General features: G+C 41.4%; 4 protein-coding genes across 16 annotated transcripts in view; 3 read left to right on the top strand and 1 right to left on the bottom strand.

Annotated features, from left to right (window-relative positions):
- The window catches only part of LOC129705107 (tubulin polymerization-promoting protein family member 3-like), a 5,931-nt gene extending 3,306 nt beyond the window's left edge, over positions 1 to 2,625 (top strand). Inside the window, exons 3-4 of the mRNA XM_055648507.1 lie at positions 877 to 1,030; positions 2,301 to 2,625. Of these exons, the coding sequence (XP_055504482.1) occupies positions 877 to 1,030; positions 2,301 to 2,489 (343 nt within the window). The 3' untranslated portion in view covers positions 2,490 to 2,625. The remainder of the gene's footprint in view (positions 1 to 876; positions 1,031 to 2,300) is intronic.
- A 7,407-nt stretch (positions 2,626 to 10,032) lies between these two features.
- LOC129705108 (centrosomal protein of 72 kDa-like) lies at positions 10,033 to 51,988 on the top strand. Of its 6 annotated transcripts, XM_055648508.1 has the most exons (14): positions 10,033 to 10,241; positions 17,561 to 17,688; positions 20,425 to 20,617; positions 22,364 to 22,463; positions 23,317 to 23,414; positions 26,761 to 26,918; positions 28,418 to 28,466; positions 32,338 to 32,751; positions 33,746 to 34,110; positions 36,080 to 36,257; positions 41,554 to 41,741; positions 43,044 to 43,152; positions 44,026 to 44,140; positions 48,530 to 51,987. In XM_055648508.1, the coding sequence occupies exons 1-14, from the start codon at positions 10,169 to 10,171 to the stop codon at positions 48,714 to 48,716; spliced, it is 2,355 nt and encodes a 784-aa protein (XP_055504483.1). In that variant the 5' UTR covers positions 10,033 to 10,168; the 3' UTR covers positions 48,717 to 51,987. The 6 variants fall into 6 exon arrangements, with proteins under 6 accessions (XP_055504483.1, XP_055504485.1, XP_055504486.1 ...); XM_055648510.1 differs by lacking the exon at positions 44,026 to 44,140 and having other exon boundaries at positions 48,530 to 48,668; XM_055648509.1 differs by lacking the exons at positions 10,033 to 10,241; positions 17,561 to 17,688 and adding an exon at positions 18,368 to 19,066 and having other exon boundaries at positions 48,530 to 51,988.
- Positions 51,989 to 52,852: 864 nt separating this feature from the next.
- Positions 52,853 to 114,958, top strand: LOC129705113 (BTB/POZ domain-containing protein KCTD19-like). 3 transcript variants are annotated; one of them, XM_055648522.1, is made up of 17 exons: positions 52,853 to 53,069; positions 62,305 to 62,618; positions 63,823 to 63,970; positions 65,724 to 65,915; positions 68,850 to 68,981; positions 70,137 to 70,359; positions 75,114 to 75,283; positions 76,010 to 76,122; positions 77,406 to 77,548; positions 83,394 to 83,477; positions 85,216 to 85,360; positions 93,674 to 94,061; positions 95,477 to 95,638; positions 105,039 to 105,080; positions 106,453 to 106,607; positions 107,604 to 107,705; positions 113,690 to 114,958. In XM_055648522.1, the coding sequence occupies exons 2-17, from the start codon at positions 62,328 to 62,330 to the stop codon at positions 113,786 to 113,788; spliced, it is 2,589 nt and encodes an 862-aa protein (XP_055504497.1). In that variant the 5' UTR covers positions 52,853 to 53,069; positions 62,305 to 62,327; the 3' UTR covers positions 113,789 to 114,958. The 3 variants fall into 3 exon arrangements, with proteins under 3 accessions (XP_055504497.1, XP_055504498.1, XP_055504499.1); XM_055648523.1 differs by having other exon boundaries at positions 62,308 to 62,618; XM_055648524.1 differs by lacking the exons at positions 106,453 to 106,607; positions 107,604 to 107,705; positions 113,690 to 114,958 and having other exon boundaries at positions 52,855 to 53,069; positions 105,039 to 105,472.
- Positions 114,959 to 115,406: 448 nt separating this feature from the next.
- plekhg4 (pleckstrin homology domain containing, family G (with RhoGef domain) member 4) lies at positions 115,407 to 235,966 on the bottom strand. Of its 6 annotated transcripts, none has more exons than XM_055648515.1 (24): positions 218,707 to 218,979; positions 205,409 to 205,606; positions 199,644 to 202,167; positions 196,499 to 196,744; positions 193,850 to 193,973; positions 190,145 to 190,238; positions 186,080 to 186,166; positions 181,491 to 181,607; positions 178,210 to 178,308; positions 176,733 to 176,881; positions 175,441 to 175,579; positions 170,937 to 171,059; positions 166,416 to 166,607; positions 147,523 to 148,529; positions 144,065 to 144,314; positions 138,594 to 138,683; positions 133,159 to 133,383; positions 130,690 to 130,860; positions 130,182 to 130,359; positions 127,344 to 127,460; positions 125,833 to 126,102; positions 123,847 to 124,073; positions 122,935 to 123,009; positions 115,407 to 116,297 (listed from the first exon to the last, which is right to left on the bottom strand). In XM_055648515.1, the coding sequence occupies exons 1-23, from the start codon at positions 218,707 to 218,709 to the stop codon at positions 122,965 to 122,967; spliced, it is 6,675 nt and encodes a 2,224-aa protein (XP_055504490.1). In that variant the 5' UTR covers positions 218,710 to 218,979; the 3' UTR covers positions 115,407 to 116,297; positions 122,935 to 122,964. The 6 variants fall into 6 exon arrangements, with proteins under 6 accessions (XP_055504490.1, XP_055504489.1, XP_055504492.1 ...); XM_055648514.1 differs by having other exon boundaries at positions 115,407 to 116,308; positions 218,707 to 218,978; XM_055648517.1 differs by having other exon boundaries at positions 122,935 to 123,006; positions 218,707 to 218,974.
- Between the last annotated feature and the right edge of the window lie 18,105 nt (positions 235,967 to 254,071).

A 254,071-nucleotide genomic window follows, 5' to 3' on the forward strand; every position in this document is an offset into this window, starting at 1 on the left:
TCTGAGAGCACCTCCCAAGCCTGCAACCTCTACATCCATAAAGGACACGAGCTACAGACTCATAGGAAGTCTCCGACCTGCAGGTTCCCTTCCGAATTGCACACCATCCTGTTTTGGAAACATATTGACTTTCCTTTGCAGTAACTAAATCTTGGAGTTTTTGACCCAAGAGCATTGTAAAATTATCTTCACCTGAAGAACTTCAGTAGTTCAAAAATGAATCTCACTGCTACCTTCTCAAGGGCATTTACAGTAAATATTGGCCCCTATCCTGTGATACCCAGTTCCTGAAAAAAGAACAAATTATATTGTGGAGGTTGGAAAAAATAGAAACAGAAAATGCTGATTAGTGATTATACTCAAGAGGTGGCATAGTTGCGCACCAATGGAGTTGCTGCCTTATAGTGCCAGGGACTCGTGTGTGATCCTGACTACAGGTGCTGTCTGTACGGAGTGTGTATGTTCTCTGTGTATGTATGTGTGGGTTTTTTTCCGGGTGTTCCGGTGTCCTCCCACATTCCAAAGACGTGCAGGTTTGTAAGTTAATCAGCTTCTGTAAAATTGTCCTTAGTGTGTAGGATATAATTAGTCTATGGATGATTGCTGGTCAATGCGGACTTGGTGGCCGAAGGGCATGTTTCCAAGCTGTACTTATAAACTAAAAAAAAAGTTGGATGCTGTCAGTGGAAATGTAAACTGATTTAACATCAAGGACTCTCAAGCAACAATTGATTTTTTCGCTCCATAAACATTGCTGAGCTGCTCAGTATTTACATCATATTCTTTTTTTTTTAAAAATGAAATAATGCTAGTCCATATTATATTATCTGGAAGAATTTTTGAGGAAGTTAATCTCCAGTTGTGTTTTAATTTCAGAGCCAAATCAGCTCGGGTAATCACCTTCGAAGAATTTAAGGCAGCTCTGGCCGAACTGGCTCCAAAACGGTTTAAAGGCCAAAGTCGCGAACAGGCAATTCAGTCAATTTATGGTCTGATTGCTGGAAAAGACCCAACTAACCTTGGAGTTACAGTAAGCACATTGACCCAATCTGATTACAAACACAAGTCTGGAGTTATATCATTCCGTTTCAAATGTTTCAATAAGATTCCATCAATTTCCCTTGAGTTACTGGCATTTGTGTTGAATTACTAAACTTTGATGTAACATTCCTAAACTGAACTTCTTCTAACTTGAAACTTCAACATGACTGAGACAAATGTTGGTCCATCTTTGTTAGACCAATGGATAGGGGTACTTCTTCAAAGTATTAGAAGGGCCTTGACCTGAAACATCACCTTTTCCTTTTATCCAGAGATGCTGCCTGACCCGCTGAGTAACTCCAGCATTTTGGGTCTATCTTCGGGATAAGGGGTATGGCTATGTCATGGACTTTACTCAGAACATTCACAAATGCAGAATTAATGCAAACCACTTCATACACTCACATTCATGCATGTGAATGCACACACAGAACAATGTCCCTCTCACACAAATTTGTTGCTACAGGCAGGGCAGCACAGTGACACAACAGTAGAGTTGCTGCCTTACAGTCCCGGGCCCCGGGTTCTATCCTGACTACGGGTGCTGTCTGTACGGTGTATGTACGTTCTCTCCGTGACCTGCGTGGGTTTTCTCCGAGATCTTTGGTTTCCTTCCACACTCCAGAGATGTACAGGTTTGTAAGTTAATTAGCTTGGTATAAATGTAAAATGTCCCTATTGTTTGTAGGATAGTGTTACATTACATATTACATCCTGCTGTATTACTTCCATTCTTATTACTTGCATTAATTATTGCATTCTGCTGTATTGCTTCCATTCTTATTACTTGCGATACTTATTGCATCCTGCTGTATTACTCGCATTCTTATTACTTGCATTACTTATTGCATCCTGTTGTATTATTTGTATCCTTATTAATTGTATTACTTATTACATTCTGCTGTATTAGTTGCATTCCTTATTGCATCTTGCTGGAATAGTGTATTGCTTGCAATTTGCTGTATGGGCTTTTTGATGCATCTGTGTTGCTTATTCCTGTTTTAATAACCCTGGTGGTCCATAAGAACCTGATATTTTCAATATCTTCCAACTTTTCCTGAAATATCACTCTGATCGCCTCAGACTTCTTGGCAGCTATATTAATGCAAATGTTTATATTCTTTCTCTCTAGGATTTTTTGGCATAAAATTGTAAATTCCTTATCAAACTATGTCACCACAATGTAAATTTATTGTGATAATGAAATACTACAAAATGCCTATATTCTTTTTAGTAAATCATGTAATTTCTCCTTGCAGGTTGCAACTAAAGCAGGAGGTGTTGATAGACTGACAGATACCTCTAAGTACACGGGCTCCCACAAGGAACGTTTTGACGAAAGTGGAAAAGGCAAAGGGATAAGCGGCAGGGAGTACATAGCAGAAAACACAGGTTATGTTGGGAATTACAAGGGAGCTGGAACATACGATGAGAAAGTAAAAAAATAGCAGGAATCAGGATGGTTCCGCTGAAGGACACAACAGCATCCATGCGCCCATCATCGTTCCTTGTTCAGTTGCTTAAGGTCCTCTGGTGTTTACATTAAAAAATCAAATTACATCTCTATTTTTACTTTGAACTATCTACTTTCTGGGTAGAATGTGCAACTCACTACACCTGTTGAGAGGGAAAAATAGATCAGCCATGATTGAAAGGCGGAGCAGACTCAATGGGCTGAATGGCCTTATTCTGCTTCTATATGTTATGGTTCCTCACTCTTGTCTTAAGGCAATTCTTCTGCTTCATTTGTAGAAACAAGGAACTGCAAATGCTGGTTTACACAAATGGACACAAAATGCTGGAATAACTCACCAGGTCAGGCAGCATCTCTGGTGAACTCCCAGATGGGTCCAGACCCAAAACGTCACCTATCTATGTTCTCCATAGATACTGCCTGGCCCGCTGAGTTACTCCAGCATTTTTTGTCCTCGTCTGCCTTTATTTCCCTTCCTGATCCAAAGGAGATAATGAACTTTTTACACTCATCCCACCTGCCTGTGTTTGGCCCATATCCCACTAAACCTGTCCTATATACATGTACTTGTATAAATGTTTCTTAAACGTTGTTATAGTATCTGCCTCAACCACCTCCTCTGGCAGCTCGTTCCATACACCCACCACCCTTTGTGTAAAAATATTATCCCTCATTAAATCTTTCCTCCTTCAACTTAAACCTATGTCTTCTGGTTCTCGATTCCCTTACTCTGGGTAAGAGACTCTGTATGTTTACCCAATCTATTCCTCTCATGACTTTGTACTCCTCTATAATATCATCCCTCATCCTCTTGCGCTCCAAGGAATAGAGTCCTAGCCTGCTCAACCTTTATCTATAGCTCAGGTCCTCGAGACCTGGCAACATCCTCGTAAAATGGCAAAAGCTTTGGGACCAAATAGCATCTCCGATGAAGAACTGAAGCTTCAAAACTGACCACATCTTTAAACAAGTTGTTTAGTGCCATTATAAAGTTGCCCATGTTTGTTCTGACCATAAAACATAGGACAAATCCACACCAGCTAATTACCACCCAATCAATCTGCCCTCCGTTATCAAAGTACTGGAACGTGTTACAAACAGTGCCATCTTGCATCACTCCCTCTCCAAGAGCCTTCTTGCTACAACTACTCAGTTCCAGATTGCATTATAGATTTGGTCTCAGCTTAGACACAGGGGATGAATTCCAGTGCTGAGACTGGAGGAGTTCTCCCTGACAAGAGCATATGGGACACCTATGAAATGCATAACTCTGAAGTATTCTTGAATATAAGCGCCTGGCACATAGCTAAATTTAAACCACAGTGAGCAATGCACCAGCCATAACTTTTTTGCCGTTATGTAAGATAGGTTAAAAAATACCAGGACTTTCTTAATGTCTTGTACAAAACTTGCTGTAAACTGTGCAAACAATCCTGTTCAATAACTTTATTTGACACCAGCAGAAGCCCACAGCATATAGAAAATTATTTATGGTGTTGTAAAATTAATGCAATAATACAGGAAATAAAAGATTAATCACATTCAGCAGCAGAATATGGCAGGTTATGAGTTGGTAATAGAGGTCCCATATTTCCATGGAGATAGACATCAACACAATCAAACAAACTGCTTTCATGGAAAAGATCTGTCCTCATGCCAGCTGCTTTTAGATTAGTCAGCACATATTCATACCAAATCGAGTTCATTAGGTAAAAAAGTTAAGGATTTTGGCTTAGAAATCAGATAGCTTCCGGAGAGGTTAACCTCTGCCAATTCATGCCAGTTTGGGTCACATGCAGTTTTCATTCACAATCCTAATAAAAGTGTCAGTGTACTTTTTGAATGGTCAACACGCCCTTCAAATAGTTAACGAGTGAGTCACGATTATTAGTGGCTTGATACTGTACACCTGCTGACCCATTGCAGGACTTGTTACACTACTGCTGGCAGTACACTCTTGGGAGAGAGAGGGGGGGAGAGAGAGGGAGGGAGAGAGAGAGAGAGGAGGGGGGGGAGAGGGGAGGGGGGGGGGGGGGGGGGGGGAGGGGGAGGGGGAGAGGGAGGGGGGGGGGGGGGGGGAGAGGGGGAAGGGGGGGGGAGAGAGGGGAAGAGGGAGGGGGAGAGAGAGGGGGGAGGGAGAGAGGAGAGAGGGGGGAGGGATGGAGGGGAGAGAGAGAGGGGGAGTGAGAGGAGAGAGCGGAAGAGTGGGGGAAGAGAGAGAGAGAGAGAGAGGGGGAGGGGGAGGGGGGGGAAGGGGAGATAGAGAGGGGGGAGAGGGGAGGGGGGGGGGGGAGAGAAAGCTTTACAGAACGAGAGAGAGTGAACTTTACAGAACTTTGGTTAGGCTAACATTTGGGGTATTGTGTGTTGTTCTGGTCACCCTATTACAGGAAAAATGTGGAGGCTTTGGAAAGGGTGCAGCAGTGGTTTACCAGATTGATGTGTGGATTAGGGGATATTAGCTATAGGGAGAGGTTGGACAGATTTGGATTGTTTTCTCTGAAATGCTGCATGTTGTGGGGAAACCTGACAGAAATATATGTAATTATGAGGGTGTAGATAGGGTAGACAGAGGACCCTTTTTCCAGGATGGAAAAATTGAATACCAGAGGGGATAATTTAAAAGTGAGAGGTGCAAAGTTTAAAGCAGATGTGCAGGACAACGTTTTTTTACATGGAGGTGTGGTGAGTGCCTGGAATGCGCTGCCAGGGTCTGTGGCAGATATGATAATTACATTTAAGTCTTTTGGAAAGGCATATGGAAATGCAAGAAATGGAGGAATACGAATTATATGCAGGGCGACAAGAGTTGGCATCATGCTTGGATTTATTTAAAATGTAATTGATTTGTGGTTATTAGCAAAAATTATGCAAACACCTCGAGTTTAGTTTAGAGATACAGCGCAGTAACAGGCCCTTCGACCCACCGGGTCTGCGCTGACCAACAATCCCTGTACACTAGCACTATGCTGCACGCTAGGGACAATTTACTTTTTTTACTGAAGCCAATTAACCTACAAACCAAAACATCTTCGGACTGTGGAGGGAAACGACCACCCGGATAAAATCCACGTGGTCACAGGGAGAAAGTACAAACTCCACAAAAACATCACCCGTAGTCAGGATCGAATATGGGTCTCTGGCGCTGTAAGGCAACAACTCTACCACTGCGCCACATTGCTGCCTTTATTGACATGACATGGAATAACCACATAATTAGTACATAATTTTTGACCAGGAAATAAAATGTTTTTGCTGTGGCCGCACAGTTGGCATTATTAATGTCATGATTTCTTGAGAGAAACTATGATACACTCTCCTCTGTCCTTATTAAGAAAAGGCTTTCCTGATTCCAGGTTACTTGTGGGGAGTGGTTTGTTGGCTGAGAATTCTGCATCAATAGAAACATAGAAAATAGGTGCAGGAATAGGCCATTCGGCCCTTCGAGCCTGCACCGCCATTCAATATGATCACGGCTGATCATCCAACTCGGTATCCTGTACCTGCCTTCTCTCCATACCCCCTGATCCCTTTACCCACAAGGGCCACATCTAACTCCCTCTTAAATATAGCCAATGAACTGGCCTCAACTACTTTCTGTGGCAGAGAATTCCACAGATTCACCACTCTCTGTGTGAAATTATTTTTTCTCATCTTGGTCCTAAAAAACTTCCCCCTTATCCTTAAACTGTGACCCCTTGTTCTGGACTTCCCCAACATCGGGAACAATCTTCTTGCATCTAGCCTGTCCAACCCCTTAAGATTTTGTACCGTTTCTATAAGATCCCCCCTCAATCTTCTAAATTCTAGCGAGTACAAGCCGAGTCTATCCAGTCTTTCTTCATATGAAAGTCCTGACATCCCAGGAATTAGTCTGGTGAACCTTCTCTGTAATCCCTCTATGGCAAGAATGCCTTTCCTCAGATTAGGAGTCCAAAACTGTACGCAATACTCCAGGTGTGGTCTCACCAAGGCCCTGTACAACTGCAGTTGTACAATAGAAGTGATCAAAATGCACACAGCCAGCCAGTCTGCTGTACCTGTGGCAGAGCCTTGAAAATCTAAATTCAAAAACTCCTCTTCTCTTTGGTCAGCATGGGCGAGTTGGACCGAAGAGCCTGTTTTTGTGCCATTTGACTGTAATGCATGGTGAATAAACCTACATTCAGTTAGCCAAAAGTAATGTGCTGAATGAGGAAAGTCAAAACAGCTATCGATAGGGAAAATATATAAGTTTATTAGAGATTACTGTACCAAATAATTTAAATATAAATTCAGAGAAAAGTCTTTCAGGGTTAAATTATTTAAACATTTCTTTACATTTACCTTCAACGTCTTTGTACCATTCAAACTTTGTTCAAATCTTCCTGATGCCATTAAATTCAGAAAAAAATGTTAGCTTTTTGTTCATACTAATATTTAAAACCCGAGGTAATTAAAAAAAACCCACAATTGTTAGCAATTTTTATTCACCTCTAAACATTAAAATCCAGTTGAAACAGCAAAAAATTGTTAATTGATTCACCAAACACTTTAAATATCCTGCCAAATAAATTTGTAGTACAATCCAACCACAGAATGTTTCAGGAACATCATCTGCTCAGTAACCCATTCTTACAGGCTGCCTAATTTGCACAAGCTTTTTACTTGGCAAAATAATTTCTCTTCCTGACTATACATGTAAAAATGATTAGTGCTAATAATTTACATGATTCTTGCATGTTTGAAACTAAAGAATTTTACATAACTTTTGGTAGCCAATTACATTTAAAATGAATCTGATTTAATCAAGACAACATTTTATGAATTAATAATAGCCAACTGTTAAAACAAACTAAATTTAAAGTAAATCATAATCTTTGTGCCCTTTAGGCATTTTCCAATAAGACTAAAGTATTAATTTCCGGGAGAATGAAATAAGTGTCAGAGCACTCAGACAAAGGGAATAAAGAGGGCTCAGAGCAGCTTATTATTACAGATATTCAAACAGACTTTATAAAGAGTAATTGCAGATATGCTATTTGTGACATTAGGATCTTTCCCTTTATGATGGTTAAATAATGTGAAAGGGGAAAGATCTTAACTTCATCTTCACTTGTGCACGTTTTCAATTTTATAGCACTTGACAAGCAGGTTGGGGAAGAAGTTAATCATAAACAAAATCTCAATTTTGCTGCAACCAATGTAAGAAAATATATACTTTTAGTAACTATTCAAACAGGTTCTAAGCATGAACACACACTAAATTAACAACAGTAAATAAAGCAGTAGTCATTTATATTTCTAAAAATAGCAAGCACCGTGATTGAAAGCACATTGTCAACAAATAAATTGTTCTGGATTTCCTCCATTATAACGATGAATACTCACTGCCTCACCGTTATATTTAACTACAACTTCCAGGCCATTGTAATATGCTACACTGTGGAGCATGTAACACGCTGTTTTATTAAACTCAATAATTAACCCAAATGTGAGCATTGGTACCTCTCCTTTTTCTTTACAGTAGAGTATTATATGTAGTTCTGATCACCCACATTACAGGAAGGGTGTGGAAGCTTTGGGGAGGGGGTCAGAATTTTACCAAAATGCTGCTTAGATTAGAGGATATTAGGTACAAGGAAAAATTTGGACGTGGATTGTTTTCTGAGTACGTGTATAGTATGATAGGATAGGATAGGTACGGGATACTGAGTTGGATGATCAGCCATGATTATATTGAATGGCGGTGCAGGCTGGAAGGGCCAAATGGCCTACTCCTGCACCTATTTTCTATGTATCTATGTATCTATGATTTGACTGGGACACATGACAATAATAAATCAATAGCAATATCAATATCGAAGACTAGAGGGAATAGCTTTAATGTCAGAGAGGGAAAGTTTAAAGGAAGATGGACACCAAAAGCTGCAGTAACTCAGTGGGTCAGGCGAAAAGGAATAGGTGACATTTTAGGAAGAGACCCTTCTTCAGAAGTTGAAAGGAGATGGGTTGGGCAAGTTTTATTTATGTTGGTACAGGGAGGTTGGATAAATTTGGATTGTTTTCTCTGAAGTGTCAGAGGCTGAGGGGAGACCGGACTAGTTTACAAAGTCATGGATAGACAAACATAACCTTTTTCCTATGCTGGAAATATCAGATACTAGAGGGCATGGCCTCGGAATAAAAGAACATACCGTTAGAAAGGAGACGAGGATTCCTTTAATCAGAGGGTGAATCGGTGGAATTCCTTGCCTGAGGAGGCAGTGGAGGCCAAGTCAATGGATATTATCAAGGTGGAAATTGACAAGACACTTGATTGGTAAGGGTGTCAGAGGAGAAGGCAGTGGAATAAGGTTCAGTGGGAAGGATAGATCAGCCATGATTGAATAGCAGAGTCGACTTAATATTCTGTTCCTATAACGTATGATCTACTCTTCTATGTCCAACGTCAACAAATGGTTTCAGACAAATGAAGTTATGGATGCCAACTCTGGTCGGACACATTGCTGGAGTACTTCATCTCACGTCTTCGAAATTCCATCACCTCCCAGCGTTTTACCCGGGGGCATTGGTAACCCCTCCATGTCCACTTTCCCCAGGTAACAGTGCTGCCTTTCCCACAACAATTAAAAATCATAGTCTGTGTTACTTTCTGGACGATTCGTGGCTCTCAGTCAAACAGCATTCAAAGAAAATAAACAAGCAGTTTTTTTTAATATTTTGCATATTTTCTTGATGGTTGCTGGTAGCAAGCTTCAATTCCCTGAAGGTCCTGGCTTTTGAGGTTGCCATATCTCGAGGTAACAAGTACACGACCAAGGTTGACTGCAGTTCGTCGCCGCTGCTGATTAAGACCCTCTTTTCACTTCGTCACTGCTCAAAGTCAAAGTAGCCAGAAAATAGGAATAATTCTACTCGTGGACAACCGAGCTGCATTGAAAGATAAGTATTTTTATTAATGCATGCTCCTATGGTCTTCGTTGGACGCGGGGGGTTGTCCCCGTGGCAAGTGCGTTTTAAAGCAATTGTTTTGCTGTGTGTAAACATAACTTTATTTTGCATTATTGGCGTCATAATATGCCACCGGTTCAGCTGCTGTGCAAAAGCCCGGGCCGCAGCGCGCGCCGCCTGTCGGCAGGGAGCGTCCCAGCGGGTAGAGTGCGTCCGCCTAGCGCCAGCAACTCGCGCTTCTCACTCGGCGCCTGCAGAGGGCGCGACCAGCGCGCGAGCTCGGAACGTCGGTTGCCTCGGCAACGGGAGAGGCCACCTCGCCCCTCCCCCTCAAGCGGTTCCCTCGGCAACGGTCGCTGCCCGCCCTAATACAACCCCCCCTCCCTCCCCTCAAGCGGTTCCCTCGGCAACGGTCGCTGCCCGCTCTAATACAACCCCCCCTCCCTCCCCTCAAGCGGTTCCCTCGGCAACGGTCGCTGCCCGCTCTAATAGAACCCCCCCCTCCCCCTCCTTCCTCCCGTCGCACGGATTCCCCCGGCAACGCTCGCTGCTCTCCCCTTCTTCCCCTCCCCTCCCCCCCCCCCCCCCTCCCCTCGCGCGGTTTCCACGGCAAACGCTCGCTGCTCTCCCGCTGCCGCGTGCCGGGGATGTTAGAGTCCCGGGCGACCCGAGTGATTAATTGAAGGGGGAGGAAGTGAAGACGTGAGGGGAAAAAGAAGCATGGAGGCGGTGGAGTTGGTGGCGACCGAGGAATGGATCAGGAACAAGGCCCAGCTGAGCAACGTCAGATCGGGTAAGGGTTGGGTTGGTTGGGGAGGGGAGGTGAGTGAGGGGATAGTGGGGAGAGGAGGAAGGTGAGAGGATAGGGGGGGGGGGGGGGGGGGAGAGAGAGGGGAAGTGGGGGAGGGGGAGAGGGGAAAGCGAAGGTGAAGAAAGGGGTGGGGAGAAAGGGATGGGAAAGAAGGAGGGAAGAGGCGGAGAGAAGGACAGAAGTGGGTGCAAAGGAACAAGGAAGGAGGGAGAAGAATGGATAGGGGAAGGAAGAAGGGGAGGAATGGGGAAGGAGATGAGGAAGAGAGGAGAAAGCGAAGTATGAAGTGAATGGGTAAAGAGAGGAGGATGGATAATGGGGGGGAGGGAATGAGGGGTGGTGGTGAGAAGGAGGGATAGGGAAAGGAAGGAGGGAGGGGGATAAAGGAGGAAACAAGGAGGGAAGGAGTGAGAACAATGAGAATGGACGTAGGGAAGGGAGGAGGGAAGTGAGTAAATAGGGGGGGGGGGGTCATGGAATGGAGGGGCATCTCCACATGGTTGAGTAGCAGCAGCAGCTGCCACACCTTCACGGGGAGCAGTGTGTCCCGACGTGTCACTCTCCACCATCACCTCCAAGCGATGATCTCCGACCACATCTGCATCTTCGAAGGGCAGGTTGCCTTGTTTTGGGAAAGGAGCAGCAGGTGGTTGGCAGAATTATTCACCCAAGTCAGTAATATATGGAGGAATGGTGTCAGATTTGGAAATATGTATAGAGGGTTATGAAAACACTCAACCGGTCAAACAGTAACTGTAGAGAGAGAGAGAGAGGAGAGTTGGTATTTCAAATTAGAGAGCTGATGTAGGATCTTTGATTTGGAAAATTAACCTCCGCAGATGCAGCCTGTGTACACTGTTTTCCGGTTGTATTTCACATTTCCAGCGTCCAGAGTTTCTGATTTTTTTATTTTTTTTACTTCACAAATTCTTATTAACATTCAAAGTTTTGTTATGCGTATACCTGTACTGCTCTTGCATACAACAGTGTATTAAACCCCATGGTTAAAAGAAAGCAATACTTTTGAGCTTCTTAAAATACTTTCCACTTTGGAATCCACATACTTTCCACTTATGAAGAATGTTTTTTGTTTGCTGATGAAAACACGCTGCGTTTACTAATACTTCTTCATGAAGAAGTGGGATATCATGATTGCACCTCATGATTTCGGGAGTGACTATGGGTATTTTTCGTCTTGGTAGAAGCACAGGCAATCTGATTGAGTGACAACTTAAACATAACGTCCTCTATTGAAGGATGTAACTCAACATAACAGTGTGTAGATATAATCTGTCACAGTCGGGTGTTTGGGTCAGTTGGAATTTTTATGGTTAATTATTTTGAATGTATGCAGTATATTGGAGGTAGACAACAACTTTCCCCCTTTGGAAGGTATAAGCTAGCCATCTCCATATTTACACCGGAGCAATGGATAACTGTGCCCTACTGACATGGGATTTTTAAAACTCACACAGAATGTTTGAAGACACCAAATGATCTTTCAAGCTATAGGCTAGAATGTGAAATTGGAGAAACACCATGTGGGTATTTAAGTTATCCATCTAAAAACTGGTTAATAAATTGTGTAAGAAGAGCTGCAGATGCTGGTTTAAACTGAAGATAGACACAAAATAGCTGTAGTGGGACAGGCAGCATCTCTGGAGAGAAGGAATGAAGAGAACCAATTCCTTCTCTCCAGAGATGCTGCCTGTCCTGCTGAGTTACTCCAGCTTTTTGTGTCTCTCTGGTTAATAAATTGCTATGACTTTACGATCCAAAGTGTGTGGGTTTTTTTTAATGATTGTGATTTGTTCAATACAACCAGTAGATATTGAAGGCTAGTTCAATATCAGTAGATATTGAAGGCAATATCTCCAAGTTTGCGGATGACACTAAGCTGGGGGGCAGTGTTAGCTGTGAGGAGGATGCTAGGAGACTGCAAGGTGACTTGGATAGGCTGGGTGAGTGGGCAAATGTTTGGCAGATGCAGTATAATGTGGATAAATGTGAGGTTAACCATTTTGGTGGAAAAAACAGGAAAGCAGACTATTATCTAAATGGTGGCCGACTAGGAAAATGTGAGATGCAGCGAGACCTGGGTGTCATCGTACACCAGTCATTGAAAGTAGGCATGCAGGTGCAGCAGGCAGTGAAGAAAGCGAATGGTATGTTAGCTTTCATAGCAAAAGGATTTGAGTATAGGAGCAGGGAGGTTCTACTGCAGTTGTACAGGGTCTTGGTGAGACCACACCTGGAGTATTGCGTACAGTTTTGGTCTCCAAAATCTGAGGAAGGACATTATTGCCATAGAGGGAGTGCAGAGAAGGTTCACCAGACTGATTCCTGGGATGTCAGGACTGTCTTATGAAGAAAGACTGGATAGACTTGGTTTATACTCTCTAGAATTTAGGAGATTGAGAGGGGATCTTATAGAAACTTACAAAATTCTTAAGGGGTTGGACAGGCTAGATGCAGGAAGATTGCTCCCGATGTTGGGGAAGTCCAGGACAAGGGATCACAGCTTAAGGATAAGGGGGAACTCCTTTAAAACCGAGATGAGAAGAACTTTTTTCACACAGAGAGTGGTGAATCTCTGGATCTCTCTGCCACAGAGGGTAGTCGAGGCCAGTTCATTGGCTATATTTAAGAGGGAGTTAGATGTGGCCCTTGTGGCTAAGGGGTTCAGAGGGTATGGAGAGAAGGCAGGTACGGGATACTGAGTTGGATGATCAGCCATGATCATATTGAATGGCGGTGCAGGCTCGAAGGGCCAAATGGCCTACTCCTGCACCTAATTTCTATGTTTATATTTACGTTAGTAAATGGGTGGTGTTTCGGGTCGAGACACTTCTGCAGACTAGACTTATTTTGTCTAGTCTGCAGAAGGGTCTCGACCCGAAACATCACTCATTGCTTCTCTCCAGAGATGCTGCCTGTCCCGCTGAGTTACTCAGCTTTTTGTGTATATCTTTGGTTTAAACCAGCATCTGCAGTTCTTTTCTACATAGGTTTACATTATAGTTAGGAGGGAACATTTCCATGTAAGTTCTTTATGGTGCATTTTCTAAATTGTACTGTAAAGAGTTTCATGAAAGGAAATTAAGACATGGAAGGAGGGCGTTGGGGATGGAGGTTCGGGAGATCGGTGAATGGGCATGTCCAAGGAGGAAACAATAGGTGAGAACCATGTGTGGGGAGGTGTATGTGTTAGGCTCATGCTAACAGAACCTGGTCTCTCACTTCCTCTTACCCCTTATTACTAGATCAATACTTTGCCTGCTGCCTGCATAACCTATGGTGTACAATATGCTATCATATGATAAGTTTTAATCTATAATTTGAGAGGGAGAAGGAAAAATCAGAAGTGTCAGTATTACAGTTGAGCAAAGGGGACTATGGAGGCATGACGGAGGAGCTAGTGAAAGTTGTACAATATGTTATCATATGATAAGTTTTAATCTATAATTTGAGAGGGAGAAGGAAAAATCAGAAGTGTCAGTATTACAGTTGAGCAAAGGGGACTATGGAGGCATGACGGAGGAGCTAGTGAAAGTTGACTGGAAAGAGACCCTAGCAGGGATGACAGTGGAACAACAATGGCAGCAACAACTCGGGATCAGTTCCTGTGGATTGTAGGGTAGCTAATGTTATCCCACTTTTTAAGAAAGGCAGAAGAGAGAAAACGGCGAATTATAGACCATTTACCCTGACATCTGTGGTGGGGAAAATGCTGGAGTCAATTATAAAAGATGAAATAGCAGCACATTTGAATAGCAGTAACAGGATTGGTCCGAGTCAGCATGGATTTACGAAGGGGAAATCATGCTTGACTAATCTTCTGGAATTTTTTGAGGATGTAACTAGGAAAACGGACATGGGAGAAGCCGGTGGATGTAGTGTACCTGGACTTTCAGAAAGCCTTTGATAAGGTCCCACATAGGAGATTAGTGAGCAAAATTAGAACACATGGTATTGGAGGTAGTGTACTGACGGATAGAAAATTGGTTGGCAGACAGGAAACAAAGAGTAGAGATAAACGGGCTCCTTTCAGAATGGCAGGCAGTGACTAGTGGGGTACCATAGACTCGGTGCTGGGACTGCAACTATTTACAATATAGATTAATGATTCAGATGAAGGGATTAAAAGTGACATTAGCAAATTTGCAGATGACACAAAGCTGGATGGCAGTGTGAACTGTGAGGAGGATGCTATGAGGATGCAGGGTGACTTGGACAGGTTGGGTGAGTGAGCAGATGCATGGCAGATGCAGTTTAATCTGGATAAATGTGAGGTTATCCACTTTGGTGGCAAGAACAGGAAAGCAGATTATTATCTGAATGGTGTCAAGTTAGGGATAGGGGAAGTGCAACAAGATCTGGGTGTCCTTGTACATCAGTCACTGAAAGTAAAGGGCCTGTCCCACTTACATGTCCTTGGCACGCAAATTATGCGACCTCGTTGTTGCGTTGAGGTGCACGGGCATCGTATGGCCGCTCGGGGCCAATCCCAATGAGAAGCGCGGAGGGGTACGTAGTTATGCGCGACATCGCGCGGGGCTCTGAAATTTTTGTAGCAAACAAAATCTTTGCGCGCCAACGGCCTGTCGCGTAACTGATGACCAAAGTGGGACAAGCCCAAGACCCTGGCGCGACGCAACGTCTCACCTCCAACAGCAGCAGAAGTAGGCAAACGATCGCCGAACTCGGCCTGGAGCTCACGGCCGTTGCGGATCCAGATCCGCCCCCACTTCTACTCCCAAAGCGGGGCCAAGAAAATTGAAGATAGACACAAAATGCTGGAGTAACTCAGCGGGAGCGGCAGCATCTTTGGAGAGAAGCAATGGGTGACGTTTCGGGTTAAGACCCTTCTTTCAGACTGAAGAAGAGTCTTGGCACGAAACATTACCCCTTCCTTCTCTCCAGTGATGCTGCCGATCCTGCTGAGTTACTCCTGCATTTTGTGTCCATCTTCAGACGGCTGTGCGGGCCCAGGAAATCGCACGTGACATTCGCGGGACCGTCGCTCCTCATTTAGCCTGCAAAGGACACGTAAGTGGGACGGGCTTAAGCTTGCAGGTACAGCAAGCAGTGAAGAAAGCTAGTGGCTAATGGTCTCACTAGGGCCCTGTACAACTGCAGAAGGACCTCTTTGCTCTATACTCAACTCTACTTGTTATGGCCAACATGCCATTTGCTTCCTTCACTGCCTGCTGTACCTGCATGCATACTTTCATTGACTGATGAACAAGGACCCCCAAATCCTGTTGTACTTCCCCTTTTCAAAACTTGACACCATTTAGATAATAATCTGCCTTCCTGTTTTTGCTACCAAAGTGGATAACCTGATATTTATCCACATTAAACTGCATCTGCTATGCATCTGCCCAATCACCAAACCTGTCCAAGTCACCCTGCATTCTCATAGCATCCTCCTCACAGTTCACACTGTCACCCAGCTTTGTGTCATCTGCAAATTTGCTAATGTTACTTTGAATCCCTTCATCTCAATCATTGACGTATATTGTAAATAGGTGCGATCCCAGCACCGAGCCTTGCGGCACCCCACTAGTCACTGCCTGCCATTCTGAAAGGGACCCGTTTATCCCTACTCTTTGTTTCCTCTGCCAACCAATTTTCTATCCATGTCAGCACTCTACCCCCAATACCATGTGCCCAAATTTTGCCCACTAATCTCCTATGTGGAACCTTATCAAATGTTTTCTGAAAGTCCAGGTACACTACATCCACTGGCTCTCCCATGTCCATTTTCCTAGTTACATCCTCAAAATTCCAGAAGATTAGTCAAGCATGATTTCCCCTTCATAAATCCATGCTGACTTGGACCGATCCTGTTACTGCTATCCAAATGTGCCTCTGTTTCATCTTTTATGATTGACTCCAGCATCTTCCCCATCACCGATGTCAGGCTAACTGGTCTATTCTCTCTGCCGCCTTTCTTAAAAAGTGAGATGATATTAGCTACCCTCCAATCCACAGGAACTGATCCTGCATCTATAGAACATTCGAAAATGAACACCAATGCGTCCACGATTTCTAGACCCACTACCTTAAGTACCCTTGGATGCAGACCATCAGGCCCTGGGGATTTATCAGTCTACCCAACACCATTTCCTGCATAACGTGGATTTCCTTCAGTTCCTCCGTCACCCCAGATCCTCTGGCCACTAATTTGAGAAAGGACATTCTTGCAATTGAAGGAGTGCAGCGTAGATTCACGAGGTTAATTCCCTGGATGGCTGGTCCATCATGTTTAAAGAATGGAGCGACTGGGCTTGTATGCACTGGAATTTAGGATGAAAGGGGATCTTATTGAAATATATAAGATTATTAAGGGACTGGACACGCTAGATGCAGGAAACATGTTCCCGATGTTGGGGGAGTCCCAAACCAGGGGCCACAGTTTAAGAATAAGGGGTAGGCCATTTAGAACGGAGATGAGGAAAAACGTTTTCACCCAGAGAGTTGTGAATCCGTGGAATTATCTGCCTCAGAAGGCAGTGGAGGCCAATTCTGTGGATGCTTTCAAGAGAGTTAGACGGAGCAGAATCAAGAGATATGGGGAGAAGGTGGGAATGGGGTACTGATTGTGGATGATCAGCCATGTTCACAGTGAATGGCGGTGCTGGCTCGAAGGACCAAATGACTTACTCCTGCACGTATTGTCTAATAGTAAAATAAATTGCACACGGATATTTTCCACAAATGCTGCCTGGCCAGTGGAGTGTTCCAGCATTTTCTATTTTTATATCAGATTTCCAGCATCTAGTTTTTGATTTTTATCATCAGTATATAATAGTCCTTTTAAGAATAGGCGAGGATACCCTAAACCTTTGTCTCTTTACCACTAGCACATTGTACTATAACAATACTCTTCCATTACTTTTCAAAGCTAGTTTTGAGTGCACTTCTCAAATCTGCTGAGGAGTACAAAGCAATAGGTCAATCTGAACAAGACCACATAAAAAGCTGTGAGAATTTGCAGTATATAACGTATCTCTTCCTTGCCAAAATTTGCTTTATGTGGATTTTCACATTAACAACATTGTGCAATGGTTCGAACAGACCGTTTAGTTCTCTGCCTTAAAATTCTGCCTGTTTCACTTTCTCAAAACAACTGTTTGAGAGTATATTCAATGGTCTACTTCAAAGTTTTCACAAAATTAAATTGCTGCAATGTTTATACAGATATGAAAGATGCAGTGTACATTGTATTTTTAGGAACATGCAAATAATAAATAAAGAAAAGAGAATTGCAATTGAACTATTTGCTTTCTCCTTAGATGAAGTGGAGTCTTTGTCGCTGCAGGGAACCTACAGTGACAAAATTATGTCTGTTGGGGATGCTTTTCTGAATTTCAAAAGACTGAGGTCTTTAGACTTGTCAAGAAATTCCATTGTCAATCTTGGGGTAAGTCTACAGTGCTTCCTCAATAAGTAAGGTCCTCCAATTTTATATCTGAAGTATGGGTTCATAAGTATTTACAATCTTAATCCAAATAATTAATGGAATTCAGAAAAAAAAAGTGAATTCTACTGAAATCTCTATTAGTTTGATGGGCTGAATCGTGCTGACAGCTAGACTACAGTTTCATAAGTGAACCTCAGTTTTGAAGGTTGCAGGCTTCCATGCCTGCGCTTTGCTGTGTGGAAGTTGGGAACATTCAGCAGATTTGATGCAGATACGTCTGACCTTCACTCAGTCCCTGAGTTCAGCATTGAGGCCAGGGTGTTCTATAATGTACTCAGCTGATGTGCCAGTTGCACTTTATAGTTTATTCCACAGTTTTACATGTGTTATGAATGGTGTAAACATTTACTTAAATAGGTTTACCGATCTTCACTTAAACAGCAGATGTACATCTTGAAAATACTGGTTGGAGAGAAACTAATCGAGTCAAATTCGTGTTAGGGCAGCTTTTTATGTATATTCCAGAGTCGAACAGCATTCAGCAATTCTATTCCTTAACAGGGTTCAGGGTGTAAATTTGAGTTGCTTTTAAGGTTTCTCTTAAAAAACAAAGTGTATTTGTGAGGATCTAGAGTGGCTGTTGGTACCAGATGTTAAATATTTTAATTAAAACTCTGCAAATGACATTGGATGATGCTACTACAATAATCTATTTTAGTTTGATGATTGGATCTAATGAGCCAAAACATCTTGGGGAAATTGAGACAGCTTCATGCTGATTTGTGGCCATTTCTTAGTGTAAGTGCTTTTCACACTAATGTTCCTAAACTTGAAAGGTGTAGTAATCCACGCGTGTGAATAAAACATTCTTTATTAGCAAATACAGCTTTTAAACACACGCGCGTTAAGTGAGCTCAAACAAAGTCCCTCTTGCTGTAGGAAACACCTGTTGGCTGATGATGTTCTTCACCCCCAACTCCCGCCAAACTCAGTCACGTGACCGTCCCAGCTCCACCGACAAGGGTTCAATCTATAAGTGGCTCAACCACTAGGTGGCGCCACTTGACACACCCCCCCCCCCCGAACCAGAGGAATTAAAACGAGCAGGCAGACGAATGAGGCGGCATGACCTTGTACACACATCACCCTTGCTCGGGGACACAACTGGCAAAGACGAGGGCGGAAGCGGGCGGGACGACGGATGCCCCCGATGGCGAGGCTGGGCCACCTGCACTGGCTGACTAATGTCCAAATGAGCCAGCTCGAGGCGAGCCACCGACACAGTCTCTTGCCTGCCCCCCATGACGAGCACAAAAGTCAAGGTTCGGTGCCGCAGCACCCAGAAAGGACCTTGATACGGTCGTTGCAGTGGTGTCCGGTAAGCATCACGACGCAAGAAAACATACGGGAAGTCCTTGAGGGCAGGCGGAACATGCGAGGGAGCAAGCCTGTGACGGGAAGTCTGAACAGGAGAGAGCGGTCCCACCTTAATCCATGTGTTGTGAATAAAACGATCTTTATTAGCAAATACAGCTTTTAAACACGCGGGTTAAGTGAAAGCTCAAGCAAAGTCCCTGCGGTTACTGTAGGACACACTGGTTGCCTTCTTCACCCCCATCTCCCGCCAAACAGTCACGTGACCGCCCCAGCTCTACTGATGAAGGTTCGATCTATAAGTCGCTCAACCACCAGATGGCACCACAATGCACTACCCCAAAATTACCTCTCTCTGAAGCTAGTGGAGAGCAGTTGATGTGGAGTATCCACCTGATTAATCTAGATCAGTATGTCCTTTCATTTAAATGGAAATGAAAGGCTGAGAGGGACCTCAGGAGTACTATGGAGTATAGAATGCTTAAATTATTTTCATTGTCTAATAATAATTTAAAGTGCTTTTAACCATTTACTTTTACATTTTAAAACATTAAAACAATTTAAGACTTTACAATTCCCTCAATTAATAGTTTTTGAATGCTCTGAATATCAGTGACATTCAAAGTCCTGGAAAGATATGTTAGTTGGTTAAGTTTATGGATGATCCGAATGCAGTGTTTTCTGTTGTTTCATGGGCAAAGCTTGTTCTTGTCAACCTGCATGAAAGCATCATGTCACACAAGGCCCTGCTGCCATGCAATACCTCATAAACTGAGATTAGATGTATTTGGGTGGCAAGTTGACACAATCAGATCAGGAAAAGATAAGTACATATTCCTACATGGGCCAGTTGACAACTGGTTACAGGAAGCAAGTTCAGGCCCATAGCTTGGATGTCTTGAAACCTTATGCAGTTTGCCATTTCCGCAGTGGCAGCCAACAGATGTTGTGCTTAGAAAGATTCTGTTCATGTGTGCAGCATGTAGAGATGGGTTTGTGGTGTTACTTTTTAACAAGGCTTCTCGACAATTATACCAGAGGAATGTATATGAAATGCTGATTCTCAATTTCTTTTGGCACAAAATTATTTTTTTTAAAACAAAAGCGTACTTTGGGGCTAAGTTTGTATTTAATAGGAGTGCTCTTGATCAGAACTGATGGGTAACATTTATTTTAAGAGATTTTGCGATCGGAATTGGCTGTTTATCTTTACTGAAGCTGCCAAATTCGTAGCATAATTTATTTTTGTAGTTAATCTAAAATGTTGAGGTTCTGTGCTTGGGGAAAAATAGAAGTGGATTATTAAGTTTAAAAGTTTCAATTGTTTTATGAATGACTATTTGTAGGTTTTTCTTTTGATAGGGTTTGGAGTGTTTACATTCACTGGAAAAATTAAACTTGTATTATAACAATGTGCCATCTTCGAAAGAAATTTCCAGTTTGCGACACCTAATCAATTTAAAAGAGCTCGATTTACGGCTAAATCCAATTACCAGGAATGAAGAGAATTATAGACAGTATGTAATACACCTGTTGCCAAACTTGAAGAAATTGGGTAAGCACGAGTTTGTGACATATTGACCATGTTGATGTTCATTAACTGCTGTTTGAGATTGCACTTTCATTAGTTGTTGTGTAGCTAATAGCTCTAAGCTTAATTACAGTAAAACTCTGATATCTATATGGCCAGAAAACCTGATGGTTTGGCATCTGGCTAACCAGATAACGTTTGCTGCACTCACTTTGGCCTTACTGGGACTCCCAGTTCCTTAGCTTCCGTTCAATTCTCCAGGGTCCCCTTTCTCTCATTCTCTTCAAATTCTCCAGGATCCTAGTTTTCTGCGCTCACTTTAAAATTGCAGGGATCACTGGGAAATTTATTGCAAAACATTATAATGTCTTTAAAAGATTGAATTTTAAAAACGGTTGGTTATTGATATAAATAACATCCATTAGTCCAGAAGATCTGCTAGTGTGGCACTACCAAAGGCCTATGTCATTGGAGGTTTACTGTAGTTGTCTTTTTTTTTAGTTAATTATAGATCAATGGAGTAAGTGTCAAATGTGCCTAATAATCATATATACTGGCAACGGGTCAACACAATTCTTATTTGCAGCAGCTTAACATGCCTGTAAATGCAATACTACACATAAGTATAATAAAGTCCAGAGAAGTGCTTAGTTGCTGAGGTTAGCGTTGTGTGGTGTTGCTGAGGTTAGTGTTGTGTAGTGTTCAAGAGCCTGATAGTTGCTGGAAAAAAGATATTTTTAAGCCTGGTAGTTATGGTTTTCAGGCTGCTATACTTTTTTCCCCTGAGGGTAGGAGTGAAATAAGAGCATGCCAGGGTGATGTAGGTCTTTGATATAGGCTACCTTTTTTGTCTTCTATAGATCCCTTCTATAGGCTACCATTTTCTGCTTTCTATAGATCCCTTTGATGATGAGAAGATCAGTATCTGTGATGGACCAGGCAATATCTGTCACTCTGTAATCTCCTTCATTCCTGGGCGTTCCACTTGCCAAACTAAGCCGTGATGTAACCAGTCAATGTGCTCAGATTTTTCATTCATACACCTGCAGAGGTTCAACATATAAAATCGCCTCAATCTTCTAATGAAGTAGAGATGTTAATAAGCTGATACGAATAAATGAATCGGTAGGTAGAGAACGATGCCAGTGAAATTCAGTTTATAAAGATGTCTACAAAATGTGTAGTCATTATGGGTGTGCTTGTTTAGCCATTTAAAGTTAAATCCTTTGTAGTATGCAAAATGTCAAAATAAACTTTGTTGTATACAAAGCATTAACTATTTTTTTTATCTATATGGATATAATTGCATTAGGGAATGGGGTGGGAAAAGGGAGGAATAAGAAGTTTCAATCTATCCAATTTTTTTCAATGTATTGTTAGATCAGCTTGAGGAGTTCCAGGTCTGCAATGTTCATTTCAAGCCAGAGAAAGGCTAGTGAGATTAATTCTTGTTTTACATTCCACAATAAACATGCCAGTGTAAAGTTATCTGACAAACAAATTTGATTCTCTATTTGCTGCAATTATTTTTCCATAGTTTAGCTGATAAATCATGTGCAGATAACAAATACTTGTTTAGGGTACAGTTAAATAACTGCCAAAGTATTCTACTTGAATTAACTGAAGTAGCACTTGCATAATGCCATGTCATGCCTAGCTTGTAATTTAATGATGTACTCATTTTTAGTCTGGTTACCTCTGAGTAATCACTTGCACCATTAATTGTTCTTTCCATGTACTTTATATCCAAATATTACTTGTCATCAACAGATGACAGACCCGTTCGGGATAGTGAGCGAAAAAGTGCCCAAATTCACTTCATTTCACAAGAGCAAAATGGGACATCAGAACTAGATAAAGCAGATGAGAGGTCAGGAAAAAATTCTGTTCTATATATACATACATGTACATTTATCTAAAAATGTACTTGGGTGAATAAGAGTTTTATTAATATCCTTGGTGCTTTTATTTCAACTTTTTCAGATTTATGAATTTTACAAATACATTTTATATTTTATTTATCCATCACTCCCTTCTAACCCAATTCTCCTGCCTTCTCCCCATAACCCCTGACACCTGTACCAATCAAGAATCTATCGATCTCTGCTTTAAAAATATCCATTGATTTGGTCTCCACAGCCTTCTGTGGCAAAATATTCCACACATTCACCACCATCTGACTAAATAAATTCCTCCACATCTCCTTCCTAAAGGAACGTTCTTTAATTCTGAGGCTATGACCTCTAGTCCTAGACACTCCCATTAGTGGAGACATCCTCTCCACATCCACTCCATCCAAGCCTTTTACTATTCGGTAAGTTTCAATGAGATCCTCCCTCATCCTTCTAAACCCCAGCGAGTACAGGCCCAGTGCCGCCAAACGCTTATCATATTCCTGGGATCATTTATTATTGCAATTTTCTGATTGTTTGATAAAACATTTTTAAATGCTTTGGAAGAAGAATGGATGATTGTTTATTATATTAAAAGAACAGAAAACGACTGAATTGAAAATGAATGAATTACTCAGTAGAGTCGGTGTTCTGTAGGAAGGCTGAACCCAAGCATCCTTCTGTAAATGCTCTGTTACCTGCTGTGCAGTTCCAAAATGTTCTGTTTTTATTTTTGAGTACTTGTCTTTGTTATTTTGTTTTGTATGGATATTTATTATGACTGATGCCATAATGAAGCTGATTTTACCTTGCTTCTATTGTTAATTTCAGTGACCATATAAAGAAGAACACGTATGATAAAGGTGATCAGGATTCCATGAATCCATCAATGAAGTATAAGTGGGATGCTGCATCAAACATTAAAACTGGTAAGAGATACTTTGATTCATATTTCACCATTAAATATGTCTGCCACAGATCATATTGAATAATCAATTCACCATTTTGATTTACTGAGCTAGAACTGGTTGAGAACTGTAAGCTATTGAAGGGCTGCCATTTTCCAGTATAAGTGCCGACAAGTGTGTGAAATTCATGTTTTAGGAGCAGAATTAGGCCATTCGGCCCAATGAGTCTACTCCACCATTCAATCTATCTATCCCCCATTCTCCTGACTACTACAGAGCCTTTGACACACTAATCAAAAACCAAGCAATCTCTGCTTTAAATTATCTGGATTTGATCTCTCAGCTGCCTGTTGCAATGAATTGCATAGATTCAACATCTTCTGACCAAAGAAATTCCTCATCTCCTTTCTGTAGATATGTCCATTTATTCTGAGGCTGTGCCCTCTGGTCCTAGACTCTCCCACTAGTGGTAACATCCTCTCCACATCTACTCAATCCAGGCCTTTCATAATGGTAAGTTTCAATGAGATGCCCCCTCATCCTTCTAAACTTCAGAGAGTATAGGCACGGAACCATCAAATGCTTATCATACATTAACCCAATCATCTCCAGGATCATGATTGTAATTTAATGTATACCACCGGGTGGCGCCGTCAGCAATGACTGCCTCGCCAAAGGTCTGTCTGTCTTTTTTTGTTATTTTTAGTGTGTTTTAAAAAGTTTTTGTTAATGTTCTCTGGTTTGTTTTATGTGGGAGGTGGGGGAGGGCATCGGGGGGAGAAACTTTTTTTTCAATCTCTTACCTTGCCGGAGATGCAATTGATTTCTGGATCGTATCACCAGTCGCCCTGCGGCCTAACATCATGGAGTTGGCCTTGCTCGAGACTGACTTTGAGCCCCACTGCGGGGCCATGGATTTATCATCGGAGCCTGCGATCCCTTGCCTGGGATCGACGCTCCAACCGCGACCTGTGGATATCACCATCGAGGAGCTTGCAGTCTCGAGTAGAGACCGATGTCGGGAAGCTCCGAAGTCGCAGAAGGTTCGATTAGCCCCGACCCGGGGTCCGATCACCCGGCTAGGGGAGCTGAGATCCTCCCCGATGCGGGAGCTTGATTGCCTCGACACGGAGGGCCTGACCGCTGGCTTCGGGAGCCAAGATCACCCCGATAGTGGAAGGCTTGAGGCCCCCAACCGTGGGAGAACAAAAAAGGGAAGAGATAGATTGAACTTTTTTTTCGCCTTCCATCACAGTGAGGAATGTGGAGGAGTCACTGTGTTTATGTTAAATGTATTTTGTGTGTCTTGTTGCCTTTCATTGGTATGACTGTATTCAAACCAAATTCCTTGTATGTTGCAAAACATACTTGGTTAATAAAGTATGATCATGATTATGTAAACCTATTTTGGAAACATCCATAGCCAGCACATCCCTCCTCAGATATGGGGCCCAAAACTGCCCACAATACTCCAAATGCAATCTGAACAGTGCCTTATAATGACTCAGCATTATCTTCTTGCATTTGTATTCCAGCCCTCACAAAATGATTTTGCCTTCTTTGCTACCGATTCAACCTATAAATTAACCTTTTGGGAATCCTGCACCAACATTCCCAAGTCCTTTTCTACCTCAGATTTTTTTTTTAATCTTCCCATTTAGAAAATAGTCTGCGCCTTTCTTCCTACCACCAAAGTGCATGACTATTCACTTCGCTACACTCTGTTACTTCTGCCACTTATTTGTCCACTCTCCCAACCTGTCCAAGTCCGACTGCAGACTCCTTGTTTCCTTTATACTGCCTGCCTGAAACTCTCATCTTCTTATCATTCGCAAACTTGGTCACAAAGCCATAAATTCCATAATTCAGATCATTAATATACACCATGAAAAGTAACGGACCTAACACCGACCCTTGTGGAGCACCACTAGTCACTGGCAGCTAACCAGAGAAAGTCCCCTTTATTCTCACTCTTTGTCATCAGTCATTCCGCCGATCTTCTATCTATGCTAGAACATTTCTCTAATACCATGGGCGCTCATCTTGTTTAGCAGCCTCACTGCGGCACCTTATCAGAGGCCTTCTGAAAATCCAAGTAAACAACATCCACTTTGTCTATCTTGCTATTTACTTCCTCAAAGAATTCCAACAGATTTGTCAGGCAAGATATCCTCTTCACAAATCATGCTGACTTTGGCCTGTTCTGTCATGTGCTTCTAAGTACTTGGAAATCTCATCCAAATTCCAAAATGAGGTGACCTATTTCTACTCCACACCTGTCTGCACATGTCACAGCATTAACCTGTGCAGGTCCCCAAATGGAAATTATTTGGTTGCATAGACAACAGGGAAGCATATGTTAAGTTATGTTATGTTTTATTTTAATTAATTTTGTAATCATATAGCAGGGAAACGGGCTCTTCGGCCCAACTTGTCCTTGCCAAGCAACATGCCCAGCTAAGAAACAATTGTTGAAACTTTCTTTTGAGACACTCCGGGTCGTCAGGTGACTCAGCCGGGGTCACGATCGACATCCCACCATCGGCAGGTTGATGAGTTATTGCCTCAGCATACACAAACTTGTGCTTGTTCGTAAGCTTCATCTGCGAGGAGAAGGAGCATGCTTGCACAGACCATTGCCGGTTTGTCATGAGAAGTTGCTGCACAAATTATACCGTCACTCGAAGGTACACCACCGTTGTCCGATTCTGCTATCGAAAAGGAGTGGGTCAGGTTTTCTGAACACTTCAGCCATGTCTGAGACTATGAAAAGCCAAAATAACAGCCAAAGTCAAACCGAAATTCCACCTCCGATACCATGTGCAAAGTACTATTGATAAAGAGTCGTTTTATATCATAACAAGTACTTTAATTAGAATACATACAGAGGCCATCGAAATGAGTACTAAAGGCTCCGAGTCGTAAGTAGAACTAACCAGCATTGCTGCCCGCATGCCACCAGGTGGTGGTGTGGAAAACCTGACATCAGGTCATCAGCAGCAAAACCAGACACGGATCAAATCGGCAATACTGTTTGATCTACAGACACTTCCCTTTGAAAGAAGCAAGGAACTGTGTATGGTGGTTTACCAAGGAAAAACACAAAATGCTGGATAAGGCAGCATCCCCGGAAAACATGGATAGGTGACTTTTTGGGTCTGAACCCCTTTTTCAGACCCTCATTTTGTGTTGGAATCCTACTTCAGTCTGAAGAAATACCTATCCATTTTCTTCAGGGATACTGTGTGTTAATCCGGCAATTTGTCTTTCCGTGAGTATCTCCCCTTTGGTTGGGCACAGCAGTAGTTTAAATAGTTTGAGGAGGTTTATAATGATGGTTTTTGTAATTTTCTTTTGTTTCCCGTAGATTTGAAGGAAAGATGGGCACCTCATGACTTTCAGATGATGAATGAGCATCGAGAATCTGCTTGCAGTCGGCCTCCATTATCAGCTCTTTATTCTACAAGGGATGTCAAGGACACCAGAGAAAATGACGTGTCTAGCAAGATGAGTTTAGACCCTATGGTACGATCATTTGTTAATGAACCTAGCCTTTTCAGCACTTACCAGTAGTTCTTTTTAAATTGTTTTTAACACGTGTGTCTTTTTGGCAACCCAATGTTATATGATCAAGTACTTCGAACCAGTACTTTTGTCACTTGCAAATGTGATTGAAGGTTGCAATAAGTTTTTAAAGATCTGTCAGGATATTCAGCTTGCAATCTAAACAGAGTCTAAGATAAAAATCTGCTGTTGATGAAAAACAAAACAAAAAAAGTTGGAACTCATTGTTCTCATCTTCTCATTGTTTCTCAGTTATATCATTCCTATTTCTATCTGAATAGCTCCTATGTGCATAATGACAAACAGCTCTTCCTATTCCATTGCTCTATAATTCTGAGGAGATCTCTTTTAATCCAGACACCAGGCAGTGAATGCAGCCTTCAGGGATCCCAGTCATGGTGACAAAGAGCCATAGCCATACACCTAACTATTATCCCTTCCCAGCACCATGTTGCTTTTCATTGTGCCCACCTGGGTGAATCTTTGGTTCGATTGCCTGTCTTCTCTTCAGTCTTTGTTCATACCCTAGAGGCGAACATAGGGAAAAGGTATGGACTTTTATATCACCATATCCTGGGTTCCCTGTACCTATATGACTTTGCATTCACGTCCTTCTGCCCAAATCCCTACCTCATGTTACATTTCATAGAAACATAGAAATTAGGTGCAGGAGTAGGCCATTCGGCCCTTCGAGCCTGCACCGCCATTCAATATGATCATGGCTGATCATCCACCTCAGTATCCTGTACCTGCCTTCTCTCCATACCCCCTGATCCTCTTAGCCACAAGGGCCACATCTAACTCCCTCTTAAATATAGCCAATGAACTGGCCTCAACTACCCTCTGTGGCAGAGAGTTCCAGAGATTCACCACTCTCTGTGTGAAAAAAGTTCTTTGCATCTCGGTTTTAAAGAATTTCCCCCTTATCCTTAAGCTGTGACCCCTTGTCCTGGACTTCCCCAACATCGGTAATAATCTTTGTCCAACCCCTTAAGAAATTTCCAAGCTGACCCAAAGTCATGGCTGCCTCAGATGTGATTGCGGGAGATCTCGCTAGTCTCAACCAATTCCCACATGCGACATCTGCAACACATCACCTGTTCTATTAAATTTTGTTTTGTGTATTCAATTTGTTTTTATTTGATTAAACTGATTAGTAAAAGCAAACTAAATATTTTCTTCTGAAAAATAATTAATATGTTTTACTTGCCTCAATATTCTTTGAGAATCTTGCTAACTTGCACTTAGCTGGACAAAATTTTGAATACTTGCTGCTGAAGTTGCGTGAATCACTCTGCGTTGGAGACACAGTACAATTAATGGAAACAAATCAATGTATAGTGTAAATTAGACTATCTGCATACATTTAAAAATGGAGCAGTATTTACTGTTAGACAACGGATGATCTTTCTTTACTTGTAAAACCTGAATAGTATCTTAATAAAACACGTTTTTTGCAGGAATCAGAACATTTGAGAAGTGGACAGCATCACGGTTACCTCAGTGAAGGTAAAGCCTTGAGAGATGGTGTTTGGGTATAAGTTTGAAATAAAAGTTTATTTATTGTATATTGAATCATCTGTTTATTTAAGTCGATAAGGACCCATCACATTTTATTTATACATTCACATTCAAGAGATGATGACCAAGAATTCTCACACTTATGATGAACTGATGCAGCTTGAATGCAAGTGTTCATGACTGTAGGTTTATTGAGCAATATGGGAACATAAAGTTACAAGTAATTGTCCCATAGTGTTGCTTACTTTTAACATCGGCCTTATGGAGAGAATTTTAATGTTTATCACAGTTCTGCTATGTGCATCAGTTCTGCTATGCGTATCTTCATTTTAAATTGAACTATATCACAAAACTAACTCATTTGGGAAGATACAGGGCCTCGGCATAATTATTTTGAGAAACTCTTGATTTAAAAAAAACCAACCTTAAGTGCAATCTTTTCTAAGTGCCTATTACTTTGCATTCTAATGCTGTTTTTGCACATTAACCAGAGTATTTATGTAAGATTAATGTACTTATTTCAGATGTATGCATCCCTACATTCTGTGTTTTTTTATTTTAGCTCAAGGTGTTAAGAGCTATCAGAGCAGTCTTTGTGATATTGATGATACAATATTGATTATCTTGCCCTGATCACCATATCTGAACACGATGATCATAGCTTCTTGGATGCAATCTAGATTTTACGATTATATATTTAAAATCATAGAGATGTTTTTCTTTGACTATCATTACATTTCACATGTGATTGTTATTGGTTTATTATTGTCAAGTGTGCAGTGATACGGTGAAAAACGTTTACTTACTATCCAGTCAAATCACACAATACATAAGGGGTCACAGCTTAAGGATAAGGGGGAAATCCTTTAAAACCGAGATGAGAAGAACTTTTTTCACACAGAGAGTGGTGAATCTCTGGAACTCTCTGCCACAGAGGGTAGTTGAGGCCAGTTCATTGGCTATATTTAAGAGGGAGTTAGATGTGGCCCTGGTGGCTAAGGGGATCAGGGGGTATGGGAGAGAAGGCAGGTACGGGATACTGAGTTGAATGATCAGCCATGATCATATTGAATGGCGGTGCAGGCTCGAAGGGCCAAATGGCCTACTCCTGCACCTAATTTCTATGTTTCTATGTTTCTATAAGTATAACAAGCCATACATAAGTACAACGGATAGTACAAAGAGAAAAATACCAGAGTGCAGAATATAATAGTGTTTTAGCATTACAGTTACAGAGTAAGTATAGATACAAAAAAAGTGCAAGCACCACAATATGGTAGGTTGGGAGATCGTGACCACACCCTTATCTTATGAGGGATCCGTTCAGTTGTCTGATAACATTAATGAAGAAGCTGTTCCTGAATCTGGTGGTACATACCTTTTAAGCAATATTGTAGCATGCATCACAGTATTTGTTATGTGGTTTCCATGCACGAATATGCATTCCCAAATGATATGGTTTACAAACGGATTATACAGAATTTGCAGCTATAAAATTAAACCCCACGTGATCCATTCTTGACATCTGCACTATATTATTTTGTTCTTAGACAGTGCAGATTTGGGCCAAATGCAGGCAAATGGGACTACAATGGCACCTCAGTCAGTATGGATGAGTTGGGCTGAATTATCTGTTACCATGCTGTATAACTCCAATTACTAACTTTCAATTACATTTAAAGAAGTGACTAAATTTTGTGATATTTGCTTTTGAAGGCTTTTCTTTTCTTGCTTATCTAAATTTTTAACTTGGAAATATTATACACGTGCAATTTAGAAACCTTTTATAATAATATACTATGCAAGAAAACCCCCAAAGTATATTATCTTACTTGGGGATTAGCCTCAAAGCTGTGTGCTCAGCCCCCTGCTTAACTCGCTCTATACCCATGACTGTGTAACCGGTCATAGTGCGAACATTATCAAGTTAGCCGATCACACCACTGTGGTTGGACGAATCACCGATGGGGACGAGTCAGAGTATAGAAGTGAGATCGACCGACTGACCAAATGGTGCCAGCACAATATAGAAACATAGAAAATAGGTGCAGGAGTAGGCCATTCGGCCCTTCGAGCCTGCACCGCAATTCGATATGATCATGGCTGATCATCCAACTCGGTATCCCATCCCTGCCTTCTCTCCATACCCCCTGATCCTTTTAGCCACCAGGGCCACATCTAACTCCCTCTTAAATATAGCCAATGAACTGGCCTCAACTACCCTCTGTGGCAGAGAATTCCACAGATTCACCACTCTCTGTGAAAAAAATGATTTCCTCATCTCGGTCCTAAAAGTCTTCCCTCTTATCCTTAGACTGTGACCCCTAGTTCTGGACTTCCCCAACATCGGTAATAATCTTCCTGCATCTAGCCTGTCCAACCCCTTAAGAATTTTGTAAGTTTCTATAAGATCCCCCCTCAGTCTTCTGAATTCTAACGTGTACAAGCCGAGTCTATCCAGTCTTTCCTCATATGAAAGTCCTGCCATCCCAGGAATCAGTCTGCTGAACCTTCTCTGTACTCCCTCTATGGCAACAACTTGGCTCTCAACATCAGTAAGACCAAGGAACTAATTGTAGACTAGTAGGGGAAGGATGAGGACCCACAATCCTGTTTATATCAGCGGGACGATGATGGAGAGGGTCAATAATATCAAATTCCTAGGCGTGCAGATATCAGAAGATCTTTCCTGGACCCAGCACACGGATGCAATTGTAAAGAATCAGCGACTATACTTCCTGAGAAGATTACAGAAATTTGGCATGTCGAAAATGATTCTCCTAAACTTCTACAGGTGCACGGTAGAGAGCATTCTGACTGGTTGCATCGTGGCCTGGTTCAGCAACTTGAATGTCCAGGAGCAAAAAAGACTACAAAAAGTTGTGACCACTGCCCAGCCCATCACCGGCTATGACCTCACCGTCGAAGGGATCTATTGTAATCGCTGCCTCAAAGGCAGCTAAAATCATCAAGGACCCACACCATCCTGGCCACACACTTATCTCACCACTGCCATCAGGAAGAAGGCACAGAGGCCTGAAGACTGTAACATCCAGGTTCAGGAACAGCTTCCTCCCCACAGCTCTCAGGCTATTAAACAAAACGAATAAGCTATGAGTTCTGAACTGCAAAAGACTATTATTATTTGTTATTTACACTATATTTGTTATTTATTGAACTTTTTCTTTTTGATATACAATGTTTACATATTCACACATTCTGTTGTGCTGTAGCAAGTAAGAATGTCATTGTCCTGTCTGGGACATATGACAATAAAACACTCGACTCTAAATGTTTACTGACACTGCCAAAGTGCAAGCCATGACCAAGTTAACTTATTAACGGCTCTCTACCAGGTTTTGCTGAAATACCTTTTGTAGCCTATTTAAGCCATTCAAATTATTATTTGTCTCTTTCAAAGTGAGGATTGAGTAAGGAGAATTAAGAAACAAAGCAATGATTAGGGATGAACATAAAGTGTAATGTTTAGAATTCATAATTTAATATTTATTTAGAAGTAATTGTAAGCTTTATAATTTAAGAGGATGGAAATCAGTGGTTAAAATGTCAGGAACATACAAGTAAAGTCTTTTAAATATTTAATTAACATTGTTTCCACTTTAAAAAAAATTTTGAACTAATATAGTTGAAATTCTACATATTCAAATAACCTTATTATTATTATTCTTTTCCTCTCCATATCTTTATGTGATTGGGATTGTGTGTCAGCCAAGTATGGAGCTTTTCCTGAAATTATTAACAGACTATGGACAAATGCTTGCTGGAAATATAAAAGTATTAGTATAAGAATTATTTTGAATTTAACATAACTTTTTTTTGCAACATATTTATCTTTCAGATGATTACAGAACTTATCAGACACCAGGCCGATCCTCTTTGCGTTCTATTGGGAAGAATGTTTGTAATCGTCCAAGGGAAGGATTCAGAGTAACATTTTCAGATAAAATATTGGATTTGTGTACAGATGAGAAGAATTGCCAGAAAAATTCTATTAATTCAGAATATGACCATTCTTCAAGCTATAGCAAAAAGGAAAGAAATGTTATGGATTACACAGATCCTACTGTAATGAAAGATACTTCTTCAAACTTTGAAACGAGTAGTATATTACCGCGTGACTATCACAAACAATCATATGCAGATACAAAGACGTATCAGTCCACTTTGGAGTCTCAGAATTCGTACTTAAACCATCAGACGGACAGAGCAAATATTGGAATGAGTAGTGACAGATTATTTAAATTGAATTCAGGTAAAAGTACTTGGATTTGCATTTTATTCTGCTCATTTTTCGATGGAATGTTTTTATTTTATCAACAGAATATTTGAATGCTATTACATTTCAATAAGATTTATGTGCTTTATATGTTAATAAATTACCGTGCACATCACAAGCCACGTTACCAGGAATTGTGAATATTTAGGATAGGATAGTGACGCAGAAGTTTAGAAAAAAATACAATTACATTTTACTCTTTAAACTAATGCTCTCTTTTCAGGATTATGGGTAATGCTGAAAAGAAACCTGCTTAGACCAAAAATGGTAATAATAAGACAGGGAATTATTGCTTTTGGTGCAAGATTTCCCATTCTAGGTAGAGAATGCATATAACAAGTATACACAGAGACAAGTTATACTGCTCATTTGTAATGATTTTCACAAGTTCGATTTAATAGCATCCAATTTCTCTCTTCACACTTCAAAAGAATACATTCATTGAAATTCTTTGGCACATTTTGAGGTCTTAATATGTCTCTCTGATAAGCGTACTGAGGTAGGCAATGTGGTTCGTGGGGCCAAGTTAATTATGGTCTCATGGGGAAAAGCATATTGGAATGAAATTTTATTCTTATTCTTTGTTATTGCTAAATCTGAGACAATGACAAGATTGACACCTGCGCAATGTACTGGTGAAAGTGAAGATTAATAGTAAATGTGGAATAAATGCTTTTCTGCATGCATTTTTTTTGCTTTTTTAATTTCTGTGTGATGATTGAATCATATTTGTTATGATGATTTTGGGAAAAACTAAAGCAAAAACCAGAGTGCCACAAGCTTCAATATTGCACAGGAAATTTCAATATTCAGTATTTTTTGAACACAATTAATCTTTCCATTAATACATATTTCAGATGGCTGTAATGTTTATTTAGGTAAACTGAATATTTTGTTGTAAACATTGAATGGTGAATTAATTTTGTATGAAGCAATACTGATTTTCTGATTTTTGTTCGTAATTGTCCAGACTTGAAAACGAGTAGCGCGTATGGAAGCAGTAAAAGTACCCTAATAGATGATAGTGCCAGCAGTCACAGATCAAGAATGCCTTCTATTAGCCTGATGCCACATCATGGAACTTCATCTTCTGACCACCTAGTTGATCGACAAAATTTAATATCACCCAGCAGTTCTCTTACATCCCTTTATTCCGTTGGCTCAAAGAGAGGCTTTACTGAGCAAATGAATACGGAACTTATGGCCAGTAAAAGCTCAGAAAGACAATCTCAACTAACTACAGCCAATATGGAAAACTTTGAGTCAAAATTAGATGCAAAGAAAACAAGCAGTTTAAATTCATTGTTGTACAACCCACCGAGTTATGATAGAAAGGTAAGTTACCCTGCATATTTAACCTTGATATTTTTCCAAAGAGCACTTCTCTCCAATGCATATAGTTACGGTTTTCTCCAGTATTAGCGAATTGTGTAACATCATGTACACAGGAAATACTTAAAATATTGATTTACCTTGTTCTTAATCACATCCCAACCTACAAGTGGCAACACATTTATCACCCTGGTCTTGCAATAACGAAAGTTTTGCCACCAGGAGATGGTCTTGGGTAAGGCTGATTTCTGTGATTTTTTTTTTTCTCCCCCACCACCTCCTGAATTTTCAATGGTGATTTCAGTCAAAATATTTAATTGACTGTTATTAGTTAACACATTTTGAGGTTACAATCTGTGCTTTATGAATGTAAACACTCCCTTCTTAATTTCCTTAAATCCCCCTTTTTTTTTGCAAAATTAGTAAATTTAGGAACTTCACAGCATAACCATGAAAATAATATAGATTATCATTTTGTCTACAATTCTTCAGACAACTTATCTAAGCTTGTCTGAAGAAGGGTTTTGGCCCGAAACGTTGCCTATCACCTTCGTATCCAGTTTATTATTTTATATAAATATTGATTCATTCTTATTGCATGTGTTGTGCTTTTCTTAAATTTTAGTTTAAAAGCAAACTTTTTATTTTTGAAAATAATCAGTCACACATATGGATGATGTTCGAAACAAAGTGAATGACTGTTTAGGATTTAGAGTGAGAAGTATTTTCAAAGAGCCATTGATGCAAAGTTACAACAGAAAATAACCAGAATGTTCTTCTGCTAGTTAGTTTGGGAGTAGGTGACCACTAAATGAGAATATGTTAGTGGGATAGAAACATAGACATAGAAACATAGAAATTAGGTGCAGGAGTAGGCCATTCGGCCCTTCGAGCCTGCACCGCCATTCAATATGATCATGGCTGATCATCCAACTCAGTATCCCATACCTGCCTTCTCTCCATACCCGCTGATCCCCTTAGCCACAAGGGCCACATCTAACTCCCTCTTAAATATAGCCAATGAACTGGCCTTGACTACCCTCTGTGGCAGAGAGTTCCAGAGATTCACCACTCTCTGTGTGAAAAAAGTTCTTCTCATCTCAGTTTTAAAGGATTTCCCCCTTATCCTTAAGCTGTGACCCCTTGTCCTGGACTTCCCCAACATCGGGAGCAATCTTTTTGCATCTAGCCTGTCCAACCCCTTAAGACCCCAGATGAAAACAATGATTAAATAAACTGTTGTTCAGATATAATGTATCTGAGTAATGCATGTTGATATAACCCTATCCTCCAAATGATTTTAGGGATACATATTTTTTATTTCTAATTAAACCTAAGCTAATTATTAGTGTAGTTTCTAGCATGACGCAGCCATATAATGTTCAACTAAAGAGATCTATTCAAACCTTTTCTTTTGCATCTGTTTCCAGATCACATGATATTAAAAAATATTTGCCTTTGTCAACAATAACTTGCCCCATGAACTTTGTAAAATTTCCCAAGGTGCTTAAAGGGATTTATCAAACAAAATGTGATGTTGAATTGAGTAAAGAGAAAGGACAGTTGCCAAAGCGTGATAGGATTTAAGGAGTTTTGATACAGAATCCTTGGATGAGGAATGGGTCATTTAGTCTGTCATGTTTGTTTACTATTTCATGATTATTGTGGCTAATCCGTGAACTAATCCTATATATCCATGTTTCAAAACTCTTATATATTTGATTAAATTTGCCAACCTGACTCTACTTCAGAAGCTATAACCACATGCAGTGACATTATTTGAACTGGTAATTTTCATCCATTGTCTGGCTTATCAACTGTGTATTTGTGTGTTTGTGTTCATTTGCAACAGAAAATAGTGCTCAAATGATCTAACATAAATTGTGACTGGTGATCTTTAAATGAACTGAATATGAAGAAGGTAAATGCACATGTAAACACATTGTAATTAAATTTCTCCTTTTACCAACAGGGAACTCTGGATAAATTGCTCGAAGTAGATGAGTGTGGTGATTATCGTCCTCGAACTCCAGTAGGGCTGGGTTCTAATATCTCTGTGACTGCTTCCTCCCTCTTGCATAACTTACTTGATCTGGTGGACCGATACTGGAATGGTTCAAGATCCCTTCACACAAATCAGAGGTTTCTTAGTAAGTTGTAAACCACTCTGATTTATTAGGCAGTGCCTCAGGATTGGGAATGACTTGCTTCCACTCCATTTTTGGGGGGTTAGGAGCTGGCTTGCTCTCTGCCACACAAGCATTGTTGTTGCTTCATGAGGTGGGTGGGTGTTAAGTTTGAGATTTTGTTTGGTCCATCTGTTTTTTGAATTTGCTCTTCATAACTTCCTGTTGTTGGGACTCAAGGTGTTTACTGTCACTGTGGAAGCGCATTCTCCATATTGAGTGATCACTGGCTCATGGGTTTCCCTTGAGTTGGAGAGGAAGTTTGTTTTGCTTGTTTGAGGATGCTATGTGAAAATTATAGAAACATTCCTTTATCCTCCAGGAAATCTCTTACCTTTTCAGAGTTCAAGAATAGTGTTCTTGTTTAGGGAGTTTGGTGTCAGGTGTGCAGACAGCAAAGCCTACCCACCAGTGCTGACTGAACATGATCCGAGTCTTGATATTGGGGTGATAGGTGAGGACACTGACACTGGATCATATTTTCTGTTAATGGATTTGGAGGATTTGCAGAGACAACATTAATAGTAGTAATTTGTGGTACCTACTATAGATTGCCAAAATCTTTAAAGCATATAGGAGGATGGGGATCGCTGCTGCTTGTCAGGTTTGAGGCCTTGAACTTTAAATGGAGCTGGTGATGAATTTTAATACAGGTATTAATGTCTTCCTTTGTTGAGAGAATGAAATGGCAAAAGATGCATATTTTACAGGACCTTGTTATAAATCTTGGTGGGCTGGAAGTGGGGAGGTACAAACATTGATTCGGTGTTGTAACTCATTCAATAAGATTTGGGGTTGAATCCTTCATATTTTTTGTTTTTAATATAGTCGTTCATTTCAATCTAAACAACGTGATTTGATTAGCAAAATAGACCAAACAAATCTATGCTGTTAATCTTTTTGTTTCCCTGCAATATATCTTCAAAGAAAATAATGCTAAATCAATATTCTTGTGAAAAAACTAATATTAATTTTGCAGATTTTTTAGATGTTGTAATGTAAAAACTTTAGAGAATATTTGGGAATTTTGAACGGATAATATAATTTGTATTAAATCTGAGGAATATTTAGCCTTCGAGAGATTAAAGTCACAACTCAGATTATTTAGAATTCATCTGTCAAGATTTTTTGAGGCAACAGGATCTTGATTAAACAATGAAACACAAAAACAGTTTGTAAAGTTCATTCAGCAAATAAACCTTTGCAGTTTCATTATATATAGGGAGATGGTGGGGAGGAGGGGAAGAGCAGATGACCACAAACTTGGTCAGTGTATTTTTGCAAGAAGTTCTTAAAAGGGGAAAATCCCAATGGGTTGATGCTGGAGCACTTGGGGCCTTGGCACAAATTGTAGGCTGTGGGCCGAGCATCAAAAATGTGTCTAGAAATAGGTTTTCGTGACCCAAGTCACCAAACTACATGAAATTTTCCACAGATTTAGATGAAATACAATTGAGAAGGATGTCATAACTCGTCATTGCCAAAGGTTGCACATTAATTAATTAAATTAATTAGAAAATTAGATCGAGGAAATAAGCGCCATCTAGTGGCCAATGCCCGTATTACACCATGGGCAGCCTATTTCCATCTTGCAGTCCATTTAAACTATATTATATATAACCTGTTAATATGAATGTTATCATATATAATTAAGTATAGAATATAATTGTGAGTTTTTTTTTTTAATGACACTGTCGCAAAGGTCCTGCTCCTGAACCAGCCTAATTAATGGGCTAGGGCAGTTCTTGTGGGTTCCTCCCTTTACTGAACCTCACTGACTGCCAGTGTGCAGAGTGGGGGTGACGGCCATAGTGGGACCGGGGCAGTGCCAGGCAGACATGTTCCAGTCGCTTTAATAGGAAATTAAATGAGACTGCAGCAGATGTCCCAGGTTTTAAGGGCTCATGAACCTGCCAAATTAAAGGGTCAGGACAGATCCTCTAGGTTTCCCCATTTACTGAACCCCGCTGACTGCCAAAGTGGGGAGAGTGGGGGTAACGGCAATAGTGGGACTGAGGCAGTGCCAGACCTGTAAGTGACCTGTCTTATTTCTGATGTAGATGTCACATTTTGGCCAAGAATCGAATGCTCTGATGTTTACTCGATGAATATACATTGTAAGCTACACTGAGCTTATATTTATGTTATAGACCCTCCCCCCCCCCCCCCCCCCCCCCCCCCCCCCGATGGTGCCTTTGCAAATGAGGGCTATTACCTTTGACTTAAAAGAACCGTAAAAGTGTTGCATTGTTTATCTCTAGTTTGTGCGTGTGTCTGTGTATGCCTTTCACACGTGTATCTGTGGCTGTAAGTGTGTATTTACGTGTGGATGGATGTATGTGTGCATGTATGTTTGGATGTGTATGTGTATGTCTGCGGGTGAGTGGATGTGTGGTGTGTGTGTGGATTTATGTGTGCATGTATGTGTGTGTTTGCATGCATGGAAGTGTGCGTATGGATGGATGTGTGTGTGTGTGTGTGGATGTGCGTATGTATGTATGTGTGATCGGTGGGTGGATTGTCGCAGTCATTCACCGGCACGCCATTATCATAAGTAATTCACTCATTGTTTAAATAATTTGACCAAATAAACAGTGAAACGATCCACATTAAAATAAAACTTTATATAATCATTTTTTTCCACAATTTATTTCTTTTGTGTACTTTGAACCTTTACAAATGATGCAATGCGCTGGTAGGACATGCCTCCGGTCAGTTTGCTCGACAGTTGCTGTTTGTTGACTACGACTTGTCATAGATCGAAGCAGTCTCTTTGGGGCCGGCTCATCTGCTTCACCATCAGGAACTGCCTCTTGAGGTGATTCACCTGCTTCAGGCTTTTCAGCGTCTTGAACTCAATTGAAAGAGGAAAAAGAAAACAGAAAAGGAATGAAAAGTAAAATAAATCAACATCCTCAAATATATCTTTTCATTTTTCAAAGTTACATCATATGACCATAAGTAAAAAGATTTGTTGTTTGAATCCTATCATTACCTTTCTTCCTTCTAGACTTTGCTATCGCTCGATTTATTGTTGCTATGTTGCAGAATTGACGATAGCACTCTGCATGATAACCCGGGATACACTGCTGCCTCCTAATAATAGATGATAATATGTGTCAGGGTGTATTTTACATCTTTTCATGTTTTATATTATGTAAGACAATATCGACATATCAATGAGGAAATTAAACATGTATGCATGTCCAGGTAGATGGGATGGCAAGTCTGCAAATTATCAAATTAGTGTTCATTAAAGCACAGTGCATGTCCACACAAAACACTTTTGTGTGGACAGGCTCTGAAGAGTGGAGGGGCAGAAGCTGCAGAAAAAGAAAATCTCATATTACTTAGGTCTGCATGGACTTCAATTCATAAAATGTCAATCTCCTCTTAATGTCAATGAGACTTATACTTTAATTTACTGCCATAGATAAGACTTCAAGTTCAAGTGCAGGAGCAGAGGGTGCAGAATAGCTAGAGAAAGAAACATCTCATAGTACCTAAGTCTGCATGGACTTCAATTCATAAAGTGTCAACCTCTATTTAATGTAAATGAGACTTGCACTGTAATTTACTACAATTGATAAGTTATTTCAAGTTTAAGTAGAGGCTACAGAAAAAAAAATCTCATAGTCATTAAGTCTGCATGGACTTCAATTCATAAAATTTCAACCTCTTCTTAATGTTAATGAGAATAACAATAGATTACTACCATAGAAAAACTAGTTTGTTCACATATCACCAATTCATTTCTACAGAAACATCAACAATTTCTGACAATTTCTCACTGCAATGGAAGCCGATAAAATGCGATCAATATCCCTCCGTTTTTCTCCCGTGGTCGGGGCCTACAAACGGCCGCTACAGACGGCACGCTACAGACGGCACCCCGCCCGCGGCGATGATCCACGGTTCCGCATTCGCAAATCGGCCGCTTATTAATTGAGACCGCGGCTTCACTATATTAAGTACCTAGGCCCCGCAGTCAGAGCACTTTTTCCCGGTAAGTTATCGCAGGCAGCTCCGAGATTAGCTGTTAAAGACTTATTACTCTACAACAAGCTGTCATTAGTGACAATGTTTAATTGACTGCGTTATGGATACATATAGTTTAGGCCCTCAACTTCATGAGTGAATTAATGTGCATGTATGAATGAGTGAATGAGTGTATGATGAATGAATAAGTGAGTGAATGAATGAATTTATTCACATTATAAAAGGGTGCAATTAAATTAATTAAACTCCATACAGATAGAATTTCATAAATTCAGACTTTAGATCTTACCTTTCAGTTAGAGTTGATTCCTGGCTGACTTCTTTCAGTACCTCAGCAGCGACTTTGCTTTCAAGGCTTTCTTCCACTTCTATCCACTTAGCAGCACATTCTTCAGCCTTTTTTTAATGCTTTTCTCACTAAATTCAATTACCCTGCTGCAAGTTTCCACGACATGTATTCCACAGAACAACAAATCGGTATCTCCAGTAAAACAGGCATCAGTGAAGCCCTCTCAGCCACGTGTGCTAGCCTGAAACAAAGCGCTTGATTAGCCAACTGGCAGACAACTCAATGTTAAACGTGCTTTGATTGGACTAAAAATTACCCGAAATGTTTCCGGTTTTTCTCTAATTTAATAAAATTGTGCAAGTCTTGTTCATGACGAGTTTCAGGGGTGATTTATATAATTTCTTTACACAATATGTGAAAATTTCATGTAGTTTGGTGACTTGGGTCACGGAACAGTAGAATAAAACTCCTCGGCCCACAGTCTATTGGTGCCACTTGCATATTTTGCCACTTTTATGTTTGCTTTCATGTCATAAAATATCTGATGATGGGACATGTTCATCCTTTGAGGTTGAATTAATGATGGTTAATAAACAATGAGTGATTTATCTTTCTAAAAGTAATATAAACACAAATAAATGTTTTGTTGATAATCTTTCATCACAATTGTATTTTCCTTCCAAAAGTTATTGGGACATGAAGCATTATATACAACTATACACAAGTTAACAAATTAGATTAAGTTTGAAGAATTATATATTCAAGACAGTACATTATAGCTGTTTTGCCTCAGCTTAGCAATTGAAAAACACCTATTCAGCTCTAAAGCTTATTTGTGATCCTTATATCAAAGATATCAAATAATTAATTATGTTGAATGAAAACTGAAGTGCTATGTTAGAACTTCCTAATGCAATAAAACTATGTTGGACTAGAGTTTTTCCCCTTTGATTGCAATATACGTTACTATAGGTCCTGCTCATGAACTACTATCTAATGTGCTGAACTCGATGTCCATTTCAAAAATTCAAAGCCTAGAAAAAAAGGTTAAAGCATTAGCTGAAGAGAACAAATCTTTGCTAACCAGAACAGGCTCTGGTCTAGACACAGCAGAGTTATATCGTGTAAAACAACAATTGACTCAGAAACAAGATGATTTGGTAAGTAGCATTAAACTTGCTCTTATAGCTTGTATTGCCACAAATCAGTTTGTAAAATGTAATTTAAAATTGCAGAAAATATTCATCTTGTTTTATTAAAAACAGACCTTCAAACAAAGGTGCAACACATCTGAGAAAGGTTCTGCAGGAAAACAGGGAATTATTGGGGATTGATCTCTAAGAATATCCAGCCTTTTATCCACTTGGAATTCCATGTGCTGTGGTAAATTTGACCCTTGTGTTAATCCTTTTAATTCACCCCACCATTAGCTTTCAGCTGCCCTGTTACAAAATGCTGAAATTCCCTCCCTAAACTTCATGCACATTTAATCTTTTGTTCTTTGAACACACTCCCTAAAATCTATCTTTTGACCCAGCTTTTGCTCTCCTTGCAAAATATTTCTTCAAGCAGTTTTGTATCAAATTGTATTTGATAATGCTCCAGTTAAGAGAGTTGAAGTGTCTTATTTCAGTGTTGTTGATAAACTATGTGCAGTTAATCCATTCTGGAAAACAAAATCATAAAAGGTTAAACATCCTGTAAAGTAGGCATACTTTAAATCTTCTTTAGAATATAAGGTACTGTGCTAAAGTAAATTTTACATAAAATTAGCACTGATCTCTTTCAATTTAAAATATTTTCAAAATATATAACTTTGAAGGTATATACTTTAAAGTGAGAGGTGAAAGATTTAACAGGAACCCGAGGGGCAACTTTTTCCACACAAAGGTTAGGAGGGGTATGTGGAACGAACTACCAGAGGAGGGAGTTGAGGCAGGTACTATCACAACATTAAAAATACTTTTGTACAGTTACATGGGTAGGAAAGGTTTAGAAGGGCCAAATGCATGCAGCTGTGTAGATGGGGCATCTTGGTCGGTGTGGGCCAGTTGAGCAAAAAGATGTGTTTCCATGTTGTATTACTCCATGACTGACTTTAAGAAAGAATAACATTTCATTTTTGCTGTATGTAAAATATGTTTTTTTCTATCCAAACCCTACCCCACAAAATTAAAAACAAACTGTAAAGATTCACTGATTTTTGCTGTTGTCTCGTATAGCTGTCTCATTGATATTCCAAAATGAAATATACTGTGATAAATGTTCTCATGAGTAATAGCTTGATACAGTGATGTGTATTAGTCAATAATATAAAATATACAACACAAAGAGGAAAATATTTGAGATCGAAAAAATACAACATATTATAGACACAAATTGCTGGAGTAATTCAACGGGTGAGGCAGCATCTATGGCGATTTGACTGATATCAGTGATATTTTGTTTTTAAATCTTTGAAGGAATCATTAAAAGGAAGGTTAGCAAAAGTACAGGATGAAAACAATAAGCTACGCTCTCAGTTAACAAGCTTGGAACTTGTGAATTGTGCTGGAAATCAACTACAGAACAGTAGGTCTCTTTTTTCTCATTTACAATTTTTCTGTAGATACAACTTCTGAAATGAAAATGGAAAATGCTGGAAATACTCAGAGATATATTATGTTCAGACAATATCTGAAGGGAGATAGTTAACAACTTAATTTGATAACCAAACTGATCTTTAAAAAAAAGATTATTTGAAATGATTGAATATACTGATAAATCCTAAGGACTGCAAAACATGTCTCTACTCTAATGCACAATCCTGGATAATCATCTCTGTACTCTATAGACCTGGCATCGCCCTTAAGAATAATTCTGAGAATTATACAGTACTTGTAACAGTTTATTCTGTTATAAACATGGAAAATTATGCAAATGTGCAGCATGTCAAGCGACATCCATGGAGAGGAAACAAATCTTTCATGTGATGACTTGATCTGGTGAAATGCCATGAACTTGAAACATTGATTCTGTTTTTGCAAAGGATCTTCTGTTCTATTTGAATTTCAGATTTGTTGCTTGCAAAAATGTGTCATGACTTACTTGTTTTTATATTGGACTATATTATTTATAGCCCCAGATACCTTGCCTGATTTCTTTAACCTCCTCGTACTTATCAGAAGGACGTTTCAGGAAAAGTTTAAAAGATTAAGAAATTTAGATCAAAATAGTAAATAAAACTAAGAATTTTGTTTTTAATTGCTAAGGCTCATACATTTAAATAATTAAATGTATGATAGCCTTTGCAATTTAAAAACAAAATTCTACCTTTATTATTCATATAATTTTAGATTTTACAAATCAGATAACTGAAAGTTAGTTGCTTCACAGAGTTTTAACCTAAATACAAACCAAGTTGAAATATCATTTATTATATTGAAATGTTTGCTGTTTTCTTAGAGGATCTGCAGAAAGACAATGAAAGACTAAATTTGGAGGTGGAATATTTGAATCAGCAAATTAAACAATACAACAAACTACAGGAAACTGTCACGATGTTGCAAGAGAGTCATAGGTAATAAGAATAAAGAAAAATATTGTTAAATCGTATTTTAAAATAATACTAGATATGCTAATGTCTGATTAGAAATTAGATTTAAAATTAGAATCTAGGAAAGTAAGAAAACTGATATTTTAATATATTTTGATTTTTTTCCCTTGCCTATCTGCTACTTAAAGATCAAAAATGTATGTTAAAACAATTCAAATTACTATATTTTATAATTTCTGGGAATTTTTGTTGTTATCTGCAGTATTGTGAAAAACACAACCATTATTTTACAATTTAGCAGTAAAACAATAAAAATAATTCCATGATTGAATTTTTACAAAAGTATATAACGAAACAAAGTTATCTGTATCAATTGTTGGCTTAATATTTTTTTCCTGGATTTTCATTTTCATTACAACTAATTTGCACGTTAAAGTATAGAATACATATCTTTTAGAAAAGGCATGTGCACTGATTATATTTCCTTTGGCATTCTCATTGTTTGTCCAAACAATTTTTTCATAATATCCAAACATAATCCAAACAATAATCGTAGTGTGGCAGTATGTAGGTTGTCAACTGCAGATTCCCAGGCTGAAGAAGTGCTGATCTCAGACCTTGTAGGATAATCTGATGCGCTCTCTAAGTATCCGAGAGCATTTTGGGTCAGGACCTGAAACGCCACTTATCCATGCTGCTTGACCCCCTTGAGTTACTCCAGCATTTTATGTCTATGGTATAAACCAATATCTGCAGTTCCTTTCTATTGTATATTATACTTGAACATCACTGAGGCCCCGACCACGGGTGAACAACAGAGGACAATAGAGGAGGACTGAACTTTGGTGCCTTCCTTCACAGTGGGAAACTTTGATACCGCTGTGTGGGGATGGTTGTGTTAAAGACTATCGTGTTCTGTGTGTTTTATTTTATTCGTATGGCTGTATGGTGACCACAAATTTCACTGTACCAATTGGTACATGTGACAATAAATGTCTCTTGTCTCTTGTCTCGTCTTGAGTCCCATGGCAATTGGTCATTGACTGACATGGGACAGTGGTCAAGAACAGGTTTTACATGTACTATGGCAGCAAAAGACAGAATAAAATGAATTTAGCGTTATTTTGTAAGAAATTCTTAAAATCAAAAGCGAAATAATTCATATTTATTGGATAATTTGAAATAATATAATTTTTAAAAATACAAGTTGAAAACACCACTGCTTTTAAATTCATTAAAGATCCTGTTCCATTTTTGACCAGCCTTCTCAAGGCATTTGCTTCCCAGAAAGTTGCTGTCCCTCCAGAATGCAGATCCATATTTGGTGGATAATTTGTGAGATAATTTGTAAACTGACAATGAAAAAAAAAGGTGGGGAAAGTGAGAATAAACACAAAGAAAGGGAGCAAATAGTTTTAAAGGGAACCCAGAAGTCTTCTAAACGCATGTAAAAAGGGGAGAAGAGGTGCACCATGTAGAGATCAAGAAGGTTGACCTATGCATAAAGATGGAGGCATGTGCATTCACTAACTTCACTACTAATTTCCATCCTGCACTCAAATTCACTTGGGCATCCTGGTTGACATGAACAAGTTGGGCCGAAAGGCCTGTGTCCATTCTCTATGGCTGAAAGGCTCGGGGCAATTGCATTATCTATATAACTAAAAGTCTCATCTTGACCACTTCCTGTCTGCGCTGTATATTGATTTTTAGAAAAAAGGCTACCCTATATTGCTATGATTTTTGGCCATCTTACTTACAGTCCTCCTCTGTTGAGCCAGCCCCGAGGATTTTTCCGATCGATGAAAAATAAAAAAGTTATGAGTGTTTAAAAAAAAAAAAATCTTGAGATCAGCTGATTGGTCCTCTTGCCTGTCAATCACCATGATGAAGGTAATGCCCCTTCTGGGGGGGGGGGGCGGGGGCAGGGAGTATAAAACCCTGGATTCCTGGACATGAGTCGGTCACCACGGAAGAACGCAAGTGAGAGGCCACAACTGATTCCAAGCTGTGAATCAACTGAACTGTGATCTTGCAATAAATAATTTGCTAGCCCTTAGTGAAAATGCAATGAGTTGTTTGGCCTGCCCTCTGCCTGAAACTGCAATGGAAATGAAATGAAAATGCAATGAGCTGTTTGGCCTGCCCTGTGCCTGAAAGCTGGAAATGGAAATGAAATGAAAATGCAATGAGCTGTTTGGCCTGCCCTATGCTTGAAACTGCAATGGAAATGGAAATGAAATGAAAATGCAATGAGCTGTTTGGCCTGGCCTGTGCTTGAAACCGCAATGGAAATGGAAATGAAATAAAAATGCAATGAGCTGTTTGGTCTGCCCTCTGCCTGAAACTGCAATGGAAATGAAATGAAAATGCAATGAGCTGTTTGGCCTGCCCTATGCTTAAAACTGCCTGTGCCTGAAGCTGCAATGGAAATGGAAATGAAATGAAAATGCAATGAGCTGTTTGGCCTGCCCTGTGCCTGAAACTGCAATGGAAATGAAATGAAAATGCAATGAACTGGTTGGCCTGCCCTATGCTGAAACTGCAATGGAAATGAAATGGAAATGCAATGAGCTGTTTGGCCTGCCCTGTGCCTGAAACCAATGGAAACGGAAATAAAATGAAAATGCAATGGGCTGGTCGGCCTGCCCTCTGCCTGAAACTGCATTGGAAATGGAAATGGAAATGAAATGAAAATGCATGAGTTGTTTGGCCTGCCCTGTGCTTGAAATTGAAATGAATTGTTTGGCCTGCCTGAAACCCCTAATTTCTGCCCACAAGGCCCCTATTAGCCAAAAAAAACCCTGCCCAAATTGCCCGTATCTGCCCAGCAGGAGCATTTTGGCCCAAAGGCCCGTGCCAGGCCATGAAAAGTCCAGAAAAAGTGTCTTTCACTTTGATTTCACTCTTTTTAAATTTTTTAATTTTTTTTTTAAAAAAAGAGCCTCTTCGGCCCATCAGGTCTGTGCTAACCCAGGAGGAGTCCCTTCGGCCCATCAGTAAGTATTCCCCCCTGCAAATATTAAACCTCACCCCAGTATTTTTCTCCCTCCCTTCATTGGCTCCCTGTGAGATCCAGGCCAGGATAGACTTTCCTCCTTCATTGCTGTGATCTGCAGAAAAATATAAAAAATTCCTAAAATTGATTCTCCACCCACTCCCCCTTCTCTCTCAGTCTTTGACCTGTTTTGGGCAGAATTTCTGGCAGTTTCTGAGCTGCCAGCCCACCAGCCCTGAGTGACTGAGCTGCCAGCCCACCAGGCCCGAGTTACTGAGCTGCCAGCCCACCAGGCCCGAGTGACTGAGCTGCCAGCCCACCAGGCCTGAGTGACTGAGCTGCCAGCCCACCAGGCCTGAGTGACTGAGCTGCCAGCCCACCAGGCCTGAGTGACTGAGCTGCCAGCCCACCAGGCCTGAGTGACTCAGCCAGCCCACCAGGCCTGAGTGAGTGAGCTGCCAGCCCACCAGGCCTGAGTGACTGAGCTGCCAGTCCACCAGGCCTGAGTGACTGAGCTGCCAGCCCAATAATCCATTCCGTCCACAATGTCCATACTAGCCCTCTGGAAACTGGTCCCTTCGTCCCACAACACCCTTACTAGCGCTCCAGAAACATCCCCCCTCCCCCCCAAATGGCCACCAATATTGGAATAGGTGGAGAGGTGGAATATTGCGTTGGGGGACCAGCCCTCCCATGGGACCTAATGGGTCCCACTTAGTCTAGTATCCACTATAAAACACCTGTAAAGCCACATATGAAGTATTGTGTCCAGTTCTGGGTGCTCTGTTTCAGGAAAAGCTTTGGAAGGGGTGGCTAAGAAATTTGTTCAAATGATTCCTGGGATTAAATATTTTAGAACTATGGATCAACTAGAAGACCCAGGATTGTTCTCCTTGGAAAAGTGGTTGTGGAAAATGACAGATATTTCAAATCATGAATAATCTAGGGGAATTTTTTTTTGCTAATGGTGCGGAATGCAAAAATGAATTGTGAAGTCCAGAATGAAGGTGATCAATAAAAGAACCAAATCTAACATGGGAATATGCACACTTTACACAGTGCGTGATTTGTGTCTGGAATGCAGTGTCAGATGTGGTTGTGGAGGTATCTTCATTGTAGCATTCAACAGAGCTCCAATAGATAATATACAATTTTCTCCCTAAGTATCTGAGAGCAAACAAGTTGCAACAAAAGGGCTGGAGAGTGGAAGCTGCTGGATTGCTCTTAAAACGACTTTTGCACTTGATGAATCAAATAGCCTCCCATGTTACCATTTTGTGTTTCAGGTTTAACTTTTTTGATTTAAATACACTTTATAGTTAGAAGTACAGTTGTAAGTTTCTAATACTGAATTTCTAATATTGAAGTTAATTCTGCTGTGTTAATCAATTGCTTTTCTTAAAAAATATTTTTAGGTCTCTAATATCCACCAATAATTACTTACAAGAGCAGCTGAACATAAGTCCTGTAGGCCAAAGGACAGACATGTCACATCATCTTGGTTCTCATCGGACAAAAACGTGGAGCAAACTGTCTACCTCAGGAATCTCAGAACTACCCTTATCCAAATGTAGTCATCACAGTAATACAGATATACTGTAATAAAAGTGCTGTATATTACAGTAAATCAAAAATGACTAATTCTAATTAAATTAGTGCCTTTTGGAAATTGTACAATGGCTAATATTAAGTTATTTTTAGTCCAAGAATCTCTTATTTAGTCAAAAATTTGAGTTGGTCTGCAATAAATATGTTGTATTAATACTGGACCACTGGGAATAAGTACTTTGTATTGTTAAATAGAAGATTAACATGGAATTCATTTGTCTTGGGGATGGGACGCGTGTTAAAAAATCTATTTTTTTAGTCAGATGTATCATGTGTGAGTTTTGCAATAATCCTGATATTTGTATTTACATCTGAATTTATTTTCATGCATAATAGTTGCTTAATGTTTTTAACTGCAACAAATTAGAGAAAAAACATTTTATTAGTCAGCCAAATAGTTATTTTTTACTTATTTAATGGCCTGACATTAAATTAATTTGATTTAATGATGCTTACAAACCAAACCCTCAGCCCTATATGCAAATTGTTTGTGATGGGTGAGAAATTGGCAACTCACTTCCATAGTTGTTTCTGTCTGGTTTGCTAAAATAGACACATTTAAGTGCACATGAATAAATCTAGTTACCAATTATGTCTACCATATGATATAAAGAAGTAATATTTACATCTAATTGTACTCCAAATAGTACAATAGTATCCTAAATTGTCTATACAGTTAAAAATAATATTCATATAGTTGAAAACATGCAACTAATGACAACTGAGGGGAATCAAAAGATGGAATCAGTAGATAGGCCAGTCAGGATCATCACCTGAATCATTGACACTTCCTACTTTCCAACAGTGCTGCCCAATCATTTTAGATTTACACCATCTGAGAAAAGAATTGAAGCATAAAACTGCAGAAGCTGAAAATCCAAAATAAAAAATATAGAAATGCCCAATAAGAGAAATAACAAATATAGGAAAAGTTTAGCAGGGGTCACAATATCTGTGGGGAGAGAAACAGAGTTAATGCTTTAAGGAAATTAATTTTCTTCAGTTCTAAAAAGTCACAGAACTGAAATTTCTAAACACCTGTTTTCACTTTTTTATTATGGGGTATTGTGTGTAGATTGATGATTTAAAAAAAAATAATTTAATCCATTTTAGAATAAGGCTGTAACGTAACAAAATGTGGAAAAAATGAAAAGGTCTGAATGCACTGTATGTGATATCACACAGGGTTCATTCTGGGACCATTAATTTGCTGATTAAATTAAACAGATTTAATGATTGGAAAAAGATCTAAAAGTAATGTGGAAAATGTAGTACTAAATTTTTGTGGAACTAGATTGTGTAAACTGAAAATTAGATGGAACCAGATTCAGTAGTTCCTTGCAAAAAGGAATTGGATAAATACTTTTAACTCTGAAAATTATTAGGTCTACTGGGGGATGAAGAAGTGGATTTAGTTGAGTGGTCTTGCACTTAATTAACTCCTTCGTGTTGTATCATTCTTGTGTGAAAACTGCAGAAACTACGGTAATGTTTAAAAAAATCGAATCTAGTACGAGGCATCTTGGTTATCATGGACGCATTGGGCCAAAGGGCATGTTTACATACTGTATTACTCTAATCCCTGATTGCACTGCACAGGAAAAGTGCCTTCATTTGTCATTTTTTATCTTTTTGTGCCTGTCCTTATTTTATAGTTACACAAGAATTTAGCTGAATACCTTGCTTTTACTGCTGACCATACTGCTTCAGGTAATAATGTAATAATAGAGCATCCCATCTCACTAGGCAGTCCACTTTTTATTTCCTCATCCTTCAAATAAAAGGTGTTCTACAATGTTTATACTGATCCTGACAGCAAATTTATTTTTCAAAATTAATGTTTAAACAGATGAGTGCTTTCAGGTTAAACTTCTAGTTACTTGCCCCATGCTCAAGAATTGTAACTTTTGCTCTATAGTACCTTTTTTGTGATTTGCATGTTTTGGGGATTTTTTTTGGTGGTAAGGGTAGATCTGCTTTGTAGTCAATGTGAATTGAATTATTGTATTCATTAGCACGGAGAAATAGCTGAATCAGCATCAAGCACTTAAAGCTCAAGTGGATCGTGCTCGGCTGTAGAGTAATGAGTCTTCTGTTTTGAGTGCGCCACCTCAAATATTTTTGTAGTATGACATGTTCCCCAGCATTCATTTAGCAAAAGAATGAACCAAGTGCCCTTTTTTCCCCAATGAAGGGCCCCAGGAAATAACCAAGACTACCATACGCTCTAGGTTCCTTTAATTCAATCCCTTTACACTCAGTGACAATATCATTGTTACACCTGTATGTTTCAATAGCCCGGGAGTCTCCAATGAGCTTCAATTTAGTTAGCATAAATACTGTGGCTATAAAATTAATTTTACACAAATGATGTTTTGTGACAGTTTTAAAATGTTTGAACAGGACAAATTAAATATCAGAATGTTTAAATATGAAATGTAATGTTTTATGCACTTTTCTGTAAGAGATAAATGTAATTTATGCAAATTTCTCAAGCATAATTTTGAAACACAATTTATTAAGATTGCCATGCTTATGAAATCAAATTGTGATAGATTAATATATTTTACAAAATAAAAAAATATTTTCCTTAACATTTGTTTCTATTTGGATCTGTCTTGTGCTCCACAAACCTTTTTTTGGTGTTGTTAAACCTCTTTTAATAGCAAAAGAACTATGGTTGCCTTTTTTAAAAAGCATTAATTTCTCAATAGTATTTCCTGGGACCAGCAAGGAAGCTGCCAATTTTAGGTTCATAATAGAATGAACTAAATTTAAATTAACAGCATGTGTTGCATCTATTAGGGTTCACTGTGGGGTTCCTGGGCAAGCAAGAGTTGGTTGAATTTTATGCTTGAGAAAGACTGAAAGGAGATAGAGACGCGTTGTAAATTGGGCAAGTCTATAAATTGGTAAAATCACAACAAAATCAGATCACAGAAAGTCTCTCATGTCATTGGGAACACAGTTGAGCCAAAAGAACATTTTTCCAGGAAGCCTGTACTAGAATGAAATTGACAAGAGGTATTTTGAGATAAAAAAATCTTCAGGTTGCATACACCATTGTAAAATCTACTGGGTTTTACAATAAAGTATTTGACACTCCATAAGTTCAAAATATTTCATGAATGTTGTGACTCTTAATTGTCACTATTAAGTAATTTTAACTTTATGCCATGGTTGTATTAAGTTTGTAAAATTATTTTCAAATCTAAAATATCTGTTATTACTGCAGAATAAATTGCATTTGGTTTGTAACATTAAAGTCTGAGAAAGTGTACCAAATAGAATTGAGCAGCTGAACCTTCGTTTCATCTGTATTTTCCAGATTTGATTCTTCTAGGTAAGAAAATACTGCTTTGGGTGAAAAGGTTAATCCTTTGATTCCTGCCAAATCTTTTACCCCTTCACCTCAAACCTATGCCCTCCGGTCCTCGATTCATCTACTCTGGGCAAGAAACTATGTGCGTCTTTTCCCTAATAACTCCCCCCCCCATTCAATCCGATTCCATTTCACTATCCATTACATTAAACGTGGTAGCCACGCACATTTCAGCATAGTCAATGCTCCACAATGATTCAATCTGCCCCGCTAGCTCCGCCGGTTACAAGTGGAGACTCCACGCAAACGCCACGGACACAGCGCAGGACTAGTTTTATTTTTATTTTGCAGGATGATGGCGTTTCTGAATATGGGACAGATCAGTCGTAACATTTATAATATAAAAAACTCATTCTGAACAAATAACAACAGCAGTCATAATAATGGGGAAGCGACAGGGGAAAGACAGCGAACATTTTTTTTTGTGAATGTAGTGTTGCCTCACGCACCAAATTGTTCGTGTGTTTCAAACATACAGAATCATACAGTAATCCAATCCACCGCGCTGCGCGGGTGTGGAGGTTCCATAACGCTCGCGCTGCGCTCGTCGTGCTGCGCGGGTGGAGAGGTTCCAGGGGCGCTCGTGTTGCGCGGGTGTGGAGGTTCCAGGGGCGCGCGCGCTGCGCGGGTGTAGAGGTTCCAGGGACGTTCGTGCTGCGCGGGTGTAGAAGTTCCAGGGGCGCTCGTGTTGCGCGGGTGTGGAGGTTCCAGGGGCGCGCGCGATGGTCGGGTGTGGAGGTTCCAGGGGCGCGCGCGATGGTCGGGTCGGGTGCATGCTCAGGGGTGTGCGCGCGTTGGGCAATGGGGCGACGTTCCAGGGGCCGAGGTTGCGCGTGTGTCCGGGGGACGGTTGTATTCAAAATGTTTGGAGGGAAGGACAAACGGACAGAGAGCGGGTGCAGCGCGTTCAAAACCTCACACCTCGGGCCTGGCGGGCTGGTTTGCACAAGTAACTGGAGACTGAGGTGAATTGAGCAATGCGGGTCGTCGTGTTTTATTTGTTTTACGCATCATCTGCGAGCAGGTGTCTAGAGTGCGGGTGACACCGCTCAGTAAAAGCCTGGCAAACACACGCAGTGAGAGCCCTTCAGATGAGACGGACACTGACGGAAACACAACTCAAAGAAAACCTGCTGGAGGAATTCAGCAGGTCAGGCAGCATCGGGTGAATGAACCAACGACGTTTTGGGTCGGGACCCATCTTCAGAATGCACAACTGTAGGAATGTTACAAAATTTTGAGATTTTAAAAATCAAGTCTGTAATTTATCCCATCGGATAAAGCATAAAAATAAGTTTAATTTGACACCTAATTCACTTTCATATCTTCAGTATTAAAAAGGTTATGGCCATTTTCATACTCGGAAATTAGCATCTTGTTCCCTATAGGGTGATTTCACCAAAGTTAAAATGAGCGTAGATCCCCCCTCACGTGACCGAAAAATTTAACTGGAGGACATATGACACTTCGGTACATGTTAGTGAATGGGGAAACACGCACTTTAATACCCGTTAAAAACATGGAAAACGGACGATTTTTGAGCTGAAATTTTCTGCGAATTTTCGCTGAATTTCATCAAAAGTAAGGCATTATTGACTTACTTTTGATGAAATTCAGCGAGCAAACGCGATAATTCCCGATATTTTGGACCTTTAAATCTCCACGGCAAATGTCGGCTGTTCACTTCCGCTGTTTTTCCACCTTCAGTTCCCTCTTCCTTACTTTCTATCTTTTTTTTGCCTGAAAATTTAGGTCGCTGTGCTTCACGGTCACCCCGACTAGCACAGAAAATTTCAGCTCAAAAATCTGGGCCGTTTTCCATGTTTTTAGTGGGTGGAAACACGTGCGGTGTGAAATTTTCTGGACATTATTCATCTTCGGTGTTTCCCCATTCACTAACATTTGCCGAAGTAAGCATTATTGACTTACTTGTCCTCCAGTTCACTTTTCCGCTGTTTTTTCCACCTTTTCTACCTTTTTTTTGCCTGAAAATTTAAGTCGCTGTGCTTCACGGTCACCCCGACTAGCACAGAAAATTTCAGCTCAAAAATCGGCCGTTTTCCATGTTTTTAACGGGTGTGAAAGTGTGTGTTCCCCCATTCACTAACATGTACCGAAGTGACATATATCCTCCAGTTAAATTTTTCGGTCACGTGAGGGGGGATCTACGCTCATTTTAACTTTGGTGAAATCACCCTATTGCTTTTTCATTGACAACACAAAAGCTGTGATCGAGAACAGTCAAAAGCCCATAACTTTCTTAAAAATTAAGAGAACTGAGAGAAATTTTCAGTTATTATAGATTGAAGCATTCTGAAACAAATATGAAACAATCTTACTTAGATGACTTGAAATTAAAGCATATAATTAGTTAGTTACCCAATTGTAGCTAATTACAAAATTCAATTACTAGATCTAAACATCTATCCATTTCTTAAGAATAGATTAACATTTTTAAATAGTCTTAAGTGTCCAAATAACATTCACACAATAATTCACAATACAACATGGGTTATAGGCCAAATGGAAGGAATGTAATGTTTAATACCTGTAAATTAATGCGAGTAGGTTTTTCTGGAACACGGCCATTTGGAACATTGCGGTTGCGGTGACTTAGTCCCCCATATCTGCAGCAAAAACACTGCCGGTTCATTCGGGGGAAAAAAAATCACCGTTTCGCAACTTAATATGTGAATTAAATGCATCTTAAAAAACACTTTTATACATAAAAATAACTTTCTTTAACCTGGTCCTCCATAAAATCCGTTCCCGTTGTCGGCGTTGACGTCTTCAGAAGCTGATTTTAAAATCAATCCAGCGATTAACTTGTCGGGCGAATTTTCTTTAAAAACACAGAATGGCCGTCGGAACGATTCTTTAGCAAACACTTGCACTCCAACAAAATATAATCCAGGACCAAGTCGGAGTAACCCAGCCTCCCCTCAAACGCGACAAAATCGGGCACACGGCCAGTGGCAGAATTGCAGCGCCGCTGAAGGTAAGTATTGTAACATACCTAGAAATAGTAATAAACACCCAGACTGCCTTGAAAATTAAAAAATGTGATATTCTCAAGATCAGAACCTTAATATTATTGTATTAACCATATAACAATTACAGCACGGAAACAGGCCATCTCGGCCCTACAAGTCCGTGCCGAACAACTTTTTTCCCTTAGTCCCACCTGCCTGCACTCATACCATCACTCCATGTATTATATGCTGTAAGTCCGCAACAGGTAAAGAAATTACAATTTCTAGCGTAAGACTAGGTATGTTACACTTACTTACCTTCAGCGGCGCTGCAGTTCTGTGAAACTGGCCGTGTGCGCTACTTTGGCGCCTTTGAGGGGGGGGGGGGGGGGGGGTTAAAATGCCGTTTTCTCCTTACCTGTCCGATCTATATTTTCTCAGGCTACTACCTAATGCTGAAAATTCATTCCGACTGCCGTTCTGTGAATCAAAATCATTCTTTTTTTGCGTAATACATCTGACTAAAACTGTACTGTGCTGTGCTGTACTGTGGATATTTAGTATGAAAATATTGATCATGGATAGACAATAACACAAAATATAGATGATTTAGATGTTATGACATGATTATGCAAAAAAAGAATGAATTGGATTATCTCGAGTGGATGCTTCTGGAAAGTGATCGTTTGGAAAGTTGCCGTTGCCATAAACTTTAAGCCCATATCAGCAGGCAGGACACGGCCGATTCGTATGGGGCCTAAATAACATTTTTCGCATCATAAGATTAAAATGAAGCCACACCAAAAAGCAAGATTATATGTTAAATAAACGACATGTTTTATTTTGTCCTGATATTGCGATCAGTGATGTTGAAGGCGTTTTTAGTCGCGTTTAAGTTAAAGTCAGCAACGCAATTGTCCAGCAAATTTTTTTTTTAAACCGTGAACGGAAGCCCGAACGATTTTTCTTCATCAGCTAGCAACCCGAGGAAATCCTTCTCTGACAACCTACATTTTAATCCTGCCTCCTGACCCCCCCCCCCCCCCCACCCTGGAAGAAGTCTGAAGAAGGGTCCCGACCCAAAATGTCACCCATCCGCTTTCTCCAGAGATACTGCCTCACCTGCTGAGTTACTCCAATACTTTGTGTCCAGCCATGTCTTACCGCAGTCTTTTACAATCCACCTTACTGTTTACCGCACCTCACCAAGCTTGGTGTTCTCTATGAACTTGAGAACTTTACTCTGTATACTCAAGTCATTGATATATCAAGATAATGATGGATTCACCACCAAGTTTTATTTAGAGATACAGTATGGAAACAGGCTCTTTGGCCCACTGAGTCCACGTTAACCGTTGATCACCTGTTCACACTAATTAACCTATTCTACATCTGCTCCTTACACTCTAGGAGCAATTTACAGAGGCCAATTAACCTACAAACTCACATGTCTTTGGGATGTGGGAGGAAAGGGATATCATGCTTGACTAATCTTCTTGAATTTTTTGAAGATGTGACAAGTAAAATGGATGAAGGGGAGCCAGTGGATGTAGTGTATCTACACTTTCAGAAATCCTATGATAAGATCCCGCACAGGAGACTGGTGACTAAAATTAGAGCACATGGTATTGGGGGTAGGGTGATGACTTGTTTAGAAAATTGGTTGGCAGACAGGAAGCAAAGAGTAGGAGTGAAGGGGTCCTTTTCAGAATGGCAGGCAGCGGTGAGTGGAGTGCCGCAAGGCCCGGTGTTGGGGCCACAATTGTTTACCATATATATTAATGATTTGAAAGAGGGAAATAGGAGCAACACTAGCAAGTTTGCGGATGACACAAAGCTGGGTGGCAGTGTGAACTGTGAAGAGGATGTTAGGCGGTTACAGGGTGACTTGGACTGAGTGAGTGAACAGATGCGTGGCAGGTGCAGTATAATATAGATAAATGTGAGGTTATCCACTTTGGTGGCAAAAACAAGGGGGCAGGTTATTATCTCAATGGGGTTAAGTTAGGTAAGGGGGAGGTGCAGCGAGACCTGGGTGTCCTTGTACACCAGTCACTGAAAGTTGGCGTGCAGGTACAGCAGGCAATGAAGAAAGCTAATGGAATATTGGCCTTCATAACAAGAGGATTTCAGTATAGGAGTAAAGAGGTTCTTCTGCAGTTGTATAGGGCTCTGGTAAGACCACATCTGGAGTATTGTGTACAGTTTTGGTCTCTTAATTTGAGGGAGGACATCATTGTGATTGAGGCAGTGCGCCGTAGGTTCACGAGATTGATCCCTGGGATGGCGGGACTGTCATATGAGGAAAGATTGAAAAGACTAGGCTTGTATTCACTGGAGTTTAGAAGGATGAGGGGGATCTTATAGAAACATATAAAATTATAAAAGGACTGGACAAGCTATATGCAGGAAAACTGTTCCCAATGTTGGGCGAGTCCAGAACCAGGGGCCACAGTCTTAGAATAAAGGGGAGGCCATTTAAGACTGAGGTGAGAAAAAACTTTTTCACCCAGAGAGTTGTGAATTTGTGGAATTCCCTGCCACAGAGGGCAGTGGAGGCCAAATCACTGGATGGATTTAAGAGAGAATTAGATAGAGCTCTAGGGGTTAGTGGAATCAATGGATATGGGGAGAAGGCAGGCACGGGTTATTGATTTGGGACGATCAGCCATGATCACAATGAATCGAAGGGCCGAATGGCCTCCTTCTGCACTTATTTTCTATGAAACTAGAGTACCCATGGGAAATCCACGCAGGCACGAGGAGAATGTACAAACCACACAAATCCGAGGTCAGGATTGAATCTGGGTTATGGGTGCCATGAGGCACCAACTGTACCACTGCATCACTTTGCCACACGAAGGGGTAAGGGAAGCATTATCTACAATTCTCCAAAAAGAAAAAAAACATCTATCACTATTTTCTGCCTTTCAACCAATTTCCTGTCTGAAATATAATCATCACTCTGTGCCTCCTGGGTCCCTTTTAAATCTTTCCTCTCTTACATTAAATCTATGCCCTCTAGTTTTTGATTCCCCTATTGTGGAAAATAGACTGTTGGTATTCACCTTATCTATACCCCTCATAATTTTATAAACCTCTTTAACCTCAGCTCCCTACGCACCAGGGAAAAAGATCCAACATATCCAGCCTCTTTAGAGATTAAACCTAGACTAGGTATCACCCTCAAATCTTTTTTTGCACCCTTTCCAGTTTAATGACACCCTATAGCCATGGGACTGAATCTATATACATTATTCCAATTGTGGCTTGCCAGCGGCTTGTATTGCTGTGACATGACATACTAATTTCTGTATTCAGTACCTGACTGATGAAGGCAAGTGTACCAAATACTTTCTCAACCTATGTATCTGCATTGTCATTTTCAAGGAACTACATCTGCATCACCATCACCATGGCTAGTGTTGTCTCTCTGTTCCACAACACTAGCCATGCCCAACCATTTACTGTGTGCCTTGATTTGTCTTTACAAATACAACACACCACATTTATCTAAATTAATGTATATCTGCCATTCCTCAGCCCATTAGTCCAGCTGACCAAGACCCTATACCACCAATTTTCATGCCATCTGCAAATTTACTAACCATGCCACCTTCAATCATATCCAAATTGCTAATATAAATAACAAACAACAGTAGACCCAGTGCTGATCCCTGTGGTACACTACCTGTTACAGGCCTCCAGTCTGAAAAACAACCCTGTACCACCAATTTCTGTTTCCTACCTTCAAACCAATTTTTTTAATCCAATTTGTTAACTCATCACGCATCCCATGTAAACTAACCTTCCAGACCGTCTTATCATGTGGCATATTGTCAAAGGCCTTGCTTTAGTCCATGTAAACATTGCCCTTATCAATCCTCTTGGGCACCTCTGCAAAAAAATCTTCTGAAAGTCCACTCAAGCATGCATCTATAATATTATCTTCATCAATCTCATCTATTATCTTATTTAAAAATTTAAATGCAATTTGCCTTTCACAATGCATTGATTCCACTTTATCCAATCAAACTTCTCCAAGTGCCCATCAATGTTTTCCATTATTAATTTTTCTAAAGGTTTTTCCACAACCAAAGTTAAACTTTTTGAACAAGCATCTTATACTTGTAATTTTTAATCCCTTGGCATCTCTTAATGGAAAACATTGATGGGCACTTGGAAAAGGTTCCTAAGCAACCTCATTTATATATCTAATCTCTGTCCAGCCATTGTTTAAATATGGCCTTTCTAGGGCTTCCTTATCAATAATTAACCCATTTACTCTTTTTGTTATGTGTATTGAGATATCTTTCTTGGCAAAAAGCAATGCTTAATATTCCAGTTATGCCTTCACCACACTCTTACTTTTAACTGCCAGCTAAGTTTACGTACTAATAGAACATTTTGATTAACATTGTTAACAGTTGCTGGATCTCATAAGCGCTCTTTCTCTCTATTAATTTCCTTTCCACTTTTACCCTCTAAGCAGACATATTTAGCCTGGTTTTCTCTTGATTTGTACCTCATAATATTTCGCTTTGATCAACTGTGGAGTTCCAGGTTCTAAATAAAAATAAAAACTCCACTTAGCAGTCAGAGAGCATCTAAGCAGGAAGAAACAGAGTTAATATTTCAGGTCAGAAGGGTCTTGGATCTTTTGCTTTACAGTTGTAGAATGTTTCCTGCATTTTTTATTGTGCATACTTCCAGGTTATGCAGTTTTTTTGCCAATCACTGTTTCGTAATCTTACCCTTCAACATTTTAGATTGTCTCTTGCCTTTCTATGTTACTAATCTAAATCTTAAGATACAATAGTCAAGTGTTCTCTCATTGATGGCCCATCTCATTACTCAGAAACAGGCCCAACACATGAAAGAAGTTGTCAAGAATGCATTTAAAAGTAGAATAATGTTGAATTGTTAACAATATTTAATCCTAAAACAACACAACTGTTTCAATGCTAATTGAAAGATCATTCTAGTTGCTTGATGGCTTTCTTGATGATTGTCATTCCTGCATCTTTCCCATTTCTAGAAAAAGGCAGTCCCTTTGTAAGTTCGACCTGTTAGTTTGTCTCAAACAATTGGTTTGAACTAAAGATAGACACAAAATACTGGAGTAACTCAGCAGGACAGGCAGCATGTCTGGATAGAAGGAATGGTCTGAACTAATATTTGTAGAATCACCACAAGAAATGCTGGTGTATTTTGTACATTGATTATTTGAACGACCCATAAGATAACTGATTAAATATGTCTAAGAAGGAACTGCAGATGTTGGAAAATCAAAGGTAGTCAAAAATGCTGGAGAAACTCAGCGGGTGAGGCAGCATCTATGGAGCGAAGGAAATAGACGACGTTTTGGGTTGAGACCCTTCTTCAGTCTGAAGAAGGGTCTCGACCTGAAATGCCGCCCATTTCCTTTGCTCCATAGATGCTGCCTCACCCACTGATTAAATATGTATATTTATTAATTATTGCATTGTTGCCATTTTTAAGATACCTTCTTCATCCAACATGATGTGTATGTAAATGTACACGAGTATTAAATACAGATGTTGACGGTTGAATTGTGACCTTTGATCACTGAGATTTAAATTCCAATCTAATCCAGTTTGATAGGGTGAAAATGTCTAGGGTAGTATGTGAAATAGGTTTGGGAATAACTTGAACCATTGTAATACTGTACTTTAGTAAGCTAATTTGGAGGTAGCTGGCAGGATAGTGGAAATAAGCATACTGGTACTCTTTAGCAGGTGCTTGGCTAAATTGGGAGTGCTTTTCATTGAGTAGAGTGAAAGGTTTATATTTTGCTGGTAAGTAGAAGTAAAAGTTGCCAGCTGAAATGGGGAGCTTTAATTTCCTCATCTTGGTGAGCACTATTGTGAAAATGAATAGATGTCACATTTTTTTTCAAATTCTGGGGAATAACGTGTAATTGTGGAAGGATTCACAAATTGATTAGCTATATGCTGCAAACATCGTCGTCTGTATACAGGTGATTCTGTTATAAAGCGATAGATGTGTGTTCCTGAGAAACCTCCTGTAATTGAAAATTGCATTATAAAACAAGTGGGGAAAACGGAGTTAGGGATAGAGAGTTTGAAACTCACAATAACAAAGTAATATTTCCCTGCAGTATTTTTTAAAGTCTTTTTAATAACTATATTTTTGTAACTTACTGCAAGGTAAAACTCCTAAAGAGTGTACATTACAGTATAATTCTTCTTATCGAGATGCATCACAAGATTAGAAATTGTTCAACCAGAGCTGAACATACTTCTCAGCATCCGCATACAATGGCGTCTTACGCTTCTTGTGCTTCTTGCGCATTGTGGTGGAAAGATTGGTGGAAACAGCGCCGTGACGTGAACGCTCTTTCACAAGAACAAGTGTCAATAAAACCAATTGCTTGTCAAGTTCAATGGCCTCCTGCAGTGAAAGTAGCAGCTGTGTTCTTAAGACCCAGTGGTGTATAATTACTGTGGGGACGTTACATGGAACCCTATTTTTCCAAGACAGCTTTCTTTTTTTCTGCTTACCGAGTTCTGAAGTAGATTTTAAGTGGTTCTCTAGCTCGCGATCAAAATAGTTTTCAAACCAATTAGGCCAGCATAATACAATTAATGTTCCTAATTCATCCATCGCATTACATCCAATTCGCGTTGTGCAAACACCCAATTATAATAGAACTAGCTGTACTTCCTTTAAAGCATACATATATTTTCCACAACCCACATGATTATGAACATAGATTAATGGCAACCTCATCTACTGGATAGGATAATCCAACTGAATATTGATGCAGAATTTGGAGCTGAAGTTCTGGTTTTCACTTAACAGTATTGTCTAGTGTGGGATTTGAACACTGCGCCGACTAGTTCACAGGCAGCAATGATTGAACTGAGTCAAAGGCTTGCTTCTCCAAATCAGAAGTATTGCTTCCTAAATGAGCCATAAACTGGGTAGAATTATGATGAGTTAGAAGTCATTAAACATAATCATCCCTGCATGATGAGGGAACTATTTTGTTTGTATATGGATATTTTGCCTTCAAGGTACAATGAAATATTCTTCCATCTATGGCGAGTAATCTATTACCAAGTTCTGTTCGACTATTAAAATATATATATAGTGAAAATAATTTAAATAATAAATTGGAATCAGGAGTTAACTAATGTATTTTATAAGAATAACTAACGTTATTTTGTTTTTAATTTTTAAGCAGTTTCACAAAAAGCAAGAAATATGGCTCCAGAAGACTATCAGGAAGAGGATTCTTTTTGTTTCAATGTAGGAGGCTGGCTCTTTTCGATTCCAAAGTCAAAGCTTTTACAGTTCCATGACTCGGTATTGTGGCAAGAAGCTTCCAGCCTTGTTCACTCGGAAGATGCCAGACTTTTTATTGACCGGGATGGATATACTTTCCGTCATGTACACTACTATTTGCATACATCAAAGCTGTCTTTTTCCTGCATCTCTGAAATTACTTTGTTGTATGAGCAAGCTACAGCAATGTGCCTGACATCTTTGCAACAGGTATTAGTCATGGATAATACATAGATAAACTAATTACAAAACCATTAAAACAGGATTTGTTTTCTTGGGTAAAGTCGCTGCAACTGATTACAAAAAACCTAAATGTGTTCAGCAGATATCTGATATTCCTAGCAACATCGTGAGCATCTCAAATGCGGTGATTGTGAAATAATTTTCTAGTATACAAATCTACAAATATATGAAAAAAATGAATCATGAACGAGGGGATATAATACAAAATAAATGTTACAGTTAATTGGGATACTAATCATGAAATGATTTTGAAAAATAGAAAAAGTGTTCAAACGGAATTTAGATTTAATCATTGATAATACTTTTGAAGTGGAAAGGTCGGTTCAGAGCATACCATTTATAATAAATAAAGTGAAACCATAGTGATTTCAGAGGTTTACACTGTTTAAATCAGTTGATTTTATATGTTTCACACGACTAAAAATTGTAAGGTTGTTACCAGTTGTTTCATTTACTTTTAAAAACTTGTCATTTACTTTTTAGTAGAAGGTACATTGGTTTTGTGCTGTGTATTTGAGTTATTTGTGTTTATTGTCTCGTCAAGTTGTCTGTGCAAATGGTACATAATATAATTTAGATTTTTGGGAGAAGGTTCAACCAGTTTGCGATAAGACAGGTGTCCATACATTGTATGGTTCCTAAATAGAAAGTAATCCTGCACAGTGTGGTTCATGCACATCTGGGTGAAGAATTCAATTGAGATCCTTGTGTAAACGGGCAGGGGGATTTCCTGTCCTGCCTTAATTAGCCATTTGCACAGACCTTGATAATTCATATTGTAATTTAGCACACCTGCTGGTATTTTCCTGCACTATTGGCATCAGGGTAGGAGCCGTTGCCACCCACTCTCTACTAAATCAATACAACACAGTTTAAAGTATTTTTGTGCTCTGATGCAAAAAAAGATGATGAAGGAGAGACTTTGCAGGACTGAGAGGATGGCTCCTGCTTGTTTATCACGGATCTCCTTGTTCTGAGAGATGAGGTAGAACACAGATTTATTTAGCTGCTCACTTCTTGGCTCCAGAATAGAATGATCGTGTGGATAAAAGCCAAGAAAGAAAAATATAACTAAAAGTTTATTAGGAAAAAAATCTTGTGAGAATGTACAGAAATGTCTATTGCAATAAACAATGTGGAAGATGTAATGATTTACACATTATCTTAATAGGCTTTGGATAATATGAAAGAAAGTAAACATCATTTGCGTGTACGACCTGAAGATGTACCAGTTACTCAAAGAACCAGTAGGAATTACTGGAGAACAAGATGCAACAGTAAACCTTCAGACTTCCAAATTAAAAGTCCAGCATTCACAGGTAGCTAATATTGATACCAATTTCTATAGACTTTTATTGTCAATAGGTTATTGATGCATGAAGAATTTCATTGTTTTATTGATTGTAAAAAAAACTATTTTCGGTGTACACGGAGGTGGAATTTGAAGCTATAATCAGAACATTAAAACAAATAAATTGAAGTAACCATGGGCACCTTGATTTTGCCTTGTGATTAAGACCAGCCACTTTCTAGTCAAATTCTCTTAATTCTTTTAATACTGAAAAGCTATTGATCTCAGCAAGTAGAGGTGTTCCATCATGCTCCCGATGACCCATGTAGATGGTGGACGAAATTTAGGTGGTCGAGAGGTGAGCCAATCACTGGAGGATACCCTATCTTCCACCTGCTCTTGTATCCATAGTTTCTAGTGAAAGATTAGTCAAGTATGATTTCCCCTTCGTAAATCCATGCTGACTCGGACCGATCCTATTATGCTATCCAAATGTGCCGCTATTTCATATTTTATAATTGACTCCAGCATCTTTCCCACCACCGATGTCAGGCTAACTGGTCTATAATTCCCTGTTTTCTCTCTCCCGCCTTTCTTAAAAAGTGGGATAACATTAGCTACCCTCCAATCCAGAGACACTGATCCTGAATCTATAGAACATTGAAAAATTATCACCTATGCATCCACAATTTCTAGAGCCACTTCCTTAAGTACCCTGGGATGCAGACCATCAGGCCCTGGGGATTTATCACCCTTCAGTCCCATCAGTCTACCTAACACCATTTCCTGACTAATGTGGATTTCCTTCAGTTCCTCCATCACCCCAGATCCTCTGGCCACTACTATATAAGGAAGATTGTTTATGTCCTCCTTAGTGAAGACAGATCCGAAGTACCTGTTCAACTCATCTGCCATTTCCTTGTTCCCCATAATAAATTCACCTCTTAGTCTTCAAGGGTCCAACGTTGGTCTTAACTAATTTTTTCCTCTTCACATACCTAAAGAAGCTTTTACTATCCTCCTTTATAATTGACATATTGGTTTATGGCCCAAGATATGAATTCATTTTATCTGAGAATTGTTTATCAATACAAAAATCGTGAAAATTTGTCAAACTCATTCTCTCAATCTAAATTTAAAAAAGTACAAGGGAGGCTAGAATACCTAGCAAATTAGCACTTTATGTAACATTGTTAACATACGTTTCTCCACACATTCAAACATAATTGGAGTGACTGGTAAAGTTAGTTTCTTGTCATGAGACTACATTAGTACATGGTCATAATTACAGCCATGCTGAGCTTTCCCTTGCCTTTTCAAATAAAACTTTCCCCTGGTCAATTCCTCAGTTCTGACCAAACTTTGGTGTTTGCTACATTCTTCACTCAGTTATTCAGTTGGTTAGAAATATGTTGATCATTTTACACAACGCAAATTAAAAAATTAGATTAACAAAATGTCGGAAGAATGGTCCCAACCCAAAATGTCACCTATTCCTGATCTCCAGAGATGCTGCCTGCCCTGCAGAGTTACTTCAGCTTTTTGTCTCTATCTTTGGATTAAACCGGCATCTGTAGTTCCTTCCTTAACAAAATGTGAACTCCATATTGTGACATTGGTGCCCTCTGCTGTTCAATATCATATCTGACACATTCAACTATCAAGTCCTTGGGGAAATTGAAGACATCTAATGGTCATAATTAGTTTGGAATATGTGAACTATCTAGGGGGTCTACATTTTTTATTTTAAATGAAATAAGTTCATTTTTTGTTTTCTTTAGGTTTACCTGATAAAGCTCCATTAGGACTAATAGACACACCACTGTTGGATACCGAAGAAGAGGTGCACTGGTATTTTCTTCCTTTAAATCTAGTGAAGAAATACCCTACTTTAATCAATGAAGATAACCTGCTATGGCTGTGTGAGGATGTTGTCCTTATAGAAATCGGATGGAGTAATTTTCGATATATAGGTATTTAACCTGCAATTATATTGATACTGTATTACAAGTATCGACACTTTGTTAACATTCATACCCTCCCCCCCTTTTTCTTTTGTTATGTTTAATCACAAATGTAATCGCATTGAAACCATCTATTAAATCTGAAATGTATAGCTTAATGAACAAATTTCAGTTTTACCATCTAAATCAATTAGAAGTGTATTACTGGAAATAATTTGCTGATGTAGCTTCATAAGATTTTGGTTTGGTTGTACAGGTGCACAACCTTTTATTCGAAAGCCTTGGGACCAGACACTTTTCGTAATTTGGAATTTTTTGGCTTTCGGAATGGAAGATTTTTAGCGTAGATTTTAATGGCTGGCTCAGTGGTAGAGTGCTCGGCTCATATCCGCAAGGTCACGAGTTTGCGCCTCGATCCCGGCAGTTACTTGATCGCGAGTTTGAGTCTTCAATGTAGTTTTTTCTTGCAGAATAGGAGAGAATAGGGAGGGTTAGGCTGGGATCATTCTCTGTGAGATGAACTTAGTGCGGGAGACAAGTGTAGGAGAGGTGTACTGACTGTGTGGGCAGAACTTTGGAAGTGATTGCCCACCATTCTCAAAGGCCGCTGTGTCTCCCTGTCCCTCCAACTCCAGAGGAATCCGCTCCCCGATGGGCCGCTACGGCGACAAGTGGCAGTTCGCCCACAGCCCGAGCTGCACCACCGCAAGAACAAGACGTACCTTGCACGCCATCAGCTTCTGCCCCTAAGGGGAGCGTGTTCCTCTGGAGTTGGAGCGGGGCTGGGCTGGAGTTGCTGATCTGGGATCTCCGTGCTTGCAGTGGGCCTGGGGGTCGGTGTCCCGATGAGGGGGCGCAGCTCGGGCTGTGGGAGAACTGCCACTTGTCGCCGTAGCGGCCCATCGGGGACGGCTTCTGGTGGTCCTGACGTCTCTCAGCTCCTGTCCAGGGGGGTGGCCAGAGACGTCAGGACCAACAGGAACCCGCTCCCCGATGGGCCGCTACAGCGACAAGTGGTAGTTCGCCCACAGCCCGAGCTGCACCCCCTCATCCGCAACCCGGGTTCCTCTGGAGTTGGAACGGGGCTGGGCTAGAGTTGCTGCTGGCTGCGAGTCTCTGGGATCTCCGTGCTTGCAGTCGGTGTCCCGTTGGTCCTGACATCTCCGGTGACTGGTACTGACCTGCTGGCATCGCTGACGTGAAGACAGTGCAAAGCCCCCGCGCTGGTGGGCGGGGAGCTGGAGAAGGGAGGGAAGGGGTCACACACATGGCCAGGAAGCAGAGGGGTGTAGGTGGGGTGAAACTGAAGGGAGCGACAATCTGCTGCTGCCTGCCCGCTGAGTTAAAAAGTTCCTATGCAAGACTCACGATACACTGTGTATCGTGAGTCTACCGTGGGAACTTTTTAACTCAGCGGGCAGGGGCAGCAGCAGATTGTTAATTATTAACCTTCCCGCGCAATATACCCTCACCTTCTCTTTTATGAATGGTGATTTAGTTCCCCTTTCTTCGAGGACCGACTGGAAGTTCCGCTGTCACCTCTGCGGGCCGCCCTCGGTGAACGTCTTCAAGGACCTTTCTTCAAGGACCGAAAAAATTTCCGCTATTCGGACCTTTTCGTTATTTGGAATTTCGGATAAAAGGTTGTGCACCTGTATTTGGAATATTGTGTGCAGTTCTATACTAGAGGGCATAGCTTTATGGTGAGTGGCAAAGGAACTGTGCAGGACAAGTTTTTTAGTCAGAGGGTAGTGAGTGCTTAGATCGACTGCCGGGTGTGGTGGTGGAGGCAGTTACAACAGTGGCACTTAAAAGACTTGGATAGGCATATGGATATGCAGGGACTGGAGGGATATGCAGGTAGATAAGTGTTGGGCTTGGCATCATGTTTGTCTCAGATATTGAGGGCTGAAGGGCCTGTCCCTGTACTGTACTGTTCTATGTTCTGTTTTCTATAATGTCTCAACATCCATATACTATAGGTAGACACAAAAAGCTGGAGTAACTCAGAGGGACAGGCAGCATCTCTGGAGAGAAGGAATGGGTGACGTTTCGTTGAGTTACTCCAGCTTTTTGTGTCTATCTTTGTTTGAACCAGCATATGCAGTTTCTTCCTCCTCCATATACTATAGACAGAGGCATTATACAAATATATCCTGGCCTAATTTCCATTTCCTTATCAGAATTTTGCAACACAAGAGGTCATTTACCTATTGTGCTTGTAATTGCTCTTTCAAAGACCTTTCACATTTGTTCCATTTCCCTGCCTCTTTCCCACGGCCGTGCAGTTTTTCTTTTTACTTATATTGCATCTATTAGGCCTCATTGTCCTGGTAAACTCAACATAGATGGATATTCAAAGGCTTCTTTGTGCTTCCAACATATCGGTAAAAAGCACCAACACATCTTTTTGATTGATATATGGTTTTCTTCAAACTTGTTACAGCATTTAGCATGACAGAAATCACCCAGCTGCCATCTGGCTTTCTGGGACTGATCTTGGTGTTATTGCACTTTTACATATTTCTCTTCCTTATCCCATGCAGACATACCAAGAAATTCTCAGAAACTCATTCTTTGTTTCCTTTATTTCCTCATCCATGCATTCTCTTTTAGTGATATGATCTATATGCCAACAGTAGTCCATATGTTGGTAACAACCTCTTTGCAGTTCCCATAAATGAATATTTGTATTCTTATCGTGAAGGATGCCACTATTTTCATTTGTTTAATATAGAGACACTATTTTTCCAACCTGCAATAAAGCTGTCTTTTGACTTATTTTTCCATCCATTTTCCTATCTTAACCTGCATTTGCATTGCACATCTGTTTTTAAAAGCAGTTATTGTCCACTTCAAATCATAATTAGAGTTAAGTCAATAGTCAAGAGACTCTTAATTAAATTAAACATTTAAACCCAGTTTATAATTCTAACTTTGCAGCAAATTTCCTTCTGACTGGCAAGTTTATTGTACCTGACAAATTTTCAGAAGTAGATGCTCTTCTGACTGAAATGGAGATGCTTCAAATTCCAGAACTCATTGAAGCTGTGAAATCATACAAGAGAAAAATAGGTAAGCCAATGAATGTTACCAAAGGATCTTTTGAAGTAAAATATCCTATATGTAGCAAAGAATTCTGACAATTACAGCTTGTATGTTTCAGCATATCAAACAAGGCCAATAAGGAAGATTACTATGTGCAATTTTTCTTGAATTAGTTCAGAGACGTCATGAACATTTTAAAAGTTGGTGAGACAAATTATGAACCAAATGACAAATGATTGTTAAGAGTGAAAAATATAAAATCTTAATAGCACATTATAAAAAGAATAAACTTCAACATTTGTGTCAGTGCTCCACTAATGAACCAAAATATTCTCTTATTTTACCCATAAATGGTATTTTAGACTTTTTTACTTTGCCACTTATTTCTGAACTCAATATTTATATTGGTTAGTTGAGGCCCATGTTATTTGTAGTTTTTAGACTGCCATTTTTAAAGAATAATGCTCATATTTGTTCAAAACAAATCCTACATCAAAGTTGCCAAGAGCTTTGATAATAAACAATTCAGAATGTCTCTAAGATTTTTGCAGGCAGCTATGTATGGTGAAACTGTGATATTCTGGCACCCTTGGAATTTTAATTTTGCCAGTCTAGCTGATTTTCTTAACTATTGGATAATACTTATAGTATCCCAGCACTTTTTCATTTTTTTACACGTACAAGCTGTATATGTCCCTTGCTCTCCATCATTGATAATTATCCAGTAATGGTGAGCACGGGTCAATTACAGTTTGTCTGCTTCAGCTTGTAAAATATAGCAAACCCCACTGATCAGCGGAGAAAGAAGACTTAGTGTAACACTAATGAGTGAGCTTGGCACTAAATCATCAAGATTTTTGCATTGGATACTGAATTATCAGTACTTTACTGTGCATAAGTGTAATCCACTATTACGATATCAGAAAGGTTATTATATAATGTTTGCAGTAGCTTTATGAGAATAATGCAATGCAAATTGTTTTACATATATAAAACATTAGATGGGTAGCATTTAAAGTGATTACTTAGCCATAAAACTATTCTTTAACAATTAAAATGATTTTAAACATTGGTACTGAGAGACAATGGCTATTTTCTCCTTAACAGCAAACTGTAAAATTAAACTGTTATGTTTAATTATCAATTGCAATCATTAGTAATATAGACCTCGCTTTATTGTAGCTGGTAATTCCAAAGATGCCTCTATCTCTGGCAATTCTGTACATCATTCTGAAGTGGGTTGTGAGTCTGAATGTGCTCCAGCATACAAACCATTGTATGTCCTTGTCCTGGAACTATTAGTGAAATACCCAGATTCAGCACTAGGACAACTTTGTATTGAAAGCAGCCTTGATGGGATGAAGCTCTATATTTTTGGCAATGGAGTTCTTTTTCAACATGTCAGGTACTTGTGTTAGCTTCACTATTAATTAGGATTTGATATACCTGATGCCATGATAAAATACATTTTGTCTATATTTTTCATAACTTTGGCTTTCGATTGAATATTTCATGTTTGAATGAATGCAATTGAATGTACATTTCTGTGATAGAAAAATCAAATAGTATATTGAGCCCATACATTAAGCCTTTACTAGACTAAGTGGGACCCGTTGGGTCCCATGTACACACGGAGGGCTGGTCCCCCAACGTAATATTCCACCTCTCCACCAATTCCAATATTGGTGGCCAGTGGGGGAGGGCTTTCTGGAGCACTAGTATGGGTGTTGTGGGCCATAGGGACTGGTTTCCAGAGGGCTAGTATGGACATTGTGGGCCAAATGGATTATTGGGCTGGCAGCTCAGTCACTCAAGCTTGGTGTGCTGGCGGGGCTAACTCACTCACGGCTGGTCGCATGGAAGTTGAGTCATGGCTATTCCTTGAAATTGCATTTCAAGCAGAGTGCAGGCCACCAAATTCAATTTCAGAGCATTTCAAGCAGATTGCAGGCCACCAAATTCAATTTCATAGCATTTCAAGCCGTGTGCAGGCCATCAAATTCAGTTTAATAGCACTTCAAGCAGAATGCAGGCCACCAAATTCAGTTTTGTAGCAATTCAAGCAGAATCCAGGCCACCAAATTCAGTTTCATAGCATTTCAAGCAGAGTGCAGGCGACCACATTCAGTTTCATAGCATTTCAAGCAGAGTGCAGGCGACCACATTCTGTTTCATAGCATTTCAAGCAGAGTGCAGGCCACCACATTCAGTTTCCATAGCATTTCGAGCAGAGTGCAGGCCACCACATTAAGTATCATAGCATTTCAAACAGAGTGCAAGCCATGACATTAAGTTTCATAGCATTTCAAGCAGAGTGCAGGCCACCACATTCAATTTCATAGCATTTCAAGCAGAATGCAGGCCACCAAATTCAGTTTCATAGCATTTCAAGCAGAATGCAGGCCACCACATTAAATTTCATAGCATTTTAAGCAGAGTGCAGGCCAACACATTCAATTCCATAGCATTTCAAGCAGCGCAGGCCACCATATTCAATTGCATAGCATTTCAAGCATGCAGGCCACCACATTCAACTTCATAGCATTTCTGCAGGCCACCACATTCAACTTCATAGCATTTCAAGCAGAGTGCAGGTCACCACATTCAACTTCATAGCATTTCAAGCAGAGTTCAGGTCACCGCATTCAATTTCATAGCATTTCAAGCAGAGTACAGGCCACCACATTCAATTTCAAGCAGAGGGCAGACCACCACATTCAATTTCATAGAATTTCAAGCAGAGGGCAGGCCACCACATTCAACTTCATAGCATTTCAAGCAGAGTGCAGGCCACCACATTCAACTTCATAGCATTTCAAGCAGAGTGCAGGCCACCACATTCAATTTCATAGCATTTCAAGCAGAGTGCAGGCCACCAAATTACCAAACAACTCATTGCATTGTCATTAAGTGCTAACAAATCATTTATTGCAAGTACATTGCAGACTCACAGTTCAGTTGATTTACAGCTTAGAATCACAGTTGTGGACTCTCCCTCACGATCTTCCAGAGTGACTGACTCATGTCCAGGCATCCGGGGTTTTATAGTCCTGCCACCCCCCCCCACCGGAAGGGGAGTCACCTTAATTGTGGTGATTGACATGCGAGAGGACCAATCAGCTGATCTAAAGATTTTTAAGCACTCACAACTTTTTTATTTTTCATCGATTGGAAAAATCCTCGGGGCTGTCTCAGCGGAGGAGGACTATGAGTAAGATGGTGAGAAATAGCGATATATGGTATATATTTCTAAAATCAATATACAGCGCAGACAGGAAGTGGTCAAGATGAGACTTTTAGTCATATATATAATCTATATTACTGCATGTAATGAACTCAATATAAGAAGAAACAAACTCTGATTTTCTCAAAGCTATTATTCACAATTTTTTTTCTTTTCATTTTTTGACGTTGTTTGCAAAGTTATTTATTGTCCAACCTTAGGTGCCCATCAGATGGTAGTGAACAACCTTCTTGAACCCCTTCGAGGCTGCCATTTTGTAACTAGGCACATCTTGATAATTTTCTACATTAAGTAGCTGCAAGTGTTATAACCATGTTAAAATAAACTTGGCTAGTGGTGCAGATAGGTCTGGACCACAGGTTTTCAGTTGCAGGAAGGAACTGCAGATGCTGGTTTAAACCAAAGATAGACATAAAATGCTGGAGTAACTCAGCGAGACAGGCAGCTTCTCTGAATAGAAGGAATGGGTGATGTTTTGGGTCACGACCCTTCTTCAGTTCTTTTAGTCCCATGTCCTTTGTTAGATCCAGTGTTCTCACCTGCCTCATGCTATCATCGGGAATGATTCAAATGGGCTGAAGACAGCCCCATTGAATGTGGTTGTGTATATTTCAGCCATATGTTCAGCACTGGTCTGCTGGCTGCTGCATCACTGAGGATGGAGCACTTCAAGGAGCCTCTTTTTGAGTTAATCATGTCTTGAGTGTCACTAGCAGGTCAGCATTTGTGGCTATTTCTAATTGTCCAGAAGCAGATGGCAAGAAGCAGCGTTCATCAACTGCAATGTCACTGATAAAAGTACACCCAGAATGCTATGTTGTCAGTTTATTGCAATTTGCAAATTTGAATACAATGTACAACATTTCAATCTCTAAATCTTTTGAAAATCTTATAATTCGCCATAAATCTAATATAGGATCTTGTAGCATTCCTTGGGTAACTCTTTATTAGTTATAGAAACATAGAAACATAGAAATTAGGTGCAGGAGTAGGCCATTCGGCCCTTCGAGCCTGCACCGCCATTCAATATGATCATGGCTGATCATCCAACTCAGTATCCCGTACCTGCCTTCTCTCCATACCCTCTGATCCCCTTGGCCACAAGGGCCACATCTAACTCCCTCTTAAATATAGCCAATGAACTGGCCTCAACTACCCTCTGTGGCAGAGAGTTCCAGAGATTATCCAGTACTTATCCGCTTAAACTATTAATGATTATTCTATCCACCTATCAATTTGGAAAGTTTATTTAGTATCGTTTCAAAATGCTAAATTTGTAAACATTTGAAACAAACATAGAATTTCTATTTGGGGATAAATTTTGATTGCAGGCATTCAGTTATGCTTTTGCTCAAGATTCCCATTTGTTTGCGGAGTTGTAAAATTGATGGAGGAAATTGTCCATGTTTGCAAGACATACTCAATGATGAGATCAGTACTTGTGCAATACTCTTTCATGTTTCCCCAGCCATATTGAACCATTCATGCACAATTAACACATACACACAGGTAATTGGATTAAACCAGTAGGCAGAACACAATGTTCTACATTCGTTCCAGGTGAGACAGAGGTTCACCTGCACTTCCTCCAACCACATCTATTGCATCCGCTGCTCTAGATGTCAACTGATTTACATCGGTGAGACCAAGTGTAGGCTTTGTGATCGTTTCGCCGAACACCTCCGCTCGGTCCGCATTAACCAACCTGATCTCCCTGTGGCCCAGCACTTCAACTCTTCCTCCCATTCCGAATCCGACCTTTCTGTCCTGGGTCTCCTCCATCGCCAGAGTGAACACCACCGGCAATTGGACGAACAGCACCTTATATTCCACTTGGGCAGTTTACACCCCAACGGCATGAACATTGACTTCTCTAATTTCTGGTAGCCCTAATTGTCTCCTCCCCATCTCAGCTCTCCCTCAGCCCTCTGGCTCCTCCTCTTACTTTCTTCCCCACCCCTCCAACCCCCACCCTACATCAGTCTGAAGAAGGGTTTCGGCCCGAAACTTTGCCTATTTCCTTTGCTCCATCGATGCTGCCACACCCGCTGAGTTACTCCAGCACTTTTGTCGACGTTCTGCATTCCTTGCCTGTTTGTTTGCTACCTATCATTGTGGAGGTCATACGGTTTTTTCACTCATGTGCACTTTAACTCTTGCCTACACTAAGGTGTAATTTACTGTAGCCAATTAACCTGAAAGTGCATTTTTGTATGCTGGGAGTAAACCTGTCCACTTTGTGGAAACTCATACATTCATGAACATAATAGACAAAATATACACAGAACTTGAAATCAGAATTAATTCCAGGTCCCTGAAGCTATGAAGCAGTTATGGACCTGTCCCACATATGCGACCTTTTAGGCGAGTGCGTTCGCCACATGGACACCACATGTTCGCTGATGGTCTCTGGTGAGTCTTCTTCATGGTCACGAGGAGTTCCTGCATTCTGGGAACTAGTCGCAGCCTCTGTATGGTCGCCGCAAATTGTTCAACATGTTGAAATTGGTCGCCATGGAGAAAATCGATAATCCTGTAGTCGTAGGTGCAGTTGTAGTGGGTTCACCATGTAGTTATGGGTAGTCGAGGTAGTCGTAGGTAGTTTTAGTTAATTGCCTTTGCTGACCGGTCATTTTCATTGGCTCATTGGGGAAAAAAACGTAAGCAGGAGTTTTCAGAACCAAGGATAGCCGACTGGTAATGCTAAATGTCCGCCGAACTCACTAAGGGGGAATAAAACGGGTCCCCAATTTCCATTTACAAATGCATACTTTGATTGAAATGTGGAATAAACTTGTATATGCCACCAGCATATTTTTAAAGTGTTGTGTCCATAAATTGTTGCTGTTTTCTTTCATCCCTGCTTTTAATTTGTTACCCTAACTGCAAAAAGTTGACATTATTTGTGTCTGTAGAAGCTGGTTAGGGACATGTCGTCTACCTTTGACTGAAGACGTATCTCAAATGTGTGCAGTTTGTGTTTTTCTGGACCGACATGACAGTCTGTATCAGCCCGTAAAGGATGCCATGCGACTTTATCTGCAGAAAAGAAAAAGGGAAACACTTGAAACCAGGCTTAAAATAAGTAAGTTCTTCTAAAGTGCAGCAAATTTGAAAGTGGCAAGCTATTTTTTTAAGAGCTGTTAATTAAGCATATATGTATCAGAATTTTATAAATAGAAGCAGACGTTAACGAGCTTAAGTTATGCTTAAGTTTTACAAAACATTAATTATGCGAAAACTGCAGTATTGTGGAAAATTTGGATCACTGGATATTATGAGAAATGTCGAAGTTTCAGAAAGAATGCAAAAATCATATACTAGAATGTTTCAAGTGTTTGAGTTTCAGCTACACAGTTCTAATGAGAAAACTTTCCTTGGATCAAAGAAGGGTGAGGAGATTTGGCAGAAGTGTATATGAATGAGCAAGGCGAGCTAGAGTAAATAGAACAAACCGTTCCTATGAGTGGATGGTTGAGGAATTTGATTCAAAGTGAGTATCAAATGATGTTGGATGGGGTATGAGACAAAACATATTTTTATGGTAAGTGGTTATGATCATGCGATAAGGGTGGTGAAAATAGAATTAATCGTGGTATTCAAAGTAGCACTGGATAGGCAGTTGGAAATTCACATGTAGGACATGAGGAACAAATGGGGAATGTTGCTGACAAGGTTACGTAATATAGGGACTATATGGTTGCCTACTGCCATTATGATTTTATGTATCTTTAATAGAAGTGATTTCTAGCTTTTTATATATTTGCATTTAACAGTAATCGTGACTTTAAATTGATCAAATATTTTTAAGATATATCAGACGATGGTTGGACTGCTGATGTAGACAGCCATACTCTTCACCAGATTGTGAAAGTTTATGTGGGAAATTATTGGTATGCCACTTATCTGAATACTTTCCTGAAGGTACGCTGGTTTAAGTTACTTCCAATTGTCTTGTAGGTCATCTCCGAACAAACATTTTGATTATTCTTTGAGGTATAATCGTATTTTTAGTAGGATTATTTTTACTATTGTGAAACAGAAAAATACCATGCAATGTTACAAAAGTATCTAAGCTGCATATAACGTCGTGATTGGTAGTTCCAAAATGCACTCATTCACTTGTGAGATTCTGTGTAATAATTTAGGACAATACAATTCTGTTATATTCTGCTCTATGTAAGAATACCACAGATATTCAATTCAATTATCAAACTGATAATTTACTAGCCATTTAAGGAGGGTGATACAACAACCTAAAGCCCTTCCTCTATGCTGAATTTTGTACCTAGGAGATTGCCTATTCCGTGGGATATAAATGAGGGAGAATTCACCCTTAAGTTTCAAATTCTCAACCAAAATATTTTAGGTTTTTTTGTGCAAGAACTAAACGTTCCAAATTCCACTCCGGTTTTACATTTTACTCCTCCTCTACTTATCTGACACGCTTTGTTCTCCATTTCACCTCTACTCTTTGTCATTTACTCCAGCCATATGTCAGTCATCTCCCCCCTCACCTGAATACACCTATCATTAACCAGGCTTTGCCCTACCCCCACCTCTCTTTGCCAGTTTTCTCCCTCTATTCTATATGAAGATGAGCCCAAACCTAAAACATCGTCTATCCATTCTCTCCACGGATACTGCCCAACCCACTGTTCCTCCAGCACTTTAATGTTTACTTGATTCCAGCATCCGCAGTTGCTTATGTCTAGATCCTGAGGAGTTACGTTGGCTTTGGAAGTTATGAATATACGCTCCAGCATCATCTTTGACAAGAACTTTTGAGTTCTTTACCATATAGATTGGTTGTGGCAGATATCATTGATACATTTAAGGGAGGCTGGATCAGTAAATGGGGAGAAAGAAATATGTTGAAAGGGGGTGGAGAGAAAATGAATAAAATGGGAGGCTTGTGGAGTATGAAGCACAAGGCTCTGGCACATTTTTAGTAGGTTAAAGTGATGGAATTCTATAGAGGTTTCTGCGCAGAGGGTCAGTGAATTTCTGTTATAAACTTTGGTAATGAGACTTTCTGGGGGAATTTCATTCATCAAATTTGTATAGGTATGTGATGGGGAAAAAAGTGAAATAATATAATGTTAAAGAGATAATGTCTTCTTCAAATCTTTGAGCCAAGAATTATAGGTTCTTGAGTGACTATGATTAAGCAATATAGTGTATCTGATGAGAATGTTGTCTGTTAGTATCCAGAATTGTTGTATAATCGTAACAAAGCACGATGGATTGCATATGGCAAGACACTTTTCATCATTGGAGATGGTCAGATGTTCAGGCATATTATCAACTTCCTGAGATTTGATCAACTGTATATTCCATCAGGATTCAAGTGAGTACATTACATAATAATTTAGCCATTTGAATGTTAAACAATTCAGTGCAATGTTGTATATTTTTCAATGGTGTAACCATTATCTTTCACATCAACACTGAAGTTTGAATCTAACTAATTTAATAGAGTTTGAGTTATGTCCATTTGTTGGCTGTAAGTTTGGGAAATCTCAATCCTTATATCCAAAATGTTAAGCTGCGTAGATTTGCAATACTGATATCATTTTGAGGATAGTGGTCAAAAAGAAAAATTATCAACTAATGTTATATGGGGTGCTTCAGGTGATGCAGTATGTGAGCAGCATAAAGGTACTTTGCAAGCTGGCATATTTAATTCGGCAGGAAAACTTGCTGACAGATGTTCAACATGTCTAATGTGCAGATTAAAGGAGGATTTTTTTTCTACAAAACCCCTTAAAAAGGGTTACCTAATGCTAACTTTTACTTTTACTGGATGTAAAGAAAGATATCTGTCTTAGGAACAAGAAACAGGTAGGGACTTGTGCTGAAAAACTGATTTTTCTGAAAATCTTATGCTTTGGCATATGCTTTACCTAGCAATGTTACAAAATGTTGAGATTTTAAAAATCAAGTCTGTAATTTATCCCATCAGATAAAGCATAAACCTGTACAGAAAGGATGGGTTGCACTTGAACCCGAGGGGGACCAATATCCTGGCGGGGAAATTTGCAAAGGCTACTGGGGAGACTTTAAACTAGAATGGTTGGGGCGAGGGAACTCAAATAGAGAAAGCTAGTAGACAGAATGGGAGGCAGGAAGCAGAAAAGGGAAGCACTCGGGCACAAGAGGAGAAAGAAAAAAAAGGAAATAAACAGAGAATAAGAGGCGGGGGTTTTCTTAAATGTGCATATTTTAATGCTAGGAGCATTGTAAGAAAGGTGGATGAGCTTAGAGTCTGGATAGACACCTGGAAGTATGATGTTGTGGCGATCAGTGAAACATGGTTGCAGGAGGGCTGTGATTGGAAACTAAATATTCCAGGATTTCGTTGCTTCAGGTGTGATAGAATTGGAGGGGCAAGAGGTGGAGGTGTTGCATTACTAGTCAGGGAAGATATTACAGCAGTGCTTTGGCAGGATAGATTGGAGGGCTCATCTAGGGAGGCTATTTGGGTGGAACTGAGAAGTGGGAAAGGGGTAGCAACACTTATAGGGGTGTATTATAGACCGCCAAATAGGGATTGAGAATTGGAAGAGCAAAAATGTAAGGAGATAGCAGATATTAGTAGTAAGCACAAAGTAGTGATTGTGGGAGATTTCAACTCTCCACACATAGACTGGGAAACACATTTGGTAAATGGGCTGGATGGTTTGGAGTTTGTAAAATGTGTGCAGGATAATCTTTTGCAGCAATACATAGAGGTACCTACTAGAGGAGGGGCAGTGTTGGACCTCCTGTTAGGAAATGAGACGGGACAGGTGGCGGAGGTATGCGTTGGGGAGCACTTCGGGTCCAGTGATCACAATCCCATTAGTTTCAATATAATTATGGAGAGGGTCAGAACTGGACCTAGGGTTGAGATTTTTGATTGGAGAAAGGCTAACTTTGATGAGATGCGAAATGATTTAAAAGGAGTGAACTGGGACATTTTGTTTTATGGGAAGAATGTAGAAGAGAAATGGAGGACATTTAAAGGGGAAATTTTAAGAGTACAGAATCTTTATGTTCCTGTTCGGTTGAAAGGAAACAGTAAAAAGTGGAAAGAGCCCTGGTTTTCAAGGGAAATTGGACATCTTGTTCGGAAAAAGAGGGAGATCTACAATAATTATAGGCAGCATGAAGTAAATGAGGTGCTTGAGGAGTATAAGGAATGTAAAAAGAATCTTAAGAAAGAAATTAGAAAAGCTAAAAGAAGACATGAGGTTGCTTTGGCAAGTAAGGTGAAAGTAAATCCAAAGGGTTTCTACAGCTATATTAATAGCAAAAGGATAACGAGGGATAAAATTGGTCCATTGGAGAGACAGAGTGGACAGCTATCTGCAGAGCCAAAAGAGATGGGGGAGATATTGAACAATTTCTTTTCGTCGGTATTCACCAAGGAGAAGGATATTGAATTATGTGAGCTAATGGAAACTAGTAGAGTAGCTATGGATACTATGAGTTTCAAAGTAAAAGAAGTACTGACACTTTTGAAAAATATAAAAGTGGATAAGATTCCAGGTTCTGACAGGATATTCCCTAGGACATTGAGGGAAGTTAGTGTAGAAATAGCCGGGGCTATGACAGAAATATTTCAAATGTCATTAGAAACGGGAATAGTCCCCGAGGATTGGCGGTACTGCGCATGTTGTTCCATTATTTAAAAAGGGTTCTAAGAGTAAACTTAGCAATTATAGGCCTGTTAGTTTGACTTCAGTGGTGGGAAAATTAATGGAAAAGATACTTAGAGATAATATATATAAGCATCTGGATAAACAGGGTCTGATTAGGAATAGTCAGCATGGATTTGTGCCTGGAAGGTCATGTTTGACTAATCTTCTTGAATTTTTTGAAGAGGTTACTAGGGAAATTGACGAGGGTAAAGCAGTGGATGTTGTCTATATGGACTTTAGTAAGGCCTTTGACAAGGTTCCTCATGGAAGGTTCGTTAAGAAGGTTCAACTGTTGGGTATAAATGCAGGAGTAGCAAGATGGATTCAACAGTGGGTGAATGGGAGAAGCCAGAGGGTAATGGTGGATGGTTGTTTGTCGGGTTGGAGGCAGGTGACTAGTGGGGTGCCTCAGGGATCGGTGTTGGGTCCCTTGTTGTTTGTCATGTACATCAATGATCTGGATGAAGGTGTGGTAAATTGGATTAGTAAGTATGCAGATGATACCAAGATAGGGGGTGTTGTGGATAATGAAGAGGATTTCCAAAGTCTACAGAGTGATTTAGGCCATTTGGAAGAATGGGCTGAAAGATGGCAGATGGAGTTTAATGCTGATAAATGTGAGGTGCTACACCTTGGCAGGACAAATCAAAATAGGACGTACATGGTAAATGGTAGGGAATTGAAGAATACAGTTGAACAGAGGGATCTGGGAATAACCGTGCATAGTTCCTTGAAGGTGGAATCTCATATAGATAGGGTGGTAAAGAAAGCTTTTGGTATGCTAGTCTTTATAAATCAGAGCATTGAGTATAGAAGCTGGGATGTAATGTTAAAATTGTACAAGGCATTGGTGAGACCAAATCTAGAGTATGGTGTACAATTTTGGTCGCCCAATTATAGGAAGGATGTCAACAAAATAGAGAGAGTACAGAGGAGATTTACTAGAATGTTGCCTGGGTTTCAACAACTAAGTTACAGAGAAAGGTTGAATAAGTTAGGTCTTTATTCTCTGGAGCGCAGAAGGTTAAGGGGGGGGACTTGATAGAGGTCTTTAAAATGATGAGAGGGATAGAAAAGTTGATGTGGATCAGCTTTTCCCTTTGAGAATAGGGAAGATTCAAACAAGAGGACATGACTTCAGAATTAAGGGACAGAAGTTTAGGGGTAACATGAGGGGGAACTTCTTTACTCAGAGAGTGGTAGCGGTGTAGAATGAGCTTCCAGTGGAAGTGGTGGAGGCAGGTTCATTGGTATCATATAAAAATAAATTGGATAGGCATATGGATGAGAAGGGAATGGAGTGTTATGGTATGAGTGCAGGCAGGTGGGACTAAGGGAAAAAAGTTGTTCGGCACGGACTTGTAGGGCCGAGATGGCCTGTTTCCGTGCTGTAATTGTTATATTTATATATCGTTATAAAAAGAAGTTTAATTTGACACCTAACTCACTTTCATATCTTCAGTATTAAAAAAGTTATGGCCAATTTCATACTCGGAAATTAGCATCTTGTTCCCTATTGCTTTTCCATTGACTTAACACAAATGCTGTGATTGAGGACAGTCAAAAGCCCATAACTTTCTTAAAAATTACGAGAACTGAAAGAAATGTTCAGTTATTATAGATTGAGTTAGCATTCTGAAACAAATATGAAACAATCTTACTTAGATGACTTGAAATTAAAGCATATAATTTGTTAGTTACCTAATTGTAGCTAATTATAAAATTCAATTACTAGATCTAAACATCTATCAATTTATTAAGAATAGATGAACATTTTTAAATAGCCAAAGTGTCCAAATAACATTCACACAAGAATTCACAATATAACATAATTTCATTGTCATGGATTTATAGGCCAAAAGGAATTTAATGTTTAATACCTGTAAATTAATGGCCATTTAAATCATCTTGCGAGTGGGTTTTTTCTGGAACGCGATCAATTGGAACGTTGTGGTTGTGGTGAATTTAAACCCCATATCGGCAGGAAAAATACTGCCGGTTCGTATGGGGAAAAAAATCGCCGTTTTGCAACGTAAAATGTGAATTAAAGGTATCTTAAGGAGCACTTTTATACATAAAATAAACGGCTTTCCTTTACCTGTCCCGTACCTGAAATCCGTCCCCGTTGTCGGTGTTGACGACTTTAGAAGCTGATTTTAAAATTACTCCAACACTGAACTTGTCGGGCGATTAAAAAAAAAAAACAGAACGGCCGTCGGAACAATTCTTCAGCAAAAGCTTGCACTCCAACCAAATATATTCCAGGACAAGGTAGGAAAAAAACGCGTTTTAACCCCACCCCCCCTCAAAGGCACCAAAATCGCGCACAAGGCCAGTGGCAGAATTGCAGCGCCGCATTGTATTGTAACATACCTACTTTACCTGATTCTACCGCTGTCTGAAACTCAGCAGGGCTCTGTTTCCCACGTTGGGAATGGGGCCAAATTTCCCTCACTCCCTGTAAACTCGGTGGGTCCCGTTTCGCACAATCCCTGTAAACTAATCTGGGCCCATTTCCTACGCTCCCCGTAAGATTAGCATATTCTTTGGAAAATGTATTGGACTGCTGTATAACATCTTTAAAAATGCATGGGATATTGATAAGAATAACATTAATAACCTAGAAAATTGCATTCCTGGTACGTGAAATTCTCTGAGTGAAAAAGGTTCCTTTCGTATCCTCTATAAATCTCTTCCCCCTTACCCAAAATCTAATAGAGTAAATGATTAGATTTATCTTTATATCAGGGTGAGTTACTGGATCTATATTATTTGATAAAATTATTAGTTTTATCCATCATAGTAAGGGAGAATATTTCTTGTCAATACCACTCATAATTTTATATACCTCAATTGTGTTTCTTCTTGACCTCTGAGCGAAGATCTAGCTTCTCCAGTCTCTCCTTGTAACTGAACTGCTCCATCCCGTGCAATATCCTGGTGATGTTGCATTCTGATGTTGCATGTTGCCTCTGCACCCTGTCCACTCCTCTCGCATCTTTCCTATACCTTGGTGAGCAGAAATGCACTCAGCCCTCCAACTGAGGTCTGACCAAGGTATTGTAAGTTGGAACAATCTCCCTACTGTAATCAGTGGTTTGACTAATATAAAGGCTAGTATTCCATATGCCTTCCGAATGATATTTTCTACCCATGTTGCCAACTTCGGGATCGTTGGAGTACTTTAAGGTCCTCTGTTTTCCAATACTTCTTAAAATCCTGCCATTTATGATGAATATCTTCAGCTCATTTGTGCAGCCAGACTGCATCATCTCATATTTGTTTGGAATGGAATCCATCTGCCATTTATCACCCTATTTCACCAAAACGTTGATATTTTCCTTCTGTCTAAGAACACACTATTAACAACTCCCATGATCTTCGTCTCATCTGTGAACTTACGGATATTGCCTTCACAATCCACCTTAATGGATTTATATATGCTACATCACAAAATATATCAGAGGCTTAAATTAATCAGAATGCTAAAGCTATTTACATCCATTGCAGAGAATGGCCTTTACTTTGTCAAGAAATAGAAGACTGTAAAATCCCTGCACTTTCTGAAGCCTTGCAAAATTGTGAACAATACAGGTACAAATTATGAAGAAATAATTCATTTTATTCAATTACAAAAGTCATTTTGTAAATATTATTGCAAAATAATATACCATTACTCTTCAAAAATCAGTATAAATTCAATATTAATTATCTATCAATAAGCATATTTCACAGTTTTTATGCAAACAATATATAGGCATTTATCCTGGTTCTTAACACATGGCACAATTGACAGAAGATTAATGTGACATGAAGTGTTCTGGGACAATAATAATGGAAGTTACTGCATAATAGACGTGAGAATTCGACTTGGAAGTCATAGTGTTATATAGAACAGAAATAGGTCCTTCATGACATTCAAGATGTTAATGTTCTTTAGTTAAGTTCCACTCAAACTAGGGCTTGAGGGCCTTCTGCTTTGTTCATACCATCCAGTTTTTTTTCCTGGTTAGTAAGTGGGGTATTCTCCATTGGAAAATACCCACAGGGCATTAAAATATCAAAGGGGTAGAAACTACCACTCGAATTTGCAGTCACTTTATTTTAGACATTGAACTATTTTATAAACTTATAAAAATTGAAAAATAAATCAAGAGGATCAACAAACTGCAGACGCTGGAAATCTGAAATAAAACCCAAAATGCTATAAAAAGTTGTGAATTAATGAATTCTCCACCTTTCAGTAACTGGGATTTTCTTATCATCACTGGTAATTTCTGTTGGAAGTCTGTTATGCTGGCTTAATTTTTCGTTCTCCATGTGTACAGCCTGACCCGCTGGATGTGTTCCACAGCAGTGATTTAAGCAACACTTTGCCTATATTTCTTTGCCAACTTGCCAACTTATTTGCCTATATTACCGCCCTCTAACTGCCATGAAAAGTGAATGGCCTTGAATGGTATTGTTAACTCATTTCTATGGTAACAATGGCCTCGCCCTATTGCAGATATTCCTTTGCCCCATGCCATTTTTTCTGTAATTTAAAACAACCTTTTTCATCCAGTTCTGACAAAGTCTTCAATCTGAAATGTAATTTCTGTTTATATTTCAGTGCACCTGAGAACTTCAATTTTCATATATTAATTTGTCCTCCCAATTACAAACAAGGATGTGTACTGACTTCATCCAAATGCCTTTTCAGGTTAAGATACCCTGTCTTCTTCAATCAAATACATTTATTACGTGTTAACATAGAAACATAGAAAATAGATGCAGGAGTAGGCCATTCGGCCCTTCGAGCCTGCACTGCCATTCAATATGATCATGGCTGATCATCCAACCTAGTATCCCATCCCTGCCTTCTCTCCATAACCCCTGATCCCTTTAGCCACAAGGGCCACATCTAACTCCCTCTTAAATATAGCCAATGAACTGTGGCCTCAACTACCTTCTGTGGCAGAGAATTCCACAGATTCATCACTCTCTGTGTGAAAAATGTTTTCCTCATCTCGGTCCTAAAAGACTTCCCTCTTATCCTTAAACTGTGACCCCTAGTTCTGGACTTCCCCAACATCGGGAATAATCTTCCTGCATCTAGCCTGTCCAACCCCTTTAGAATTTTGTAAGTTTCTATAAGATCCTCCCTCAATCTTCTGAATTCCAGCATTTCTCGCACAGTAGCTCTGTGCAAGAAATGCTGTAATAAATGCTTACTGGAGCCTGCTTTACTGAAAAAAGCTGCTAGAAGTCTGTCAGTTTATTTCCATAACAGTAATGATCATCTGAAATTAATGGAAGATTGTCTGTGTATTTGACCCCTGTTGAATTTAAGAATTTGGTATGCAGAGAATGAAGTAGAGACTGTCACAGCAGAAGCAGTTGATATTCCTGCAGAAACTGCAAAGTCCGTTTCATCCATGGAATTGCATGAAAGCATGGAGGAAAAAGAAAATGTGTTAAATCATGTTACACAACAGGTATCACTCACCCAGTTGTATCGTATCATTATATTTGCCATTACTAATGCCTTTCATAGGTGTATTAAATATAGTGGCTCAAATACCATTGTCTATTTTTCAGTTGCTGATCTCCCAAGACCTTGTCAACATATATCCAAAAGTTTCATTATAATTTATTTTGTTGGAAAATGTGCTAATTATTTATCTTCAATGTTTTTCCCTTAATGCAAGTGAAGTGAAATAACTTGGGGGGAATTGGAGGGTGGGGGGAAGTTGGGAGAAAGATGGTCACCCAAAACAAAACATCTCAAGTTTACTTTATTTGTTATACTGTATTTAGCAGGGGACATACTGAAGAATTTTTAAAAAGTATCTCTTGCTTACAAAATAGTAAATTGTAATAAACATAGTATTTATTGCAGCATTTTAAGGTACAGAATTCATTTAAAAATGAGGTGTGGTTTAGAGATAGAAAAAATCTCTCAGATTCATGGTGCCATCTACTGGCACTAATACGTTGCACTGCTCATTCAGAGATTTAAAAAAATAATTACCCATATTTTAGGGAATATTTATCATTCTGGCCGAACATCAAGCCTGATGTGCTAGAAATACAATTTCAAAATAATGTGCAGCAAATTGGAAGAAATTCTGAATTCTACCGACTTTTCTACTGATAAGAAGGTAATAATGTATATTTTTGACTGAAACATAAATGGCCGAACATTTGTTACCAGGAATATCATTGTTCTCACCCAACTGGACATGAAATATAAGCTTAGACCTGTACCTGCAGGGAAAAATAAATATTGTTAAATTGCTCCAAGGCGTTTTTCCACTGACTTCATTTTAATACAATAGTTCTTATATTTTATCATCTAAAAGATGAGAGATGTTGAGGCTCTGGTTAGGAAAAAGGAGGCATAGGACAGATTGAGGCAAGTGAATCCCTTGGCAAGTATAAAAAGTGTACATGTCCACATAAGAAGGCAATCAGGAGGGCAAAAAGAGTCATGAAATGGATCTGGCAGGTAGAGTCATAAAGTCATACAGCATGAAATAAACTCTTCTGCCCAACTTGTCCCTGCTGACTAAGATGCCCCAACTAAAGTAGTCCCATTTGCTTGTGTTTGGTCCATATCCCTCTAAATAATTCCTATCGATGCACCTGCTAATGCTGTTATTTTACCTGCCTCAACTACCTCCTTTCGCATCTTGTCCCATATATCCAAAATTCTCTGGGTGAAAATGTTGCCTCTCAGGTTCCTATCTCTCTTCTCAACTTAAACCCATAACCTCTAGTTCTTGATTTAACTTCGGAGTCACGTGAGCGATTCCGTGAAGAACCCGCTGAGTGCGCATGCGCGGCATTAACGCCAGCAGTGCAACAGCGGCGGCAGCTGGAGTTAGGCTCTCCCGCTGCAGTTTAAAAAACGGACCGTTAGGTAAGTACACTGAGGTGTGGAAAAGAGTCTAACAGAGAAGGAGAGTTGTGTGTGTGTTTTCTGCTTACAGAAATGAGTGCACTTAGGAAAAAACTCTCGAAGAGAACTGCCCCCTGCTCAACTCCACCAGAGGAGCATTCAATCTCAGGGGGGCAGCAACAGGCGGCAGGACCGCTCATAGAGCGCTCCGCCATCCCCGACACCGAGCCAAGCCCAGTCCCGCTAATGCCTGAACAGCGGACGGGGAAAAAATCCACCAGGAAAACCAACCGGCCGGTGATTTCCGATTCGTCGGACGGGGACATGTCTCCACCTAAACGGAGGAGAGACAGCCGCCTGAGCTGCATACAACAGCTCTTGGAGCAGATGCTCCAGCGGGATACGCAGAAAGAGCGTTCTCGTAGAGGAAGGTCAGGCACCTCCTCCACAGTGTCTTGTGCACTGCCCTCTGCTCCCTCATCACTGGAGGCTAGCATTGGTGACCAGGGCTGGGCTGGTCTGGAACAGGGGCTGGCGGACGAGATCGGGAGTATGCAAGGGGTGCAGGAGCAGGAAGAGCTGCTGGGTGTGGTGGACCGCTATGTAGCAACCCCACGTGCTGGAAGACCGCTGGAACCGAAAATGGCGGCCAGCATAAATCATCTTTCGAATAAGCCCTTGCAGGAGAAGGTGCTTTCTGAGGCGCTAGATCTTTACACAGCACCAGAGAACTGTGAGGCCCTCAGAGTGCTGACTGTGAACAGCCAAATCTGGGGGCAAGTGGGGTCACACATTCGTAACCATGAACTCAAGCTACAGCGGATCCTAAGGCTCCTGACGTCGGCCATCACAGCCTTTGCTCGTTCTGTGGAAAGCACGGAGATGGATACCTGCCAGCAGGATGTACTGGCATTAATGTGCAACACTCAGTTTCAAATCAATAACCTCCGGCGGGAAATCATAAGACCTGCCCTCAATCCCAAATTTGCTGGGTTGTGCAGAGCCCCAGCTGCAGAGACGGACGCTCTGTTATTTGGGAAGGACCTCACCAAGAAACAGGGACATGGAGGAAGCATCGAAAACTTTCGGCCTCATGAGGGCAGGCCCCGGGACGAGCAAACCAAGACCTACAATACCCAAGCGGCAGCACCCCACGGCATCCACCAGTCGACATCCTCAATATGGGACTGGTGAAAGCTCGGGGACCGCATTTTATCCCCAAAGATCTTTTATCCCCATGGAAAATGCGCCACCCCCCAACATCGCCAGCACATCAGACAAGCAAAGCCTTCAAGAACATGAGAAAACAGAAGAAACGCCAATAACCATGGAGGTAGGTGGGTCTGGTTCCAGCCAGCATATAGAGAATAAGGGTTCTTTACTAACAGGGGGGAGATTACACTTGTTTAAAGAAGCATGGGGTACTGTCACGAGTGACAAGTATATACTGAACAGCATTAGTGGATATAAAATACAGTTCATGTCAGAAAAGTCGCCGCCAGTTCAACATTGGCCCCAAAGGGTATTTTCTCCCTCCGTCAAAGAGAAACGTGAGGGACAAGCTGAACCGGTGAGTCTTATCACAAAGGGGGTCATCGAAAAGACCAAACATGAACCTTTGGAATTTGTATTGAATATGATCACTAAAACCAAAAAAGATGATGGATGTCGCATCATCATTGACTTAACATCACTAAATAAGTTTGTTAAGTATATAAATGTGAGGTTATCCATTTTGGTGGCAAAAAAAACAGGAAAGCAGACTATTATCTAAATGGTGGCCGATTGGGAAAGGGGGAGATGCAGCGAGACCTGGGTGTCATGGTACACCAGTCATTGAAGGTAGGCATGCAGGTGCAGCAGGCAGTAAAGAAAGCGAATGGTATGTTAGCTTTCATTGCAAAAGGATTTGAGTATAGGAGCAGAGAGGTTCTACTGCAGTTGTACAGGGTCTTGGTGAGACCACACCTGGAGTATTGCGTACAGTTTTGGTCTCCAAATCTGAGGAAGGACATTATTGCCATAGAGGGAGTGCAGAGACGGTTCACCAGACTGATTCCTGGGATGTCAGGACTGTCTTATGAAGAAAGACTGGATAGACTTGGTTTATACTCTCTAGAATTTAGAAGATTGAGAGGGGATCTTATAGAAACTTACAAATTCTTAAGGGGTTGGACAGGCTAGATGCAGGAAGATTGTTCCCGATGTTGGGGAAGTCCAGGACAAGGGGTCACAGCTTAAGGATAAAGGAGAAATCCTTTAAAACCGAGATGAGAAGAACTTTTTTCACACAGAGAGTGGTGAATCTCTGGAACTCTCTGCCACAGAGGGTAGTTGAGGCCAGTTCATTGGCTATATTTAAGAGGGAGTTAGATGTGGTCCTTGTGGCTAAGGGGATCAGGGGGTATGGTGAGAAGGCAGGTACGGGATACTGAGTTGGATGATCAGCCATGATCATATTGAATGGCGGTGCAGGCTCGAAGGGCCAAATGGCCTACTCCTGCACCTAATTTCTATGTTTCTATGTTTCTATACATTTCAAAATGGAGACATTTGTTACTGCCAAACAACTGATTTCCAAAGGATACTTCATGGCAAGCATTGATCTTAAAGATGCTTACTATCTAGTACCCATACACAAGGATCATCGCAGCTACCTAAAATTTATCTGTATGGGGCAGCTATGGCAGTACAAAGCATTGCCCAATGGGCTAACTTCAGCCCCAAGATTATTCACCAAAATATTGAAACCAGCCATGGCAATACTAAGAAAACAAAGACATATTGTCATGGCATATCTGGATGATATTCTGATAGTAGGAAAAACGATGAAATTGGCTGTGGCAGCAGTATCAGCTACAAAACAGCTCCTCGAAACTCTGGGGTTCGTCCTATATCCAGATAAATCTAAGTTAAGCCATCCACTATCATGGACTACCTGGGCTTCACAATTAACTCAGTCCATATGACTGTTACCTTGCTAAAGGCAAAAATGTTTGAATTGGCACAATCATGCAACAATTTAATGGTCAATGAGCGCCCAACTATTCGACAAGTAGCAAGAGTAATTGGGAAAATGGTAGCAGCATTTCCGGCTACACAATTCGGACCTTTGCACTATCAAAATTTACAAAGAGCAAAGGTACAGGCACTAAAACGACACACAGGTCACTATGATCGTATCATGAAATTACCCACTGAAGCAATATCAGAGCTACAGTGGTGGGCAGAAAACGTTTGGCATAGTTTCAGCCCTATCATCATCGCTAACCCTACTTTAGTTATTCAAACAGATGCCAGTGCTCAAGGCTGGGGAGTGACTAACTCCATATCCAGCACAGGTGGTAGATGGATTAACCTAGAGTCATCATTACTACTTACACTGGGCATTAACTATCTAGAGATGTTGGGCGCCTTTTATGGTTTAAAAGCATATGTATCTAATATGCAGCACTTGCATGTTCGGTTACAAATTGATAATACTACGGTGGTGGCTTATATTAACCATATGGGCGGTATAAAATCATTATCATGCGACAAATTGGTCAACATGATTTGGCAATGGTGTGTCGAAAGACATATTTGGCTATCAGCTACTTACCTACCAGTTAAGCTAAACACAGTGGCAGACACCAGGTCACGCAAATTCAATGACAACATCGAATGGATGTTGAACCCTAAAATATTTGCTAAAGTTATTAAGCAATATGGAACACCAGATATCGATTTATTTGCATCAAGGCTAAATCACCAGGTACCTATGTATGTCACTTGGGAACCAGACTCAGAGGCAGCAGCGGTAGATGCCTTCACGCTGGATTGGGGAAATTTCTTCTTCTATGCTTTCCCTCCCTTCTGCCTCATCAGTCGGGTACTTCGCAAAATATAGATGGACTCTGCTTCTGGTATTTTGATGGTGCCCGACTGGCCTACACAGCCATGGTTCCCAGTTCTGCATGACATGGTGGTTGAATCACCAATGGTTTTTCCCAGTGATCCAGGATTATTAACTCACCCAGTATCAGGCATAAGCCACGCATGCCATGAGAAAATTAAACTCCTGGGTTGCAGGTTTTGAACAGACCTTACCTGGAACTGGGATTGTCCGAACAAACCATCACCACCATGTCGGCATCCCTTCGAACATCCACCAAGAGGCAGTACTTAACCAGCATCAAAAAATGGGATAAGTACTGCCAGGAAACAGGGACAACGTACGAAACAGCCACAGCCACCAATGTACTGGAGTTCCTGGCCTATCTACACCACAATGAAGGGATCAGCTACAGTACCATCAACACAGCGCGGAGTGCTCTGTCTGCTTATCTCAAACCAGCGCCAGGACAACAGGCGATGGGATCCCATCCACTGGTGGTAAAACTGATGAAGGGCATTTACAATATCAAGCCCCCTAAGCCCAGGTATACCCATATTTGGGATATCAGTGTGGTCCTGACATACCTCAGGGAATGGCCACCAGCCAGATCCCTCGGCCTCGAGCAAGCTACACTAAAGACGCTCATGTTGATGGCACTTGTATCCGCTCAGAGGGTCCAGTCACTACACAAGTTGAGGCTGGACAACATGGTGACCACCCCAGATCAGATTACATTCATCATACAGGGTCTGGTGAAACAAAGCAGGCCAGGAACAGCTAATCCAGTAGTGGTATTCCGGGCCTACCCACCAGAGCCACGGTTGTGTGTCGTGACCCATCTACAACATTACATAGACACAACCCACAATATCAGAGGGAGTGAAAAAGCCTTATGGGTCAGCCACAAGAAACCTCATGGCCAGGTATCTAGCCAAACCATTTCAAGATGGCTCAAACAGGTACTGAAGGCTGCCGGAATAGATACTAATACATTTAAATCTCATTCCACTAGGGCAGCATCTACATCAACGGCTGAGAGAATGGACGTACCGGTTGACCATATTCTGAATACAGCAGGATGGTCGAGGGAATCGACATTCAGAATTTTTTATAACAAGCCGTTGACGAAACCTGATTTATTTGCAGAGAAAATATTACAAGCTGCAAATATTTGATTCAAGCCCGGGGGAGCAATTTATTTTGTTATTGTTAATAAATACCTTTTTTGTTTCTCGAAAAACAGATTCATTGGTTGATTACGATAACACTTCCTCCCTCAAGAACTTCGGCAGTGAGTGAAATAAAACTGTTACACGGTTTGAAATCACAGAGCTTTGAAGTCTTCACGTAGTCACTCACGTGACTCCGAAGTAAAATAGTAAGATTAAACGAGAACTTACCAGTTTGAAGTTTGATCTGTATTTTATGAGGAGTTATGATGAGGGATTACGTGCCCTCCGCTCCCACCCTCATTGTATGGATCAAACTAATAACTGATGTCTCCTTTTCTTTACTATGTTTACTTCAAATAACTGTGTCTATCTGTGATTCCACACCGCTGCTTGGAAGTATGCCGCGCATGCGCACTCAGCGGGTTCTTCACGTAATCCCTCATCGTAACTCCTCATAAAATACAGATCAAACTTCAAACTGGTAAGTTCTTGTTTAATCTTACTATTTTCCTACCCTGGTAAAGGACTGTATTCACCCTATCAATCCCCCTTATGATTTTATACATCTCTATAAGATCACCCCTTGGACTCCTGCGCTCCATGAAATAAAGCCCTAGTTTGCCTCGATTTGCTAGAGATTAGAGGGATGATGGGAAAACTAATTGAAACTTACCAAATAAGGAAAGGTCTGGATAAAGTGGATGTGATGAAGATGTTTCCACTAGTGGGAATGTCTAGGACCAGAGGGCACAATATCAGACTAAAAGGCCGTACCTTAGAAAGGAGATGAGCAGGAATTTCTACAGCCAGAGGGCGGTAAATCTGTGGAGTTAATTATCCCAGATGATGGTGGAGGTCAAGTTTTGGGGGATTTTAGAAACAGAGATGACAGGTTCTTGATTAGTCAGGATATGAAAGGGCAGCAGGGTTGAGAGGGAAAGATAGATAAGCACGATTGAACCGCAGAGTAGACTCGATGGGCCGAATTGCCTAATTCTGTTCCTATGACTCATTAGTTGTTTCAGTTTGGTATATCAAACCAGGCAGAACTTGCACAGTAAATGGCAAAGGCCTGGAGCATGTTGTTGAACAGAGATCTGGAGTACCGTTGCATGGTTACCTGAAAGTGGCATTTTGTATGTTTACCTTCATTGGGAAGCTGGGATATCGTGATACAGCTATATAAGTTGTTTGTGAGACCACACTTAAGAGTACTGTGCGTAGTCCTGGTTGTCCAGCTATAGGGAGGATGCCATTAAGTTGTAAAGGATGCAGAAAAGATTTACCAGGATGTTATCCAGACATACAGGCTTAAATTATAGGGTGCTTAAATAGGCTGGGAACAAAGCATTTTCCTTTGGAACATAGGAGCTGAGGTGTGACCATATTGAAGTATACAAAATCATGAGGATAAAGTAGATGATCACAGCCTTTTTCTCAGGCTAGAGGAGTCTAAATCTAGGGACATATTCTTATGGAGAGGGGAGAGAGTTAGGAGGAATCAAAGGGTCATCCTTTTCACCCAGAGGATAGTCTGTATCTGGAATGAGTTGCCAGAGGAATCGATCGAAGTGGGTACAATGACAACTTTCAAAGGAATTTTGGAAAATGAAACTAGCTCAGAATGCCAACCTTGTCAGCATGGACAAATTGGACTGAAGGGCTTGTTTCCATGGTGTATCACTCTATTACTCAATGATTATATTCATAATTTATACTGGCAATCATTGACACTTTTTCCATTGCTAAAGCATGTGCAATAGTGGGGATTCAATGCATATCCCTAATAGATCTCAAGAAGGTTGGTCTGATATATTTTTTGTCGTCATTAAATAACATAGTTTTCTCTCCATGCCAGGAACATCCTAGTGATGCCAATACTGAAATAGATCAATGCAGACTGATCAATTTAAACTGGAGCAATAAGACAACTCAGTCACGAAATGTGTCCATGAATCCAGCTTCTAAAAGTTACAATCCAACTCTTTCACCTCGTAAAGCAAGAAAAACTAAATTCAATACAGTTCTTGTTGGAGATAAACAAATTACTGAGGAATCTTCTGCTTCAGGTAATGAAGTATGTTTGGAAGAATCAGTAAGTCCACCTCGAAAACGGACAGCTAAGCCACATCATAATGGACAGACAGAAACAATGACGTCAGTGGCCAAATTCATTTCACTCGTTAATGGAAGGAAGAATAATAACACAGAGAAAGCTGGACTTTTGTCCAGTACTGTTCCTAAAGGTAAAACACTACAGCCACATTTAATAGTGTAATAAGCTAAGAGACAGATCATTCGATGAACAATGGCAGATATTCAAACAGCTGATCCATTGCACTGAGTAGGAATTTATCTCCATTAGAAAGAGGCACTAATTGTGGTTAATAAAGATTAAGGATAATGATAAATTGGAAAGTCAAATATACAAAGTGGCACGGGCTGCTGATAGGCAGCAGATTGCAAATCTTTAAGGATGCAGCTGTGAATGATTAAAATGATCACGAGGGAGAAAACTGATTTTGATGGAAAATTTGCATGTAATATCCAAACAAGCTTCAAGAGTTTCTAGGTATGAATGTATATAGGAAGAAAACAACAATGGTAGGTATGGAGCCTCTAGAGAATGAGGCTGGTGAATTAATAACAGGAAACAAAGAAATGGCAGCCATGTTAAATTTTTTGCAATACAGAATTTCCCAACATAACAGACGGGTTAACTAAAAATAATAGGGAGAAATTGATTTAAAAAATCCCAGTCACCTGGGATAAAGCCGGACAAATCGCCAGGATCCAATGACTTGCACTAAAGGGGTTTTAAAGGAAGTGGTTGCAGCGATAGTGGGCTCATTGGTTGAAAATTTTCGAAATTGGCTAAATTCTAGAGTACTTACCATCCGGAGGGGACTGCGTGGACTTACCATCCGGAACAGGATCCCTCGCCGGGGATCCCTGGAGAAGAGCTCCAGCCGCTGGCCTGCGGCCTACATCGCCTTGAAGCCGCAGTCTCCGGTAGGGATGCACCGATTCGGGACTTACCTTCCAGAAGAGAGGGCCCGTACATCTGGCTTCATGCAGCAGCGACTGCGGGGGTTCATGGCCCCGACCCCGGGGGAACAATGGAGGACTGACTGTACTTTGTGCCTTCCACAACAGTGAAGAATGCTGTGGTGAATGTTTGTGTTAAATTTTATTGTGTATTGTGTTTTCTTTCTGATTGTACCGCTGCTGGCAAGTTCATTTCACTGTACTTTATTGTGTATGAGTTGAATAAATCTGATTGATTGATTGATCAAAAAGCTGAAGAACATCCTATGTGACTTGTTCAAAAATGGAGAGAGAAGGTGGAGAACATTTACTTTAATATCTACTGATGTCAAGATGCTAAGAGGCAATATTCATTTAGAAAGCTGAATAAAATCAAACTTCAAAATGGTTGTATGAAAAGTAAATCATGTTTGGCAAATTTGCACAAATTCTGTGAGAATGTGACAGGGAGAGTTGATGTAGGCAAATTTTGAGTGTTTCAGTGTTACATCACATTGTTGCTTACCATCACAACAGAAGTTTATGCTCTCAGATCAATTCATAATGATTAATATTGGTAAATGTGTTCTTCCCTATGCACGATCTTCAATTTGATGTTTCTGTTTTTTTTTAGGAAACCAATTTGATAAATCAATGGATTTTAATAATTTTGACAGTTGGCCACACAATACTGGATTCATTATAAAAGTCCACCATCCTCTCCTCCTGGGAAATGATGGCTACTCAGAGTTTTACACAGATAGTGTGTTGTATATGAAATATTCTACAGACGTAGGTACGATAATACTCTCTTACTAATTACTCATGTAAAGTTGCTGTTTTTGGTTTGGTGGATCAAACTTCAGGATCCTTTACTTGCTCTCTACTTTGAATTAGCATGACAAAGCTAATTGCCAGTTCTAAAAAAACATGTCTTACTGTATCATACTACTTGTTATGATTAAAAGTAGACATGGGACTATTTAAGAGGTGTTCAAAATTAAAGGGTTTTGATAGAAAATAATCCCTCCTACTTGTAAGAGACCCATCATTTATTTATTTGCCTCTGTACCCCACAATTTGAGATTTGTAATAGAAAAAATCACATGTGGTTAAAGTGCACATTGTCAGATTTTAATAGAGGGTATTTTTAACATTTTGGTTTCACCCTGTAGAAATTATAGCAGAGTTTATACATGGTGCCCCCTTTTCAGGGAACCACAGCAATGTTATGTAAATGAAAGTAGTTATGTTTAGTATTTTGTTGCATATCCTTTGCATGCAATGACTGCTTGAAATCTGCGATTCTGTCAGTTTGTCCTCTCCTCATTCTCATCCACTTCACCTCCCAGTACTTTTCCACCGATCCCTCCTTCTCCTCACCTGCATGCCTGCCACTCCCCTCTCATCAGCCCAACTCTCCTCACCTGTTGCACTCAGTTGCCTCTGATCACCAATTAACCCGGTATATAGACTCTCCTCACCGTGCACACAGTGCCAGACTGTTCTCAGCGTTCATGCAAGACTCTCCAGCGATTTCCCGACTGACTACACGGATTCAAACCTGCTTGCCCCTGACCATTCCATCCTGTTGTCTTCCCAGATATCACCTCAGCCTTCTGTCCCTGACCACGGCCTTCGTCCCGTACCTCCTGGTTTCTGTCTGCCTCTCTCCTGGGCTGTTTGGTGTATCCCTGCAACGGCTCCTCGACTTCCTGCCTGGCTTCGACTCTCCTTTCGTCTGTCCCTCGCTGGTTTGTTTGCATCGTGTGTTGGATCTCCTGGGTACCGGACCTTCCGCTACCCCGACTACGTCTCCTGCCTGCCCCTCTTCGGAACCCTCGCTCAATCCTGAGCCTCTGTGTGAGTGCGGTGTACCCTTTCCTGTGTTACTACTCTGTGTTTCAGTATCGTAATAAAGTTCATGACCAATTATACCTGTCTGATTCTGTGCTGCTATTGGGTCCAAGCTACACCTGTTACAGTACAATCTGGCCGACAATGGACTCGGCGCACACGTCTCCGCCAAACCGCTTCGAGCGGATTGAGCACACGCTCCTGCAGCACGAAGCTATGCTCACTGCCTCCAACTACGAGGTTTGACATGCTGTGTCAAACCAAGAGCAAGGATTGGTTGCACTAGCCACCCAGGTCCAATAGCTGACGACCACCCTTGCCCAGGCTATACCCCATGCTTCGCCTCCGGCTCCAACAGCACCAGCTCCCGGTCCGCCAGGACCATCACCTGAGCCCCCGGTGGGAACCCGGGAGCGCTACGCTGGAGACCCGGAGGGCTGCAACCCATTCATCACGAACTGTTCCATTCTCTTCGCCCTACAGCCCTACACCTTCGCCCAGGAAGCAGCGAGAGTGGCGTTTACCATTAATCACCTGACTGGCAGAGCTCGGCTGTGGGGAACGGCTGAATGGGAGCGACGCACGACAGCTTGCTCCCCTTTCCAGGCCTTCGCCGCGGAGCTTCGCAAGGTGTTTGGTGAGGATTCGATGGGTCCGGATGCTGCGGGAGGTCTGCTGGGGTTGAGCCAGGGGAACCAGAGCGTCGCTGACTTCGCCATCGACTTCCGCACCAGGACCCGTCAGAGTGATTGGAACGCCCCGGCCCAGTGTGAAGCTTTCTTGCTGGGCTTGAATGACTTTATCAAGGATGAGTTGGTGTCCTACGACCTTCCTTCTTCTCTGGATGGGCTTATCGAGCTAACGACCCGTCTGGACCGACACATCCTGGCGATACATCGGGAGAGGCGCCAGGGACAGGCGGTCCGCCAGCTATCCACCCAAGCTCGTTTTCCTCCGGAGACTGGACTACCCTCGTTGGGGCAACCGTCGAGGCAACCCGAACCCATGCAGGTGGGTCGCACCAGTCTCACCCCCGAGGAACGGGAACGTCGGCGTCGGGGGAACCTTGGTCTCTACTGTGGTCTGGCGGGTCATTACATCTCCAAGTGTCCATTAAAAGGGCCAGACTCGCCAGTAGCGAAGGAATTACTGGTGAGTCGAACTTCTGAACTTTCCGACGCCCTCTTTGCAAGCCCGTCTGCTGTTGTCTGATGGTTCTCACACCTCGCCACCTTCATAGACTTGGGTTGTGACATTAATCTTATGGACATGGAACTAGCCCGTCAGCTAGGCATCAGTTGTGTTCCCCTGCCTAAACCTGTTCCCACCAACGCCCTCGACGGCCGTCTCCTGGGGACTGTTTCTCACCAGACGGTCCCAGTGCGCATGCTCCTGTCTGGTAATCACCATGAGACCATCCAGTTCCACATCCTGCAGTCTGTCTGTCTTCCCCTCATCCTGGGTTACCCCTGGCTTCGGCGACACAACCCCAACATTGACTGGAGGACGGGGGTCATCTTGGGTTGGAGCCCTTCCTGCCACCAAGTGTGCCTGAAGCAAGCCTCAGCTCCTCAACCGGCCACCTGCTCCAGTACTGCTCCAGATCTGACGGGGGTCCCAGCCGAGTACCATGACTTTGGGGAGGTTTTTAAGCAAGTCTAGGGCCACCTCCCTTCCTCCTCATCGGCCCTATGACTGCTTCATAGACCTCCTGCCTGGTTCCGCTCCTCCTAGGGGTCGCCTTTACTCCCTGTCCGCCCCTGAGAGAGGCGCCATGGAGAAATACATAAACGACTCCTTGGCTGCTGGTCTCATCCGTCCCTCCTCGTCTCCTGCTGGGGCTGGGTTCTTCTTCGTGGAGAAGAAGGACAAATCTCTGCGTCCCTGCATAGATTACCGGGGGCTCAACGGCATCACGGTGAAGAATCGCTACCCTCTCCCACTCATCTCCTCTGCTTTCGAGCTCTTGGAGGGGGCCATCATCTTTTCGAAGTTGGATCTACGCAACGCCTACCACTTGGTCCGCATCAAAGAGGGAGATGAGTGGAAGACTGCCTTCAACACTCCCACGGGATATTATGAATACATGGTGATGCCCTTTGGCCTCACCAACGCCCCGGCCGTCTTCCAGGCTTTGGTCAATGACGTTCTCAGAGACATGTTGAACAAGTACGTGTTCGTGTATATTGGTGACATCCTCATCTTTTCACGGACCAAGGAGGAAAACGTACACCACGTCCAGGCAGTTCTACATCGGCTTCTGGAGAACCCGCTCTTCGTTAAAGCTGAGAAGTGCGAGTTTCACTCCCCGTCAGTCTCCTTCCTAGGATACATCGTTGGCCAAGGGAACATCAAGATGGACCCCGCTAAGGTCTCTGCTGTCACCACCTGGCCTGTTCCTGACTCCTGCAAGCAGCTCCAAAGGTTCCTGGGGTTCGCCAATTTTTACCGACGGTTCATCCGTGGCTACAGTACTGTGGCTGCACCCCTCACGGCACTCACCTCCTCCAAGGTTCCGTTCCGGTGGTCTGCCGCGGCTAACGAAGCTTTTCAGACACTCAAGACACGGTTTACATCGGCCCCCATCCTCCAAGTTCCGGACTCAGAGAGACAGTTCGTGGTGGAGGTGGACGCCTCCGACGTGGGGGTGGGAGCTGTTCTGTCCCAGCGGGCTGCCAGAGACCAGAAGCTCCATCCATGCGCCTTCTCCCGACGCCTGACCCCTGCTGAGAGGAATTATGAAATCGGCAACTGAGAACTGTTGGCGGTTAAGTTGGCGTTGGAGGAATGGCGTCACTGTTTGGAGGGAACCGAGCAGCCTTTCTTGGTTTGGACTGACCACAAGAACCTTGAATACCTCCAGTCAGCCAAGAGGCTCAACTCTCGTCAGGCCCGCTGGTCTCTCTTCCTCACCCGCTTCAACTTCTCCCTCTCCTACCGACCTGGGTCCCGCAACGTGAAGCCCGATGCCCTCTCTCGGCAGTTCTTGGCGAAGGAGGAGCCTGCCTCTGGCCCCAAGACCATCCTCCCGTCCTCGCACAGGGTTGCCTCCCTCACCTGGGAAGTGGAGGAGAAGGTCAAGGCGGCCTTGGAGAACCAGCCGGGACCCAGCGCATGCCCTCCTGATCGCCTGTTTGTGGTTTCTGCCCTGCGGTCCGACGTCCTTCAGTGGGCCCACAGCTCTCGACTCGCCTGTCATCCCGGCATTCAGCGGACCAAGGAGATGGTGCTACGGAGGTTCTGGTGGGCATCGCTGGAGGAGGACACTCGGGAGTTTGTCAACGCCTGTCCCGTTTGCAACCAGCACAAGGTCTCACACCAAGCTCCTGCGGGTCATCTGCTTCCACTGCCTGTACCCCATCGACCATGGTCCCACATCTCCCTGGACTTCGTTACCAGCCTGCCCCCATCCAGTGGTCACACCACCATCTGACCGTGGTCGATAGATTTAGCAAGATGGCTCACTTCGTGCCTCTGCCCAAGCTTCCGTCAGCCAAGGAAACTGCCGAGCTCATGTTACTCCACATCTTCAGGCTCCATGGTCTCCCCGTCGATGTGGTCTCCGACCGGGGACCCCAGTTTGCCTCTGTGTTCTGGAGGGAGTTCTGCACGCTTGTGGGGGCCACCGTGAGTCTGAGTCCGGATTTCATCCCCAGTCCAACGGCCAAACTGAGAGGAAAAATCAGGAGATGGAAACGGCGCTGCGGTGTATGGTGTCCAAGCATCCCTCCTGGTCCCAGCAGTTGTTGTGGGTGGAGTACGCCCACAACACCCTGACAAGCTCGGCCACTGGGCTCTCTCCTTTCCACTGTGCCTACGGGTTCCAGCCTTCGCTGTTCCTGCGCTGGAGAAAGAGGTTTCCTGCCCGTTCATCCAGGCCTTCATTCGTCGCTGCCGCAGGACGCGGACCCTAGCCAGGGCGGCTCTTCTCTGCTCCGTGGACCGTTACGCCACGGCTGCCAACCGTCACCGCACCCAGGCCCCCACCTACCTCGTGGGCCAGAAGGTGTGGCTGTCGACCCGGGACCTTCCCTTGAGGGTGGAGTCCAAGAAGTTGGCACCCAAGTTCATCGGTCCCTTTGAGATCCAGAAGGTCATCAACCCAGCGGCTGTGAGGCTCAAGTTGCCTCGTTCCATACAGGTCCATCCTACGTTCCATGTGTCCAGAGTAAAGCCAGTCCGGGAGAGCTCCCTGGTCCCCGCAGTCCCTCATCCTCCACCTCCTCGTCTCATCGACGGAGGCCCCCCCATTTACGGTGCACCACCTCCTGCGCTCCCGCCGTCACGGGAGGGGTCTCCAATACCTGGTTGATTGGGAGGGTTACGGTCCAGAGGAGAGGTCCTGGGTTCCTGCTCGACACATCCTGGACGCCTCCCTCATCAGGGAGTTTCACTGGCGTCATCCCGACCAGCCGTCCAAGTCTGCCACTCCTAGAGGGGTCGCCGCTCCTGAGACTCTGTCCCCTCTTCCGTCTGAGGCGCCCAGTGACGACGAGACGGAGCTTTCCTCTGATGCCATGGAGGAGGATGCGGACATGGATGTCTCGGACGAATATTAGTCCTCCTCCGGTCCCCCTCCTCCCACCCAACACTGCGTGGGATTGGGTTTATTTTCTTTATTGTTTTTTTTTGTTTTGGGACGTCAGGAGCCGTCCCGTGAGGGGTGGGGGGGTGGGGGGGGGGTTCTGTCCCAGTCAGCCCTCTCCTCATTCTCATCCACTTCACCTCCCAGTACTTTTCCACTGGTCCCTTCCCTCCTTCTCCTCACCTGCATGCCTGCCACTCCCCTCTCATTAGCCCAACTCTCCTCACCTGTTGCACTCAGTTGCCTCTGATCACCAATTAACCCAGTATATAGACTCTCCTCACTGTGCACAGTGCCAGATTGTTCTCAGCGTTCATGCAAGACTCTACAGCGATTTCCCGACTGACTACACGGATTCGAACCTGCCTGCCCCTGACCATTCCGTCCAGTCGTCTTCCCGGATATCACCTCAGCCTTCTGTCCCCGATCACGGCCTTCGCCCCGTACCTCCTGGTTTCTGTCTGCCTCTCTCCTGGGCTGTTTGGTGTATCCCTGCAACGGCTCCTCGACTTCCTGCATGGCTTCGACTCTCCTTTCGCCTGTCCCTCGCTGATTTGTTTGCATCGTGTTACCTTCTGCTACCCCGACTACATTCCTGCCTGCCCCTCTTTGGAACCCTCGCTCAATCCTGAGCCTCTGTGTGAGTACGGTGTACCCATTCCTGTGTTACTACTCTGTTTCAGTATCGTAATGAAGTTCATGACCAATTATACCTGCCTGATTCTGTGCTGCTATTGGGTCCAAGCTATACCCGTTACAGATTCATGGACATCACCAGTTGCTGGGTGTCTTCTCGGTGATGCTCTGCCAGGCCTGTATTGCAGCCATCTTTAGTTCTTCAGCATATTAAAGGCATGCTTAATTGTGTTCACATTGGGTGATTGACGTGGCCGCTCAAGAATTGACCATTTTTTAAGCTGAGAAACTCCTTTGTTGCTTTAGCAGTATGTTTGGGATGATTGTCTTGCTGTAGAATGAACCTCCAGCCAATGAGTATTGAGGCATTTGTTTGAACTTGAGCAGATAGGATGTGTCTATACACTTCAGAATTCATTATGCTACTACCATCAGCAGTTGTATCATCAGTGAAGATAAGTGAGCCAGTACCTTCAGCAGCCATACATGCCCAGGCCATAACACCCATACCACTGTGTTTCACAGATGAGGTGGTATGCTTTGGATCTTGGGCAGTTCATTCTCTTCTTTGCTCTTGCCTTCACTTTGATATAAGTTAATCTTTGTATCATTTGTCCACAAGACCTTTTTCCAGAACTGTGCTTGCTCTTTCTTTTAAAGTACTTCTTGGCAAACTGTAACCCGACCATCCTATTTTTGCGGCTAACCAGTGGTTTGTATCTTGCAGTGTTGCCTCTGTATTTCTGTTCATGAAGTCTTCTGCGGACAGTGGTCATTGATAAATCCACACCTGACTCATGAAGAGTGTTTCTAATCTGTCGGACAGGTGTTTGGGGATTTTTCTTTATTATAGAGAGAATTTTTCTCATCAGCTGTGGAGGTCTTTCTTGGTCTGCCAGTCCCTATGAGATTAGTAAACTCACCAGTGCTCTCTTCTTAATGATGTTCCAAACAGTTGATTTTGGTAAGCCTAAGGTTAGGCTGATGTCTCTAACAATTTTATTCTTGTCTCTCAGTTTCATAATGGCTTCTTTGACTTTCAAGTTCAAGTGAGTTTATTGTCATGTGTCCCTGATAGGACAATGAAATTCTTGCTTTGCTTCAGCATACAGAACATAGTAGGCATTTACTATAAAACAGATCAATGTGTCCATATACCGTAATATAAATATATACACACATGAATAAATAAAATGATAAAGTGCCAATAACAGATAATTTGTTATGAATAATCAGAGTTTTGTCCGATCCAGGTTTAATAGCCTGATGGCTGTGGGGAAGTAGCTATTCCTGAACCTGGTTGTTGCAGTCTTCAGGATCCTGTACCTTCTACCTGAAGGTAGCAGGGAGATGAGTGTGTGGCCAGCATGATGTGGGTCTTTGATGATACTGCCAGCCTTTTTGAGGCAGTGACTGCGATAAATCCCCTCGATGGAAGGAAGGTCAGAGCCGATGATGGACTGGGCAGTGTTTACTACTTCATTGGCGTAACTTTGGTCATTATGTTGATAAACAGCAATAAAAGTTTCCAAATTTGTTGGGAAGACTGGAGGAAAGACTAGGTGCTAAGAGCTCTCTTATACCTGCATGAAGGAGGCATTTAAACATGCCTGTGGAGCAATGTCCCAAACATTATGGTGCCCTGGATGTGGGGGGGGACATTGTAATTTCTACATGGCGAAACACAGCTGTAATTTCTACATGGCGAAACCAAAATGTATAAAAATACCCTTTAATAAAATCTGACAATATGCACTTTAACCACATGTGATTATTTTTCTATTACAAATCTCAAATTGTGGAGTACAGAGGCAATGAAATAAATGATGGGTCTCAGTCCCAAACATTATGGAGGGCACTGTAGGTAGGAGGCAGATTAGGTCCTGCAAAGAAAATTTAGTGAGTTAGATAGTAGGTTAAAAATGGAACTTCAGGATTGTGACGTCAAGATCATTACCCATGCTACATGCTGATGAGGCAATGAATAGAGATATAATGCAGTTAATTACACGGCTAAGGAGCTCATGCAGGCAGGACAACTTCAGGTATGTAGATCATTGGGCTCTCTCCCATGACAGGTGGTACCTGTACAAGAGGAATAGGTTGCACCTGAACTGCAGGAGATCCAATATCCTCAAGGGGATAGGTACATGGATATGCAGGAATTGGAGGGATATGGGTCACATACAGGTAGGAGGGATTATTTGGTGACATGTTCAGCACGACATTGTGGGCCAAAAGGCTTGTTCCTGAGTTGTACTTTTTTTTAATGCTCTATAATAAAGAAGAAAATTGGATAAATACTTGAAAGGTGAAAATACTGCAAAGCTCTGGGAAAGACAGGAATTGCAGGCTGGCTGGCTGGCTCATTCTGTGCTATTACTTTCAATCATTTATTTTGAGGACAAATACCTAAAGGAGTATATTTTGGTACAAAGGCATGTTTTAAATTCTGTTACATCTAATGATGTGGATGTAAATTGTGTTTAATGCTATCAATTCACCACCTCTCAAGAAAAGGTTCACCAGACTGATTCCTGGGATATCAGGACTGTCTTATGAAGAAAGACTGGATGGACTTGGTTTATACTCTCTAGAATTTAGGAGACTGAGACGGGATCTTATAGAAACTTACAAAATTCTTAAGGGGTTGGACAGGCTAGATGCAGGAAGATTGTTCCCGATGTTGGGGAAGTCCAGGACGAGGGGTCACAGCTTAAGGATAAGGGGGAAATCCTTTAAAACCGAGATGAGAAAAACTTTTTTCACACAGAGAGTGGTGAATCTCTGGAACTCTCTGCCACAGAGGGTAATTGAGGCCAGTTTATTGGCTATATTTAAGAGGGAGTTAGATGTGGCCCTTGTGGCTAAGGGGATCAGAGCGTATGGAGAGAAGGCAGGTACGGGATACTGAGTTGGATGATCAGCCATGATCATATTGAATGGCGGTGCAGGCTCGAAGGGCCGAATGGCCTATTCCTGCACCTAATGTTTCTATGTTTTTTGTCATTTTCTAATTTACGTTACATTAACAATATTTTGCTTTAAAGTTAAGGGCACAACACATTAAATTGAAATGTTTCTTTGCACAAATACTGGTTTCCTTATTTTTCCACAGCTGATGCACAATTTGGTCACTCAGAAAGGAGCCAAATCACAGGTACTATTTTTATTCCATGGGTTAAGCTTGCCTTTTTTGCCTGAAGTGATTTTGGGATGTTCCATTTTAATTCTTAAAGTAGGTAAAAGAGACTATTTGCTTATTTTTTTCCCTTTTATAGCTTATGAAATCACTGGTATTTGCTAGATCCTCGATTCACCCATGCCACAAACTGACTCTGGTTGAGGCAATTGGAAACCACAATTACATTTCTTTAATCTGATTGAAAAGGTTCACTTAAAAGATAGACAAAGTACAAATTCTTAAGACCACACAAAGCTTTAATTTAACGTCTGACGGGTGTGGACCTAGAGACCCAGAGGCAACAGTTTCACGTCTGAATCTCCAGCAGCACACACAAAGACATACTAGAAAACGCGAGTTTATATACGTACAGAAATAAAACCTATTGCATGATGTAATGTACAAAAACCATCAGCCTCTTCCAAATATGGAGTTCTTTTTCACTCTTTGCCAAAAGCCAGTCACCCCAATGGCATCCTCTGGGCCCCTTCTTATCTGATTAACCTCTTCAACTTGCATAAAAAACCTTCCAAGAGAGCTGCGAACTTTTCACCTTAAGTTTAAAAAAAACCCTTGTCACGATGGAAGTTGTCCAAATCCCATCATGCATTACAATTGGCCTTTTACAACAGGAAAGCTTAAATATGACAACAATAAATTAATAACTAACTCTTTCTTGATCATCATAATTAATATGAGAGTGACACCTTGGCTAAGCCCTGCCTCTGCTGGAGGGTAATTTACATCTTCTCAGAATGGCTACCATTGGAGAATGTACAGGGTCTAGAAAGAAACTGAAGTTGAATCTCAAATGGCAACATTGTGACAATCAGTAGTATAATCAGATTGAATAGTTTGATATTCGTTAACTGGTACACAAATATCAAACCCGAGCAGGAGTAGGCCATTGTTGCCTAATCCACTATTCAATACTGTTTTTTTTTAAACCGCTTATCTGCATTAACCCCAAATTCCTTGATTATGTGAGTATCTAAGTTCATATATACCGTAAAATCTCCAATAATTCACCACACTCAGAAGTTTGGTGGTGAATAAAAAGATTTTCTGGACACGAGATGTTATTAATGTTAATATCCAAACATATGTCACTTTTTATTCTTTTTAAAGTCACACACTATTTCAATAAAATAGAACATGAACCTGGTAGGTTTAAAGAACGCATGAGAGCTGAGGCCATGGTAATTTTAGTGGGAGCATGGGAAACATTACCCGGTGATCTTGATGCCAAACCATCGGGATTTCTGAATTATTGGATAACAGACTTTTGGAGCTTTACTGTATCTTTGTAATAATTTAAAAGGTCGAAACTTTTCAAAAACTTTTATAGGTTTAGCATCTCTCATCTTTAATTTATCGTATGAAGAAATATTTTATGCCAGGGAATGTAATCATTTTTTGACTGGAATAATTCTGGACTCGTATACTTTGAAGGATCCTCGACAAATAACCTGGGAAATACTGCACCTAGCAAACTTTCTATGGGTATGACATATTAGTACTGTTTCAACAATTTGAAAGAGACAATCACCATTTGTTGTTTTTAAGAAAAAAATGTGCTTTATTCTTAAATTTAAAATGTATCAGTCCAGAAATTAACATAATCCAATTAGGGAATTCCATTTACTTATAATATTGCCAAATACAATTATCAACAAAGTAATGAAAAATAATCTTCAAGCCATTGAGGCTGGGGAATGTTTAAATTTGCAGTGGAAGCATTTAGTAATCTAGATTAGGTGGGGGGGGGGGGGGGGGGGGGGGGGGGGGGGGGACTATTTCTGTTGGCAGAGGGACAATGAAAAAAGAATAAATCTGAAAGGTGAGAACTTATTTTATAAGCAGATTGCATATATAAGCATAATTTGAACTACCTGTAAAAGAGTTGATTATAGATTCATTAATGTGGGAGTTAAATGTATATCTGGAAGTAAGCATTTCCAAGCTACAGGGGAAACAAGCATTATAAAGGTATGACAAGCTGAATCTAAGGGTCTTATTTTCTAATCACGCAAATACAAAAAATATAGATGAATGACCTAGCCATTCTAAAAGTACGGAAGAAATGGAATTACGTGTCAAAGTCACTCCTAGACCAAAATACAGTCAGAATTCAAGGCAAAATGTTATCCTGTTACATGTATTTTTTTAAATCAATGCACCAAAAACAAATTGATGACATATGTGTAGGGGTCAGTTAAACTGTTGCTTTTAATATACAAATTGAAGAAATTGTGAAATTATCTGTTTATCTTCACTTGTTTGTTTGTGGGAACCTGCAATGTGCAAGTTAGCTGCTGTGCTTCGTGTGTTACTTTAGTGAAGTGCTTACACCACTTAGGTTTTAAAATGGTTTAGGCGATTCTGAAGTAAACATGTCATTTAGGCGATTCTGAAGTAAACGTGTCATTTATCTTTTCTCTTTCTCCTTGCTCTCTTTTGCATAAAATGCATCTTATATCTCTTTTTTTTACTTTAAAGACCGAACAAATAACACCGGAAACATTTGTGTCAAAACTGCTAAATCTAAAAACCTTCAAGAACCATAAACAGTTGCATGACAAATTGGTTAAATGGTTAACAGTAAGTAACGACATCTGACCATGAGAGGACATTTAATTTGGTTTGGTATCTCACGTTAAGACATTAGTTTATTATTATCATGAAACAACCACAGTACAAGTGTAGGAGATGCGCACTTGAGAGGGAAATTAGAAGGGGGTAAAGAAAACATGAGATAGCTTTGGCAGATTTAGTAAAGGAGAATTCAAAGACATTCTACAAGTATATTAAGGGCACAAGAGTAACTAGAGAGAGAATATTTCTTGTTCGTATTTACCGCAGAGAAAGACATGGATGCTATGGAACTCGGGGAAGGTAATAGTGATGTCTTGAAAAGAGTACACATTACAGGAAGTGCTGGAAATCTTAAAAGCACAAAGGTAGATAAATCCCCAGAACATGTATTTTAGGATTGTATGAAGCATGGTAAGAAATTACAGTGCCACTGATAGGGATATTTGCATCATCAAAGGTCTAGGTAATGTGCTGGAATAATGGAGAATGCCAAATGTTGTGCCTCCAAGAAAGGCTGCAAGGAAAAGCCGAGGTACTACAGCCCAGTGAGCCTTATGTCAGTGGTGGGGACGGGAATTCTAAGAGACAGGATCTACATGGATTTGGAAAGGCAAGGACTGATTGGGGACAGCTAGCATGGGTTTGTGTGTGGGAAATCATTTCTCACAAATTGGATTTGCATTTTCTGAAGAGGTGATCAAGATTGATGAGGACAGTGTGGTTGATGTTGTATGCATGGACCTTCACAAGTTGGTCATAGGCTGGTCTGGTAGTTTAGGTCATATGAGATCCAGGACAAGCTAGCCAATTGGATACAAAATTGGCTTGAAGGCAGGAGACGGGGTGGGTGTAGAGGGTTACATAGAAACATAGAAATTAGGTGCAGGAGTAGGCCATTCGGCCCTTCGAGCCTGCACCGCCATTCAATATGATCATGGCTGATCATCCAACTCAGTATCCCGTACCTGCCTTCTCTCCATACCCTCTGATCCCCTTGGCCACAACTAACTCCCTCTTAAATATAGCCAATGAACTGGCCTCAACTACCCTCCGTGGCAGAGAGTTCCAGAGATTCACCACTCTCTGTGTGAAAAAAGTTCTCCTCATCTCGGTTTTAAAGGATTTCCCCCTTATCCTTAAGCTGTGACCCCTTGTCCTGGACTTCCCCAACATCGGGGAACAATCTTCCTGCATCTAGCCTGTCCAACCCCTTAAGAATTTTGTAAGTTTCTATAAGATCCCCTCTCAATCTCCTAAATTCTAGAGAGTATAAACCCAGTCTATCCAGTCTTTCTTCATAAGACAGCCCTGACATCCCAGGAATCAGTCTGGTGAACCTTCTCTGCACTATGGCAATAATGTCCTTCCTCAGATTTGGAGACCAAAACTGCACGCAATACTCCAGGTGTGGTCTCACCAAGACCCTGTACAACTGCAGTAGAACCTCCCTGCTCCTATACTCAAATCCTCTTGCTATGAAAGCCAACATACCATTCGCTTTCTTTACTGCCTGCTGCACCTGCATGCCTACCTTCAATGACTGGTGTACAATGACACCCAGGTCTCGCTGCATCTCCCCCTTTCCCAATCGGCCACCATTTAGATAATAGTCTGCTTTCCCGTTTTTTGCCACCAAAATGGATAACCTCACATTTATCCACATTATACTGCATCTGCCAAACATTTGCCCACTCACCCAGCCTATCCAAGTCACCTTGCAGTTTCCTAGCATCCTCCTCACACCTAACACTGCCCCCCAGCTTAGTGTCATCCGCAAACTTGGAGATATTGCCTTCAATTCCCTCATCCAGATCATTAATATATATTGTAAATAGCTGGGGTCCCAGTACTGAGCCTTGCGGTACCCCACTAGTCACTGCCTGCCATTGAGAAAAGGACCCGTTTACTCCTACTCTTTGCTTCCTGTTTGCCAGCCAGTTCTCTATCCACATCAATACTGAACGCCCAATGCCATGTGCTTTAAGTTTGTATACTAATCTCTTATGTGGGACCTTGTCGAAAGTCTTCTGGAAGTCCAGATACACCACATCCACTGGTTCTCCCCTATCCACGCTACTAGTTACATCCTCGAAAAATTCTATAAGATTTGTCAGACATGATTTACCTTTTGTAAATCCATGCTGACTTTGTCCAATGATTTCACCACTTTCCAAATGTGCTGCTATCCCATCTTTAATAACTGACTCTAGCAGTTTCCCCACTACCGATGTTAGACTAACTGGTCTGTAATTCCGTTTTCTCTCTCCCTCCCTTCTTAAAAAGTGTGGTTACGTTTGCTACCGCCAATCCTCTGGAACTACTCCAGAATCTAAAGAGTTTTGAAAGATTATTACTAATGCATCCACTATTTCTGGAGCTACTTCCTTAAGTACTCTGGGATGCAGCCTATCTGGCACTGGGGATTTATCGGCCTTTAATCCATTCAATTTACCCAACACCACTTCCCGACTAACCTGGATTTCACTCAATTCCTCCAACTCCTTTGACCCGCGGGCCCCTGCTATTTCCGGCAGATCATTTATGTCTTCCTTAGTGAAGACGGAACCAAAGTAGTTATTCAATTGGTCCGCCATATCCTGGTTCCCCATGATCAACTCGCCTGTTTCTGACTGCAAGGGACCTACATTTGTTTTAACTAATCTCTTTCTTTTCACATATCTATAAAAACTTTTGCAGTCAGTTTTTATGTTCCCTGCCAGTTTTCTTTCATAATCCATTTTTCCTTTCCTAATTAAGCCCTTCGTCCTCCTCTGCTGGTCTCTGAATTTCTCCCAGTCCTCCGGTATGCTGCTTTTTCTGGCTAGTTTGTACGCATCATCCTTTGCTTTGATACTATCCCTGATTTCCCTTGTTATCCATGGATGCACTACCTTCCCTGATTTATTCTTTTGCCAAACTGGGATGAACAATTTTTGTAGTTCATCCGTGCAGTCTTTAAATGCCTTCCATTGCACATCCAATGCCTTCCATTGCATATCCATATTGTATTTCAGACTGCAAGCCAGTAACAAGGGTTTACTGCTGGTTATTTATATCAATTATTTGGATGTGAATCCATGTGACATGATTGTTAAGTTTGCAGATGATACTGTTCAGTGAAGAACAACTACAAACAGCATCATGATCACCTGGGCCAGTGGATCAAGGAATGGGAGATAATTCAGATAATTGAGGTGTTATATTTTGGTAAGACAAACCAAGGCAGGACTTATACAGTTGGTGGTAGAAGTCTTGAATCTGTTGTAGAACATAGGGATTCTGGGGTTCAGGTACACAGTTCCATGAAAGTGGCAACACGGGTAGAATGGAGAAGAAAGGCTTTGTCGGATTTGTTTTCATCGGTCAGTGTACAAAGGAAGTTGGAAACAGCTGTACAAAATGTTGGTAAGATCACTTTTGGAATACTAGCTTTGGAGAACATAACTTCGCATTTGGAATCTTGGTTACTCTGCTATACGAAATACGTCATTAAACTTGAAGGGGTGTAAAAAAGATTTGCGGATGATACCAGGTTGGGAGGGTTTGAATTGTATGGGGAAGCTGGATGGGCTGGGTATTTCCCACCCTGGAGTGTAGGAGGTTATGGGGTAACCTTTAAAAGGTTTATAAAATTATAGATAAGGTGAATAACCACTGCCTTTTTCCCAGGGTAGGCATCTAAACCCAGCGAGATGGGAAATGTTTAAAAGGGACCTGAGCAGGCACCTATTCACATGATATTCATTTGTTACTGTCACATGTACCAAGATACAGTGAAACATTTTGGTGTTAACCAGTCAAATCAAACTGTATGAGTAGAATCAAACCATACATAAGTACAACAGGTGGGCAAAGCGAAAAGTACCAGTGCAGAATATAATGTTATAGCATTAGTTACAGGAAAATGTGCTGATTAAAAACAAGTGCAAGGTCTATTGGCAGTTTGGGACTATGCCCTAGCTTACGTTAAACGATTCAGTGTCTGATAACAGCAGGAAAGAAACAATTTCTGAATCCGGTGGTACATGCTTTCAAGCTTTTATATCTTTACCCAATAGGAACGGGGAGAAAAGGGAATGACCATGGTCAAAATGGCCCTTAACTATATTGGGTGCTCTCCAGAGGCAATGTGAAGTGTAGATGGAGTTGATATGGGCGAGGTTGATCGGAGTGTTAAACTGGACAGTCACAATTCTGTAATTTCTTGTGGTCTTGGGCAGAGCTGTTGCTAAATTGAGTTGCAATGTGACAATAGGAAGCTTTCTATTGGTGCAGATTTGGAACGATCTGCCAGAGGAAGTGGTAGATGTAGGTACAATTACCATGCTTAAAGACATTTGAACAGGTGCTTGGATAGGAAAAGTTAGGAGGCATGTAGGCAAGGTGCATGCAAGTGGGACTAACTCAGTTAAGTAATTTGGTCTACATAGGCGAGTTAGCCTTGAAGGGCTTGTTTCCGTCTTATATTTAAAAAAAATATTGAACTACTCTGTTTATTATGGTATTTACTTTTTTTTTTTTTTACTATTTTTACATACCTGTTGCAAGTAAGAATTTCATTTTTCTGTTTTGGGACATATGACAATAAAACACTCTTGACCTTTGACTATAGCTCTCTGACTGTTGTAAACAACAGCTCAATCAACAATCAACATATTTCGTGAACTCCTAATCTAGATTGATCTTATATCCCCTCAACAATTCATAACAAATTAGTTGGAATGCATGATGGTTTTGAAATGGGACATCATGTCCAGCCATTTGCTTGAGGTAGCGTGGATGTGTGCAAATTATCAATGGAAATAAAAGTGGTCATTTATCTGTGGTAGGGACTTCTCATCATAATTATGCCAATGTTACTCACTGAACCTCAGAAAACTGAAATATAAACTGAAAATGTTCAACACGTCAGGCACGATCTATGGAGAGCAAGAAGCAGAGTTCCTGTTTCAGGTTTGGTCCTCAACGTTAACTGTTTCCCACTCATGATTTGGGGTGCATTTCCTTGAATTTCTGTTTTTATTTATCTTTTCTGCTTTAGTCTGTGGTATACTTGCAAACAAAGAAATATATTTATATCATTTGAATTGTCTATATCCTTAAATCATAATTGAAGTATGGTTGTGCTCAATAATGCAGTTATTTGGAGCAGACTATAGCTTAGAAAACTTAGAATATTTTTGATCGAATTAAAATTAAATTCATAGTGGATCTAGATTTAAAACTGAAATAGATCAGCTTGCCAATTACAATAAACAACTTTTATGATTTTGTATTTTTTTTCAAATCAGTGTTTACTGATAAATCTCAGTGACAAATGTCTTATTTTAATTTGTGTATTTGATCTTTTTGATAAAAAAACAGGGAACAGTATAGTGTACAAAGATTTTCTGAAGGTGTTTGATAATTTGGTTTTATGACGTTAGAAAAAAAAAACAGCCTTGCAAGAGAAATTGGGGCAGCATATACTGTTGGTTGCCACTTTGAAAGTAAAGTTAGTTCATTGTTCTGTTTAGATTAGCAGAGGATTAGAATGTCAAATTCCAGGCGGATCTTTGTTTTTGGTGTACATTAGTGATTTAAGTGAAGGCATGGCAATCCTGATATCAAAATTTGCTGATAAAGTAAAAGTAGAAGTTATGGTAATCAGGAAGCATTGTAGGAAATTATGAAGGGATTGCAAGTGGAACAAAGCTATTTTCTTTAATTAGTTGATGATAAGGATCCATTCATTTGAAATTATTTTGAGTCAGCAGAGCTATTTACAACAAATATAGGCTGCCAGATGATACAAATGGTACAAATATTTTCTGGTCATACATTTTTTAGTCGTGTATTTTGTGAAGGAATGAAAATGTAATGTTTATAAGGATTAATGCAAAATATTGCTTGATAAGGAAACAAACAACACATTGAAGAGGGGTAGAATGTAATCAGCCTGCCAGTTTAAGTTTTTTTAAACTTAAAATAACTTTCCTTATGTTTTATAGTTGACATTGCCATTTGCTCGGAAGTATAGCCACTGCATGGAGCTACTGTTGAAGAAAGGATATTATAAATCAGTCTCATTTCCTGTGTTGGGGAACTAATTTGAAACATTCCCAGCAAATGAATCTGATTTCATTGTAATAATTATATACAGTGATATACTGCCAATATTTTAAAACTTTAAATCATCAATATTGTGGTCAGTGCAATGATACTCTAATCCATCTGAAATAATGAAAAGAATGCATGTGGAAATATCAATGTCTCAAAATGGTTACAAAACATGCCTAGCTTATTCATAAGGTTATCTTATCTTGTACGAGTCAAATTAAACTAATTTGGTCACATGAAATTACCATGTCTTTCCAGGTAAAACTTAAAAAAAAAATGTTTTTACAAATGTCTGATCTATCTTTATAGTATCAAGAATGTAATTGTTTTTTTAAGTATTTAGTTTTAGCAGATCCCAACATTTGTAGGCATTGATACTGTCCTTATTTAGAGAAAAAAAAAATGTTAAAGTTCAGTTCGTGCATTTTGTATGTGTCACTTGGTGAAAATCATTCAATGTTTGATCCAACAGCTTTTTTTTAAAAACAACCAGCAGTTCACCTTGCTACTGCACAAAAATAATCCTGTGCCTAGAAAGTGTGAGGGAATGAAAGTTCTCCATCATGTTCTTGCAGTTCAGACTTACTTACTTTTGGGAGGGGGTCATCTCAAATAACTGACGGTTTTGGCTGTACTGCAAGTGGCATTTGCCACAGTTAAAGTAAGGGGTTTTGACTGATCAGGAAAAACTAAGTTGGGGCTTGCTTGCTTCCTTTTGTTGATGTAAATTATCTCGCAAACATGTTACAAGCTGTGACCACCCTATTGTGGTGCGTAGTTATGTTCCACTATAAGGCTAGCAAGCTAATGCTTAGGTTTAACTTTGATTCATTATTGTTTCTTCTTCTTTCGTGTGGCGTGCACAGCCTAAAGTTGTCGGCCAACTTGTTCTATTTGATCTTCCGTTTGTGCACATCGAGTTGATTGCATTAGTCGAAACAGGGCAGACCACGTGAAGATTGCAATCTTCCACCCCATTATTGTTTCATTTACAAGCAAATAGGGCAGATGCCATTCAGACTTAAATATATAAAGCCAAGATTTTCCCAGTAAAAATTAAAGAAGATAGTATTTGTTTTCATTACAATGTGAAACTGACTGCAAGTTTTAATTGCGCATGCATACTCTGTTTCTCTGGCACTATCGGTGGATTAATAAGCAAGGTAATAAATTAATAAGCACACTTCAAGTTGTTTAATTGCTTAAACCTGGTACAATTACCGGAAGGTTCAAGTAAGTTTTTAAACGTCATTCCGAATTGCTCTCTAGCTATTATATTTTAATACAAAGACTGTTCTGATATATTTTAAGGTTTTTAAAACATTTCTACTTTAACTTCATGAACTTGCCTCAGTGATAAAATGTGCTTGTTGGATTCAGATTTCCTGTTGGAGAATTCTGTGGAATTGATTACATGATTTTTCAGTAGCAGCGATTGCCTTGAACTGATAACTATAGCAACCACTGTTGGAAAAGAGAAAGTCTATGCACGACAGATAATTAAATCTCTGTCAGTAGATTTGAGGTTGGTGGAACTATATGGGCTGCGAATAACGTTCAGTTCATAATAATATGTACATTTCTTAAAAATAGCCTGATTTGACAATTTGTTTGCAATGTTATTCTTTTATTCATTTATAATGACTCAATATGTTTGATGTCATGTTGCATAAAATATTGCTTACTGTGGCATAAATAAAGTTCAAACAATGTAAAATCAAAGCCACTTTAGATTTTCAATATTTAATACACAAATGTAAAAGTATGTTCTCAACAAAACTGGATAACACATGTACATTCTTACCAGTAAATTAACTCAATGTTATTTTCCCTCAGACTTAAGTAATAACCAATGGCACTAGTAATTTCTGTTTTTCTGGTAGTTAGAACAACGTTTTTATTCCTCCATACCAACTTAAAACAATAACAGCATTTGGGCTAAGTGCAATATTTACAGATATTATAGAAACTATAACTTAGCATTATGTTACACCACTGAATAGGGGCTAGAAAGTTCTCACTTTTGTTTTATTATTAATATTGGTCAATGAGCAATGTATCTAAATCTTTTAGCCTGTGTGAAAAGCAAACATTATTCAACAAATGTTTTTAGTATCCTACTAAATATTATCTACAAACAGCTTATGCAAAACATTAGAAATGGCTAACAGTGCCCAAGTAAATTGTTGATCTACCGAACCTTTATCAAACAGATTAAAAAAAAAACAAGTTTACACAATTTGTCTAATTATACAATTTAGGTAATGCATTAATGTTACACTTTCAAATTTGCAAACATCTTAAAGCAAAACTGAAATTCAAAGTGTATGCATTAAACTGTGTTCCAAGTTACCATCATTATGTCATCACACATAAATCTACATTCGTTTCTAAGAGGTACCAGGTTCTATTTTGGGCACCAACATCTCGGGAAAGTTGCTCTTCACCAGTTATTTAAAGAGTTACCTTTGCCTTTCTGTTACAAGTGGAACATGACATCTGTATCAAATCTAAGAGAAAAATATGCATTAAAACAGTGCATCAGATTTATAAATTGGAGTTTGGTGCTCATAGTATACAATTAGTGCTACTCAGAAATAGTAACATTTCCAATTGACAGTAAATATCTCTGAAAAGTAGAACACTATACTCAGAACAGATGTATCCTAAACCATCTTGTACACATTCTCCGTAGACACTAGTGGAGTTCCGCAAGGATTGGTGCTGGGGCTGCTTCTCTTCACGTTGTATATTAATGAATTGGATAAGGTGAGAAGGCTCTGTGGCCAAGTTTGCAGATTATGCTAAAAGAGGGGGCGGGGCAGGCAGTAAAGAGGAAGCAATGACTCCACAGAAGGACTTGGAGAGGTTAGGAGAGTGGGCAGAGAAGTGGCAGATAAAATTCAGTATAGCAAAAATGCAGTCATGCATTTTGGTAATAAGAATAAAGGCGTAGATTATTTTCTAAATGGAGAGAGGTAGAGATAGACAAATTCCTGATTAGAAACGGGTGTTGAGGGTTATGGGGAGAAGGCGCGAAAATGGGATTAGGAGGCAGTGATCAGCCATGTTGAATGACGGAGTAGACTCGATGGGCCGAATGGTCTAATTCTACTATAACCTCGATTATACATACCATTATGGGTGAAAATGCCAACTTTACAATCAGTTGTTTGTCAAGGGGTAAAATGCTCATGCAAAATTGGGCTCAAACAGAAAATACCACAGACCCTTTTTACAAATGTAAACTTCCATGTTACTGGTTCCAAGTTGGATTAACCATAACATCCTGCTCACCAGACTCAAAGACCTCGGCATTGAAGGCTCTGCACTCAGCTGGCTCCGTTCCTACCTTTCCAACAGATCCCACTTCATCTCTCTCCACAACCGCACCTCTGCTACAGCCACAGTCACTCAAGGCGTTTCCCAAGGCTCCGTACTCGGCCCCCTCCTCTTCATCATCTACATCCTCCTCCTTGGTCAGATACTCCGCCACTTCAACCTGGACTTCCACTGTTACGCCGATGACACCCAGATCTACCTCGGCACCAAATCCCCCCCCCCCCCTCCTCCCATATCAACTCCTGTTTGTCAGCTATAAAAATCTGGATGCAACATAACTTCCTCAAACTCAACAGCGATAAGACAGAATTCCTCCTCATAGGCTCCAAAGCCACACTCAGCAAAATCAATAACCCCACTCTCACCATCGACGGCACCACTGTCTCCCCACCTCCCCAGGCCCGCAACCTTGGCGTGATCTTTGATTCCACCCTCTCCCTTGAGTCTCACATCCGCCATGTCATTAAAACCTCCTTCTTTCATCTCCGCAACATCGCCAAACTCAGACCCTCTCTCACACCTCCCGCTGCTGAAAGACTCATCCATGCCTTCATCTCCTCCCGACTGGACTATTGCAACTCACTTCTCCTTGGAATCAGCTCCACCTACATCAAAAGACTCCAACTGGTCCAGAACGCAGCCGCCCGACTCATCACTCACACCAAATCCTGGCATCACATCACTCCAGTCCTCAAACAACTTCACTGGCTTCCCATCTCCCACCGGATCACCTACAAAATCCTGGTCCTCACCTACAAAGCCCTCCACCATCTGGGCCCCCCCCATATCTCACTGACCTCCTCTCCCCCTACCAACCCTCATGGTCCCTCAGATCCACATCAGCCGGTCTCCTCTCCATCCACAAGTCCAACCTCCGCAGTTTTGGGGGACAGAGCCTTCTCCAGGGCAGCTCCCAGGCTCTGGAACTCCCTCCCCCAACTGATCCGCAATTCCTTGTCCCTCACCACGTTCCAGTCCTGCCTCAAGACCCATCTCTTCACCTCTGCCTATCCTTAGCCCCACGTCCCCCTCCCTTTTCTTATGTGCATTAATTGCCTCATATTGGGTTTTGAATTGAATTCTGTCTTTACTTTGTGTACTAGTCATGTCTCTACTATTTATTTCATTCCCCTTACATGTTTTTCCTCTACCTGCTAAATTTTTGTAAGGTGTCCTTGAGACTCTTGAAAGGCGCCCATAAATAAAATGTATTATTATTATTAGTTCTAAGCTCATTTATTTGATCTACCTCGGTTTCAGAAGTTGTCATAATATTTCTGCTTGGAATGTTCAAGGGAACATTGATCCATAACAAAGCAGCACAAGCAAATTTTACATCTGGAATAGTTTATTTTTGTTCCTCACTAAAACTGAATATACTGCTTAATCAAATCCTACCATCTTTACACCGACTCCCATGGCTATCTGGACTACATTTCTTCCTACCCTGCTTCCTATAAGGACTCTATCCCCTACTCCCAATGCCTCCGTCTACGCCGCATCTGCAGCCAGGATGAGGTGTTCCAAACCAGGGCATTGGAGATATCCTCATTCTTTAGGGAATGGGGGTTACCCGTTCGACTATAGACACAGGGTTTCCTCTATATCCCATAGTTCTGCTCACTCCCCACCCCCTCCCACTCGTAACAAGGGCAGAGTCCCCCTTGTCCTCACCTTCCATCCTACCAGTCGTCGCATACAACACATAATCCTCTGACATTACCTCCAACGGGATCTCACTTCTGGCCACATCTTCCCATCTACTCCCCTTTCTGCAGAGACCGTTCCCTCCGTAACTCCCTAGTCAATTTGTCCCTTCCCACCCAACACCACCCCCTCCCCTTGTACTTTACCTTGCAACCGCAGGAAATGCTACACTTGTTGCTTTACCTCCCCCATTGACTCCATCCAAGGGTCAAGCAGTCTTTCCAGGTGAGGCAGAGGTTCACCTGCACCTCCTCCAACCTCATCTATTGCATCTGGTGTTCCTGGTGGCAACTGCTCTACATCGGTGAGACCAAGCGCAGGCTTCGCGATTGCTTCACCCAACACCTCCGCTCAGTTCACATTAACCAATCTGATCTCCCGGTGGCTCAGCACTTCAACTCTCCCTCCCATTTCAAATCTGACCTTTCTGTCTTGGGCCTCCTCCATGGCCAGAGTGAGTCCCACCGCAAATTGGAGGAGCAACACCTCATATTTCACTTGGGTAGTTTACACCCCAGCAGTATGAACATTGACTTCTCCAATTCCAGGTAGTCCTTGCTTGCTCCCTCCTTCCCTTCTCAGCTCTCCAGCAGCCTACTGTCTCTGCCTCCTTTCTTTTTCCTGCCCCCACCCCCCTCAGACATCAGTCTGAAGAAGGGTCTCAACCCGAAACGTTGCCTATTCCTTTGCTCCATAGATGCTGCCCCACCCGCTGAGTTTCTCCAGCATTTTTGTCTACCTTTGATTTTTCCAACATTTGCAGTTATTTCTTAAACATCTTAACACTGGTAATCTGCAGAATTTTCATCGCACGGTTTTACAAATTTACGCAGAAAATAGATGAGTGGCTAAAGAATATTTAACCTTTGCCAGTGATGACCTAGACAACACCAGTCAGATGTGTTCACGAGGCAGCTTGTTTTTGACAGAGCCTCCACTCTGGGTCATTAACTCAGTAACAACTACAGTGGTAGTGCACAAATTTGCTGAGCTGAGGGACTAGATGCACTTCATAGAGACACAAGGTTTTGTAAACCAGTACACGGTGTAGTGCTTGCCTCAGCAGGTCAAGTAGCTTCTCTGGAGAACATGAATAGGTGATGTTTCGAGTCAGGACCCTTCTTCAGACAGACTTGAAATGGGGCCCTGACCCGAAACATCACCTATTCATGTTCTCACATGTGTTTAAGTAAATGTACTTGTCTAAAAATCAGATTTCATCTTTTTTGGATGTGCTGATTGTTGCATATACATCACCAATTTCAGATCTCCAGCAAATAAATCATTGTCTTGAACAAAATACATTGAAAACTGTGCTGTAGTGATTTACATACAGAATCATGTTAAATTGGTACCTGCAGGGATCCTGATTTTCTATAACTTTTAGATATTTTGCATACACCTGAGAAGGATAGCAACCCTGCAGAGTAAAACTCCAGTCATCTTTGGACAATGAAACTGCAGGATGAGCAAATATTATTCTATTAATAATATTTGTATTAAAAGGCAAGGATTACTGGTCTTAATAACTAAAGACCTGTCGCACTGACCTCTGTAGTCATGAAGACACTTGAAAGGCTTGTGCTGGCCAAGATGAAAAATATCACAAACCCCCTGCTGGACCCTCTGCAGTTTGCATATTGGGCCAATAGATCTGTGGATGACGCAGTCAACCTGGACCTGCACTTCATCCTCCAGCATCTAGACCGCCAGGGGACCTATGCGAGGATTCTGTTTGTTGATAATTAGCTCTGCATTCAACACCATTGTGCCAGAGCTACTACACTCCAAACTTTCCGAGTTGACTGTGCCTGAACTCCTCTGTGGGTGGATCACCAGCTTCCTGACAGACAGGAAGCAGCATGTGAGGCTGGGAAAGCACATCTCGGACCCGCAAACCCTCAGCATAGGAGCACCGCAAGGCTGCGTACTATCCCCTCTCCTCTACTCTCTCTACACCAACGACTGCACCTCCACAGACTCCTCTGTCAAGCTTCTCAAGTTTGCAGATGACACAACCCTGATTGGACTGATCCAGGATGGGGAGGAATCTGCCTACAGATAGGAAGTGTCACAGCTGGCGTCCTGGTGCCATTGCAACAACCTGGAGCTCAATGCTCTTAAGTCAGTGGAATTGATTGTAGACTTTAGGAGAGCTCCTACTCCTCTCACCCCACTCACCATCAACAACATCCCAGTCACATCTGTGGAGTCTTTTAAGTTCCTGGGAACCATCATCTCCAAGGACCTTAACTGGGGGTGCTACCATCGACTCCACAGTCAAAAAGGCACAATAGAGGATGTACTTCCTACGGCAGCTGAGGAAGCACAATCTGCCACAGGCAATGATGGTTCAATTCTATACAGCCATCGTAGAGTCTGTCCTCACCTTCTCCATCATAATCTGGTTTGGCTCAGCCATCAGGTCCGATCAGCTGAGAAGATTATTGGCTGCAACCTTCCCTCCATTGACGAACTGTACACTGCAAGGGCAAGATCATCTCTGAGCCCCCTCACCCTGGCCACAAACTCTTTGAATCACTTCCCTCTGGAAGGCGACTCCGAACTGTCAAAGCTGCCAGAGCCAGACATAAAAACAACTTTTTTTTCCACGAGTAGTAGCTCTACTCAATAGCCAAAAATCTGTAACCTCCTTTTGCTCTGATATTTTGTTTGGTTCACATGTTTGATCAATGGTGTTTTATTATTAATGTTTAGTGTTTTATGTGTCATTCGTAACGGTCACTGTATGTCATGTTGTCACGTGTGTGCGGAGCACCAAGGCAAATTCCTTGTATGTGAATACTTGGCCAATAAACCTATTCATTCATTCATTCAAACACACTTTTTTCACTTTAATTATAAGTTAACAGCACCATGTGAATTTTCTCTATGAACCTGATAAATTGAATGGGTGCATAACAAACACAAACCCTGACTCTGACTGCAAACCTTCCCAGATTCCTGAACCCAATCCATTGATCAAACCTCGATTCTACATTGAATAGTCCATACACAAGAGCTTGGCCAAAGATCTACCTGCCACATTTTGCATATCTCAGTGATGATATAAGCAAATATGTTGTTCTTAGGGCTTGGTATGATGTGCCTCATCAACAAGTGGAAATGTGTAGCTCATTATTAATGACATCATCTGATGTGTGCCTGACACTACAAAAACGTACAGCATGTTTGGATGAATTGCAATGGAAGTGCCTAGTGCTATCTTCCAATGGGCTTGATTTCAGCTGAAGTGATCAATCACAAAAACAATCTGGCATTAGTAAAACTGACCCTTTACCCAATAATCCACCCAATTTCCTGCCATTTTTCTTACCATTTAAAAGTACTACAATATCGTTTGACAGTGATAGGTCCTCAGGATCTGCCAACGGTGATCTGGCTGGTCACTTTGAAGGATGGCTAGAGCGAGCAAGCCTGGACAGGGTTTGGGGTTGTGTGGCCAAGAACGGTGCAGCCACAGGAATAACATGAACAGTGAGTGCAAGCAGTTGGTCAGATCAAGCCCAAGGTCAGATGGTTATGGTTGACAAGACTCCTATTTTGAAAGATGTGAGCAACAGTCACGAGCTCTGAATAAATCTCTAATCTATGCACATGGTAGACAAAATCTGCATCAAGCTTTCTCTGGAATAAACAATAAATACAGTTTACTAGAAACATATAAACATATCTTTAGTTTCCAATTAAACTTTTTTCTACATGATATGAACATCATTGGGAATGCTGGTGTTTATTGCCCATATCTAATTGCCATGAATTGAGGAGTAGGCTGAGTCACCTACACAGGAGGATCTGGAGTCACATAGAGATAAAATTGCTAACCCTTCCCTGAAAGATTTTAGTGAGTTAGGTTGTTTTTGAAGCAACAATCCAGTTAGTTTCCAATTCCTTGCTGGTATGGTGCATTTCAAGCTCCTGCCTCTGGAACAACAGTGCAGGCTTCCAAGTGCTGATCCAGTGACCCAACCACTATACCACAATACACTTTACAATACAACAAACATATTTTGTATTTACTAGAAGGTTAAAGAAAAAATACTGAATAATAAAATAAAGCACTTACATTGTCAAGGCAAGCTGTGGAACACTACTCTTACACTGTTGTGGATGGACCAAGCGTAATTTGATCGGATTTCTGCTGACGAGAAAAGTGTAAGGAAAGAACTTAATGACACACACTATGGAGTTAAAGAACTTCAGAGTCATCATTTGGTTTTCAAAGACACTTTGTGGTGCAAAAAGCATCTGTGTCTGGTTCATTCCATCTTTATCTCCCTCGCTGAAGTGAGGGATAGTTCAGTAAGCATTTGCTTCAAAATAATTACATGTAGTTCTGCTATAATGTGTGCTTTCATAACACGATTTACATCATGCAGGCTGAATTGGCTGTGAAGCGATTTTGATGAGGAAGTAGACCACTTAAAAGTTACTTTTGAAATTGACAAGCAGAAAAGAAAGTTGCGTAGGAATTAAACAGCATAGGGGGCAAAAATCCAGTTCCCATGTTTCCACTTCCCACTTCTGGAACTCTCAATCCTCTAATCCCCCTTTTCCCCCATTGATACAATTGTATGTATAACAATATTGTCAATAATACAGTATTTTTTAGGAATGCAACTATCGCATTATACCAGATCTACAACTATTTACAGCATCTCCAGATTCATCATTTGTCCCACCGTCAGTTTTTTTGTGCACAATTATTCATTTTACAACCCATCCCTTTTGTTTTCTTATTCTGTTCCGTCTCTGCGTTGGAACTAACTTTCTCCATTGAACTGATTTGTACAGTTAACTTTCATCAGATGTTGCCTGATCTGAGCATTTCCTGCATTTTTCCTATTTCACTCACTAGAGTCGGTACTTATCAATGTGTAGAAAGTATTTGAAACTTTAAAAACCGCAAAGCAATCGACATGACTACAAAATAGAAGTGGGAATGTAAACCATGATTAAGTGTACATTTAATACATACCATTGGCATATATTGATTATTTGAGAATTGAGGTTTGTCTTGCTTTGGAGAAGGTGTATAAAAGCTGTGCTTAGATTCCAGGAAAGAATACGAGGCAGAGATATCAGAAGGAGATCCCGTCTCTTCAGAGAGATTTTCAGGAAGGAGACTGGAGATGCAGCCACTATCAGACCCACTCGAGCCACTACCAGATACGCAGTGGAAAGACAACTCTGAGCTTTCAGTTGCTTAAATAGAAGCAGAACAACATTAATAAATAAAATATTATGTTTCACTATTTTATGTAACCAAATTCTAAAACCTTAATACAATACTGTATCTTTCTGGCTTCTTTAATTCTAGTGACAAGATGAAATGTAATATCAATGTTTATTTATTTTGTATGTAACATTATATTTCTGCATATGTTGTCACTTTTATTTGCAACATTTAATACTTATTCTGACACATTATATTACTACAAAAGAATAAAGTACAAATAACATAATTTTAATGAATGACCAATTGGTTGTGACGCGATATTGATCAGGAAGTAGAAAACCACTTAAAAAGTACTTTTGAAATTGCAAGGCAGAAAAAAAGTTGTTTTGTAATTAAACAATATCGGGCACTCAGTACTGCTGCCATCTGACTACGATGACCACTGTGTATTTTTAAAACACTAACACTGTCCAATCTTGTTTGACTTAAACTGGGGCTCCCAAATCCAGAATAGAACTGCCAGGTGACTGTCTCAATAAAAAAAAATCAAGCAACTCAAAGGGCTTCCACTGTTTAAAGAGCCTCTCTGTCCCCAACAAGATATTTCACATGGAATTTCCAAAATCCACAGGCTTCCATCCACATCCCCACCTCTTCAGGAATGCATCTAATTCACCAGTATTTTAAACGTCGCTCAGATAACCTTGGCCCCCCCCCCCCCCCCCGCATATTTATAAGTGGGCAAAACAATGGTAGCTGCCGTAATTTGGATGGGCTCCTTTCGGGACCTACATAAATCATGCCTTAATGCCTCTAATTTGGTTGAAACTACTTAGACACTTATAGAATCATTTGCTGTTGATTTTGAAACTTTTATTTGGAAGGATGAAAAGTGAGATAAAAACAACCTGCAATGATCTCTTAGTGCACCATAAATAAGTGAAATACAATTTCTATCCATATTGTTGCTGCTCAGCTTATAGCTTTAGTGATTATGGACATAAAATACAGTACACCAGGGGTGAGTTGCACTAATATATCGCTGAAGTAAAACAAAAGTGAATTTCGTTTTTTTTAAAGTGAACATATCATTGACACATTTAATTATGGGAAATTAGTTTGCATTGCATCAATGATCATAGCTATAAACTAAATAGAAGCCAAAACATTCCATGAGAATTATCCAGAGGACAATCACATAATTGTTCCGCAGTTTGAGAACCAGAGGGCAGACAATTTATGCACCCAATTGATTAATTTCCCATGAATAAATATAACAAAACAGCAGACAGGAATAAGGCAATTGGGTTTAATCTAAAAAACTCTGTTCTCTAAACATTTACATATTCACTTTGAATCATATGAATTATACACTGTCTAATGATACTCAGTATTTTATAAGAAACTCCATAATGAAAAAAGATTCTCAAAAGAACAGGGAAAACACCCCCTTTCTCACTCCTGATCTACCCATGTCCACTCACACACCCCTTCTTTCCAACCCTCCCATCACCCAGTTTATTTCTCATCCCCCACCTGCCCAGCTGTAGCACGATATTTTGCACTCTGTTTATTTCTCTTTGTATGAGTATCCACCTGATGTACTCATATATGGTGCACTCAAATCATATATGATTTGGTTGGATAAAAGGCAAAACAAAGGGTTTCACTGCATTTCAGTATATGTGACAATAAAAGCCAATACCACACCAAGTAAAAATACAAGCAGCAAAGACACAGAGTGTGGGGTGGGGGGGCTCTAATTATTAGAGATGAAACACTTACTCGTGGAAGGCTGACTGCTTGTTTCATGTTCCATTTCATCCTCCTCAGGATAGACGTTGATATCAAATGGGCTTTCACTAGGTATTATATTGTTCACCCCCGACAGCAATGCCTGGTTGGTGTACATATGGAGGTTAAGAGGTCCCAAAAATGAAGATGAAGATGGTCCACCAGCTGAAGGACTGCCCTTACTTGAAATATTTTGTCGCCTTCTAAACGGATTTGTGTGGTCAAATAACGACACTGCAATTGAAGCCCTGGTTCTTGCTCCTGTAAGAAATGCAGTTTTCTTACATATGTTCCAAAAGAAAAAGGATAGTTACTAATAACATTTGTTCAAATAATATTGAATAGTTTTAAAAACATGGTATCAATTGAGATTTTCACTGAAGTAAACTTTCTTCTGAACATCCAATAACTGAAAAAATGCTTACCATCCGGTGGGCGGCGCGACTCACGTCGCAGCGGCCTCTACAGTCCGTCTGTCTTTTTGTTATTTTTAGTCCCGTTTTAATGTAGTTTTTATTTATTTTTTGATGGGGTATGTGTGTGTGTGGGTGTGTGGGGGGGGCGGGGGGAAACGTTTAAAATCTTTCCCCTGCTCGGAGAACTCGACCTTTTCCCTATCGGGTCTCCGTTGTCGTTGGGGCCTAGCACCGTGGAGCGGCCTCCAGCAGGAACGGCTTGGGGCTCCAGTCACGGAGCTGTGGACCTACTCACCATCGTGGAGCTGGCCGAGTTCGGAGCTGGAGGAGCAGTGGTGGCGCGCTGCTGCGACCGGACCCCGGGGATTCGGAGGCTTACCGCAGGTCCGATGGACAGTGCACCGGGAGCCTGCGGGTCCCTGCTGGGAGACCGCTTTTCGGGGCTTCCGCAACGGCGACTTCACCCGCCCGAGTCGCGGGGTCGAGGAGTACCTGGAGCGGGGCCTTACATCACCGCCCGGCGAGGCTTCAACGGCTGCGGGACTTTGCTAGCGCCCGCCCGGGGCTCCAACAACAAGACCCGGAGCAGGGCCTTGCATCACCCGGCGCGGCGTTAATGGCCACTGGGCAATTGCCATCGCCCGCCGGGGGCTTTGACTCTGACATCGGGAGGGGAATGGGGAATGCAGGGGAGAGATGTTTTTTTGCCTTCCATCACAGCGAGGAGGAGATGCGCTGTGATGGATGTCTGTGTAAATTGTGTTGTGTCTTGGGTCTTTTTTTCTTGTGTGTATGACTGCAGAAACAACATTTCATTTGAGCCTCTATGAGGTTCAAGTGACAAATAAATTGTATTGTGTATTGTGCATTAGCAATTTTTAGGGTGCAAAATATATGCAGGAAAGATATCAGATTTAACCAAATACAATATATTTATTGCATATTTCTGTCAACATAAACTAGTATGATATATCCATTTAAAATATACTTCTCATTCAATATCCAGACTGGGATGAATTTAATCTAGTATAATTTACAGACTGTGACATTTCAAGATTATGTACTAAATATATTTAGAGGACCTACCTCTGCTTTTCATAATGTAATCAATGGCTCGGTCATTGATTGCAGCTTCACTTGGTTTGATGTCCAAGAATGGCTTGTTACCAATTCCCATTGACACCATTTCCCTCATTCGGACCTCTGAAATGGATGGTTTATTATGCAATATTAAAGAGAAAACAAATAACTACACAAAGCTATAGAAATCCACATCTCTTTCAATATAAAACTAATTATTATCACAACCATCCTAATGTCGAGTTAGGTCATGCAGCACTTCTTCACTTTCCTGACTAACTGATGGATTTCAAAGCTAAGACAATGTACAATTGAATATGAATTTAACTTATAGCAGTGCAGCAATATGTGTTTTTTCCACTTCAAGTTCCCACTTCATCTAAAAGTCGCCAGCGTGTAAGAAATCTAGTTTTCTTTTAGCAAACCATTTTGGTGAAGTGCAGGATTTGCGGATAGACATAAAATGCTGGAGTAAGTCAGCAGGTCAGGCAGCATCTCTGGAGAAAAGGACTAGGTGATGTTTTGGGTTGAAACCCTTCTTCAGACATGGATATTGTCCTCAACTCTCATTCAACTGAAAATGACACTGCAGTAATCAGAATCATAATAGTACTTTATTAGCCAAGTATGTTTTGCAACATATGAGGAATTTGATTTGCCCTACAGTCATACTAAATCATACAGTAGGAAAGAGAAACATAGAAAATAGGGGCAGGAGGAGGCCATTCGGCCCTTCAGGCCAGCACCGCCATTCATTGTAATCATGGCTGATCATCCACAATCAGCAACCCGTGCCTGCCTTTTCCCCATACCCCTTGATTCCGCAAGCCCCAAGAGTTCTATCTAACTCTTTTTTAAATTTATCAAGTGAATTGGCCTCCACCGCCTTCTGTGGGTGAGAATTCCACAAATTCACAACTCTCTGGGTGAAAAAGATTTTTCTCATCTCAGTTTTAAATGGCCTCCCCTTTATTCTTAGACTGTGGCCCCTGGTTCTGGACTCCCCCAACATTTGGAACATTTGTCCTGCATCTAGCTTGTTCAGTCCTTTTATAATTTTATATGTTTCTATAAGTCAGGTCGGGGGGAGTTACCCCCCCCCCCCCACCACTGGTACCATGTAATCCCGTGCTACCTGCTCCATGGTCGGATAGTCGGCTACTAAACCGTCTCCCCACCTGGTTTGCCAGGTGAGGAGGGGTCTGTGGACCCCCAGCAGGACCAAAAACAAGACCTGAAAAAGGGCGGATGAGCCCCTAGTGAGCCAACGGCCATCCACACTTCAGTAGAAGTTGTGATCACTGTCGTACATAGCTTTGTAAGGCACCGTGCCCGTTGATATTTTCAACGATGATGATGATGATAACGATGATCTATAAGATTCCCTCTCATCCTTCTAAATTCCAGTGAATACAAGCCTAGTCTTTCCTCATATGACAGTCCTGGGGATTAACCTCGTGAACCTACGCTGCACTCCCTCAATAGAAAGGATGTCCTTCCTCAAATTAGGAGACCAAAACTGCACACAATACTCCAGAGGTGTTCTCACCAGGGCCCTGTACAGCTGCAGAAGTTGTACAGGGCCCTGGTGAAAACATGCTGTATATCTAAAATAAAATAAACAACACAAGGTTTTTTGAGGGACATGTTGAACTACCTCTATTCGTCCAGCTCTTATGAACACTTCATTACTCAGTCTTAGGTTTGGATGCACCCACCTTCTCTGCCTCGGGAAACCTCTCCCCATCAGAACCAAACATGAGTGAGAGACGTCCTCAGGGAACTCCTGAGCCAGTCTGTTTTGTTTTTTTGCCTGTCGGGCTGTTGCTCATTCCCTCACTCCCTGCATTCTCGAGCTGCAGTGTGACCAGGTCCTGAAATATGCTATCCACAGAGTACTCCCCCTCATGGATATACCCTAGTGGCATCAGCTGTTGCTCAGGCTCTTCCAGTTGAATTCATTTCCTAACCTATGGCTGTTCAGGAAAAAGGAAGTATTCTGGAGTTCACTTTTGGCACAGATTGCTGAGATGCCCCATGAAGCTGCCATTTATTAAAATGGACAATTAACAGACAAACAGTATGTTTAAAGTACTTATTTTTTAATTGCCCAGAGCAAACTTCATCATCCTTCCACATCCCTTTAGAGATTAGTTTGACCTCCTTAGATATCAGATTCCCATGTAAACTGCTGTCCTGAACAAACTGAAGGGGGCATCACAGACCTCCAAAATGCATTTTGCCCACCCAGCACTTCCATTTTTAGCAGGACTTTCAGACTGTCATAGTATCCTTTGGAATTTGTTCTGTAATACAACTTTACCATTTAAAAATATTCTATGTTCAGTCTCCCTATATTACTTGTATGGATATAAACCCAGACCAGCACCTCGGATCCCTATTTATATAAACTGATGCAGAAAAAAGATAGCTCGGGATCAGAGACATAAAAGACTTCAGGTGCTGGAATTTTATGCATAAAACAAACTGCTGGAGGAACTCAGTGGGTCAGTGCTGAAACATTGTCTGTCCACTTCCCTCCATAGATGCTGCGTTACCCAGCAGTTTGTCTGTTGTTTAGCTCTTCCAATTGATACTTCCATTGCAAAATCTCCTCAAGGTATGCCTTGCATCTCTTCCATCCAACCTTTTTCTCCACAGATGCTGCTGAGTTACTCCAGCACTTTGTGTCTACCTTTGGTTCAATTAGATAGATCATGGCTGACATGAACTAAGTTTGCCCCATACAGTATATCTTAATATATCTGGTTAACAAACAATTATCAGTAAACTGAAAAAGCTATTCCTGAAGCATGGAACAATAAATCTTTTCAAGTTCATTACCTTTATTTCTGTTAGCTTGTTGCCATAAAATGCTTGTTATATCTTTTGTCCAGGTGTGTTTAACTTCTTGAGAACTTGCCTGAAGTATATAGGTATCACTAGATTTCCGACGCCGAAACCAGATTTCAAATCTTATTCCACTCTCACCGCTATTTTCAGTCAGGCCAATATCTGCTGTCTATAAACAAACAATGTCCTAGCTATTTACTCATTTTAGTGAACCACGCAACGTATATCAAAAAAGCACAATATGATTTACATAATGCAACACTTCTCAGTGACCAACTTCATTCTTTGTTATACCATTAAGCTCTAATTTAGATTTCAATCTGCTGTGAATAACCTACATTCCCAATTCTGTCATGAGAAACATAAGGAAACTGCTCATTCTTAGTAAAATTGAAAGACAACTTTACATGGATTCTTACAATCTTCATTAGCGTAGCTATCAAGACATGATAATTACACAGCAACTAAATTCATTAAAGATTAAGCAACATTTCCTTACTTTAAAGGAACACTTGTAGATATAGACATCAAATCCACCATCAATTCGTTTAGGTTTGCTGAAAAGGATTAGATCTTCAAATAGAAAAACATGTCGTAGATACTTCCTGCGCCCAGACCAGATAATGAACTCGTCTTGGCGAACCAGCTGTCCCTGCTCCTTCAAGTTCACCTGTTTAATATGATTTAAAGATATTGCTCTTATTATCCTGCCTTTTACTTTCATGTAAATCAGAATAAAACTTGGTGATTAAATGAATGCTTTTAGTTTGGTAAATTCTCATTTCCTGTTCTTGTTTCTTCTATTTTTTTATAATCAACTTTCCATTACTGGCCAAGCATTAGAAGATTCAATAGATTTGATATAAAATCATTGTGGAAAAAGAAACAAAGTATAATCCAAATTTGTGAAACCATCCACTGTGAAACTTGCATAAATGCACACTAACAAAAATAGATACCTGCAGAGAAAGAACCCAAATACCTGAAATGCCAAAAGAAAAAATATACACACTGAAACCATGAAATATTACAAATTTTGAACCAATAGCTTTAGAGTCGCAGCATGGAAACAGGTCTTTTGGCTCATCGGGTCCGTGCCGACCAACGATCCCCCGTACACTAGTTCTATCCCACACAAGTTCTATCCTACACACTAGGGACAATTTATATAAGCCAATGAACCTACAAATGTGGGAGGAAACCCATGCGGTCACAGGGAGAAAACCCATGCGGTCACAGGGAGAACATGCAAGCTCCACACAGACCACAACTCTACCACTGCGCTGTCCTTCAAATCATCAAACTGTTTTACGTTTTAAAGCATGAGATGCATCTTAGTACAAAACTGCTGGATCAGAATCATGTTTCCTCACTTTGCAGCCTGCTTTCATGCTGGCCCAAATGTTATGCAAGTCACAGTGTAATGTAGCTCTAAATAAAACTTTGTGGACTGAAGAGCTCTTTACCAAATATATGTTTATGCAGAGAAACCACTCTCCCTTGGATTGATTGCATGGAAGTCCCATTACAGGATGGAGTTGTTCCTTTGTCTTAATAGACAGTGGATAAAAAAAACCCTATTATGCAGAAAACGATTACAATAGAAAATGGTCATTTTGAAAATATGAATATCTGGCATAACAGGAAAACTGATACGTTTTAAGGTGTGCATAATATATATGCTTCCGATTACATTTTCAGCAAAATTAGTACATTTGGTATAATTAAACCACCAGCCATTTGGCTAATCTCCCAAATAACAAATTACTTCCTTTCTCAGGGCAGATCACTACACCACTGCAACACCAAATCCAGAACATAAGTTTGCCCTGGACCATGGGGATAAAGATCAGCAAACTCAGAGATGTTAAAGATAACTCAAATAAAGTATGTAACGCAAAATGGAAATGCTCTTCAGCATCTCCTCTCTATTTGAGCTTTCTATACATATTCCCATTTGTGGATGCCCTATGGATGCATTGGAAAGGATACATGGTCAAATTGCCTTGGGTATACTTCAGTTTTAAGTGCCTTTTCATATCAGTATTAAAAACTGGAAATAAAACTCAGTAACAGATGCCCCATATGAGTTAAATTATAATTGACAATTTTGGACAGGCCAGACAGAGTTGGTGTTTTCATCCAAGTCACTTTAACAGTGAAGCGGATAGGTTATTGGTTGCAAATTTCCCAATGTTCCTGTCTGCTACCACGTTACAAGGACATTTTCTCAAACTGGGAAACATCAGTGAATAAATACTCTTGGCTCAATTGGCTAGTTGTGGAATCAGGCCCCATCATAGCATGATTTACTTCAAAGTTTCTGCAGAAATACATTTGATTTGAATTTAATTAGCTTGCTTTATATACTGTTAAGTTTTCTGTACCTAATTGATTCCACAAATTGTAGACGTTTGTGCCACATTGTTCTGCATTTTGACAGAAGCAGTCAACGTACTGACAAGTTTGAAATTTAGCTTGGCAGGGGCATGGTTTGACCAGCTGCAAGGGAACATTCTTTAGATTTTCATGGGTGGAACTTTTCTGCAGCCCCTAATTCCAACCGCGTTCTCACCCGGACAGCAGTCATCTTGCATGGCCTTACCATTGCAAATTTTCACTCTGATCAAGTCAGTTGAGAGAACAATTCCATGAAAGCGAATCCAAAGTTTTTATCTATCAAGTGTGTCGTTAGTTAACCAACCGAAGCAAGTTCTGGCCTATTCTTCCTTCTGTCCCGTCTTTGGTTTTGTGATGAATCCTCTCAAAATATTTCAGAAATTTAATTTACTGTCTTTAAGGCTCTAAATCTGACCAATCACTCAGCATCACCTTTCAGTCTAGATAGTTCCAATTACTGCTGAATCAGTTTTTAATCTGAAACTTTATCTAATGCTTAGTTAAAACTAAACAGGCACAATTTAGTAAAACAACATTTGCAAATTAAGGAAGTCAATGTTAGGCTTACATCACAATTCCTAATAGCATCCATAGCCAACAAATCATTGCCGTGTTGAAGCTGAAATTTAACCATTTCTTCTGCTGCTTTGAGATTATTCAGCTCCTGTTCCTGAACCTCAGTGCATTCCTTGATCAAATCCTTTAGTAAAAGGGCATATTTGCTCATTCGCTGTATAGGTTTCAGCAGATAGGAAGCCAAATTCATCTTATCGCCCAGTTGTTGCTGCTTGTGCTAAAATAACATAAAAATCAATGTAAGCAACGGTGCTAAGATGCCAAACAAATTAACATTTAAGGACCGATATAATAAAAACATCAATGTTTGTGCAAGAAATATGGCTTAAAGAAAGGCAAGAGTGACGGATTAGTTGGTATTGGTTTTGTTTATGGCTGTCATGTGTACAGAGAAAAACTTGCTATCCAGTCAGATCATGATACACGAGTACAATCAAGCTATAAACAAGTACAAAAGGCCGTGCAAAAATAAAAGATACCAGTGGTTTTCCGTTGACAAAGAGAAAGGGAGAACAAGATTGTAGCATTATTAGTTAACAAAATAACTACACTGTGTGAGGAAATGTTGGATGAGGAGCAACTTGCGGCGACTTTTGCGGAGCTCCGGAACATAAAAGGCTCAACTACAACTTCCAACAACTTACCTGGATCAGAAAAACGGCAGAAATCGGTGCCGTTTCACACAAGCTGCTTGAGCACCTCAAGGCTCTCGCAATTTCGCGATCTCCCGCAGCTGCGGGAGCCCCGGACTTTAAATTTTCCCACACTGGCTGTGAAACTCCCGACCCGACTGAGGATCCCAGGTACGGTACCTGGAGACCCCGGGATGACCCCCAGCGCCGACGGGCTGGATCTTCCAGGAACAACAGAGCTGGAGCTGCCGACTTTGAGGGAACCCCCGTTCGTTACAGAGCTGGAGCTGCCGTCTGTGAGGGAATCCCCGTTCCAGCGCAGGTCCGCAGAAACAGCAGGTACAGCAAGTACAGTACCTGGAAACAAAGGGGAAGCCTCCATTGTGTCCGGAAACGTGGCCGACGGGCAGGACTTCAGGTCAGAATGAAGCGCAGGGGACTTCGGCCCCCTCTCCCTACTATCCTACTGGCCAACGTACAGTCCCTTCAAAACAAAGTGGAGGACTTAAGGGCAAGACTGCTTTATCAAAGGGAGCTGAGGGAATACTCTGTGTTCTGTTTCACAGAGACATGGCTCACCCCCAGCTCCCCGGACTCAGTGGTCCAGCCTGAAGCGTTCTCCATCCACCGTATGGACCGTACCCTGGCATCTGGGAAAGGGCATCTACCTCATGGTCAACTCTGCGTGGTGTTCAGACGTGGCAGTCCTTTCCAACTCCTGCTCTCCACACCTCGAACATCTGGCGGTGAAGTGCCGTCCCTTCTACCTCCCAAGGGAATTCACCTCCATTATCCTGACCGCGGTCTACATCCCATCCCAGGCAGACGTCCGTCTGGCACTGGAGGAGCTGCACGCCGTGGTCAACAAACACCAGACGTCTTACCCGAGGCATTTACCACCATTGCTGGGGACTTCAATAAGGCAAACCTAAAGAAATCACTCCTTAACTTCCACCAACATGTCTCCTGCTGCACCAGAGGACCTAACACCCTCGACCACTGCTACACCACCATCAAGAATGCCTATCGTTCTATCCCTCGCCCTCACTTCGGTAAATCCGACCATACCGCGGTGCTGCTTCTTCCTGCCTACAGGCAGCAATTGAAGAGCGCATCCCCAGAAGTGAGGACAGTACAGACTTCGTAAAGAAATGTGTGGAGGATTGCATCCCTACAAAAACCTTCCGAGTGTTTCCCAATCAGAAACCTTGGATGAACTTTGAGATCCGCATTCTTCTGAAGTCCAGACACAGGGCATTCACTTCCAATGATACAGTGGCCTACATGAAGTCCAGATACGACCTTGGTAAGGCCATCTGCTCCAAATTGGAGGGTGAAACAGATGTTCGGCAGCTGTGGCGGGGCCTGAATGCAATCACCTCCTACAAGGCGAAACCAGGAGGCAGCTCGAATGTCGGCGAAACATCACTCCCTGACGAGCTCAATGTGTTTTACGCATGCTTTGATAGGGAGAATACTGTTGTGCCTTCCCGACCCCCCCATTCGCTGTGATGGTATTTCAGTCTCAGTCACAGAGGCCGACGTCAGGAAATCCTTCAGAGGGGTGAACCCCCGAAAAGCACCTGGACCTGATGGTATACCCAGTCGTATTCTAAAAACCTGTGCGGACCAACTGGCTGGAGTTTTTACGGACATTTTCAACCTCTCACTTCTGAGGTCCCCACCTGCTTTAAAAGGGCATCAATTATACCAGTGCCCAAGAAGAGTAAGGCGACGTGCCTCAATGACTATCGACCAGTGGCACCAACGCCGGTGGTGATGAAGTGCTTTGAGAGGTTGATCATGGAGCAAATCAACTCCTACCTCGACAAAAACCTGGACCCATTGCAGTTTGCTTACCGCCACAACAGATAAACGGTGGATGCGATCTCGCTGGCCCTCCACTCCGCTCTGGACCACTTGGACAATAAAAACTCATATGTCAGGCTGTTATTCATCGATTACAGCTCGGCATTTAACACAATCATTCCCTCCAAGCTGATTACCAAACTCGCAGAACTGGGTCTCTGCGCATCCCTCTGCAATTGGATCCTCGACTTCCTCATTCACAGACCACAGTCTGTTCGTATTGGTGGAAATGTGTCAGCCTCGATAACAATCAGCACGGGAGCACCTCAAGGCTGCGTGCTCAGCCCTCCTGCTGTACTCACTCTATACCCATGACTGCGTAGCCAATCACAGTGCGAACTCCATCATCAAGTTCGCTGACGACACCACTGTTGTGGGGCGTATCACTGATGGGGATGAGTCAGAGTATAGAAGAGAGATCGAGCAACTGTCCATATGGTGCCAGCGCAATATCCTGGCCCTCAACACCAGCAAAACCAAGGAACTGATTGTGGACTTTGGAAGGAGTAGGAGGGGGACCCACAGCCCCATTTATAGATGGTTGAAAGGGTCATGAGCTTCAAATTCCTGGGCGTGCACATCTCTGAAGATCATTCCTGGTCCAAGAACACTAATGCAATCATCAAGAAAGCTCATCAGCGCCTCTGCTTCCTGAGAAGATTACGGAGAGTCGGTTTGTCAAGGAAGACTCTCTCTAACTTCTACAGGTGCACAGTCGAGAGCATGCTGACCGGTTGCATCGTGGCTTGGTTCGGCAATTTGAGCGCCCTGGAGAGGAAAAGACTACAAAAAGTAATAAACGCTGCCCAGTCCATCATCGGCTCGGACCTTCCTTCCATCGAGGACATTTATCGCAGTCGCTGCAGTATCATCAAAGACCCACACCATCCTGGCCACACACTCATCTCCCTGCTACATTCAGGTAGAAGGTACAGGAGCCTGAAGACTGCAACAACCAGGTTCAGGAATAGCTACTTCCCCACAGCCATCAGCCTATTAAACCTGGCTCTCGGACAAAACTCTGATTATTTATAACCATTTTCTGTTATTTGCACTTTATCAGTTTATTTATTCATGTGTGTATATATTTATATCATGGTATATGGACACACTTATCTGTTTTGTAGTAAATGTCTACTATGTTCTGTGTGCTGAAGCAAAGCAAGAATTTAATTGTCCTATACAGGGACACATGACAATAAACTCACTTGAACTTGAAATGTAGAGGATCAGCTAATGAAGCTATATAATTTAAACTAAGACATCGTCCAAAGTAGGTGCAGAGCAAATTCACAGAGAAAATGCAGATTTGGAAAACACAGGGTGATATTAACTGCCTTGATACTGACTAGGATAAACTCAGTATAACATGTAGAATCAATGCATCCAGGAGATTTTAAAACATCCAGAATAAAGCAAGCCTGATCAGAAAGGGCTGCAATTCTGTATATAGCTTGAAGGTGTGAAGTTGGGCAGGTGGAAGGAGTGCCAATGGGGGAAGGCTTTTGAGATAGTGACTGTACTTCAGTAAGACATGGCCTAATGATAGAAAAGGTAAAATGGAATTCAAAATTCTAAATTAAGGTATTGTTAATTTTACTAGAATGGTTTGTGATTTAACAAAATTGGATATGGAAATCATTACAGTAAATTTGGTTTAGAGCAAGGGGAGCCATTCAAAGGGTGACAATGTTTCAGAATGAAAAGGTTTTCACAAAGAAAAAGGATGGGGATGCCAAATACAGAATACATTGATAACATTGTGATTCTGCAACAGGATACAGATAGATTGAGTGCTTGGATGAAAAACTGGCAAATGGAGTTTAACATGGAGAAGTATGTCATGCATTTCAATAAGAAGAATCAAAAGACAGATTATCTAAAATTCTCCAAAGTTCAAAAAGATTGAGGTATTCTACTGCATCATCACAAAAAGCAGGCAGGTCCAATAAGTGATTAAGCAAATCGCACCATGGCCTTTAGTGAGACGGGGATGGAGTGTAAGATTGGAAAGAAAGCCTCTCCCACTTGTGTAGGATGTTGGTGAGGCTATGTCCTGAATTCTACACACAATTTAGTCTCCCTTACCAAAAAATAATAAATTAGTGTCCCTGAAGCATTTTAATTTCTCGTATGAAATGTCCTATCACGAGACTAGACATTTTGGGCCTGCATTCCTTGGAGTTGAGAAGAATGAGGGGTGACCGTCATCAAACATATTAGATTTTAAAGGAGCTTGATGGGGGTAAATGTTGAGATGTTCTTACTAATGAACAAGGGGACAAACCTAAAACTTAAGGGGTTGATCACTTAAAACCGAATAACGTAATGTTTTTCCCTCAGAGGTTTGTAATATATAAAGACCACTATGAGAACCAAAGAAGGACCTTGTAGTAGCTGTAGGAGGCTCCAAAATGGTGGAGCAGTTCGTGCTGGCTGGTGCACAGCTGCAGCAATCTAGATGCTGCTTGGTACCTTAATTATTAGAGGAATAGACGAGGTAGACAATCAGAATCTTTTTCTGATGACAGAAATGTCAAATACCAGAGCGCATAGCCTTAAGGCAAGAGAGGAAATGTTAAAAGGGAGATGAGTGGGGCAAGCTTTTTTAAACAGTAATTGTAGGATAGATGAATAGCCGTGATCTGCAGGGCTACAGACCCAGTACAAAGTGGTGGGAAAAGGCTGCGATGTTCCTTCACGACTGGCTTGTTCATGATAGGTCAAGTAAATTTTGATACTGTGAAAACACCAAATAATCACATTTCAAAGCACCATAAAATAAGCACCTCATTAAGATGTGACCTTTAAAATGACAAATCCTCTATAAGCACCACTGACTAAAGTACTACAGTCATCAGTTTGCAAAGGTTTTCCTAATACGATGAGACAGAATTATTGTTTGTGTAACATATGAAGAGCTTACCTTAAAAAAACTGTTCCCATAGCTGGTTAGCAGGGCATCAGATTTAGGCTTGTTCTTGCTGTATAATGCATACATGCCAAACTGGTCTTGCTGTAAATATATTAATTAAAATACTATATTTTATTTCCAAATATTTGTGTTTCTACTGTTTTTCACAATTTCCTAGAAAATAGTACATAAAAATTAAAATCATAAACCAGCGAACTAATTCTGAAGCTATCACTGTTGCATGTTGAAATGGAGTTAAATCACTGAATTTGCTGTCATGTTTTAACTAGAAATAAAGAAAAAATAATTGACAAATAAAGCTTTCAATATTGTTGCGAATCATATTAATTAAATATCTCATTGCCTTCAAAAATACTTATTTTGCTGTTAGGTGTGCTGGTGGCATCGCTAGTTAAACAATCTTGGAAAACTAACAGTGGGCAGCAATGCTAAGATTTAAACAAACAACATTAATTTAGTTGTTGATTGCATATTGCTTAATCGACTTTTTACCAATAATCCAGCTCTTGTACATGCTGTTTGTAACAACTTTTCCAAATTGTTTACATTTACAACTCAAAATGCCAGAGTGCACATCTAACTTTTCCTACAGTTTTGCTAAAGCCAACTATTGTTAATTACTAAGTTATGCACAAACATACCCCATTTAATTTATCGTGACTTTGTTTTGACTGCTTATCCTCTACTTTCACTTTCTCTGGGAAACCAGCTGAGATGAGATCAGTACAATTATGCCAATGTGTTCCAAACTGCTTTGCAAAAGAGTTTTTGTAGAGGTTCACACTAATATTTGTATTAAAAGGCCTACATGATTCTTGTAATAAATAAGCTATAACAAATTCTGAATGAATAAACGTTTTTGGTAACTAAAAATTGCTTGTAATGTAAATTTATATATTTAAATTATTTTCATTCTTCGGACATCACATCATTGTGACTATTATTACCTCTCATCATTGCTATGCAACAGGCTCATCTTGGGAGAGTAATTGGAGCTGTCAAAAATATATATTTCTCTCCCCTCTTCTCTACATCTTGGATTTCATAACTTAACTAGACTAAGTTGGGTCTGCTCCCCCAACGCCATATTCCACCACTCACCTGTTCCCCAACGCAATATTCCACCACTAACGCATAGCCCCCCCAACTGCGCAGGCACGGCTCATTTCCCCTCATCCCCAGCAATCCCTCCCCCTCCTCTTCACCCTCCTTCTTCTTTCCCCTCTCCTCCTCCCCTCCCCAATCCCTCCCTCACCTCTCCTTTCACCTACCCTCAGTCACTCCCTCCCTCCCTCCCTCCATGTCTCCTCCCTACCCCCTTCCTATCCCTCTATCCCCCACCTCTCCCACTCTTCGCCTCCCCCTATCCCCCCCACTATCTCTCCCTCATCTTCCCCACTGCCTTCCTCTTCTTCTATTCCGCACTCCCCCCATCCTCCCCCTCTATTCCCCCTCCTCCCCCACCAAACATGAGAGCGGAAACAACGGGAAAAAAGAGGAAGAGATAGATTACTGCGCGGATTTTGAAATTCGGCAAGACTCCACCGCCGCGCGAGGCCCAACCGCTGCCATGGCTCCATTGTTGCAAGGCCTCACCGCCGCCGTGGCCCCATCATCGTGAGGCCTCACCGCCGCGGTCTCGATGCCTCCTGGATCGCCACACAGAACCCTGGCCGGGGCCTTGCAGGTAAAAGCCCGGGTCGAACGAAGGGGCCGACGGGCGATGTGGGCTCGGCCGCTCGTCCACTTGGCACCACGGAGGCGCAGACACAGACCCACCCGGCAGAGCGTTAGTGACGCTCGCTCAGCTCCTTCAGCTTTATATTCTCCTTGCCTGACGCCGCCCGTGACTGACAGTGGACTTGGCCAATCATTGCAGCGATGGTGCAGGAAGGGGCGTCGCCGTCCCGGCAACTGATAGGAGAGGAGACCAATCTGCGTGGCTCTGATACAGGAGAAGAGACCAATCTGCACATGCGCGGTTTAAAATATTTTTAAACCTTAATAACTTTGGTTAGGCCTGGGAAATAAAGTTCTGACAATCTACCCCTATCTATGCCTCTCATAGTTTTATAGACTTCTATCTGGTCTCCCCACAACCCCTGGCGTTCTAAAGTAAACAATCCAAGTGTGTCCAACCTCTCCCTTTAACTGGTACCCCCTAATTCAGGCACCGTTCTGGTAACCCTAACACTAACCCTCTGCACCCTTTCCAAAGCCTCTATATCCTTCCTGTAATGCAGCAATCAGAACTGAATGCTATGCTCAAACATGGCCTAACCAAAGTTCTATAAGCTGTATCATAACCTCTGCATGATGACAAAAACATTCTATCATACAAAAATTGTCAAGTTTGTTAGGTTATACCTTAAGCTCTAAAATAGGGATGAATTAAAAAGAAACCAAAGTTTGACCATCTAAATAATTCAAATACAAACCTTTTTGATTTGTGTCTAGCAAAAACTGAATGCACGGCTTTGCTGAAGCGAGCAGAAACAACTGGGCAAGCCACTAAGGCCCCTGTCCCACTTACGTGCCCTTGGCATGCTAATTACGCAACCTCGTGGTCGCGTTGAGGCGTGACGGTCCCGCGAAGGTCGCGCTCGCCTTCATGCTTCCGCACAGCTGTCTGGAGTGCGTGACGTCATTTGAAGATGGACACAAATTGCAGGAGTAACTCAGCGGGTCTGGCAGCATCTCTGTAGAGAAGCAATGGGTGATGTTTCGGGTCAAGACCCTTCTTCAGTCTGAAAGAAGGGTCTTCACCCGAAACATCATCCATTGCTTCTCTCCAGAGATGCTGCCAGTCCCGCTGAGTTACTCCAGCATTTTGTGTCCATCTTCAATTTTCTTGGCCCCGCTCTGGGAGTAGGAGTGGGGGCGGACCGGATCCGTAACGGCTGTGAGCCCCAGGACGAGCTTGGCGATCGTTTGCCTGCTTCTGCTGCTGTTGGAGGTGAGACATTGCGTCGCGCCAGGGTCTTGGGCCTGTCCCACTTTGGCTGTCAGTTAAGCGACAGGCCGGTGTGGCGCACGAAGATTTCGTCCGCTACAAAATTTCGGAGCGCCACGTGATACCGCGCACAACTCCATCCCCTCCACGCTTCTCAGTGGAACCAGCCCCGCGAGGCCACACGATGCCCTTGCGCCTCAACGCGACGACGAGGTCGCGTAATTTGCGTGCCAAGGACATGTAAATGGGACAGGGCCTTTAGACTCTACATGTGAGAGGATTTACTGTAATGAACGTTTTCAGCTCATTAAGATAGTCACGAATTACTCACACATGTGGATAAAAGTACACTCTGAGTTCCAGGGGATAAGGCATGCCGAAGGAAACAGGCTGAGAAACTGCGCAAAGGCACATTTATCCAATTTATAGAAATCTGTGATGGGAAAGAATGTTCTTTTGAATGCAAGCAAATTTAAAACATTTGTAAGAATTAATTTTTCCTGTAAGAATTATTTTTTCCTGTAGGAATTTATTCTTCCTGATGTACAACAAAGCTTCAATGCATGGTGATTAGAGGAGAAGTGAGCTGAGATTTTCATGAAGGAAAGATGAGCCAGTCAGATAAATACGTCTTTTTTATTTTAACCTTCTGGACTGCTTGAAATTCAGAGCAATCCCCATGGAGTGGGGGAAGATTGCAAATGTATCAAAGCTATTTAAGAAAGGGGGCAGAAAAAAATGGGGAAGAAGCGAATTAACTTGACAACAGTAGCAGTTAAATTGCTATAATTTATAAGAGACCTGGTATATTTTTGAGCAGAATCAATTTCTGAATGAGAAATTCTATTTTGCAAACCCATTGGAAATGTTCTTACTAACTAATGGTATAATCAATCTGTAAGATTCAGACATGTGTTAACATTTTTTTTAATGGCCTTACTGGATTGGATTTAATGTTCCAGCATAGACTAAAGGGACTTGATTGGAAAATAGAAAGCATAAATAATTAAGTTATGTTCAGCTTAACATGTTGTAATGAAAAGGATACCACAAGAAACAGCACCCACCTTGGCTATTTTATAACCTGAACAATTACTAATGATGACACATTCTTAAATGAGAACATGAATAACTTTTTATAATGTGAATTATGTATATTTGCAGGGAAAAAAAACTCTTGAAGAATGGAGAGGTAGCTGGGAATCCAATACAATAAATAAAGAAGTTAAAAATCAGAGTAGACTAATTATAAAATTTGACATTAGAAACATTAAGGGTATGCAAATTGCTTACAGAAAACTAGATAAATAGATATTCATTTCAGAAAAATTCCACTTTATACAAAATACCCTGGAATTTACTTAAAGCAACAAGCTGTCGGCACTTGGCTAACTGCTAAACCTGCTCTTACATTGTGTGAAACCCTACACACAACTTCCACAATAAAGTTGATCCTCACCTAATAAAAAACACAGCAATTATGATAGTTTCTCAGTCTGATCTGGCTATCAAAGCCATTGAACAGATTGAATGTTTGGAAAACTGAGAAGTAAGGAAGCAAGTCAGACAGCATCTGCGGAAACAGAAACAGTTAATGTTCCACCTTGAACATCCTTTATCAGACCATCTCTTTTCTTCAATCTGAAATGTAATTTCTGTTTCTCTTTCCATAAATGTTGTCTGATCTTCCGAATGTATCATTTTTGTATCTGTTTTTATTCCAGATATCCAATATCGGCAGTATTTTGATTTTCACTGAATATATTTAATGCCATTCACATTCAAAAACAATTAAAATATATAAACATATATTTAAATTGCTTAGCGCTAATGATTCTATGTTTATATTAAAATATAAATACCTTAAACCTGCCTTTATTTCTTACTGCTGTGATTATTAGTTACCTAAAAATTCAAATCTCAAAAAGTTGATCCATATAAATTTATATTACAAAAGTAATCAAACCACCGACATACTTTTGAAACAACTTCCATATTTTTTATCCATGCTACACTCCAATGGGTAATTAATTTCTATTAACACATAAGAAAAGCCATTTCAATACTCTTTTGAAATATATAAATGAATTTTTCTACCCAGCAAGCTAGCTGTTTTTGTCGCAGGAAGTTGAGATTTAACTTTTACATTTTTCCACACTGCTGGGTTACATTTTGTTCACACTTTCCTTCCCACCTGAACTCGATCGCTTAAAATAACACGTTTAAGAAAGAACTGCAGATGCGGGAAAAATCGAAGATAGACAAAAATGCTGGAGAAAGTCAGCGGGCGAGGCAGCATCTATGGAGCGAAGGAACAGGCGATGTTTTGTGTCAAGACCCTTCTTCAGACTTAAAATAACATAATCTCAAGACTGACTTTTGCACTGAACTACTTTTGCAGTGGACAGGAAACAAGGGATGTAATTAATACAATCTATAGGTACTCATTACAAAGGCTACATATTCTCTATATTAATTCTTATTATATGTATACTGAATGTTTGCTTACATGTCTGAGGAAGCAGTGGCTTGCACGTAGTGGATGGTTAGTACAACTTTCCAGTTCTTTCAGGAAATACTGGCTGTGGAAGTTGTAAAGCTTCTCTAGGTTTCCAAAGATAACACTTCGTTTTCCTCGTAGATCCTGAGGGAGGTCAAAATGCTCCATCTCTGGGTAGTAATTATCAATGATATACCTGAGAGATTTAACATATTCTCGTTCTGTTGTGACCATCTCATCAATGATGTGTCTCAGTTTACTGTAATGAGAAAAACACATGATAAAGCATTTCAGAGAGTAGTGCTAAATATTTTAACTTCTAGAAATTTATACAACTCATAAATATAGCTCGTACTCAAATCACAGATTTGGCTAGACTCAAAATTCTATTTGGAATTGTGGGAGGATGGGAATTGTAATTTTTTATCTTTGTTTTTATTAAAAAGTGATCATCTGGTCTTCAACGTGTTTGTCTTCGTACATAATTCGAGTGAGAGCTGCAAGTTCCTTGGCATTAATGTAACCAATGATCTATTGTGGATCATCCACATTGTAGCAACAGCACACCAATGCCTGCCTCTCCTTCCTGTGGAGATGGAGGAAATTCGGCATGTCTCTAATGACTCTTATAAATTTCTACAGGTGCTTCACAGAGAGCATACTGTCGGGTTACATCATAGCTTTGCTTGGGAATAGCTCTGCCCAGGATCCCAAGACATTGCAGAGAGTTGTTAATATGGTCCAGTCGATCACTCAGACCAGACATTCCACCAATTAGTTCATCTACACTGCTTCAGAAAAGCAGCCAAACATAATTGAAGATTTGTCCCATCGTGGTCATTCCTTCTTCTCAAGAAGCTTTATAGCGCGCACTACCAGACTCAGAAACAGCTTCTTCTCCTGTTATTAGGCTTCTGAACGTTCCTTCCAAAGTTTCGGATACTCTGATTTTCCGCTACTTCATTATAGACATTTGATACTTTCTGGTCGCATGTGACAAGTTACAGTGAAAATCTTTGCTTGAAAACCCAAGGTATGCAAATTATGACTATTTGCATACCTTGGGTTTTCAAGCAAAGATTTTCAAGGGCGCTGACAAAATTACAAAGTATCCCTCTCCAGGTTCTCCTTTGCGCTACAATGCTGAGAACTATATTCTGCACTGTATGTTCCCCTTTGATCTAACTATTGTACTTGAGCTTGACTTGATTATATTTATATATGCAATATCTGATTTGTTTGGAGTAGCATGCAAAACAATGCTTTTTACTGTGTTTTAGTACATGTGACAATAATAAACCTAAATCTACATGGAGCTTTGCTGAAGTATATTTTTCTGGTCAATAGATATCAGTTTTGCAGAAACATGCTTGCAATGTACTCTGTTCAAGCCTAATTTAATTAATCAAAAATAAGGTGGTGTAAAGATTAAGTACTTTTTACTTAATTGAGATAAATTAATTGAAGTTATTGTGTTCATATTATAAATAGACCACAACAAGTGAAAGGTGGTATTCAAATTCAACTAGGTACGAAAAGAGAGGACAGCAACATTTCCTTGAGTAATCTCAACTAAACTCACAGGTGTAATCGGGAACCAAAAACTAAATGCAAGTAATAAATTAAAGGGTTTGCACTGTCAAGTCTGTGAAAGTTTGATAGACCTGCATGTCTGCAGTTAAATTTCAAATCAGCACCAACACAGACCATTGTGCGAAAACACATGTTACTTCCGTTCATTTAAGTATATTACCATTACTCTTATCTACTGAACTCTATTGTTTGCCCTCTTCATTACTAATTAATCTGTGAATCTGGGAGATTTATATTTTGTTGTTTCTCACATGGAACTTTATCTAAAGTCAATATATATATATACCAGATTTTTTTGGGTTGGTTCAATATTGCGTGATAAATTGAAGTTGTTTCTCACAGAAGCAAAGGCTAATGGAGAGTTTTTTTAAATTATGATAAAAAATATAAAGTAAATGAAGGAAAATTCCAGAGGTTGCACAGTTGATATTCAGATTGGAGCTTGAGTAACTGCAAAAGAACCAGAAGGGACAAATGCATTAACTTAAAAAAAAACAGAAATGGGTAAAATTTATCATGTAAATGCTGTGGCAGAAACAGGCTCAATAGGAGCTTTCAAGAGGTAAATGGATAAGTAAAGAGGAAAACAATGCAGGACTATTGAGTACAGTTTGTCTGAGTTTAGCAAAATTCTGCTGCTTTAGTATATTAACTTCTGATCAATTTTTATTCTCTGTTGATCTTTAAGCACTAAAACGGATAGTCCGTTTCGTCTGAGACGAAAATGATGTAACATTTCTCTCATTTATTGGCACCAGCTTTATAAATCGGTAGTCGGTGAGAACTACAAGGTTTCCTGCTGTGAACAATTCTATTGGATTTTATTATCCCAATCATACATTTTACTCTTCATTATTGACACATAGTTTGTTTTCACAATGAATCTGATAGGCAAGCACTGCACAAGTTTCCAAATATTCACCACTGTCTGTGAACCACATGATTAATGTTTAAATCAATGGAAAATAAACTAAGTTAATATCAAATGAGATATTTAAATTAGCATATTTAAAATGTGCCGTGCCATTTATCATTTTAAACTTACATGGAGTCACATATAGTTGTCAAGAAAAATGCACATCCTGTATTTTGGAATGTTCTATACCTGTGGACAATTATCTAACTTTAACTAAAAGGAACATAACCGCTGATTAATAAAAATACAAAGTTGACTATTTGATCAGTGATTGCACTTCATTCGGTGATACTGCAAAACACAGAAGCAAAGAACTCCGTTCAATCTAAAATTTGCGTTCAGCTACCAGTTTCAACCAGGTCATTCCTGAGTACAACTGACTATGGTCCCTAAAACAATGGGAGGTAATAAAATGTTGCATTCTTACTTGCAATCCCAATCCCAATTGAAGTTGATGTGAAATTAAGCATGTGGTCATCCATCAAAATGCTGGCTATGAGCTCACATACAATGCTTGAATGAGTGCCTGACACTCACTATTCAGGTTTAGAAATTATGAATGATCTCTTGTTCAAAATATCAGAGAGCTTATCATATGAAAGAAACCAGGATTTTCAAAGTAAGTTTTGGAGATTTTTTCCATGAGGGAGTTTCCTTTACAGTGCCTCTTTATCACTCACTCACAGGAATGAATCATAATCCTTAAGACAATTGATTATTTTTTAAAACAGGATGGGTACAATCAATAGGGATACTATGCCAGAAAGTCACTGTACACAACCCTTAATATTTAGCTGTTATTCAGAACAAGTACACACAACATTCCATATATTTTTCTTGCATAATTTAGAGGAAACTGGGCTTAATTTAAAGGAAATAATGCTGTGGTTGTCCTAGATGAACAATTTTCAATAAATGATTCATAATTTACATTACTCCTGGTGAATTTAATACCCACCTAACCTTAGCCTTGGACTCCAGTAAGGGAATATAACTTCTGAGACCTTCTGCTTGGTTTTCAGTCCAAATGAATAATGGTTGCTGCCTAGGGATGCAAGGTCTATCCTGAAGTTCAGTGCTGCTCACTTCAAGTCCTTTAATAAACACTCCTGTGTTTCCACGCCTTGCTGATTCAAGACTAGTTCTTTGGCATGAATTATATCTAAAAGTATCATTAGGTGAATAGTCAAGACTCTGTGCTTTCCGCAGTAGTTTTTTCTGATGTTGATTCTGAGCATCTGGCACTGAAAAGCATCTAGATTTTGTATGAGAAAAGTTAACATTGCTTTCACAGTTTGCTTCTTTATCAACAATACTCTGCCGTTGTTTGTAAGCCTCTGGTGTTGACCAATTAATTGATGGACAAAGTCTTCCTTCCATTTGTTCAAGGGCCTGGAAACAAGGAGTAGAATTTTTGCTGGGAATAGTTTCAGTTATACAAACTTTCTCATTATTTATGGTCCCATAACAAATGTCTGATGACAGTGATGAGAATTTGTCTTTCTTCCACGCACCACAATGCGCTGATCTGTTGCTCGGAGAATAAACACTATTGTTTGAACCTGCCATACCTTGTGCACCCTGTAATTTTAACACCACACCATCTGAATGTCTCCTGGTTCCTACACTAAAACTCTCATTTCTCATACTTTCAAGTTCAGAAGGCTTATGATCTGATGATAATGACTTTCTTGTCCGCAAAGCAGCTTCTAGTTTCTTTTCAAAGATGTGCTTTGTCTCTTGGCATTTGGACCAAGCAAACTTCCATTGTTTCATCCCCTTCTCATCTTTTAATTCACATGCCAATTCTTTCATTTCCTGAAACTTTTCATTTGGAATTTCAGGATGTTGACAATGATGATTTTCCAGATATTTTGCAACAGATCCACAGCGTTCTGGCGAATAGCAGTCATCCATACTGATGCATGCAAGGTACCTCATACCTTCTAGAGCCCATTCATAAGCCTGTAACAAACACAAATAAGCCTAATAACCAAACCAATATTAAAAAGCACCATTTCTCAAGACTGTTCATATCCATACAAAAAATGGTATGTAGAAAATAGTAATGTCATGTAGCATGAGATATGTTAGTGACTTTTAAAAAGGTTAGCACAAAATAATTATTAGCAGCACAATGGGTGACGGAAAATAAACTGAGAGGTTATTGGAGTAAATAACCATGTAAAAATGTATCCTGTAGTCACAGACCTGGAAACGTCTAGCTGATAGATTTTCCAAAAAAAAACTCATGGAGAAAGCAGCTTCAATTAAGGAATAATTTTTATATATTATATACAGTATAATTCCCATTCTGTAAGTGTAAAAAAACTTAAATTCAACTACTAACAATTTATAATACTCACTGCAAAATTAGTTTTTTCATCTGAAGGGTTTTATTTACCATGACAAACAAATCTCAAGTGAAATTGCAAATGTGACCTTCTCTAAGCCATCCAGCATGTGCAATTTGTTTTACATCAGATATTCTTGTGATTAAAAAAAACATGCATATTCATTTTTTGGATGTGAGTGTCATTCGTCTTGAGAAGGTTGCGGTGAGGGACTTCATGAACTGCTTCTGTTGTAAGTATGCTTTTCAGTAGGGAGTCTCCGGGACTTAGATCCAGCAACAATGAAATAACTATACTGGATACGAACCAATTGTCATTTATTCTACCCAGTTCATACAGTACACTAAACAAAACTGCTAATCTCAGGATATTTTTGCCAAATGTATTAATGATACGTGACATAAAAACTATTTGGATATAGGCATCTAACAAACCATTATATTTCAACAAGTTTATGTTTAAAGGGCATGTCTGGCTAATCTGAGTATAAATTTTGCAAAGCATTTAACTTTATAAACTCTTACTAATTGTACCAAAGAGACAAATTAAATTTCCATGAACCTAATATTATTAATTGCATTTTTTATTAGAATATAAATGTCCTAGGATTGCATTAGTTTCCTCCTTGTGATGAAAGCCCCTATTCGTTGCTGGATTAAGGTTTCATGTATAAAATGAGTTTGCAAAGTATCAACCCCAAAGGACACAAGCCACAGCACAAAAACTATCGAAAGTCTGCACATTACATTAATCATAATATTGTAAACCTGCTGGACTGAGATGAGGTAAAATTAAGTTGGTACGTGCTTGTAGATTTAATCACATTATTAGACAGTTTGAGACAAAATATTTTGCATGACCTGGGAATGCTTAATGTTGACACAGATGCCAAAATAATCCAATTTGATTGGCACCAAAATTAAGAGCCTCAGGCAAAACACATGCAGAGAATAAGGTTGTTCCTTATTGAATGTTGAGAATTATAGGCATATAAATTATTTAAGAACTAATTAGGATCCTCTTCATATGAGAATCCTTCCAATGTACTTAGCTTTTTCTGCTTTCTAATCACCTTTCTGCACCATACAAACCATGTTTGCCACAGGTACACCACCATTTGTCCCATTTCTTTTCATTCTGTAAAAAAATTATCTTGGTGATTTTAACTAAACAGAGGCCATCGATGAGGTTGTGAGCACTGTATTTAAGAAATCTGTTCACCAAGTAAATAGAAGTTGCAATTAAACAAATGATGGCAAGATTTATTCTTGTTTTTTCTGCACAAACACTGCATGACCTGCTCATTATTTCCCGTACTTTCTGTTTTGATACTACAGCATATGATCTAAAAATTAATTACATCTGCCAATTACAAGGAAAACTGTCATACTGTTCAAAGTGCTGAACTATTTATTCTGCGTGGCATCAGCAATGGATACCTCGCCAACAGTCCGCCTGTCCCTTCCTTCTTTGGTGTTTTATAGTGTTTCGATAGTTTTTGTGCTGTGGCTTGTGTCCTTTGGGGTTGACACTTAGCAAACTCATTTTATACATGAAACTTGTATCCAGCAAGTGTTAAATGTATATTTTAGTGTTCTTTAACTTGTTTTATGTGGGGGTAGGGGGAAACTTAAAAACAAAATCTCTTACCTCGACGGAGAAGCGATTTTTTTCCATATCGTATCTCCGTCCGTACTACGGCCTAACATCGAAGAGTTGGCGGTCTTTGCTGGAGACCAACTTCGGGAACTCCAACCGCGGGAGCCTGCAGGACTTACCATCGTGGAGCTGGCGATCCCTTTGTCAGGGATCGACCTAGGAACTCCAACCACGGGAGCCTGCGGACTTTAACATCTTGGAGTTCGCAGTCCCTGGTTAGAGACCGGCTTCTGGAACTCCAAACCACAGGCGCTTTGAGCGCCCTGATCGGGGGAACTTCGATCACCCCAGCTTGGGGGCTTCGACCCCCCCCCCCCCCCCCCCCCCGACGCAGGAGCTTTGATCGCCCAACTGCGGATGGTTCGACTGCGCCGACCGCGGGAGAATAAAGAGGAAAGAAGATTAGACTTTATTACCTTCCATCACAGTGAGGAATGTGGGGAATCCGCTGTGGTGGATGTTTATGTTAACTTTTATCTAGTTGTGTGTCGTTGCTTTTTTTTAGTATGGCTCAATCGAATATCACTATACCTTAATTGGTTCACGTGACAATAAAAGACCTTTGAAACCTTTGAAGTAGAAATTACATTCCAAAATTTCTTGGAGAAATATCATCAACATAAAGTATGAAGTAGTATTTGAACCAACATGCCTTACAGCACCAGTCAAACAGCCATCAACTCAAAAAACCTTTCATGGAAATTTTGACCCATTGCTCAACAAAAATATTTTCACTTTTTTTTCTTATCGCTGCCCATTTGCTACTGAAAACCTCCTTTGGTCAGCCTCCTAATCTTGAACCTAAGAAAATATCCTTAAATCTCAATGAAACATTTTGGAATATTTTTCTGGAGAAAATAGGCAGTTGATTTTATAATTGTGCAACGGAAAATTTAGAAATATAGGCCATTGTGTTAGTAATTCAAAACCAAACCTGTCTTGTCATTACTTTTCAGAATTTTATCTGTAAAAGCGTAAAATGGAAAGTTGTTTTTTTTTAATTTAAAATCTTATTGCACCATGACACAATTACATTTTTGTGCAACTTCTCTTTAAATTGTGTTACTAAAGTGGTGTAAATATTTGTCCTCTCTGGGTTGATAATAATCAAAGATAACGAACATGATTTGAAAAAACGCCATCAAAAAATGCCATCATATATACTTTACTTTTATATATAACGAAGAAAAAGTCAGATCTGAAGTAGTGATTGCTTAAAATTAGCGGCAATAAAAAACATGGGAACTTTAATTTGTTCAATGGTAATTAAATCAACTTTTAAGTGATATAATCTAGAATAAATTGAGTTTCTAATGCTTATTCACCAGGTTGAAATAAGAGGCTAGACACAGCCCTCAGTCCTAAAAACCAGTAAATAAACAGATCTGTGAAGCATTTGGGAGATCTGCCTAGCAGATGGTGTGGCAAGGGGGGAGAATCTAACATGGTGTGAGAAATCACTGGGAGGGAGGGAGGGATTGAGAAATACGGGAGGCAGAGATTCTTAAGTATAATTATTCAATAATTCATGAATCACTATCTTTTGATGTACGAGTTGCACTCTGGCAGTTACGATCTAATATTATATAAATAAAAATGGTGGATTCTTCTATACTTACACCGATGATTACTTTTGAAGATATTTACTAATACAAGTACTGATTTCAAGTAACGATAGATTTCTCAACATTGAAAACAAAATTGAGAGGAATAAGATCTACTTAAATTAGTTTTAAAGCTCTCCAAGCCATTCGTGTTCAGGATTCATGAGTAACCCCCACAGTGACTTGCGACATTTATATTCGCAGAATGGAATTCCGTATGACAAAGAAAATAAAAAGTGACTTTATTTCCACTTCAACAATTACATTTTTGCCCAGGCCACCTATCATAATAAAATAGATTTTAATATTATCAAATTCTTTTGGAACAACGATTTCAACTTCCAGTCTATATATTAAATCCATCCATTCAGTTTCACAAATGATTATTACGTCATATCCACATGGAATGTATAGCCTAATATTTAAACGGAATGTTGGCTATACTGACATAAATCATTTCATGGATGTAGATAATTTTCTGTGTAAATTTAACTTTGTTCATTGTAAATCAAAATCAAAAGCAATAGTGAAAAATGCAGTTCACCAGAAAATTCAGTTCACATTACATGCAAAATAAATGCAATATACCAGTAATGTACTAAAAAAATCATAAGAAAGCATAAGAAATTACTGTGCGTTAAATGCAAAATAATTAGAAATTAGATATTGCAGGCGAAAATGCAAACATTGTAAACAGAATAATACTTCAAACCATCCAAGCTACTGACCTAACCATTCTTTGTTCGTAAATCAGTTTTAAAATTATTCTTTCTCATTTTCCAAATGACCAATTCTTTTAGCTCAACGAACCTAAGTGGGGGCCCTGACTGATGGAGCATCCATTCACAAATACAACGCAGTCTAAATTTGAGATGTTTGATGTTCTAAGCACTAAGAATCTCTGATACAACATTTTTGCTACCTTTTAAAAAAATCTATAGTGTAATGAGAAAAAAAATCCATTCGCTTTCAAATGTAATTTCTAACGAAAACAATTTTGTTCATCTTTCAATGTAGTCTTAGTACAAAGCCCCTTTAAAAAATATAACACAAGTTGATTTGAAATATACAGATATGGCACACTTACATTGGTGATTTGGTTTGTACACATTATTTAAATGAATAGTCCTTTTTAAAAAAAAAAGAACTATTTAAAACAGAACAAATAGAAGTTATTCTACGTGACAAAAGTCCACTTGCACAGTACAGGTGCACAACCTTTTATCCGAAAGCCTTGGGACCAGACACTTGTCGGATTTCGGACATTTTCGGATTTCAGAATGGAAGATTTTTAGCGTAGATTAGGTAGGTAGCGCGGGCGGCTTGAAAAGTCTGGAGCTGCTGCCTCCTCCCGGGTGACCGGGAGACTCATTGCATAAATGTTAGTCAGTTAGTTTGGAGGGATTTTATGTGGTGGTGGTGGAGTCGGGGTGAAGGGGGAAACTTTAATTCTTAGTCCCCTACCTGGTCGGCGACTCCCAACATCGCGGAGCTGGGGGCTCCGTCTGGCCGCGGGCGGCGCCTGTTGTAGCTCCGACCCCGGCAACTCTACCCCTGGCTGCGAGGCGCTCCAAATCCAGCGCCGCCCGCGGTCGGACGTCCCAGCTCCCGGAATGTCGGGAGTCGGCGGCGTCGCAGCGCTGCCAGCGGGGTGCGGGCAATGCCTTACCGGGTCGCCGTGCGGCAAGCTCCGGAGCGCTGTGGCCGCCGACACACAACATCGCGGAGCGTCGCTGGATTTGGAGCCGCGGAGTTGGGGGCTCCGTCCGGCCGCGGGCGGCGCCGGTTGGAGCTCCAACCCCGGCAACTCTACCCCTGGCTGCGCGGCTCCAAATCCAGCGACGCTCCGCGATGTTGTGTGTCGGCGGCCACAGCGCTCCGGAGCTTGCCGCACGGCGACCCGGTAAGGCATTGCCCGCACCCCGCTGGTATCCCAGCGCTGCGACGCTGCCAACTCCCGACATTTTGCGGAGCTGGGGCGTCCGGCCGCGGGCGGCGCTGGATTTGGAGCGCCTCGCAGCCAGGGGTAGAGTTGCCGGGGTCGGAGCTACAACTGGCGCCGCCCGCAGCCCCAACGGCCACAGCGCTGCGGAGCTTACTGCACGGCGACCCGGTAAGGCATTGACCGCTCCCCGCCTCTCCGATCAGGTAGGGGACTAAGAATTAAAGTTTACCCCTTCACCCCCCTTCACATAAAAGCCCTCCAAACTAACTGACTAACATTTAAGCAATGATTTACAGATGTTTAAGTGTCTCCCCGGTCTCCGGGGAGGAGGCAGCCGCTACAGTAGTATAGACCTGGGTTGACCGTGGGTCGTTTTGGGTCAAGTTTGGCGCCAAACGCGAGCTTTGGTGCGCAGACGACATCTGGAAAAAATGGCCGGTTTTCGGAGCTTTTCGGTTTCTGGAACACCGGATAAAAGGTTGTGCACCTGTATAATAAAGATCAAAGGTTTTGCAAAACACAAATAGTTACCCCAAAAAATGCTCAGCCATGTTTCTATTAAAAAAATAATATAATCCAATCTACTGCATACAGCAATTCCTTCTGTCAATGGGTAGCTATTTTATAACACTTAAATGCATTTAAAGATGTCACGTAAATACAAACATGCTCCAACCTCGACACATCTACAAAGTGCTTTCAGTCCTGGATTCAATCAGATTCCTTCTGCTGTGCATGCTATCATCCAGAAAATGTGCTAACCTAGCTCACTATGAGTCCTGCTGTATTCATAGGCAAATGCTAGGTTAAATACCAGATGGCCTTCCTTCACCAACTAATAGAAAAGGGATGGGGAGGGGGTGGAAACGTTTTCTGCTTCCACACTACAAAACTACAGAACAATGTAGCATGAGATAAAAGTACAGCACTGGAATTTTAACTGGCTACAGCTCAGGAGTCACCAATATCTCAACATTCAAGAAATATTTAACAAAAATCTGAATGATATTCAATCCTAAACTAAGGTTGAAGATAGGAAATGTTGTGGAGACAGACATTAAATTCACTTTTAGAAGATTTAGGAGGTGATGTGCATTACCTAGACGTGAAAGACAAGGAGTAAAGGGCCTGTCCCACTTAGGCGACTTTTTAGGTGAGTGCAGGAGACTCTGAGCTCGCCTCATGATCGCCACATGTTCGCTGGTGGTCTCTGGTGAGTCTCCTTCGTGGTCGCGAGGAGTTCCCGCATTCTGGGAACTAGTTGCCGCCTCAGTATGATCGCAGCAAATTTGCTGCGACCAAAAATTGGTCGCCATGGAGAAAATCGATACTTTTGTAGTCGTGGGTGCAGTGGTAGTGGGTTTGCCATGTCATTGTAGGCAGTCGAGGTAGTCGTAGGTATTTTTAGTTAATCTCCTTTGCTGACCGGGCATTTTCATTAGCTCATTGGGGAAAGAAACCGTAAGCACGAGTTTTCGGAACCAAGGAAAACCGACCGGTAATGTTAAATGCCATCTAAACTTCACAGCTGTGTATCTCTGGCTTATTAAAAGTTGTCTGACTTCTTAAAAATGTCTCCACTCCTACGCCCCCCTTCTCCTCCCCCCCCCCGCTCTTTTAAAGGACTTACCGTACCGTGCTAGCCGTCTTTAACCTTCCTGTTCATTGTGGCGGGTGTCTGTATAACCTTGGCTTTGCACCGTGTGACTTTCAACCAGCGCTCCCCTGCTTTCCCTGGCCCCCGCATTTGCGATGTGTGTGTGTGTGTGTGTGTGTGTGCGCGTTCCACTCTGACAGTCACCGTTCCAGTTCGCGGTTTTTCAGGCGAGTGCCGCGAGCTTGAAGGTCGCAGGCAGTCCGCTGAAAAGTCGCCTAAGTGGGACAGGCCCTTAACACAGTTATTCATTTGAACTTTTCCGATAGCAAAATTTGGAACAGTATATAAATTCATACAATGGTTTATAGTAATCACAACAGCAATGTTTCTTAATGCTTATATTTGGTAAAATCCTTTCTCTAAATTCAGCTTTAATTAACTAAAAACTATGACAGAATATTCCCTTTGTTACCAATCCCTTTGTTGCTGATTTTGAAAAATACCAAACATATATGTCACTGATTCATTTATTTTGGTTACTGAGAGCCATTCGCTATTTCAATTTATGAAACTGTGACTAATAATTTATCAATCAATGCAGCTAAAGTTCAAAATTAATTGTCAGTTACTCTTTCAGAGTGGCACAGATTTAACAGAGGTAAAAATCTTGGCCAGGAATTCAAATCCATAACCTGACACATATGTGTAGGAAAGAACTGCAGATGCTGGTTTAAGTCTGAAGAGGGGTCTCGACACGAAACGTCACCCATTCCTTCTATCCAGAGATGCTGCCTGACCCGCTGAGTTACTCGAGCATTTTGTGTTAAGCTTGACACATAACAAAGTTAGTTGGGCTGACCTTACCTTCATGTCACTTTCCAGGCACACCATGACAGATGATCATGTGAAGCAAATGATCATGTATCCAAACTTATTACAGTCATAGAGAAATACAATAGGGAAAGTAGCTCTATGGCCCAAGTCCACACAAACAGTCAAGTATTCATTCGTGCACTAATTCTACCCTAACCCATTTTATTCTTCTAATCTTGCTATCAATTCCAACCCAGTCAAAAAAAATTACAATGGCCAATTAAGGATGTAAGAGGAAACAGGAGTAGCCAGAGAAAACCCATTCAGCCACTGGGAGAACATGGAAATCCACACAGACTGCACTGAAGGTCAAACTCAAACTTAGATCTCTGATGTTGTGAGAAACCCCTTTGCCTGAATTTAACCTCAAGAGTCAATTCAACAGTGTTTAATGAAGACTGGAAATTTAGGAGCTGTAGGAGGTATTGGCAACGGAACAAATTATTAAAAAAAAGACACACAATTCTGGAATAACTCAGTAGGCCAGGCTGCAATTCTGGAGAACATGGATAGGTGAACGCAAAGGAGTGGAAATAAAATCCACGTTTAACTAAATTTATACTTGCAGAGTATTTATCTTTTGACCATGATCTGCGTTGGAGGTCATTGATACAATTTATAACTTGGGGTATCCAAATAGGAGCATCTGCTCTGCCTACTCAGCTACAATATATGCATCAAAGAACTAAGCGCATGTGGCCTTACAATATGATTTAATTTTCCATGTTTCAGTTCTGCCATCTTTGCAATTTCTCTAAACAGCAGTGAGTGAAACATAAATAGTTTTACTTCATTTCCACCAAGAACTGGTTCATTGATTGATCAAATTCATTCTACTAAAGGTCATTACAGCTAACACATAGATACTTCTCTGAATGCACACTACCAGGTCTTATAAATGAGATCAATTTTTTGAAACACGGTACTTTTAAATCATTGGATAATCATAAAATTTTAGTCCAGTGGGCCAAAATAGCCAGATTTATACACCATAAGAGGCGAGATGATTACTATTCAAACATTTAAAATAAATGTTTATCTATTGAATCACTTGTGAGTTTGCATTCTACCGTTAGATTACTCAGACATAAACACATGCAGCAATTAACAGATAGGGTCACACTTGTCATTATTTCTACCACATAATTCTAATTTTATTTAAACTGTAACTTCCATCCACAATTTGAACAGCTCGATATTTTTTAATCTAATGTTCCTGCCTGAAAAGGATTACGGACAAAAAACATAATTTGTCATTTTGTTAATCAGGTTAGCAGCTAACTATATCTTAGAGACATTTCTTAGCAACTGCTCCAATATTGTATTCCCATTATAGAGCTTGAAATGGTGGACAGCAGAAAAAATGTTTGTGGAGCTTACTTCAAAAATGCAACCTTCCCAGCAATTCCTGGAAACCCCTGGCCCAAGTTAGATCTGAGAAAGGAGAACTCTGAGAAAGAAGCTCATCATATATAGTGAAAGACTAGACTGTGGGACCCGTTGGGTTTCCAGAGGGCTAGTATGGACATTGTGGGCCGAATAGATTCTTGGGCTGGCAGCTCAGTCACTCAGGCCTGGTGGGCTGGCAGCTCAGTCACTCAGGCCTGGTGGGCTGGCAGCTCAGTCACTCAGGCCTGGTGGGCTGGCAGCTCAGAAACTGCCAGAAATTCTGCCCAAAACAGATGAGAGACTGTCGTTTTTCATCTTTTTCTGCACATCACAGCAATGAAGGAGGAAAGTTTATCCTGGCCTGGATCTCACAGGGAGCCAATGAAGGGAGGGATAAAAATACCGGGGTGCGTTTCAATACTTGCATGGGGAATACTTACTGATGGGCCGAAGGGACTCCTCCTGGGCAAGCACAGCCCTGATGGGCCGAAGGGGCTCTTTAAATTTAAAAAAAATCAAGAGTGAAATCTCAGGGAAAGGCACTTTTTCTAGACTTTTCCTGGCCTGGCACAGGCTTTTGGGCCAAAATGCTCCTCCTGGGCTAATACGGGCATTTTGGGCAAAAAGGACTGGTTTCTCGGCTAATAGGGGCCTTGTGGGACAAAATTAGTGGTTTCAGGCAGGACAAACAACTCATTTCATTTCATTTTCATTTCCATTTCAATTTCAAGCACAGGGCAGGACAAACAATTCATTGCATTTTAATTTCATTTCCATTTCCATTGCAGTTTCAGGCAGAGGGCAGGCCAAACAGCTCGTTGCATTTTCATTTCATTTCCATTTCCATTGCAGTTTCAGCAGAGCGCAGGCCAAACAGCTCATTGCAATTTAATTTCATTTCCATTGCAGTTTCAAGCACAGGGCAGGCCAAACAGCTCATTGCATTTTCATTTCATTTCCATTTCCATTGCAGTTTCAGGCACAGCGCAGGCCAAACAGTTAATTGCATTTTCATTTAATTTCCATTTCCATTGCAGTTTCAGACAGGGCAGGCCAAACAGCTCATTGCATTTTCATTTCATTTCAATTTCCATTGCACTTTCAGGCAGAGGGCAGGCCAAACAGTTCATTGCATTTTCATTAAAGGCTAACAAATAATTTCTTGCAAGTATATTGCAGACTCACAGTTCAGTTGATACACAGCTTAGAATCAGAGTTGTGGCCTCTCCCTCGCGCTCTTCCAGCGTGACTGACTCGCATCCAGGCATCTGGGGTTTTATAGTACAGCCCCACCCCCGAAAGGGGCGTTACATTTATCGTGGTGATTGACATGCGAGAGGACCAATCAGTTTATCTCAATATTTATTAAACACTATTAACATTTTTATTTTTCATCGTTCGGAAAAATCCTCTGGTTGCCTCAGCAGAGGAGGACTGCGAGTAAGAATGCCAAAAATCATCGCGATATAAGGCAGCGTTTTTTTCTAAAATCAATATACAGCGCAGACAGGAAGTGGTCAAGATGAGACTTTTAGTTAGATAGAAGATATTGTTTTGAGAAAAACATTTTTCACACAGAGAGTGGTGAATCTCTGGAACTCTCTGCCACAGAAGGTAGCTGAGGCCAGTTCATTGGCTATATTTAAGAGGGAGTTAGATGTGGCCCTTGTGGCTAAAGGGATCAGGGGGTGTGGAGAGAAGGCAGGTACAGGATACTGAGTTGGATGATCAGCCATGATCATATTGAATGGCGGTGCGGGCTCGAAGGGCCGAATGGCCTACTCCTGCACCTATTTTCTATGTTTCTATGTAAGATGTGCTTCTCCTTCCAAACTATCCATCTCCAGCTTGGCCAAGCACCGTCTGTCCCACGTGACAAAATTTGCTGGGGTCCTACACTGGCCTCTTCAATCATCCCAAACCCATGGCGTTCTAACCTCAGACCTCATCCTCTAAGAAGATATGTTAAATTGAAGTTGAGCAGGAAAAAAAAGCTGCGCCTGTATCTCTTTACAAATCAGTGCGTACACTTGGTAGAGTAAACACCAAGTAAGGCACACCACCATCAGAACTCACTCCTCCTGCATCCACAAACATTACCTTATTACCCCACTCTGACCTTTAACCACTACAATGTACACAAAGAACAAAGCAGTTTTTGCTTTTATTTGAAAACTACTAACGGGACACATTTTAAAACACCTTACATTTAAGTATTTAGATGAAAGCCTTTTTTTTAAAAAACTTATTATGAACATGTGTAACACTTTCAAGCATCTGAGTCTACACCATTTATCTTAGAGAGTAACCACGAAGTAACTAAACTAAATTAAGTGAGTAAGCGAGTTCGGTATTCCGACTGCCCAGGTCAAAGGTCACTATGCATAAGCAGCCCTGGACAGCAGTGCATCAGTGGACCTTCAATTCGTCCGTTTTTTCTAGCTTTGATTCTTCTAGTTAAGAAAATACTGCGTTCAAACTGTGGAATAGTTGTATTTATTGTTGCTTTGTAAAAAGCTAAGATTATTTCGTCATTTTTATTGATTTAATATGCCTTGGTGAGTGAGCGAGATCGTGCTCGTCCGTGGTCGGTGTCGGGCCCCGAGTCTGTTGAGTTGCTGCTGGGCTATCCCCATCCCCTCCCGGGTGTCCGGAGCCTGCCCGAAGTGTCGGGCCAGGCTTGCAGCTGGCACAGGAAGGGGACTAATTGCTGCAGCGCTTTGTGTGTATGGCTGGTGCTCGGCTTTCGCGGGCACCAGAGGGGTTGGCCGCTGGCGGTCTCCGGCCCGTCGGGGAGCGGGGTTGGCCTGGAGTTGGCGCTTCTTCTCCGCGCTGGCTGTGGGCCTGGTGCTGCTTCTGTCGTCAGTCTGAGGCTGTCGGTTGGCCTGGCGGGAGTTGAGCTGGGGTTGGCTGAAGAATTCCATTGCCTTGAAATTACCAGAATAGTGAAAGGCAATGGAATTCTTCAGCCAACCCCAGCTCAACCCCTGCCGGACCAACCGATAACTTCGGATCGACGACACCAGCGGCCCCAGGCCCACAGCCAGCGCGGTGAAGAAGCGCCAACTCCAGGCCAACCGCTCCCCTTATGCATAGTGACCTTTGAACTGGGCATGCGCAGTTGGAATACCAAATTCACTTATTGCTGAATTATTGACTCAGTTTGCCATAGTTCGAGGTTTTTTTAAATGATATACTCAAGATTCCCTCTCTACAAATTTCTGTAACGACAAATAACAGCTTACATAGAACTGGAAGCATTTATCTTCATAGCTCTTGGAGACTCTTAGAAACTTACGTCTCTCATACAACAATGCACAAATACAGAATTTCTGAAATCCCTCTCAGCTAAATGGACATAATTTCCGTACTGTATTCTCCACATGGAATCAAACCAAATTCATACATTTCCCAACACTTATGCTGAAGATATGTCTATTCATTGTAACCTTTTGGGAAAGCTGTTTGATTAATTAAAGCCATAAAGCAAGTGTTGGCCAGGGGATTTTTGACATTTTGGAGCTGGCTTTGTGGGTAAAGTTACTGATTTAAGAAATGCAAAACAGAACTACCGATCTTATAGATGGGGATCTGACAAAGAAAAGTGGCTCTCCAATTCCAGAAGAGCCAGAGACAGTACATGTGCAGAAATTAACAGTATTATAATTGTGTTTGTGTTACTCGAGGGGCGCTGCTCTGGCAGCAGCCATGCCAGCAGTGCGTCAGTTTTTTCAACTTTTATTTATTTTTTAGTATGTTTTTAAAGTGTGTATTTAATGTTCCTTTGTGTGTTTTGTGTGGGGAGTGGTGTGGGGGGAGGGGTAAGGGGGGAACCGCTTTGGTCGCCTCCTCCATGGAGAGGCGACTTTTTCCAGGTCGCCTCCCCCGTGGCCTAACAACAAGGATCGGCGCGGCCTTTCCCAGAGACGTGCCCGGGGCTTCAGCGGCTTGCGCAGCGTGGATTCTCATTGTGGAGCGGGTGAGCCCTCGCTGGAGGGGAGCGCTCCGTTTCGCTGGCCCGGGGCAGCCGGCAGCCTGAAGCCGCGGTCTGCAGAGCTCCAGCTGGTACAACTTCTACCGCGGTGCCGGACTTACCATCACCCCTGGAGGGGATCTTCGACTGCCGGCCCTGCAGTCTACGGTGCTTCTGGCTGCGGCGGGGACTTTAAATCTTGACCGCTGGCCTGCGGCCTACAACAATCTACAGCCGCGGTCTCCGGTGAGGAAGAGCCGATCCTCCTGGACTCTCATCCTGTCCACGGGGGGGAAATGGAGGAGGACTAGCCAAATTTTTGTGTCTTCCACCACAGTGATGAATGCTGTGGTGGATGTTTGTGTTACATTTTGTGTGTTCTTTATTATTGTATCGCTGCTGACAACCCAATCCTTGCCGGGTCACTGCTCGTGCGGTCGACCGGTAGGTGCAGCGAGTAGCTTTGAATGTTTGTCTCTTCGTTGATTGTGTCTCTTTCTTTTTTTTTTTTAAAAAGCTACTGTAATGCGCCCTTTTAAATTGCCCCTCGGGGATGAATAAAGTGCTTGATTGATTGATTGATTGATTGATTTGTGCAGCATTGAACTACTGCATTACTTTGCATAATTAGAAAATTAATAGATTATTTGTCTATATTGAGAATTTTTCTAGGGGTTCATCAGATAGAATTGCAAAAAGAGACTGTGAATGAATTACAACATTTTCAATTGTTGGCAAATATTGAAATAAAGTCCTTGATTATTCCAGTCAAACAAGTATGTCAGATTGAAATAACTTATGAATAAAAAAAACAACAGAATGGCTATACAATATGTCCTTCCGGATTTTACAACACTTTTTATCGATGAGTTAACACCATGCACATAAACCACATCTGAGCTAGGCAACATTTGTACCTGACCCACCTCACTGACTGTCTAGTCACCACACTTTCTGCTCCATCACCTACACTTATGTCAAGTAAGCAGACTATTCATGAGAGAGACCCCACACAGTGCGGTGGTGGAGCAGAGTGTGCATTGGCCAGCCATGCCATGGCAAGCCACCAACTTACGGCTGTCAAAAAGCCAAGATCTTTTGTAACATAAGGCATTCTCTCCAGAAATGCTGCCTGTCCCCGCCCGCTGAGTTACTCCAGCATTTTGTGTCTACCTTCATTTGTAACATAGCTACGTATTCAAAGAAAAACAAACATTAATGATTTGATTACCACTTTAAAATTGTACATTTTAAACACTTTAGAGATTAAAAGAAAAAACAAAAACTATTTAAATTATGATTCCCAATTGTTGCATTGAATTATGTTTTTAATTTTGTACATTCATGAAAAGCTGAAATTTTGAATAGAAACTTTCACAATAGCTTCTGAAACTCACTTTCAGAATTTGGATAACCTCTGTTGTTAAAACCTTGGACTCTGGAACTGTTACTAGAACTCATACACTGGCGCTAGCGTCCCGCCCCTCCCCCCACCCCTCCCATCCTCGTCCCCACCTATGAATGTGATATTTAGCTGATGCCTTTGGATTAGGTTAAATGGATGTAATAGATTTCATTGCTCTTCTCAAAGCAGTGAAGATTTCAAGGCTAGTTTTAATTCAGCGACAATTTACTTTTGCTTTTTACCTGATTGTTTGCCACATTCGTTCTCCTAATAGCGATTACACCTCAATAATAATCAAGATTCTTTAGCAAGGAAAAAACGTAATTTTTTTAATCTTTCAGTAGGAACACAATACCGAACTAGAGCACAAAAACATTGTATGTGAACGTACAATGTATGGAATAACAGGGCACAGAGAGTTCAAATCTCATCCCAGGTTTCCAGGGAGACAATAAACAGCTGCAAAGCATTTCTGCAGTGGAACGGATGAAAAGTGGTCACGAAAGCTATGCAAAGTAATTATTTCGCTATTCCTCATGGCAGATACAAAGTAACTTGGGCAGCAGGCTGGAGCTAATTGCCTAGCTGTCAAACTTGCTTAATAGTGGCCAAACAAGTGAAAAAATAATGCAGTGTTGCAATACTTTTGTGTTAATGAATTATAACATCACAGCTTAATTTTTGGTGCTGATGACAATAAACTAAAAAGATGCACCCAATACTTCAAAAGTATTAGAAGGTACACAAAAATGCTGGAGAGGCTTAGTGGGGGAGGCCACTTCAAAAGTATTGTTCTTTTTAATTCATCTCTACATAATTAAATCTTTACCCTCTACTGAGAGAAGAAAGATTTAGGAATTTGAGGGGCAACTTTCAGGGGGACACAGAGGATGGTGTGCATTTGGAACGAGTTGCCAGAGGAGGTATTTGAGGCTGGTCTCATAACAACATTTAAAAAACATTTGGACAGGTACATGGATAGCAAAGTTTTGGTGGGATATGGGCAAAACATGGCCAAGTGGGACTAGAGTAGATGGGGCATCTTGGTCAGCATGGTTAGCAGCAGCGCAGAGGGAGAACAAGGAGGGAAGAGACAGAGACTAAGACTTTTGCCTCCATCACAGTGAGGAGGTGCTTGGTGAACTCACTGTGGTGGATGTTAATTTGTGTTTATTGTATGCTTTGTTATTTATTATTATTGTGTATGACTGCAGGCAACGGAATTTCGTTCAGACCGAAACGTCTGAATGACAATAAAGGAATCAAATCAAATCAAAAAAATCAAAGTTAGGGGGAATCAAAGGGCCTATTTACCTGCTGCGTGGCTCTATGACAAATTCATCTTAGCTTTTAAAAAGTTCATCGTAGCACAGGAGGGCATTGCCTATTGATTCTTTGCAGGCTCTCTGGAGAGCAATCCATTCAGTCTCATTCCCCCACTAATATCTCTGCAACCTCATAAGTTTATTTTTTGAAGCATTTAACCATTTTCCTTTTAAAATTAACAACTATCCCCACTCACAAACAGCAAGTTGAAAATCATTATCACTCACCAAGTAAAATATCTCTTCCTCATATTGCCCATGTACCATCCAAATCCTTAGATCAGTATTCCCTAGTCCTTGTGCCTTCAGCTTCCTACGCCTTTTACCAATTAATTCCTCAATGTAATGAATTACAAAGCACATTCTTGCCTAGGACAATGTACTAACATTGACTACTATTACCTCTTGTGTCTTTTCCCCCATGTGCCTTTTGTCAGTTTCAATCTGTAATAATTCTTGTTGAAAATTATGAAAGTATAATCGTGTTGTCAGCAGGTTTGAGAATGATATATGTGATTACACAGAAGCTAAGCAAATCAATTATTTTACACTGGTTTTGTTTGGGGGCAGTGTGTTGGTGAGAATATATGCTCTATTTCAATTATTAAAACAGTATCCAACCTCAAATTTATAGCACCGTGGATAATTAAATTGTCCATCTTGCAACTTTCAAACGTTTAAAAATTAAGCTAAAACACATTCAGTGCAATGGTGTAGAATTTGCACGGAATACTCATATTTGGTCAATCTTTGGGTGCTTTAGTATAGTGGGAAAATGGAATCTTAGGGTCAAAGAACACTAATAGTTACAACATTATATAAAATGACACCTGATATTACACATCAGTATTAGAAGAGTTCTCTAAATGGAATTAAGAACTTTGAAGTGGTTAAAAAGTAACCAGAAGCAAGATCTGATTTTCTTTGTTGACAAAGCAATAAACACGCATGCAGCTACCAGAGTGCAAAGATTGTGTTATAACACTTTCTTCTCATTAACTTCAGCAATGGTTCAATATACATCATTGTGGTGAATATGAATCATTGTGATGTTGTAATCAGCGGCACAACCCTTAATTGCAACATCTATTGTGGAAGGAAGGACTATTGCAACATCTATTGTGGAAAAGGAAAAGAAAATGAAGCAAATTGACACGTACAAATGGCAGTATAAAGTATTATAGGCAGAACTCAATACTTACCAGAATACCAGTTTTCCTTTTAATTTCAAAAGGTGATTGTACATATGGATGATGGTGATTGCCTGCTGTAATTTTGGCAGATGAAATGAATAACCTCCATAAAATAGTTAATAAGATTACCTCAGAGGCTTTTCCATAAAATATACCCAGGAAACATATGAAAAAAACCATCCTTACCATTTCATGTTGCTTGTTGCAATGGTCAAGACATTTTTGTACTAGGTTACATAACATCTTTAATTTTAGATCGCAAGCACTGGGTGAGAACATATTAACTTAAATAGCTTCCCCCTCTCCCATCCTACCTTCCTTAGTTGTCTTGACAAGATACTAAGCTGCAACATATACTGACAACAAAAGGACCATCCCATTGAAGTTTACGATCACAGATTTTGAATATGATTCATCCTTATTAAATACTGGTTAATTGTTGTTTGAGTTTATTGAATAATTTACATATTCCCAGTTAACCACTAAAATTTTCTTTCTATAATCACTAAAATAAACTGTAGCACTTCTACGCACCTTGTCAAAAAATTCATATAACAATAAAGTCTTGTCAATCTTCTGTTTGCTTTCATCCAGGTTCTCTGCAAATTCTCCAAACTGCTTTTTGTATGCCAGCAGCTTGCTTTCAAAAGCATGCAATTCCAACGATTTAAAGTCATACCGCTGTTCCAACTTCTTCATGAGATCCCTGCCTTTCCTACAATACCTCTACAACAAAAGGAGGCCATATGTCAAAAGTGAAGCACCATCGAATTATCAACAACAACTATGTTCCTGAGAATCAACTCTAGTGAAGGAAAATGAGCTGATTTCTTTATTTTGTACTCATATAATTATATTTATGCATCTTATTTTAGTTAGCACAGCTCAGACAATAAAAATGTTCACACACGAGTTAGAGACTTGTAGTTAAATGTGAAATGCGTGGAAGATGTATTTTAATTCACTAAAACCTGAACCCTAAAGATCCCTACAAACTGCAATTGAAACTAAGTGAGGAATGTAGTCAGAGAAATTAATAGAAATCAATGTTTTAATTATAAGGAGCAAAAGATTTTACTGGAATGCTTACTTTCAGGATTCTGAAATTGAACTGCTTTGTAAATTAGTACATCAATACTCCACTGGTATTTTCATTGACAAAACAATGGGGAAAATAATAGCAAATAAAAGGGCGAAATGGTGTCAGAAGCAGAAAGAATATAAAGCTCTAATTTTGTCAGGAAAGATTGCACAATATGCAAGTGTTCTAACTCAAATGTGTCAATTTTCCACTTTCCAGTAACGTTGCAAGATTTAAGTCTTGAGATTTCTATTCTGCACCTGAAGTGAATCAGTGACAAACTCATTAGGGAGAACTTCTTCCTCCAGAGGACATGCTGCTCAATTCTTTCCAACCCACTGAAGATAAACAAAAAAATGCTGGAGTAACTCAGCGGGCCAGGCAGCATCTCTGGATAGAAGGAATGGGTAATGTTTCGGGTCGAGACCCTTCCTAAGGCCTGAAACTTCACCCATTCCTTCTCCAGAGATGCTGCCTGTCCCGCTGAGTTACTCCAGCATTTTGTTGTCTATCTTCGGTGTAAACCAGCATCTACAGTTCCTTCCTACATCTTTCTATCCCATATTCGATGGTAGAGATTTATATAGAAAATCCTTTGTGGTTCTGCATTCCAAAGTTGTGTAACACGAAGCAACGAGATTGCCATGGTCACTTGCTATTAGACTATTAGATGACGTAATGCCAAAGCCCCATTCTGACATGATCAGACACGCTTTGTCAAATTGTAAAGCTAAGGAAGAAGCATTGCCTTCTGTCAAGGAAATTAAGAGTTTTTACATGCATCTTACATCATGGTATTCAAAAAATGTTAATGTAAAACAATTCTTTGTCTTCTCTATTCTGCAGCCTGTGAATCTACATGCAAATGAATGAGGGCACCTATCCTACATTTTATCTAACCTACCTGAAGACCAGAGTATCACGTCCCTGTGTTATCAGAGAAGAAAAAGACTAATAAAGGGCTAAAACTTCTACGATTTACCCACTTACAGGTCGTTTCATTTTGTTCTAAAATTTTAGAGAATTTTAAAAGCAACCCTGTCTGTGCACAATGTTATTTTTACTTTGATCAGACAGTTCTTTTGAATTTATTAACTCATTTTAATTAACGGTAGTATTAATTAACGATTTACCATGCCAAGAGGTTCAAGTGTAAATTACTACCAAATCTGATTAACAGCAATATCCTGAAGCAACAAAGAGATCATCCAGTACAATTAAGAAACATTTACATAATAGATGTGTCATGTGGCACAGTATGAGCCGAGCTGGGGGGGGGGGGGGGGATTGCTGCTGCGAAAAAAGGGGTGGGGAGGGGGAAATGAGATAATGGGCTGTTATGTCACCAGAATAACGTTAATGTAGAATCAATCAAAAGTATGTAACTAGCTGATTCAACTATCACTTTGAAAGCGTAAGAAATCTTACAGGATTTTATTTTCATTATGGTAGCAATTAAAGTAAACAAAAAAATGTTCCGTGAATGAATAAATGCATCAAGCACACCCAGTCAGAATATGGTTTATAGTATTTTTAAATCATTTCCTCAATGAACAAATAAACCATAATGTAGGTTATTATTTGAGGATGGAACTTTCGAGGATGTAACTAGTAGAGTGGATATGTTATATCTGGACTTTCAGAAGGCTTTCGACAAGGTCCCACATAAGAGATTAGTATACAAACTTAAAGCACACGGTATTGGGGGTTCAGTATTGATGTGGATAGAGAACTGGCTGGCAAACAGGAAGCAAAGAGTAGGAGTAAACGGGTCCTTTTCACAATGGCAGGTAGTGACTAGTGGGGTACCGCAAGGCTCAGTGCTGGGACCCCAGCTATTTACAATATATATTAATGATTTGGACGAGGGAATTGAATGCATCATCTCCAAGTTTGCGGATGACACGAAGCTGGGGGGCAGTGTTTGCTGTGAGGAGGATGCCAAGAGGCTGCAAGGTGACTTGGATAGGCTGGGTGAGTGGGCAAATGCATGGCAGATGCAGTATAATGTGGATAAATGTGAGGTTATCCACTTTGGTGGCAAAAACAGGAAAGTAGATTATTATCTGAATGGTGGCCGATTAGGAAAAGAGGAGATGCAACAAGACCTGGGTCATGGTACACCAGTCATTGAAAGTAGGCATGCAGGTGCAGCAGGCAGTGAAGAAAGCGAATGGTATGTTAGCATTCATAGCAAAAGGATTTGAGTATAAGAGCAGGGAGGTTCTACTGCAGTTGTACAGGGTCTTGGTGAGACCACACCTGGACTATTACGTACAGTTTTGGTCTCCTAATCTGAGGAAAGACATTCTTGCCGTAGAGGGAGTACAGAGAAGGTTCACCAGACTGATTACTGGGATGTCAGGAGTTTCATATGAAGAAAGACTGGATAGACTCGGCTTGTACTCGCTAGAATTTAGAAGATTGAGGGGGGATCTTATAGAAACTTACAAAATTCTTAAGGGGTTGGGCAGGCTAGATGCAGGAAGATTGTTCCCGGTGTTGGGGAAGTCCAGAACAAGGGGTCACAGTTTAAGGATAAGGGGGAAATCTTTTAGGAGACGAGAAAAACATTTTTCACACAGAGAGTGGTGAATCTCTGGAATTCTCCGCCACAGAAGGTAGTTGAGGCCAGTTCATTGGCTATATTTAAGAGGGAGTTAGATGTGGCCCTTGTGGCTAAAGGGATCAGGGGGTATGGAGAGAAGGCAGGTACAGGATACTGAGCTGGATGATCAGCCATGATCATATTGAATGGCGGTGCAGGCTCGAAGGGCCGAATGGCCTACTCCTGCACCTATTTTCTATGTTTCTAATCAATTCACCTCTATCCCCTTATGGACATTGAACTTAGTTAAGGAACTCTCAATGCTGAGAACTATATTCTGCAATCTGTGCCTTCCCCGTTGCTCTATCTATTATACTTGAGTTTGACTTGATTGTATTTATGTATGGTATATCTGATCTGTTTGGATAGCATGCAAAACAAAGCATATAACCTATGTTACAACAATAAACCTAAACCTAAAGTCTTTCAAACTGGTAATTATCTACAAATACATGTATAACAACCTTTAAAAGAATAAAATGCAAATTTGCCACTTAGTTGCAAGATGGGCAGATCTTTCAAATTTTCAAATATAAAGCAAGCTTTTAAATCTAAATTAACAAACCAATTATTTCTATTTTGCATTAAATTTGGTAGGCTACCATTTATAACAGAAGACACACAAAAATGCTGGAGAAACTCAGCGGGTGAGGCAGCATCTATGGAGCGAAGAAAATAGGCGACGTTTCGGGTTGAGACCCTTCTTCAGATTTATAACAGAAGAATCTGTTACACCTGTCAGTGACACTGAGATACCATAAGTAATTTGTATGTATTTGATTGTTCCCTTATACGTGCACCATGATTAATGTATCAGACTGAGGTCAATATATTTTCTTTAATGTTACGGGTAAGTTAAAACCCTGTAAAAATAATAAATTAGTTAATTGACATCCTTAATTTGTTCAATCCAAAATTTCATAGGATGGCATAGGAGTGCAGCGGTCAGTTGGAGCTGTGTGGCAGCAGCACTCTGGATCAATTCTATTCTCTGATGTTATCCATGTGTAGTGTGCATGCTTTCACTGTGACAATGTGAGTTTCATGCCACAGTCCAAAAATATGCTGTAGGCTGACTGGCTACTGTGAATTGCACCGGATGCAGTCAGAATCGAGGACATTTGATGGATATGTGAGAGGCAATAGGTTACAATGCGGATGTATGGGATGGGACTGATGGGAATGCACCGAGCCAGCATTGACTTGATAAGCTAAATAGCATCCTTCTGTGTCATATGAAAATATGAGTCATTTTACCGATACCAATAAATAAATTTAACCAATACTTCCTTATCCTGAGAAACAAGTCAAACAGGAGGTGAATTTCACATAACTAAATTAGCCTACCAAAATAATTTACATGTACCTGAGAAATATTGTAAAAGCTCTTGAACTCTTCCTGTGTAGTTTGCAATTGATCCAGCGAATCCTCCAATTGATTCCTCCTCTCCAGTTGCTTCTCTCCAACCTGCTCGATCCAGCTACTCACCTGACAATAAAGGATTGGAGGTTTACAGAAGCTTCAACACATGTATGCAAATATATCTATATTCAATGAGCACGATAAATACAAAAGACAATAAAATTCAGTCCTGAAAATTTTCAACTGATAAAATATAAGCAGGAACGTAGGATGTTAAATCAAATTTATTATCTATATCATATTTTATTCTGAAACAAAAATGAGTTCAGCTGGTGCAGTGCAAATATTAAGTTGGGTGTTGTTAGTGTTTTACCAAATATAGGATAGTATAAAATAACTAATGTTATATATTCAGAAAGGCTGATTACTTTCAAAACAAATAGTTTGGACACTGACATGAAGGGTGGTTTCCAGCAGTAATTTGACAGTCCAATACAAGGCAGTAAATGGATTAGAAAATATAAATTCAGAACAAAAGACCAAGAAAACGAAGGAGACACAAGTTGACAATAGTACTAGACAAATATAGAACTAAAGGAAGTCCTCACTCAGAAAAGAACCAGTAAATTCAATAGATACAATAGTGAACTGAGAAATGGTAAATTACAAATCAATTAAATATTGAAATAGACTGACTTGAGTCGTTCTTGAAATAACTCTCTTCCCTGTTGTGCTTCATTTAGAAATCATGTACCAGTGGGTGATAAAATATGTAATCCAGCATTAAAATAACAAAATAAGACACAAAATGCTGGAGTAACTCAGCGGGACAGGCAGCATCTCTGGAGTGAAGGAATGCATGACGTTTCGGGTCAAGACCCTTCTTCACACTTAACACTTGCAGGTGTAATGGTGGATGAAAAGTTAAAAAGCTAGGCAGCTCCACATTCAAAATGCAGTTAATAAAGATTTGAGATGGATGGATACAGAAACAATCAGGACTAGAAAGAGATAAAACTATAATAGTGAAGAAGTTCATACATTCAAGTTGGACAGTACATAAAGCTTAGAAGGAGCAGAATTTACAGAGACTTGAGGAAAAACCATATTGGACCATGCATTGGGAAATGGGCCTGGCCAGGTGACTGGTATTTTAGTGGAAGAACATTTTAGGAGAACTCCACAAATGTTAAGAAAGTTATATGGAAAAGTCTGGACCTTGGGGCTGATTACAGCATTATTAGGCATGAGGTGGGAGGGGCAAAGTGAGAGCAGTTGTTATTGAAGGTACACAAAAATGCTGGAGAAACTCAGCGGGTGCAGCAGCATCTATGGAGCAAAGGAAATAGGCGACGTTTCGGGCCGGAACCCTTCTTCAGACTGATGGGGGGGTGGGGGGGAGGAAGGAAAATGGGGGAAAATGGGGGGGGGGGGGGGGGGGGGGGGGGGGGGGGATGGGGGGGAGACAGCTCGAGGGTTAAGGAAGGGGAGGAGACAGCAAGGGCTAGCAAAATTGGGAGAATTCAACGTTCATGCAAGCAACCCAGGTGGAATATGAGGTGCTGTTCCTCCAATTTCCGGTGTTGCTCACTCTGGCAATGGAGGAGACCCAGGACAGAGAGGTCGGATTGGGAATGGGAGGGGGAGTTGAAGTGCTGAGCCACCAGGAGTTCAGGTAGGTTATTGCGGACTGAGCGGAGGTGTTCGGCGAAACGATCGCCCAACCTCCGCTTAGAGCTGAAGGGACAGGTGTTGCATTTCTCGCGGTTGCAACGGAAAGTGCCCGGGGAGGGGGTGGTACGGGAGGGAAGGGAAGAATTGACAAGGGAGTTGCGAAGTGAGCGGTCTTTGCGGAAGGCAGACATAGGGGGAGATGGGAAGATGTGGCGAGTGGTGGGGTCACGTTGGAGGTGGCAGAAATGGCGGAGGATTATGTGTTGTATTTGTCGGCTGGTGGGGTGAAATGTGAGTACTAGGAGGACTCTGCCCTTGTTGCGAGTGCGGGGATGGGGAGAGAGAGCAGTGTTGCGGGGTATGGATGAGACCCTGGTGCGAGCCTCATCTATGGTGGCGGAGGGGAATCCCCGTTCCCTGAAGAACGAGGACATTTCCGATGCCCTGGTATGGAATGTCTCATCCTGGGAACAGATGCGGCGTAGTCGGAGGAATTGGGAGTAGGGGATAGAGTCTTTACAGGGGGCAGGGTGGGAAGACGTGTAATGCAGATAGCCATGTGAGTCAGTTGGTTTGTAGTGTATGTCGGTCAGAAGTCTGTCCCCTGCGATGGAGAGGTCAAGGAATGATAGGGAAGTGTCGGAAATGGTCCAGGTGTATTAAAGTGCCGGATGGAAGTTGGTGGTGAAGTGGATGAAGTCAGTCAGTTGTGTGTAGGTGCAGGAGGTGGCCCCAAAGCAGTCGTCAATGTAACGGAGGTAGAGGTCATGGATGGGGCCCTGGTACGTATTGAACAAGGATTGTTCAACATACCGAACAAAGAGGCAGGCGTAGCTGGGGCCCATGCGTGTGCCCATAGCTACGCCTTGTGTTTGGAGGAAATGGGAGGAGTCAAATGTAAAGTTGTTAAGGGTGAGGACCAACTCCGCTAGGCGGAGGAGAGTGTCAGTGGCTGGGTATAGGTTGCAATAGGTATTGAGCAACACCAGAACAGATGCGGCGTAGGCGGAGGAATTGCAGTTGTTATTGGGCAAGTCCACATCTAATATGAGGGAGTCATTTAAATGCAAGCTGAATAGAGTTCAGGACCAGCATGTTCAGGTAAGAAGGAAGGATATGGATGGCAAGATAAGGGCAATTTGGTTGACTAAAGAGGTTGTAAATTTGGTCCAAAAGAAAAGGAAGCCTATGTGAGGTTGAGAAAAAATAAATTGCACTGGATCTTTGAAGAATATAAGGCAAGCAGTAAAGAACTCAAATGGGCAATTTGAAGGGCCAAAAGGGGCCTTGAATTAAGATTGGCAAGTCAAATTAACGGAAATTCTAAGGCAATTTATATGTGCATTAAAAACAATAGGGTAACCAGGGAAAAGGTAGGACTGATAAAGGATAAATGAGGAGATTTATAGTTGTAGTCAGAGGATACAGGCAAGGTACTAAACAAGTACTTTGCATCTGTATTTACCAAGTAGAAGAAGATGCAGTAGTGAGATCAGCATGGGGAATACCAATATGTTAGGGCAGTTTGAGATCAAGGGGATAGCATTGGGGTTCCTGAAGAGCATTAAGATGGATAAATCGCCGACTCCTGATGGGATCTATCTCAGGTTATTGAAAGAGGCAAGCAAAGTGATTGCAGGTCAAGGGCCAAGTTATTGTCACATGTCCCAGATAGGACAATGGAATTCTTGCAGCACAACAGAATATATAAACATAGTACATAACAGGAGAAAGAAAATTCAGTGTGAATATATACACATGCACACATACTCAATAAATAAACAAATATAGTGCAATAATAATAATAGTCTGTTGTAGTTCAGAGCTTATTTGTTGTCGTGTTCCCTGATGGCAGTAGGGAATAGTAGGCTGCATATGTAGGCTGCATTGATGATCTTTGCTGTTCCTGTGCTTAGGAAGACATGGAGAGGTAATCTAGGAAAGTATAGGCTGGTTAGCCTACATGAGCGGCAGTTAGCTATTGGAGAAGATTATTTGGGATAGGATTTACTCGCATTAAGGGGACAATGGGCTAATTAGGGACAGTCAGCAAGGCTTTGTCCACATTAGATCATGTCTTATGAGCACAATTGAATTTCTTGAGGAGGTGACAAAAGTAATCAATGAGGGTAGGGGATGTTGTCTACATGCATGCCAGGCTGTCCAGACTTTCCAAAGATTAAGATGCATGGGATGTTCTAGTGTATTAATCATAAACAAGGAGCTATTATCCTAAAAGTTTGAGCAAGGCAACTAAGAAGCACAATAGGCATACATTTTTCCACAAACTATAATAGAAATATTTAACTTGTTTCACCAAAGGACTGCTGGTACAATTGTAGTACTGTGGCAATGATAGGTTTTTAATAGGTAGGGTTATGATTAAAATATAGATAAATAAAGTTGTTTAGATTAGACTGTAACCAAATATACGTCCTCCCCAGTTTACAAGGGCTCAATTTATGTACAGTTCATCCAAATGAGCATTTGGGAGACCAGTGGGATGGATTTGCCAGCTGTTTCAAGACTGCAGGCATCTTCTGCTGGGTGGGAATTCGGTTCGAGGTTGCATTTTCGACTTGAGAAATGTTCAAATTGCAAACCGATCAGAGGAATGGAACCCCAACATTACTTGTGGGATCTGCAAGTACAGCAGGTTTCATGAGCTAAATGTGCTAGTCCATTTCATAACATTACTAGTTCATTATGCAAAACAATTCATGAATTTAAGTCTTTGCCTAGGTATTTCAACTTCAATATAACAAGTCTCCGATGTGAAGCTATGGTGAATTCACATGAATTACCGTTCTTAAACTTGGTTCTTGAATCTTACCTCCTTAAACTCTCCTTCATATTTTTTAAACTCTGTCAGAAACTCTAGCTCCTGAATGCGTTTATTAGATAACATAACCAGCTGATGAATTCCCTCATCCACTTTGTTATACAATTCTGTTACAGATTCAATCGTATCTCTGTAAGAAAATAATAATGATCAGCATCAGTTGATTTCCACCAGGACAAAACTTGTTTCACTTTTTTTTATTTCTTTCACTCTTGTTACTCTGCTTATCTTGCATTACTTCCTTTATAACAATGTTAATTTAATAAACAATGTTCACTTGTTCATTCTTGAAATTCACCACTTCCCACAAGCTTTGTGTCATTTTTGGATTTATTAAAATGTGCTTTTACTTGGGGAAGAAATAAAATTACATGGTCAAATGCACTGGATTGATTAAACATAACATGAGGATACATGTAGTTAATAATGCTCTGAGCAGATGCAGCCCTCTCTTTAATCAGATTGTACTACGTAAGAAGTCAGAAGAGAAAATAATTAAAAAAAATATGGACAATGAAACATTCTTGTTACTTTGCTCCATTTCAACTACTGGGATTACTTGTTGATTTGGTTTACCCAAATATTTTTATCACTGAAATTTTGCTAAAGTTGAATATTGAAATTATAATTGGTGCATCAATTACATTAAACAAATAATTTAATAATCTCTTCTTAAAGGGAAACAATTCACATGTAGCACCGAAAGAGGGCAGCAGATTTTTCCTCATTGAATCTTGCTACTGTATATTTAGAAGAAACTCAAAAGCAATGCTCATACTTGTTTGGTAACTTTTAGTCGTAGTGATTTGCTAATTACAGCACAATTTACTGAAGTATACTATTTAGTGGTAATACACACAGCCAAAATATGGTAGAAAATCTAAACAGCAAACCATTTTAAAAAACTGATATAAAGTGAAAAGCAAGAATGAATCAATTTAACTGTCACAATCTCCAGTCTACAAGTCACATATGAATCTCTGTATGGCATCTGCCTGCAATATCTCACTTAGGTTCCAGAATGTTCATTCATAGAAACATAGAAAATATGTGCAGGTGGAGGCCATTCGGCCCTTCGAGCCAAATGTTCCAGAACATGGTCCTTTCTGAGCACAGCACTTTACAGCCATGCATCTCCACCAATTTCAAATTATCTTTTATCTAATTTCTTTGTGGCTAAGGAGTATTTTTCCCCTTATGGACGCTGCACCTGTAGTAATTGTATTGAGGATCCCAAACTTTGTGTACACTTCATTTCTTTGTAGGAGAATCTTTAATGTTACCTGAACATTCCTGTTCCAGTGATATACAACTCCTCTTTTCTCAGTCGAGCAATGATCAATCCGCCTTCAAGCTGCAATTTAACCAAACTTGCATCTTCCAGTACATTCTTCATTAGTTGCTTATACTGCTGCAAAAAAACACTGGCCTCCTGTGAACAAAGTTAAATTATATTCCCAGGTCACTAAAGATTTATATTTGCAAAACACCCATCACTGTCAATATCATCACATCAACAAACCAGAATGCACTCGATATTCCAAAGTGTTCTCGCCAACGTCTTGTGCAATTACAACATGATATCCCAATTCATGTACTCATTATCCCTAATGATGAAGGCAAGAGTGCCATACACCTCCTTCACCAGCATATCTAGCCCCGTTTCCATTCCCAGATAACGTCTATTCAGTTGAATGTCTATCTCCTGTGATGGAGACTGTGAGATCAAAAGAGGGGAGGGAGGTGTCGGAGATGGTCCAAGTGAATTTGAGTAGGATGTAAAGTGGTGGTGAAATTAATGAAGTCCATGAGTTCTGCTTGGGTGCAGGAGGTAGCACCGATGCAGTCTTCAATATAACGGAGATAGAGTTCGGGGAGCGGGCCAGGTACGCCTGGGAGAGGGATTGTTCAACGTACCCAACAGAACCATCCGGAATCCCTCTACTAACACACTACTCCGCCTAGCGGAGCTGGTCCTCGCCCTTAACAACTTGTCCTTTGACTCCTCCCCACTTCCTCCACCCGCATGGGCCACAGCTATGCCTTCCTCTTTGTAGGAAATGATAAACAATCTCAAGTAACTCCAAGCCATCGCGGACAAAGTAGCCTCCTTGAGTAGATCCCCAGCCACCACCGTACACATTTATCACTTTGCCACTGACGCAGAGTGACAGAAGTGTGTACCATCTACAAAATGCACTGCAGTTACTTGCCAAGGAGACATCAACAGTATCTTCATTTTATCAGCTGTGCCACGAGGAAGGGCTTAAGGTGCGCATGAACTTCCCCTCTAAGTTGCAGGGCATGCCGACTTGAAAATTGATCACTATTTCTTCACTGTTGGTAGGTCTAAATCCTGGAACTCCTCACTCAACAGTATGGTGGACATACATTCATCAGAAAAACTATTGCAGTCCGGGGAAATGGCTTACCATTACCGTCTCAAGGCATAATAATAGTTGAATAATAAATACTGTCCTTGTCAGCAATGCTCAAATCACTCAAAATGAATAAATTATAAAACAGTTAGGCTAACTGCAGTTGAACAGTTTAATTAAATAATCTATTATTTAAAAGAACTGAAGCATTTAATGACTGAATAGAGCAAAATGCTCTATTTTATTTATCAATTTGGCATTCTCCAGCAGAGGTGGGAAGCCCTTGCAGGACTTTCTTTCTGCAAAACTGTGGTTACTGTACACAGGCTGCTGTAAATGAAAATTATTAAAATGCTTTAGAATATTAAATCTTAACAATTACCTCAGCAGTTTCTGGTAGTCTATTTGATCTCAAGCTCTCTATGTTGCTCTGGATAAAACTATTTGCACCTTTGCATCCCTGCATAAGCTGTTCCAGTTTCTGTAGTGACACAAATTTGTTGAAAATAATTAAAAACAATCTTTACACACAAAATATCTTTCAGACAACATATAGATGAAATCAATAGAATATTTCAGACATATTATCTATAATCTAGATCTAAATAAAGGCTATTATATTTGATAAATATTAATATTTCACTTTGCCATTAATATTACTTTTATATTCTTAATGGGTGAAACAAGTGTTGCAGATTTTTGTAAGCAGATTATTCACCTTATTTTTCATTTGATGGGGATAAGAAACAGAAAGAAGGCTTTTGAGAGAAAGGTACAGTATGCTTTTTACTTTATGTAGGTGGCAATGTCTCTTAGAAGTCATAGTGGGCCTTATTAGGATTGTATCTGTGTTTGTCTGCAATTTTCTTTCCAAACAAATAATCCACTGCTGAAAAACATATATGGAGTTGATTGAAGAAGAAGTGCACATCTCAACCAGTGGTTGAAATCATTCTACAAGCTTTCAAAAATTGCTGGAATGGTGAGAGTTGGTACTCCAATTTTTGGACACAGCTCTGCAGAACTTTGCAAATGGGTAGAGACGGCAAGAGGGCCTTCTCCTACTGATGGCAAGGAAACACACGTGAGAAGCATTAAAATATAATTGGAAGAAAGTCCAAACAAAGTTAACCATAGGAGCAAAAATCCTGGAACATGATCACAAAGTCACATAATGTTTAATGCACTCACACTCCACATCAAGAACATAGAACAGTCAGCCCAAAGTCCCACCCGAACATGATGCCAAATTAAACTTATCTCTTCTGCTTGCAATTGATCCATATTCCTCCATTCCCTGCATATCCATGTGCCTATCTAAACCGTTCTTAAATGCCCCGATGATATCTGCCTTCACTACCACTCTTGACAACGTGTTCCAAGCATCCACCACTGCGCAAAGTAATTTGCCCCGCACATTTCCTTTAAACTTTGCTCATCTCACCTTAAAGTTACGCGCTGTTGACTTTGAGATTTCCACCTTAGGGAAAAAAGTTGACTACCTACCCTATCTATGTCTCTCATAATTTTATGTACTTCTAAGGGGTCTTGGCTGGTTTTAGTTGAAAATCAGGGCTTTTGTTGAGCCAGAATCATATTCTCCTCAACATGGAAGTTGTAACTTGATAAATGTCAAGATTTGAGGTCAAAATCAGCACTGACTTTCAGCCTCATTCCTCAGCTTCTGTTGCAGAATATGGTGCCCAACATCAGAGCGTGACATTGGGACCTCATATTTTTCCAATGCAAATTCAAGTAAATCTGCAAACCTAAAACTCTCCTTACATCAATCACTAAAACACCAGTCATTGACAAACCTTTCCTGAATAGCAAGTTGGTGGATGCAGGGGTGGGCTTGTATTGGGAAACTTATTTTTCCATCAAGTGTTACTGTCCCTGTATATGTTTAACACATCTTGAGCCAGATTACTGTGCTCCAATTTGGCAATATTATGGTCACACCAGTGTCTTCTGAGGATGGCTGGTAATCACTCTGTCCACTCAGCATACTTAAAAGCACCATGCAATATAGATGGTGCCATTTTAACTAATATGTTGGTCAGCTCAATTCGGATTAAATACATAGGCTTCCCATTTCATGGAAGTCTGATAACTTAATTCTGGGCAGTGAAGGCATAGTTTACCATTAAGCATTGGAACTAAATCTTCTTAATTCAGTTCCTGGTTTGCATTTACTTATACATTTAGAGTAACAGATTTGTGAAGCAGTATATTTTATCATCAAGCCTGTATGGAAAAATTAATTAATCAAATATTCGACCAGTGATTCCTATTGGAGAACTGAACATACAAAATTCATATTCCCCTTGCAGTAAACATTTTAGGGACCATATAGCAATTTTCAATCAACTTCCACAAAAAACATCCTGGAAAGGACTGGTATAAATAAAGTAATGCAGAAACTGAGAAGTTGTCATGAGCAATTCACTGCTGGCCAGTAGGCTGTGCTCTGAACCAGACAAGAACATTATACACTCACTGGAGAATTCTGTGTTATGTCCTCGGGATGTAGACATTATTATGCCTTTAATATGAATAGATTGGAAGTGCTCCAAGAGTTTCAAATTATTATTGGTGATATAAAAAGAGTTTCTCAAAAGTCACTACATTAAAAAATATTCTTAAAACTTTTCATGAATTGTTAAAGTACATTATGGCTTGTTAACTTTTGACATTTTTCAGATCTTTAGAAGCATTATTAATGTTTAATGCCATCTACTTTTGGCTGTCCCTACATGATGCTCCCTAATATAAGAACGGAACTTGTAACACAGTGCTTTACCACAGAGAATACTGCCAGGTGTATTACTCGAATGACTTCGAAAGACAACAATGCCCGTCACTAATTGTTAAATCTGCCCCAATATTCAATCTGTATTATAAATCACTAGCATGCTGTTCTGTTCACATTTACAAAGATGACTAGATGAAACTTCCTCAGCGCAAATGCAAACATATGCTAAAATTTTTATGATTTAGTTGTTATCTCTTGCAATTTAAGAGATTACCTTGATAAATGTCTAATTGCACCAAGCAATGCACTATGATGAGCAGTTAATAGTTTAAATAAATGATGTCTGTCACTAACATGCATTTGAACACGTCAAATTATTTCCAGTAATAAAAAATAAAGAAAATTGCTCCATACATATCATGTTAATGGAGTAAGCAAAATGGCCAAATTCAGTATGCCTTTATTGTGCTCGAAAAGAGATTGCGCTTGCACCAATGGTATTTTCTCTTTTGATAATGCATAGTAGGCGGACATTGAAGCCTTCGGATATTCCACATTGGCCAGCCAACTTTCTTTTATCACACTATCTTGATCATTCAACTGCATTTATCATTGAAGATATGTCCATCTGCTACTGTCCACATTTGCTGAATTTAAGTATTACAAAACCTAAATTAATGGGAACAGTTTGAATTTATTTATAATTGTTGTTTGTTTTGATTTTAAAATGTATGCAATGCTTATTTATTTCTTCCTTCTTTTCTTGATGAGAATATGTCCTACTGCCAGCAATGACCAGATACCAAAACTGCAGACAAATTTTATTTGACATATTGTGGTCTTTTTTAATTTGATGATTGCATCCAGCATTTAATTTGCATCAAATAGTGTATTCAACTGACACTCACCAAGCGGAAGCACATCCAGTTACTGTGACAGTAGACAGAAGTTCCATCAAATTCTGGTGGCAGCTGATTGTTTTCTACATGTTTGTGTAATGACTTCAAAGCAGTAAGCAGTTCAAACTGTGCACAGAAAAGGAGGTTACATTTTACAGGAGTTTATTTAAAAAGTTAAGTTCAGTAGGTCAAATAAAAGTTGATAAGCAATTCTAATAGTATGACTGACAGAACTTCATAAAGATTGTTCAATTTGAAATTCACGCATTTAAGGTATCATTCAATTATCATTATTAAAAATATTGAGAAGTCGCAAAATGCTGGAGTAACTCAGCGGGACAGGCAGTATCTCTGGGGAGAAGGAATGGGTGACGTTTCGGGTCGAGACCCTTGTTCAGACTGTGTCCATGTGAAAGGTTATTTATCCTGGAAGTTATCATATCTTAAATTCCATCATCTATTCAATTTAATGCTTAAATCAATCAAATTGCAGAATGTGGGATCAACTGTCGCAAAACCATGTATATAATTTCAGGCATATATTGCAAATCCAAGTGGCAAGCCAGAGGATTGGGAAGCTTTTAAAGAACAGAAGGTGACTAAAAAGGCAAAATGGGGAGAAAAGATGAAATACGAAGGTAAGCTAGCTAATAATATTTTAAAAAAAGATAGCAAGAGTTTCTTCAGTTAGAAATGAGTAAGAGGCAAGAGTGGACGTTGGACCGCTGGAAAATAAGGTAGGAGAAGTGAGTAAGAGGAATAAAGAAATGGCAGAGGGGTTGAATAACGTTTTTGCATTAGTCTTCAGTGGAAGACACCAGCAACATGGCTGAAATTCAAGAGAGTCAGGGGATGGAAGTCGAGTAATAAAGCATAAAATGTTCAGGTAAGGTGTTCCCAGCCTCGAGGGGAAATATGTCAATCGGAATATGTCAAAATTGTATCGTTACTGCGTGGTGTTTTTGCGAAGATGTATAGACAACCACATATACACACACATATACAAACACGTATACACACGTACAAGATCAGAGTTTTAATAAGTATATGATATAGATTATAAAGGATAAGGTTACGGAGTACTTAGAGATTCACGATAAAATATGGCTTTGTGAAGGGGAGGTCTTGCCTGACGAATTTGCTGGAATTCTTTGAAGAAATAAATAGCAGGACAAAGGAGAGATAATAAATGTTGTTTACCGAGATTGTCAGAAAACCTTTGATAAGGTGCCACACAGGAGGCTGCTGAGGAAGATAAGAGCCCATGGTATCAAAGGGTAGATACTAGCATGGATATCAGGTTGGCTGCATGGCAGACGGCAAATAGTGGCAATAAAGCAGTATTTTTCTGGTTGGCTGCCAGTGACTAACAGAGTTCCGCAGGGCTCGGTGCTGGGGTCGTTACTCTTCACATTGTATATTAATGATCTAGATGAGGGGATTGAAGGTCAAGTTTGCAGATGATACAAAAATAGGTGGAGGGGCAGGTAGCGTAGAGAAAGCAGGGACTCTGCAGAAGGATTTGGATAGGTTGGGAGAGTGGGCAGAGAAGTGGCAGATGGAATATAGCGTAGCAATTGTGGAATCATGCATTTTGGTATTGGAATAAAGGCCTAGATTATTTTATAAATGGGGAGAGAATCCAGAAATCGGAGGTGCTAAAGGACTTAAGAGTGCTGGTGCAAGATTCCCAAAAAGTTGATCTGCAAGTCGAATCGGTAGTAAAGAAAGCAAACGCAATGCTAGCATTTATTTCGAGAGTGCTTGTATACAAAAACAGGTATAAAATGCTAAGGATCTATAAGGCGCTGGTCAGGCTGCATTTGGAATATTATGAGCAATTTTGGGCACCAAATCTGAGGAAGGATGTGCTGGCTCTGGAGAGGGTCCAGAGGAGGTTTACAGGAATGAGTTGGTTAACATATAAGCGTTTGACAGCACTGCGCCTGTACTTGCTCGCGATTGGAAGAATGAGTTACATTGAAACGTATAGAATAGTTAAAGGCTTGGACAGGGTGCATGTGGAGAGGATGTTTCCACTAGTGGGAGACTAGGGCTAGAGGTCATAGCCTCAGAATTAAAGGATGCTCTTTTAAGAAGGAGATGAGGAGGAATTTCTTCACTTAGAGGGTGGTGAATCTGTGGAATTCTGTCACAGAAGGCTGTGAAGGCTAACACAGTAGATATAGTTAAGGCAGAGATAGATGGATTCTTGATGAGGTTGGAGGAGGTGCAGGTGAACCTCTGCCGCACCTGGAAAGACTGCTTGGGTCCTTGAATGGAGTCAAGGGGGGAGGTAAAGCGACAAATGTAGCATTTCTTGCGGTTGCAAGGGAAAGTGCCCGGAAAGGGGGTGGTTCGGGTGGGAAGGGACGAATTGACCAGGGAGTTACGGAAGGAACGGTCTCTGCGGAAAGCAGACGGGAGGAGATGGGAAGATGTGGCAAGTGGTGGGATCACGTTGGAGGTGGCGAAAATGTTGGAGTATTATTTGATGTGACGACTGGTAGGGTGGAAGGTGAGCACAAGGGGGGCTCTGCCCTTGTTGCGAGTGGGGGGGATGGGGAGTGAGAGTAGTCACGGGGTATAGAAGAGACCCTGGCATCTATGGTAGAAGAGGGGAACCCCCGTTCCCTGAAAAATGAGGACATCTCCGATGCCCTGGTGTGGAACACCTCATCCTGGTTGCAGATGCGGCGTAGACGGAGGAATTGGGAGTAGGGAATAGAATCCTTATAGGAAGCACGGTGGGAAGAAGTGCAGTCCAGATAGCCCATGTTAAACTAGACTGAATTGACACTGCTCTATTTTGTGGAACACTTGTTTGAGTTTTTGTTTATCCTTCACAGTGAATAAATATTCGTGGACAGTTTCATGCCAATGGGATTAAGATAAATGTTGTGCATTCTGGTAGGCAAATATTTTAGGATTGGCTACTAAAGAGTATTTTTATATTGAAGGTACATGGTTTACCTGATTTTTATTATGTTCATCTGTCTGCTAAGGGATCTTCCTATTCATCCCTGTATTGCTGGTTTTATGTTGTCAATCCATATCCATCCACAAATGGATTGAGACTGACTTCAATTAAATATTTGTTTCTATGTTAATTCTGTTAACATAACTTTCTCTCTCCGGCTTCAACTCTTTTAGCATTCCCACGATGAGAGACACAGGTGCGAAAATAAGGTGATAGCTGGAGAAAGAGTTCAATGAATGGTTGCAGGAGTCAGTGTTAAGGATAGAAGCAGCTGCAGTTGATGTGGTGGAGTGGGGGATGGAGAGAGGAGGAAGATCTCTATTTAAAAGTCAAGGGTGAAGTTCTGATAATCTTAGATTATAGGGAGCAGAGAAATGGATTTTCCATACTCCATTTCAATAAATTTTCCATACTCCATCTCAACGCAGAGTATTCTAGTTCCTGCACTCCCTTCCCAGTCACCTGGGGCCCTGGTTCCTGTACTCCATTTCAACTCGCTCTTTAAAAGTTACCTGGTTTACTGGAAAGTTTATTTGTATACTATTTAACAACTTAAAAAAAAATGTCAGGGTATTAATAGAAAGAACATTCAATCGTCTGGAAAATCTGCCATTCTGCCAGATTCTGAAAAAGTCAGATCTACAGTCTTACTGTATTCTGATTCCTTTACTCGCACAGAATGAAAGAAACAAAAAGTCCACTAATTGTGTCAAATTGGTGAGACGAGTGGGGGGGGGGGGGGCGGCGGCGGTTGTTCATCTGTAGTCAAAACGAAATAATCCATTCCATATCGCAGGAAAAGATTAGGACCTTGATTTGATTTCTAAATATTTACATTTCCCAATGCTTAATTTGAAGATAGATAAGATAAAAAGCGGTGAACACGATTTAACATTGGGAGGGGAATGTTAAAAAGCAAAAAGTTCTCATATTATCTTATCAGTCAAGATTTGAACACTTTTATTGTACGGTCAACATGGTTAAGTATAATCAGTATCAAATCATTTTTGAAGAACGTTTTACATGAAATCAGCAGCAACGTCATGCTCACCAACAAATTCATTCAAAAAAAACCTCAAGGTTATCGGTAGGCCTACAGAACTGGAAATATAGAGATAGGCAGGAATCTTGAAGGAATTTAAACACGAGACAAAAATTCTAAATTTCAGGAATTAGGGAGAAGGAGAAGTCACAGTAGATGAGAACTATTATTTATTAATAATTTCATTCTCAAGATTGGTTATTTTACATTTTTCTAGTTTGTTTATGCATATTATACCCCTCACCCCCAACATATGCATTTCATTAATTTAGCCCAGGAATTTAAAGTATTGATGACTTAAACAGAGGTTAATGCGTGTTTTTCATTTTTTTTAAACAGAACGTTTGGGTCACAGGACTCCAATTGTGTGTGTCAATCAAAAAGGAGATACCAAATTTAATCTCCGTTTTCTGCACTAGATCTTTAGCTCCATAGGTTAGGCCTCTTTGATCCAACCATTTGCAAAAGCGTTGTGGATTTCTGCTTCCACCACTCTTACAGGCTGTGAGATCCAGACCCCTATACAAAACAAACATCGGATATTATTTATTGATGAACATTTGATAATACATTTACCTGCATGGAAGTTGGTTTCTCAAAACGGAATGCAATGTCCCTTTCAACCAGCAGCAAAGCAACATGGATAGAGTTAGGAATTGTGTCCTGTAAAGAAATATGAAACGTATTCAATGCATTGCAGCTACTGTGCATTATAACATGCGTATTAATGCTTTATTTGAAAGAATTCCATAAAGGATTACGTATTACAGCACAAAAAATCAAGCTGACACTCTTGTGGAATATAAAGTAAATAGCATGGCACATGAAGTGTCTTCATCCAAATAGGATGTTATTGATCAAGTACTCTGGGGCATCCTGAAAGTAAAATCAAAGGCACTACATGAATGCTCGTCTTTTAGACATTAAACAGATATATACCGGCTGAAAATAAATTGTTTAGCAAAGTTTCAAGTCGTGTCAATAATAGTGCAATGCAATGAACAATGTTTTACACATAGGACCATCCACAACTAATTAGAAGCATTGTAAAATTAATTATACATATATGAGATTCATTGGGAACAGGATATGCTGACATTTGTGCTAACATTTACTAACATTAATGTTGCGATGTCGCTATCTACATAAATGAAGCCTTACACCGTGATGAAGGTCCAAAGACTTTATTAACGTTATAGCATCAGTAACTTCATGCTAGCACGTTTCTCTAATAATGTGTGAACCGGGCAGGGAGGGTTACTGTAAAGCTAGTGTGCGTAAATACAAAGTATGACTCATAACATGAGTGACATTGATCTACATCCTCCCTCTTAAAGAATTAACATCAGTACAAACCATTAACTAAGTAAAGCATGCATAGCAATTGATAATAAACTGGAGTAAAGTCAAACATAGTCCGGGTACTTCACAACCGGCTTGCAAACACGACCAGCACGTGTACGATAAAGACCATCTCCGTTCTTTCACCCGGTGACAGAGCAGGTGACTTCACAGGTGAGGGAGACTGAACCAGCATCCCCGGAGACGAAGCAGGAGACTGTGGAACAGGCAAAGTCGTCACTGGCAAACGAGCCGTTGCAGATTTGGGTTGTTGTGCTGGAGGAGGAATGCCGCTAGACGCAGACGGAAGTATACTTGTACGGTCTGGATAATACGGAGGTGGAACTGGCTCGTTCACAGGCAGGATATGTTGTCTGTTAAGCCTGTTGCTGCCGCCATCGGCCATATACGAGTGTGACTCAGAAGCAACTCCAGAACTCACACCAATACGGTCATGGCCTTTGTCAGTCTGTAAACGAACCGCCTGCCCCTTGGTCAATGGTGGCAGTGGCCTACTTGTTTTGTCAAACCATTGTTTTTGAATGTCAAGCTTTTGTTGTAACCTGTACTGAACCTCCTCAGGTGGAACCACCTGTGGGATCAATCCCTGATCCGCCACAGGCACCGTGGCACGGGTCTGCCTCGACAATAAACGTTGAGCAGGTGAACCCAAAATGGGGTCACGGGAAATGTTGCGTAAGTTGAGTAGATCCAGGAACATGTCGGAATTAGCTCTGTGTGAACGTTCCATGAGCTGTTTGGCACTCTTGACAGCCCGCTCAGCCAGTCCATTCGACTGTGGATATTCAGGGCTGCTGGTAATGTGGCGAAAGTTCCAGCGTGTAGCAAACTCCCTGAAGTGGTGGCTGGTTAATTGACTGCCGTTGTCAGTTAACAGTATACCCGGAGATCCGTGGACTGAAGAATGGCGAGATAACTTTGAAACTACCCCGCGAGAAGCGAGGCTGCTGAGAAGACCAATGTCAAACCATCCTGAATACGAATCAACGAGTACCAGGTACTGCTTGCCATGCCACTCAAATATGTCAGCTGCCACTGTAGACCACGGGAGTGCAGGAACCGGATGTGAAAGAAGTGGTTGCTTGTGTTGGTGAGGTGCCAAGCTGTTGCACACTGCACAGGATGCCACATTTTCGGTGATGTAGTTTGCCATGCCAGGCCAGTAAAACATGCTTCTTGCCCGTGGGACAGTAGCTTCAGCGCCTGGGTGCCCTGCATGGACAACGTTTAAATACTTGTGCAGCGAAGCAGGGACCACAGTCTTGTGTCCTTTTAAGACAATGCCATCCTGTAGCACTAGCTCATCACGGCCGGCAAAGAAAGGCCGGACTGGCAGCGGAACGTTGTAGTGTTTGTCTGGCCAGCCGCGCTTAATGACGGAGGTAAGCGACCGTAGAGTACCGTCAGTAGCAGTGTGGACAACCAAATCCTCCATACAGGACGAGGGGATAAAAGACACGGCCATTACGATAAAGTCATCATCCAGTAAGGGTGGTGAGGGCAGGCCTTCCGGGGTGCACGCGAGAGAGTGTCAGCCAGGTGCATATCCTTACCGCGTTTATGGATCAGAACAATGTCATATTTTTGAAGTTGCAGCAACATCCGCTGTAGGTGCACTGGAGAGGCATGGATCGGATTGTTAAAAATGCTGATCAGAGGTTGGTGGTCAGTTTCAATCGTGACCGTGTGTCCAAAGATAAAATCGTTGAATTTCTTGCAGGCGAAAACAACCGGCAACAGCTCTTTCTCAATTTGGGCATACCGTTGTTCTGTGTCAGTCATGGTGCGCGAGGCATAGGCAACAGGCTTATTGCCATTACCATTATTTGAAGACATGCTGTGCATAGTCCATGTTGTGAGGCGTCACAAGTCAGTGTGACCGGTAGTTTAGGGTCAAAGTAAGCAAGAGTAGGAGCACAAGACATCTGCTGCTTAATAGTGTCGAACGCCTTCTGTTGTTGCTCGTGCCAGGTCCAAGTGGTGTCTTTGTGTGTAAGCTGGCTCAATGGGGCTGATATTTCGCTGAAACCCGGAATTAATTTGCTGAAGTAGTTAACCATGCCAAAGAATCTCTGCAAACTTATCACGTCTGTGGGTGCTAGTAGCTCGTTGATAGCACTGGTTTTCGCTGGATCCGTTTTTAGGCCGTCTTTGGTAAATACATGGCCTATGTATTTCACCTCATTCACCTTGAATTTGCATTTTTGAAGGTTCAGCTTGAGATTGATGGCCTTGGTACAATCCAAGACCTTCGTCAGATTGGCGTTGTGTTCAATCTCTAGAGTAAGGTCAGCATCCCGCAGTAGCTCATCGCGTAATTTATCATTGCGGATGCCATGAGCCAAATGATCACGGATGAGGCTATCACATATATCTCTGAAATCGCACCGACTTGCGATGTGCTTCAGAGCACTGACGTACAACTCCACGGGTTCTCCCTGTCTCTGGCACCGTGAAAAAAACAGATGCCGCTCAATAACTAAATTGGTACGTAACTCACATAACTGCCGGAATTTGCGCAGTAGGCAGTCAGGGTCTCGAATAGATTCAGCAGCAGCGAGTTGAACACCAGCCTGGTCAAGTCTAGTCATAGTGAAATCTTCTGGCACGACGAGCGGCTTCTGTGCCTGCCACATTAAGAAGGATTGACGCTCGAACACCAGGATCAGCAGTAGGGTGAGCTGCTTCAATGTAGATTGAGAAATCTTCTTCAAATACACGCCATCGTTCTGCGAGATCCTCATCAAATATCAGGACCTCTGGTTTTCTGAGAGCAGAAGCCATTGCAATACAGTTGAATAATAATAAACTAAAATAAAAGCAAAATAATTAAACAAGGAGTAAGTTTGTATACTCTGACACCATGTTGTGATGTCACTGTCTAAATAACTGAAGCCTTACACTGTGATAAAGGTCCAAAGACTTTATTAACATTACAGCATCGGTAACTTCATGCCAGCATGTTTCTCTAATAATGTGGGAACCAGGCAGGGAGGGTTACTGTAAAGCTAGTGGGCGTAACTACAAAGTATAACTCACAACATGAGTGACACTGATCTACAATTAATAAAAATAAAAACTTAAGAGTATGTAATTCTTTTGAATAGCAAGATTAATTCACCTTAGCTGTTTTTAAAAACTGCTTGAGATATTCATATTATGTAATCCTTAACCTATAGCTAATCTGAATATTACAAGTAAACCAGAACAATGAAATCAGTCTTGGATTTTGAAACTGTATGTTTTGAAAGAGTTAACAAATTACAGCATTAAGATCACCTGCAAAATATTGAATGCTTTAAATAATGCTGGTACAGGAGAACATCGACGGGCATCCACCAGAATAGTTAGTCCTGCACTCTGGAATTCGTGCCTGTTATGTGCAGTAAAAACAACAGTAAATCACACAATCTTTTTGCCATATTAACAGATTACTTTTTAACAAGATTTAGTTTAGTTTAGATATACAGCATGGAAACAGGTCATTTGGCCCATTGAGTCCACGCCATCAATCGATCACCTATATAGTAGTACAAGTGTTACCTCACTTTCACATCCTACACACAATGGTCAATATCCAGTGCCTCAATATTTTCTTTGGTTTAGTTTAGTTTAGAAATACAGTGTGGAAACAGACCCTTTGGCCCACCAAGTCCGTGCTGACCAATTTAAGGGGGCAAATTACAGCAACCAATTAACCTACAAACCTGCACGTCTTTGGGATGTGGGAGGAAATCGGAACACCCAGAGAAAATCAATGCGGGTACAGGAAGAACGTACAAACACCGCACATACAGCACCCGTAATCAGGATGAAACCCGGGTCTCTGATGCTGTGAGTGAACAGCTCTACCACTGTGCCGTCCACAGGTAACTGGCACAATATGACCATTTATATGACCATTCCTAGCCTTTCCATAAGTTCACACAACCATTCTGAAATGGATCAAATAATATGAATATATGCACAATTTCTCAGAGAGCATTGAGTAGAAAAACAATCTGTCACAGATTTTGTGGTTTTGTTTCAAAAGGGCAAACCTTTATGAGAGAGCAATTAACTTCTCAGTAAAAACAAAAAGCTGAAGGAACTCAGCAGGGCAGGCAGCATTGTAGATGGAAATGGAGAAACAATGTTTCGGATTGGAACCCTTTTCAGACTGATGCTGCCTTCACCAGTCTGAAGAAGGGTCTCAATGTGATACATTATCTGTCCACTTCCTCCATAGATGCTGACTGGCCTGCTGAATTCCTCCTGCACTTTGCTTTTTGCTCAAGATCCCAGCATCTGCAGTTACATGTGTCTCTAATTCTGCAGTATATTTCCGAAAATGTAATTTCACTGTAATCAAAACAGAACTTTCTGGATACTGTAATGAACAAATGCTAAATTTTTGTTGTGATTTTTGCTGAAGTTAAAGTACACAACTTTTTCTCACTGCATTTATTTGCTGTTAAAATAAACTCAATAATGCTATTGGAAAACATTTAAAATTATGATGGTTGAAACTAATAGTGTACAGGTGCACAACCTTTTATCCGACGATCCAAATAACGAAAACCTCCGAATAGCGACATTTTTTCGGTCCTTGAAGAAAGGTCCTTGAAAACGTTCACCGAGGGCGGCCCGCAGAGGTGACAGCGGAACCTCCGGTCGGTCCTCGAAGAAAGGGGAACTAAATTTTCATTAAGTTGTCAACATGAGGGTATATATCCGCGGGAGGGTGTTTAATTGACAATATCTGCAGTATGCCAGCTGCGTTATGAGTTAAAATTGTGCACGATACACAATGTATCTTGATTAGCGTTCGTAACTTTTTAACTCAGCGTGACCTCCAGGTGGTTAGATTCAATTGCTCCCTTCAGTTTCCCCCACCTACACCCCTCTGCTTCCTCTCCCTCCCCTCTCCAGCTCCCGCGCATTGTTACCGGTACGGGGGCTTTGTACTGTCTTACGTTTCGATGCTAGCAGCACAGTGCCAGTCACCACGTCAGGACCAACGGAACACCGACCCCAAGGCCCACTGCAAGCACGGAGATAACAGATCAGCAACTCCAGCCCAGCCCCGTTCCAACTCCAGAAGAACAGCTCCCCGTATGGGCAGAAGCTGATGGTGTGCAAGAATAACGTTGTGTTCTTGTTGTTATTATCACCACTGCTGTGGCCGAACTGCCACTGGTGCCGCCATAGCGGCCCATCGGGGATAATTTCTTGGAGTTGGAGGGGGGTATTGTGCTGTTTGATCGCCCCCTACTATTATACAGGACAGGGAGACAGGACGTTCACAATTATCTCAATTTTGACAGCGGAACCTCCGGTCGGTCCTCGAAGATAGGGGAACTAAATCCCCATCCATAAAAGAGGTGAGGGTATATCTGCTGGGGAGTGTTAGATAATTGACAATATGCTGCTGTCTGCCCCTGAGTTAAAAGTTCCCACGGTAGACACGATATACAGTGTAGGCAGCAGCAGATTGTCGCTCCCTTCAGTTTCACCCCACCTACACCCCTCTGATTTACCACTGTGAAATGTCCCCTTCCCTCCCCTCTCCAGCTCCCCGGAAATTGCACCGGCGCGGGGGCTTTGTACTGTCTTCAAGTCGTTTGGCTAAACTAGAGAGTGCAGTACGGAGACGTCAGGACCAATTGGACGTCGACCACCCGGCCCACCGCAAGCACGGAGAACCCAGAGACCCACAGCCAACAGCAGCCCATGCCGCTCCTTTACAGAGGAACATGGGTTGCGGATGACGGGGGCACAGCTCGGGGGGCGTGGTAGGACCCATACTGCGGGTTCCTGTTGGTCCTGACGTCTCCGGCCACCTGCCATCCTCCGGGAATTGTCAAGCGCCCTTGCAGGAGAGTGGGGTTGTTTGCCCTGCACGGGAGGGGGCAAGGGCGGTACAGTTCCCAGTCTCAGCTCCAGTCCAGGGGGTGGCCGGAGACGTCAGGACCAACGGGACAGCGACCCCCAGGCCCACTGCAAGCACGGAGATCCCAGAGACCCACAGCCAGCAGCAACTCCAGCCCAGCCCCGCTCCAACTCCAGAGGAACACGTAGGGGCAGAAGCGGATGGTGTGCAAGGTGTTTCTTGGGGTGGCGCAGCTCGGGCTGTGGGCAAACTGCCACTTGTCGCCGTAGCGGCCCACCGGGGAGCGGATTCCTCTGGAGTTGGAGGGGGAGGGGGGCGCTGCTGCTGCTGCTGTTTGATCGCCCCCTGCTATCCCAGGGACAGGGAGACACAGAGGCTTTTTAGAGACGTTCTGCCCACACAGTCAGTACACCTCTCCCCACTGCAGGGACAAACATTTATTTTGCAAAAAGGGCATTGAAGACTCAGCTCGCGACCGAGACTTCCCGGGATCGAGGCGCGGGGTTGACCTTGCTCCTGGAGCCGAACACTCTATCACTGAGCCCCGCGCTACGCAAAAAAAAAATTTCCATTCCGAAGACCGACAAATTCTGAATTACGAAAAGTGTCTGGTCCCAAGGCTTTCGGATAAAAGGTTGTGCACCTGTAGTGTATATTTGAATCAAATATGTATTGTACAATTCAGATCAGCAACAATACTTGCAACAGGGCAGCTATATAGAAAGTTCACATTATTTTAGATTCACATCATCATTCAGAACATTTAACAGAACAAGCACGTCATGACATTTAAGACTAACTAATTTTCATTAGTTGTCAACATTAATGTATATATCCAAAACACGTGTTTGATGGAATCAGTTCAACAGTATTGCACCCCTCGTATGATTAAAATTGTGCCAATTACTAAGAGCTTGATTAGCTTCGCGGAAGGCTGACCTCCAGGTGGTTATTCAATTGTCTCTTCATATTTCCAGCCATATTCTTCCTCTCCCTCCATTTTCCTGTTTTTCTGTTATAGTACAGTTAAATAAATATCTTACTTTTCATTATATAACTTCATCACCACGCATTCTATTAATGCAGTGAAATGCAAAAAAAACATTGAATACCTGAGAATACTATAAAAGTAGATAAGGAGACGCACAAGTTCAGGGATGTTGCAGTGTGGGTTCAACCAGATTGTGTTCCTTGTTGTTATTATCACCACTGCGTGGCCAGATCTGTCTCTGGTGCCTGCAACAAAATAAAATTTCATGTACTTACTTAAAATCATTTATACAGTATACAAAGGAGTTGACAATTATCTCAATTTTACCAGAATGCTGCCTGGATAAGAAGGCATTAACAAGGAAACAAATATTAATTATTCTCTCTGGGGCACAGAGGTTGAGTGGTGACCTGAAAGAAGTATATAAAATTATAGGAGACAATAAATAGAGTTGTTAGTCAGAACCGATTTACCACTGTGGAAATGTCAAAGTCTAGACAGCAAGCTTTAAGGTCACCCGGGGAAAGTTCAAAGGAGATGGGTTTTTAAACTAGAGAGTGATAGGCGCTTGGAACGTGCTGCCAAGGGTGGTATTGGTAGCAGATACAACACGGTCTACCCTTGTCATTATGCATGTCTTTATAATGGATTTTGGTTGCAGCGGAGAGAGTGCCCCCGCAGTGGTCAGACACTACTGTCTCTTTAAGAAGGAGGTCATGTGGGAGGTCATAGAAATTGTCAAGCAATTGCTTCGATCAACACTTGTCAATGACACTCTATTAAACAATGTAACTAATTGCATATAACATATAATAACAATTACAGCACGGAAACAGGCCATCTCGACCCTTCACCGTGACGCCCTGTCCCCTCTCCCATATTCCTGCGCTCAGATGCTAAAAATGCATTTTCCCATTGTCTATCCAATTATTTTGTAAATGTACAACGAACCTGACACCACCTTCACTGGAAGCTCATTGACACATACCACTCTTGAGTAAATCAGTTCCCCCTCATTTTTTCATTAAACTTCAGTCCCTTAATTCTCATGTCATGTCCCCTTGTTTGAATCTTCCCTACTCTCAGTGGGAAAAGCTTTTCCACGTCAACTCTGTCTATCCCTTTCATCATTTTAAAAACCTCAATCAAGTCCCCCCTTAACCTTCTGCGCTCCAAAGAATAAAGCCATAACTTGTTCAACCTTTCTCTGTAACTTAGTTGCTGAAACCCAGGCAACATTCTAGTAAATCTCCTCTGTACTCTCTCTATTTTGTTGACATCCTTCCTATAATTAGGCGACCAAAATTGTACACCATACTCCAGAATTGGCCTCACCAATGCCTTGTACAACTTTAACATTACATCCCAACTTCTATACTCAATGCTCTGATTTATAAAGGCCAGCACACCAAAAGCTTTCTTTACCACCCTATCTACATGAGATTCCACTTTCAGGGAACTGTGCACAGTTATTCCCAGATCCCTCTGTTCACCTACATTCTTCAATTCCCTACCATTTACCATGTACGTCCTATACTATCCCATACTAATAGCCTTTAGTATGTTTGGCTTGCAGTAACAAAAATATATTTTTAGCTGTTAAAAAGAATATTGTATTCGAAAACAACTCGTTGTTTCACGGAGTGACCGTTAGGTGGTTGGAGCGAATCGCTTATTTGGTTTTAGTGGACAAGTGGCAATAATGGACACCTTTCCCCCACCATAGCCTGTTATAATGAGGGTTATCTGTTTAAAAGGCTTCAGATAGGCACTGATATATGCAGGACATGGAGAAATATTGATCCTGTACAAGCTAAGGACATTAGTTTAACTTGACGTCATGTTCGGCAAAGACACTGTGGACCGAAGGGCCTGTTCGGCTGATGTATTGTTCTATGTTCAATCCATTTTGCTCTAAAGAATTACATTGCGCCATACAATCCCCACATAATTTCAGAGTGAAATAGTGATGTTATAAACAAGTTAAAAGTGAGCGTTTGCAATTACAACATTGGAATAAATGTGATATATTGACTACTTTCTTTATCTAAGAAGGCCTAAAGAACAAGCTAAAGAAAATGTATTTATGTGAAAAAGCAAGTGGCATTTATGTGGGTGTGAAAAAGAACAAGCGAGTTAGAGGGAAAGCCACAAGGGCAATAAGCAAAACTGTGGGGTGAGTGCACAGAGATGCCACATGCATACTGTGCTTGGGATTTCCACATGCAAGGAGACCCTTCCAGGAACTGTGAGGGATGAAGACAAAGGTGAAACGTGTCTTCTGCCCTTCAGCCTAACTCATTCAAGTTGACCAAGATGCACCATCTACGCTAGTCCCACCTGCCTGTGTTTGTCCCATATCTCTCCAAATCTGATGTTGTTATATTATTAACCCTGGTACATTTTATGAATCACTTCCAACAATATACATTATTGAAAAGCCAAAAAGTGAGAAAAACAGCTATATTGTTACTGCTTTGATTACTTTTCAAAAGCTAATCAATATAACAAAGTTATTGTGAACATTCCAATCATAAAACTCAAAACAAAAATAGTTGAGGTAAATACACATTCGGCTCCGAGACAGTTATGTCTCTGAGACATGAAGCTTCACACAGAATGTAGAACAAATGGACATTTGTCATCAAAATACTGAAATGCAAAATGTACCATTGTAAAGGCACACCAATGTGTGCAGCATTGGTTAAAGATTCTGCAGCAATTGAACAAATGCTGAAATTGCGTGGATTTACTATTATTAGGTACCTACCGCTCAAATAAGCTACCCCGGAGTTCAGAACATCAAAGTTGATTTCAACTGACAGTGTCGGCAGATTAGATTTTAGGACTAAGGGCGATGAGGTCTTCTGTTGTTGAACTGGCAGCGGTTCCAGCCTGTTCCCATTGCACAGTGTAATTGGTGAGCTTTTTGATGGTTCATCTGTTAGATTGATATTATCTTCTTCCACACTTTGTTTTCCTATCTCCAATGTGTCATTTGCTATTGAGACTATTCCTAGAGGACAAGAAAAATTAAAACTGGATAAATCCTACATTGAGAAATGTACTCTCATCAAATATACACAGAGCCTTTCAAAGGAAATAAATTAATATTGCATCAAGAATTGAAATGCTGAAGCAGATGTGCCAAACAATTGGCACTTGGCATGGTGACTTTCAATATGTTACTTATTTATAATTGAGTAGAAATAAGTATGTTTTTGTTCTTTTGGGAGAGTAAAACAAATATAATATATAACAAATTCCAGATTCAAAATCTTGCCTTGAGTTTAATGGCACATCAAAACATATATTGGTTCTTACTATTTCAGTATGTACCTAATAATTACCTATAATCAACATTGGATCAATTTTAAATTGCAATGAAGATTATTATCTAAACGGTGGCCGATTGGGAAAGGGGGAGATGCAGCGAGACCTGGGTATCATGGTACACCAGTCATTGAAGGTAGGCATGCAGGTGCAGCAGGCAGTAAAGAAAGCGAATGGCAGGTTGGCTTTCATAGCAAATGAACATACCACACCTGGAGTATTGCGTGCAGTTTTGGTCTCCAAATCTGAGGAAGGACATTATTGCCATAGAGGGAGTGCAGAGAAGGTTCACCAGACTGATTCCTGGGATGTCAGGACTGTCTTATGAAGAAAGACTGGATAGACTTGGTTTATACTCTCAAGAATTTAGGAGATTGAGAGGGGATCTTATAGAAACTTACAAAATTCTTAAGGGGTTGGACAGGCTAGATGCAGGAAGATTGTTCCCGATGTTGGGGAAGTCCAGGACAAGGGGTCACAGCTTAAGGATATGGGGGAAATCCTTTAAAACCGAGATGAGGAGAACTTTTTCACACAGAGAGTGGTGAATCTCTGGAACTCTCTGCCACAGAAGTCAGTTGAGGCCAGTTCATTGGCTATATTTAAGAGGGAGTTAGATGTGGCCTTGTGGCCAAGGGGATCAGAGGGTATTACAGGATACTGAGTTGGATGATCAGCCATGATCATATTAAAAGGCTCGAAGGGCCGAATGGCCTAATCAACCTGCACCTAATTTCTATGTTTCTAAGATTCCTCCAGCTGTTTAATAGCCGCTTAATGACGTTTCAGTATGTAGCAAATCCAGGGGAACTGGGAATTTTCCCTTCATCGCCTCAACCGAACATAGTAAAATTCTGGCAAACCGCTCTCTATTCATAAATCCCAATGATTCTGCATTTAGCTCATCTGGTTCTGCTTTGTGCTCCCCCTTTAAACTCACTGGAGCACCAATTCCTGATTTATTTTAAACTCAGAAGGAGCTTGTTTGCATGTTCGTTATAAACTTACCTGGAGCACACTTTCCCATGTTCCCTTTCAGTTGAGATACAAAAGATGCTGGAATCTGGAGCAAAAAACTAACTGCTGAAGGAACTCAGGCTCTGGAGGGAAATAGACAGTCAATGTTTCAGGCGTGGCCCTTCCTTTGAACTGAAAGTGTGAAGGGAAGATAGACAGCATCTCTCCTCCTCTATTCCAGTCTAGAGGAAGGATCTTGACCTAAAAATGACAACTGTAATCTTTACAATCTGACAATCTTTAGCACCTACCACCCTTTGTGTGAAAAAGCTACCCCTCAGATTCCTATTAAATCCTTCTCCCCTCACCTTAAAGCTATGTCCTCTGGTTCTCAATACCCCTGCTCTGGGCAAGACTCTGTGCGTCTACCCAATCTATTCCTCTCATGATTTTGTCCACCTCTATAAGATCACCCCTCATCCTCCAAAGAAGAACCGTAGCTTGCTCAACCACTCCCAATAGCTTAGGCCCTAGTGTCCTGGCAACATCCTCGTAAATCTTCTCTATATTCTTTCCAGCTTGCCAACATCTTTCCTATGACATGGTGCCCAAAACTGAACATATTACTCTAAATGCGGCTTCACCAACATCTTATACAACTGCAACATGACATCCCAACGTATACTCAATGCTGTGACTGATGAAGTTAATGCTCCCAAAATGCAACATCTCACAGTTCTCTGTATTAAATTCCATCAATCACTCCTCAGCCCTCCTACCCACCCAATCAATATCCTGCTGCAATTCTTGACAACCAATATTCCATCCAGTTTCTAATCTAACTCTTCCTTTGCTATAATAATGGAACACCATATGCACAGTTCCAACTGAATTCTACCAGAAACCTAAAGCTATAGTGGTTCAGCTTTCCACATCTAATGTACATCAATACCAAATTGTAAGGCCAAATGCTCATCATTAACACTTCAAAACTGGCAATTCACATCACCCAGAACGGGTGGACAAAGCCTGGCAGGTGATACATTGATACAGTTAAGGAAGAGTTTTGATTGGCAGATGCCTGGAGAAAGGCAAGAGATGTGAAGACAAAAGGGTGTGAGATGAGGAAGGAGAGCAGAAGCATGAAATGTGAAGTCAGAGGAAGGGATATGGGTGAAAGGGGTGTGGGTAGGGGAACGGGTGGTTATTGGTTAGTTACCTAAAGTTGGGAGAATAAAATTGAAGATATGAAAATTGATTCACCAATTTTAGGTAACTAACCACTAATTACCCATTCTCCTAGCCCCGTCACCTTCCACCTATATCCCTTTCTCTGACTTCACATTCTACGCCTCTTCTCTCCTTATCTCACAGCTTTTTGTCCTCTTACCATCTCTGGGTGTTGTCTGCCCATATGCCATTCAAAACTCCCCTCACCTGTATCCATGTATCACTTGCCAGGCTTTGTTCCACCCCTACCTTGCTTCCAGCTTTCTCCCCCTATGACATTCAGTGTAAAGAAGTGTTCTGACCCAAAACGTCACCTATCCATGTTCTTCAGAAATGCTGCTTGACTCGCTGAATTACTCCAGCACTTTGTGTCTGAAATTAAATATGTATCTTACCTTCCAGTTTACTTTCAATTAGACAGTCTCCTTGTTTTTCAACGTCCTCCGAAGTTTTATTTTCTGAGGGAGCAGTGTGTTTGATTGAATCTTGCCAGTGTGTTTTATCAGTAAGGTGTAGGTTTTCATTTCGTTCTTCATTTGCAGAAGTTGATTCATGCTTGTCAATTACCATTCCACTTGCATGCGCAATGCTGGACTCAATTGTTACCACATTTGACCAGTACTCTTCAACAGTAGAATATTTTTTACATTTACCTTCTTTTACAATGTTTAATTCTGATGCATTCTGCACAGTGCTCTCCTTTTCCAAAACATATAAAGATAGATTTTTATTTTCTTGTGATTGTTGCTCTTCTTCAGGTATTATATTACAGTTTTCTGTCAAGTTCAACTCTTCAATATCAATGTGTTTTTGTTTGCTAAATTCACTCTGTAAGTAATTTACATTTCCATGTTCCACATGTTCAGACATCTGATGCAATGCACTAACTTGAAACTGCTGACTAGTTTGTTCTTTGATAACAGAACATTTGTGCAATTGTACATTTTCCTCTGTAGGAGAGACGTGATCTCTCTCCAAATGTGCCATACATTCAGTTTTGTGTATTTCTGCACACTCAATGTGCTCTGATAAATATGGCTCCAAATGGGTGGCAAATCTAGATTTTAATTCTTCATTCATAAATGTAACATCAGTGCCATCAATCATTTTGGGAATTGTAGATTCACCATCTTTAATCAAATAATCAACTTTCATCACATTATGTTTTCTGTCGTCCTTTGAAAAATAATTTGTATATTCAACAACTGCAAAGTCTTCACATAAATTAGAGTCAATAGTGCTTTCAGAATATAAGAACTGGGTTGAAGAGATTCTACCGCTATCCAGTTGTGTATCAGCAAATGTATGAACAAAATACTCTTCTGGTTGAGATTTTATTTTAATAAATTGCTCTTTTTGGGTAATATTCTGACCATTAAATTGTACATGTCCAGAATACTCAGATTGCTGCGTCATTGACTTTATTTGTTCTACGTTTTTAGCTGATAGCTGCATGTGCTTGGATGGTGTGTTGACAGCAATATTTATAAGTTCTTCAGTGTTAGCTACTTTAGAGTCAATCAACTGATTTAAAAATTCATCTGAATTAATAAATACTGTTGAAGCCCCATCCCATTCTCTAACTTGTGTGAACTGACAGTGGGCAAATTCTATTGCATTTAATTTGGGCATATTTTGAATTTGTTTTTGCAATTTATTTTCTCCACAAATGTCTTCACATGTTTTCATCTCAATTATATTCCTATTGCATGGTATACATAATGCATCCCCAGAAGAATCGTGAATTTGTCCACCTTGCAAATCTTCTGCAGAAGTCTGTGTCTGGCTACAGATCACCGATTCTAAAAGTTTGCTGCTTAAGTTTTTCTCCATGCTATTTGTGGTCTGACTAAATAACATATGCATATCTCCACAACAAAAATTAAACTCCGGTTGCATTTTGTTTTGGTTAGGATCAGTTTCTATTGGTGAAGACAGCTCTACTTTTGTAAATCCTTTATTTTTACCACTATTACAAGTCTTGTCATGAAGTGGCATTCTCTTTTCCATAGTATCTGCAATTGACTGATGCTCAAGCGTCTCACTGTCACCAAGAAAATTAAATGGGTTGGGTATTATTTCTAAATTGGGCCAAGTTACATTTGAAGAAGTCTCCTTGTAATTTAAACAATTTGATTCCTTGTTGCAAGTGCTGATATTCAAGACTTCCAAAGGAGTCACTTCTGATGACCTATTAGTCTTTGATGCATATTGGAATTTTGAATTTGAACAGCTTGTTTGTGATGACAAATCACTTTCATTTATTGAAAATTGATTAATTTCTACATATTCTCCTTCAAGTTCTCTTAAAGATGCAGCTCTGGAATTAACTAAACAATCAGGATGATTACTTAAAGAATGATGTAAAATCTTTTCAAGATTAATTTGCTGGGCCTTCAGTACATTTTCTTTCGTAAATATATTTTGATTTGTTTCAGAAGGGTTTTCAGCTACTCCACTGTAATCCTTGATTTGTATATTGGTGGGATTACTGCCAACAACTTCTTGATTCACAATCCAGTTTTCTGATGATGCGTTTCCTATCATTTTTGGTTTATCAATAAGTTCTGGATTTACTACCTTTTCCCAAGGTACTCGTAGGATAGTGCTATCAGTGGATAACAGGCAATTTTGCAAAGCGGTTCCCATTCGTCCCTCGTTAATATCGTCCAACCATTCCATAGTAAAGATAGAAGTATAAGAGACCTCTGGAATTAATATTTCCTCGATGTTGGAACCATTTGTTGCAAGGCATTTTAATACAATACGTGGTGCCTTTTTCAAATAGGGAATGACTTGAAAGTAGAAATCACCAGGTTGTAAATTTTGCGAATCAAGTGCAGAGAGCTGTATTACAATTTTCTCAGAGATGCACAAAGGCCAACCTTCATAACGGAATAGTAATCCACAATATTGAAACTGTTAAACATAGAAGATTCTTGTTAAAATGTTGCTCATGGAGCTAAAACAACTAATGCATATTCAATGGTTCATTACCAAAACTATAAGCATGGAAAATAACAGCAATAAATTAATGTGAAATCATCCTGAACAGTGTCATTTTCTTTTAAAGTACCCATAAACATTTAAAAAAACTTATTAAACTATTTACGAATAATTCTTACTTTAAACCACGAATGTTCATAAAGCTACTGTTCAGCTCTATCAAATCTTTTGCCTCTACATGCTAGTTTCACTAGGATATAATGTATCAAATAGAACCAAATGTGTCATGCTCCCTGACAGTGGCTCGTCTATTTAAAACCCACCTAGAATCAGCTCTAATATGCAACTCCAACTAGCTGTAGGCATGCAATGGTGGCTAAATCCTGACAAGAAGCTATGAAGAGCAAGCTAAACAAGGCTAGCAAAATTCTGACAAATTCTTGTTGAGATAAGGAGAGTACTTATCCCAAGCCTATGAAATGTAATCTGGCATATTGGGCAAAGAAATCAACAAGAGCTGACGGGAGTGTAAAACACAACGTGCTGGAGTAAGTCAGGCAGCATCTGTGGAAGGAACGGATAAGTGACGTTTCAGGTCTCGAAAAGTGGGACAGGTAGAGTCGTAGAATGGACATGTTGCCGGTGAGGAAATTTGGACATGCTAAATTCCTGAATGGTGGAGCTTATGAGGCAGGATAGGTGACATGGTAAAAACACATAATATTTCACAGTTCTTGAAAAGTGTATGTGGAATTATGTTTCTTCTTGAGAGAATCTAGGACTAGAAGTTGCGGTTTAAAACTAAAAGATAATTCATTTAAGACAGATGAGGTACTGTTTTCTTAGAGGATTAAGAATCTTTTAAATCACCTTACAAATAAAAGGCCATCTCACATTTCCCATGAGTCTAATTTCCCCACAACATAATCTCTCATACATCTCCATCCATGTGCCCCTAATCTCAAGCTGTCCTCTAATTTATAGGAGCCAATTAAACCACCGGCATATCTTTGATACATGGGAACCAGAAGCATTTGGGGGAAACCCACGTGGTCACAGGATGATTGCACAAACTCCATACACAGCAAAGCTCAGTCATCGGAGCTGTGTGGCACCAGAATTAACTGCTGCATATGCTTTAGAAAAAATAATTTCCTTTTAAGGCAGGAAATTGGTTTCTTGAGAAGCATGGGGTGAAAGGTTACTGCCAGTAAATGAAAATGCAGGGCTGAGCTTACAGTCAGATCAGCCAAAATCTTATTGAATGGCAGATAGGGCTTGATTTGACTTGTATACACATATGTCTTGTATGTACACATGACCTGTACACACATATGACTAATTTGTACGTATAATATGCAATAGCTCAGGTATGCATAACAGTATGACAGTAATGGGCCTGTCCCACTTAGGCGACTTTTTAAGCAACTGCAGGAGACTTTGCAGTCGCCACATATTTGTGGGTGGTTGCCGGGGAGTCGGCTTCATGGTTGTGAGGAGTTCCCACATTCTGGGAACTAGTCACAGCCTCATTATGGCTGCGAGAATTTTTCAACATCTTGAAAAATTAGTGGCAACTAGAATGAAGCCGCCAGGGAGAGTAGCGAGAATTCTCGTGCTGTAGGTGGGTCGCAAGGAGGTCCTAGTGGGTTCTCTTAGGCTGTAGCTGGTGCTGACCGGTGAATTTAATTGGCTCATTGGAGGGAAAAGAAGTAAGCAGTAGTTTTCAGAACCAAGGATAACCGATCGGTAATGTTAAATGTCCGCGGAAATTCACAGCCGTGTATCTCTGGCTTCTTAAATGTTGTCTGGCTTCTTAATAATTATCGCTACTCCTTCTCCCCCCCCACCACCCTCTTTTAATGGACTTACCATACACTGTGCTAGCCGTCTTAATTACAGCGCCAACCTTCCTGTTCATCGCGGTGTGTGTCCGTATCACCTTGGCTTTGCATCGTGTGAATTTCAGACAGCGCTCCCCCAGCTTGCCCTGACCCCCGGCCTGATGTGTTTGTGTGTGTGTTCCACTCTGACAGTCGCCGTTCCAGTGCCGGTTTTTCAGGCGACTGCCGGCAACTTGACAGTCGCCAGCAGATGCCTGAAAAATCGTCTAAGTGGGACAGGCCCATTAGGAAGAGGAGGCTAATTATAACAGCATAGATTAACAGTCCAAAACTACTTTGCAACTTGAAATTATTCAGTCAAAATACCATTTAAACAGAGCCAGAGTTTATGGGTCTCCTGCCATTGATTAGCACTTCAAATAGCAATAAAGTGAAGTAATTTTATTAGAGAGAAATAAATTTGTTGTACAATTATGTAAATATGGTTTCAGGTCTGAAGAAGGGTCTCAACCCGAAACATCAACCATTCCTTCTCTCCTGACATGTTGCCTGTACCGCTGAGTTACTCCAGCATTTTGTATCTATGATTTCTGGAGAACAGGTGCAAGGACAAGTCCTAATTTGTTGGTTCAGTTGTGGTAATAAGTATGGGCACAGGGCAATTTTGGGTTTAAGAGGCAATGTTACATTGCAGGCAGGCCTGAGGGAAGAATGGATTGAAAACGAACCCTAACAGAGGCACTACGATCTAAATATTAATCCTTTTTAATAAAAAGCAAAACAAGGAAAAGACAAATTAAAACCCTAATTCTAAAAACTGAAGTACTATAGACATTTACAAAACATGCTTTCCCTTTAAAGAATGTAGTAGCTTTTATTCCAACCAGTCCACAAAATAAAGCAGAGTACTCGAGCAATTTCAAGTTACAATTTTGCCAGTTGCAGCAGACCAGTCCAGAAGAAACGCTGAATAAAAATATTATTAATAGTTTAGCTTTGAAGTCCTAACATTTCTATTATGTAGAGGTGTACCTTCCAATTACATAAATTGCAAATAGCTATTGCAAAGATTGAAAAATTATTTGTCTGTATGCTGCACTTTGCCTTTCACTACCAAGAGAAACAAGAAGCTGTTGGACTTTATTCTCACAATTGTACGATCACTCCTCTTCCACTTTTCTTTACATTTCCAGCACATCAAAGCAAGTTCAAGATTTCTCACATTAGAAAATTAGAAACTTTCTCTGGTCTTTCACCTATCAACCTTAAGCCCACTCCAGTTTAATATTGTCTAAAGGCCCAACTTTTGGTGCAGTTATTCGCAACCATCTCCTCTAAAATCCATCAACTACACTCAAACATTTACTTACACAAGCTTCTTGTTGAATGCACTGCAGAATGTGTTTCACAGGGACAAGGAAATCAATAAGGTAGCACAATCCATCACCGCAGTACGTTTTCTCCACTACATCAAAAACCTGACAGAGAACAGTGGATGCTGTAGCCTCAAATGGGGGATAGAGCGTTGATAGAGTATTCTGGATACAAGTATCCAAGGATTCAGAATCCTGCCAAAAGACAAGGATAATTATTCAGTGACTATGTACAGTTTCCTCCTTTGAAACTTACACACATTGTGATTCTAATCAACCTTCAAGTATTCTGACAAGTTAACCCTTTCAATGAAAAAATAATGTATTTGATGTCCACAACTCAATACTACAGATTCAGCACAAGAGTCATTATGTATATCCTGCAACAACAAAAAAAATAGACTGAACAAACTAAGGAAACAGAATGAGCATAATAATTCATAAATAAATTTAATGTTGTAATTTGTCCCCAACTGAATTCCAAACATTGAAGATGGGCCCTGACCCAAAACATCCTTTGTCCATTCCCTGTCCAGATGAGTTCCTCAAGTACTTTGTATTTTGCTCAAAATTCCAGCATCTGCAATTTCCTGTGTCTCCAAGAAAAATTCCACTTACAGGTATGCCATAAAAATCAAACTGCTGGAGATTTCCTTCCACAAATGCTGTCTTACCCGGTGAGTTGCTCCAGCAGTTTGTTTTTATGCAGAAAATTCCAGCATCTGCAATTTCCTATGTTTCCTCTCTTGCCCTGCATAACTTCTGGTGCTCTGGAAATCCTGGACATTGCACTAAGTAAGATTGCAATCAGATAGCTGAAATAATTACGTACACAAATTCAAGTTTGAAAAGTTATGCAGATGGACCACAATACCTGCTCTGTTTGGAAAACACAAATTGCTGGAGTATCTCAGAACTCAAGTCTGCAAAAGGGCCCTGACCCAAACGTTACCTATCCCTAGTCTCTAGAGTTACATCAGACAGCATCTGACCCTGAATCACACCGGCAAATTGTGTCTTCTTTTGTAAGCCAGTATCGCTAGTTTCTAATTTCTACCTTTTCTGTTTAAAGAGATTTCCCATTATGTTTTCTACCTCAGACTACCAAGAACAGCTGCACACAAGTTTGCATCAGATCCAATCAGGAAACAACGAGGTAGCTGGTTAATGAGGTTATTTACTAACTTTAAGGAAAAACGTTTTAATTTGATGGTAATGGATTTGAATGAGTATAATCCTCTTACTGAACCACAAGTATATCATGATTCACCAGTGAAACGAACAGCATGACCCATAGGGCTTAAAACCATTCATGAACAAATGTAATGTCGGATTTTTTTCATTTTCCTTGCTCATGGGATGCTGATGTCACTAGTAATGTCTGCATTTATGATCCATCCTAAATTCCCCCTGAAATGAACAAGCAATTAAGAGTCAACCAAATGATGAATGTAGAGTCAGAATCTTATCAGCATGGGGGGGGGATGTCACCCATTCCTTCTATCCAGAGGTGCTGCCTGTCCCGCTGAGTTACTCCAGCATTTTGTGTAAATCCTCATGTTGTCTATTTTCTGTATTCCATCTGACCCATTCTTGCCCTTGTTAACCAAATGCATATTATTGTTCACCTAATTGTATATCAATATAACACCTATACCTGTCCATAGTTACAGGTATAGCTGTCATTTAATCCCAGTTATTAATGTAAAATATTAAGAGCTAAAGTACTGATTCCTATGACGTGCCACAAATGTCATTCTGCTAACATGAAAAAGAGTTGTAAATTGCTTTTACTTTTTATTTGTAGATCAATTTCTAAATTATAAACAGAAACATTGGTAAATGTTTAGCCAATGCCAAAGGTTCATCTCCGTACAATCACACAATCAATCACACAATCAGTTTTATTCGTCACTTGCACACCTCTAAGCTCTTGCCTTCTGTACAACCTCTCACAAATTACTGCAGGCCATTTTCATTGAACTGAATGAAAGAAATAAGTTATATCCAATTCAAAAAGTGGTATTTTGACAATATGAAAGAGGTAAAAGGGCTTCAGGAGAGCTTTTATTAAATGTTGAGAGTATGCGTAATGTTGCTGTTCAAAGCTAATTGTATGTTAGCGTTTACTATTCGAGGATTTGTTCACAGGAAAAGGAAATGCCATTGTAATTGTATAGAACCTCATGAAACTATACCTAGACTACCGTGTACAATTTTGGTTGTTTTGGTGCTATCAATTCTGACCCACAACAAGCTGAAAATGCTGTGTACTAATGTGTCGCAGTGTAAAGAGTTGCTGCCTTACAGCATCGGAATCCCAGATTCGATCCTGACCTCAGGTGCTGTCTGTACGGAGTTTGTGCGTTCTCCCTGTGGCCACGTGGGTTTGCTCCTGGTCTTTCCTCCCACATTCTAAAGTTGAGCAGGCTTCTAGGTTTAGTTGGCTTCTGTAAATTGTCTCTAGTATGTAGGATAGAACTAGTGTACTGGTCGGACTTGGAGGGCTGAAGGGCCTGTTTCCATGCTACAGTGCCCTCCATATTGTTTGGGAAAAAGACCCATCATTTATTTATTTGCCTCTGTACTCCACAATTTGAGATTTGTAATAGAAAAAAAAAATCACATGTGGTTAAAATGCACATTGTCAGATTTTAATAAAGGCCATTTTTATACATTTTGGTTTCACCAAATAGAAATTACAGCAGTGTTTATACATAGTCCCGCCCGCCCCCCCCCCCCCCCCCCCCCCCCAACCCCCATGAAACAGCCCTTGAATTGGTGTGGCCTTGCAACCTGCTTGAAATGGCATGAAACTGCACTTGAATTTGGTGGCCTTGCCCCTGCTTGAAATGGCATGAAACTGCACTTGAATTTGGTGGCGTTGCACCCTGCTTGAAATGGCATGAAACTGCACTTGAATTTAGTGGCCTTGCACTCTGCTTGAAGTGGCATGAAACTGCACTTGAATTTGGTGGCCTTGCACCCTCCTTGAAGTGGCTGGAAACTGCGCTTAAATTTGGTGGCCTTGCACCCTGCTTGAAGAGAGGTAGGAAACTGTATTTGAATTTGGTGGCCTTGCACCCTGCTTGAAATGGAATTTCAAGGAATAGCCGTGAGTCAACTGACAGTCAACCAGCCGTGAGTGAGCTGCCAGCACACCAGGCTTGAGTGACTGAGCTGCCAGCCCAAGAATGCATTCGGCCCACAATGTCCATACTAGCCCTCTGGAAACAAGTCCCTTCAGCCCACAACACCCATACTAGTGCTCCAGAAAGCCCCATATCTGTAAATTTGATTCATTATTTCCCGAGATTTTTACTAAAATTGTTCACCAATCTGGCATCTTTTTCAAATCTCGGCTCTGGATTAAAGCAGCTGCTGACAACGTGCAGGGACACTGTTTTCCACGAGTTACGTCACCATCATCCCCCCCCCCCCCCGCCCGTTCTTCAAAAGACGCAGAAAGAACGAGCAAGTGGGCTCTGGTCTGCAGATCCCGAGGTCACCGGCACTCACGAGCTTCCCAGCTTGCTTTTGAATAACTTTCCCCTCGCAGCCCCCTTGGTCTAGTATTGTATAAATGCCTACTCCAGTTCAGTTTCTGGTCATTGGTATCACCTAGTATGTTGATAGTGGAATGACGGTAATGCTATTGTCAGGGAGTGATAGTTCCATTTAGTCCTGATGGATATCATCATTGCCCTGCACTTGTGTGGCAGGAATGTCACGTCACCCAAGTTTGGATATTGTCCAAAGATACAAAAAGCCTGGACAGCAGGACAGGCAGCATCTCTGGAGAGAACGAATGGGTGACGTTTCAGGTCGAGATCCTTCTTCAGATATTGTCCTGGTTTTGCTGCAATGTATGCGGATTGATTCGTCATCTAAGGCAAAGATCTTCGATCTAAGGAGTCGCAAATGGTGCTGAACATTGTGCAATCACCAGTAAATTGACGTCTGACCACATGATTGAAGGAAGGTCACTGATGAAGCAGCTGGAGATGCTTGGGGTGGGACACTACCCTGAGGAACTCCTGCAGAGATGTCTTGTGACAAAGATGAGTGACCTCCAACAATCACACCATTTTCCTTTCTGCTAAGTATGATTCCAGCCAGTGGAGTATTTCCCCCCCGAATCCTATTGAATCCAGTTTAGCCATGGCTGCTTGATGCCATGCTGCCTTGGCAAGGGCAGTTCATTTCTGGAGTTCACCTATTTTGAGCATATTTGCAACATGTACTGAGGCCATGTGCTGAGTAACTTTGATGGAATCTTGGTTCAGATTGAAATAAAGTTGCTAAGTAAGTGCCACTTGATAGCACTATCGATTATGCTTTCATTTATTTCACTGACTGGGAGTAGATTAATGCGGCGACTATTGGCTGGGTTGCATGCGTCCTGATTCTTGTGGATATGACATAACTGGGCAATTTTACATTGCCAGAGAGATGCTGGTGTTGTAGTTGTAGATTGGTTAGTTCCTACTAAACAATTGTAGTGCTTGTTAGTAGTTGCTCCGCCTATATACGATTTATAGCAAATATTTATTAAGTTGGCATATGGAATGCTTCTATTTCTTAAGATTTTTGTTATGATCATCCATGTGGAACAAAATTTGAAGTGGCACTGAGAGCAGCAAGCACACCATATATATACTTGAATGGATGGCTTCAATGTCCATCAACAAGAGGAATATAGGTGCAGCTTGGTCCCGGGTAGGTGATGAGCAAGACAAGAGATAAACATACACAATTTTGCTCATACCAAACTGCCAGTGCCAGGTTAGAATGATCAAAGGAAGTATTTTTTTAGATGTCCCACCTTTACACTGAGCACACCTATCATGGTGTGTTCCTTTGTAAAATATGTTTCAAAAGGATCTAGCAGCTCAAAACTTGGCATCTATGGAGTTGATATGAGCCATTACAAGCAGAACTGTATTCTACCAGTTTGTAATTTTATGCCCTGGCATATCCCCCACTCAAGCAAAGAGATCAAGACTTGTTTTTAAGAAGTGCAGTAGGGTGTGCCAGGGGTAGCTTCAGACTTACAAAAACCAAGGTTACAAAAATTCAAAGCACAACTGAACTACTTACTAATAATCAGATAAAAGGCCTGCAGCTCCAAAATCATCCTTATCTTCAATTATGGCACTGCACAACGAATCAATTCCAAGGAAAAGTCAGAAACATTTTCAACATATGTCTACAAAATGTTGGAGTAATCCAGTTCAGCTAATTACCATCCAAACATTTTATTCAATCATAGACAAAGTGAATACAGGTGCACAACCTTTTATCCGGTGTTCCAGAAACCGAAAAGCTCCGAAAACCGGCCATTTTTTGATTGGAGTCAACCCAGGTCTGTCCACTGTTCTGCCTCCTCCCGGGAGACCGGGAGACGCTTAAATCTGTTTCATTTCTAAATGTTATCAGTTAGTTTGGAGGGCTTTTATGTGAAGGGGGGGGTGAAGGGGTAAAACTTTAATTCTTAGTCCCCTACCTGTCGGAGAGGCGGGGGAGCGGTCAATGCCTTACCGGGTCGCTGTGCAGTAAGCTCCGCGCAGCGCTGCGGCCGGTGGGGCCGCGGGCGGCGCCGGTTGTAGCTCCGACCCCGGCAACTCTACCCCTGGCTGCGAGGCGCTCCAAATCCAGCGCGGCCCGCGGCCGGAACGCCCCACTAATCGAATGTCGGGAGTCGGCGTCGTCGCAGCGCTGGGATACCAATGTTCTTACCGTGTCGCCGTGCGGCAAGCTCCGGAAAACTAATCGCGGAGCGTCGCTGGATTTGGAGCCGCGCAGCCAGGGGTAGAGTTGCCGGGGTCGGATCCAACCGGCGCCGCCCGCGCCGGACGGAGCCCCCAGCTCTGCGGCTCCAAATCCAGCGACGCTCCGCGAATGTTGGAAGAAGGCGGCCACAATAGCTTGCCGCACGGCGACCCGGTAAAACACCCCGCTGATCCCAGCGCTGCGACGTCGCCGACTCCCGACATTTTCGGAGCTGGGACGTCCGGCCGCGGGCCGCGCTGGATTTGGAGCGCAGCGCAGCCAGGAGTAGAGTTGCCGGGGTCGGAGCTACAACCGGCGCCGCCCGCGGCCGGACGGAGCCCCTAGCTCCGCGAGGGTGGGAGTCGCCGACCAGGTAGGTAGGGGACTAAGAAAAATCCCCCTTCAACTCTACACCACCACCACCACATAAACTCCCTCCAAACTAACTGACTAACATTTATGCAATGATTCTCCCGGTCTCCGGGGAGGAGGCAGCTGCTCCAGACTTTTCAAGCCGCCCGCGCTACCTACCTAATCTACGCTAAAAATCTTCCATTCTGAAATCCGAAAATGTCCGAAATCCGACAAGTGTCTGGTCCCAAGGCTTTCGGATAAAAGGTTGTGCACCTGTAGTAGTGAAATGACAATGTGACCACCAATCTAGCTCCCTGAAATTTAGCACCAACACATAACAGTATGTACAAGTCTGACAAAAAAGGGTCTTTTAATCCACAAAATGTTCTTGTACGTACAATACTTCAATCAACAAAAATGAACCTCTGACAGTGTGGCTTTCTCTCTATCCCATCTAGATGTTATAGTCGGATCTCTGGAATAGGACTTGAATCCACAACATTCTGACTGATAGGTGAGAGTGCCACCAATAGACCTGAAATTTAGCATAACAGTATGTACAAGTAAAAGGGTCTTTCAAAATGTAATTGCCTTAATTATTGACAGCATAATACACTGCACCACATCTGGTAAACCTCTTAATCAACATGAAGACCTTGTTGCGTAGATCGGGCAATACAAATTACTGAGCTCTAATAGTATAAAACACTCCTTTTTTCTACTCATTATCGAAAGTTAGCTATATATTTTCTCTCATTCAAACATTTAATTTGCAGCCAAATAAAACTTCCCTCAAAGTACTTAATTATAGGTAGTTAGAAAGTATTCCCTTTAAACATTTAATTACAGATGGTATAAAATCCTTTGATCAGTATCTATTACTTTAACATTTTCAAAACAACCATGCTCCAAAGATGATACTTTGAGACAGTAATTCTTTATGGGATGTTCAAGACGGAACTGTAGATGCTGGAAAATCGAAGACAAAAGTGCTGGAGAAACTCAGCGGGTGCGGCAGCATCTTTGGAGCGAAGGAAATAGGCAACTTTTTGGGCCGAAACACTTCTTCAGATTGATGCAGGGTGGGGGGGGGCAGGAAGAAAAAAGAAAGAGGAGCCAGAGGGAGAGCTGGGAAGGGGAGGAGACAGCAAGGGCTACCGGAAATTGGAGAAGTCAATGTTCAAGCTGCTGGGGTGCAGACTGCCCGAGCGGAATACGAGGTGCTGCTCCTCCAATTTCCGGTGGTGCTCACTCTGGCTATGGAGGAGCAGAAAGGTCGGATTCAGAATGGGAGGGGGAGTTGAAGGGCTGAGCCACAGGGAGATCAGATTGGTTAATGCTAACCGAGCGGAGGTGTTCGGCGAAACGATCACCAAGCCTACGCTTGGTCTCACCGATGTAGATCAGCTGACATCCAGAGCAGCAGATGCAATAGAGGTTGGAGGTGCAGGTGAACCTTTGTCGCACCTGGAACGACTGCTTGGGTCCTTCATTGGAGTCGAGGGGGGCGGTAAAGCGACAAGTGTAGCATCACCTGCAGTTGCAAGGGAAAGTGCCCGGGGAGGGGGTGGTGCAGGTGGGAAGGGAAGAATTGACCAGGGAGTTAAGTGGGAGCGGTCTTTGCGGAAAGCAGACGGGGGGGGGGGAGAGAGATGGGAAGATGTGGTGAGTGGTGGGGACATGTTGAAGGTGGCGAAAATGACTGAGGACTATTTGTTGTATGTGACGGCTAGTGGGGTGGAAGGTGAGGACTAGGGGGACTCTGCCCTTGTTCCGAGTGGGGGGATGAGGAGAGAGAGCAGTGTTGCGGGGTATTGAAGAGACCATGGTGAGAGCCTCATCTATATTAGGGGAGGGGAACCCCTATTCCCTGAAGAATGAGGACATTTCCAATGCCCTGGTGTGGAACACCTCATCCTGGGAGCAGATGTGGCGTAGACAGAGAAATTGGGAGTAGGGGATGGAGTCCTTACAGAAATCAGGGTGGGAAGAAGTGTAGTCCAGATAGCCATGGGAACTGGACAACAAAATCAAAAAATAAGTGTAACCATCACAATTAACAAAATATCCATTAATACTGTTTACTGTTTACTTTACTACTCCAAATAAAGGACTCAGTGCATCTTCTGCCACCTGAATGCTGGTTCAAATATAAACACGAATTTAATTAGATTTCTTGATAGGGTCAAACCCCATTTACTAAGTCTAAATAACTCCAAACAAGTTTCTTCTGTTAAGTGGAAAAATAAATAGCAGTGTAGGCCATTTATCAGACTGCAAATAGCAGAACCATTTAAAAATGCAGAAAACTTAAGAGATTGCAGATGCTAGAATCTTGAGCACAAAACAAACTACAAGAGGAACTCAGTGGGTCAGGCAGGAGGAAAATTGACAGATAACGTTTCACATTGGGTCCTTTCTTCAGTAATGGAATAAAGGGGGGGGGGGGGGGGGGGGGGGAAGGAGGTAGGGGTGGTACAAAGCCTGGTAAACGATGGGTGGATACAGGCGAGGTGGAGTAGTGCAAACAAGTAGAGGTAAAGTGGAGACAAAAGGGTCGCAGATAAGGGAAATGTAAAGCCTGAGAGAGGGATATGGGTGGAATGAGATGGGGGTGGGTAGGGGTAAGAGTGGCGATGAGGGAACTCGAAGTAGGGAGGGGTGGAAAATGACCAGAAGGAGGATGGGAAAGGAACAGGGTTGGTGGGAGAAAGGTGTGTGCACCAGAGAGAAGAGGGCTAAGGGGTTTACTTGAGATTTGAGAACTCAATGTTCATGCTGTTGAGTTGTAGGCCACCAAAGTGGAATAAGAGGTGCTGTTCTTCCAGTTTGCATGTGGCATCGCTCTGGCAGTGGAGAAGGTCAAGGACAGAAAGGTTGGTATGGGAAGGGAAGTTAAAATGAGCAGCAATTGGGAGCTCCAGCATTTCTACACTTTGTTTAGCAAAAGGAGGCCACACTAGGAGCACCAAATGCAATAGGCAAGGTTGGAAGAGGAGCACATGAACAGTTCAGGAAGAACGCTTAACAGCATTAACATGCAGAGGGACTTTAGGATCTGCGTCCATACCACCCTGAAAGTAGGAAAAGTATATAGTGCTAAAGAAGGCATATGGTATTCTTGCCTACATCAACCAGGGCATGAGTATAAGCGTCAGGAAGTCATGTTGCAGCATCACAGGATTTGGCCTAAACCACATTTGGAGTATTGCTTGCAGTTCTAGTCTCCATAACTACATGTGTAGGCTTTGGAGAGGGTGCAAAAGAGGTTTACCATAATGCTGTCTGGATTAAGAGTATCAGCTACAAAGAAAGGCTGGACAAACAAGCAAAATCAGACCATTTGGCCCATCGAGTCTGCTCTGCTACTCGATCTGGCTGATACATATTTCCCTCTCAACCCCAGACTCTTGCCTTCTCCCCATAACCATTGACACCCTTACTAATCAAGAACTTATCAATCACTGCTTTAAAATTACCCAATGACTTGGTCTCCTCTGCCATGTGTGACAACAAATTCCATAGATTCTCAACCCTCAGGCTAAAGAAATTCCTCCTCATCTCCATTCAAAAGGTACATACTTTTATTTTGAGGCTGTTATCTGGTCCTAGACTCTCCCTCTAATGGAAATATCCTCTCCAAATTCACACTCTCTAGGACTTTCATTAATGAGTAAATTCCAATGAGATCCCCCCTCTCCCCCCATATCTTTCTAAGCTCAGCGATTATAGGCTCAAAGCCATCAATCTTCATACGTAAACTCAATCATCTCTAGGATCATTCTCCTAAATCTCCTCCAGACCCTCTCCAGCACAGCACATCCTTTCTCAGATATAGGGCCCAAAACTGCTCATAATATTCCAAATGTCATCTGACCAACGCCTTCTAAAGCCTCAGAATTCCATCCTTGCTTTTATATTCTTGTCCTCTCGAATTGAATGCTATCATTGCCTTTGCCTTTCTTGCTATTGGTAAAACCTGCAAATTAATCTTTTGGGAATTCTGCACCAACACTCCCAAGTCCCTTTGCACCTCCAATTTCCGAATCCTCTCCCCACTTAGAAAATAATCTACTACTTTATTCCTTCACCCAAAGCGGATGATGTGCACTTTGCTACACTGTATTTCATTTGTCAGTTCTTTGCCAACCAGAAAAGTCCCCTTTATCCCCATCCTTTGTCTTCTGCCAGTTAGCCAATCTTCTATCCATGCTAGTACCTTGCCTCTAATACCATGGGCTCCGATCATGTTTACCGTTATTTCTCATAGAAAGTGTTGGGTGTTGGGAATACACTGCAAGATGTGGTGGCAGAGGCAGATGCAATAGTGGCATTTAAGAGGTTTTTAGATGGCAGATAGATATGCAGGGAATGGAGGGATGTGGATCATGTCCAAGCAGAAAAGATTAATTTAACTTGGCATCATATTCAGCACAGATATTATGGGACGAAGGTTCTGTTCCTGTGCTGTATTCTATGTTCCGTATCACCTGTAAGGACTGTTGGTGTCCCTGAATGGAAGTGAGACAGGAGAGGCGAAGACAACCGTTACATCTCCTGCGGTTGCGCAGAGAATGGGGGCAATTTGGGGAGGCATGAGCAAACCATGGAGTTGCAGAGACAGAGGTCTCTGTGGTAATCGGTGGGGCCAGGATGATGTGACTGGTGGTGGGATGAAGTTGAAAGTGGCGGAAATGTTGAAAAATGACCTGTTGGATGCTGACACTGGTAGGGTGAAGGATGAGGACCAGAGGAACTCTATCCTTGTTCCATCTCAGAGAGAGGGAGAGTGAGAGCAGAATTGTGGGAAACATAAGAGACACGAGTGAGAGAAAGACCTTTACTGAAGAAAGAATATTTCAGATGTTCAAGAATGGAAAGCCTCATCTTGCGACCAGATGTGGCAGAGAAAGAGAAAATGTGAGTAAGGAATGGCAATTGCATTTAGAACATAGAAACTTAGAAAATAGGTGCAGGAGTAGGCCATTCAGCCCTTCGAGCCTGCACCGCCATTCAATATGTTCATGGCTGATCATCCAACTCAGTATCCTGTACCTGCTTTCTCTCCATACCCCCTGATACCTTTAGCCACAAGGGCCACATCTAACTCCCTTAAATATTGCCAATGAACTGGCCTCAACTACATTCTGTGGCAGAGAATTCCAGAGATTCACCACTCTCTGTGTAAAATATGTTTTTCTCATCTCAGTCCTAAAAGATTTCCCCTTTATCCTTAAACTGTGACTCCTTGTTCTGGACTTCCCCAACATCGGGAACAATCTTCCTGCATCTAGCCTGTCCATCCCGTTAAGAATTTTGTAAGTTTCTATATGATCCCCCCTCGATCTTCTAAATTCTAGCGAGTACAAGCCGAGTCTATCCAGTCTTTCTTCATATGAAAGTCCTGACATCCCAGGAATCAGTCTGGTGAACCTTCTCTGTACTCCCTCTATGGCAAGAATGTCCTTCCTCAGATTAGGAGACCTAAACTGTACGCAATACTCCTGATGTGGTCTCACCAAGACCCTATACAACTGCAGTAGAACCTCCCTGCTCCTATACTCAAATCCTTTTGCTATGAATTTGGTGCTCCCAATGCGGCCTCCTCAACGTCAGTAAGATCAAGCACAGATTGTGTGAACATTTCGCTGAACACTTGTGCTCTGTCTCCAAAGGCCTGCTGGAGCTTGCTGTTGCTAGTCATTTGAACTACTTTTCCCATTCCCATAATGACCTTTATGTCTCGGCCACTTCCAGTGAGACCACAAACTGCAAGAACAGCAACTCTTATTCTGCTTGGGTAGCCTATAACCCAATGATACGAACATAGAATTCTCCAATTTCAAGTATAACCCCTGCCCCCTCTCTCCCTCGTTCTGCACATCTTTCTCCTACCACTTCCATAATCCTCCTCATTCCCTATCCTCCTCCTGTCATCTGAGTGGTCCAGCTGGTAGCGTTGCTGCTTCATAGCGGCAAAGACCTGGGTTTAATCCTGATTTTGGGTGCTACCTGTGTGAAATATGGAGTTCTCCCTGTGACCACATAAGTTTCCTCGCACATCCCAAAGAAGTGTGGGTTTGTAGGTAAATTGCCCATGGTGTGCAGGGAGCAGATGTGAATGTGGGATTACATAGAACTAGTGTAAATGGATGATCGGTGGTCAGTGTGGACTCAGTGGGCCGAAGAGCCTGTTTCTGTGCTGCATCTTTCAATCAATCTCCCACCCTCCTTACTCTGAGTCCCTATCGCCTTCCACCCATATCCCTCTCTCCGACTTTACATTTCACTCCTCCTCTTCCTTCCTTATTTAACACTCTTTGGTCTCCATTTAACATCTGTACATCTACCAATCACCTCCCTCACATGTATCCACTTATCACTTGCCAGGCTTTGTCCCACCCCCCACCTCTCTTTGCCAGCTTTCTTCCCTCCTTCATTAGTCTGAAGAAGCGTCCTGAAATGCCATCTGTCCATTCCCTCCACAGATGCTGCCCGACCCTCCAGAACTTTATTTTTGTTTTAAATAAACCACAACACAGGATAAAAACTTATAATTGTTTAATCACCACTAAACCTAATTCCTCAACTATATCTCACTCCAAATATAAACTGTCAAAAATCATTGCCATGTTTATTTTTTTGCAGTACTTAACTGGATGGAAATACTATTTCAGTAATGATGGGCAAGAAAAAAATAAAAATGTCTAAAAATTGCATTTTCAGACTTTACACAACAAATTAAAGAAACAAATTATAATTCCTTCTGTTCACACTATGAAGCTCCTTACAGGTGCCAACTCCGACTATTCAAGTGTTCTTAGAGATCGTGAAGTTAAGCTACAATTCAATAGTGTATATTTCTGCCAGGTTTAATTTGCCCAACATATAAATAAAACATTTATCACATGAATTTGATACTTCGAAAAATGCAAGAAATATATTTTAAAAAACAAGGCGTACCATTAAATGTTCACAGCAACCTTTTTGGTACACAGCAGATGTAACACAACTATTATTTTTGTCATTAACAAAAGCGCACAATTCTGCAGATTAAATATTGTGTCAAGATTGACCAAGTGAATGCTGTCGCACACAATATACACATCTATAATACTACTTTCACAAGAAATTAAAATACAAAGAAGCAAAAGGAATTAAATTAATACCATTCTTTTCAAGACATTTCATATTTTCCTGTGGCGTTTTCCAATTTGACATTTCCTTTTTTCCTCCTTGGCACTGGGATAGTTCCTTAAGAATTCTGATCACTGTAGTAGTTGATGAATAAAGTGTAACACACCAGCACTGAGCATGCAGCTGTGATCCAGCCTTTCGCCAACCCCCCCCCCCTCCGCCCCTGCTCAAGGTTGCCAGCAATTCTAACTCATGACACATATGGTCGGCTAGGGACCAAGTAAGGAGATTCTGACAACCAACAGTCATTGCAGTATGTACCATTCATAACATAAAAAAAGCAAAGCAACTAGCAAATTGTCTTAAAATAGCCTGATAAATAGTTAAATTCATTTTATTTTTTCCCGCACATTGAAAAGTATAAAGTGAACAATACGTTAAGAGGTAGCATTAAAATATTACTTACGGAAATACAATGTGCAAACTGCATGGTAATAATGCTGCTAATAAGTAATTCTGTTTTCATTATGTTAAGCAATTAAAAACCACATTAAGACAACTGAAATAAATATACAAGTTATTTTCTCACCAACTGCTGTGTCATAAACTAGAAAATCTGCAAGAACTATAATGCTGCAAGCAATTCCTTCAAATAGCCCTATTTCCCTAATTATGCATACAGATGAGTTGATTTCCTGTGGCCACTACTGTCACACAAAAAAGCCTAACTTTTTCCAAAGGCACGACACACGTCATCAGATGTTTCTAAGTTTACATGTAGAGAGGTATAAGACAAAGGTTAATTTTTTTAACTTTCCACATTCTTCCTTCAAACAAGCATAGGTCAGAAAAGACGCAGCATTTCTCTTGTGGGTGTAATAATCATGTTTTTATTATAAACAAAGCAACAGTTGTTTTGCTATTTTCAATAGTGATGACTGACTTTAGTGTTCATCAGCTGTAAACTTTAAAAATGGACACAAGGATAAGTATTTCCGAGCAATTTTCAACTGCTATTTTCTCCCACTTCCATTACTTATTCGACTCTAATGGAAAGACCAAACATCTACAGCAAAAATAGTTTGTAAAGACAAAATATTAAGAAAACGTGTTGAATTTGTGCTGTAAATGAATACACCATCATAGATTCAAACTGCTTTCAGGGATTTCTTTCCCCTCACAGTTCAAAAAAACAAATCAAGTGTAACACTTAAAATTAGTTTCAGTCCATTATACAAAGCTCTAATTCTAAAATAAGGCTTTTTTGTACAATCTAAATCCATAAATAATACCTTAATTTTCTATCCAAATTATCTTAGCATGGCATAATGTCAGATCTTAAAACATCTCACACAATGTTGTACAATAGAATATAAACACTAAACAATAATGATAAATCACACATATCAGAAGTTACATTTTATTTCTATAGATGTTGCGGCTTACACAGCAGTTTTATTACCGCCACATTAGCAAGGATTTTCTTCTTCACTGATTACATGGAATGAACCGAGTTAGAACCATGAATGTTGTTCAAACATAGTTACCCTATTCAGATCTGAAGAAACAAATCTTAAATTTGTTCAGGATCAATGAATAAAACATATTTTTACTCATGATAATATTATACAAACAACACTAATAGTTATTTGTTGTGCTAGTTTTGATATGCCTGTTTAACCCTGTTTAACCCTTTAAAATAACTAAAAACTATCTAAATAAAACAATGTTATATTAAGTCATTACAAATGACATAACATTTGCTCAATGTCAACACCAACACTGATTTCATTCATTACCAAACCTTAAAAAAAAACTAGGCTTCTTGGCTCTACGCTCCAAGCATGGTTGCAACCTTCAATCAGTTAAGCATACCATTTGCTTTCACTGTAGTTAATTTCTCTGAAGGGCTTGATTGTTTTCACTGCTTAAATGTCTGTTCAAAGTACATAACATAGTAAGTAAAAACTCATGTAAATACCCATGCAGAACGGAAGCAGCAGCATTAAATCACAATGTATATAATACAGAATAGATAAAGCATCAGGATATGTGTTTGAAATAGATGGGATATTTAGAATGATTATTCATTCTCTCATTGAGGAAGGAATGTCATAAAACTAATCCCACCTCAATTAAATATGAACTTGGATGTGACTGTTGAAAATTCAAATACTGAAATCCAAATTTTAAATTTAACCTGAACAACACCAAGAGGGATTAGCATAAACTAATGGATTTCAATCCACTGACATTTTAATCAGGAATGCTGCATGGGAGGGCTAAGAACCATAAACAGGTTAGAGCCTACTTATTGCTGAGGCCTAATTATGTTGTCAGGGCTTGATTCTATTTTAACTGATGTAATCAGGGGGCAGCAGAGTAAAAACCCATCACCAAATGGGGGAGGGAATAAAGTGTTTGTTGAGATCTTCTTAAATTAGTGCTCCACAAGGAGTAATCATTCCTTCAATTTCTGGACATTATTCACCAGCTTTCAGTTAAATTCCTATGATGACTGTGAACTGGCGTTTCCTGGACTTCCGCATTCAATTCGCCTCCTTCCTGTCACAAACACTTCATAAGTTATAATAATAATAATAATAATAATAATACATTTTATTTGCGGGCGCCTTTCAAAGTCTCAAGGACACCTTACAGAAATTAATAAGAGTGAAAAAACATATAATCGGAGTAAAATAAATAATAAAGACATCACCAATACACAAATTAAAGACAGAATTCGATCCAAAGACAAAAAATCAAAAACACAATGTGAAGAGAGAGCAGCGGCAGCTAAACCGCGCCAGCGTACACTCTCCCTCCCGAAGTTAAAACTGGCACTTAAATCTTTCCTGTCTCCATGTCACATGGAGAGTTATGGAGGGGACATAATAGTGCCCTGCATAAAAACTACAGGGAAATAAAAATAAAGAATTAGATTGTTTCAATAATAGTTTAATGGTGACCATTGCCGATCGTAGATATTTAATTCCAGATTAAAATAGTCAAATTTGAATTTCACATTTGGGATTGTGCAATTCAAAATCATGTCCGAAATCAACATCTAGACTTCTGTATACTAATCCTATAAATCAATCACTATACCACCACAATCACCATTCACACAACAAGGGAATAGATTAATCAAAATATGATAGATGGGAGCATATACCACAGTCAAATTCCACAGGCAGGGGTTGCTGGGTTTACAACTGTAAGGACAGTGTTATTATATTTTTATAATATTAATTTCTGTAAAGCCAAATTCCAGCTACAGCAGAAAGATCAAGAATGAATTGTAGTTGCCAAATCCAAGGCAAATACTTTTCCAATTTCTCATGGTACTTAAAAAGATTAAAACTCCAGGATGATATATTAAATTTTAAATCAAAACAACATGACATATTTTACTAAATAATGATGTCCCATTTACCATCTGTGTCATGCATGATAGAATGATTTATTTCAGTATGAAAATATAAATTGGCATAATTCCTCTATTTCAAAAGAAGTGGATAATTTGTGTGTTCAGTTAAGAATACTATTGTATTTCTTAATTATAATACACACACACTTTTGAAGATATGACAAGATGCTAGTAAAGCTTCCAAAATGTATTGCAAGGTTTTAAGTAATGCACAATTAATGCTCTGTGTATAATCTGTACATTTCCAATTTACAGTAACTACTACCTACTAATAACCACATTTCCAATTTACAGCAACTACTGCCTACTAATAACTCACTGGTGGTCTGAAAACATTAACTGAATTAATAACTATTTCTTATTGAAGAAGAATTTTTACTATGGCGTAAAAGCAATATACCACATTGTTAATGTTTATATAAGTTTCTAACCAAACACAGCAGTCACCCTCACAATTTAAGCTCACGAGGTTGTTATGCACAAAAAATCATCTATGAACTATTGCCCATAAAGCAGGTCTGCTCTACTGCTTCAGCAATCTTTTTTTTAAAAAATCTTCCTTGGTCTCTTTTGATTCAAGTGGAAAAGCAAACTCTGAATTAAATTCAACAAATTCTACTATTGGTTCTGCTGTATTATCTTGGCATTTCCATCTAGTTATATTTGTGATTGTAAAAACATTATCAATAGTATCATACAATTAGATTTATTTTTGCTTCTTTGCAGGTCGAGGGATCAAGTCACAGAGATATGCAATTGAACTCCCTCTTTTGAAGCGAAAAAATCATGCAACATTAGCAATTGCAATGGAATTCTAACATTGGGCTTGGCTTAAAGAACAGCTTCGTTCAGCTAGATGGCAATCATTCCAATCCTCTCAACAATAGAGTGCCAGAGGATTAAATAAGCAGAACAATACATTGTTTTTTTCAGAATTTAGATTAGTTAAAACACATACTGTATTCCAATTGTAAAATGTAATTAGGCTAACTGAGCAAGTTTCTTTTTGATTCACCTTTTCTATTACTAAAAGATCCTTCAACTGAAATGTTAACTCTTGACTCTCTTTCCATAGATGGTGCATGACTGGTGAGTATTTTCAGGGTTTTTGTTTTATTTTCTAGCATCTGAAGTGTTTTGTACTTAGTTTATTTTGTGGCCCAGATTACTGGCTCCCAACAGATCAACAGAATGAAATACAAAATTGTCTTTATTATGTTCGATTAAAAAATAAATATTAAATTGTTTTTTAAAAATATATTTTTAAAAATAAATGAAAACATTAATGAATAAGAACAGTTTATGATTTATGTACTTCATTCTTCAAATATTCATGCATAATTGCAAATTTTCCAAAATACTAATTTGTTTAAAAATATAGAAAATATTGTTCTATATTTCCTCAGCACAATAATATTTTAAAGAAACTATGCACTATGGAGAGAATACTGCAAGAAAATGTCCCGTCCCCTACCCCCCTTTCACAGTACGTGCATTTTCCCATTAAAAGGAGTTACAATTGTTAATATCCATATGCCTCTGTTCCTGGCATTATGTTCTTCCAATTTTAGCCTCCTATGCATTTACAATCTCCTTAACCCCCCAACCCCCCACCCCCCCCCTCTCCCAACTGGGTGCCATCCTTTAGCTGCTTAATTCCTAAACTAATTTGCCATTTCTCTACCTTTTCCTTTGTTAACATACTCTGGAAAATCTTTAAAATCGTTTCTATTCAGCCACCCTTTCATGATTTCTTCTGTCACGTTTGTAATTCTGGCACTTATTATTGTGCTGAATACACATTATAGATCCTAGTTATCAAGGATGAAAAAAATGACATAGATTTAGGAGAGTCAACAGAGGAAATAAGAGTGCAGTGGCTTTCGCTTTGCAGTATATACATCAAAATTGTAACAATTATTGTTTTTACTTTCTCCAGGGCAAAACAAAAATTGAACAAATAATTTTTTTTGAAATCTGTATTCAATCACAAGGCTCGAAATTAACGGTTGCCAGGGTGCCAATGGCCACCTCAAGTCCCGCCGGGCAACCTAAAAGCCGTGCCATTTTGCCTGGCTTGGCAACCACCTGGGACACCAAATCGTTCAGCTCTGAGTGGTGCCCCCCTCTCTATCTCTCTCTCTGTCACTCTCCGTCTCCACCCGCCATCCGTATCCGTGTCCGGACCACCAGTTCTCCACTCTCCGCTTGCTCCTCATCAGCCGGCACGGCCTGCCCCCTTGCATATGCGCACTGCCATGGCCTGCACATCCACCCCCTGCACATGCGCACAACCACGGCCAGCACATCAATGGCCGCCCTGCACACCGCCACGGAAACTGGTCAGCGCCGGGCACTTTCTCCTTCCCTTTGCATTGGGGGGGGGGGGGGGGGGGGGGGGGGCAGTCGGCGTCCCGGGCGCCAATGAATGGACTCGACTTTTGGGTCGGCGTTGGTGCTCCCTTGAGCCAATCAATCCTGCCCAAGGGGCGGGGGAGCAGCGGGCGCTTCCCGGTACCAATGAATTGACTCAACGTTTGGGTCGGCGTCGGCGCTCTCTGGAGGCAATGAATCTTTCCCACGTGGGGGAGCAGTCGGCGCTTCTTGGAGCCAATTAATGGACTCGACTTTTGGGTTGGCGTTGGCGCTCCCTTGAGCCAATCAATCCTTCCCAGTGGGTGGCAAAAATCTCACTCTCCTTAAACCCCTTGAAGCTGATCCCATTGTCTCTCTGTCACTTCTTCCTCCCCTGCCTGTTCCCTACCCTCAGTCACTCCCTTCCTCACCTCTCCCATTTCGCATCCCCCATTAAAGACAATGTTTAAATAACATTTCTTCTACTCCCATCCCCCACTCCGTCAACTCTCATAGAATGTTCAATCCAGCGTGTGGCTGAAATCTCATTGTGATGTCATTTTCTGTTTTCAGAATCTTTACGGCAGTTTGTGTAAATTAGATCCCATTGTGATTGGTGGACTGTGAGTCACCATTGTGACATCATCACTGGAAGTTGCTAGAAAAGTCTCCCACTCACAGGCAGTTAGTATTTTCAAAGTTTACTTTTTTTAAACTTTAAGAATCAATAACTTGTGAAATATAACATCAAATGTGAACAAACTCGATACTAACGACCACGGGGAAAAGTTGAGTAAGATTCTGCAAAAAATGTTGTGCTATTTTGTAGCGTTTTGCAGTAGTTCCATGATATAATAGACAGGATAGAAAGATAGACAGGCAGACAGACGTTGTGAAAGCAAAGGACATTAGAAATGAAATGCATTCAATTGGTAGAATCCAGCTCACTTGGAGGAGATAACATGGCCAGCAATGATGTTGGTGGCTAAAGAAAAAAAGTGATTAAAATAAAAGAGGAAATGTGTTTTGCTCATCAAATTGTAAAATAATTTGTACTAATTCAAGACAGTGACTACATTCTGTGCCCCTACTAGTTTTTTGATGGCATTATGGAAATAAATCAAGACAAAACACTGCCGTGGCATTACTCAATAATGGAAATATCTATAATACGATTACAATGATGTTAAAAACTACCAGGATTTCAAATTATTTCAGATATTAGTTTTTGAAAATCATAGTACAATATGCCAAAATGAAATCAGTATGGAAATTACAGCAATTAATATTCTTACAATGTTGTAACAATTTTTACATCAGTAAAACAAAATCTAACGTGCACGATTGATCTCATCAAAGCCTTGAAATTACCTATTCAACAAATGATATAGCAGAGAAAAAATATATAAAATATTAATTCTGTTAAAATACATATAATTTGTCGACTATCGAGTGTTATTTGAATTTACTTTTAACTTTGCTATGAGCCAGACTTAATTATTTTCTCTCTCAAAATTGCACAGCAAGGGAGTCCAACTGCCACAATCTCCGTTTAGAAATATCAGCAAACAACTTCACTTTTACACCATTATCATACAAATCACAGGCACTGATTTTTCCCCTCAAACATAGCAATTGCTTACTTGTTAATCAACTATAGCAACTTTGTTGAGCTAGAATTTATTTTCTGTATTCCTTCCTATTGCACTTTCAAAAGTCACAGAAACAGTACCATAAGTAGTATTGATATGCTCAACATGCTTTGCATAACATACATAAACTTGATTGCTTTTGTTTAACCTTAACCTACTCTTGGATGTTTTATTGCCTGAAAAATAATCTTTTGCCCCTTTCCACCCCTCCACCTAAAAAAGAGATTAAGTATCAAATACATTTAAAATGCCTTCTAAAGTACTTCTATGAAGCTTAATTACCAGAAGTCCTACAAATAACTTTCCAGATGGTGCTAAAGCAATGGGCGAAGTCTTAACCATGGGACACAATAAAGTAAAGGTTCAATAACCGACTCAAACATTGGTGACAATTTTATAACCATAACGCTAACCAATTTACAAATACTAACAACTACACACTAATTTCTTACTACATAAATCAATGTATCCTTTAATTGAATTTCATCAGTTAAAAAATAACTCTGTTAAGCAACACAGAATTGTGAAGAAAGAAAACAACAAGGACAGAAGTCCTGTACAACAGCAAAGTATATTAACCAACTGTTGTTTGAAACTTATAATTCTTAAAAGTAACAGAAACAAAGTAGCTCAGTTAATAATAACAGCAATCTGGTACAAAAAGTATTGCAGGAGAGACATACTTAAAAAAACATTAAAATCCCACTCTGCTGATATGTCCTCTTTTCCTGGCAACAACATTTGACTAATTGAATCAGAGGCATAGCAGTGAAAACATACCGTTGCGGCTCTTAATTGCACTTTGTTCTCAGCTTCTTTGGGGCCCCAATGAAAGAACGTAAGCGAGATCAAGTTTACTCTCATCAGTCTTGGTCTGTATTTGTGCTGATTAACATATGTCTGTCAAAAGGTATAGGATATGGAAATTTGCTGTTGATTACAGAAATCATTCAGCAATTTAAATATTTGAAGTTATTCCGTTAAGGTAGTTCAAATTCAAGCTAATGGAGTAATATCTGCAATTGCTATAATTAAGATCTGGATTCTTCTGGACTATTAGCACAGATCGTCAGTATACCATGAAAATGACAGCAACATGGGATTCCTGCTTAGATGTGATTTAACAAACATCCCAAATTTACTGAGAGTTCCTTAAAAGGGCTGTCCCACTTGGACGACCTAATCTGCGAGTTTAGAAGAGTGTCTTCGACCTTCAAACTCGCAGCATGGTCGACACGTGGTCCTAGGTCTTATGAGTTTGCTGGAACTCTCCTTCATGCTCGAGGGAAGTTCCCGAATACTCATGGCCTCAGCAAGGTCGCGGAAAATTTTTCAGCATGTTGAAAATTTTTCCACAAGTAAAATTTGGTCGGCATGGCTCTTTTTAACTCGTAGTGCAGTGGGGTCACTATTTGGTTACAGGCAGTCGAGGGCAGCCGTAGGTAATCTCCTTCACTGACCGGGCATTTTGATTGGGTCATTGGAGTTTTCAGGGAGACCTATCGGTAGGTAAAATGCCCGCTAAACTTTATTAAACTTCTTAAAAATGTCTCCCCCCCTTCTCTCCCTCTGCGCTCTCTAAAGGACTTACCGTCACTGTGCAGCTGTTTAACCTTCATCTTCATAGCTGGTGTGAATTTCAGACACCGCTCCCCCACTTTCCTGGCCCCCTGCCTTCGCAATGTGTGTGTGTTGTGTGTGTGTGTGTGTGTGTGTGTGTGTGTGTGTGTGTGTGTGTGTGTGTGTGTGTGTGTGTGTGTGTGTGTGTGTGTGTGTGTGTGTGTGTGTGTGTGTGTGTGTGTGTGTGTGTGTGTGTGTGTGTGTGTGTGCCGCGGTGCGGTCAGTCGATCCAGTTCGCGGTTTCCTCGTGGATGGTCGATCCAGCTCGAGGCTTTCCAGGCGAGTGCCCTTGAGCTGGAAGGTCGAAGACACTCTTTTTAACTCGCGGATTAGGTCGCCCAAGTGAGACAGCCCATTTACCTTCTTCCACTGGAAGCACTCTACCCAAAAGTACTGAAAAGAAAATCTAAAGACTGCAGATGCTGAAAATCTGAAACTAAAACAAAATATACTGAAAATACTCAGCTGGTCAGATTGCACCCATGAGATGAAAATAGATTGAAAAAACATTTTAGGTCCAAGATCCAACAGCAGAACTCAGACCACTAGGTCATCTTTCTTAGAAACATAGAAATTAGGTGCAGGAGTAGGCCATTCGGCCCTTCGAGCCTGCACCGCCATTCAATATGATCATGGCTGATCATCCAACTCAGTATCCCATACCTGCCTTCTCTCCATACCCCCTGATCCCCTTAGCCACAAGAGCCACATCTAACTCCCTCTTAAATATAGCCAATGAACTGGCCTCAACTACCCTCTGTGGCAGAGAGTTCCAGAGATTCACCACTCTCTGCGTGAAAAAAGTTCTTCTCATCTCGGTTTTAAAGGATTTCCCCTTTATCCTTAAGCTGTGACTGTGAAGGTGCAGTGAAGGTGCTTCCATATTGTTTCTAAGTTTGGAATTCTAATATTCTGACCCAACAATGAAGTAATGGTAAATGATTTGGAGAATAACATACAGGTGACATTTCCATTTGTCTCCATCCTCTCTCATTTAGGTCAATGAGATCACAGGTTTGGGAGATGCTGTGAAGACGCCTTGATAGGTTACATCCTCTACATTGTACAGAATGAGAGACAGAGAGAGGGACAGAGAGAGAGAGAGGGACAGAGAGAGAGGGGAGAGAGAGAGAGGGAGGGAGAGAGGGGGGGACAGAGAGAGAGGGGGGGACAGAGAGAGAGGGGGGGGAGAGAGAGAGGGGGGGACAGAGACAGAGAGAGAGAGAGAGAAATAGGGGGACAGAGAGAGAGGGGGGACAGAGAGAGAGGGGGACAGAGAGAGAGGGGAGACAGAGAGAGAGGGGGACAGAGAGAGAGGGGGGACAGAGAGAGAGGGGGACAGAGAGAGGTAGACGGTGAGAGACAGAGAGGGACAGAGAGAGAGGGACAGAGAGAGAGAGAGGAGACAGAGAGAGAGGGACAGAGACAGAGAGGGACAGAGAGAGACAGAGAGAGACAGAGAGAGACAGGGAGAGAAAGAGACACAGGGAGAGAAAGAGACACAGGGAGAGAAAGAGACACAGGGAGAGAAAGAGACACAGGGAGAGAAAGAGACACAGGGAGAGACAGAGAGAAAAACAGTGAGGGACACAGAGAGACAGAGACATTAAATTTATAAAACTGACATTTTATTTTTTCCTACGGCCTGCAAAAATGTGCCAAAAATATAACGTGGCCCTCATACTGAAAAGTTTAAAGGCCCCTGTATTAACTGGTAGCATCACACCCTGGTTTGGCCACTTGAATGCCAAGGAACGAAGAAAATTGCAAAAAGTGGTGCACACTGCCCTGTCCGTATAATTTCAGTAGGACCTCTTCACTCCAGTACTCAAAGCCTCTCTTGATAAATGTGGACATATCATTTGCCCTCCTGACTGCATGCCGAATAGATAGATGTTAGCTTTCACTGATTGGTGTACAAGGCCAGCCAAGTCCGTTGGAACATCAATATTTCATAATGTCTCCATCTAAGCAGTATTTTACTTTCAGTTTTATGCAAAGCGGATGACCTCACAATTTATCTACATTACGTTCCATCTGACATGTTCTTGACCATTCACGTAGCTTTATATTTCCCTTTGAAACCTCTTGAAACCTGGTTTTGTATAATCAGGAAACTGAAAAATAACAGCATTCAAAGAAATATGAAACATACTACTAACAAGGAGTCTGAATATATGATAGGTGCCTGAAAGGCATGGCCAACAGGGTAGGGTGTAGGCAGAATACAATAGTGGCATTTGAGAGGCTCTGACATAGACATATGGATATGGAGGGATATGAATCATGTGCAGGTTGGTGAGTTTGGCGTATAGGGAGGTTTCACGGCAGTCGGGTCACGACCCATGACCCGTACTGTTGCTACGCTACTCCAAATGGATTACACGCGATGAACTGCAGGTAGGCACTTACCATTGTTTCCAGCGTAGGGGGACCGTTAAAATCCACTGAAATTGTCAATTTTTGCGCTGTAAATAATTATGGAAATCGGGATAAGCGTGTGAGACATTTAGCCTACTTCAGAATTCCAATCGTGAGGAGAAATTACGGCAGATAGAAGCGAGAGCTGAAGAGACAATAACAGCCAGAGTGCTTGGCGAATATTGGCCGTTTTGTCACTGCATTTCATCAATAGCAAGGCATTATTTATGTTTTTTCTTGATTCCTTTGGCATCTAAAAAGTTTCAGAAGTGATAAATCTGGCTGTAATTTTTTTAAATCACCCATGGTTCTCGTGGGTTTTTACGTACAAAATGAAAAACGCATCTGAAGAAAAATTTACAGCCAGATTTATCACTTCTGAGAATTTTTAGATACCAAAGGAATCAAGAAAAAACACAAATAATGCCTTACTAGATGAAATGCAGTGAGCAAACGCGATAATTCCCAATATTTTCAATGTTTACCAAGCACTTTAGCTGCTGTAGTCCCTTCAGTTCTCGCTTCTCTTTACCTTAATTTCGCTTCACGTTTGGAATTCTAAAGTTGGGTACATGTCTCTCACATACTTACCCCGACTCCCACAATTTTTTTCAGCGCAAAAATTCAATATTTTGGCGGTTTTTAACAGGTAGGAAAGTATGCGTTTCTAGCATTAATAACATATACCGGAAGTGACGGATGTCTTCCAGTTGGATTTAGCAGCTCCGTGCGTCGAGCCCTATGACCCGGTGACCTTACGTGCAATCCCCCTATGGTTCAGTTTAGACACTGTGGGCTGAAGGGCCTGTTCCTGTGTTCCATCTTTCTATGTTCTAAGGTATATCTTGGACTTTTTTTATCGTATTGTAATTTTGCATCAAATCACCTTTCTAATAAACAGGAAAATATTCCTTATTTGAACAATGATCAACATGCAAGAGTACAATTCAACACAGAAAAACAATGATAAAACCTTGGAATAATTTCAGCAACTTTGAATTTTGCTATGTACATATTGTGGGTTGCTACTAGATAGACAAGTTGACTTGGGCTGAATGAGCTCCTGATTAATAATTATCTTGTAATCTTATATACAAGATGATCCATGACATTGGATACAGAACAAGATCTGAATTACAAACCATTGTGTTGCTTTGGATGTGCAGGTGCACAACCTTTTATCCGAAGTTCCAAATAACGAAAACCTCCGAATAGCGACATTTTTTCAGTCCTTGAAGAAAGGTCCTTGAAAACGTTCACCGAGGGCGGCCCGCAGAGAACCTCCGGTCGGTCCTCGAAGAAAGGGGAACTAAATCCCCATTCATAAAAGAGAAGGTGAGGGTATATTGCGCGGGAGGGTTAATAATTGACAATCTGCTGCTGCCTGCCCGCTGAGTTAAAAAGTTCCCATAGACTCACGATACACAGTGTATCGTGAGTCTTGCATGAGAACTTTTTAACTCAGCGGGCAGGCAGCAGCAAATTGTCGCTCCCTTCAGTTTCACCCCACCTACACCCCTCTGCTTCCAGGCCATGTGTGTGATCCCTTCCCTCCCCTCTCCAGCTCCCCGCCCATTGCACCGGCGTGGGGGTTTTGCACTGTCTTCACGTCGGAGCTAGTGCCAATCACCGGAGACGTCAGGACCAACGGGACTCCGGCCCCCAGGCCCACTGCAAGCACGGAGATCCCAGAGACCCACTGCCAGCAGCAGCCCAGCCCCGTTCCAATTCCAGAGGAACACGCTCCCCGTAGGGACCGAAGCTGATGGTGTGCAAGATGCGTCTTGGTCTTGAGGTTGCGGATGAGGGGGCGCAGCTCGGGCTGTGACGTCTCCGGCCACCCCCTGTACAGGAGCTGAGACTGGGAACTGTGGGGTTGTTTGCAGTTGCAGAGGGAGGGGGCAAGGGCGGTACAGTTCCCAGTCTCAGCTCCAGTCCAGAGGGGTGACCGGAGACGTCAGGACCAACGGGACACCGACTGCAAGCACGGAGATCCCAGAGACTCACAGCCAGCAGCAACTCTAGCCCAGCCCCGCTCCAACTCCAGAGGAACCCGGGTTGCGGATGAGGGGCGCAGCTCGGGCTGTGGGCGAAGTGCCACTTGTCGCTGTAGCAGCGCATCGGGGAGCGGGTTCTTGTTGGTCCTGACGTCTCCGGCCACCCCCCTGGACAGGAGCTGAGAGACGTCAGGACCACCAGAAGCCGCTCCCCGATGCGCCGCTACAGCGACAAGTGGCAGTTCGCCCACAGCCCGAGCAGCGCCCCCTCACCGGGACACCGACCCCCTGGCCCACTGCAAGCACGGAGATCCCAGAGACTCACAGCCAGCAACAACTCTAGCCCAGCCCCGCTCCAACTCCAGAGGAACCCGGGTTGCGGATGAGGGGGCGCAGCTCGGGCTGTGTGGGCGAACTGCCACTTGTCGCCGTAGCGGCCCATCGGGCAGCGGCTTCCTCTGGAGTTGGAGGGACAGGGAGATACAGCGGCTTTTGAGAATGGTGGGCAATCACTTCCAAAGTTCTGCCCACACAGTCAGTACACCTCTCCTACACTTGTCTCCCGCACTAAGATCATCTCGCAGAGAATGATCCCAGCCTAACCCTCCCTATTCTCTCCTATTCTGCAAGAAAAAACTACATTGAAGACTCAAACTCGCGATCGAGTAACTGCCGGAATCGAGGCGCAAACTCGCGACCTTGCGGATATGAGCCGAGCACTCTACCACTGAGCCAGCCGTTAAAATCTACCCTAAAAATCTTCCATTCCGAAAGCCGAAAAATTCTGAATTACGAAAAGTGTCTGGTCCCAAGGCTTTCGGATAAAAGGTTGTGCACCTGTACATGCCGGCATAAAAAACAAGTGAAAGAAAATCCTGTTAAATTGATCAAAATACAGCCTTCTATACTCATGCAACATTTTATGAAAAACTGCATACATAATATGCTTACATTCTGAAGATCAATGCATACATTGTGTACAATAAACCATAATGTGGAGCAACTAATATTGCAAAAAATAGGGGATTATAAACTAAATGTCAGCAAAATCCAATTAAAAAGCTTTGAATCCAAATGTTGGGCCCACATACTGTACAGTACACTATTTTGGAGGAGAGAGGGGGGGGGGAGAGGGGGGGGGGAGAGGAGAGGGGGGGGGGAGAGAGGAAGGGGGGGGGGGGGGAGAGGGGGGGGAGGGGAGAGGGGGGGAGGGAGAGGGGGGGGGGGGAGGGAGGAGGGGGGGGGGGGGGAAGGGGGGGGAGGATTGGGGGGGGGGGGGGGGAGAGGGGGGGAGGGGAGGGGGGGGGGGGGGGGAGGAGAGAGGACGACAGAGAGGAGAGGAGGGGGAGAGGAGAGGAGAGGGGGGGGGGGAGGGGAGAGGGGGGGAGGGAGAGGGGGGGGGGGGGGGGGGGGGGGGAGAGGGGAGGAGGGGAGGGGGGAGGAGAGGAGAGGGGGGGGGGGGAGAGGAGAGGAGAGGAGAGGCGAGGGGAGGAGAGGAGAGGGGGGGAGGAGAGGAGAGGGGGGGAGGAGAGGAGAGGAGAGGGGGGGGAGGGAGGAGAGGGGGGGAGGGAGGAGAGGAGAGGGGGGGAGGAGAGGAGAGGGGGGGGAGGAGAGGAGAGGGGGGGGAGGAGAGGAGGAGGGGGGGGAGGGGGGAGAGGGGGGGAGGGAGGGAGAGAGAGGGGAGGGAGGGGAGAGAGAAGGGGGGGAGAGGGGGGGAGGAGAGGAGAGGGGGGGGAGGAGAGGAGAGGGGGGGGAGGAGAGGGAGGGGGGGAGGACGGAGGGAGGGGGGAGGAGAGGGAGAGGGGGGGAGGAGAGGGAGGGGGGGGGGAGGAGAGGACGGGGAGGGGAGGGGGGAGGGGAGGAGAGGGGGGGAGAGGAGAGAGGGGGGAGAGGAGAGAGGGGGGAGAGGAGAGGGAGGGGGGGGAGAGAGGAGAGGGGGGGAGAGGAGGGGGGAGGGGAGAGGGAGGGGGGAGGGGGGGGGGGGGGGGGAGGGGAGGGGGGGGAGAGGGGGGGGGGGAGAGGGGGAGAGGGGGGAGAGGAGAGAGGGGGAGGGGGAGGGGGGGAGAGGGAGTGGGGAGAGGAGAGGGGGGGGAGAGGAGAGGGGGGGGGAGAGGAGAGGGGGGGGAGAGGAGAGGGGGGGGAGAGAAGAGGGGGGGGAGAGGGGGGGGAGAGGAGAGGGGGGGAGAGGAGAGGGGGGGAAGAGGAGAGGGGGGAGAGGAGAGGGGGGGGGGGAGAGGAGAGAGGGGGAGAGAGAAGAGAGGGAGGGGGGGGGGGAAAGAGAGAGATAGTGCCTTTTTACTTCAACCCAAACAGCCATTTGCAGGCAGTGCTTTTTTACCTCTAACCATATTTTCATTTTCAAACCAAATTAAGGGTACTCACAGTGCTGTAGACATTTGTCAGTGTCATTCAGCTCTGCTTGAGCTCTGATTGAGGCACACCACTTCCTGGTTTTATAGTCCCTCTACCTCCCTCCAGCAGGGGCAGCAGAGAGAATGGGGATTGTTGTAAAAACATTAATATCTCTGTCAATTTTCATGACGGGAAAAATTCTCGGCACACGTGCGGCGGAGGGGGGCTCTGAGCGAGGTGGCCAAAAATGACGGCCGTAGGTGGCGGCGTTCTCTCGGAAACCGCAGCACAGAAAGCCAAAACCGGTCAAGAACAGTTTTAGTAATATAGAAGATATGGACACACTGATCTGTTTTGTAATAAATGCCTACTATGTTCTGTGTGCTGAAGCAAAGCAAGAATTGCATTGTCCTATACAGGGAACTTGATGTCAAAAATACAACATCTTGGCATCTCCCACCCGCATAGCCTATCCTCCGCTAATTTTTAAATGTCTCTGCGCAATGAGCGATCTGCCCCCAGACTTTTCCCAATACCCTTTAGTAAGTAAAGCTGCCAGGAAGTGTTTCAGAATTTTGTTGACATGCCAGGAACCTCTTGAGTGAAGATAATTAAAACTTCTGGGGCAGTAAAATTGTCCTGCTCAGCAGTTAAAGTATTATTTCTGCTCTTCAGTTAAGAAATACGGTCTGAACCAGAAGCACTGGACCAACGTCGGGTCAAAAGCCAAAATTTAAATTCTTGATGCAAAATTGAATGTAGTAATTAATTGCCCGCTCAGCAAGCGGTGGCCAAACCCACCCAAGAGGTTAATCCGAGTATGGGAGCTCGCCACATGGTGGAATGGTGCCTGATGCCGGTGCACTGAACAAAGGGGAGCCCGGCTGGCGGGGCTGTGGCATCTTCTGAGGGAAATCTCTCCAGCTTGGAAAGTGGGTGGGGTGGCAGAAGTGGTCTGGGAAGTTCCTGCTGCTTCCAAATCAAAAGGCGACCGTTTGAAGGCGAGATGCCGCGTTGATTAAGAGTACATTAGAGAGGCCTCACCCCGCGCTCCTTTCATCAGTTGCCAGACCATTAATTAAAACCGCCGAGTCGAGGCGTCTTCTAACGGGCGCCAGGCCGCGTGGCATCGCGCCAGCGCGAGTCTCCCCCTCCCTCCTCACCCGGCGAAAGTGAGTAACATTTCAATCGTCTTTTAAACAAAAAATGCTTCAAACATGCACCTACCGAAGAAATGCATCTACCGAGGACACACACACACACCCGTCGTCTCGACGACGCCACACCAACGGCCCCCGCCCGCGCTCCTCGCTCCCGCCGATAACCCGGCACGTGCCGAACAGGCGGGAAAGCCGCCAGGGCCTGATCCACCTCAGGTGCTGCTCAAAGATTGTAGAGCTCCTCTAGTATCTTTGGTGGTGCTGTGGGTGCCCCATATGTACTTGTTGGAAGTATAAGTATAATGTAAAGTGGCATTTAACCAGTTTACAACCTTTACAAATAAATATTTTGATACCCTACATATCTGATTGGTGGTGATAATCCAAACATTTCTCGACATGGGTAAACTTAGGAGTAGTTTTTATTTGTTTATGACTATATATGTCTGAATACTGAGGTTTACCATTTCTAATGCATGAATGCAGGTACAGCATGAGCATCTAATCAGAAAATCCATAAGAAATTTGTAAAACAAATGGGTAAAATAAAATAATTGATGGCTGGATTCTACCCCCAAATCATGTAGATTCTTCACTTTCTTGATTCTTGGTCCCTGCTCGTCCCCCAAAGCCCACAGAATGAGAGGATGGAGCTGGAGATGATAACAACGCGAGGAACAAGGCTGGCAGGAGAGGAGAGGGAATTGAGGTCTGTCCTACTGGAAGGGTGAAAGGTGAGGACCAGGGGGACTCTGCCCTTGTTGCGAGTGCGGGGATGGGGAGAGAGAGCAGTGTTGTGGGGTATGGATGAGACCCTGGTGCGAGCCTCATCTATGGTGGTGGAGGGGAATCCCCGTTCCCTGAAGAACAAGGACATTTCCGATGCCCTGGTATGGAATGTCTCATCTTGGGAACAGATGCGGCGTAGGCGGAGGAATTGGAAGAAGGGGATGGAGTCTGTACAGGGGGCAGGGTGGGAAGACGTGTAATCCAGATAGCCATGTGAGTCAGTTGGTTTGTTGTGTATGTCGGTCAGAAGTCTGTCCCCTGCGATGTAGATGGTGAGGTCAAGGAATGGTAGGGAAGTGTCGGAAATGATCCAGGTGTATTGGAGTGCCGGATGGAAGTTGGTGGTGAAGTGGATGAAGTCAGTCAGTTGTGTGTAGGTGCAGGAGGTGGCCCCAAAGCAGTCGTCAGTGTAACGGAGGTAGAGGTCGGGGATGGGGCCCTGGTACGTATTGAACAAGGATTGTTCAACGTACCTGACAAAGAGGCAGGCGTAGCTGGGGCCCATGCGTGTGCCCATAGCTACGACTTGTGTTTGGTGGAAATGGGAGGAGTGAAATGTAAAGTTGTTGAGGGTGAGGACCAACTCTGCTAGGCGGAGGAGAGTGTCAGTGGCTGGGTATAGGTTGCAATAGGTATTGAGCAACACCGGAAATTGGAGGAACAGCACCTCATATTCCGCCTGGGCAGCTTGCATCCTGATGGCATGAACGTTGAATTCTCCCAATTTTGCTAGCCCTTGCTGTCTCCCCCCCTTCCTTAACCCTCGAGCTGTCTCCTCCCATCCCCCCGCCCTTGGGCTCCTCCTCCCTTTTTCCTTCCTTCTCCCCTCCTACCCCCCATCAGTCTGAAGACGGGTTTCGGCCCAAAACGTCACCTATTTTCTTCGCTCCATAGATGCTGCTGAACCCGCTGAGTTTCTCCAGCAATTTTGTGTACCTTCGATCTTCCAGCATCTGCAGTTCCTTCTTGACAACCTTCATTTCTTCCTTTTTTTCCGCTTTGATTCTTCTAGGTAAGAAAATATTGCTTTCAAACTATGAATAGTTGTATTTATTGCTCCTTTGTTAAAAGCTAAGATTATTTTGTCGTTTTTATTGCTTTATGTTTTGTGAGTAAGCAAGATCGTGCTCATCGGCATCTGGCCCGGGTCTGTTGAGTTGCTGCTGGGCTATCCCCGTCCCCTCCTGGGTGTCCCGTCCCTGTTCGGGGAGGCTGGAGGCGTCGGGCCGGACTTGCAGCCGGCACGGGAATAAGACTGACTTGTTGCAGTGCTTTGTGTGTATGGCTGGTGCTCGGCTTTCGCTACGCCAGTAGGGGGTTGTCCCCGCTCTCTGTCCCCGGCCCGTTGGGCTGAAGTTGACGCTTCTTCTCTGCACTGGCTGTGGGCCGCTGGTGTCGTCGGTCCGGGGCTGTCAGTTGGCTCGGCGGGAGTTGAGCTGGGGTTGCTGCATCTTCTCCGTGCTGGCTTTGGGCCTGGGGCCGCTGGTGTTGTCGGTTCAGGGCTGTTGGTTGGCCCGGCGGGAGTTGAGCTGGGGTTGGCTGAAAAGTTCCATTGCCTTGAAATTAGCAGAATAGTGAAAGGCAATGGAATTCTTCAGCCAATCCCAATCAACTCCTGCTGGGCCAACCGCCAGCCCCGGACCGACACCGACCACGGACGAGCACGATCTCGCTCACTCACCAAAGCATAAAGCAATAAAAACGACAAAATAATCTTCGCTTTTAACAAAGGAACAATAAATACAACAATTTCATAGTTTGAAAGCAGTATTTTCTTACCTCGAAGAATCAAAGCTGGAAAAAACAGAAGAAATGAAGGTTCACTGCTCCGCTGCAGTCGGAATACCGAACTCTCTTATTGGCAGTGGTCCAGAAAACTATTCTTTCAACAGCCTTCAACTGCTATGCAAATGCAATTTCATATGAGGCTCAAGTTGTTGTGCCCAATATAGCAGACCGTACAATTTTAGCATGTTGAAATGTCCACCATTACAGAATCAGGCAAGAAAGTAGATGGCTGAAGTCCAAAGTTATTTAAGAGGCTTTTTAAATAGACACATGGATATGGGGAGGGAAATGGATCACGAGCAGAAATAATTGTTTAATTTGGCATCATGTTCAGCACAGTCATTGTAGCCGAAGGGCGTGTTCCTATGCAGTACTATTCAATGAATGTCACAAAGGCCTAGAGATTTAGAAGCACAATTCAGGACTTTTTCAGATCGAGGTATTGGTTGGAAATTATTGGGAATGTAAGGGTTAAGTTAGTGGTGAAATCAACAACTGGAGGAAGGACAGTTGCAACTGGCTACTGGGGCAGGTGAGGAGGGACAGTTGTGACCAGGAGCAGGAGTTGTTGGTGTTGGTGGTGGTGGGGGGGTCCCAGAGGATGTAAACTAAGAACTTGTTATTGTTCACATTAAGTTGCCTTGCTTCTCTTCTAACAGTTTTTAGTTCTGTATCTCCACTGAATCTTCAACTCTACTTACTTGAGAAAACGTTATCTAAAATGTTGCTTTCTCTGTTGCTATTTCAAAATATTCATTGGAGCCTAAACTTTGACCATATTTTATATTGTCTTTATTCTTTAATTCCGCTCCCAGTGTTGTGAAAAGATATGCATTATTGATTATCTTAAATGTCATCTTATCACAATAATTACTGGAGCTCTTTGACTAACTCAGTTTCCATTTCTGAGCCACAGTGCATTCCTAAAAGAGACTGATTGCACAAAGTAAATAACTCTACAAGGCACGACTGGACACCCAAGCCCCCCTCGTCTGAATAATCAAATAGTTAGTTATCCTAGTGTTTCCAGCATAGTTTTGAACGGTCATGTCATCTATGGGTCCTATTTTCAGACTGGACAAGATCTCTATGGTCGAAAAATAAAGTGCTGGAGGAAGTCATTAGTCAGGCAGCATCTGTGGAGGGATGGACAGATGCCATTTTAGGTTATGACTCTAGACAGATGGAATAGAGGACAAAGCTGACATGTGGATATAGGTGAGGGAAGGGTGTTTGATTGGCAGACAAGTGGAATAACTGATAAGGGCTAGAGGTGCAAAGAAGACAAAAGGGTGTCAGATAAGGGGGAAAAAAGGAACCTGTTTTCGCTTCTTCATTCTGGGGTGGTGTGTGTAGATTGATGATATAAAAAAAAGAATTTAATCAATTTTTAAATATAGCTGTAACGTAACAAAATTCGTCTCCTACAAGGCGAAACCAGGAGGCAGATTAGATTAGATTACTTTATTGTCATTCAGACCTTTCAGTCATACACAGAATCAATAATAACAAAACATACAATAAACACAAATTAAACATCCACCACAGTGAGTTCACCAAGCACATCCTCACTGTGGTGGAGGCAAAGTCTTAGTCTCCATCTCTTCCCTCCTTGTTCTCCCTCTGCGCTGAGGCGATTGATCCAGGCCGAAGATGCCGTCCTGCAGTCCAGCGGACCTCCGTGGTGATGTCGCCACCGCCGAAAGCCGGAACGCTGTCTCCGCTCCGAGACGGCCCGCCACAGCATCAGCTCCGGGCAACCGCCCCAGCTCCAGGCCGCTGCCCCAGCTTCAGGTCCCGCAGTCTCCGCTCCGGGTCCCGCATTCTCCGCTCCGGGTCCCGCATTCTCCGCTCCGGGTCCCGCAGTCTCCGCTCCGGGTCCCGCAGTCTCCGCTCCAGGTCCCGCAGTCTCCGCTCCGGGCCGCTCCCCAGCTCCGGGTCCCGCAGTCTCCGCTCCAGGCCCCCGCCCCGGGTCCCGCAGTCTCCACTCCGGGTTCCGCGGTCTCCGCTCCGGGTCTCACGGTCTCCGCTCCGGGTGCCGCCCCAGCTCCGGGTCCTGCAGTCTCCGCTCCGGGCCGCTGCCCCAGCTCCGGGTCCCGCAGTCTCCGCTCCGGGCCGCTGCCCCAGCTCCGGGTCCCGCAGTCTCCGCTCCGGGTCCCGCAGTCTCCGCTCCGGGTCCCGCAGTCTCCGCTCTGGGCCGCTGCCCCAGCTCCGGGTCAGCGAAACATCACTCCCTGACGAGCTCAATGTGTTTTACGCATGTGTTTTACGCATGCTTTGATAGGGAGAATACCGATGTGCCTTCCCGAGCCCCCATTCGCTGTGATGGTATTTCAGTCTCAGTCACAGAGGCCGACGTCAGGAAATTCTTCAGAGGGGTGAACCCTCGAAAAGCGCCTGGACCTGGTGGTATACCCAGTCGTGTTCTAAAAACCTGTGCGGACCAACTGGCTGGAGTTTTTATGGACATTTTCAACCTCTCACTTCTGAGGTCTTAGGTCCCCACCTGCTTTAAAAGGGCATCAATTATACCAGTTCCCAAGAAGAGTAAGGTAACGTGCCTCAATGACTATCGACCAGTGGCATTAATGTCTGTGGTGATGAAGTGCTTTGAGAGGTTGATCATGGCACGAATCAACTCCTACCTCGACAAAAACCTGGACCCACTGCAGTTCGCTTACCGCCTCAACAGATCAATGGTGGATGTGATCTAGCTGGCCCTCCACTCCAATCTGGACCACTTGGACAACAAAAACTCATATGTCAGGCTGTTATTCAGCGATTACAGCTCGGCATTTAACACAATTACCCCTCCAAGCTGGTTACCAAACTCGCAGAACTGTGTCTCTGCACATCCCTCTGCAATTGGATCCTCGACTTCCTCATTCACAGACCAGTCTGTTCGTATTGGTGGAAATGTGTCAGCCTCGATAACAATCAGCACGGGAGCACCTCAAGGCTGCGTACTCAGCCCCCCACTGTACTCACTCTATACTCATGACTGCGTAGCCAGTCACAGTGCGAACTCCATCATCAAGTTCGCTGACGACACCACTGTTGTGGGACGTATCACTGATGGGGAGGAGTCAGAGTATAGAAGAGAGATCCAGCAACTGTCCATATGGTGCCAGCACAATAACCTGGCCCTTAACACCAGCAAAACCAAGGAACTGATTGTGGACTTTGGAAGGAGTAGGATGGGGACCCACAGCCCCGTTTATATCAAAAGGTCGATGGTTGAAAAGGTCAAGAGCTTCAAATTCCTGGGCGTGCACGTCTCTGAAGATCTTTCCTGGTCTGAGAACACTAATGCAATTGTCAAGAAAGCTGATCAGCGTCTCTACTTCCTGAGAAGATTACGGAGAGTCGGTTTGTCAAGGTGGACTCTCTCTAACTTCTACAGGTGCACAGTAGAGAGCATGCTGACCGGTTGCATCGTGGCTTGGTTCGGCAACTTGAGCGCCCTGGAGAGGAAAAGACTACAAAAAGTAGTAAACACTGCCCAGTCCATCATCGGCTCTGACCTTCCTTCCATCGAGGGGATTTATCGCAGTCGCTGCCTCAAAAAGGCTGGCAGTATCATCAAAGACCCACACCATCCTGGCCACACACTCATCTCCCTGCTACCTTCACCATATTTATATTAGGGTATATGGACACACTAATCTGTTTTGTAGTAAATGTCTACTATGTTCTGTGTGCTGAAGCAAAGCAAGAATTTCATTGTCCGATCAGGGACACATGACAATAAACTCACTTGACTTGACTTGAAAAGGTGAAGGGGTCTGAATACTTTCTGAAGGCACTGTACTAACATTAGATAAATACATTTTCATCAGGCAGCCATTCTCTCTCCCCGAGTCACACATTTATGAATTCAACTCTCATTGTAGGACCATAACATATTGTTTAAGATGTCAGTTTAATGCATAACCAGGGAGCAATTGATTCTAAGAACATCACACTTTGATTAGAATCTTAAACCAATGTTACATTTGCCTGCAGCATCCCATGAGATTGTGCCTTCAGCTTCTGAAGAAGTGTCAAAGATCAAGACCTCCAAAGGAACACAATGGTTTTATGAAAAATCCAGCAGCATGCCCTGTGGAGCACTGAAGGTCTGTCACTAATACTGTCTATGAAAAATCCTGTAAATCCATTTGAAAGATAAGGAAGCCAACATTAGCATCAGGCCAACATCCCCAACAGCGACACTCTAATTATATTCAGCCGATTACACGTGCACATAATTTCTGTGCCTGACACCAGACTTCTAAAAATAGACACTCTACTCTGAATTCAAGAGTTTTCAATAAGTCAAGAGTTTCAACATGGACCAAATGTTTCAAGGATGTTCTCAAAGTCACCTTTAGAAAATGCACATTACATGAATGAAGCTACTACTTCCCATATTACCTTTCTATCCCGTTAAACACTTCCTTCTCCATCTATGGTTTCCACAATGGCCAACTTAAAGCCCACCAAACTAGTTTGGAACCAAATTATCCTCAAACCCAAAGAACTGAATAAGAGTGGCACAGTAGAACAGGTAGTAGCACTGCTGCCTCACAGCATCAGACACCAGGGTTCGATCTTCACTTTGGGTACTATGTATGTGGAGTTTGCAGGTTCACCTTGTGACTGCATGAGTTTCCTCTGGATGCTCCTGTTTCCCCCCACATCCCAAGCATGTGTGGATTTGTAGATTAATTGGACTCTATAAATTGCCCCTCGTGTGTTGGAAGCGGATGCAAAAGTGGAATAACATAGAACTAGTGTGAACATGGTAGTGATGGTCATCAATTGTCAGTGGGATGAAGGGCCTGTTTCCAAGCTGTATCTATCAATCAAATGTGTGAGTTCTACTAAAGGACACAACGTGTCTCAAAGTAACCCAGCAGGTCATGCAGCCATTCTGGAGAACATGGATAGGTGATGTTTTGGGTCGAGACTCTTCTTCAGACTGACTGTGGGGTGGGGGCTGGGGGGGGAAAGAAGAAAGCTGGAAAGGGGGAGAGGCATGACAATGCGTGGCAGGTAATAGTTCTCCAGTTTCATTGCTGCTGCAGGGATCTCCAAATACACAAATTGTCCAGTTTGTCAATATAGCATTTCAAAAGCACTTCACTGACTATGAGATTTTAAAAGTCCCAAGAACATGAAAGCTGCTATAAAACTTAGAGCATTTTTTCTAATCAGAAAGATAGGTTATTGGAGACCCACTGAGTAGGATGAATACAGAGATCAAACACGTACAAAGTCATTTGATTCAACTTTTAAATTTGGCTGCTAGCCCACTCTGCTCTACAGCACAAAGAACCCTCAATGCTACAGAAAGACGAAGGGCGTTCCTGGAAACCATTGAATAAGTCAAAGATTAATAAAGCTTTCAAAGCTAATGGTTTCTGATGCAATGCTTTGCTGCAATGTAGGAGTAAATGCTTGATCGTGGAGATATAAAAATTAAGGAGTTACTATTATCACATTTGTAATCCCACAAAGTTACATTATACTAAAATTAATTTAGTGTTATGAATCTAAAACTTTCTTCAGGCACCTATCTACCTGTTCTTACAGCGTTGTTTTACAGTGATCTAATATTGAGACGGGTGAAGAGCCAATAACTCTCCCTGCTTTATGTTACCAAAGAAGATATATCAATCAGATTAGTTATCTAATATCTTTACCTTTCAAGTCAGCATCACTGAGAATGGCTCTGTTTTAAAGTAATAAAAATAACAAGTACATGGTGGTTCAGTGGTATAGTTGCTGCCCTACAGCACCAGGGCCCTGGGTTCGATCCTGACTTTGGGTGCTTGTCCGTATGGAGTTTGTACGTTCTCCCCATGACCTGCGTGGGTTTTCTCCTGGATCTCCGGTTTCCTCCCACACTCCAAAAACCATACAGGTTTGTAGTTTAATTGGCTTGATATAATTGTAAATTGTTCCTAGTGTGTGTAATATAGTGTTAATGGTCAGCGCGGACTCGGTGGACCGAAGGGCCTTTTTCTGCGTTGCATCTCTAAAAAAAAATGGATACAGCAGAAAAGCTTCTGACGCTTGCAAATAGTTTGTGTTTAACCAGTACAACTGGGAAGAAGATAGTCACTAGTTCCTGTATTATTTGTCATTTATTTGACATCTAATGACTGGACTTACCTTCAAAGACTTTCTCAAACTTTCTTTGGCAATTTCTCTCAGCTGTTGTACACGTTTACATAAAATTTCACACTGTTAATTATCTCTGCCATTCATGATGTATTATATCCATTGCAAATTGCCCCCTTCTGTTTCAATTTGCATAAATCCAAATTTCTATCAGAAAATTGAGAAGACATTATTTGGTGTATCAATTTCTTCAGCAACAGTCTTATTAATTATTCGCCATAAACATTTAAGGATTAAGTTCCAAGCACATTACACACTGCCTCTTCTCCATGTGTCACTCGCCAAGTTTCACCTATCACACCATCCAGGCCAGAGGCTTGTCGTGAATGCATAACTGGACCTACTTGAAGAGATTAATAGTACTGGAACAGTATAATTAGAATGCGGCATATTTGCTGCTTTAACATTGTGCTGCATTTTTGCTAAAAATGAAAAATCTGCAAATAGATTACTTGTTATAAATGGCAAATTCAGAGTTGGATCAGTGCCTGGAGAAAATATGATTAATGGACAATTGCAGTATTATGGAATGTGGGTTACAATGATCTTTACCTCCTTGTCTGGAAATTAATGCAATGCTTCTGATCACCAAGATAAAACGTTTCTATTAACTAATAATGCAAAAATTGAATGCCAACTGTATGTAAACAATGAGAGTAAGGAATAATTCTTCAAAGTAATCATGAAATCAAGCAGAAATGTAATACTTTATATGCAATTAAATGAAGTGCAAGATATCTGAGACTGAGAGCAATTCACAAGGTAATTAAAAGTTCTTCAGATCCTATATAACATATACAAGCAAGAGTGTGAATCAGACTTAATTACAGTACTTAATTCAGTGGCAGGTATTATTTTCTAAGGTAGCGTTCACAGCACGATTTAATCATATTACTTACCTTTTTGCAGAGCTGTGTGAATTTGGCAGTGATAGTGGTGAGGTGGCACATCCTAGAAGGACGGATGTAGTTTCTAATTATATTCCAGGACCTTGAGGTATGCATCATGTGAACATTATTCATTTACAGGCACAGTGTACAGGTGTTTCACTGCATTTCACATCACTGATTTATAGGACAGTCTTTCCAAGTAATCATTTGTATTGTTTTGCATAATAATTTGTTGGCTTCATGGGAAAAGGTCCGATGATTGATGTACTGATATTGCCAGCAAGTGAAGGATTGAAAACAAAATTCTGACCACACCAACTCTACAGGGTTTGTATGCATGTACATCACGCCCCAGTAGTTTTAAAGCAAAATTCTTACTTCTAATATCCTGTTTCCTACTTTCTCAAAACACAGGAGACCATTTGGCCCATTGAGTTTACGCTGGCACTGGAGCAATCACACAAAAAAACATTTGTCCATTTACTTCCCAGCAAGCAATTCTCTTACATTAATTTTTTCTTACCCATCTACCCTTGTGGTAACGTACAGTGACCAATTAACCTATCTACCACATCTTTGGGATTTGCGTGGAAACTGGAGAACCCACAGGAAACCTAGGCAGTCGCAGTGAAATCATGCAAACTTCACAGCCAACAGCAGGTTTGAACCCAGATTTATGGAGCTGCGAAGTTACAGCCCTAGCTATTATATCCCTATGTTGCCTGTTTTATCTCAGGCTTCAGATGCATTCAGACTTTACTAATCCAAATTATGTTTTAAATTCATTTACTGTCCAAATCCAATTGCTCTGGACAAAGGTCACCTCTTTGAAATGTTGTGGTTAAAATTATTACCAGAATGGCTCAGTGAGATTACTGGCTAGAAATTCCACTATGCTTCCCTTATTTGACTATACAATCGTGGACCAGGCATGGGGGAGACCACCGTGAGGAAGGTGGGGGGAGAACAATGGAGGACACGGTGTGGAAGGACCACTGGGGGGGGGGGGGGGGGGTAGAGAACAAAAGGAGGAGACGGCATGCTTCGTAACTGTCAGTGCCATAGGTGGCTGCTATTTGTATACATTGGGTATGCAAGCAAAGAATCTCATTGTGCCTAGTCACATGTGACTATAAAGTATTCCATTCCAATCCAATGACTCCAAAATTCTCCAATAATAAGCTGTTTCCTCTTCCACAGACGTTGTCTGATCCAGCATATTTCCTAGTTTTATTTCAGATTTTTGTTTTATTTTAAGTAAACTTGTCACACCAATTTTCAACAGTGCAATACCATTCTTTTGGAGTTGTGTGAAATCATTTCAAGGCCAATCAGTTGGGAGTTTGAGATGACATTTTGGACTGCCCAATGAGGGCAGCAGATTTCATTTCCCAAAGGATGCGAGTGAACTAGTTGACTTTGCAGCAGTCTAGTAGTTTCACAGTCACCATTGCAATCACTAACTTTCTAATACCAGTTTTATTTAATTAATTGTATTTTACATTCTCCAGCTACCTTGATGGAATACATGTCTATGGATCATTGGTCAACATTTTTTAATTACTCAATTGACATAAGCACAATGTCACCATATCATGCCTACATGTTTAAGAAAGAACTGCAGATGCTAGAAAAATCAAAGGTAGACAAAAATGCTGGAGAAACTCAGTGGGTGACACAGCATCTAAGGAGCGAAGGAAACTGGCTACAGTGCAGTTTGTATGTTCATATAACTTTTAAATTATTGTTTGAATAATTAATTAAATATTATTTTATCTTCAATGATGATATCATATAGTCAGAAGTTGACTATGGTCAATTAAATTCCACCTTCTTCAACACCATTACTGAAAATGTTTAGCCCCATTTTGCAATACTTGGCATTGAACTTGAATTGTCACACATTTTTCCATCGCTATATTTTATTTATTGGACCCAAAAATTTGGGGGAAAAAAGGTAATAGTAAAACAATGAGGCATCGGTTTAACATGCAATTCTTGACTCTGAAGCCTGGGTTTAAATGTACTGTAGTGTCACCTTGGAATGAAGTTTCCATTTTGTTTCACAATTATGAAAAGATCCTTGCTTAAACAAATCTCACATTTTTAGTGCTCTGAACGCGGGTTGTGTTTAAATAGGAACTATGCAGCTCCCAGTGAGGCCTCGCCCAATTTAGTGCATCTGGAAATATTTTGCTGCACATCAATCATAGGACATCAGCCCTAAAAGTAGCAACACATGGTAATGACTACTAGAAAGGAGAGAAACGGTGCAGGAGAGAAAGAGCTCCACAATTCAATTGGTGGGATGCATGCATATTCCAACTCATCTGCCACCTCCCTGAAATCAAGACTCCATAGTGATGATAATGAAAAGATTACTCAATCTCCTCTATTAGGTTGGAAGTACATCAAAGTAATGTTGCAAGGCATTAAGTAGAAGGTACACAAAAATGCTGGAGAAACTCAGCGGGTACAGCAGCATCTATGGAGCAAAGGAAATAGGCGACGTTTCGGGCCGAAACCCTTCTTCAGCATTAAGTAGAGATTAGGTGATTGCGACACGTATCAAAGGGAGCCACACTAAACATTCAGGGTTGCAGTCATCAAGCAAAGGTAATCTGGAGCAGAGAATCATGATGTTATCATGAAATTGTTCACAAAAAGAATGGCATGAAATTGACAATGGATTGAAAAAATTGCATAAGGAAGTCTGGTATAGTGCAACTTTACAAAAATAGTTAAATGTCGGGGCAGATTAGTTTGCTACCCACAAACTGCTTGGTAGTTAATAGATATCCTAGGCTTGTTTATTTTACACCACTCCTGAGAAATCTCACACAAAATAAAAATTTCACAGAACTATAAATTTTCCTTTCAAGCAAGGTGTTTACTTAACCAAGGTAACCAGAAAGCCGGGCTTTATAAGTTGTTTTGCACATATAAATATTTATTCTATTAATGCATAATGTACGGGAGCTTTTATGGATGTGTTTCTGTTTGCATGGATTAGAAATACAATACATATCACATTTAAGGTTAGATCAGCTGAGACAATATACTATTTATATTTATTTAGTATGCTTGCATTGATTAAAATCGCTTTATACAGTTTAATAATGTTCAGATATTGATCTTTGTAAGAAGCAAAATATTGCTTAAATTCATTTATTATTGCAAATGTGTTTTATAATACGAATCGTACATATCTACTTGGTAATTATCACAAGACATCTACATGCATTGTTAACATTTAGTTTTCCATTAAAGCTGGACATATCCATATTAATTTGCAATGGCCTTAAACTACAGTTCAATTAGATAAGCAAATATTAGCCTGAATTGAATCCAGAGAAATTTCTGACAAAGAATTAGAGAAAAACTTGTGCTTACAGCCACATGGAATGTATTCTATTAAAAGATACAGTTACATTGGTTTGCAATCAGAATAACAGAATATCTGGAACTAATTCAAAAATAATTTTGTAATATGGTGTCTACATTCACCTGATCCCTAATAACAACCTATAATAATTGGCAATGATGAGAGACTGCAACTGAGGTAGTTGTTATGAGCCCACATGGAGTACTTGAAGAGTGGATTTCATACTTGTACCTGAAATTCTTGTTTATTATTCCATTGTTATTTTATATTATTATTTAATAGCTGTTCCATTACATTTTCTTTCCAACACACGTTATTGCCTGTTCTTTGCTGAAAGGATAAACCCACACAGGATTAATGGAATAATTTGCAGAACCTCTGGATAGGGAGAGGCTGCAGGCTTGATGGTAGCTTGGTGTAGGAATTGTTTACAATGTATCCAAATCTTGTCTGCACTTCAGATAAATTGGATTGGATTTTCCATTCTCTGACCCAGTAACCCAGACACAACCAGCAGACCACAGGGTTTCAGGAGAGTACCTCCTCCTTAAATCTCCAATGATAATCTCAGTCCAAATGAAAGTCTAAAATAAAAATATGTAGGACGAGTCGAGGATTTTAGACTACTATGCATCTTTGTTCTGTATTTTGATGCTGTAGTGTACACCACTATTGAGCTTTGTCGCTTAGCAGCAATAGGCTTTCCTAAGCATCAAGATCCTCTCAATGCCCAAGATAGACACAAAATGCTGGAATAACTCAGCGGTTTAGCCAGCAACTCTGGAGAAAATGAAAAGGGTCGGGATCCTTCTTCTGATGGATGGATTCAAAAGGCACCTCTGGATTCCTGTTTTGCATACCAGATTAATCTCTTCTAAGAATATAGATCAGGTCATGGCAGGGAGGAAGTTCTGCCTTGATGCTTCTCCAACACAAGACCATGAAGGAAACCATAAACTATACTTTCCAGTAATCTTTACTTTCATGAAAGTATAAAATAGTACTACTTAATAATACTACTTAATAATAATACTACTTCAAGGTTACTGCACTTCAGGGTTGAGGGTAATATATTAGAAATGGTAGAGCAGTAGTTAGCTAACAGAAAACAGTCAGGATGAATGGATTATTTTCATATTGGCCATCAGTAACAAATAGGATGACACGTTAATTACTGGTGGGGCCTTGAAGAATTATAGTCCATGTTGATGACCAGGGTGAACTATACAGCAGCCAATTTGCTGATGATACAAAAATAGGTGTTTCACAAGTTGAGGGGATGCGGTGCTGGCTCGAAGGGCCGAATGGCCTCCTCCTGCAGCTATTTTCTATGTTTCTATGACACAAAAAGCCTGGCGACACAGAATGGAATCGATGAATTAGAACAGTGGGTGAGTAGTTGGTGAATGGAATATAATGTAGGAAATGTGAAAGTTATCTACTTTGGTCTAAGGAAATGTAAAAACATTTAGTAGTAAACCTAATGTAATTCATCACCTTTGAGACCTAGTGCCAAACTAGTAGATGTTCCAGTTTAGCAGAAATTATTCCAATTAATATCCTCAAAACACTTTTATTTCATATTTTCACGTGACACACAATATTATCACATATTTCCAGGGTACCTGGTGAGGGAGCAGGAAATATACAAGCTCTTGAGACCCTGACTCCGGTCACAAATGACTCATGTTCCTCATTCCTGGAGTTCCAGTCCCAATCCTGACTTTGGCCATGCACCTGGCTCCGGATGCAGCCCATACCTCCAGCTCGGGTCACACACACTTGCCACTCCAGACCCCAACTAACATTTTAGGCTAATGGGTAAAACGGATGCTGATCCATCAGGAATCCTACACAATCAGATGCCAAATTAATGGAGTTCTACTGTTTATTCAAATGAAGCAAGACTACAAAATGGTATATATTTGATCGGGTGGAGGAGTTCCAGTAAACAAAATACAAAATGATAGTACAAGGGGGTGGAATATAACTGCAGGGAAAATTTGATGCTGATAAGACCACACCAGGGATATTGCATACAATCCAATCTCCATGTTTAAGAAAGGATGCATTTCTATTGAAGGCAGAATAGAGAAGGTTCATTACGTTGATTCCTGAGATAAAGTGACATAGAAAGAAAGGTTAAATGGTTTTGTTTAAGATCATGAGAAAGAATTGTAAATATTCGCAGGTATTCGCTGCTAAGGTGAGCTTTGGAGGCCGAATCATTGAATGTGCTCAAGATGAAGCCTCCAAGTGGGCCAAGGGATACAGGTACCGAGCAGGAAGGTGGTGTTCAGGCCAAGAATGGACCTGCCTGGGATACCTGTGAGTCCACATCTCTGAGGATATGACATGGACATCACACGCTGCAGGACTCGTAAGGCAAGGCAGTGCCTTCACCACCTCAGGCAATTGAGGAAATTCAGAGTGTCTCCGAGGATCCTCCAGTGCTTCTACTCAGCGGCTGAGGAAAGCATCTTGTCCGTAAATATCACCATCTGGTTTGGGAATTGCTCTGCCCAGGACAAGAAGGCACTGCAGAGAGTAGTGCGTTTGGACGAATGCACTATGGGAACTTCACTCGCCCCTCTGCAGGAATTATACATCAGGAGGTGCAACTCCAGAGCCAATAAGATCATGGGAGACCCCTTCCACCCCTGCAACGGACTGTTCAAGCTGCTACGGTCAGGCAAACGCCTCCGTTGCCATGCTGTGAGAATGGAGATGTTGAGAAGGAGTTTCTTTCCAGAGGCCATTAGGACTGTAAACTCCTATCTCACCAGGGACTAACTTTACTGTACCATTCTACTGTTTTTTTTTTTAATTGCCATTCCATACCCCCCCTTTTTCCCCACCGCCCACAATATTTAATATGTAAAAGAATATGTGATTCTGTTCCATTCTGTTTGTAGTTTGTTTTTTGCACAAAGTCCGCGAACATTGCCACTTTTTATTTCACTGCACATCTCGTATGTGTATGTGACGAATAAACTTGACTTGACTTGGCCATAATCATATTGAATGGTGAAGCTGGATCTAGGTATCAACCTACCTACTCCTGCTCCTGTTTCTTATGTTTATAGAAACAAAGGAAGTTCCAAAAATGACCATTATCAATGCTTAATTTATTTTAAATTAATATAACTGTATTTTGTTTCTTTTGACAGAATAAGTTCAAAGGTAGTAAATTTCACATTTAATAACTTGTCGGTAAACAGTACTGCATTATTTACATAAATGAATAAATAAACCAAATTTACCAACAACCAAGCAAGGCAGATACTTAAAAAAATTATCAACAGTTAATTAATAATGCAGTTTCAACAAATACACATTTTTCCATTTAACACATTCAGTTTTGGAGATAATTAGAGAATTTCTTCCAAAATGAAGGCACAGGGATTTTTACATCAATATAGGTTAACAAAGTTAATTTTACACAACTGAATTACATTTTAGATTTGTGTCTGCAACACAAGATGATTTTTCTCCAAACCTGAGCAAGATGCCCAGTCCACCCTTACAAATTCCTCAAAACAGATTCACAGGCTGGCTGCTTGGAGACATGGGATATCCCTAAAGGCACACTTGACCAGTCTTTGTGTATCTGGATGCAAACCTCATTTGTTGACTCCTCATTAATTAATCTTCCTCATATTAGCTAAAACCTCAAAGGAATACTCACTTTCAATAGTGTAACATCAAATCCAAGACCAGCCAGGAATGATGTAGCATATTAATGATAGGAAATTGATCCAAATGTTTAAATATTGTACTAAAAGGCAAAATTGATGAGTGAATGGCACATAATGCAGAAAAGGGTAAAATAAAAAAACACTTCAATCATTAAAATTCACAACGCCGAAGATATAATTCATTAACCACCTTCATGTTAAGCAAAAAGGTCAGCGGGAAAAAACTTTTTTAACACCCCTTTAGTGTTCCTACTCAACTTTGAACTATAAACCCGACTATTGACTGCTTCACGAGGACCTTTGAACCTTTTTACTAAGGGAAATGTATCCTTCTAGATAATCCCAAGTCTCATCATTTATACACCCCTATTAAATTTCCTCTCAGTATTATTTGTTCCAGAGAAAACATCCTCAGCCTTGCCAATATTTTATCATACCTAAACTTCTCAAACTCAGGCAACATTGTTGAAAATCAGTGTTCAAGAAGGAGCTGCAAATGCTGGAAGTTCGAAGGTACACAAAAATGCTGGAGAAACTCAGCGGGTGCAGCAGCATCTATGGAGCAAAGGAAATAGGCGACGTTTCAGGTCGAAACCCTTCTTCAGACTGATGGGGGGTGGGGGGGGGGGGGGGGGAGAAGGAAGGAAAAAGGGAGGAGGAGGAGCCCGAGGGCGGGGGGATGGGAGGAGACAGCTCGAGGGTTAAGGAAGGGGGAGGAGACAGCAAGGGCTAGCAAAATTGGGAGAATTCAACGTTCATGCCATCCGGACGCAAGCAACCCAGGTGGAATATGAGGTGCTGTTCCTCCAATTTCCGGTGTTGCTCACTCTGGCAATGGAGGAGACCCAGGACAGAGAGGTCGGATTGGGAATGGGAGGGGGAGTTGAAGTGCTGAGCCACCGGGAGTTCAGGTAGGTTATTGCGGACTGAGCGGAGGTGTTCGGCGAAACGATCGCCCAACCTCCGCTTAGTCTCCCCGATGTAAATCAGCTGACATCTAGAGCAGCAGATGCAGTAGATGAGGTTGGAGGAGATACAGGTGAACCTTTGTCGCACCTGGAACGACTGCTTGGGTCCTTGAATGGAGTCGAGGGGGGAGGTGAAGGGACAGGTGTTGCATTTCTCGCGGTTGCAACGGAAAGTGCCCGGGGAGGGGGTGGTACGGGAGGGAAGGGAAGAATTGACAAGGGGTCACGTTGGAGGTGGCGGAAATGGCGGAGGATTATGTGTTGTATTTGCCGGCTGGTGGGGTGAAAGGTGAGGACTAGGGGGACTCTGCCCTTGTTGCGAGTGCGGGGATGGGGAGAGAGGCGGCGCGACTCACCCGTTGCAGCGGCCCCTACAGCCTGTCTGTCTTTTTTTTATTTTTTGTCTAGTTAAATGTAGTGTTTGGTGTTTTTAATAGTATTTTTAAATGTGTAAATGTGGGGGGCGGGGGGGGGGGGGGGGGGGGGGGGTGGTGGGCGGGGGGGGAAACTGTTTAAATCTCTTCCCTGTCCGGGGAGACCCGACTTTTTCCCTGTCGGGTCTCGGCTGTCTTTGGGGCCTAGCACCGTGGAGCGGCCTCCAGCCTGAACGACCCGGGGGGCTCTGGGAGACTGCGGAGCTGCGGATCTGCGGACTACTCACCATCGTGGGGCTGGCGGCCTCGGAGCGTGGGGAGCGGCGGTGACGTCGCTGCTGCGGACTCCC

This window comes from Leucoraja erinacea, chromosome 17 (genome assembly GCF_028641065.1).
Source record: "Leucoraja erinacea ecotype New England chromosome 17, Leri_hhj_1, whole genome shotgun sequence".
Classification (NCBI taxonomy): Eukaryota; Metazoa; Chordata; class Chondrichthyes; order Rajiformes; family Rajidae; genus Leucoraja; species Leucoraja erinaceus.

Excerpts from the sequence above, each read along its gene's own strand:
- LOC129705108 (XM_055648508.1), top strand. The coding sequence starts at position 10,169 with ATGGAGGCGGTGGAGTTGGTGGCGACCGAGGAATGGATCAGGAACAAG. Across the intron at positions 28,467-32,337 it reads TCACGGTTACCTCAGTGAAG|ATGATTACAGAACTTATCAG; the intron begins GTAAAGCCTTGA and ends TTTATCTTTCAG. Across the intron at positions 34,111-36,079 it reads CACCGAGTTATGATAGAAAG|GGAACTCTGGATAAATTGCT; the intron begins GTAAGTTACCCT and ends TTTTACCAACAG.
- LOC129705113 (XM_055648522.1), top strand. The coding sequence starts at position 62,328 with ATGGCTCCAGAAGACTATCAGGAAGAGGATTCTTTTTGTTTCAATGTA. Across the intron at positions 95,639-105,038 it reads GAAATATTCTACAGACGTAG|CTGATGCACAATTTGGTCAC; the intron begins GTACGATAATAC and ends ATTTTTCCACAG. Across the intron at positions 105,081-106,452 it reads AGAAAGGAGCCAAATCACAG|GTTTAGCATCTCTCATCTTT; the intron begins GTACTATTTTTA and ends AAACTTTTATAG.
- plekhg4 (XM_055648515.1), bottom strand. Across the intron at positions 127,461-130,181 it reads ACAAGCTAACAGAAATAAAG|AGGTCCGAATGAGGGAAATG; the intron begins GTAATGAACTTG and ends CATCCATTTCAG. Across the intron at positions 126,103-127,343 it reads TTACATTATGAAAAGCAGAG|GAGCAAGAACCAGGGCTTCA; the intron begins GTAGGTCCTCTA and ends CATTTCTTACAG.